The 244,881-nt window shown below is 39.7% G+C and overlaps 3 protein-coding genes and 1 long non-coding RNA gene across 11 annotated transcripts in view; 1 reads left to right on the top strand and 3 right to left on the bottom strand.

The window, feature by feature from the left end:
• Positions 1–34,646: 34,646 nt before the first annotated feature.
• LOC107213392 lies at positions 34,647–77,166 on the bottom strand. Its single transcript, XR_004497555.1, has 4 exons — positions 75,890–77,166; positions 40,032–40,273; positions 38,391–38,816; positions 34,647–35,330 (listed from the first exon to the last, which is right to left on the bottom strand). It is a non-coding gene; the product is annotated as an uncharacterized LOC107213392 (long non-coding RNA).
• Positions 77,167–78,832: 1,666 nt separating this feature from the next.
• EPSTI1 (epithelial stromal interaction 1) lies at positions 78,833–133,921 on the bottom strand. Of its 2 annotated transcripts, none has more exons than XM_015645931.2 (12): positions 133,633–133,921; positions 123,481–123,539; positions 121,439–121,522; positions 117,507–117,580; positions 116,792–116,875; positions 111,172–111,245; positions 99,996–100,089; positions 96,672–96,755; positions 93,904–93,977; positions 91,862–91,959; positions 86,708–86,740; positions 78,833–79,293 (listed from the first exon to the last, which is right to left on the bottom strand). In XM_015645931.2, the coding sequence occupies exons 1-10, from the start codon at positions 133,827–133,829 to the stop codon at positions 91,872–91,874; spliced, it is 912 nt and encodes a 303-aa protein (XP_015501417.1). In that variant the 5' UTR covers positions 133,830–133,921; the 3' UTR covers positions 78,833–79,293; positions 86,708–86,740; positions 91,862–91,871. The 2 variants fall into 2 exon arrangements, with proteins under 2 accessions (XP_015501417.1, XP_015501409.1); XM_015645923.2 differs by lacking the exon at positions 78,833–79,293 and adding an exon at positions 84,626–85,225.
• Positions 133,922–141,728: 7,807 nt separating this feature from the next.
• Positions 141,729–164,247, top strand: DNAJC15 (DnaJ heat shock protein family (Hsp40) member C15). Of its 3 annotated transcripts, XM_015639911.3 has the most exons (6): positions 141,898–142,005; positions 148,444–148,495; positions 149,876–149,949; positions 156,556–156,632; positions 158,504–158,574; positions 161,655–164,247. In XM_015639911.3, exons 1-6 carry the CDS (start codon positions 141,904–141,906, stop codon positions 161,723–161,725), a joined length of 447 nt encoding a protein of 148 aa, XP_015495397.1. In that variant the 5' UTR covers positions 141,898–141,903; the 3' UTR covers positions 161,726–164,247. The 3 variants fall into 3 exon arrangements, with proteins under 3 accessions (XP_033370484.1, XP_033370487.1, XP_015495397.1); XM_033514593.1 differs by lacking the exon at positions 148,444–148,495 and having other exon boundaries at positions 141,729–142,005; XM_033514596.1 differs by lacking the exons at positions 148,444–148,495; positions 161,655–164,247 and having other exon boundaries at positions 141,729–142,005; positions 158,482–158,564.
• A 31,184-nt stretch (positions 164,248–195,431) lies between these two features.
• Positions 195,432–244,881, bottom strand: part of ENOX1 (ecto-NOX disulfide-thiol exchanger 1) — a 350,391-nt gene continuing 300,941 nt past the window's right edge. For all 5 annotated transcript variants that reach the window (XM_019007902.2, XM_019007903.2, XM_015637165.3 and 2 more), the window contains 6 exons: positions 237,672–237,856; positions 222,530–222,637; positions 217,975–218,031; positions 202,496–202,598; positions 199,420–199,505; positions 195,432–196,386 (listed from right to left, as the gene is read on the bottom strand). In XM_019007902.2, coding sequence (XP_018863447.1) covers positions 196,255–196,386; positions 199,420–199,505; positions 202,496–202,598; positions 217,975–218,031; positions 222,530–222,637; positions 237,672–237,856 — 671 coding nt within the window. In that variant the 3' untranslated portion in view covers positions 195,432–196,254. The remainder of the gene's footprint in view (positions 196,387–199,419; positions 199,506–202,495; positions 202,599–217,974; positions 218,032–222,529; positions 222,638–237,671; positions 237,857–244,881) is intronic.

The following is a 244,881-nucleotide window of genomic DNA, read 5'->3' on the forward strand; positions in this document are numbered from 1 at the left end:
TATAATATAATATAATATAATATAATATAATATAATATAATATAATATAATATATTGTTATGTTATATTATAACATTAATTAACCTGATTTTCTGTTTCATTAAGCTGATGGACTGTTTGATACACAATTAAACTATAAAATCCCTACTTGCCATCAGCACAAGTTGCACTCCTGATTTTGTGCATTCTTTCATTTAGCTGGTCTAAAACATTTACCTCCTAGTGTTAAATTTTAATTGGAGGTTTAGTTCAGTATGAAACTGCACAAACCAATGCTATGTTGTTTTTGTTGACCAAACATGTATTTTAAGGTTTCTTACACAAAATTTTGGAATACTTTAATAAGGGAGATAGCTTTTCCCACTTTCAGCTATGGGAATATGGGAATATAGCAAAGTTAGCAAAATCAGACCTGTGAAAAGTGCAATGTAAGTTTCTGTGGCTTGGCCTCAAGCTTTTGAGAGTCTGAACTGCAAGCCTGACCTCTGAAAAAGCTCTCACAATAAGCTCTCTTTCCTAGTTCAGAAACTTACAATCAGTCTCCAAATGTATGGGGACAGAAATAAAATTAATAAATTCGAGTTGGAATTTTTCTTCATTTTCTGAATGACAGAGCTATAAGACCCTGGAATGAATTTCAAGAAGAAATAGTGAAGAGAAAAAAGCTTGTTTTCTTAAAAATAGAAACCAATGAGTTTCAGCTTAGGATATTTAGTTCAATTGTCCACAAAATCAAAATATCAGTTTAACATATCTCACCTGGTTCTGTGTTCTCTGTTTTGAATTCAGAAAAATCCCTATGGTTCAGTTCTGTACAAGTCAGGCTCACACACTGTGGTCCCTCTGGACTAAGAGGTTATGAATTGTGCTAAATAGCAACATCTATCACTGTCATGTTACTTCTAAACTACTTTGCTTTGCTTTCTAGTATGGACAGATGTCTGTGAAGTCAGTCCTTTACAAGCAGTGGAAAAATCCACAGTAAAAAAGAGTAATTGCACCAGGTGATCTAACAAACTTTACCTTGACATTATTCAAGCAAGCCAATGAAATGAGACAAGTTTTTATTAGATTGTGTAAGAGACTAAAGATGTCAATTCTACCTAGGCTGAACGCTAACTCTTGTGGCATCCCACTAATCACCTCCCCACAATTTGATGAATGTCTGGTTATCATTACCATTTGTTTATAGACCTCCACACAAAGGAGGATGTTTCGAGAGAATAAATGCTTTATTCCATTCCCAGCCCTAAGAGAAACTATCCCAGTGACAGCTACTCTCAAAGAAGGAAATTGTTTGTGCCAGTTATAGCCAGTCAGGAAGGAAGCCAGCTAAAACCTCTTGTAAACACCAATGAGACTAAGTATAACTGGTTTATTCTGCTTACTATAGCGAGGTCAGCTTTTCCTGTCCCATTTTTGAAGAACTTCATGTCTAACAGGCAGAATGGTAAGATTTCACCTGGCTGTACTGCAAAATACTGTCTGAGAATTTAACATATATTAATAGTCTTCATCTGCTGTAATTTTTCTTCTAGTCAGTGAAAGAAATTGACTCTATAAAAGCTTCAAAACGATTAGCAAACACTTAAAATCCTCCGTTGTTCTCTTGTTGAGCACCCACGTGGTTCCTACTTCAAATAGTTTTCCATCAGCATTTTCATTTCCATCAGTGTTTTTCATTTGAGTCTTTATCGTGCAAAGGAAAGCTGCTTATTTATAAATAGCAAACCATCTAAATAGATGTGTAGGATGGTGGGGAAAAGTCTATATTCCATACAAAGAAGTCTGCCTACATTCCATAATTCCCAGTGCAGACTCCTCTTCTACAGGGGTGGCACTGTGCACCATCTCCACTACAGGATGGAGGTTTGATTCAGTATGAATAAAGTCTGGGGGAACAACTTTGTTTCAGAACTCAAATAAGGGAGGTAACAGATTTATATAACACTGAAAACAAAATGTTCAGGTTTTTTTCATTAAACAGAAAAGCAAACAAAAGCAAAAAAATAAATAAATAAAAAAATGAAAGGGAAAAAGAAAGTTTGGTTTGGTACAGAAGAAATGGATGAATTTAGTTTTTAATAAAGGCAATCCAATTCAAAGGCTCATCTACAAAAGCACCGCCCTCCTTGGTCAATGGTGTGGACACTCAATAAGGATGCAGGATGCCTAATAGAAATACTTTTGCTGCTTGATAGGTTTAAATCTGAGCATCCCATGCCTAAGAACAATGCCTATGTTATATGATGAACACACTGGGGGAAAACTACTTGAATAAACATGAATGCTTGCTTGGAAATTGGGTTTGAAACCCAATATATTTCTTTGGCACTTTGTATAGCAGGTTCTAAGTTCATTCATGCACACAAAATGTATCTTTTTCTTTTTCTTTTCCCTACAACCTGGTGAACAAAATACTTGAGACAAGATTCAGAAGTTTTCACAGGAGAAAGTAGGAAACAGCTCAACCTGGAGTACAGAAGAGCAGGGCTGTCACTTAGGAAGATCCAAGGCCCTTTTGGGAAAAGGTGCAATCCAAATCCAGTTTCACATTCTAAATGAATTCTTTAACTCTAGAGTGAATGGGAGAGGAAAAGGTTTAAGTCCCAATGGACAGAAATGCTCTACTTATCCACAGTTTTCATAAATCCCAAACTTACACATAACTTTTCATGTTTTATACATTTTTGTATTTGTGTTCCTAATAATGCTCGATACTTACTTATGGGGCCTGGCAAAGTTGTCGGTTTTTTCTTGTAAAGGTACTTTCATTAATTCGTTTGCTCATTGATCTGCATAATTCTGTTCCTGCATTTACTTTTACAACTGCTTTTCTCCATTGTAAATACAGAAAGAAGACACAGATGCGGTTTTACAATCAAAGGCCCAGAACATTACAATATAATATGATCAACAGCATCAAACACAAGGTAGTTATCTAGAAGGTGAAACACAGGGAGTGTTGTCCTGAATAGTGGCAGCTGATATGAGGTAATAGATGTGTCCTGGGGACTATGAGATTCAGAGAAAGACAATTAAGCCTTGGTAAGAGTGAGTATGAGGCATTTGTTTCATTAATGAATTTACGATAATATAGCAAGATTTGGCTGCGTCTTTCTTCCTAAAGATGCTGATCTCTTCTTCTTACTTTAGGTTTTGGACCACAGCCCAAAACCTTTCTTCTCTAGAAAGCAATTTCCACCCACTTTTAATGCAGAATGTTTAAGGAGCCAACTATTTCCTTGAATTAGAGCGCTCACTCCCTTTCCCAGCAGGGTCATGGCTCCTTGGGTCAGAAAACGATTTTGCTCTGTTATTTTTACCAGTATCTTGCACCATCAGGCTCTCAGCTTTGCTTTGTGTCTTTGTATGTTACTGTGATAAAAAGCATTGTATATAGCATATAATTTGCAGAAGTCACCTGTGAAATTTCTTGCAGGGGAAATGCTTGTAAGCATCTCAAGGGTAGTTCATTATATTCCTTCTCTTTCCTCTCTCTGTCACTCTACACTGAGATTTCCTTCACCTTTCAGAGGAAGGTTGGTACAGGAAAAGATTTAGATCCTTGGAAGGGACTGAGATAAGAGAGAAAAACTAAGAACTATAAAAGAAACATTCAGAAAGCAAAATCTTCCAAGTTAAAAAACTGTGGTGAAGTAGGAAACTATTTTTGAAAATACTTTAAACAATACAGAAACCCAGATTGCAAATATTTAGCAATTTTTCTATAAATATTTGGGTTTTTTATATCCAAATCCTCCTAGATAAACCACTGGGTGTATTATTCCACTCTTAATTTTCATCCAAATTTGACCAAGGTACAGAGAGGTTAGAGTAAAAACTATGAAGTTATTTGCTGAATCGTGGCAGAGAGGGAAACAGTAAAATTCCCTACTCCAGTGTTTTAAGTTATTGTTCTCTTTATGTTGTTGTGTTGTTTGATGGGAGGGGGAGGTTGTTTGTGTGTCTTTTAAAAGATGCCAGAAGCTCACCACCACATGGTGCATTTATCAGAAGAACTGTGATCACAATGGGCATAAAGGTGCTTCATTCTATTCAAATGCTCTCCTGAGAGTCAAAAGGGTAATGCACAAAGCTGAGGCAGACAGAATGAGCAAAGTTTAGAAACACCAGACTATCAGTGAATGGAGTATTTGCATGCATTGCAAGTACCCAGGAGTGGAGAACTCAAACCCTGCTTCATCCAGGGAATCCACCTCAAACAACTAAAGCTTGCAGGGTTGTTGCATTCCCTTTCCACCCTCCCTAGACAAAATACACCCTTTTTCTTTACTGCCTATCTATCTACAAAACAATGTGAAACACAAAACACACATAGCCCTACTGGGGGCTTAGTGCTCAGCATGCTGAAATCAATGAACCTCTTTTGTGAGTAAGTACAGCTCTTCTTTGGCCAGGCAGAAAGGAAACTCTTAGGAAAATATAAGAAAATGAAAGCTGAGATGCTACACTACTGAATTATAAAACTTCCTTTCATTTTATAATCCCCTAGATGTAGACTGATTTTAGAAACAGCTGGTTTCATCAGCTCCTTCATTCTGTTGCAGAGAGCTGACCAAAGTTAATCACAGGTATATACGAAGAGAACTGTAGTGTGAAATAAGTTTTTTGCTAGCCAAATGTAGGTGTTTCAGGTGCTGTAGGGAGTCTGGAATAACACTGGGCTTCTGAATTTAAACAGCTGAAGCCATCTCCATGACAAGCTGTTCTTTTAAAGATTTGCACTTTTAAATTTTTATTTAATCAGATGCACTTTTACTGATTCAGAAAAAAAATGTGCACTTATTATATGGAGGGTGAAACACCATCCCCCCCACCAGTCGTACTGAGCTGTTCAAATTTTGTCAAGAAAAAGTGCAAGTAACTTCCAGTGATTGGTTGCTGTTATTTTTGCTCACAGGCTAGAGAAGCCAGATTTCACCTATGACAGAGCCCAGTAGTCTTCTCATTGTTTGAATGAACAAGAGACTGTCATCTCCTGAAGAAGCTTGCACTCAAAAGACAAAAGTCTTCTTGGTTTCAGCTCAAAGTTCAAGTGAAATTTGGTTCTCAGGAAGGGAGCTGCCTGAGAAGCTGTGGAATTGCTGGTTCATCACTGTCATGGTGAAACAGTACAAGGTAAGGGCAGGTTCAGTGTCTCAATGACTTGAGAAATGTCCTGTTAGGGAGGGTAACTGACCCGTATTTTTTTTATTCCCAGCAGTCTTTGCTGTAGTGTGCTGAAATTCATATGGGAAAAGCTCTTGGCAAATTCTCTTCTCTTTCTCACTTTTTTTTTTTTTTTGGTCAGAAACAAGAGCTCTGTAGAACTGCCCACTGCATTCTGGATGTCTCTGCATTCAAACACCCTTTATCCTATTTTCCTCTAATTGCCAAATGAAGATTCAATTGCAGTTAGAAATGGCTTTTTTTTTTTTTTTACTCCCATGTGCACAACTATTATCCAGTCAGGGAATGATCTTGCATTTGTGTCAAAATTAATTTTTTAAGCTACTTTAAATTGTCCTCTCTTGTTGCAATTACAACATTACATAATGAACCCTTCATATTTCGATATCCAGAGGAAGATTGTTCCATAAATATTTTTAATTGCCCATTTTGTGTTTCACAGAGGTGAGATTCCCAGTACGAAAAATGTCCAGAATGTCTTATTATACTCAGTTCTTTCTCTCATATTAATTTTTACAGTAGCGCCCCTGATGGGACATTACCATTCCCCAGGTGCACACACATCTTCTGTATATGCAGCCAATATCTGAATCACCACACAAGGATTTCAGGGACAGGCACTAGGACTTATTATTTGATGCCAGTAAAACATCAAGGCATTTTTGGCTATAATATACTCTGACTCAGTAGCATTCTGTTTGTCTGCTTCAAGAGGCCACTTGGTAAATGTCTTATACTTTTAGAAGCATGAGCTGTTTTCATTTACAATTATAATTTTCAATTGCTTGCTTTTGACAAAATTTCTTTATCTTTTGACAGGTTGAGTCAGAGTCACAAAGTGAGATTTTCTTGCTACTACACATTAATAATTTACTGTGTACAAAACTGATTGGGAGCTTTCACATGGTTTACATTTAGAGGAAGGAACAACCACATAAGCTTCACAAGTTGAATTTCCAATGCATCTAGATCCCAAGGATCTTCCTTCTTCCTTCTTTTCCCTATGTTTGTAACTTTTAATAAGGTCGTTCTCAGTCAGTTAAAAATTTCACCTGATTCCTTCTTTTTATCCAGTGTTTTGTTAATTAGACATGGTTATATGTCTTCCTTTCCCCTTTAGGTTTTCAGGCTTTTTTTCCTTCCTTAGTGGTTTGTAATAGATACATTAACAACAGCTCTTGTCATTTCCCTTTCCATGTGTTTTAAAGAAAAAACAGCTAATTCATAGGTTGAAATTAAAATCTCACATTTGAGGGTTAGTAAGCTAGGAAATTAACAGTATACTAACAGAAATTATCTTGACTGACTAAGAAATTAAAATAAAACAATGGAGAAAAACAGAGCAACAGACATTCATGGGGACTGAAAGATCAAGTATGTCAGTCTCTTTCCCTAACATACCATTTTTCCCCATCCAAACTTTAATCTGTGTATTGTGAAAGAAGCTATGTTGTGACCCCTTGCATACTGGAAGACCAGAACTGAAGGATGATGCCATAGGTCTTGGGGCTGAAGATGCTCAGAGAACACCCTCATCAGAGCCAACAAAGATCAAAGGCCACCCAAGGGATGTGCTTGGAGGAGGTCAGCAAGATAGTTCCCGCTCATATAGAATTGAGGGGATTTTTTCTGTTGAGGATAGAGGGAGCAGAAGCAGGTCAAAAGTCAACCAAGATGCACTTTGTGAAAGAGCCCCAGCAGCTATCTGCTGTTTGTACAAGAGTACACTCAAAGGGAAGGACCATGTGTGTAGGGAGGGGTGGGACACTGCCCCAAAGAAGTGACAGCTCTCAGAAATCTGTCATCAGAGTGGAAATGTCAAACTACATAATCATCTAAATCTCAAGCACATAAGATAGGAGAGATTGATGGCAAAAAATTGAATTGCCTTCATCTACCAAATGCTTTGTTTTTGCACTTCTGCAGAGTTCTGTTCTGGGTAATTTATACTGCTTTTTCTGGATATCTAAATGTTATGACTTCAGGAGCAGTTGTTTTCCTGGAGAAAGGGCAGAAGGGACAAGCTGTTTAATGCTGAAATCATCTGCATGGATTTATTTCTTGTTCTGTTTATAATCTGTTTCTTGCTTACTGGTTGTATTATTGTAAGAAAAAACAACAACAACATTGGATTGACATTGTTGACAGGATGAGGAAATGGCCTAAACACCAGGAGATCTCCAGACCCAACATCAGGAAGAATTTCTTCACTGAAAGGAGAGTCAGACAATGGAAAGGACTGTCCAGGGAGTTGGTGGAATTACCATCCCTGAAACTGTTCAAGAAACAACTAGACACAATAGTTAGTGCTATGGTTTAATTGATGTTATGTTGTTTGGTCAAAGGTTGGACTCAATTATCTTGGATGTCTTTTGACACCTTAATGATTCTATGATTTTATTACATTGTCTCCAGCATTTATGTTTCTTCCATTTAAAAATAGCACTTGAAGTTTTAATGCTTCTTTGTCATTCATAAATTGTATGGGTGTGTGTACCTTCTATACTTTTATCAAACTATTGTTCTTAAGCAAAGGGAAAATCAGTTACTATATAGTTCCAAAGCATAAATTCTAAAAGATCCAATACATTGAATAAATTTTTTCATGTTACAATAAAGAGCTTCATAAAAAAAGTTGTGATGAGAAATCTGCCTGCCTGTCATGCAGAGAGCTTTTTCTGAGTATGTTGATCCAGGTCCCTGCTGTGTAGGATGGCATTCCTCTACCCAAAGAGAGGAATGAATCCATTCCATCCTTAGGGCTGATATAGAGAAACACAAATACAAAGATAGACTTGTCAACTGCTTCTCACTCTGCTCCGAATGGAGTCAGAGATGGGCCTCTGCTGCATTTCATGACACATGAAAGAGTTTTCTTCTCCTGCTGTTCCTCAGCTAGTCATGCATTCAGGATAGTGATGGGACATGTAAAGGTAATATGAAATTATCTTTATGTAAAAAAGCATAAGGCAACAGATTTGAGAAAAATAAGGCTGGCAGACAGCAACTTGACTTCTGGATCAATAGCACAATGAGGGAGCAGAGAGTGGCAAGATAGTCAGTCCCAGCTTGGGACCATCTGGCCAGAATATCAACCCATAAGCTAGAGAGCGGGGGGAAAAAATAATTAATTCAGCCAAACAGCTGGAAAGTCTGCAAGCCAGCCAACAAGCAACAGAATAAAACTTGGCTAAAAGCCTGAAAAACTGCAGATGGTTTTTTAGCGACCTTCACCCCTTGTTTGGGGTTGTCTCCCACCAAATCCAGTGAGAGCTCTAGTGGAGAGGAAGAATGAAGAGAACACTTGTGCCCACACTTGTCAAGCACCCATGGGGAAGACCTCATTTTCACCAGAAAGGAAGCAGGAGACATTTCTTAACTTGGTCACTGATTCAGACCTAACATTCAGTTATGTAAAAGTCCACTCTGGAAGTGCAAATGAGGGATCAAGGTTAACACTCTATATGTCCCTAGACCTAGCATTTACCAGCTAATGACCATGATGAAACTGCAGAGAGGTTCTGTTAGATTTATGGATAAGTGCATAGAAGAGTTTGAATGAGAAGGATTTTTATTTCTTTCCCTGTACCTTTCCTCCCTTTTTCCTTTTCCCTCACACTCTCTCTGCTCATCATAATGGCTTTTTTTAGAGACACAGGTCCACAAAGGTGGCTAGGATCTTCAGTGGTCCTCTCATCCTTACTTTTCTCTGTGTTCCATTATCTCACCTGCACCAATTCCAAGGTTTGAACATCCAAGTGAAAAAGGATTCAAAAGGATAACATATTAACAAGGATATCTCATCTCAAAGGAAAGATACTCATAGGGTGAGAAAGTCCTAAAGAAACTGATGAAGTTCTTTTTCCTTGTAATTATTCCTGGGAACAGGAACTGACATTGGATGCCTGTGCTAGAGTGAGGAGTGAGACAGTCAGTGAAGACAGCGTTGGGCAGTGGGCTGAGGCTGGCCTGTATCTCTGTGTGCACGTGCAGTACGCGTTCAGTGCACAGCAGCAACCTGACTGAGCCTCACCAAAGGGGCAACATCACATGGCTCCTAACAGGAGCTTCTTAAACTAAAAGAGGTCGATTTGGATCGCAGTGAGGGTGGTGAGGCACCAGTAGATGTTGTCCAGAGAGGTGGTAGATGCCCCAAACCCAGAGACACTCAAGATTGGATGGGGCTCTGATCAATCTGATATAGTGGAAGGTATCCCTGATTGTTGCAGGGTAGGTGGACTAAGAGGTCTTGGAAGGGTCCGTTCCAACCCAAAGGAGTCTATGGTACTATGATTCTGTGACTAGATGGAGAGCTTTGGATATACTCTATGTACATACATCCCTATGCAGAGGTTCAGACTTCAAGACTGGAAGGTAGCTCTACTATCCTTATGTCTGAGCTCCAGCAAAAAAAAGGCAGAAAATTTTACTTAAAGTCTTCCACATTTAGGTCATCATTCCTCACTGTGCCAAAACATAGCTTCTCAGAAAAGAGACATCCTTTATTTAAAGACTTCATACAAGAATCTACTGTTTCTGTACTGAAGGTGTTCAAATGGCTGTTCGAAATACGCACTTAAAATTTCTCATCTGGTTCTTGTCTGCGTGGAATTCCAGCCATCACCTGCATAATATTCCTTAGCTTTTTTACAAGTTTTTTTTACAAATATTACATCTATAGTTTATAAATGAGCTTCTATCAGCATTTTTTCATTTCTGACCCATATTACCTTGTGCTGGTATGTGTAGGAGTTCTTTGGCATTAGTGGAGAAGCTAAGTGTTCTGTATGAGTTTCAACACTCTGAATTTTTAAATTGCATTTTTGTTCTAAAAACACTAATTCCTCACTTATCACAGTTTAGAAGGAGGGGAAAAGGCTTTGCTAAAAACTTCTGCCATTAATTTAACAGGTTCCAGTGAGAGTTCAGTACTGTCTGGTTTAATTTAAGCAGGGTTACCTTGAAATGCAGCGTTCATGACTGCTAATTTCTACTTCAAAAAGAGCTGAAATTCAGTCATTGAATTATTCCATCAAAGTTAAAGCAATGTTAATAACTCTCTTTCTGTCTTGTTCCTTGCAGTTCTGTGAATTATTTGCATTAGGAAGCTGGACCCATAGAGTTGTGTCACCTCACCAAGCCTTTTCAGAGCTTTCACTAGAGGCAGAGAAATATGCGTGATACAGCACAGGAGGCTTCTTACAACAAAACAGCTTTCTTTCTGTGTTTGTTCTAAGTTCAGTCCCATTGCAAATAAGATCAGATAGAAAAATCCTCTGCAGAGCAGAGGGAAAAGGGCACCCTGGATGTCCAGGCCTGCCTCAGTCAGGCATATCCCAGCCAAGCAGGGACTGGGACATGTTTGCCCCAAGCACATGGTGTCACAGACCTTGTCACAACTGCCCCACCATCTCTTGCTGCGAGGTCATCTCTTGATCTATGCCCTCCCTATCCAAGTCCTCCCCAAGTCACAGGATGTCATCATTTGGGTCTTCTTCTGGCCTGCATTAAGCTGTTTGTCTGTGGTGACAGCAAAACCAAATTTCCTAGTGAGGATATAACTGGACTAGCTTCCTTCCGTTGTCCATTTGCTTATCCAGGTGGAGCAGTCAGAAGCTGGTCACCAACCCTTCCTCTGTGCAGAATGGATGTTGTCAGAAATGCTCTGCTGGGTGGCTTGCTCCTATTACCTTCCCATTCATGTCTGAGACCTCAACCCTCACACCCCTTCCTCTCTTTGCTCTTCATCATTATTTCTCCTCACATCTCTTCTTTCCTTTCCTTCCTCTTTTTCTGAACCCTCTGCCCTTACATCAAAAGACAAAATGACAGGAAGTCTGCCTGTGATTCCCATTAGAAAAACAGTGTTTTGGCTGGCTGTGCCCCAGGAATGTGCCACCAGCTTGTGCCCAACTCCTGCACTCTGAGGCTGCCTCAAGCCCCATGGACATGAACTGGACTCAGTGCTCTGCACTTCATGGGGTTAAGCCTGCTGGAGTTTTCTGGACTGTTGAGAAGGATAAAGGATATTGTGTTGAGGAGCTCCATTTGTAGGAAAAATATTTTCAGAGTTGTTTTGGTGCCATCAATGTTGAGATGATACCTTCCTCTTTCAAAGAGAAATATATTGTTTTCACTGATAGACACACAATATAATGGGACAGGGTTACACGAAGTGTGACTCATGTTCCAAGAAATGCCATCCAGTTGGGAGGAAAGCAGGAGCTGGTGGGGAGCTCAGCAGCACCCAGTGCAGGAACGTGCTGGCTGTGAGAGGCAATTGCAGCCATAGCTCAATGAGAGCTAGATCCACCCCTTGTTGCTCAAAAGAATGAAAATGGGGAGGTTACAGGAAGGCAGGAAAGAGAAAAATCTGGAGAAGAAGGCAGGTTTTGCCGACTTCTTTCTGTAAGAGGTGTTTTTATGTCCTTAATTTTGCTCCAACCAAAAAGAACCTCAACAATGAAGCATTTGCTTTTGTTCAGTCACTGCTCAAACTCATAAAGGAAAGTTAGACAGGAACTTGATTTTTCTAAAGTCTGCATTTTCATAAATATTCCCCTTTAGGAGTTTGTGAAATTGAATTTTGGTTGATAACCTTGCTTTGTTCACCTAGCCTTATATCCTCAAGAGAACAGTGAGAAAAATGAAAAGACTAACGAAAAGTAATCATGGCAATTCAGTACAATGACAGGGAGACAAAGATAAGATGAGAAATAAGGTACTGTTCTCTCTGCTTTCCTTGTTTCCTCATTTAAGTGATAATTTTCATACCTTACCTTTGAAAGATATAATTACAGTAATTGGAATCTGACTATTCTTGAGACCTCTGCTGTGCAGTATTTTTTTCCTCTTGATATTTGTGTCCTTTTAACTAATATAAGATCTTTAATCTACTAAATAAATATGTAGGCTCTTATTCTCTGCTATGTCCATGTGCTTTGTACTTCTCAGGCAAGCACAACTTGCTTTAATGCCAGCATAAGAAATCATGTGAGCCCATGCTCTGGAAAAAAGAAGGGTGCTTCAAAACTATTTCAGAATTTCTGGGACCACAATGTGATACAAGCACTGTTTTGGGGTATTTCTTACTTGTCTCTCACCACGTAAACATGAGTCTGGTCAGCTGCTCCTAAGAACAGAATGGGAGAAGAAGGTGAGTCCAGAGGGACAGGTGTTCAAGGAGAGGGGAAAAGAGTTTTGCAGAGTTTTCTTGCAGATTGGGGAAGAGGTAAAGGCAAAATGAGAATGTTGGACAGTGAGTCTGTCCAATAAGACAGTGAGTCTGCTCGAGATGCTGTGCATGGCTCCTCCTCAGCATGGCTCTGTGAGGGTGGACTGCTCCCAGAGACTCTCCTGGAAGGGTGGGAGACTGCTGCCCTCCAAGTCTTCCAGTTTCTGCAAAGGTTGAGAGTTAGTCACCTAAACCTGCCCATCTAGTTCTGCTTTAGATGTTTTGTTAGTGTCAGGAGAGACGTTAGTTGCTTCCCCAAGTTTGTGTATGGCCAGGAATTTTCTCCTGCTTTGTCTCTAAGCTGAGGTAAATGGAAGTATAAATACTCTGGGGACCAGACCACTGCCAAACCAGCCCTACAATTTGGGAAGGGCAAAAGTCCAGGTTATGTTCCTCATTGTGCTCAGCTGCCTCTTGACCACTTCTCAGAGCATAACCAGTGTACCCACTGTCTTCCACCAACACCATCCTGGGCAACAGCCAGGTTACATGACTCGTGGGCAGTACAAAGAGCCAGTGCTGTCAGCACCAATGAGCTATAAATAGCCCCCTTTAGAGTAACACACTTGCCACCAAAACCTTTAAATATTAAATTCAACATCTTCAGGCATGAGTATGAAGGCAGGGAGTTTTTGAGCAGCCGCAGGAAGTTTTTTGGGCATTTGGGCATATTTTAAAATTTTCCACCCAGGAGTAAGGTTTCTCAAGCTTTGTTAGTTGATACCATCAAAAACAGCAGCAGCAGCAGCTACATCAGTCAATACTGCTGCTGCTGAGGAGAGGTCAGAACCCACATCAGCCCCTGTACCTGAAGGTCCCTTCCCGTTGCAATCTTCCTATGACTGCAACCTTTGTTGACTGTGGCTGGGCCACTGGTCACAGCAGGGCTGAAGGATTGTTGAGAAAGGGGAGCTAATAGGGAGCTACTGGGGTGGCTGGGAACTGAGGCATGCTGTGTGCAAGGAGAGCTGAGGGAGTTTGGCATGTGCAGCCTGAGAAGAGATGGTTTTGCAGGGACCTCACACCAGCCCAGTAGGGACTGTAAAACCAGGAAATGCTGGACCCTTTTCAGAGACACACAGAGAGAAGGAAAGTGCAGCAGACATCAGTTGCAGAAAGGAAAGTTCCAGCTCAGCATAAGGGAGAAAGGAGTTTGCAAGATTTTTTAAGACGTGGAAAAGATTGTCCAGAGAAGTTGTGCAATTTGCATTCTTGGAGATACTCAAAACTCATATGGAAGGGCTGAACTTTAGTGCTAATCCTGCTTTCTTCAGGAAATGGAATGATCAGGGATAATACTAGATTATATCCAGAGGTCCTTATTCACTTGAATCAGGGTTATTTTGGGTATTTCCACATTCATCAGCTGAACTCTTGAACTCTACTTATACATAGGATATGTTGCCTGTGACACAACACTGTGTCCAGCTACCATGAGTAGTTTTGGTGGTGCATGTGGTCTACTGCATTTTGCCAACTTTCATCCTTATAGAAATAAATTAGAATTTACTACTCTTCTTTTCCCTGAATAATCTTTCTTGTTGATAACCATACAGTACAATTATATCTATTGATTAGGGCTAAAACCAGTTTTCTCAAGATCAAGATTTTGTTTTAATAAGCTAAAGAGTATTTTGTTCAGCACTGCCTCGAGTCAAAGTTCCTTGTGGGCCAAGGAAAAAGGAGTGGGCATGGGTCTGTGTCTGTTCACATTTTTTGGCAACTGTCATACTGGGCAGATTTGGCACCTTGGCATGATCAGGTGCCTTTGTTTGTGGTACCTGTCTGGGTCAGAAAGGTTATGCTAGAGCAGATATCCATAGTTTGGCTGTTTCTTAGCTCACTAAAAGTGTGGTTTGTGTCTGAGCTCCTCCTAAACTAAAGCCAGTGCAAAAGGTCATGGCATTGTTAGACTGGATTTAATTTTCTGTTATAGATAGGTTTTGTGTCTGCCCCAGTCTCTGTTCTTTATCTGGGGATGGAGTAAAGGCTTTGGGGGAATACTGCTGGGATTGGAGGAAGAGAATGGGCTTGACACTTTAATGTGCTTTTTGCTCATGCCATTATGGTGTGCGAATAATGTCACTTTACTGAACTTTTTTCACATAAGTTTTACTGAGGTCTTTTTAATGCTTGCCAAATTACTATACATCTCTCACTACTGAAAGTAATATAAGTGCATGATAAGATAATTCAGCTTCACTTGTTTTCCATCCAGTTGCGAGAAAGGAAAGAAAGGCATACCTTGATATCTCCTTCCATTTTAATAAGTACATTTCAGTAGTTTCTCATTCTGGTTTATTTGGTTTCATCCCTTTGAAAGTAATGATGAGGTAGAAAATAATCCTGTAAAAATGAGTAACAATAAAATGATAGCGATTCCAGATGTCTTTTTGGAACATGACATCTACACTTGTAGGTTAGTTTTGATTCCACTGAGAGTTTCTGTTGGCATTTTCTTGTTTCCTTTAGTGTTTCCCTTTACAGTGTCATGACCCTGAGCTATCTTGGGTGATTATCTGTTTGGGAAGGTGTTTCATATGCCAAGAAAGCTTCCAGAGACATCACATGTATGGTTATTCAACAAATGGATTAGTCAGAGTGGGTTTTTTTAAGCGATTCCTACTTTTTAAAGCTGTTTTGGACTAGTGTGACTGAAGCACAAGAAAGTGGAGTGACCTCCTTAAAATCACCCTCTGAGTCAGTGGCTCAGTACTCCAGGTTTCCCATATTTATATTCCAACCATTGAGAAGACCACATGGCTTCCTCTTGGCATGCTTTGAGGCTTCACAGCTGAGAGGTGCGTGCTGTAAAGGTTTTTGCTGCTAACATGTGAGCAGCTGATTTTAGATCTGAAGTTCTTTACATAAGAAGACAGGATCCATCCAGTAGCAATCAGTTGGCTTCTTGTCCATACAATCCACCTCCTGTCTGTGGAGCTCCACTCAGACATTTTCCTACAGCACTATCACTCACCACATAGTCTCTGCTTACCATGGGAGACAAGAAAATCACTGTGGTTTCTGTTCCCAGGGCTCAATGTCAACCTTCTCTAGCCTTGGCTTGTGAGGTTCGTAGACTCTAACTTTTCTCATCACTTCAACTTTTGAATGAAACTTCCTCCCTCTTTTCTCTCATCCACACCAAAACCCAAAGCAAAAAAATCAGCTGAAATGGCCAATTTTTGCTGTCTTTTAGACAGTAACCATGCAAAACCACAGAGTTTGGCCTGGTGTCTGCCAGAAATTATAAATAGGGCTGTTCAACTGAAACTCATCCCCGTTTTACTCAAGCCACAACCCAAAGTTGTGAGACAGTCTCTGAACCCGGGGGATGTTTTGGAGTGTGTTGACCAAGTATGGTGGCTATAAGAAATTCAAAATTCTGCTGAGTTACCTGCTTGGTTTGGGGTTTCATTGCTGAAGTTCTGTATTTACGATCTGTATTATGATTTTACAAGCTCCCAAGCTTATTTCTAGGTGCCTCCTGGCCCTTCTTCAGTCTAGGTAGAGAGCTCTGGAATATTGACTACTGCTTCTCAGCATTGATGATTCTCAGGCTGCTCAGTGAAGGGGTTCCAATTTTTCCTCAATTTTCCAAGATGCTTTGAAATCAAAGGGTGAATTTGTATTTGCGCATTTTTACTCCAAGCAAAACATGGTTTATTCAAATCCCAGTAATCTGAGGACATAATCCAATAATCTCAGCATGGTAGAGGGGCTATTGAAGGAAAACATGTTCTTTCTTTCTGTTTAAAACAATGCAAAACGCCAAAACAAAAGTAAGTATTCAGAGTCTAATACTGAACACCTATAGTCTAGTGACACAAAAGGTGTCTCAGGGAATCACACAGAGAAATTAGTGTTTTGCCTAGCCCCACTCTCAGAAATTGGTGATATTTTTTCAAATAAATAGTGTATGTGTATCTATCTATAGATACATAAAACAAACAAAAAGTCTTGGCCTTAAGCAGACACATAGAAAGGGAAATTTCAGTTTAAATGAAAAAACTGGCAAAGGGCAACTAAATCCTGTGTCTGGTTGGGCTGGACTGTACTTTTTTATTCAGTGCTTCTGTTTTTATTCAATTTAACTGTCTAGACTAGCCTTTACTTCTGTACTAAATAACTCTCTTTAAAGGAATACTGAAGTCTTCTGAACGTGTAGTACAAAACCGGAACATTAAAGAAAAGGGCATTTTAAGGTGACTCTTCAAACAAGGTGTCTCTCTGGATTGTCCTGTTACCTCTATTGCAACTACATCTTTTCTCTGTTTGCTCCCTATGAAATAGATTAAAAGGATGCTGATGGGTCACATGATCCCAGCCCAATCAATTAGCAGCTTTTAAAGATGACTCATTATTTTGTCTGTAACATAAAACAAAATTACACAGTGAAAAGCCTAACACAGCCTTTTAGAAAAACTCCAGAGATCCATTTTTCCATTTGAGGTTTCACTTTTTTTATCTTTCCCCAAAGTCCAAAGCACAGACCTTGATGAACTGATGCAGTATGTGCAAGCTGCAGGTTTTTCATCACATTTCTCCTCACCTCATCTGCAAGCACGATTCTAGGCATCAGATTCCCACTCCATGTCCTGAAACAGCTGGGCTGACCAACAGACCTCAGCTTTTAAACATACAGTGAAAACAAATCTATGTCAGTGAGAGGACTTTTGTAAGCACCAATCATCCTTTGCATGAATCTGCAGAATCCCAAAAGTTCGTTTTCATTATGTATTTTTTGGATATATTAATTCATGTCAAATCTGTATCTGACTTACGCTTTCAGATGCAAAGAATCTGCAGAAAAGCTGCACTGAAATAAGCTCTTTCCATGTCATGTTATGTTGATAACATCCCATTTTAATTCAGAGGACTTGAAAACAGACTTTCTTGATTGTCACTTTGCATTAGTTTAACTTCAAGCCCTGTAACCTAACTTACATGATATTGTCATCTCTGGAACCATGCTACAGAGTAATGTGAAAAAAACTCCTCCAAGATTCCCCCAAACAAAGCTAAGAAACACAAACAAAAATCTCCTCTCTCAATAAACCAAAAAATGGACTGGAATAAAAAAGAACAAGTTGTCTCTTGCTAGTGGGACCAGCTGCCTTCTAGATAACTAAACACAGGAAAAAGTATGCCTTTCTCACACCTCCCAGACTTCTATAATTCTTACTCACTAGTTTCCCTTTTTTTTTTGCAGACACACATCAATCCATTGACTACAATGGGTGGAATAGCTAAAGCTTTGTAAGTAGTTGTAAGCATCAGATATGTTTTCCCATGTGAAGAAGGGAAAAAGTAGCCTTTGAGAGCAGAAGAGTTCATAGAGCTTACTTTGTACAGAGTAAGGGAGGCCTGCATGCAGAGCACTCTACTTGCTGAAAGTGTCTGGTGGGAAATCCACACAGAATCATAGAATTATAGAATGGCCTGGGTTAGACAAGACCATAAAGATCATCTCATTTCAACCCTGCTGCCATGGATAGGGAACATCTCCCACTAGACAGATTGCTCAGAGTTCTGTACAACCTGGCCTTGAACCTTGCCAGGGATGTGGCAACCACAGCTTCTCTGGGCAACATGAGTGAAGAAAAATACTGCCTGAGCCTTCCTTCATCTTTTCTCCCCATACTTTTTCTGGAGACCTCAATGTGTTGCTCTGCCTGAGTGGCCCCTCCTACATGCTTTGAGTGTCTGCTTCAATCTAATGAAGAAAGTTTCTCACTGAGGTGCACCATCAATCACCTCCTCCTGGAAATTATACATACATTATATTCTGAATGAATTAATAATACTTTTGTTTGTTTATTAAAATATTTATTCTCACTTTCTACCATCTCTTTTTACTTATATATAGCAGTGAGTGATGAAAACATCTGTCCTGCACTGAGGACTTTTGCAAATAATACAGAAGTCTACATTATAATAAAATATTGTTTCCTGTGGTGAAGGCTCCTGAAACCCAAAGCAGCACACACCTTTTCATCTGCCATTAGTGTGCATACAGAACTGACTGATTATACACTAACAAGAATATTTTGCCTGAATCTAAAAGCACACAGTCTGAACCTGGGTGTTTCTGCTATCAGTCTTGGTGCTGCTTTCCCTCATCTGGAGTGTGAGCTGCTGATTACGGGAACATAGGTCTAAAATAATGAGAACATCTTTTCACTCAAAGGCTGATCTCGGTGATCACCTTCCTTTGCTCCATAGATGAACAAAGTTTTCTATCCAATAGAGGGACACTTTACACAGGGGAAACAAAATTACTGTGTTCTCAAGGTGATATGTATTACTTGCTAAATATGCAATTTATGAGCTTGGAGGAAAATTGGTATCTAAGAAAACAGGTAGTGATTCAGGCTGAGGTGGGGGTGTTGGATGACAGGCATTGTCTCTGCTGTTTGGAATGAAAATGCAAAACATTTTGTCCCTGCAAAAACCTCAGGCTCATTAAGCTGCTCAGGAGAGATCAAAGCACCTCATTTGCTCACAGCAAGGGCTTTGGGGCTTTACAAAAGGGGTCAGTTAGGTTTCTTCCAAAGCACGGATTTGTAAGGACAAAGTATTTGACTCCTGCCTCATGTCAAAAGCTTGTGCCTTGCTGGTGATGCTCAGGGCTCAGCTGTTCTCATGACCTCTTCAAAGTCTATCCACCAGGCTGAAAAGCACTTTTCCCAGCACTTCAGTGTCTCACCTAGAGCAGGATGACTAACTAATCTCCACAATGCTCTTCCTGTTGGTCTGAGCAGTGGATTTTCATATTATCCAATCACTTAAGGAGGTGAGAGAGGCTGTCTTTTTCTTCAGGGTCTGATTTTGTTTCTTTACCTGGCTCTTTAGCCTTAGCTCAGTAGGATTACTTGATAATGTTTGATTGAATGGACACTTTAAACAGGAATCCTTGGAAAATACCTTGTGGGCAATATTTGTGCCAGGAAATTCTTTCCCTTTCGAACATAAGCTCTTAAGAACAGAGATGATGATGTTATTTTCCTACATACAGGTATCTGTTGATATCTAAGCTGTCTGCCCTCTTCGCTCTTCATAGCCTTTGCAACAAAATGGGAATTTCTGGGTATGATTCACTTTACCCTAGCATAGCTGTCTGTGGTTAGAGAAATTGCTCCCTAAACATGCCAATTGTTTTCCACAGTTTAAGGAAGGAGAGTAGGATGAGTCTCCCTAGATGACTACACAGGCAGATATCTAGGGTTAAGTGAAACCCACACAGGCTCTCCTTTTATTTGTACTGAATTTGGCACATCAGAACTGTGTTTTGCCAGCTGAACTCCAAGACACTGCCATCCTGGAGCTCATCAAGTCTGACAAGGATGCTGGGAGAAGCAGGCATGGGGAAAAGGAGCTCTTCTACAACTCTGAGTTTGTGAGAAATGCTTTTGACTGAGTGATCAATCTCTCAATTGTAAAAATTCTAAGTGTTGCCAGCATTGTGGATACTATTAAATCTGGCTCAGCTACCCAGGTGCTGAGGAAATGAAGCTCTTATGCCTAATGCTGTCAGTGACCTGCATGGACTGGCACTCATATGCACCCATAGATGGTCCTTTAATAGCAGGTGAAGATGGCTTGATCTCAGAACACTAAGGCTCCCAGCATGGTTAGTAAAGCTGATTAGTATCAAAGGCTTAGCAAGAGTGGGAGATGCTTCTGTGATGATTTAGTGTAACAATGGCCTAGAGAGGCGGCTCAAAAGAGACCCATCCTTCTCACCCTTTCACACTAGGGCTGCTCAGCTGCTTCCTCGCAGTAAAAGAAAAAAGATGTGAGGTCCTGATGGTTTAGTTCCAAGGTACATGAGGTCAGGCCTCTCTTGTGTGCTGCTACCAGTGGTTATTGTTTCTCCTTTCACTGTCTGCTTTTCCACTGGGCCATGTTTGAGGAGATATTTCTCTGTGATAACACAGGCCCTATCCAGAGAAAAAGAGCACCATCTTTCAGTAAGTATTTTATTTCTGGGGTTTTAATCACCTATTGAAATTGTCTAATGGTGTTTCCTTCTAGTTTTTTTTTAATATTTTTAATAAGGTGTCCCTTCATAACCAGAACATAGCATTTCAGAAAGAGAAAGGCTGTTCCCCAGGAAGAGCTGCCGGCAGGGCTTTCAACACCTTCGAGAAATAATGAACTCAATCCAATATGTGTTCATGGCACAGGGTGTTTTATTACCCCTTTGTGTATTTGGAGCCTGTGTATTAATCATCACTTAGAAGCAAGAAGAAAATTGTTAGAGTCTCTTGAGGTGAAGGCTGTGTGTAAAGTAGTTGAGGGCTTTGTGGTATATTGTAGTGGTTTGAAAGCTGAATTAACCTGCATTCTTTTATTTATTTTTTTTTTTTTCCCTCCAGCACAACCAGCCCTGGCTACAGAAATGGATTTCTTGCTGTAGAAAAAGAATTTATATATTTCCTACCAGATCAAAGTGAAGAGAGCTGTAATTTTTCATCCTTTTGGCATGGTGATACAGGATTAAGTGTATTTCCTCTGTGTAGTTTGTGGATTCTGGTGGGCTTTTTATTCAAATTCTAAGGCATTTATCGTAACACTGATATGCACTTTTAATAGTTAAGGGCACAGTTCTGACCTGGCAAAATTTTACTGTTTTTTCTTTGGTCCAAGGATGATCTTTAATCTCATTCATGTACCTGCAAAAAGCCTTCTAGCCTGCATGTGAGGCAGTGTGGAAATTCTGGCAGCTACATACTCACATGAAGAGCTATGCTCTTGCCTCCTGGGTTGTCAATGGGAGAAGATGAAATGCAAAAAAAAAAAAAAAAAAAAAAAAAAAAACCTGCAAAAGAAAAAAAGCCAAATCTACTTGGTATGTTATTTCAGACCATGAAATGTAATACAAAAATGGCAGGTCAAATAAAATGTTCTTCTAGCCCTGCATACTGGTTCCAAAGCTGATTAGAACTGGAGATTTAGAGAGGACTGTTAGAAAAGAAGAGCAATAATAGTATTTTCCTCTAATACTTTCTCATTTCTGAAGTTTTCTGGGCCGGACCAAGGTTTATTAGCCTTCTGTGGATTTCTCCAATCTCTTTAGTCTTCCTTGGAAATTTCTCTGTCTACAACACCCTTTGCAAAGGAATTCTGCTTGTGAAGAATTACTTTCTTTTTTGTTTATTTTGAATTGCCTTCCTGTGATTTGATGCCTCCTGGTCCTACTATTAAATCTTGGCATTAGTGTGAAGTTACAGGCCCAGCATGGTTAGTTTTGTCTGACAGGATGATTCAGAACGCCAGTCCAGAGGCATTTTCACCAATCAAATTCCAGAAGAACTTGCAATTTTCTTGTATTTCTAAAATATGTTTTGGTGTGCCGTTCTGGCCCGTTCCATCAGAGGGCAAACCCAAGGCCTAATTACTTGCATTTACCCCTTCTGCTTGCATGTTGTGGTAGCCGCTTACACAAATCAGGCCTAAACTCTTGTTTGCTTAGCTCAGAAAGCCGTGTTAACATGACATCAATCTAATGTCATTGACTGCCTGAGGGAAAAGAACCCACAAGTTAAGCCAAACATGCTGGTTGATTGACTGATGGCAATAAAACCCTCGCATGGGGCTACCACAAAGTTCAGATGGTTTGGCGAGGCCCTCCCAGCTGTATTGTCTCACATTTCTCTCCAGCTGTCTGAGAGCAAACAATTTAATGAACACCCAGTCAGATTTGCCTTCTGCAGAGAGTGGCACCCTCCCCATGCTTCCATGTTGGGTTTTGCCACACGAGAACAGCCCAGACATTTCCTAACAGGGTGATCATTGTGGCAAAAGAGCATGGGAAACCAGAACAGTAAATTACATCACAGCTTCTTAAGAACCTTTCTCTTTCATCAGCTCTAATGCTCTTTTTCATAATGTAAGTTATAAAACTGGAAGAGGAAGAAAACTTGTCCTCTTGGCAGCCTGGATAGTACCTAGGATAATGAAGCCTCTTTCCTTCTTATGGCCTATAGACATCACCATAATTTAAATTATTGGTAAAATTATTCTAGCTCATGGTCACAGCATGATTCATTCATGCAAATTGGAAATGCAGAAATTAGCTTTTTTAAAGGAGTTAGTAATCAATATTCCTAAATATGTAAAGTTCAGGAAGGATATTTGATTTATTTTCTGAAAATGGAAGGCCTTTGGTCATGAAAGGATATGAGAAAGTCGTCAAATCGAGTCTTCTCAGCTGCCTTTGGGTCACATTTCCAAAAGCATTTTGATGGCTAAAGGTCCTGGCAAGAAAAGTTCCACCTCAAGGTTTTTTCTTTGTCTTTTGACACTGAAGGAGGTACTGTACAATTGGTGCTGTCATGCTCTGGAAGGAGACAGCCTTACCAAAAGGCTGCAGGGCTGGAAGCTGACCTGTGGTTTCTCTTTCCAGCCACTGATACTGTCCTGCAGTGTTAAAATAAGCTGTAAACTAATCACACCCCCTCCTGCACCTCATTGCTGCCCATTTGTAAACAAGGTGCAGTTTTGTGCACTTGCAGAAAGGCCTTAGGATCAGCGAATGATAAAAAGTGACTATTTTCATTCTGGGGCAAGACTCAGGTTCATTGCCCAAGTCTTGCTGTTTCTGCTGACCTTGCCCAAGATATGCTAAATTGTAAGTTACTGCTAACTGTGATAAGGCTTCTCTGGTGTGAACAAATATTCATTAGGAGCTTAACTGAAGCAATTGCTTCAGTTTAAATAGCTTAACAGAGATCCACTGAATGCAGATTAGGCTACAGATCCTGTAGTGTGGTTCATATTGATACTGAAGATATGCAATTATGAACCCCCCAATCTGTTAATTCTTCTCCCCTAGCTGTGGAAAGTCTTTTTATTTTGAAAAACAACAATTATAGCACCTGGGTTTTCTTATCCGGTGTGCATTCCTGGGGAAAAGTTAGGGGTTCTTGCAAAGAAATTCCTTCTGTTGCAGAAAACTTGTGCTGCAGGTATGCCAACTGAATGTGCATATAAGGTGTGGTAATTAGGGGCTGCCATCGTGGAGATGTTTAGATGGCTGGCAGATCAGGGAAGTTTTAAACTTTTACCTTTATTAAGTCCATTTCTTAAGGATAGCCTTTGTGCTCCACAGCTGGCACTGACAACTGTGGTCTTCCGTGGCCCCTATTTGCCAAGGCTTGATGATCAAGCTTGAAAGCTCATTTATGAGAGAAGCCAGGCTTGTCATCTTCCTTTTCTCTGTTTATTTTTTATTTGCTTATGCCTGATGGCTTAATGTTGTTTCCTGCCTTCAGTAAGGAAGAACTGACCTCCTCCCAGTATCGCTTGCGGTACTTTTTGCTTTGCCAGTCATCCTTCCCATGTAGTATGCAGGTTGTCCTGATTATTTGCAGTCCCATGCTTTATCTCAGTCTCTGTCTGGCAGTTTCTGTTAGCTCAGTGTCACCTACTTGCAACTTCATCCATCTTTGGAAGTCATGTTACTCACATACTTATGCAAAATGCTTATAGATGGCATCTTGCTGGGCCTTGAGTGTTGCAAAATATTTTTATTCTGTTGTTAGTTACACCATCCTTGTACATATTTAAAATGAAAACAGGTTTATTAATTACATTTTGACTAATACAACTATAATTTCTAGGTGTTGCAGACCTCTGTTTTGCTTCACTTGCATATTTGCAATGTCATCCACCCTTCCGACCTGTCATTCTGTGGCACACCTTGGTTGTAGCCTTTACTCTCTTACTGTAGGAAGCTGGTAGCCACACGGTGTTGTGAATTTGTGAGCAGATAGATATTTTGTTGGCCACTCCTTGTCTATTTCTGCAGATATTGAATCTTCAATACCCTGCTGGGGAAAAAGAAATTATATTCAATTACTAATAAGGTTCTTCATAACTCACCTTAAGGATACAGAATACTTTTTGGCTTCTGAGAAAGCAATTCTGCCGAAAATAAGGTCAAGGAGTGTGTCTCATCTCTGTCAGTATGATATAGTATTATTTGTAGAAATAATGCTTGGATTAACTGGTAAATTTGCTGCTTTGCCTTTGAACTTATCCTGTCTCTTTGATTTGGGAAGCTGCATTCCTTGGTGGATAGAAAGAATGAGAATGAAATTTTCCTCAGCTTTGTCCCCAACTGTGCCACCATCTTCCCTAGTGACCCTGAAGAAACCCTTTGGACATTATTGCAATGTTGGAGTAACAACCAGAAAGGAAAAAAAAAAAATGCTTTGTAGAAAACATAATTTTATCTTGTTATGATTAGTGTTCCTTGAGATAATTACAGGGAAACTCATTGATCCTGAATGAACATAGTTATCCCAGTGCTCAGGACAATGAGTCTCTGGAGTGGCCTTTTGCTCCTTGGCAGGTCTCCTGGGCAGGACCACACCCCAGGGGACCTCGGGATGTGGAAAGGTGTGCTGCCCACACTCGGTGTTTGTTCCCTAACAGCAGGTGAACCTGATCCTCATGCAGCCCTTGAACCATTCTTACTCCTGGCTTGCTCACACCCTCATGAGCAAGGAGAGGCTTACCCATGAAAGGGGAAACATGACATCTGCCTCACAGAAAATGCTAAGGTAAAAAAGGCAGCTGCTCTTTCCATTGGTGTAATCATTCCCTGAGGTCATGCTGGATGATGGGATGGCTGAAATGCTAACTAACTTGTTGCTAGTGTCGTTGTCCCTTCTACTGATGAGGTGTTTTGTCATCATCTGGAAGAATCAAGCAAGCATTCCTCACCCAAGATTTTCCATTTATCTTCTTTGACAGCCAGGGAAAATACCTTGCAATGGTATTTGGTATGGTATTAATGGTAGAGCAGGTAACTGATGGAGTCAAAAGCGCTAGGGATACTTTGACCTGAGGAAAGCAAGGTGAAAATATTACCTCATGGATCATATGGAGAATGTAGTTAGCAAGGGTATTTTTTCAATTTAACAGTGTCATCCTATGCATTTCACCAAGTGGGTCACCTCCTGCTGAGCCCATGAAACATTCATGAGCTCTCCGTGTGATTTGAGCCTCATCTTATGACTCTACTGCAGTTTAGTGAACTAGCCATTAAACTACATAAATATTAAAAAGATTCAATTAACTTTGCTTGGATTTGTCTGGCACTAAGAAAGGAAAAATTCTGGGGTTTGAAATATATGACTTGGCATGATTATATGGTGAAATGAATAATGTTTTAATGAGTGATTTGTAATTATTTAATAATTAAAGAGCTCTTATGAATATTCTTGAACACCCTGTGGAAAAACTAAATTGTATGCTGATTTCATCAAGCATTCAAATCTAATCAGAATATATTTTTATAGCATCATTTTAAACATAGTCTACAAGAACATTGCCACAATAATGCAGACAGAACAGAAAAGTGTCACACTGTAACAGCTCTGCTTTTTTTAGTATAAGTTCCTGATTCCTCCATGCAAAGAATTTTTCTGCACTAATGAATTGCAGCTGGACTCTATTCCAAGACCTGCAGCAGCCAGTCAGGTTTCATCAGTGGTTCAGTGACAGGTTGAGAGTGCATCAGTTTTGGTTTGTAAACACAGATGAATGGTAGCCATTTGCTGCAGGGGAGATTGGTCCTATTCAACCCTGCCTGGCAACAAAGACAAGGAGAGACCAAAAAGAAAAACAAGAAGGTGCAAAAAGGGAACTCTTTCACACCTGACATGAAATCATTCAGCCTTAGCTTAGTCTCCAGAAATCCAATTTCCTTTAATTTCTCTTCCTATGGTATGTATATTGCAGCTTTGGGCGACATTTTAAAAGGATGATGTTTTCTCTGTCTCATCCTAGAAATACCTTTCCCACAAGTATAGCAGAGGTTCAAGAGCAAGGTAAATTATGTGAACCACAAATCATCTCAGATTTTTCTTAACTCGAATATTAAGGGTCAGGCAAATTTTTATGCAAAACAGTTTTATGTTAACAAGTCCTCCAACAGATCTGAAAAGGAATAACAGAGGCCTCTGGATGAAGATTGTCAGAGATTCATCAATCTGTTTTTTAAAAAATGACCCCTACAGGCCAAGAAATGAATCCATAACCTTACACAGAAAGAACAATTTGCTATTAATTCCTGAAAGCATTTTGGTACGCTTATATTTGATGGGATGGAAGAAGGACCAGATGGGGGCCCTCTTCCACATGCATGTCAATACAGTTATTACTTGTGAAGATATAATTGTCCTGTAGCATTGCATGAATAATTCATTTTTAATTCTGTATTAGATTAATTTCATCTCATCCTCTCTTTGTGAATTGTCCTCCAGTAAGTTGTAATTTTCTTGAATATATTTATTATTCAGAATAGACTATAGGACTCATGAGTCATTCTTTTCAGGTAGGTGACATTCAGAATTTGAGACTTTCAGGATGGACATACAGGTCATTTTTGTGCCCTGTTACACAGGTAAAATATACAGAACCAAGTTTCTACTTCCAACATGTATTTACAAATCTGGAATTCACTTGTTTTTACTATTCTGCAATCCTAATTCTAAATTCACCATCTCATCAATATCTCAGCAGTCTCATTGGCTGAAATATTTGAAAGTAAGAAGAAGTGCTGAAAAAATTCATTAAAAGAATCTTGAAAAAAATATTCATACAGCTTTTTATAACACTAAGACTGACATTCTGCCAGAGATGAAATAGAGAACTTATTACCCACCATTCAACCTTTCCTTTGATTTTTTTCCTTAACTTTCATTCCTTATATAAATCAAATGTTGCTGATCAAAGTTTACCACTTCAACCTTTTTTCCCCTAAAACACCTATCTTCCTCCATTTTCAACTCACAAAACCACAGAACGATTAAAACCCACAATTTTTGATAACTCCTTAATTTTGCTGAGACTGAAAAGGATTTTCATGTTTACAAAGGGAAACTATTCAGTTGAAAACAAAAGCATTTCTTACACTAGATTTTTTTTTTGTCGGTTGAATTATAGAGTTCTTTCAGCTGATGTTTGTATTCTAGTCATGAAACTCTTGCCTTTTGAAAAGTTTCCTCCATCCAGAACTGGGTTTCCTTCTGTTGCTCAAAAAAAAAAGGAGCAAAATCCTTTTTTGTGGGATCCTTGCAGGTACTCTGGGATTGTAAATTGAGCCTGTAGTAATTACATGGGCTTTCTAAACAGCCAGTAGAGAATGGGAGGTATATCCAGAGTGTCATATACCCAGTGTAATAAAGGCATTGAGAGAACATAAGAAGAAGTTGCTATCATTTGAGGGCCCTACTCAACACCACAGCCTAGATCTGATCACCTTGTTGTCAGGTGAATTGGGGGGAAATGAAGATTACAGTGAAAAGAAATATATGACAGGTGAGTAGAAATGGAGAGACAGAAGAACTTATCTGGAAAGGATATACTTCCAGTGCTTCTTCCTTATGTTCCCATGTAGCTTGGGAATGGAATAGAGAGGGACAGGTCTCCCCTCTGACTCCAAACAAACTGAATCATCAGGAGTCTGTTTTTGCATTTAGTAGGGAAGGATACACTTTCATCCATGCCTTGAAGCAAGAACATGCATCATATTGATGCTTAAGCTCAGAAGAGAACTCTTCACCATCCTGTGGGATTTAAATGTCATACTTTATTGTAGACATGGCTCAAGACAGCTATGGCAACCCAGGGCAAACATTTATGGGAGCATTTGTGTTTGGCTTCTGAAAGATAGAGGAAGATGTTTTGGTACAGGGTTTCAGGTTACAGAGCTCATCTGATATAATCTGAGCAGAGAGCAAGGTGAAGTCAGAATGTCTTCAGCATTCTTTAGCTCTGTGAGGATGAAAAAGGGGTCACTGTTCACAAGGGGATTGATAAATCACAGAGAAAGGCTGTAGGTAGGTAGCTGGTAAGCATCATGCTGTGTGTCATGTGGGAAGCAAAGGGAGAAACCCCTCAAGTATAATCCATTGTTTTCATGTCCTGTTACAGTAAAGGGTCCCCGGGGATCTCCTTGACTTCCCTTCACTGATGCATTATATGTGCCCTATATTGCTGCATAAGGAAGCCAGACCCCATGCTCAAAACCCTTGACATAATGAGGTTGACAGGATGATATGAGAAAGGAATGGAAGTTCCAGAAGTCTGAAGTTCCAGACAGGAGTTGGTTCATTAGTACCTGAGTGTGTCCTGTAGCTGCGCAGAGCGCAACTAACCTCACCAGCAGCACTGAGCTTAATATCAGATTTCTTTGGTCAACACTGATGCACAAAAAGAGAAGCAGAAAAGAAGGAAAAAAAGAGACAGGTGCAAATAAAACAACTGTGTGAAGTAGAGAATAAATGATGAAAAATTTATTTTGAAATTTTGAAGAAGCCTGTGCTTCAGCCTGTGTTCTTGTTCTTCTCCTTTGAGTAAACAACAGTGACCTTTGTCAACTAATCCAGCCTTTCTCATACATATTTGGTCATTCTGTTTTGTGGAAGAATCCTGAGTTGGGTAGAAATTACACCATGTGCAGAATTAAGTCTGCCAAAGATTAAGAACCAAGCATCGCAATTTTTGACTGTAGAGTTCTCAAAACCAGAAAAAAACCAGAAGAATAGACACAAAAGCAAAGTCTCACTCCTCTTACCAGAAAACAGAGTATTGTCTCCTTATTATCTCTTATGATTAAAGCAAGTTCAGCATCTCACAGGGATATACAGTAAAGTAAAAAATGAAAGGCAAATGCTAGTAGACATTCAGGATCTTACTTTTTCCCTGTCTTATGGAAAAAAGTTAAATTGTGCAAAGCATCAGCATATGAAGAGCACTCATTTAAGAGTCAGATGCCATTTAGGTTATAAGCAGAATTAGTTTGCTGCTGTCATTACAGGGTCCAGTGGGTGCAGTTTTGCTTCAGCAATCCATCTCAATGTGTGGTGCAATGCATCACAATTGGTGGATTCTGCTTTGGGTCTGCCTTCTGGAGAGACACTGGCAGTTTTGGCAGGCCAGCCCTGAAAGGTGTGCAGACCTTTGTGCCTTCCCAAGACTCGGTGTCAAGTGGTTTGTCAGGCCTGGAGTGCAGTGCATTAGTCTGTCTCTGCTGTGAGAGGCTTGTCTCTGACACAGTATTGGGGATTTCGGGCTGGTGCACACTGTTGCTTTAGGGAAGGAGAACAAAGCGGTTCTGTCAGACCTGAATTAAGATGGATTTTTGTTGAAAGTTCTTGGAATTGATTTCTTTCCAGTTTCCTTATTGGTAAGAGACATCACAGTTGGGTTCAACTTACAAAATATCATTGATTTCTCTCCCCAAACCACAGATGATTCAGCTTGTAATTTCCTCTACAATTATAGAACAGGTCTCCTTAGAAACTGCTTGTATCCATTCAAAGTTTCATCTTTTGGAAACCACATTTCCCCACTCTTTGGCCAGATGTGCTTGACACAAGACCAGAAAAAAAAGTGGAGGAAAGCACAATAAACATTTTCCTGTTCTCATTCCCTCTTTTCTGCTTCCTAAAAGGAGATTCACAACATTGCAACTTCATTTGTCTCTGAGTGCCCTGGGATCTCGGGCCATCTCAAGTGGTGGGGGTGGCTATGTGTGGGCCTGCTCGTGGCTCTGCCCGTCTGTTGCATAGCCTTTCTTCTCTAGGAGAGTCCAGGGTGCAACACAGAGGTCATGGTTTCTCCCCCCTGACACAGCATTATGCCACCAAAGGCGAGTCAAAGCAAGCTGATTTCACAATTGGCTCTGCCTTGGTTGGCTGTCCTGTGTTTCTCCTCGTGCACAACTTCAACAGCGCACAGAAGTCTCCACCTTCTCTTTGCATCCCCCGTGACCCTCAAGGGAATGCATGTTCATGCAGGGAGTCCCTGCCATGGAAATTACTTGGCTTCTGGGTTTGAGAGGGAGTTTCAACCACAGGATCTCTTTTAGACAGAAAAATCATAGGACCTGATGACAGTTTGAAGAGTTTTGCAAGAGGGAATCTTGTGCTGGGACAAGGTCACACACAGAGGATCTTTAAAGTCAGCTCTACCCTCAGTGCTTTTTGGAAAAGGTCAAGATAACATTAAATGTCTTTTACATTTTGAAAAATCTCCTCAGGTCTTCTGCCTTAGTAACTGAAAAATAGGTTTGTGCTGGCAATGAAGACAAAAACAGACTCAGATTCCCCATATCTGTTCCTCACTGTGCCATACAGTTTCACTGTGTGAAACCCACAGACTGATCTGAATTCAATCATTATGGTGGCTGTAGATTGACATCTCAGTAAAAGATGTTGCAATCACATCTGTTATGTGGAAAACTTCAATCCATACCAGTAAAGAGATAGAGAAGCCGTAAGGAAGAGACACAATTAAAAATAGTGCTCCTATAAGACAAAAAAGTTGCAGCAATGTATGCATGTGTGCTTACATATACATTGATGGATGTGTATGTATACATGCATGCACTCACATGTATGGATAACAGCTATGTGGAGGTATTAAAAATATGCAAAGAATATTAAAACCTACCATCTTAATAAACTGAGAGGGATCTAAGAAAGAATATGGTAAAAAGGAGATAGATGCCAGTTTTGTGGATGTGTGTTCTTCCCTTTCATTCCTTCATCTTGTGTAAGGAGAAAAATCTTGGTCCTTGAGGTGTTTATATTATTCTAGCTTTTACCAGCATGGTTCTTTTTCCTTGAAAATAAACTCACTTCCAATATTATACATGAAATCTGTTGTTGTACAAATATTTTTCCTCAAACATGTGGGATCTGGTCTTCCCAATACCTTTCTTTACATTTCTTCAAGTGTCTTTGTGTATCAGGCCCTTAAGCGGAACAATTCATTGTAAAATTATGGGGGTCTGGAGGCCAAGTGCCTGTCTCAGAATGGACAGCAGAGTGGGACACAGCCCAGTATTTCAGTCAGCACTGTACAGCCTTTTAGTGCAGTGAGGCAGATGTGCACATCGGGATTTAATTTCTGTAATTCAGTGTGTGTACTGTGGTGTGGAGAGGTTCCTGCTTATCACTGTGTCAGCTGGAGGGCAACACCTAACAAAGATTTTGCATAAACTGTCCCTTTGAGAGAGGATTTTCACATAATGCCAATATTGAGGTCTGCTGGTAAAACAATGTTGTGGGATAGAGCTGAAAAGCTTTTCAAGCTCTATTAAATTTACATAGGCTCTACCCATTTTTAATCCTGTTCAAACATCCTTGTGTACAGCAAATAACTTCCATGATCCCTTAAAAAATGTACTCGTGTGCAGTGCACATTTGCACTGATGTACTTATTTAAAATCCAAATATTTAGTAAAGGGGCTGAAATTGCCTCCATCTTTCCTCTGTACAAATACAGACTACAAATACACCACTAGGCCCAGAGAAATCTTTTCCTTAAAATTACTCTTGTCTCCTAATTGTAGATGGGATATGTTTTGGTGATGGCATGCTTTTTACAGACACCACAGACAGGAATCCAGATCTTCCCTAAGTACAGTGTGGATTTTCAAGAGCTTGCTCAGCAATCATCAAGATCTAAATGTCCAGCTGTTTTGGGGACAGTCCATTCTGGGGCATGTCCACAAGCATGGTAGATGCCTCTTACAGAGAGCACAGGAGATGAGATCTAAAATCACACCAGTAAACTCCTAGATAAGCTCCCTGATTTACTGTGTGCAAAACTACACTTGGCTTCAAAAAGCTGCTTTGTTTTCCAAGTAATACAGCGCAAGATGTGTTCTGTCTTTTGTGATGAACATCAGTGGGTGAGGATTATTGTGCTAATTCTGGAGAACGAGAGAAAATAAATGACCAGTGTTTTCTACCCACTCTTCAGTCTCACCACAAAATTTTTGTACAAGACGTCATTTCTGCGCGCTATCCATTTGCTAAACAGCAACCTCCCCATTGCAGCTACAGTGCTGACACATTTCATTACCTCTTTTTTTTATTCGTTGGTTTGTTTTTTTCCTAGAATAATTATGAATTAAGCATGATCATCCCAAATGCATCCAATACTTTGTGCTATTCACTGGACACTTCTGACAAATAATCTTTGGCTTGTGGGCTCCTTGTGAACATCCATATTCCAAATATTCATGGAGGTGTATAAGCCATGCTACATGTGTCTTTCTCCTGACCCAGTGTAATTAATTTTCAGCAATAGAGCTTCAGCTTGTGAATTAAAATTTGGGTTCAATTATTATCTTATGGTACTTACTGGAAATTTACAGTTTCACTAACTTGGTATTATGTTTGTGCTAAAGTGGTACAGAAAGTTACAGGGGTCCAGAGATCCCATTGAAAAATAGGATTTTTAGATTTTCAAGATTTTCAACAGACTTCAAGACCCACAACCCCCTGATGAAAGTCAGTGGGACACTGTAATTCCGTTTCATTAGGACTTAAATTAAATGTTCCGCCTCTGCCTTATTAGCACAGTTGAAACTGGCTTGTTTGAATCACAAAACAATTTCAGAGGATTTTCCTGGATCTGTTATTTCTGCCTACATGAAGATAACTGTTTTCTGTCTGGTTAGCATAGCATGGACATGTTCTCTGTCTGATGTTAGGATGCATGATGCTAGTCATGTGCACCCCAGCTCTCAGCATCCCAATGCATCCATGCAGAGACAGACTTTGAAGGCTGGACAGGGGTCTCATAGGGAGAATCAGAGCAGGCAGATGCATTGCAAAACAGCAAAGATGCAATCACCTGAAAGAAACAGCAGTGCCATGGCTGAGACTGTGCAAAACACTTAGATCAGTTTCCAAAGCTCTCTGTCACACTTTCTATCTCCTTTTCCTCTAGCCTCATGTTGTTGAGATATTTGTCAACAGAATGGAAATGATACTGTTCCCAAGGAGAGATTGAATTTAATATTAATGTTATCTCCTGTGGAAAAGCGAGAGTGAGTCAGAGCTGAGTAGAGTTTGTTTTATATATGAAGTCTTTCATTCTGGGGAGTAACTGAGAGCACAGAGCTGTGAATTTAATGTTACCAGCTTGGGAAGCTGGTAGGCAAACACAGCAGGTTTTGTGCATTAAGCAGCAACGTGCATTGCTGTAGTCATTAGAAACAGTTTCACTAACAAAGAAATAGGGATAAAATGCTCATCAAAGTCTTTCTCAGTGGGCAGTATTTGATAAGTTCCACAGAAGCTTTGAATACACACTGGGCTAAAAATGTTTAGTGTCACCTTGCTTTAAATGGACTCTGCTTTATCTCTGTCTAGCCTTCTTTATATTTTATATTCTATTTATCTTCCTCCTCAAAATGAAACTTTCAGGAGCTGTGACTCCTATGTTCATGCTGCCCTTATTTCCAAACAAAGTAATATAGCACCATTTAAAATACAAAGATTCAGTAATAAAAAGCTCAGAAAAAGCATCTTTGTTGTTTTTAAAGTCAACTCCACCTTTCCTTTGAGTGCCTTTTCCGTTATGTCTCATTGGATGTGTCCTATGTCCTGTCATGTCCTGATAACATGCCTTAGCAGATGCTGTTATAAGTAGCTGGTGCTTCCCTGTGCTTTAATTTCCCGTGGGAAAGGAGATTAGCTGCTGAAGGAACCCTGCACAGCTCTGACACTGCTGTATGGATGTCCTGGCAAATGGAAGGCCGTGGTTGCTTCTGTTCTGTTCCGAGAGGCTGCATTCCATGTCTGTGGCCAGGCATAGAAGGCATAAGAGGAAGGAGGAGAGAAAGGATAGCAGAGCTGGAGAAAAATATGGTGTTTTGTTGATGCTTGCAGGATCCAAGGCAGATGGTCAGTCACAGATGGATGCCTTGGGCTGGCAGGTCAGCCACAACAGCTATCGCTCTGGTTGCTGGCTCCCTTCCCCAGTCAACTGTGTGGCCTGGTCAGTTCTCCCTCTCTCTCTCTCTCTCAATCCTTTTTACAGATTTTTCCCAGACTGGACAGCTGGCTGTGCATGGCTCCTGATATCTCAGCCTTTTGGCTGCAGCACAGTCAGTCTCAAGATGGCTGAAAAGCTGAGTGCAAGATGGAGAGGAAAGGGAGATGATGAAAGAGGAGCTTTGAGGGGAGGGGACACAAAAGGATTACATGTTTCTGGGTCCTTGCCCGTGCAATGGATGTGACTGGGGAGGGTGCCAGTGGGTATCTCATGGAGTCATTGTGATTCCTCATGTCCAATGAGGCTGTGTTACTGCAGTAGTAGATGCAGGTTGGCCTGCGCCCTTTTTCCTTTTCTCTAAGTCCTTCTTCCCTCCCTCCCTCCCTCATCAACTTGTCTTCTTTTTTGGTTTTGTTTTTTGTTGGATTTTTTTAAGGAGGCAAAAATGGACACAGCCTCATCCTTTCATTATCTTATCTCAATTACTCATCTTTTTATAAATTAATTTCTGATTCCAAGAAATCTTTACACATTCTTTGGGCTTTTCCAGCTGGAGGATTTTATTGGTGTAGCTCAGTATCCTTCTCTTCCTTTTTGCATCTTTGCCATCTATGCTCAGAGTCGAAGACTAACAGAATATTTATAAATCTGGTGTGCAAGATTCTTCCCAAGCTTCTATTCCCGAATAGCGTAAGGCAGCAAAGGCTCAGTCATTACTGTTCTTGCCCGTGGGGACTCAACAACTGAATTTAGGGAATCCTCAGCTTTACTGACACTAATAAAAATTGGTAAAAATATTTTACTGCTTCCTTTCTTTCCCATCTTTGGACTCTAAGTCCCCAGGAAGTGAAGAGCAGCACTGGCATGTCACGACGCGTTGAGTCTTTGAGCTGCTGTTTTTCAGGCTGTTGCCATCTGCCATTCAAAAGCACCAACACTTTCGGAGGTAACAAAGGGGGTCTCTAACAAGTGTTGCATCATGAAAGCAGGCTCTTAGTGGTCTTAAATGGTTAAAATGTTCCCATGCATCTCTCAGTCTATAGTTTTCTTCCTTACTTTTATTCCATGCTTCATTTGATAATATCCCCTGCAAGAGAACAGAGGAAGAAAGATAAAAAAAAAAAAAAGAACAAACCTTTTCAAAGCCATGTGAAATTACTTCTGAATCAGATGTAAATTGAGTCGTATTTTTCACGAATTGCTATGTGCAGCCTTTCTGTGATAGGTCCTAAGGCAAGGGCAGAAGGGCTATCTCTACAGCACCATGAAGCTTTATGACAGCAAACCTGTGAGGGAAGCACTGTGCCACTGATCCAAGCTCAGCTTCCAGTGGCAGAGCTTACTGGGGAAGTGCCTGATGGCAGCAACATGAGAGCCAGTAACCTGGAGGAATCGGAGCCTGGAGGATAAAGCTGGGGTTGGAGCGGGATGCTCACGGGCAGTCACCACACATACACAGACCCAGGGGCCATGAGGACCTCTGGGAGCTTATGAATATGAGCCCTCTGTGCCCTTCTCAGTAGAGTTAATGCCGACACCAAGAGGGACAGGTAATGCTTCCTGGGCATAGGGGAATGCTGCTGCTTTCACTGATTTCAAGAGTAGGGCCACAGCACCAGGACTCTGCCAACAACAGAAAGCTCAGCAGCTCCAGCTTTTAACTGTGAACGGGACCTTCATATTCCATCATTCACTCTTGGCAAAGGCCAGACAAATTTACTACCTTCTGCTGCTTTAAGCAGAGCTGCTGTGTCTGAGGTTGAGCCAGCTTTCATGTACTGCTGGATATTTCTCCTGAACAAGCTCTTCAGCACTTTTAGGCCTTGTGACAGGGGACCACATGTGTCTTCATCTCACAGCAGAATTGTTTTCATCTCCACCACCTGTCATCCAGGTCACATTACCCAAGAATAAGTCACTTTTTTATTTCTCTTTTCTGGACCATGCCTATGAGAGATCCCCTGGGACAGTCTCAGCTAGAAAGACTATCTCAGTGCAAGGAGTTCAGCTGGGTATGAATCAAATGGATTGTACAGACATAGAGATCCCAAGAAAAGAGAAGTGCTAGCTCCTCTCTGGCCATCACTTTCAGCTGTAGTCTCTGTTTCTGGTGGATATAAAATTAAAGTGATATAAACTTGTATAATTTCCTTTTGTCCTATCAACATCCAGGAATTAATGTATATTAAGTCCTTCCAGGTGCACATGGTATTCTCCATGTTAATCACTAAAAATGTGTTCTTTCTTAAAAAACACCACCAACAAAAATTATCCAGTTTGCTGTTTTGATCTGTGTGTTGATAAAAGTGATAGAAGACAGATTTGTGATAGGAACAGTTCAGAAATGGCCTGTTACAAAAGACAGCATAAAACTGTTCCCATCTGTCCATGGCAATGACTTAGACTGTGATTTTTAAAGACACACGTGATGTAGTGAGGTGTCTGAAGCCAGAATGTTTTGTCAGGTTCCCAGACTTTAATGTGGGATGAGAAGCATCACTGCATAGCCCACATCTGAAATATTTAACTCTGCTAGCTTTCTGGGTTTTTTTTGACCAGCTTTATTTATTCTTGAAGGAAAATGACTTGAATAAGACCCGTGTTTTTACTTTCTCTCTGCTCTCCCCATCAGCTACATGTGTAGAAGTGTATTCAGTATATTCACTCTCATTTCAGAGTCTTTTGTGTGAGTCATTATGTCTACTTAAGCCTGGCAGATACATAGATGAGGTAACAGGCTATTCTGCTCCTCCCTTCTCTGGAGAACTTTCATCTCATTAACAAGTTAAAAACCAGATTCCTACCTGAAACAAGCAGGGAACAAGTGAGACTCTTCATTCAACTTCTCCAGCCTTAGACAAAACATCAGCGATCTTACTCTGTGTTTGGACTTCTTGAAAAACACATCAGCCTAACTAATGCTCTTGCAAAAAGAAAGAACTCTTTGGATAGGTTTCAAACCTTCTTTCAGGTTTAGGATGTGCCCTCAATGGACTGTTTCCCAGAGAAAGAGATAAAGCAGAGGATGTGGTACAGATGTTCCTGCCAGAAGTGCAGCACCTAAGCAAAACAAAACCAGCACTGCTGATGCCTTTCCTTGCTTCTGTTGAACTATGAAAGAAACATATATAAGGGTTGCCCTAGATGGTAGTTTTTCTGCAAAATGTACTTGCCTAACTATAATTAATCATAAAGGTTCCATCTATACTGTTTTCCAGAGGAAAACTGAGTTTCCTGAGGGAACCCTTTGATTTGGAAAGTGTAATCTTTGTTTTGAAGGCAAAATAGGGTATGACATCCTATTATTCCACTATCCCCCCAACCCCCCTGCCCTATTTCTCTCAAAGAATACTTGAGTCAAAGAAGAAAACCATCTGTTTTAAATTGAATAACAAATATTTTCCAAAAGGAATAAAGAAATTCTTACAAGTTTAATTAATTTCAAATTTGCTAGACCCACCCCCTTGCCCCAAACTAAGACAGCTATAAACTCGTGCAGGAGTCCGTTCATGCAATGTATTAACAACCTAATAAAAATATTTACTTGCATTGGCTTTGATTCAATTAGAGATTTATTCTAATTATCCAGCAGAAATTAACTAGCTTGCCTTATTAGACACTAAACACAACAAATTCAATCATTCATTCAATCAACTTGAATAACTCACAGGGGGAAATTGTGTGAAGAACCAAATACCCTATTTGGCCTGGTAAGGGGTGCAGTCTGCTCAGAGCCTTGCAGGATGAAGCCTTCTGCGTGCTCCTGTTCCTGTGGGTTTGCTCTGTAGCTCCCAGCCCTTGCAGGGATCAAGGAGACATGAAGGGATAATGAAGTCTCTGTCTATACAATTATAAAGGATTGCTAAAAGTATTAGAGTTGCTGTAAATAAATCATTATATCTGGCTCATTTAGCCCAATTCCTACTCTCAGATGGCTTGTAATTGAGTCCTGTCTCTGAAAGTCAGCCATTCCTTTGCAATTAAATTTATCACTAATCAAAAATGGAAGCTATTCTTCCAGCTTTCAATTGCACTTGGAAATACCGTGTTAGGCTCAAGCCTCAAAGCTGAATTTATTCATTTGTTCAGATTTTAAAACCACCCATCTGCAAATATTTAAATGTCCAAACTATAAATTAAAACTTACAATGACCATCCGGTGAGGTACAGCATCCACATCAATGCAGACATGACAGCACTAGAAGAGCGCCTTTCACCTCCCGTCTCCTGGCAACACCCCTTCCAGCTTCCTCAAAAACTCAATTCAGTAAGGAGTTTACAGAAATTGCATCTCTGCAAGATGCAGTTGTCCCTTCTCACAGAGTTTGATGGGATGAGCAGTCTTGCAGGAGCTGTGCAGACAGATTTGCGCAAACTGTTCCTGGGGCAAAGCTCCCTTCTGACAGGACTTTGCTCTCCAGGCCACAGGGTACTTGCTCCTGGCCCAAGACTCTCTTAAAAGGTACCTCGCTTTCAGCCCCACACTGTCAGGTTGCACCTGATGTCTGGCTCCCTACTGAGCAGTGCTTGTCGTTGACCTGCTGGGTTCTGTCTCCTTTGGGTCTCAAATCACCTGCATAGACAAAGAAAGGGGAATTTTATATCCTGGAAGGTCTCAGGCCACTTCAAATTCAGGACCAAATGCTTATGCAGAGGTGAGTACAATCTCTATCCCCGACTGCCAAACACACCCACAAAATCCCAGCTTAGTAAATTCATCTTCTGCCAATGTGTACTTGGCCAGGACACCAAACAACATGCTGCGTGGGTGGATGTAAATAAAATCCCTTTATCATTGCAATCTAGCCATCTCTTGGCAGCCATGGCAACTGAATAACAGTACTCAAATTTTGTCATCAGTGATACAGCATGAAAGTTTATATAACACAGGATGTGTTTACACCAAGTTCCACACAAGAAAGACAAAAGGTAATATTGTATTTTCCTAGAGCTACAGTAGAACCAGGTATGCGAGAGAAAAATATCTGGGTATGACCAGATTATATTTGGTAGTTTAATACCTTTCTTATCTTTTAAATAGGTGTCAAAATACTATTTGAAATTGCTCCTCAGTGAAATTAATTTCAATGATCAGCTTTCTGTTGGTCTGTATACAATGACCAGCATTCCGTGGCTCTGTACACACAGTCTCCAAAGCTGCTTTGAAAATACTGAAGCGTGTTTCCACCACCATTCCACCCCATGAAATACTGATGTTGGATATACTTCAAATGTAAGTCTTGGTCCCTCAGGGAATGACTACTGAGAGGAAGAAACATTTGCCTAGGGACAAGGAATTTATGCCAGTAAGAAGTGTTATGTGAAGCAAAAGTCCACTCTGTACAAGGCAGCAACCCAACCCAAATTTCCACCCAAATATCTTCAGAGGTCTGCTCTTCAGGAGAGTACAGTCTTAGCTATCAGCTAGGCACTGGTAAGGGGATAATATTTTAAAAAATCTTTGTCTTTTTTTTCTGTTGCCCAAAATATAATGCATTGCACAGAAAGGAATAACTTAAACATTCCCTCTTTCTGACTATAATAGGCATATATAAAAGTGAATATAAACTAGAAATATTACTGTAATCTCAAGCTGAAATTTTGTCAAGCATAGCATAATGGTTTTGCAATTTAATTTGGCCACTTCATTGCAACATGTTGCTTGGTAGAGTCCAGTTAGTCATAGCTATAACTATTCAGTATATGGAACTAATTGATGTAGCAATTAAGTGGCATCATGCTATAGATTTCAGTAAAATGTTCACAGTATGCTAATGTTTATATTTACCTGTAGCAGTGTGGACCAAGAAAACTTCTCTGAGACAAAGCATCTTGGACCTGGTGCTGCAGGGTGGGAACATGGCTCTGTCCCTTCTGATGATATATCAACCACAGACTAGGAAATATCTTGCCTCCAGTGAGAGAAGGTCTTCCCAGCAGAGTAAAACAGGAGTTCCCAAGGTGCTCAGCAACATCCTTTTAATTCTTTCCCCAATCTCTTGGTCTCAAGTGTAAAGTCTCAGTGTAGCTCTGGAATGATGAGGATGAGGCAAAAACTGATCATGAGGGAAGGTGCTGCTACGTGAAGAAACTAAAAAACAGCACCTGAGACAGAGTACAAAAGTGAAGGAAACTCTCAACTCTCCATAGCATGGCTAGGACCTCACACAAATCCATGCTGCTAATTTCCAGGATAATTCAGTGAATATCTCATGGTTAAAATCTTCCCTAAAACCTGATGGCAAATGCAAATCTATCGGATCCACAAGACCTTACTCCCTGCTGTGTCATAGTCATTTAAACCTCCCTGACATCACTATTACAGCAATAAACCAAATCCATCATATTTGTATGAAAACCAATAATATACATTGGAACTAAGGAATTTAGCAGAACAATATGTTTCAACAAAACAACAGTTTCAATTGAGCAGAAGCTGCAGGAAATAATTTAGTTTTATTTTAGAAAACTCTTTTTTGCTATTAAAAACATTTTAAAAACTCATAACCATTTGAGTAAATGTGAAGGGAACCCTTTAGTCAGAACTCAGAAAATGAGAAAAGGGAAGATTTAAGTTACAGAACCTATAAACTTGGTCTCCTTGAAGTTACCAAAGCTAGCAGAGAGTCTGATGATAAAAGAGATAATTTAGAAGACTAAGAAAATATGGTGGAACAAAAGGTACATTAAAGCAGTTATCACTCAACTTGCTGCTGTGCAACACATTAATATATCACAAACTTTACCTGCAGTTTTGTGAATTTAGCAAAAACAAGATGCGGTAATTCTGAAATATTCAGATCAAGTTGAAACATCAGAGACTTGGATATTTGATCTCGGCATCAAGTTCTTAATGCTGGTTGCAAAGGGTCTGTCAGCCTTGTCTGTGACCCCTCTAAACCATTCACTGTTCTCCTGACAATGAGGGATGTCTCACCAGCCAACACCTCAGTCTGGCTTTGGTACAAAGGCAAGTGGTCTGAACATGGTCCATATCTATGGTGCTAAAACAGAAAAGGTTCAGGTGCCCAGCTGCTGTGCCTCAAGCCAAATAGGGTGGACAATGTCCACAGTGCCTTGCACAGGACCCTACAGAGCAGCCTTGTTTGGGAGAGAGCTGGCTGAGACAAATCATCAGATGAGCCATTTGGATGATCAAAGATGTGATGTTTGACTTTGTTCCCTGATAACACAGACCCATAAAATCTAATCAGCTATGCAACACAGCCCACAGACTGATGTAATAGGAAAAAGAGGAGAAAACGTCAGATCTACCTGAGAAGGTCAAAGTCTGCATTCTAAACATTAACTTATGCTACAGCTTACAGTATTTATTAACACTTCTATAAATATTGAGAGATTCTCACACAATCAAGATAGTTTCTGTAGCACTTATATTACGAAAGATATCTTTCAAGCTTTACAGAAAACCATGACCTTGCCTTGCAAACTTCTACTTTTTTGTGCTAATAGACAGATACTTTCTCTAATTCCACCTGCTTCCTTTTACAGGAGGCTGTGTTTGCTATACTGCAAAAGAGCTAATGAAGGCATTCTTCTTACTAATTCTGAGCTAAAGGGATGAACCAGATGACTCAGAGGCTTTGGTTGCTGCAATTTTGTTAAGCTCATCAATGGCAACATCTGTTTCTTGAGTGTGTGAAGCAGGAAATATTTTCTTTCCTTTTTTAGTTATCAGAATTATTTAAAAGAGGAAGGGTGAAATAGAGAGTTGCCTCCAGGGTGTCACAGCCACAATATTACTGGCACTTCAATCATTTCATCTGAAAATTGTTCATATCTTTGTGCTGGACGCCAGTGAAGGTCAGGCCACTGTGGGTATATCTGGAGGGAAACAGTGGCAGCTCCACCAACACTTTCCATTTGATGAATCTTCATCCAACATGGAAGCAGTTTATCTCCTAGTTTGAAGAACAGGAAAATTCACCTGTAGTTTTAACTGTGAATTGACACAGAAGTCACATCCCTTTCTCAAACCATATCATCCACTTCTACCTGCTTCAGAGGAGACAGTACAAGACAGTGAGAATGCAGAGGCTGATGACATTAGACTTGAAAGCAGCATTGCACAGGCTATCCTTCAGCAGCAGCCATGTATATCTAGTCCCAGTCTTGCCCTGTATATCTGATACAGGCAGGTCCACCAGCCCTCAAGTAAGAGGCAGACAGAGAACTTCTTTCTTATAAAGAAATGAAAATGTTGATGCAAACAGTTCCAGTGTGACTACTCAAGGAATAGCTCACCTGTGTGAGAAGGAAATCCCTAATTCAGCCACCAACTGAAAACAAGCAGGTAAATAGGAGTGCTTCCCAGAAGTATTCTTACCACTCTGCCCATGAGCACTTGGACTCTTCCAGGTCTCCTCACTGTAGGGATAGCAGTGGTACATCAAGCACCAAAGAAAGGTCCCTTGTCTGCTCTTGCCTGTTTACACTGAGTGCAGGAACCACACTGAAAGAAAGGAGTGCTAGAAAGTGGTTGAGAGGTAGAAGGGCTTGTCTGGGAGAGCTGAGGAAGGAGAGAGACACACATAAATCAAAAATAATCATCCACTTTACTAAAATACAATCACAGAGCTTCCTGTGTCAAGGGGAAGAATAGATAAGCTGGTGTTGGAGGCACAACCAAGAGATTCAGAGCTCTAGCAGATATGCAAAATAATTTTGTTCCTAGTTAGGCAGTCCCAGGGTGTCTTTTGTCACACATACATGGGTCAACCCCCAAATTGTGAGGCATGATTTCTATTCTTTGCTCCTTTGAAATTCATCCAGAATCCACACTCTCACCCCAGTGCCACAAAAATGTCAGAATCTGTTCTAGGTAGGAGATATTAAGAGTAGAGCTGACAGAATGAGCTCTAAACATTATTTACCCTTCTCTCACCCATGCCAAAGCAGCGCCACACAGTAAGATTAGACACATTCCTCCTGATACTGGCTGTAATGAGAAACAAGAAGTAATGAGGTGATTTATTATCCCCTGTCTCTCCCAAAGACCTCAAGCTGTTGGCTCTGTCCTGTACTCTTCTGCAGCTGATTTCAGAGGGACAGAACTCTACTCACTCTTTCACTGCAGCAAAATATCCTGCCTGATTCCCAACACAAAGCAGTGAGGAGGCGAGGCAAGTCGCCAGGTTCTCAGAACTTTCCCTCATAAAGGCAATATATGTGCTTACTGTTCTTCTAGATTACAAAAATTGGAAAGGAGAAGAGAGAACAGTAAATTGAACACTGCATTTTATGGAATGGAAAACACAGCACGACTGCTGCAGAGAAGTTCGTTTAGCCCATAAACATGTCATGGCTTGATGGAGAACACCATAGTCACTCAAATGAGTCAGGATTCCCCAAGAGGACTTTCCACCAAGTTCAGCATGATTTACCAGATTTGATGGAGAATGAAGAACTGTGGATTGGCTTCACACGCTTAAATGCCATCAGTCTTCTGCATTCTCAGGTGCCCCAATGTCTTGGACTAAGAGTTCTGTTGTGCCAAATATTGTCCAGATAGAAATGAACAAACAGACCTTGTCCTGAAGATATCATGAAGCTATCTTCAGATTTTTTCTATTTTAAATAATGTGCCTGAGCAGAATCTAAGGGAGGGATGAGATACTTAGAATTAAGAACTTGTGCATGACAGATTAGATTCTTAGGTTATCATGCTAGAATGCTTTCTTCACCCTTGATCCTCTTGATTTCTTTGAGGCTCCTGCTGAAATAAAGGTGTAATAGATCCAAACCATGCTGCTGAAAGGCAGTCACCAGTGTCCTTGGTGATACTGCTGGTACTGCTGAGCATACAAGCAGCAGCAGGATATCCAGGCTGGTCTCACTGGGTAGGCAGCTCTCCAAAAGAGTGTTATTGGTACAACCTTGGTATAGTGCAAAGTTTAATTAGTGTTTATTCTGCCTCACACTGTGTGGGACAACAAAAGTAGGGTGAGCAACCTCACCTGCCTCCAGCCCACAGATGCCAGGGTCCACCTTCTTATTTCACTGATGGGAAAAAAGTCACAATAACTCAGGCTACTGTGTGTCATTTACCAGCCTGGCTCAGTGGCTGCTTGAAGTCATGAAAAACATCTACTGTGTTCATTGGGTTAGCCTTTGTAAACCCTGCAGGGTCTGATGGTACTGAAAGTGGCCCACAGCACCTTGTTTAAATGAGGCAGCACTAGTGTCACACCAGCTTGTAACCACAAAGTGTGCTGATAGACCTAGTAGTGTTCTTCATTAGAAATAAAAGTTCCATAAAGTGAATCTGGGAATCCCAACAGTTTTTCATGTACTGATTAAGTTACAATGAAAAGAAGCAGAGGTAACAAGCTTAAATTTCAAAATAACTCACAGAAAAAAAACAAGCAACCAACCCAACAGTCCTTCTCTCAATACAGAAGACTATTTGGGAGGCATCCTAAAAATGAAGCTGACATTCTGTTTGCCTCATCTACAGTGTTTATCTCATGCTGGTTTGCAACAAGAGAAATCAATATTTAAGTAAGTATTAAGTAAAATATTAAGTAAAACCTAGCTTAGGACACTTCCATTAACACAGTATGAAATTAATTTTTAGTCTCTTAGGGCTGCTTTCTTTCCTCTGAAACTGTCTCAGGCTCATATTGGATGAGGGTCTGAGCAACCTGGTCTAGTTGAGGATGTCCCTGCTCATTGCTGAGCAGGTCCCTTCCAACCCTCACAATTCTATGTCTCTATGGCTGTAGGAGGCCAACAAGTTTAGTCTGACACCTGATGCTGTTTCTTGCTGTGCAGCAAGGGTATGAAGGAGAAACCACACATTCTCTGGTTATGGCTTCCTTAACCCAGCCATACAGTTAGTTCATCTCTGTTTGGGGTCTATTTTGACAGACTGGCTATAAGACACACCTGAAATGTGCCACAAGGGCTTGGGAGGACAATTCTGAGCCACCACTGAGCAGGCTTGGTCAGAGTGACCAGCATCGGCACACGTCCTGGCTCAGGCCCAGCAGAGCTGTGGCTGCATTAGGCTGGTGCTGTGCCCAGAGTAATTAGATCTGCCTCTGAAGAAGAATAAGGAGCTTGGGCTGACTGACAGGGCAATGTAATTATACCTCTTCTAGAGCTAATTCAGGGACCACAGCATTAGGCTGAATTGTGTAGCCTAGATATTTCAGAAATTACTAATTTTGAATTATCTTTAATAAGAATTCAGAAGGGAGAGATTTAGTGCTGCAGTTGTAGGTTCCATCCATCTTTCCATTCTGCTTCTGTAAGCAATTCTTCCTGTGATGTTTTCCCTTCCAGTCCCAAAACCTATGTTATGTGCAGCCACATGAGCCTTACAACCCCTCCAAGCTCCAATCTCCATCAGGAGGCATGACTCTTTCAGAGGGCATCTGACATATCTTCCCATTCAACCTTGGAAAAGATTTTACTCTTTTTCAGGATTGCAGAATGGGGTGGTATACCATTAAAGAAATGAAAATAAATGGTGTCAAGCACAATGGAATCAGGTTAGGTTAATGATATTGGAAGGTCATTATTAATTTTTGCTGCCTTTTCAGAGTATATTTTTTTCAAAGCAGCTAAGAGACGTTACTGTGATAAGCACAGCACAAATGTTCAGTCAGTCAGACACTGTACCTTCACCTTATTACATGTGACTGAGACTGCAAACAGCTCAGATCAATCTCAGAGATATTAAATTAGAGCTGAATCTCACTCCATCTCCCATACAGAATGAGCTGAGCTAAATCTGAGATAATGCCCATATCAAGAGACATTACAAACCATATTCTATTGCATGAAGATTTATTTTTAGTTTTTCTACAAAATATTTCTGGTTATATGAACAATGGGAAAGAAGAGAAATTCTCAGCATTAGAAATGCATTGAATCTGTACATGCATTATGTAGCAGCTAGGGGTTCTGTCTTTAAGACAGGACCAAATAATGATTCTTGCATAATGTAATTATATGACAACTAAAAAGAAGCCCCAGGTTGAAATGGGAAGCAGAGAATATTACAGAATCACAATAACAAGGTCATTTGAAAATGAGGGCAAGTAAGTAAGCAACTAAAGGAAAGAAAATTTGATATAATGAAAAGAAAGGAAACATTCATTATATAGGGTGGGTGCAGAGCAAGGAATAAGTTAGATTTCTAAACTAAATTGGCACATACAGGCAATTTTCTCTCTCTGCAGGTTTGAAAAGACTTCTCCCATTTCCCATACTGTTACTGTACTTCTTAGGGGCACAAAAGGACCTTGCATCATAAGCACTGAGCTGAGCATCATTGTCATCATCATGACAATGAAACTGATTTAGGCCATCTCAAATGGTTAAATGATCATGTTCTGGCTACCCCTGTAATGACAAATAGAGCAGAGATAGGTTATAGGCTAACATGCTGTCCTAGGACCACCCAAACTGTGTATTGCTAAAATCTCTGGCATATTTTTGTCTTTTTGTTCAATTATTTTCCCAGACTTTTACTGGACACAGATGGGGTGAGGGACATATTGAACGTGTGCATGCCTTCCTGACGAGCAAGGGGAAAGGTTTTTTATGTGGGGATGAATTGTGCCGTGCCACCAGGCCTCAGGACGAGAGTGTGTTCCTCAGACTGTTCTACTTGATAGTGCAAAATGAAGCCTTTGAGAATCATAAAGATAAATAAGGTACAGAAGACAGGAAAAAAAGAAAATCGTAGTTATTCTTCTTAAACAGGGAAAAGATCAGTCAACATCAGTTTCTGGAAAAAAATTCAGAACAAATAAACGTATTATGTACAAGGACATGAAGGGTTACCTGAAGGGTAACAAGAAGATAAATAATAGTCCACTGGGATTCATCAAAACTGGATTGCATTATACCAATTTAGCTTCTGTCTATACCAAGATCTTATAATTAGAGTTGAAGCAGTTGATTTGCATTTTTTTTATCTGAACACTGTCTCATACAACTTTGTCTTTAAAAAATCTACATGACTATCCATCTTACACTTGACTGTCCATTAGCAGAAAATGCTCAGCAACTGCATTCTTGAGGAGCATCTTCTGGTTTGGTTTCATCCCAGAGGAAAGTGGGTCATGCACCTCAAGACTGCTCTGTAATGCAAAATAACCATGTTATGTGGGGATAAAGTCAAGCACTTCAAAATATCCTTATAACTGAAATACACACATGCACATGAAATACACGCACATGTATACTGCTGGGCATCATAAACTGAAACATAGTTTCCATTAAAAAATGTGAGCCATCAGATCAGATTTTACGTGTGGAGGAACAGCTTCCAAGGCATACTGTTTTGTTCCACTTTTTGTAAGAACTCAGCTGAAGCTGAACTCAGCTGAAGCTGTCTATTTTATTCTGGGTATTAGAAAGAGAAACAAGAGAAAATCTAGGAGAAAGTGATGTTGAAAATATGACCTCTTGGGAAAGATTAGAGGACTTGAGATTGTTTAACTTAAAAACTGACTGGGGACATGACAGCAGACCACAAACATTTTTAGAGAGAAGAGAATAATCTGTTCCTTCTTCCCATAATGGATAGCACAACCAAGAACAACAGGAAAGTCTCCTAAATCTATGCATGGGGAAGCACTTGCACAGATTGCCTATGGAGAAATGGCAGTGTCTATCAAGGAGGATCAGTAGCAATTACACAAGCAGGAGGTACAAATGACCCTTCCTCAGGCTATGTGGACAGACTAAGGTAGCTTCTGAATGTCCTTCCAATCCAGATTTCTATGACTGTGCTCACTCCTCCTGACTTAGTGGAATGTTATTTTTCTCAAATGTCCTACTGGAGAGTAGAATGTTTTTTGTCACAGAACAGTTTAGGATGTTTTCCCTATTACAGTCTGAAGTTGTTAAGGTAAAATCATCCCTAGGAATCCATTTTGCACATCTAACTTCTGTGGAGGTCCCACTCTTGCCTCTGCTGTGGGATGGAAGAGTTGTTTTCCTTTTCTTCAGATCATGATTTTAAATAAACGTGGTTACTCTCAGCTAGGAGAGATCATAGAAGTGCAGATCACATGCAAAAACTGAATTTTAGGTGCCTTGGAAAATGTGTTGCATGTTTATTTGGGCCTTTTGAGGAAGTGTTGAGAAGATTGTGGTGAAGACTGGAACCTGCATGTGCTGTCCTCAAGCTGCTGTGTTTCTGTCAAGTGTCTTCAGTGGAGGAACATAAGGGCAGGAGAGAGTAAAAAAAGCAGAGGTAACTGTAATCACCAGTTACAGTGGTGTATCCTCAGGGCAAATAAAACAAGCACCTGACCCCTGACTGCAGTCCTTATAGAACAGGATACTGTCTGGATTAATCTGGTACTAAACAACTGTTAAATGCATAATCTTGATGTACAAACATAGTGTATATGCAAACTCCAAGAGGGAAATGTGGGTTACTATGGATTTCTGTGGTTCCAGCTCCCTCTCTAATATTGTACAAGTGGCAGCAAAAGGATGCCTTTCCTGAAGCCTGCTGCAGCAGGATGTAGGCTTGAGCAGATGATTAGAAGCTCAGAGCACTTTGCCCCTTGCAGAATGAATGCCAGACTTCTCACACATCAGAGGGCAGTTGCTCTTCAGGAAAAACGTGACATTTAGCACTAAGTCAAGAGAAATACAATGGCCTAAGCACTGCTGTATTACTGTGTTGATGACTAGATGTGCAGTGACATTTAAAAAATAAGCACTGGCTTTTTAGTGCTCTACAAACTCCTGATTCTTTAAATCCTCCATGCACGGAATTCACATTGACTTGTGTATATGGAGGACTAGACAGGTCAAACCCTGAATATTAAATAATCACTTGTCATTCCTGATGCTGTTGCTGAGAGCTGGCATCATATTGTTTTGTTTAGGCAGAAATCATTCAAAACTTTTTCATACTCTGGGTTTTACTGAACTGAGAAGACTAATATTTATAAAGTAATTCTTCCAGAAGGGAAACCTGGAGTCTTTTTCACCCCTCAAGAAACTCCCCAAATCTGAAACAAGTATAACACTGGCAAAATCTACCAACAAAGTCACCACTGAAACAAATAGTCAATGTTAAAAAGAATACGAGGCCATTCCAAAATGATTTCTTTTTAGGCAGTCTAGACAGTGTGGCGGCAATAACATGGAGAATTTAGCTTTCCCAAGCTACAACATTTATTTGTTTTTTAGCAGCCAAAAAGCTCTATAGGCAAGGAGAACATACAGCCAAGTTTTATTTTGTCAGTGCTGTTAATTTTTTATACACAGTGAAATAAATTGTGAAGCTGTAGGTGTTAGTGGAGCCTGAATACAATAACTGGAGAGGTGGGGAAACTGTCTTCTGGCCTCCAGGACTCTGCAGTTTAACTCTGTGATCCATACATTGAAGCCTGACTGACATCAGCTTCAGCTGAAGGCAAGATTTGGCTTGTCCCTAGAGGAGAAACTCCTGGAACTTTACTGGTCTGAATAGTTTATTTGTCCACCAGGGAAAATATACTGAGAACCTGTAGCTGTGGCATGACTCATCTACTCACAATGTATGAGGGGCTGGAAATTCCTCCCTTCCATGAAAATAGGGCATGTCCCCTAAGTATCTGGAAAACAGACACTGTGGTTTTCCACCAGGCAAAGTTTTGCTTCTGTAAACCAGAATGAATAAAAATGGAAATGCAGGGATAAGAATGAATGCTGATTTCTAGAAAACTGGGGGACTGCAAATATAATTGACTGAAAGACAACACACAGAAGCAATGCATCTTTAAGTAGTGGTTGATATACCTATTCAATTGAATTAATTTATTTTTTTTAACTAGATCTTAACACATGTAAACAGTCCATAGGGTAAATTCTTATTAGCTGGAAATTTGATCACTAAAAGGTGAATAGTCAATCAGTAGAAACACTACAGGACCAGACATCATTACATGAATGGCAGATGGCCTGAGCAGCCTTGCAAACTTTATGAAAGTTGTTTTCCATCTGAATGAAAATGAAGTGCAAATGTAATGAAAATAGGTTGTTCTTTCACAATCTATGGGTTGTATCCAGTCCTTGCTGTAGTTGATCATGGTTTTGTTCCATGTATAGTGGCCACCTGCTGTAAATGGCTAGTTGAATTTCAATTTTAGCTATATGTTAGGGTAGAATCTGTGAAGAATGTGGCTCAAGGCTTTCTTTAGAGCAAGGCATTCAGTCTAACTTCCCAGCTCTACAAAAAAGACAGCTAATTCATATTTCTAGAATTTTATTTCCTTCGGGATGATAATACATTTGCTACTATGTGCTTGTTCAGCACACTGTTACCCTGGCTTGGCTGGTGTCCCTGGGCAGTGCCCTCTGACAGATGGCATTAGTAATATTAATGATGAGAAAGAAAGATCACTAGTGACACTATCTTCCTGTTCTGTGGAGAGCCTGAAGGTGTGCAAAGGGCTGGAAGGGGACAGAGGGTGCTGGTACTCTCTTTCCTCTGGGTCAGGCCTGAGGAGCTGAAAAGGCTGCTGAGGAGCATAAAACCTGCCATGTGCTGTGCATGAAGAATAAATCCTGAGAGATTTAGGTCGTGTCCATTGCGAGCATCACATTTATTTGTGGTGTAGCAACAGTAGTATTTGCAATAGAAGCAGCCATAGCCGTAGTAGTAGTTATAATAACAACTTGTGGAACAAATTAACTGACTGCCCTTTTTCAAGGGAGTTGTTATCACTTGGGCATAGGAAAAGGAGGTCTGTGGGGAATATGGGGTCTTTTAGCTCCACCACACTAATTGCCCCTATTACTGTTTTTATTAATCTGTTTGGTTATTTCATTAATCTGTTTGGCTACAGCTAGAATTAAAGTTTAAGGCAATTTTTCTGTTGTGTAGTTCCCTTGGCTGGTACTCCTCCAATTTCTGGAGCATTTCAAAGTAGCTTTTGTAGCAGCTTTGAGAATACCTCCACTGAGATATGCATAATATGTTATTTACTGAGAAATTCCTAAAGAAAAACCTGCCCTTTAAAATAAACTTTACTAGACCTAGGCAAATAGATTTAGAAACATTAGAGCCAGAGCATTTTTATCTACATGAAAAGATTTTTTTTTAACAACCAACAGCTGTGCTTCATGGATAAGCCCCAGCAGAAGATAACATATCCATAGCTGTTACAGCTACTTTAAAAGGCTATTGCCAATCCTTAGTTTTGCCACTTTCTTCTCAGTGTTTTGGAACGTCAAAATAAAATTATTTCTTTTCTAAATATCCTCTGAACTGAAAAAACATACCCTTCAGGACTTCCTCTCTTATTTTCTGTATAGAGGTAAGGTGAGTAAACATGAGGCTACTCTAAACCAGAGTATACGAATTTTTCATTTGTAGGAATGTGGAGAGTCCTCTTGTTCAAAACTCAAAGACTTTGCTGAGTTCCTTTGCTAAACACACTTGCTTTCCTGGAAGGCAGTATGGAATTTCATGCAGGTTTTGCTGAGGAAGAAGAATGATTTCACTGTAGTGATTTAAGCTTTCTACATACTTTGGAAGATGATAGCTATCACATTTGAACATTAATTTTCATTTAATTCCCTGATATCAGTTCTCAAGAAGATCCTGACAAGGAGGCCAACAAGAGCAAGCCATAATTTCATTTTCAGGAAAGCTGAACACATTACAAATACTGGCACTATCATCAGCATTGATTGCACTGACTGGTAGCACTGGGGTGAGACAAATCCATACCACAGCTGACCAGGGACACCATTCACCTTGGGAAAAGCCATTTTAAGTCCTCTTCTGCAGGGCTGTTTGCAGTTTTGTCACCTTGCAGTTGCATACCATGCCATGGGAATGGTACATGGTTCAGTGGAGCTTTTGTGGTCCACACACCCCCACTTTGCTCCAAACCCTGTTGTCTCCCATTCAAGAGTGCTGCCACTCAGGCCCTGCCTTTGCTCCTCAGAAAAGAGGAGCTTTACCCATCCTGTTTCACTGTGACATCTGCACAGCTGAGTCTTTGATCAAACTTCATGTTAAAACAAAAACCCTCTGTGAGTATAACAGAAGTTATATAGAAGTATATAGAAGTATGGTAGATGCAGGGAATGTCCAAGGGACATGGACCCATAAAAGCTGGTTGAGCATTAGCAACACACTATGCTGGAAATGGCATTGACTGAACTATTGGTGGTATATTGTGCCTATTTGTGGTTGACTGCCTCATCAATTTTCATTTGGGAACTGAAATGGAATTTGGGGTGGATATGACATTAATTAAGAAGGAAACTGGCTGCAATATGCTTGGAGATAGAAAATCTTTTCTGGTGGGAATCTGGTTTTGCATCCCGTCCAAGTTGTTAAAGATGCATTTTACTGCAAAAGATATTTTTATGCAGTGCTGTTAGCTCTCACTGGAGAACAAGTGAATTAAACATGAAGATGATTGGATTAATGGGAAAAAAAGTTGAAAAAAGACTTTCTGGCTACAATAGATTCTTAAGAATAAAGCTTTCATTGGTAATGTCTTCTAACTACCCCATGGATAGCTCCCACATCTATGTAGGTAGTTAGGCAGTTTGCATCATCATGGTGCTTTACATTATTCATTTGGCCACTCTGAAAAAAAGCCTGAGATCATTACAAAACATTCAAAAAGCCACAGATATCTGCAACATCTGTTCTATAACTCATAAGTGCCATTGAAGCACATCTTACACACCAGCATATATAATGGTGTGCAGTTTTTAAAAGTTAAGGGTCCGATGGTAAATTCTCATTAAGACTTTGTGGCATTGATCAACCTCAGACATAGAAATGGAGCTTCTTCAATCTTTTCAGGTGATTATTTTCCTTCCCAATTGCAGAGCACCTCTTCCTGCAGTTGAACTGGCCCTGCATGGGGTTTCTTGCTCTACTGGGCTCTAAGTGTAAATCAAGGCAACACAACTATAGCAACCAGGCCAGAAAAGAGAAGTTACAATTTTGAAGGATGCCTGCTGATTACAGTCAGACGTAAATCAATGAAAAACATCACGGGAAAGGAATTAGGGGAAGTGGGATGGAATGCTGTTTGGGAGAGGAAAAGACAGGTTAAAGGATGTGCTAGGAGACTGAAATTTATCAGAGGGTTTGTAAAACACAGGAAAGACTAGATCATAGGGAAGAAAAGCAGGAAGTGACTGAAGGGTGTGAAAAGGCTGAGTAGAAATTGTAGAGAGGAACTCTAGTAATCAACAGGAATGTTGAAAGCTGCCAGCAATCCAGGAATTTTAATTCAAGGAGTGAAAGACTAGAGTTAGGCTGACTGTCAACATTAAAACTGAAGTCTGGTCTCCCAAGGAAGGAAAATGAAAGAGGGGATGGGAATTCATGAAAAAAGAAGTCAAACTCCTCAGAAGATAGAAAAGGGACAAGTAATTGGATTTCCAAACACAAGGAAGATAAAAAAGGGAATAGAGATGGACTTGAGAGAAGAAGGCAGTAAGGGTGGGAGTCTGGCATCTCTGCAGCAACTTTAGGAATCAGAAAACGGGTTCCAGGGCTCAGCAAGACCCAGAAACACACGAGGCAAGGAAGGAGAGGTCAAAAAGGCCCTTTAGGAAAGCTGACAAAAATCAGGGAGATGGATTAGTGGTGGTCCTAACATCTGCGTGGTACCAGACAACTGTGAGAAAGAGACTGCAGCCCAGCAGAGGAGATAATTTGGGACACCATGATGTGAATCCTGTCACTTTGTGAGGAGTTTTGTGGAAAGAACGGTTTTATATTTCCTTGACCAAACTGTATGTTCTCAAGACCATCCAGGGCCTGAAAAACTGTGAGTGTGACTTGTGCCTGCTGATTTGAGAAAGAGGTTTTCTTAAGTAAGAGTTTTTACCTTTTATATTAAAACTGTATTTTTTGCATGACAAAAAAAATTTGAGAGGGAGAGAGCAAGTGATCAAAAAGTACAACAATTTCCTTGTACTGGTGGAAGATATCAGGCTTTTCTGGAAGATTAGAATCACAACTCTCCCTAAAGAGCCTCACAAAGAGGAGCTATCTCTTACTCTGATGTACTCAGCTGGAGAGCTTGCTTTTAGCCACAGCTTTAAAATTAGATGTCAGAAAACTCAAGGTCAAGCTTTTGGTTTTATCAAAGCTTTAAATTATTAAAAACTTTAAGGACACACTTTAGGAAGCACCCATGGTTGGAAAGCTAGTGGAAAATATTTAGCACATCTACAAAGCAGCTCTACTTATTTATACGGAAGACCTCTTCTGCACCAGAGCAATTTTAATCCAAAAAATGCTCAAAGATGCAGTGCCACCTTTTGGACAAACTGGTGTCATGTTAGGTCAGGCATGGAGTTGAAAGAAGGAGAGAAAAATAGCAGGTGTCATTCAGACCCTGGCCAGAATTGGCTCTCCAAGAAATGATCAGTAGCAAATGGAGAAGATAATTGGAAGCAGTACTCAGAAAAGGCTGTCTGCTTTTTCTTTAAGAAATGCATGTGTTTATTTCCCAATTTATTTAAAAAGGATTTTAAGGTCAATGAAGTCCATAGCTGTTAAAAAAGAAGGAAAATAAAAGCAAAGAAAAAGAGAAAAAAAAGAAGGAAAAAAGTGTACTGTGGTCATACAGAACTGGAGTATGGGTGTTAACTCTGGGCCTCACCAGTTGTAATGTCTGAGAAACAGTACCAAACTCTCCAGGGACTGCAAATCTACAATGCATGATCTTCACAATTTACAGAAGCACATTCAAACAAATATGTGTGCTATCACCTAGATCCAAGGGGACTGCTGTCGTGGTCTTGGAGATTTAAGGCTGACAACACAGAATCTGTATGTAGTTCTTGTCTTGCAAAGGAATACTTTAAATGATATATCACTCATCTTCAGTGAACTGTAAAGTCTATGTATTACCTGCACTGGCCAGAGCATCAGCAAATAAGAAGGAAGTTAACCATACAGAAAGGTGAACTGATTAGTCTGGAAATCACATATCCCCCCCAGTGGTACTGTCCTGCTGTGCTGAACATCCTTCAGGTAATCTCTGTAGGTTAACTATTTCCTCAAAAACACTAAAAGGATATTGTGCAAATAAAGAGGAAAAAAACTTCAAACACTAGTCTTTGCATCTTTCTGCAGTGTAAATCTTTTGGATCCTTGTACCCAGGCCAAATCTGACAATGAGGTCTCAAAAAATTTCCTTAATTTCTTCTCCCTTTACCATAACACCAGCAGTGGACATTGCAGCCCTTCCTTGGTAGCCTGTCAGAAGATGATATCCATGTGAAGAACAGTCATTAGGGTATCCTAGTATTTTCCTGGAAATGCTGTAATAAAGGCTTGCAGTCTGAAGCAGGACAATATTCGCCTACAGACTTCTGCTACTGTCATGTCTAATACCTACCAAGGGGATGGCAGGCTAAAATTACCACAGCATCTTTAAGATGTATCTGTTTTGTCACTGCTACGAAATTTCTTCAGCCCCCTCCTTTTCTCCTAGGGATCAGACACAGAGTTCAGGAATCTGGGGACCCTTGTCATTTTGTGTGAAATTACTGGCAGGTATCTTGGTGATCCCAGGACCTATCACGTATTTAATCTGACTCTCTCCTTTGTGCCAACTCAGGGATTGTTGCTGGACTCCTCTGTCTCCCTCCTTTCCCTCTCACCAACTTGGTTGATTGCAGTGGCAGATAGTTTTCTCCAGAAAGGTGACTTACAGAGTGTGTATGCATTGCTTTCTAGTAGGTAAGAGGTGCTTTCAAGAGTGACACAAAGTCCTTCTTCCCAGTGGCATATCTGTGCTAAGGCAGCCTTCCTCTCTCCAGTGTTTCACCTGTCTTTGACAATACATATTACAAAGCATCCTGTCTCTATGTGCCATCCTATTCCAGAAATGCTGGAGTATGATTCAGTCTGCAAATAAACAAAAAATATAATGAAGAAAACGCATTTCAACTGACATTCTTTTAGTTCAATCCCAAATGAGATATTTAGGTTTAGTTTTGTGCATTTCCCTCATGCTTAAAAAAACTAAAATGTAGCTAAAGTTAATCTTGAAATACAGTTAGAAGAATACTACTTATATATAGCATACTACATGCTTCCAAATTCTGAAACATTTTGGTAGTTCCAGTATTAAAAAATAATATATTAGAATTTCATAACACACACACACAGACACACACACAAAACCTATTTGTTTCCATCTGTAAATATTTGTGCATTTTGCAAAAAAAAAAAATCAAGTGTTGTCAATGCAAATCATCGTTTTCCTTAGTGAATAAATGATGCAAATGACAAAATACGTCTCATTCTAATCACATCTTCTATTTCAGGTATGCATTATAAATAAAATTGTGTTTGCTTTCAATTTACAATGGATCTAATGCATAAAAGGAAACATGAAAGAAATAAGTGCATACGTCTCATGGAAAATTATACTAGAAGTTTATAATATACTCAAATTTAGTTCAAATGCTTCTACTTCACCTTTTGTGTGGTGGGGGCATGGTACCAGCAAATGGCAAATGGTTGTTTATGCTTTTTTGTGTTCTGTACTGACCTATTCTTGTGCCATGACTGTACTGTGCTGTTTTTCACTTCTGTTGGCTTTGAAAATCTGTCTTGTGTCGAGTGTCTGACAATATGACAAGACAGTTAAACCAAAAGAAAAGTGATAGTGTGTAATTCTGCACACACTCAGGAGCTGCTGTGTCTATGATTCTGCAAGCTGGAAAGAGGTGACTGGGGAATGCTAAGCTAAGGGCCTGACTTCAACTCTTCTCTTACACCAGCAGGCACCATAAAATTCACATGCAGTAGAATGGAATGTCAAGTCATTGTCTGTCTTCTCACAGGAAACTTAAACCTGTTAAAGCAAAGCTTCCTTAATAGTTTCCCCAGATAATCAAGCTTGGTAAAATCTAAAATGCTTTAAAAGCAAGACAGGAGATTTTAAAGAGGTGGACGAGCAATCCACTCAGCTTTGGGGAAAAAATGCCCAAATCTCATTCATAAAGCAGTCTCCAATAAATGCAATGCAGGAAATTAGGAGTTATCCCTATTAAAAATACAGAGTAAAGTAGCTGCTGTGCATAAGAATAAGGTGATGGGTTAAACCTGAGGTCATGCTGCAATTATTTTTCCTGAGGTACTAAGCATCTCCAAATCATCATCCAATATTCATGCCAATATGCTGCAATTAGAGACATGACTAAGTAGCAATACACAGACAGTATTGAGGGAGGAAAAGCTGCAGACACTTCTGCAGAAAACTTCACAAGTGCAACAAGAAGGTCTTCTCGTGAGTGCATCAATTTCAATTAGGATAGGAAGTTAAATTTTCAAGTACACAGGCAGATGTTGTTTTCTCTTGAGAGGACTGATAATGCTAAAGCAGAACAAATCTTCTCCAGCATGAACATAGCTGAAATGGGCAGCTTTTGAGGTAATAGATTGTCCTGCATATTAGAAGCTGAGCCACTGTAATTGCTTTTAAAATATCACTCTGTAGTTACTCTATTACCTACGTTCTCTATAGCTACACATGGAAATAGGTTTGTGTCTCTCTCTGATGATTGAAATACTGTGCTTTTCATGGTTATTTGTGAGCCACAAATCAATAAAAAAATTATGAGTCTATTATCTCACACGATTGCCATTAGAAATCAAATGATGGACCCACAGCTGGTGTGACATGAAGTGACAGTGCATGCTAAGTCTGTAGCGTGTACGTGGCCCACCTCCACTTCCCATGGAGATTTTCAGTATTTCAGTGTGAGTGGCCTTGCAGAAAAGAGCTGGTTGTTCTAAGATGCACTTAATTTTGGTGTAAAAGGGTGAAATTTCACACACTTTGAGGGATTTGCACCCAATAATATTAAAGCTGAACCAAAGATATTTTCTGAATTCAAGTCTGGTAGATCAATTTCTTAGTTTTCTGGTCTGGTTTTGGGGAACAGAAAGTTTACTGATTCAGCAACACAACAGATTTTGCAGATTCTGCCTGCTGCATCCTGAAGATAATAACACTCTGAAACATTACTGGAAAGTTGTGGTAAAACTCTTGGGACCAAACTCCTCAAATCTTGCCCATAGCAGTTTATTTTGTTGTTTGGATGTGCAAGGATACATCATTTGAGAAGAAACCACAGGTCAGTGGACAGCAGGAAGTGGTACCTAGGAACAGAGTGGTCCTACTTTTATTTGCCCAGTTCCTGCAATATTGTTGTGCCTGTGGAAATACTCTGCAAGGTTTAGGGCTTGTTTACAGGAGGAACAGTCAGCAGAGAGCAACTGGTGCAGCTGGGCCAGTTATAGCTGGCTTTGGAGAGAGGCAAAAGCAGATGTTCTGCTGATGGGGTGCTCAGTGCAACCAGAGTGTGTCCTTCCCTATTCCTAATTGTCAGCACTGGAGCATCCATATTAATAGCCTGCTGCCAACTGTTCCTAAGAAAATCCATGGGAGTTGCCTTACATATTCATACCTGCTCTGTATGTGCAACTGTGGCACTCTAGTAGCAAAAGAGAGTGAACAAAATGTATGTGGGCCTGCTATGCAAATGTGCTTTCTGGAAGTACAGATTAGCTTATATCTTATTCATCAGCAGGATGTTAAACACAAGATGGAGGAAGGATCTCCTCAATCTCCTCTGTCTGATATTGCAGTCTTTATAAAGATTTTTCAGGTGAACAGATGCTCAAATATAAGCATTCATGTGGCATCAGGCAGCATTTATGATGCAAGAGACTGTATTTTGACAATACCAATATTTCCCATAATTGGTAAGACCGCAAAAGTACGTACTTGACTGAACTCTTGAGTGGCAAGTATTTTACTTGTAGTAAACAAGATCATCAGAGAGGCATTCACAGGATGAGACCAAATCAGTGAGTGAGCAGCAGATGGGGCTTGAGATTCAAAAATGAAGAGCATGGGCGACTTCATCTCCTAAATCTATTATTGATTAAACCATGAACAGTCAAGACTCTCATTTCACTCACGTTTAGCGCAGCAGCTCTTGGCTGCCAAGCTTAGGGAGCAAGCAACCTAGCAGGAATTAGAAAAGAGTTGGATAACAGAGTATATGCAGGAAAAGTCCAACCATACCATTGTTATTAACATTAACTCGTGCACTGCTGAGGCCATTTGCACTGATACTAAAATCAGAGAATAAAAAAAATGTATGGCAGCACTGGTGGCAGCACATGTACATGAGTGCCACAAAATCTTTGTGAGTAACTAATCTGAGTACTGCTGTCTGCAACATCTCCTGCTATCTGCAACATCTCCTTTTACTCCTTCCTACTGCAACTCTTTCTCATCCCTGTGGTGGCTGATGCACATCTACAGAGGTACAGGCAGCTCTGCCTCATCAGAAAGTGATTTTGTTCTTTGATCTTGGTTTTCTCCCTCACCACCTAGTCCAAAGTAACAGACTGTCCTTCCTATCATGTTGGCTTCTATAATTTTATTTTTTTTTGACACAGTTGTTTTTTTGGGGGACTTTAAGTTTTGTCTCTCAATCTTTCCTACTTCCTTTTCTACCATGTGAACAGGAAAATTTGACCCAACAAAGCCAATGAATATCCAAAGACAGTACATAGGATTGAATTCTTATTGTTCTGTGTTCCTTCTTCCTGAATGACAAGGCTCCTGCTGACTTTGACAGATTTCCCTAAGGGCAGTCAGTAGCATCAGTAGGCTTTTGAATTGCAAAATGCTACATCACGCTCATCCTGAAAATTTGCTGTCCTCTTACTTGCAAACTGTTGACTGAATCTGAGCTCTTCAGGGACAGTAATTCTGCTCTGCTCCTTGACCTAATAGTGAATGTAGAGCAGGTCTTGGGAACAGTGTTGCACTGTAAAGCCTCTGTCCCATTGCCCAAAACTCCTCCCCCTCAAAAGCCTGGCTCCATCTTCTTTATTCTTCCCATCAAGCATTTTATCCACTTGGATAAGATTCTCCTCACCTTCTCTTCTCCAGAGGATTAACAGGCTTTCTCAGATTCTCCTTGTCCCAAAATGCCCCAGCTGCTTAACCATCTTCATAGCCTCTATGGAAGGAGTCTCTCCAGCACGTCTGTGTCTCTCTCCTGCTGAGGAGCCCAGCCCTGGACAGAGTACTCCTGATACAGCCTCATCAGGGCTGTGCAGTGGGGCAGAGGTCACCTCCCTTGGCCTTCTGGCAACGCTTTTGCTCACGCAAAGAGGTTGTTGGCTTTCTTTGCCATGAGGTAACATTGCAGCTCATGCTTGTCTTACCATCCACTGAGACCCCAAAGTCCTTCTCAGCAGAGCTGCTTTTCAGTCAGCTGTGTACCGGTGCCTGGCATTATTTCTTATTGCTCAATTGCCTTGATATTTTCCCTTGTTGAACTCCATCAGGTTCCTGTCAGCCCATTTCTCCAGTCTGTCAAGGTCAATCTGGACAGAAGCATGAACCTCTGGTGTATCAGCCACTTCTCCCAGTTTTGTAGCATCTGTGAACTTGCTGAGGGTGCACTCTCTCCCATCATCTGGTCCTTAATGAAGATGTTGAGTGGCACTTGGCTCTGTATCAATCCCTTGGACACACTGCTAGTGTCTGGGCTCCAGCAGGACTGCATGCTCCTGGTCTGGTCACAGGGCTCTGGGTCTGTCCACACTATCCATTTGTCCACATATACTTTGTCAGCTATGTCTATTTTAAGTTCAAGTGGTAAATACTGCAGTTTCCAGATGGAAGGTCCTATCTGGAGCTGGAGAGCCACTGGCTGTGCTTATTGCATGGGGGAGTTGATGCAATCAACCACAGGAGTGCTTTTGATTCTGTGATAAATAAGACAGTGAAGGCCCTTTCCAGCTTCCAACAGCACTTAATCCAAACAGAGCATGACCTCATCTACCTGCAAACCGCTGTCGTCACATTCTGCACTCTGCGTTTCCTCGAGGGATGGTTACATCTAGCTCCCTGCTAGACACACTTGGCCATGTTGCTTCTGCTCCACTTCTTAAGAGGTCAGGTCTTTAGGCAAGCATTAATAATTGCCAGTGGTGTCCAGAGATTTATAGGTTCGTTCTATATCCTGTAGGCTTCAATCCTTTGCACTTGTTCAGAAACCCCTGGGATGGTTAGATGAGCTGGTTTGTTTTTTGCATTGGGCTCTTTTTTCTCTCCCATCTAAATTTATTAACATGATTTTCAATTACTTTTAGAACCCTGATAGTAATTTATTTTTAATTATCTACACTGTGTAGCTGTAACTTGCTAAATAATCAGGTCAGTTTAAGGTCTCTCTCTGAAAACGAGTATTACAGTCTTGGAAAGGCTCTCAATCTAGTTCTATTATTGCTATTAATTCTAATTAAAATAATTCTTAGTACTTATCTAGCAGTTTTATGTCTGGAGTATTTTGTAAACATTTACTGATTCATTTTCATATAATTATTTCAAGATAGGCAGGAAATAACAGTAAAAAATCTGTAGCACAGAGCAAAAAGAAGAAAATCACTTATCTACAATAAAGGGAGTTCAGGAGTGTGTATTACCCATAGACTCATTTTCCTGGAAGTCTGCATAATTCCCTGCACATGCATGAGGACCCACTGTACAGCAACAGAAACCACGCATCCTTGGCAGCACATAAGCAAATGCACACCCTGTCTTCTCTCAGCAGGGAATAGAGAGCAGAGAAGTTCACATCATCAGGTTCAGTTTGAAAGGAGGAAATTTAACCAACCTCGCATCAGGATTTAGAGAGACAATAGGTCTCCCCATCTTGCTTCAGAGCGGTAAAAAGAATTGGATTCCTCAGCATATGGTTAAACACCAAGGGAAAAGGACTAAACAGACAAGATTGGATTGAAAGGAGGAGAATAGATCTGAAATTCAAATTAGGGAAGCAATGCTAAGTCCTTGGCCCTGTTACCAGATTTGACATTGACAGAGATTAGTCTTGGCACCATCAGTAATGAGAGTTGGGGTGCTTTTTAAGCTAAATTTGCTGCCAATATCTAAAAGATTTGCCATCCATGGATGAGCACATTGTGTTAGACGGCCAAGAGCTATTAATATAGTCACCACATAATGAGTGGGGAAAACCAAAGGAGCAGCTTGTGTAAGATTAAAGGCAGTTCCAAGTCAACACCATTTCTGCAGTGTTACAGTTCTGTGGATGAGCTACAGCTGAAGTCTGGAACTCCACTGCAAAACATCAGCGATGCAAAACCACTGATCAGCACATTTGCCAAAAGACACCCAGGAGGCACATGCAAATTATTGCCTCGGGAAAAAAAATAAAAAAAAGATTGATGACTTTGCTCCTCCTTGGGAAAGAATTATACCAGTATGGCAGTTACAGGCATGAGATGGATACACAGTCTGATCGCCAGCCAGCAGAAAAGATGACGAAGAAGCCATCGCCAAGTGCTTCTAAGAGCTGTGTCATTAGTGGGCCATGGGCTGAAAGCCTCCCAGGACTTTTGCTGCAAGTGGGAAAAGGTACCTTAAAGTGAATGTTGATGAAATGACTTCAAAGGGCCCAAACAGTCAAAGGAAGCACGAAGGAGCATGAAGGCAGAGAAACCATTCTTGTCTAGGACTGGCCAGTTTTCAAAGGTGTAATGACAGGAGACATTGCCATGTAAAGGATGGGCTGGGTATGTTCAAGAAAGGATGTTGTTTAGCGCAGTTTTTCCTGCTGTCATGAGACAGACGAGTACCGAAACAAGACAGAAGTATATGGCATGAATTACTGGTTGTGAGTGGGCAGAAAATACTGAAAAGGAGATACAGAAAACAGAAAGGAATGTTGGAAGCACAGTGCAGTCTCAACATATTGTCTCCACTCACACACCAAATAAGAAAGCCTTGTTTACTTTTACAGACTATTGGGACTATATTTAGACCTATAAATGAAAAGGAGCATTTTCAATTGGAAAACTTTAAAAACAACCTGATAGCTAAAGCCCTGAAGAGTCCAGTTCATTGCCTTCTACTCTGGTGGGCACTTGCAGTGAGACCCTGGCTTGAACATGGCGTAGGTTCCTACCCTGAGTCTTCAGAAAACCTAGAAATCTCATAAAATACCAGCTCAGTGCATTATTTTTCTGTTTTCCTTTCATGAGGAGCTGTGCATAGTAGTGAATTTCCTATCCCTAGCTGTGGATGCCCCAACACACTCAGTGCTAAAGGCCAGGTTGGATGGGGCATTGAGCAGCCTGGTCTATTGAAAGATGTCCCTGCACATGGCAGGGGTTTGGATCTAGATGGCCTTGAAGGTCTCTTCCAGCCTGAACCATTCTACCATTCTATGATATCTGCTTCACCCTGAATGAGTAGTTCAGGAGTCTGGCACTTGCAGGAAAGAAACTTAATTCATTTCTCGAGCAGAGCGTTATTATGGCAGAGGAGCAAAGTCACTGCAACCTTTAATAAGAATCTGTGGCAGTCAAAGCAAGGTAAACAATATAAGAGCTTAGCCTACATGAACTTCTGGGTTAGTGCCCATGGAAACAAAACTCTGCTGGAGCACAATGTATACTATTCAAAGCACTGAGTCATCTTTCACTCAAAATATCTCCATGTGGTGTGCAGTGTGGATGAAAACATCTCCATCCTTTCCCCAGTGCTCTGCTCTGTCTGATTTCCTTCAGTTTTGTAGTTAGGTCAGGAGCTGCACTGGCTTGCAATAGGCCCTGCTAAGGTCTTCTGTCCTAAGTCTTCATGGCTAGTAGTACACCATGACCCCAGGACAACATTGCCAACATTTCTTCTACATGGACGTAGCCAACACCCTTTCCACTTTTCATGTGTACTGGGCCAGCACTGGTTACCCAGACTCCTGCTCTCCTTCCAATTCAGTAGGTTCACTGACAGCCTCATAAAGGACATTGTTCGACAGTTTACAGAATGATTGAAAATTTAAGGTTAATACTTTGATCCCATAGGAAAACTTCAGCTTCACGTGCTTCACACAAACCAGTCTGTGCACAGGTGTCTTCAAAGCAAAGTACAGGTCGTGGTTCCTCAGCCTCCATGTGTGGCACACAGCCTGGGCTGGGGGCACTGGAGCAATGATTGTTCCATTTGATTGCTCAGGTTAACTTGTAACACTCAGAAAATGATCTTCAAATATCTGTTTTTAAGGGGTGATGGGTTTCAGGGTCATACCTTACAGACTGGGGCACATGCTGCAGGCTCTCCTATCAGGGGGACTGCTCTGGAGTGGGTCACAGGCCACTGTGTGTCTGCCGAAATCAGCTGCCCGTAGGACACGCGAAAACAATGATGGAGAAACTACAGCGTGACAAATCTCCACCATTATCCAATCAGTGAAAAACACAGTGCCCTTGCTCAGAAAAATTTAAGAAAGAAACTGTCAGTGGCCACCTTTTGGGGTTAAGGATCAGACTTGATGATCATGGAGGTAATTTCCAACCTTAATGATCTGTGAGAAGACAATTGATGCCACAAAGGGTGGTGACATCCATGAGGAATGTGGCTGTGGATGGTCAGTGCTGAGGCAGGGATACCCCAGAAGGACTGTGGTTGTGAGCAACCCATGCCATGCTGGGACAAGAACATCTAGAGGGACTGCAGACATAGGTGACAATGTGGTGGGGAAGAGGGGAAAGAGATGTTTCTGTATGGTTTAAAAATCTAGTATTTATCTTCTTTTCATTAATAACCAGAGAAGTTAGTGGATTTTTTTTGTTGATTGGCAAGAAATTACCTAAAGTATGATTCCCCAAAATAAGACTTTTCTGCCCATGGTAAATGCCCTTACTGCACCTCACTGCAGGGTTGTCATTGGTACCCAAAGTAAACAGAGATGATAATAGTAAGGATAATGGCAATACTAAAACAGATTCTGGATTCAGAATAATCAAGACAGAGTAAAGGACACACAGTAAGATAAACCCTATCTACTTTCCTTAAATTTCAATAAGCATTATATATATAAATATTTATCTCATACCATTTCAGATATATATATAGATACATTTTTACATTTATGTATGTATACCTGAACATGTGGGTGTCTTTGAAAATATTTATATATATATATAATAGTTTCTATTATAAGTTAGCATAGTTCATTATATATTAGCATTTGTATACATAAATTTTATATACAAATTTAAAACAGTGCACATAAAAATAATGTAATCCATATGTACTATGCATATATACCAGATACAATATAACATATCATAAAAAATCTAAAGATTAAGCCATAGACTTTATGGGTTAATATACTGCTGCTCAGCCATCCAGTCTGTATCTCTGACAGACAATAACTTTCTACATTAAAATTCAGATTATTTTGAACTTTAAGTCTGTATTAACAAAAATTAAGAAACTGCTGAAATTTGATGGAGGATTATTGTTTGTTTCTTTTTTAAAAAAAACAAGTTTTTTATTATATGTGTTTTTCAATATAAATACATGTGTCCTCCTGGGAGAAAAAAAAAATAGGTGCTTTAAAATTGTTTTTATGAACTTCAAGTTGAAAAAAAGTCTTTGCCTGTTTCCATCAGCAGGTTTTGCTCTTTGGCAGCCACCATTTCTGCTGATTTCTTGGCTTGGAAACCATGGGAGAGCTCATGGCCAGTCCTGTTCAGAACCTGTTGATGGTGCCTGCAGGTTCCTGGGGACTACAGGAGCCTTTGGGCAGGCCCCACACAGGAGACCAGCAATGGACCAGCAGTACAACGAACCCGTTGTGAGAGAAACATTTATACTTAAGAAAAACTGATGGAAGTGTCTGCTTGCAATACATATGAGGACATTTTGCTTTGCTCTGTAGCGCGGTGACATTTTTTTAATAATATTTCTGTTCCCTTTTCACGACCTAACGTAACATAATTCCTTAATCATGACAGTTTGACACCATATCCAAATTTATGGCTAAGTGTACCTTTCATTGAAGTCAACCCCCCCGCTGGCATGCCAGTGGCCATGAAAAGAAAATGTTCTCTTTCACTGCAGAAAAAATCAAAGGTGTCTGCAAAAGAATAAATTATCTACTTATCAAACTGCATTTTAAATCTGTGCTTTTAATGTGATGGGGTACTTTAAGTGATTTATTTTCCTTTTACTCTCTGTTGCTAATTGGTTGTTCAGGTACCAAAAAGAAAGAAAGGAAAATTAAGTAAAAGAAAGGAGAAGTGCTGATTGGAGAATAGATTTGATTTCTCCCAGCACGGTCATCTGTGGTTAGTTATCCACCTGCCCAAAGGCATGCAAAGACTATTCAAATACACATTGGCTGAGGGGAACCTTTCAGACCTGTTTATAAGCAATATGAGTACATCCACACTGCTGCCCATTTGGTGCTGGCTGAAATGTTATGACAGTCAGATAGACTTAAAAGGAATGGCTGGAGATAAAGCAGAGAGCTGTCATGTGTGTAGTAAAAACAGAGTCACATTCAAGCTATTACAGCAACATTGGTTGAGGGTTTGGTTTTCCTTTTAATGCTCATTTTTACTGAAATGTTACAGAGAAAAAAGCTGTGAAGAGATAGGGCAGCTCGATGTGACATCTCATTTTACTTCTGGATACCAAGAGAGATGAATGTATGTGGGCCCCCAGCATTCTCATTTCTATTGCCATTCCTCCAAAATTGAAATATCATGTACAACAACTTATTCTTTATGGCTTAATTTCCTTCTGCCCAAGCAGCCAATCAGAAACATAAATGGACAAAACCAGTTCCACAATAAAACTGTATGTGTATTATATCAGAGCCATATTATTCTGAATTTTTACTGGTTTTGCCCAAGGATCAATGGATAACTGAAGCACAACAGGAAATATTTTGTTTGCTTCTTAAGTAAAAACAGAACCACCCAACTGATAATAAAAATCAGTATGTGCTGTTCTGTGAATGCATTCTAGCATGGCAATTAAGTATTGAGTAAATAATAAACAACTCAAAGCAAACCTTTTACAGCCCAAATAACAGAATGAGTTACAAAATGGTCTTTTATAATAGGAAAAAGAGCTCCGTTATCACTGGAAGCAACATGAAATAACCAATGTTACAATTCAATTACTGATGCTTTCTCAGCAGTCCAGTGGAATATTGGGTATTGTTTGGAAGGAAGGAATTCCTTCATTTGAGAGTGTGGAAAGCAGCATTTTCAACACTCCTCAAATTCTGATACTGTACGAACCCAGGAAAACAGAAAATATTCTCTGCATCCATCAAAGGTGGTGGTGTTCGTCCTCTTTTTAATCAAAGGGCCTTGAGAGTGATTTCATTTCATAAAGGTATCCAGCAAATGAGTACTTTCCGTAATTAGAGTACAAAAGGCATTGATTGTCCAGCTGGCAGAGTAGCTGTCCTTTAATTAGTCCAACCTGCAAGGTGGATGGTGCTCAGTGACTCTGTTTGCTGCTGTGGGAAACATTGCTCGTGCTGAAGTCAAAGCTATTAATGACATCTGCTGAGCCAGGTTTCATCTCTCAAGGACAGGATACTATTTTCCAAAAATCCACCAACCTTTCAGGCTGCCTTGGGACCAGATCTCACTTTCAGTGAACCCTCAGCCTCACAAGCCAGAGATCCCAGCTCATGTGGACATAACCCTTTGGGTTTCCAGAGCTTGTACCTCCCTATGAAGCCTTTCCTTGGGAAGATGCCTGCAGCATCTTAGGTTTGCAGTTTGGCTATAGCATATTAGGAGCAGACAGGGTCACACGGCACAGGTTGTCTCTTAGGCACTTTGTTTTCTGTTCTTATTGAGTACTTTGCTTGGGTAGCCAATTTTTCATGGCATATTTTCCAGAATGTTAGTAGAGTTTTGTTTGACGAGGAATGGCTTCCCTGGGTTGTGCTGTGTATCACTAATCAATAAGACAGACACAGAGACATAATGTGGAAATGAATTGATGCCTGTGAGGAGAGAAGAATGTGCCTAATTATTGCTAGACCACCTGCCACCACAGCCGGATTTGAACATCCCCACTGTTTGCTGCTAAGTTTAGCAGCTGATTGCTAGGTGAGAAGGCTTTCTGCCAGCAATGCAAATGCCCAGCACAAAAGGGTGCCTTCTCCATGGCATATCACATGCCTTGAGCTTTTGTAGATAAAATGGCCTCAAACTATCAGCCCAGGTTCTGCTGGCAGGATAGGAGGTGTACAGCTCACCCCATTTGACTGGCTTTTGGGAAGGAGTTTTGAAGGCAGTTTGAGACTGAGCTGGAGACATGACTGTGACCTGCAGTGCCAGCACTGACATTGTTACACAGACATACCCACAGTTCACTCTGTCACAGGAAACTGTTTTTGAATGTGTTTACCTCTATAGGTTGTGAGATGCTTGACAAAGACTGCCACAATTATCACCTTTTCCAGACAGGAAGACTGAGGCAGGGGCATAGTAGCAGCTATTTTTTTTCATCAGTGGTAGAGGGTGAAAGGGGACCCAGGTCATTTGCAAAATCCCTCCTCCACGCACTTTTCTCTAGTATCTGTGCATGGTCTCTTCTTCAATTGTTCTGGGAAGTCATCTGGTCTAAGAGAAAAGAAATGACAGATCTCACCTGAATAATTTTCAAAGCTAGTTACATTGTTTACACCGTCTCTAGAGCTACGAGGCTCAGTGATCATTGTGGTTACCCCAGCTATATTGCACTTCAGCTTTTGGCTGGTTTGTCCTAGGATGTAAGTGGTTCTCTTGCCTGTAGCAACTGTATTTGTAATGCTTTGATATATTGCATTTTCTAGGGTCCTCGTGGTCTTTGGAAAAATTGCCCATTCCTTCTCTGCTCGCTGAAAAATGAGGCTTTTAGTTCTTCTCCCAGGATCAACATGTGTCTGGGATTCCCTGAACACATTGAATAAATCACACTGATTTCTCTAGTGTTTTTGAGCACCTGTCTTTCTAATATGATTGCTATTCTGATGCATGGGAAAATCTGCCAGCTCAACATTAGTCTCACGGTTGTTGTTTGTTTTTTTCCTTTTAAATCAGACTGGCTACATGTCAATCTGGAGAGTACGCTGTTTGCCTGCCACTGTGAAATATTTCATTTGCTATCCTCATCTGCTTCTCCTCCTTCCTCCATTACCAAATGGGCACACAGAGAAATAGGCAAGAAGACCTTCACCTTACTAAAGTGGAAATACGTAGGACTGTATGGGAAAAGAGCATAATATTTCATGTTTTGAATACCTTATATTTTGGATTTCCTACTTAAAACCCTTTGAAGTTCATTTTAATTGGATTAGACGTGGATATTAATTATCAGCAGTTAGAGACAGCTTTACCTCCTCCGAGCCTTGCTCAGATGTTAATGAATTAGGGACAGTTTGTATCTAATTTGGATTAGGTGACTAAACAACTCGAGAAAAGGCATTTCTATATATAGTGTCTCATTTTGTCACTGCTGGGGGAAGCACCTGCTGGGGGATGGCTGAGGTTTAAGGATTTTTGTGCAGTGAGGATGCTCACTTTTGCAGCATGGAGTCATTAGGGTTTGATCCGAGTGGGTTTTCTTGCCACGGTGCTGGAAACAGTTGTTCTCTGTCTCTCTCCCTTAACACACAGGCAGCTGCACCAAGTCACACAGAGAAACAGCCAAAGAGCACAGACAGCATGTACCAGGGTAGATGGGCACATTAAAGTGGTAAATACATTCAGCCATAATCAATGGTTCACTGCTGGTGGGTTAAACAACCCACCCCTTGCTGAAGGATTTTATTTGACAGCAAGGTTATAGTGAAACACAGAAATCCAATATCCCTTCTATAAAATACAGATGGAGAAAAAAAATTATGTGGACTAAAATTATGACTTCATATCACATTTAGTCTGTCCTTTGCTCGGATTGGTAGGCTGTGTTTCAAAGCTTTATAATTGATATTGCTCATAACACTAGGGGAAAAGAGAAGGAGGGTAGGCTATAAACTAAGAGATGGGAGCTGTAAGACAAGCATATTGTAAAGCAACAATAGGGAACAAGAAGGTTCAGGGATCACTAGATGGCAGTCCGCTCTCCAGCAAGGATAATCGAGAAAGGGAGACATGAGCTTGTGGGGACACAAAAGCAGCACGGAGGAAAGCAGCTGTAATGCCATGAAATTCTAGAAACTGTGTCAAATTTGCTTCTGTGCACCAGGAATTGCAGGGCAGGCAATGCCCACTCTCAAAAGTGATCTCATTGTGTGGATAGATTTACTGACATGGGGAGAGCAGGTGGGATTGATCTGCGCTCACCCAAAGCAAGGAAGAGAAATGAATTCAATTTAAAAGAAAAAAAGCTTAGAAAGAAAATTACGTTTCCAAGTCTTTCAGTCTTGTATTGGGATGTTAAAATGTTGGAGTTCAAACCGGACACCTAATTAATTTTTAGATACAGATTGCACACATTAATGTTACTTAGTTGCACAGTACCAGCGCAGGAATGCCATATCTTTTAACAAGACTGAAAACAGTGGAATATCTGACAGTCTTCAGAGCTTATTAATGTTGTTTATCATTCCTATTGTACTGTTCGTGGTGAATATGTCAGTGCTAACTTCAGCAGAAAAGGAGAGGTATCCCCAGTCCTTAAGCCAATAGTCAGGAATGCGTTAAAATAACCTGAATTTGGGATCACTTCAGCATCTCCATTCCATGGTTGTGTTACAGAAAGGTGGGGATTTGGAAGCTAAGCATCATATATCAAACAATAGCTATGGTTTAATTCACTTGCCCTTTTCCAATTCATATGAGACTTTTCCACATTAGCACTCATTCAGAAACATGGCAAAAAAGGCTCAAATCTCTGTACAGGTTACTGGGAAAATTACTGATTTTAAGGATTGATTATGTGAGTTCCTATATATCAACAAAGACCACAGAATTACATCGAATAACATGCTCTCACATCAGTATTGCACATTTTTTGTTGAACTAGGGGCTACAATTTTTAACCTGTGGTGTCATAATTTCAGGCAGATCGTCACAATAAGAACAGGAAATAGTCAATATTACACCTGTAATTTTATTTTTTTTTTTTAACTGTTAACTCAAACTTGTCTTCCTCATGGGAAAAGAAATGCATATTTTTAGAAAGTCATCTTGATTTGCTTAATGATTTGGAATGATGGAGAAGAAACTGATTTGTCTGTTCATTTGCTTCTTCAGGATTACTCCAATAGGCATCACTCTGAGACAGTGATTTAGAGGCACACCGGCTAAAATCTTGGAGGAAGAGTACACAGAGAAACCACTTCCCTGAGAACATGTGTCCCCTTGGAGGTCTTATCTTGGAAATAGGGTAAAATGTCTTGACTTGCAAAATTTGGCACCTTTGTCATTTTTCCAGATGGATATCCCTTTCCTGGCCCTGAAGTTAGCCTCCAGTGTGCTTTTATGCCATACACTTAACATTCAGTCCTTGGTTCCTTTCTACTCTTAACTGGATGTCTCTTCTGTACTTTCTCCTTGCAATACAGCTCATTGAGCTAATCTGAGGAAGTCTCCAAGCTTCTCAACAAACACCAAAGATGGCACACCTTCAGTCTGTCATGCTGAAATGAATTTTCCAGGTTTCATATCAATTGTGTTTTTCCTCTGAACCCTTTTTTTTACATCACTTTTTTCAAAAACAGTGACAACGAGATTAGACCACAGAGCCACAACATTTTTTCCCAGTGCTAGAGAAAAGGGAAGCTTCCTACACCTATATGTAAGAAATATATCAGTGTCCCCACAAACAAACAAGTCCACAGGAGCTAGGAGCAACTGCTAAGAGATAAAGATTAGTTGTTTATCTAGTCCATTTGGTCCATGTTCTTTATTCCTAGAGGGATGACTTTACATTTGGCCTCAATAAACAATCTGAGAACTTTCAGCACACACACAAAAAACGCTGATTCAATAAACTCAGAGGGACATGTTGTGGACACACATATTGCACACGATGAAACTTACACCTGAGACTTGTCTGACATCTTGACTGTGTTCCCAGGCATTCTGCCTTAAGAGTTCTCATACTCTCATAAGGAGTCTTCTGTGTATTGTAGGTAGACAAACCTTTTATAGTCTCCTAGATACAGGAAACCCATACATCATTATAAGAAGAAAAAAATAGTTCCCAATGTTTCTGAAATAAAATACTTTAAAAAGGGGAAAAGGAAGGAAATGCTTTGGCTCATTTGGACTCTGCATGAATGCTTCCTTCAAAGTCTTGAGATTTTCAATGGAATTGAAATTTTCTGTGGATCTACATCAGTATTTGAATTCAGATCAACAGCATACATTTGAAGCAAATTTTATTGATGTGCCAATCACCCCACTTGGGCTCTTATTTCAGAATAGTCTTGGATCATGTTCTTTATCCACAAAGCTAAAGCACTGGAAGGACTCCTGTGGTGCTCCAGTCACTAATGGGCCTTAAATCTGCATAGTCAAACCACTGAAAATAAGGATAGTATGGGTCTGGGTTCATCAGCAACAACAGTTTTGCTCTACAAATCTAATCCTGTTGAACAAACCGCTTTAGAAAATGACATAGCTGGTGTACTCCAGCCAACCTAACAAAAGCACATGTTGAAATGTACACAATTTCTCAAGCAATGTCCTTGCTAGCCTTCATTATAATTATTTACTATATAAACTTTTTTCCATCAATTCTGTTACCAGCCCCAGGCAGGATTTTTAGTTTTCACAAAGGCAAGTTCCCTGCAGTTTGCTCTGACCTTTACAGATATCAATTTAGAGTCATCAGCTTGGGCTCTCTAAGAACAAAGCAGAGGACCTGACAGAACTTGAAGAATGACTCCTTGATGTTGCTCACTGATTTCCAACACAGTTTCATCATACTCCATTGACCCACAACCCACAGAGGAATATGAAGATAAAATCATTTGCAAGGGATCCAAATCAACCTGCTTTCATTAACTAGCAGTGGGTGTCTAATGCTGAGCTATTCCCAGGAGGCTCCTTCTGTAGCCAATGAAGAGAGATGGGCCTCCAAAAATCATTTTAAATGACATACATTAAAAACTTGTCTTAGGATAGGATTTGTCCCCCAGCAGAGATACCTTTTTTACTACACAAAAAAGATTCAAAGCTAACAACATTGGATTTATGTATTTTGGTTTTAGATGCAGATGAATCCTATCTGTGAACTGCTTAGAAAGAGATGGAAAGTGAAGATTTTTAAGAAGTAAAAAAAATTGGAATTTACATTTTGCACTGAAGCCATTATAGTCTCAGTATAACAAAATAAAAATGCCCACAATTACGGAAATTTCCTCAAGGGACAGGACAGAGACAGAGTTTGCTGTTACATGGAAGAATTTAACTGAGATAAAAGTATTGTCTAAAGTCAGAATAATATAAATACAATAAGCAATTATCAGTTAAGAGCTCCACTCTCCAGGCTTTTTGTAGAAAAAATGTATCTAGCTCTGATGCTCAGCATCATTGTCATAAGCTAAGTTTCACCTTGCCGGAGTCATGCAATATCAGTGAATTCTTTTACCTTTTTCCCTTTCATGGTGAGGACAAGGCATTTGTCATTAGTTTTCATGGTGGTATATCATCTGTTTCACACCTTACAGTTCTTACTTTTGCCTGCACTGCTGCCTTACTTTGCAATAGTAAAGTACCTCTACCCCCTTCCTTTTATTCATTTATTTCCATTATGGAGTAAAGAAACGAGGATAATTCATGTCAGCAGACTAGGATTTGTGGATGTCAGCACAAATCATTAGAATTTGTGATGCTTGCTCCCTATTATTCTGCAATACAGTTGGTGTATGAATTGACACACGGCTGAAATTAGATGAGAACATTTAAGTTTTCTCCACAGAGAAACATCCCTCTGCTTTATCGTCCCAGCTGAGTGAAATGCTTTCCATACTGTACCGAGGTATCAGTCCTTTACAACCAATATAGATTCTAGGTCTCTCTCTTCCACCTATTTCCTTCTTCCTTGATTTTTTTTACTTTTGTCCTCCTGTAAGTCATACAGAAATCAGTAGAGTCTTTAAAGCTGCCTATAGCATTTTAAAACCCTATCATTTCACTTGGCAAACAACTGTGGTTTTGCTGGTTGGTGCTATGGATCACTACAACAAGATGGTAAAAGGTCTTGTGAAAGAAAGTATATAGGCTTTTTGACCAACTTCTTTTCAGTGCAATTGTTTTTACAAGACTTCTTCCAAACATGGGCCTCAGAAAGAAGTTTTATCTCCCAGACATATGGAAGAAAGGCTTGTAATAGCTCTGAGCTGTGCATCACACCTAAATCCTGCTCATACATCTTGCTATTAAAGGCTTGACTGGCACTTAATTTCCATCTCTATCTAGCTGTTCCCCTTGGCTCTTTTCTCTTTCCTTTATTTCTTATGACTTTCAGTCTTTTGTTTCCTTTCAGAACTTCCTTCCTAAATTCAATATATTTCTTCCTGATCTACTTCTCATGATATTATCAGGTTAGAAGTGCATTTCTTTCTTATAAGCATTTTATTTAGACCATAGAATATAAAAATCTTATTTCATTATTTCAGGTGTTTTTACATTCTGATTACTGTAATTGAGCAAATGAGTTTTTATGTATGGTTAAGAGTTTTTAAAAATTATTTTTCATACCACATCTGGTATTGTTCCAAGCTGGCATTTTACTTCAAGAAAACTATGGTTTTGAGACAGGTTTCTTTGGCCATGCATCCAGTGACTCCCCTCCACAGTTTTATGACAGAATTGCTCCTTGGGCCAGCTTAGGTGAAGCATTCTGTATTCTGCTGCATTCTGCATTTTTTGCGTAGCCCTACAATAAAGAAAACTCACCCCTTTTATTTTGCTGATGATCAAGCTAGGAATGAATACTAATGGATAATCCATGCCCAAAGAGTGAGTCAACATTTTTTTTTTTGTTGTAGAGGTTGATTGATTTTGGTTGGGTTTTTTTTTTAAAGAGCAGGGAGGAACATATGGTGCTCCCTGACTCTCTCGGTTCCCAGACACATGGATGCCTTCCAGCCACCCCAGTGGCAAAGTGGGTTGGGAACAGACTTAGTGCCAATGCCATGGGCACCCTTGAATGCACAGGCTCCCCTCTGCTATGGGGAGAGCCCTGTGGGGTACCCAGGTCAGCCCTTCCAACAAAAAGCTGTCTTGAGATGCCCCCCAGAAGATTGCAGAGCAGTGTCCAAAAGATTAGATGTGTGGCATATTTGTCTCTGTCATCTTTTGTAGATTTTTGTCCCTAAGCTGAAAGGTTTTGGCAAGCTATGTGCTCAGTGTTAAATTCTGAGTAACCAATAATGAACTATTTGCTGTCAGCAAAGATTAATTTATAAGTGTAATAATAGTTATATGCTTACTATTAAATATTTCTAAATGGAACGTGCACATATGGAACAAAGTCAGTTTTATGACATCTCTTAACTCTGGTCCAGTTTCATTAACTTTTATTTTCGTCACCTGTTTCCACTGTTATTACTGTCAGCCTCGGGGCAGGCATTTTTGAGACATTCATTTTAATTACAGCACAACAAGAATGAAGCCCCCTGTGATACTTATCAGCAGAATTCTCAAGAAATTTTTAATATATTGAAAATAAATCGTGTTTATAGCACAATGCTTTCCCAGCTGTAGAAGACTTTAACTGTTAATATATCATGCATTTACCACCTTTTTAACATTTAGACAGAGGCTGGAATTTATACCCTTTGATGACTCACCAGTCCCCACTGCTCAGATGTAATCCTCATTCAATAAGGAGTGGAAGTCCTGAGTGAACACAACTTATGCTGCAGTGCTGACTGGGGTGGCAGAGCTCAGCAAAGCAGGTTAATAAATTCCAGCATGATCTATTCCTAGCAACAGACATGGTCACTCCAGAACCAGCTGTATCTGATCAATACATACACAAGGCCAGATAATAGAGAAAGTGACACCACTGGGCGCCCAGTGCAGATGCTCATTGCAAAAGTTTATGGTAGGAGAAATGCAGCCTTTGTTGAATGAATGATTAACCATTTACTAGGAGCTTGGGGAAATGGAACAAATTATTTGTAGAACCTGCATGAGTAGGCTTTGGCACAGAGGGCCACCTCTGACTGTACTTTATTAAAGTAAGAAAACACTTCATAGATCCATTAGCAAGGAAGTGTTCACAGAATGGACTAACTCCTCACTGCTGGGAGCTATTAGCACACAATACTACTGGCCTTTTCCTCTGACATGTGGAAGGGTTGAACATAATAGCCAAATCCTTGGCCTCTCAGCTCTGTGGTAGACATCTTTTTGCAATTAAACACAGGGGCTGATTCTGCCACTGTCTGTGGGCTTTGCCTGTAACTGAGATCAGGCTGTGGCTTGGCATATCACTGACACTCGTGGGCATCACCTGTATCTCCTTTACTGTTTTGCATGATCCCACTGCTTTGGCAGCCACAGTGTGTGCACAGCTGATGTCTCTAGGAGGTGAGGGCAGGTGTGGTAGCAATAGGTTTTAACTTGCTGAAAGGATTCCCAGGATTAAGTCTGTTGCCAATCTGGCATAGGGGGTGTCTGAAAATCCCCCTAACGTGCCTGGAGGCAGCTGTGTGACTCCCTGCATGCATTAAACTCAGCTGATCAGAGTTACTTGCACTGAGATATGTAACTGGTGCAGCTTAAAGGACCAAATTTCAGCAAGGTTATACCAATTTATCCCTCTTTATGATCTGACCATACATATTTATTTAAAATGCTGTCAGATTCAAGGTATCTTATATGCCTGTGTTGCTTAAATTGCCTTTAGGATGAAATAGTGTATCAAGTGATCGAAACTTCAGTTCTGGTATTTACATGAGGGGTTGTCCCCTTCAAATGGATGCCTGGCAAACAGCAGCTGAGTGAAGTAAGGTGGCTCAGGGATGAAAAAGATTTTTAGCAACCATAAAATCGTGACACATCAACACATTGTCTTCTCAAGGCCTGACCCTGCCTAAGTGTCTTCAGGTTGGGATGTGAATGAAAGGCTATCAATGGCAGAGCTGTAGAAAGAGAAGAAAGGGGAAGATGCCAGTTAGCCATAGTCAGAACTTCCTCCTCTCAACCCCAGTCCAGGGCTGCTCAGTGGTGCCAACTCAAGTACAAACGTAGGATCACAGAATTCATTTAATGCATATACATATATATATATATACATGAGCAGGTGTCACTGCTCATACACTGTATTCCATTTTCCATTCCCCTGCCCACAGCCTTGTCTGTTTAAATGCAGCCTTGTTGAGTCCAGGGCTCTCAGCAAACAGCCATGCACTGTACTGTGTGCTCACACAATAGATTTTGAATCTCAGATGGCCCTTAAGCTTAAACTGCCACAAATATCAACATAAAACTTCAGCTAATATATATCAATTAGTGCCAAGGCCTCAGTTTTTAACTCTGAATCCTTTACTTGCCTGAAAGTCCAATTTGTGATAAGAGACAGATTGAAGTGTGGAGTGCTGTAACTGCCTGGAAAACCCTTGTGTTTATTTGTGAAAGCAATTTTTTTAGAAAGGCTCCAGGACTACACACATAGTTGCAACTATGGGAATATGCTGCAAGTAACTTAGCTGTTCTAGTTGGGATTCACATAATCCAAAAAAATAGGAACATATTCTGTGGTGATAATTTGTATTCTCTCCATAGAAAGCAAAGACAGACAGACATTCTCAGAGGCTGATTCATCTTAAGTGTTAAAGATCCCCTAACAGATGGCTCCACAGATCTGCTCTCCAGACAGTTCAGAAAACTGAATCTTCCCCTCAGTAAAAACACTCCTTGGAAAAGAAAATAAACTTCTCTTTCAGGAACAATTTGTGTTCACTTCTCCTCTCCACATGCAAGCTACAAACACAAATGAGGTCTACCTGTATCCCCTCCATATCTGTATTCCATAATCCTCTGCACTTTATTCTGTCTCACACCATTAAAAGACTGCTGTAAAGATTATTGCTACCTGTGTTAGAATTGAAATAAAACCAGTAAGAGAGACATCCTCTGTGAATCATAGATTTTGAAAAATGTTAACACAGTAGCATTTGTTGGCAACACTTGTTCATTAGCCCACAGATCCACTCTCAAGTCTTAAAAGTTGTCCTTCCTGAAGGTCCATTTTGTGATAACCTGCAGGAGACTCAAGTGCTGGCCATCCTACTTGAAGTCAAAAGGAGCTGAAATTTGTGAGAGAGTAGTCACATTGAATCGGTATATTAAATTATTTTACCTTTATGACTGTGTTTTTTTATCAGTTTAACCTGTTTTGGTTAAAATATTTTCTATTGCCTTCTGCTGGAGACAATTATCAGTTTGCAAAGAGCAAGCAATGCATTTTCCCAGATTAAAGATAGCAAGTAGAACGAATCACTGCTTCAAACAGTGTTTTGTTTGTTTTTCTCTAAGGAGAACCAAGAGAGACATTGATTTGAAGAGTTAAGTAATTGGCACTTTGAGTTTTGATCTCCCATATAGGAAAGAAAGGTTCAAGAGAACAGAAAATTCAGCAGAATTGATCCAGAGTGAAAAGGTACAGCAGAATTTTTGAAAAGCCATGTTAAATAAAGGATAATCCAAAAAAACTCGAGCCTGTCAAACTAAACCATTTCTTGCCTCTGGAATAATTGAAAAAAAAAAACCAACAACAACAACAAAAAAAGTTTGGTTGGGGGTTTCTTTTATTGATTTGTAGTCTGGGGATTTTGTTTTGGTTTTTTCTGTTTTTTTTTTTTTTTCCTGTTTATTTGTTCTCCATTTTATTCAGGTTAAAAAGAACTTGGACATACTGGATGAAATTTACCTGAGAAACTTCCTTGTGTACTACAGGTTTTGCCTTTGCAAAGTTTGCACTTACATTAACCTCCAGTTAGTTCAGATTAGTTCATTGTAACAAGTGTCTTTGTTTTATTTAAATGTGGCTGGATCAGGTATGTGAATAATGACAAGCAGGCCAATTTCTAGGATTGAAGGCTCTGGTCTCTGCTGTGCTAGCGATTGCTGACCTTCAAGATGTGCTAGAACAGCACAACATCTGTTTACCAGGCTCTCCATGAAGATGGGGGAAGCATTTCAGTCATGCAGATCAAAATCAAGCATGCCAACAAGTTTTCTGCACCTGAAAAAAAGAAAAAAAAAAAAAAGAAATGGGAAGACAGAGAGTGTCAATAGCAGTGGAGTCTCTCCACAAAAGCAGAGCAAGAAATAGTATAGGATAGTTTACATTAAGGAGGAAATTGTAGATTCTTAATCTGAGAAATGCTTTTTTTCCCTAGGTTTTTATTGATCAACCAGCTAAGAAATTGATTGTAAAGGTTCAACGTGGCTGTTCTGCTCTTGGCTGCTGAGCCATGGTATTACTCACACCTTTGAAGTTAGTTGGATAAGACCTTTGTCATCAGAACTATGCCAAGACTGCATTTGTTCCTTTCTTTTTTTCATAACTTTATTTTTGGCCTTTGTCATCTAAGACTTAACTTTTTCCTTGGGGGAGTAAATATGGAAGGTGGCTACTAAAGGCTTATATTCTGTGAGGATGAAATTTTACAATAATGAAATACCCTGCTCCTCCAGTGGCCACCTGTCATGTACCAAGGCTTGTGAAAACACTCCACTCCAGGCAGAGATCAAAGGAACACCAGCACAAAAACTCTTCCACCCCCACAGATTAGCTCCATAGCCATCACTGTGCTAGGGAAGAAGCACAAATGCAAAATCCTCACTTCTGATAGTAATATACATACATATTTATTTCTGGGAAACAGACAGATGACTATTTCAGATGGGAATAGGGAAATATATATTTTTTATTCCTTTAGTAAAGCAGTGAGTTACTAAATATCAACAAAGCAGAAAACTTGGACCACTTCTATAGATGTATCAACTGATGAGCTTGTAAAAATGCTGTTTTCAAAGCAGGATACTGGGTAAATCCTCTGAGATATGGTGACTGTCCAAAAGATTGAACAGAGATGACAGGGAATAAATTTTTCAATGTTTCCAAAGGATAATGTGCTGAAAAACTAACTTTAGGTCTGTCAATTTAATGCTTACCCAGGGCAAAATCTTAGGAAAGCAAAAGAGGATGTGCTCAATAAAGAATTAAGAGTGAACAGCAAAATTAATACCAGAAAACATAGCTTAATGAAAGATGAAAGTTTAAATACGTAGGAGTTGCTTTTATGGTGGGATTTCTAGTCTGACAAAATTTGTTCATTTGTGCATTTGTTGAAAGAGCAGAGTTATACAAGGTCATACGGCTTTCTCATATAAAAATAAAGAACTTCTCAAACTTCAAAGTCTAGATAAGAAAATCAAGAATTTGCTAGAGAGACTTTAAAAGAAAATACTAAATGGGAATCATCTTTCAAAAATAACATTTCTGTTAGGGTTTTCTTACCCAAATGTAGTTCAAGGGAGTTCATGGATTGGGAGGGAAGGCAAGAGAAATTGGTGGTAAAAAATATGGTTGGCACTAACTGAATGAGAGATAAAGATAGCTCCTAGAGAGAGGTCCAGGCAGCAGGAAAAGCTTGCTTGCCTTCTTTTAATTAAAGAGCTAAGTGCAAAGATCAAACAGCTAGGAACAGGGAATGGGGGCTCAAAGTGAAATAAAAAATATGAATTAATGTTGGCAAGAAATAAACCCACTCTTTTTAATGAGAGCAGATCAGAGAGTGAGTTCAGATGAAATCCCTAGAATGGTTTGAAATTTGGAAAGTCTTTAATGAGAGACTGAGGAAGCTCAGGTGAATTCTCTCATTTCAAGCTTCCATTTCTACCCAGTGACAGTCACAGTGAAATCTCCCACCTCTCCTAACATTGCCAGCATCTGCTGAGTGCCTGCTCATGGCTGCTACAGCATCCTGTCCTGCTCAGAGCAGGGTCACTCACAGCAGGTTGCTCAGAACAGTCCAGGGTTGTGAACCCAAGAGCCTCTCTAGGCAACCTGTGACACTGCCTGGTAAGCTATTTAAAAAAAAAAAAAAAAAGCTTGTGTGTTTAAATAGAATTTTCTGTATTTTAACTTGTGCCCACTGTCCTGTTGAATTAATGTACTTCACTCCCCCCCATTCCCAATATTTACTCACAAGTATGAGATCCCTCTGAGCTTTATATTCTGCAGGCTGAACAGTCACAGTTTTGGTCAGTTCTCATATCAAAGATGCTCCTGTCCCTTCACCAGCTTCATGGCCCTTTGCTGGACTCACTCCAGTATGTCCATGTCTTTCTGCTACTGGGGAGCCAAGGACTGGACCCAGCACTCCTGATGTGTCTCACTGTGCTGACTAGAAGGGAACTATCACATCCCTTGGCCCACTAGCAATGCTGTTCCTAACACAGCCCCATGCCAAGATGGAGAAGGATAAATAGGGGACATAGAGAGGAGTCCAGAAAACATATTGGTCCATCAGAAGGAAAAGAGAAATTATTGCAAAGGAATAAATGTTACATTGAAGCAGCAAATAGCAATAGTATTGTTTCCATTTTTAATTCCAGAGGATATAGCGGGAAAAGAGTCTGTTGAACTAGCCAAGAGTATTAAGGAAGAACCCATTGATTACAAGAAAAGGGTAATGACTGAAGCCAGTGAGGAGGAATACTTACAGAGGGAGTGGAATGGATTTCTGCCAGACAGTTTGTACTGCAGGAGCAAAAAAAAATATCTGGCAGTGTGAAGGAGTCAATGTGAGCAAACCATCATAATCATAGAATCATAGAATGGTTTGGGTTGGAAGGGACCCTAAAGATCATCAGTTGTATACCTCCTAGCATGGGCAGGGACACCCTCCATTGGACCAGGCTGCTCAGAGCTCCAAAGACTATGACAGGGAGCAGAGTCATGGCATGGGCCACAGCAGAAACCTCCAGCTCATGGAATAAATAAAGCCATGTTGCCTTCTCATTTCACACAAATTTCTATTCTTTTGCATAAAGAACAGTCACCACAGCCTGAGTGCTGAGAACTACTCTAAAGAGCCCAGTGGTTAAAATATTCTCCAAGACAGGAGACAAGGATTTGGATTTCTTCATGCAGAGGCGTGAACTGAACACGGATGAGTACCATAGAATGTAAACTATGGATTAACTCCCTTTCTAGTAGCTAATAATATTCTGCCTTAGTGTCTGAGTAGTGGGGCACATACCAAAAAGAAGATACAGTTACTCCAAATCCAATTGCATCAAAGGCTTTCTGTAAATCTGGGATATTTTTTAAAATAAAAGGTGAACAAAGCCTGTAGATTGAATGAAGCAGTCCAAATTATGCGCATTAAGAAAAAAGAAGAGTCTCAGGAGCAGAAAACTCTGTAATTTACTAAGTAAAGCCTTAAAAAAATTCATTAACAGTTTTATGAAACTTGGTAAGTTTGTACTAGGAGTCAGGAAGATATTTTTAAAAATAGGGATAGATAAACCATTGGAACAACTTTTGGGTACATAACAGAGAATCAGTCCTGTAAGTCCTTAAGTGAATACTACATTTCTTCCTAGGAAGGTAGTTTCTGAATTAGGCAGACCTTAAATCTAAACATAGGACTCTTGCTGTTAAGTTATACTGGAGTTCAGAATAGCTGATTATAATGGTTCAGTCAGTTTGTTAAAATTAATTTGACTCAATGAAAAAGCAAGGGGATTTCCTCTTGAAATTTCCAGACCCATACAACTCCCTGCTGCAAGATTTTTCTGACATTAAAAGGAGATCATCAGCACAAATTATATCATGACAACAATTTAAAAACAAAAAGCAAAAAACCCAAACCCTCCATTTACTGTTATGCAGTAATAAAATCTGGTTTTATGCCACAGCACAAAGATAATTAGTTTGGTTGGTGTAACTAGAGGAACTATTTGAGTTTGATAAAACTTCATCAAAAGTTTGCATCTAATAGATGCCAAACTGTCAGTTCCTAACTCTCAACCAACCTGAAGATGTTTTCCCAGTCTACCACCAGTTTATCTCATTATAATGCCTTTAAAGAGATGTTGTAACAGTCCTTTGGTCTCAAGCTCACAGTTTGGGGAGGGTATGTGTGTATGGAGACCATGTAATTCTGAGATAACTGGAAGCTTTCCAACTGCATTTTCCAGACATCCTGCTAACATCAATTTGTGAATGGATGTAACTTCTTATCATCTCCATTGCAGGGCATGGCTGTCAAAGACACTTCCTGGGCCACTGTTCATATAGATCTGTTTGTTCTGTTCAGAAAGATAGGGGAGGGAAAATTCAGATATTCCTCCATTAAAAGGGCCTAAAATAGTTTGTAGACGGCATTTCAAATAAGAGATTGAAATGCTGGATAAGAGGAAGCACTTTGAAGACTGTGATCAAGTTTCATCTTTGAAGACAGCCAAAAGAAAGCAGAAAAGCTTAATGGATGAGGTTACTCAAGGTGACCTGACATCACTGTTCCTGAAAGGGAAAGTAGCAGGTTAATAAAAAGGTTTTTTCTTTGGATACAGAAACATAGCAACACAGACTGAATTTCAGCTTTTTGAGGACAATAGTGACTTCCCCTCCCACTCAGCCTTTGGATTCACAGCTTCTAAAAGACCTCCTACAAGTGTGAGTCCCATTAGAGTACAATACCAGGGGGCTGACTACAGCAAAGACATTTCCTTTTATAAATATATATATATATTTATATATGTATATATGCATGTATACATTGACCACTATGCAGACATCAAACATTTAGCCCCAGCCCTATCATCTACCACAGGAGGCTGGGTGAGGGATTTCTTGGAAGGAGAGGTAAATTTAATTTTCAAAGAAGTCCAATGGAAAAGCCAAATTCCACTTGCAGTACAGTACCACTGTGTAGCTATGGAAAACCGTTCCCAAGGAATTTTCCCAGGAATTATTACCTAAAAAAAGGCTAAACTAGAAAATATTGCCAAGATCTCCAGAATTTCCTATGAACATCAGCTAGCTAGCAGTACGAGAGATTTGAGCAATCCTTTGAGCCAAAGAAAACTACAGTGTCTCCCACAAGGGAAAGCAAACATTGCAACATCCATGGTTCAAAAGAAACCTTCAGGTGACTCATTATGAAGTTCCCATATTGCAAGGGCTATATCATGGTATGCCTGCATGCTGAACAAAATTGCTCAGGAGACCTTTAACTTGGCCTAAGACACACTTAAAAATGCCACAGATACTTTTTCTTCTCTGTGTGGTTTATGTAACATGTACAGTGAACCCTTCTTTTACATTAGAAGTATCTTGGTCATGCAGGTGACTTCTACAAAACATTAAAATGTTGTCATCTGTCTCAGGGACAGGGAGACACAAATTAAATTCCACTGGGCCAGAGGGACAAAGAAAAGCAGGAAACTAAAGCTAATGTTGGAGTACTGTTCCCCACTCCTGTAACAGAAGTTACCATGGTAAAACAGGCAAAGAGAAAAGATCATATCACAAAACATGTGGAGAGATCAAATACATCTCAGTGTTATTTCAAATTGTATTTATTTCTTTCATGTGTTGTATTTTTCTAAGAACTTATTTAAAAGATACTGTCTACAATGCATATTTTATTTCTTGAGTGTCTGCTGTTGAGTACAACAGTAAAATAATTTCACAAAACTTCCACAAAAACAAACAAAACTCCAGCAACATTTCTCCTTCCCTTCCCAAAAGAAAACTCTCTACCTGCTTTTTTAGATTGTCTCTGAAATGCTTTTTTCTGCATATAGAGTAGCAAGTAAACACATATATTACTACAGTTTCTGCAGTCACTTATGTCTTCTTTTCTAGAGATCAGGAAGACCAGGATAATTACATTTTCCAAGAGGCAAAACAATTTATGAAAAAAAAAAAAAATACACATATTCTTATAAAAAATTAAAAAGCACTTTCATAATCAGCTGTTTCAAATATGTATGCATGAATGATGACATCTGAAAACCAGTCTCTGCAGATTGCTCATGAAGAGTGTGCAGCTGAAGTCAGAGTAAGAAAAGAAATGCAATAAAGAGCAGTTTTTTGGAGCTTTTATGAGGTCATTTGGCCTAGGCCAGATAAAAGTGAATATTTCTGCAATACCCTGTAACAAGAGGGAAAAAACAGAATTAAAGTTTATCTTTTACAGCAAAAACAAAATTCAAAGTCAGCTTCTCAGGGATTAAGTCCACTGGAAAATAAAGTCTTCCTTTTCTTCCAACAGGTTTTAGCTTTTAATTATGTAAAGCCTTCATGAAGGGATTTCTATCTTTTTGTAAATTTAATTCACAAAATGTCCTAATTATCTGCAGACGTATTAATAACTCTTTGAACAATATATTAACATAGCAGGCTGAAATGTGTTTTCAGAACAACAGTTATGCAAGGCTTAAAAATACACCCATCCATATTTTGTGAACACTTCATAAGTAAATACATTATTGGTATTGCAAATATGGTGAAAAACAACAAAGGATCCGATGTGTTGAACTCCTTCAGCTGTCCACAGGTTATAAAACCTAGTAGAACTGTGGACTGCAAAAAATAGCCATTTCTGCCCCTCCAGGGAATTGCCTTTATCTAGACATTGTCCTTTCCTTAGTGAATTTGAGGAAATTTTTTAGTAATAATTTTACTTCTCATAAAACTGAACAGACAACTCATGGGGAGTCAACAATATTATTTAGATACCATCTTCAGAAAAAAGCCCTGCTGTAAAAATATTAACATAACTGTTGGAGTAGCAACTGATGAAGAAAGTCACATAGAATATCTAGATTTATGGGAGAAGTGTTGGAAGCAAGAGGCTTTTAAAAACTTGATTATTTTAAATTCATTTTAATAAAATGCCAGCTCTCAAAAAAAAAAAAAAAAATAGTTATGTGAAGCCATCTCCTAAGGAACAAATAATCTTTGTCAGTACCTAAACTTGCTTCAAAAGTCTCCAGGCCTAGAAGCAAAGGCTCTGCAGACATACTTGTATCAGAATTGGGAATCAGAGTAGGGGATCCCTTTCAGAAAGGAACACAGCTGCAGTGGGCCTTAAGAAAAGCACATTTTAAAACAGAGGGCCTGATTTCTCTGATTCAATAGTCGTGTTTTCCTGATAGCCTCCACAGATATGACCACTCTCCCTTTCTGTTCATGAGAAATAGTTGGAAGAACACAGCCCACGGCAGTATCCCCTTTCACTTAAGAACACCAAAAGTTTACGGGTCACCTCCTGCACTTCCAGCCACACTCCTCAGCTGCTCAGGTTTGTCCAGGCACAGTCTATACTGCAGAGAACATGGCTGCAGTGAAGTTGTAGCCTAAATATCAAGGCACTCCCAGAAGATGCCTTCAATGCCATCATCTATTCTTCTTACCTGCAATACATGTTCTGTGATTCTTTACAAAAATCATGTTTCAGATTAGGTATGTACCATTCCATGGCCCCCAAACACAGAGCTGGAATGCATATATTCTAAGATCCCTTTTCATATTGTTTCAAAATTAAACTATGTAAGTTATCATAATGAAATGTCAAATTCAAAGCTAAATTAATACTGGTCCTAAAAAGAACAAACAAATTTATTATTCTTACCTTGCTCCTCTTTTATTCCAAGTAGTTTGACTCCTGGATAAAAGAAAAAAAGAAAGCATTATTACAATATAATGTGCAATACAATCACATATTTATGCAGGAAATTATGGTTTTCTAGTTGTGTGGAGCTTTCTTAATTATTTGAAGCCCTTTTGAAACTCCACTTAAAATAACAAGCAAGCCCTTCTGCAAGATTTCAGTCCTAGGAAGAAACATATTTGATTGTAACTCTAAATAAATAGCAGGATGTATTGACTTAAGAGATAAACATATCTTGCTTCTTCTAGGGGAAAAAAAAAATCTAAAAGTATTTCAAATATCTTCAGATACTTCAATCCTTAACCTCACACAATTTGAAAGAGTGAGAAGTTTCTTCTGTTCCTGCCCAGATTGCCACTATTCTTATTTAGGATGAGACTCTCAGAGCAAAGAATGATTGAGCTCAGGATCAAGGCAGGTGGAACACATCTGCATATGATGTTTGACAGCCTTGCCAGAGGCTGTAAATTGCTAAACTGAGCTATAGCCTGCCTGGACATACTCATGTGAAGTCCCTTTATTGATGCTGATACTTCTGCTAAGTAGTTTCTATATTTTCTGCCAGGAAGGATAAGCATGTTGTTCTCAGTAAAAAGAAAATCCCAGCAAATAAGAAAACAACCAGTTTTAGGAAACAAATTAATAATCTTTTCAACTCAGATTGTACACAGACTAACCAAGTTAAAGCTAAGTTAGCAAATCACATTATTCATTTAAACAAATGTAACCACTGTGGATTGCATTCTAGAACCTTCTTACACAAATATTGTTTTCTCAATATTCCTATGTTAAGCAAAAGCTTTTTCTTTGTTTTGAGAAACTAGCATTTTTATGCAACTTGATCCTTCTGGAAGTATATTAAAGATGGATTGTTTACAGAAACCTGTGGCATGCATGCTGGCCTTGTGACTTCAGAGGCCTTTGAGCTGTGGTTCTTTTTGCTGTGCAACAGTAAACTTCATGACTTGTTCCCCCTTCAACTGGTCACAAACAGCATAAATCAAGTGCTGGTTGAGACTCCAAAGAAACTTTCCCATGGGTCATTCTGAAAGAACTAAACAAAGTGCAAACCCACAAATCATGTTTATTTAAAACAGTTTTATCCGTAAATCATATTTCCTCAAAAGAAATTTATCCAGAATCTTACTGAGTTCCTGTTCTGCACATGGGAAAGGAAGAGAATGGTGTTTCCTGTCCCACTACACCTGTGTATTCAGGGTGTAGCTGCTTTCTACAGCAAATATCTAAAATTATGCATCCACTCAAAGAGCAGAGTCAGCATTCAAGGGAGCATTTCTCACTCTTATGCATCACACTGGATATAATGGACACATAAGAAAGGAAGATGTAATATGTTACCTTGCCTTCTAGATCCTGGGTTTGCTATGGCTCAGCAAGACAACTTGTATTTCATTAAAGAAGAACAGACTTATAAATTTCATATGTTTATGATGTGACCTCTCCCTGTTTACAGAATAAACAAAAGGGTACTTGACAGTGCCCTGTTTTCATGCAAAAAATTAACAAGGTCTCTGTTACAGGCTTGCCATGCATTGCTTATGGTCTCTGCAAATCCCTACATCCCTGGATATGGGCAAATCTCACAAGGCAGTGAAAAACAAAAGGTGCAGCTGTTTTAAAGTCATTCTTTTGTAACAACAAAAGTGTTTTACTGATCATTTGTGTCATAACAGTGAACAAATACTGTCTCAGTTCTAAGTCCTGGCTGAGTAATGAGTAAATTAAGAAGAAATTCTTTACAGTGAGGGTGGTGAAGCACTGGAGCAGGTTCTCCAGAGAAGCTGTGGATGCCCCATCCCTGGAAGTGCTCAAGGCCAAGCTGGCTGGAGCTTTGAGCAACCTGGTCTAATGGAAGGTGTCCCTGGGCCTGTGGCAGGTGGGTTGGAACCAGATGATCTTGAAGGCCCCTTCCAACCTAAACCATTTTGTGATCCCAAGACATGATCTGATTTATTAAACTTTGATATTGAAGGGACAATGGTTATCCTCCTATCCTAAAAGGTTTATCCTTATGCCGAAGGCAGTGCAAAGGGCATTAAAACTTTTTTGATAGCATACAGCAAGACTCGGAGCTTTCTCAAGGGTGCAGTAGCTCACAGACAGAAGTGGAACATCTTTATGTTGTTTACCCATCAAAAAAGGAAACTACATAGCCACCCAGAGAGTGCCCCGACATTTATAATCAAAATGGTAGAAAAAATTACATTCATGAAGATCCTTCTTGATATAACAGCTTATAAATATTCCTAATAAAACACAAAATGTCTGGAGGGCATTTGAATTAATGAAAACTCATTTCCTATTGCTTAGGGGACAATTGGACAATGGAACTGCTCTCCTGCCCTCTGCCCAGACATACGCAGTATATTCACCCTCCTCCCCTTTTCTCCATGCCTTCTGTGATACCCATGTCCCTTCCTGCATCCCCTAGCCCCCAGGAAATCAGGGCAGAGCTGCAGCTGCTCTGGAGCTCTGCCCACGCTGATCTGCCAGAGGGCTGCAGTCAAATAATACAGAGAATGCACCACCCCTCAGAGCAGGCACTGTTTTAGGCTGTCTCCTATGCTAGTCACTGCTTTTCACAAAACACACAGAAATTTAATTATCTCTGAGACTTATAATCCCTTTTAAATTTGGCTAAGATTGGCCAGCAGCTGGAAAACCTTATTACATGCAGACAGACAGCGTGATTGTACAAACTTCATTTCTTCAGGAAACCAGGCTAATAGAACTAACAGTGAAAAATAGAGTAGGTACCTCGACAATAGAGCACAACATTCAGTTTCTGTTAAGTGTGAAGCTGTTGAGACTGTAAAGGGTTCAAACAGGAAAAAAAAAACAAGTGTGAAAGAAAACAAATATTTCCTCTTTGGTGCCACTGCACAGATGGAATAGGCTCAAAAATTACCTTCAGGTCTTTACTTTGGGAACCTTTTTAACTTCTTTTAATCTTAGTATATAGTCTGACCTGTTTCAGTTAGCTCCCTTGTAGTGTAAAATGCCAGGCTGCAGACTACATGACTTGTAAGCCCTGCCTTGAGTTCAGTCCTTTTTGTTTAAAATCCCAAAGGAAAGGAGAAGAATTTTGGTATAATCAAAGGCACTAAGATTGCTGCCTCCAGCCTATCTTTTAAGAGATTATTTTTCTTTCTTGTACTTGTTACCAATACTCATTTTTAAATTCCTATCCATTATGACATATTCTTTCATAATTTAATCTTTTCCTGCTCTGTTTAGTTTTCAAATCTCACGTTATAACATAAAGGCAAAATAGATCTAGCATTACCCAACAGAAGGCAGGCTCCTTGGGAGTCATTAAGTAAATAACAGAACAGTAGATTTATCACTTCTATACATGGGGTTTTATTGCATTTGTGTTGATGCATTCTTTGAATATATATGTAAAACTTCCCCCTCACATGGGTTGGCTGCACACACCACTGAGTCATCTGTTGTTAAAACTGTGCCTGGGCTGAGCACACTCGTTTCCTGGAACCAACACCCACGCTGTGAAAGAGGGCATGTGCATCTGGCTAAAGGCAAACCCCTGCCCCCTCTGCAGACAATGGCAAGGTTTCCAGGGGTGCTCTGATGGAGATGCTCGAGTAAGATATTCGGGATCTGGGCTGTGCTATGCATTTCCTTTGGAGGTTATGAGGAAACAGTATACAAATGGGGATAAAAGACACAAAGTGCCCTTGGTGCCTTTGTTAACCAGGCACCATGCAGCAGGCTTTACCTTTTGCACTTTCACTGTGTATCAGGTGGCTGTGTCCTGCCTGCAGCTTCTAATTCTGCTATCTGCAGACATGCTGTCCTTCAGGAGGTGGCTCAGGCCTGCCATACACTCTGCTCTCTCACTGACACTCTGTAGCTAGCCTGGACATCTGCAACTTGGCTTCCATCAGTTTCTGGGCTGCCTGACATGTTTCAGATGAGTAAAGTTGCTAATGCCTGCTCACAGATCTTATGGGAGGTTGAGCTGGCCTGTTCTGTCTCCTCCCACCAAGACCAAGAACTAGGACAAGGTTCTTGAGCCCAGGGCTTGCCCAAAGCTTTAGTAATGAAGAGCCAAAGCTCTAGTAATGAAGACATCCTTTTCCCACTTCCAGTATATGGAAAATTCCAGTATCAAGAATATCTGCTTTTTAACCATGCCTTGACTTTGGAAATGCTTGAACTGAACTCTTTCTGGTATTCACTGGCCAACATACACACCTTCCCCAACTAATCCAATTCAAGCTTTTACATTTTATCAGCTAAACACCTTTATCTATATTGTAACACACATTAAATTCTCCTAGACTCTCATCATTTTGCTTCTTAGTCTTCCTAACTCTTCCATTTCTATACTAGGGTCCTTCCATCAATAGAATTTCAACCTAAGGGAAAATTCATGATGGGGAACCCATATAATTTAGGGGTTTTTTTACATTGAAAAGTGCAATTGTAAACAACAGTCACATTAATATCTCATTATGATAGTTGAAAAAATGAATGGATGTTTAATAAATTATGGTCAAGATATCTTTTCTTCAAAGAATCCTTACAAATACTGATTTTAAATCAAATGCAGTTGAGTCTTCTTTGTCATAATTTTATATAGGTAAAAAATGAACAGCTATACATGGAAAGATATAGATAGATAGATAGATAGATAGATAGATAGATAGATAGATAGATAGATAGATAGATATAGAAATTTGGGATTTTTTCCTCCCAACTTCAATATCATATTAAAATATTTACAGCATATCCAAGCATCTTTCATTTAAAGATTTTAAAAAAATCCCAAATGATTTCACTATCCCAGTTCTGAATTTAAGGGAGTGCCTTGGATGTGGCCCCTTGCAGTGAGTACCTCACACACAAGGCCACTGGGTTCTGCTGGAGGAGCAGCTGTTCCTTTCTCCTCCCATTTGAACAACTTATATTTTAGACAGAATTTCTTCTTGAAAGGTACTGAGGACATCCAGCCAGGGCTGTAAGTTCTGTCAGGCAGGCTAAACACACACAGACACACAATAGTGTCTGGAGAAAAATTCAACATTTAAACAATCTCATTGCTTCTACATTCTGTACCAAATAACTTACCAAGATGCCATTATTGAGGTAGTCCAGTATTTCCAGTGTGGTAGATATTATTAGACTGTGTTTTGTTTTGGAGTCGGTCCAGGAAAGCATTATTTACCCTTAAAGAACAATAAAACATGAATAATGACTGAAGACACCTGAGAAGTTCACAAACTATTGAAATTTAACATTCTGTGAGTGGCTTTCCCTTCCCATCTGTTCAATGCCCTATATCTTCTATATTTTTCAAGCCTGTGCTGAATAACCATGGACAGGCATGAGATCAGGTGGATTTAATTTTCAATTCACCAGATGCATCCTTATCCTGGGATCAGCCTATTGGGATTAAAAGGCACACCTCTGTGCGCTGTCTAAGGCACACAGCTGTCTACACTGCTGTGCATAATACACCATAATTCTCCATAGAAAGATGACCTGTGTGCCACCACCCACCTTTTTAGGGAGGTTACATATCTTGACAATTCACCTTAGGTGATCTTTCAGCCTTCAGTGCACAAGAAAGTTTCTAGAAGTACTGATTTCCTAATAAAAAATGTAATAACCCACTTAAGCTTGTTACTAATAGAGACAATTTATGCAGCTGACAACTTTTTCTACCATCTAGCTCTGAAATTCTAGCATTTCTTGCCCTGCTCTATCAATCTGGAAAACATGGACAAATACAGATAGAATTTTCTTCAATTTGTTTTAAATATTTTCACAGTGGGATGGTTCAGCATGGAGAAGAGGAGCCTGCAGTGTGACCCCACAGCAGCCTTTCAGTATCTAAAGTGGGCTACAAGAGAGATAGGGAGGGACTTTTTATAAGAGCATGTGGTAAGGGGCAAGGGAGAATGACTTTAGTCTGAAAAGGGGTAGATTTAGATTGGATATTAGGAAATATGAGGGTGCTGAGGCACTGGCACAAGTTGCCCAGAGAAGCTGTGGATGCCCCATCCCTGACAGTGTTCCAGGCCAGGTTGGATGGGGCTTTGAGCAACCTGGTCTAGTGGAAGTCCCTACACGTGGCAGGGATGTTGGAACTAGATGACCTTTAAGGTCCCTTCCAACCCAAACCATTCTATGATTCTTTGGAAAACTCTTTTCCCTTGATTACTGCTTAGGACTGACACACATGCTTAGACATGACTGTTGTTTTACAAGGATGTTGGTAAGAATGAGATAAGAAGCAAAATACTGGGTTATTTCTATCTAGGGATATGAGATGGATTGAATCAAAAATCCTTCATTAACTTCTATGGGTAATTATTTCAATGTCTTTGCTGGAGAGAAAAAAAAAGAAATTAAAGCAGTCTGAAGAGTGGTTGCCTACAGAAGTATTTTTTTTTATATTTACATAATGATTAAAAAAAAAAAAGAAACAAATGGTGGTTTTACATTTGAGCCTGAGCATTGTTTCTTTTTACCAGCAGAAAACAAAGCTGAGAATAAAGCTGTGCTTCAGGGTAATGAAAAGTCGGTTAAGTAACAGAAGTGGAAGATGAGAACTGTTGAGCACAGAGAGGTCACAGCAGTGAGGAACAGCCTGGGGTGCAAAGAAATGCAGCTGCAGAAGGCCTTGCTGCACTGCAGGTTCCATCTGAATTGATATCAAATCCCACATTTAGCTGTCTGCTAACCTCAGAGACAGTCAACCACAAGATGAAGCATGGACAAAGTAGACCATTCTAAAATAAAAAAAAAGATACGGATATAAAAATATATAGATACCTAGGTTCATACACAGGTAAAGTGTGTCCCAGCTGAAGCTAGTGTACTAGTAGTCATCCATGAAACTACTAATAATTTCTACCCTATGCTGTATCCTATGCTGATAGGATAAATAAAGTGAGAAAGGCACTCTGGGTCATACTGCATGCAGTGAGCAGTTGTAATGATGGACATTAGTGGTTCATTTGAAAGGAAAGCTAAACCAGAGATACCAGAGATGAGGTCAGGGATCCTCACTGCAATAGCCCTCTAAAGCATGAGTGCCTACAATTTTGAAACCCTTTCCAGGTGGAAATTCAATTTGACTGCATTCTGCATTTTTTGCATCGTACCTCCTCTGTTCCTTTTTAAGTGCTCTTGTCCTTGTTTCATCTTCCTGCTCTTGTTTAAATTCCATTAATTCAGCCTGGTGAAGATAAAAGTGAAAAATGAACAAATAAACAAACAAACAAACTTACTTTTAATTAACATTCTTATGCTGCAAACCCTATCAATTCCACATGATGTTAACCTCAGTTAGAACCAGAACTTCTCTCAGCAGCATTTTACTTATGTGGCAGCATTATGTTAAAAACTGAACTGGTTTTTCTGTTCAGCACATGGATGATTTTTGTTTGTGACTTAAGAAGTGGGAAGTTATAGGATTCAGACATTTACAGTCTTACATTTAAGGGGGTGTGCCAGACACCGGTTGGCTTCCCCTTGTCCCAAAACACAGATTTGAATTTCCCGATGTGTCAGAGGGGGACAACAGGAGCAGACACAGCCGTCATGCTCACAGGGTAGGAAGGAGACCTGTCCCTGGCCTCCTGCCTCTGCAGAGTGCAAGCAGAAATGAGATCTGGGGTATGTGATGTGGTGTGTCACCCCCAGCTTCCTGGGGCTCCCCAGGGTGAGGAGGGAAAATGGCACTTGTTGAAAATGGTGTGGTGGAAACAATATACAAGCTCCCAGCACTACAGCAGACTACCAGCCTTATGTAGCATTAAGGTATATAAACAGCGTCAAAGGGAATTATTTTCAGAGGAGAGTCTGCTCATGCAATTTCAGCCAGAACTGTGAGGAAAACACAGTTGGTGTAACTCTGCTCTGTATGTGTGCTTGTTTGTCCAGCTCCTTCTGCCTGCAATGCACCCAAGAAGTCACAGATCTTTCTGCAAAGTAGATTTGGCTTGCAGGGCAAGGGAAAGGCATAGGAACAGACACATTTTTCATACTTTCCATAGCAACTGCACAGCAGTAGGAATAGAAACTAAAATAAAATGATGTGGTTAGATAAAAGTTTCAATAACTGAATGGAAATACAAGATTTTTTTTTTTTAAATCAATTTAAGTGGAACATTAAGTAAAAACTATGCAATAAATGTATGGAGAAAATCAATAACTGAGAATGTGTTGTGTATCAATATTTGTCTAGCCCTAAAAGAAGAAACAGGATTAAGAAATAAAAGAGCCAACCTCAATTTTCACTATTTTAAATAACTATTCAACCTGAAAATTAAAAGTCAGTATCTGACTTTCCAATATGCCGACTCCTCTCTTGGAGTAATGTTCTGAAATATATTGTGTGTATATGATGCGGTGTTCAAAGTGTACTGAAAATTTCTAAATCAAGCAATACATACTAAAACCTGTTCTGAAGAAGAAAAAAGGGAACTGACAATACCTACACATTTTATAGCTACACTGTGCTAGGAGGTACACACAAGACAGAATTCACAATTACTTTAATAAATATTAGTTTGAAGTAGAAACGAGCCAACATATATCTGAGGGACAATTATTGGAGCCCTTAAAATACATATTATTTACAGTAGGTTTGTAAGTAGTGCATTACTCTGCACAATAGGTAGCAGCAACTGTGAAGGCAAGGAGACCTTGGAACCACACAGCAAACAAGAGCAGCCTTAGAAGCAGCCAACACCTCCTTAGCAACCCATGGAAATCACTAAAGAGTCTACAGCTCTTCTCAAGTCCCTTAAATAAGTCTTCTCAAGTCCCTTAAACCAAACCCATTAAATTAGCATGCCCCTAATTTACATCTGTAATGATTTTCTCTTTGGAAGAATCCATGTAGAATCCATGTTTTCCTCTCTATAGGCTCTGGGAATAAGCATATACCTGGTGGGATAGCAATTACGAGGCTCCATTTTGCCCCACCTTTTTTTCCAGTATCATAGCTGTTAGAATACTATGAAATGAGGACACAACCCCAACATGCAAAGAAAGATATCCATGAGAGGGGATGAGTAACTTCTCCAGCCCTAGAAGACACTCAGTGCATGGAAATTATTTTGCTAAAATTCTCCGACTGAGGAAGTATCTTAACATTAATTTGGATGTTAGTAACAGCAGAGGCACAGCAAGTGGCTCAGCACATGCTCACATGTTTTCAAATGATTTGCTAGATTTTCAAGTGCTGTTCTCCCTGTACTTTCACAGTCAGACCTGGAGCCAAGACCAGTAACTTTGCACAGTGCCATCATCCTTGGTAGAGTAACTTTATGTGGGTATGGTACCCAAATCTCTACCAGAGGGACTACACATTTCAGGCAATGCATGATGCATGGGCAGAATACAGAGTCCAAAGTTGCAGTTATGACATGCCTGCCTTTTAGACAATTCAAAACTCTTTCGCTAGGTAGTCAGCAAGGGCACAGAGAAGCATACTACTGAGCATTTCCACATCCCCTTTTGAAAAAGCAGGGCCCATGGCTCTCAGTTCTCTAGAAACAGACAATTCAGAGAGATCACCCTTAATTTCTCAGTCAGATGACTTTTGCCTGCAAGAGTAAACTGGTTTCCTTAGCCTATGAAGTTGGTTGAAGTTGAATTGTGCCCTCTGCACAATTATTCAAGTGGAGAGGTGAAAAGGAGCTCATTTTCCAGAAGCAAACAGCCTTGAACTCAGAAGATAATTGTCCTGTCCCTGTTCAAATTTTACAGCTTGACTCATCTCTCTCACAATATTTGAAAACAGTGACTGAATCACTTTTGCTAAAGAGAAGCTCTGTGCATAGGCTACAAGTAATCAATGTATTTAATTGGTTTCACAGCATGCAAAAATGATACAATATGCAAACTGTTAATGTATAATTACCTTCCTCCGTTGTTCTTGCTTCATTTCCTCTAATCTTCTGTTTTCTTCCTCTCCAAGAGCTTGCTTGTAAGCATGGCTTCTTTTCTATTGTTCAGCAGAAAATAAAAATATATTGGTGTGGTGAGAGAGGGGCCAAACTCCCAAACCTTATTCTCAAATTGTTATATGGGTAACTAACAAACACAAATGGTCAAATTATTCCAGTTACTTAAGAAACAGATTAGTCTCAAGACTAGAATTTAAGCAAGAAGTGGCCTAAAGCCTCTCAGTCACTCTGTTTGTTTGAATATCCACCTGTGCACCACACCCAGGTAGTCATGGCAAGTGCTATTCTGTGTCCCAGTGACAACCATAAAGATACTCTGAGCAGAAAACACACAAAACACAGAAAACACAGTTAGGATATATGATAGTGAGATGGGGTATTCTGGGAAGAAAGAAAAGAAAATATTACCAAGATAAAAAAGCAGAATGGAGGCCTTGTAACAGAGGGGAAGACAGGATTTTTTTGTGGAGGTAGGGCAACAGGAGAGATAAAACCTGCCATTATTTGTGAGGCATCAAGAAAGTTAAAAATGTGAACTACACATCATGAATAATGTACTAACTGTGCAATAGGTTTTAAATACACTAACTACCCCTTAAAATAACTTTACAATACACTACAATGCTACTATAACTAGCCCTGGTCTTTCACAAGTTGCAATTGTTTGCAAAAAATCAATCTACAATTTTGAGGATTCTTAGGATATTATACACTGGAACTTCTACTGTAAGGTCTTTGAGCAGGGACATAGTGTAGCACACTAAAAAATGAGCCAGAATAATTTAATACAAGAATTGTGCAGGTTTGACTTTAGTGAGGAATTTGTTACAGGTCTACAAAACATTCCCGAAACTTGATATATGTGTGCAGAATGACACCATTAGAACAACAGGCACATAATTTGCTAAAAAGACTGAATAGAGAAAGCAATTATTAATAGCTCAATTTTGAGCTAGGAGAAGTTGCTACACGTGTCCAGGGAGACTCATTCTGGTTCTGATATTATTCATTACTCTCCTTAATGGCTTTGAGAATTGTGTGGAGAGTATGTTAATCAAGTTGGAAGACAATAAAAATCTACACAGGATTGGTCACACTTTGAAAGACAGGATTAAATTTAATTATGAGCTTGATTAAATAAGCAGGGCCAAAAAGTCATCAATGACAGAGTCAATCAAAATAAGTCAAATTTGTTCATGGAGGTGAAGTAACATTTGGCAAGGATAGTTGAGCTAGATGTGCTAAATTAATATCACTATCCAAGAAATTATGTGAGGGGAAAAAACTTTGATCTGCATCACATTGTCTCAGATAATTTTCAGAATAAGATTTTCAAATTTTAAAAAATCACATACATGTATGTATATTCCCCCTTTTAGCATGCATGTTAGGCACATCCTAAGCTTAACTCTTCACTACTTCGAATACATTGTTCCTGAATCTTTTAATTACTCCGGGCAAAGGACACATTCAAGGTAACATCCAAATTAGAGTCCTAGTTTTCCTACTGGTTTTGCATTTTGGTGCTATGCCAAGTTTATTTAGATAAGAACTCACTGGTTATGTGCTTTGGATTCCTGGCTCAGAGGATGTGTCTATGCCTATAGACAGGACCTTATCCAGGCTGGGAAGACTTTGCTAACTTCATTGTGCATTACAAACAAGTGATTATTTGATTCACAAAGCTACAGAAATGCAGCCACACAAAGGACAAGTATAATGTCAGCTGGTACTAAAGAGCAATACAGATAAATGATGTATTTTATCATCTTGGACACTAGTGGAGTGAAAGACGAACTGTGGGATGTAATTTGGCACAAGGTTTTGAGAGACCTGTCAAAACATGGAATGAGAAACCCACACACAGGGAGGTGAAGCAGAAGGCCAAGGCTAAAAGTAAGACCTGTAAAACTGAAAGAGATCAGTGTTCCTTCAGCCATCCACCCACTTCTGTATGGATATGAAGACAGCATACCAAAATACTGAAATCCAAGTCAGTTGTGGGGACATGAGCTCACTTGTCTTCACAGTTCAATGCTCACACCATACAAAGGCTGCAGGGCTAGGCCTTCCCTACCAAAGAGCAAACTCCTCACTGTTTGGAGTGCTGGATGCTTCAAGAGGGAGGTAGAAGTGGCTTCAAGACATCTTTTCTCCCTTTTCATATCCCTTCATCTTGGTTGTTTATCCACAAAATACAGTCTGAAAGCCACTCCCCTGCAACTGACCTTCTGTCCAGCAGTGCTGGGCAGAAATCGGCACTTTCTAGCTATAAATCTGCCCACATTTGCTAAAATGTCTTTCAGATTTTCAGAGATACAAAATATCCTGAAGAATTAAAGGAGAATGGAACTTATTTTCAATATCACCTGCCCTTTTCATGCAATGAAAACCAGAAAGAGATACACTAGAGGCAAGACAGACGTGTCATATACCCTGTTGGCAGCAAATTTCTATAAAGGGAGGATTTTTTTCCCATTTATAAGGCATCTGAGGAAATGAGGAGGCAAATCTTCTCTTCCTGTTACCCAGCAGCTGGTGCTCAAGGCTGTATACAACAGAGGGCTGCCCAGACCAGATAGTTCCAAACTTCTGCTGAGTTGTTCCCAATGTAAATTTCTGTCCACCTAGCTCCCTGTTCTCTGTCCTTCCCCAATTACAAACCTCTCTACAGGAGAAATACTTCTCTCTCAGGGTTAATACTCCTCACTGAAACTTTTTACATTAGTAGGAAAGCTTGGTTTAGACATGAAGAGACTAATTGTATGTGAAAAAGCCTCTTAGAGTCAATTAGAAAACTGAAATTGAAGCAATACTTTATCTATTTCCTAATTACACTGATACTTACCAGACTAGTTCAAACTGGGACAAAGACCCCAAGCAGTGTATGGAATCACTTTTAGGATGCAATGAGAAACTAGCTTCTCTTTTGACTAGATTTTTAATGCAGTAAAGCATCTGCTCACATGAACTGAGATTTCATAAAAGCTTACCACCAGTGGATGGGTACAAGGCATACTTAAGATTCTCACCTAACCAGAATATAAATCTGGTTCTCATTTATCAGAAAGAGATCCGTGAGCAGTCCTCTACTATGTATAATACCCTGCCAGTCTGGAAGAGACAAGGTATGCAGTCTCATTCACCCAGAAAGGCTCCTTGGTACTCACTGAGTTACGTCTTGGCAATTAAGCTCAATTAGCATATTCCAACATTACACTATTGACAGCACCTGGAAAGTTGATAGAAAATACAGCACACGCTATGGTTTTGCTTACCCATGCTGTAGATTCTGGGCCAGGATTAGCAATCTGACAGGAATCACTCTTTGGCACACCCATGTCCAATCTGTTCAGTAATTCATTGGTTTTGCTGTGAAGAAATTCAATCCAAATAGAATTGTTAGTGCTTCCATAAAGATAAACACAGCTTTTTATTCCACCCTTGGAATTGAGCCTAGACATTTTATCATGTGTCTGCTGAAAAACATCACAGGTAGAAAAAAAAAAGGTTATGGAAACAGACAAATGGGTCAGAGGATACAGAACCCATACAGTGCATAAGACATTTGCTGGGATGATTTTTTAAGCAAACAGTTATGGTCATTTGCATACTTGGGGTGTACAGTGGCTATGCTTTCCTCATTGTAAAGCTCCTATAAGACAGACTCACATACCACTGGACTTCATGAGGATGCAACTCAGCTTCACTGAATTGTTGCAAATCCTTCTACAAGATCTATAAATCTCAGATAAGTACTTTAAAAGATTATTTTCGGGAATTTTCCTTCACAGTTAATGCAATGCAGCCTTACAACAGATTACTTTATCAAGCAGAAAGGCTTTCAAGCATTTTGTACAATTGAAAAAAAAATGATTGTCTTTAGTTAATGCACAACATTTTCACTTCTTATTCTGGCAAGGACAATTTTCTTTTTCCAGCTGCATGCCTAACAAACCCAGAATTTCAAAGTAGCATCAATTTGCTCACAGTTTTGACCAAGTACAACTAAATTAGGTCACAAACAAAAACAAAGAATGGGAGTTTGTGTGCTGTGGTGAGGAATCCGTTTCCTAACCTGCACTCCCAGGCACGTATATTGAAGTCTTTTCTCACTCAAAGGAACAGAGTTAGAGGAAAGAGGCAATTTTATTTCTGTGTACAGCTTTGGAAAACATGAAAGCATTGAAGTGAGAGCAGAAAGAGTGTTTCAAGAGATATTGAATGCAAAGATTTACTCTTCTCACAGGGCAACCAGGTAGCTCTGTGTGGGAGACGATGCCACTGCCAAACTTAAACTTAGAAAAAAAAGCTTTGGCTGCTGAAGAGTGATTCTGATTAGCAGCTGAAACAGACTACCAAGTGTGTTTTTATATTTCACTCCATGATCTAAAACTGTGAGTAAATACTTTATCGGTAAAATATCCTGCTGGTCAGTGAGCAGTGATATATTGAGAAGCTGGGAAAAAGAGCAAGAAGCCACAAGTTCTTCTCTGCTACTCTATGCAATACAAAACCATGTTACCACTTCAGGTATGAAGTACTTGCTCAAGTTCTAGCAAGTCAAGCTTTTAGAGTTTCACCATTTCCAGTTCACTCCCTTTCCTCCATCACCTAGGTAGTTAACAGACCTCAGACAATGCACAATAAAGAAAGAACCAGATGAAATACTGATTTCCTTGATCTACAAAGTACCTGTATATAAAGGTTGAACAAATTAATAGTCCTCTTATACAAGTGTTAAGCACTCAAATTTTTTTCCACAAAAGATGAGTTATTAAGTGGTAAGATTACACGGAATAATTTTGGGAATGTGAAGATTTAAATTGAAGACTTTGTGTTTCCTTACCTAAGCTAAAACTGAACAAATAATAAATTTTCTACACCAGGAAGACTAAGAACTCCTACAGAAAATCTGGAGTATATTTGAGAGGGTTGAAGGTCTGTAAAAAAAACATGTGGCAACTTGGTACTATACCTAGATGCTCTAATTCCTTATTGACAGTAAGACAATGGCATGGAGTATGTGGAATTTCTCATTATTTGCATGAAAATGTGGTAGAGACCATTGAATTTCCCAGGTCAGCACACTGCTAGGTGAAAAGCTTACTCAGTTTTAGTATCAGAACTAAGATGAAAAGAGTGGAAGCAAATAAAGCTACTCAGCACGACTGTGCACTGCCTTTGAATAGAGAAATACCTGACTTCACCAAATTAAGTAATACATTAATGAAGTGTTCCTGTTACAAGAAAGGGACTCAGATTTCTGAGTTTTCTGATGAAAGACAAGTCAGGTCTTATATATATTAATCTGTTATGTGCCATTTCTATGGAAACCCAGCAATGTACTCAGGGCTGCCAGACAATGTTTGAATGGTATTTTTCATAATACTAAACCTGCAGTTATAACAATGCAGAGCATAGCTTAAACCAGGCACAGAAAGAGAATTCAGGGAGATTACTGTTCAATTAATGTTCTGGAAAGGAAAGTAGTATCTCCAGAAGGAAATCAGCATATCAATACACAGTCAGACAGTTGGAACAATATCTCATTCACTTGCTAAAACTTCAAGGGCTAATCAAAAATGCTAAAATGTGCTCCTCTAAACTTGGTAACATTAAGGAGAGCATGAGATTAAGAAATTGATTTGAATACAGCAGAATCCTGATACCCTTCAAACAAAGCTAGGCAAAAGGAGATGACAAGATTTAGACCAACCAGGAAGGCACCCTACTAGTAGGCTGCTAGCCTGAGCTCTGACTACCCCTAAGCATCAGTCTGAAGAGAACCACTGATACTCCAGTTAATCTGGAGTGATCTTACGAGGGTATTTTGTCTTGGTAGCCCTGTCTCCCATTACACCATTGGGAAAAAACCTTTTTCTCTGCTAATTAAAACAGCTTCCTCTTATACCGTGCTCAATAGCACCAAGCACTACTCTTAGCATGGGAACTCAGCAATCTATAGTGCGGCAGCTATTCTGGAATAGTTTAGACCTGTCCCAAACAGCACTTTCACAAATAACTCCTGGCTTCTATCCAGGAATGAATATGAACCACAGCTCCCAACAGGCATTTTAGATGCTGCCATACCATTTTGGGAGATAAAAAAGTTTTCTAGCAATGGAAGCCGGTACATCCAGGCCTCAGAAGTGACAGTGTTTGACAGTGTTTAATTTATCAATACAGATGCAGAAGTGGGGGAATGAAGCACAATACTGGATTTGGGGTCTGAATAACTATTAACAGCTGTCATGGGAAAATACTAACTGCTACCAGGATCATCAAGTTATGTACTAGAAGGGGTTGGTGCATGACAGTGGAAATCAGTCCATGTTGCAGATGCTGTCTGCATCCTCAGATCTATGGCTTTACATTCTACAGCTACTCTTCAGAGCAGAGTCCTTTTTTAAAAGCTGCTATGCATAACCATTTATTTGAAGCTCAACAAGTATGTGTAAAGTGCAGAACCACAAATTTGCTAGGTGTTCCACTGTGAATGGTGTAATTCAGGCAGCCTGCACTCACAAGCTGCTTGTGAGCCCACATGCATTTCTTATTCTTTGGGACTAAATGCTGTCCACGTTCCCTCTAGGGTGAGATGAGGGGATGGTTATAAAAGCCAGAGTGAGCTAAGGTTCCTCTGGCCTGTGGAGTTCACGTGCTCCAACAAGTTCACCAGTCCTGACAGCTGAGAAGCAGGCAGCTCCACAGCTGACTCCAGAATGCAACTGCAAAAGATCTGAAGACCCACTCTCATTGCAAGATCCAAGGTCTGAAATCCTCTGCAGAATAAGGTCTTCAATTTTGTGTGTCATCTGCTTTTAAGTACTGTCACATCTACAAGGAAACAAAAGTCTTGAAAGGGATTCATCCTTAGGGGCATGAATGAGGATATGGAATCAGGACCCTACATTTTCCTGCGTCCAGGAGTTGCACAGCAGCACTTGCTAAGCCATTCATTTGAGACTGTATTCCTCTCAGAACAAAGACAGAAAGAAAATAATTTTTCTGCCTACACATGAAGCTCTCAGCTTTAGGTCTTCTTTAAAGACCAACATTAAAAATGCATTAATTAAAAAGACTTCTTGTAATCTTCATTAGTTCTTCCCAATGGAACCAGTGGCAATTAATTCTTTTGCTTTAATTGATGGATATTGAAATACCCGTATATCAAAAAATACACTGGCTTTTATGCCAGTACATTTGGGGAAAAAAAAAAAAAAGCAGCAAGATACTTTTGCATATATCATAAATCTATTTATTTCTCTTGACAATTTGTAAAATATAATGGCCAATTCTGAGTACTTTTGAAAACAAGATAGCTCATGAACTTCTTGCTTTCTCAAGCTGCAGGATCTCCACCAGTACAATTCTGCTCTAATGAACAAGCACAAATATGCTAAGAGTCATTCAAAATTCGTAATAAAAAAATCAAAATAAAGAACCCCAAAGCAGGTAAATCATCATAGTCATTGCAAAGGGGAGACAACTTGAGTAGTCACTAAGATTAGAGAACAAGCATTTAGTGCTCACGAACTCATGAGCTTCCAAATTAATTGCCTGTAAGCAAGGCTAAAGTGACATTTCACCATTTTCTTCAAATTCTGCTGGAAAACTAAGACCCATGTATGATGCATATATAATCTTAGTTTCACAGATCTACCCAGAAGTTTCATGACAATTTTTAAAAATAGCAGTACTCTCCCTCTCAGAAAAGAAAAACAATCAAACAACAAAGAACTCAACCCCAAATTTCATTCAAGACATTTTTTGCAGCACCAGCAACTTCTTCCCACTCCAGCATACTAAATTGGCTAAGCATAACAACTATTCCTCAACTATTGCAGAAATTAAGATCAGTTGCATAACCCCACAAATGCCTACCCAGAAAAAAAGCTTCTTTTCATTTCAGTAAGGTCCATGGTGGGTGTGTTTTCACTGATGCCCTTGTTCCTTCCTCAGTGAGAGCTCTGCCCTGTGCATTGCCACGTGTATCTTGGTCAGGCATTTACTGTGACCCACAATGTAGGCTGGCTGGTACTGGGGGCACTGGCATAACAAAACCAGATGTTAAAATAGAAGAAGCTCTCCAACACATTCTTGGTTGGAAGATGGAGAGATAGACTCCAAGGAGAGGTGTAGGTGGGAATTTCACTACTGAAAATAATTTGGCAAAGTGGGAATGAAGCTGGGGGGCCAATAATACCATTAGTGAAAATAATCCCACCAAAGATACGTGGCTTTTGCTAGTGCACAATTACACATGCTTCCTCTCACATCCCTTCCTCTTTGCAGAGATGTGCCACAGCCAGATTACTCTGTTTAAATAAATTCAGAAGGTTAAATGCAACTGCCCTGTTTCCCACAGCTGGACCATGGTGAGGGGCAAGGTAGTAAAAACATCTTAGTCTGTCAGCAACAAGCATGCCTTCAGCTCCACAGGGATCATGGTTCTCTTGTACCTCAATTCTTACCCTGAGCTGCAGGACAGAGTCCACTTTTTGGGTAAGAATAATAAAGAAATATCAGCCATGTGCAAAATTGCCAGCATGAACTAATGCTCATTTCTGGAGTGTGTCTAGGTTGGGGACCCATCTTTTGTTGGAAGCTATATGGTAAAAAATTACATTAAATTATTAACACATCAAATTCATGTATGATGTTGATGGCTCTTTTGCAATGCCCTTTATGATGAAGAAATGCCATTCTCTGGATATTTAGTCCACCTGCTTTCCTCACAGAAATCCTCCCAGTAGTCACATATCAAGCTTAATACAGTATTCACAGATTTCACTGGCAGGAATGCAAGATCATAGTACAGATGACTTGGACAAACCTAATGATAGTTTTCAAATACTGCTATCTTTGGCTAGGAGGATTTCTTGTCTGCAAGTCCTTGAGCATCTGTTCCTGAGTTTGAGGATAAGAACCAAAAAAGTGGCACTAGTTCATTTGAGGTATATGGCTTCAATAAAGTATAAAGATAGGTTGTTTAAAGAAAAATAAAAAGCAACTTTCTCAGCAGAATTATTTTCATCACTTCCTACCCACACTCAAAACTAATCTATCCTCTCAACCCACCTGCTTTTTTTTGTTTCCCTGACTGGATGAAATAACACAGCTCGTCTATTCATTCCTCCCACCAACGCATCCAGTATTCCTGGATGTTATTTTAGGTGTGAGCTTCATTTATTATCTGAAGTAATAAGCATAAATCCAGTTTTAAGGAAAATACAGTTTTGTATAAGTCTATTGCATTCCATTCTGTGTGCTCCATCTGCATGTGCAATCTGCTTCTATATTTTCAGCCAGCTTGCATGGGCAGATTAATGCGCACAATTAGAAAGCAACCTCACAGGCGTTCAATAAACTCCTTTCATTATTACACTCAAGAGAGTCCCTTTGGATGTCTATAAAAGCCTAGTTTTCTGCCTGTTAGCTAAATAATTGACAACGCTTAAAATAATCAGGAGCAAATGAACAAAACTAAGACAATTGTGGTGAAAAGAAGCAAACAAAGGATTCTCAAGGCTGCAAATGCTTTTTGTGCAAGCCTTCTTTCATTCTCTTTAGCAACCTGTATTAAAAGTCTGGTCAGGTTTACACTTGCACTTCTGTGGGGAAAATTTGTTGCCAGCCTGCTGTTTGAACCACACATCATAGGGGACTGAAAACTGGCAAGGACACTAGCATTTATCCTGTAAAAATTGATAAATAAATAAAAATTCTGTTTTGATTCAGGTTTTATTCTCCTGCATTTTATGACTTTTGAGAAAACTGCTTTGGCAGGCAAGTGTATATCAGCTTGGTTTGGTGAACCTCCTGCATTGTGTTTGGAATATGCTCTCAGAGACACTCTGGCAAATTCTGTTTCCAGCTCCAAATTCTGAGCAGAATATATTGAGTGTGCACATGTACCCTAGTGCAGTAGTGCCAGGAAATTTTACAGGAATACAACCTTCATAAAATAAAGAGGCATGAATATGTAGCAAAGGGAAAGATGAAGTGACTCAACACTCATCACATACTATTAGAAAGTAACCCTATTTTTTAGACTGCTTTTTCCAATACATAAATAGGTAGGTGGCTATTACAAAAACAGTGTAGATGGGTATTAGAAAAACAGCGGACTCCATCCAACACCACAATTTCTGGAAAGTTGAACACAAATATAATAAAAGCATCTAACTAGAGACCTGAGCTAAAACCGCCTGGTAAGGCACCCTACAGTTCAGACACAGACTCACACAGCCTGCACAGCAAGCCTCTGTAAACACACAGTCATGACATATCCATCCTCGTTACTGTTTAAATGACAACTGTGGTGTGCTAACTAAAGAGGGATGTCCTGAAAAGTCCTGTTCCTTGTTTCCTTTTGGAAAGATGGGCACTCAGTTCTTCCCTCACATGGATTAGCAATTGCAAAGTACAGACTACACGAGTCTCCGTTACCTTCTAATGCTCTCTGACAGAAACACAATCAGGCTTATAATGCAAAATGCATCCAGGGTACCATGACTTAGAAGGAAGGACTTCATTTCATGTGTAAGCAGTTTCTGGTAAAAAGTCAACACATACTTCCCATTTTCTAAATCTGGCATCTGCAGGGGCAGAACCACAGCAAAGCAGTCACCAACAAATCCCTCATGTGCTTCTCCTCTGTTAGCATAAACTACAGTCATCCTGCTATGCAGCAACTTCTCCACCCCAAAGTCTGCTCCTGTGTGCCCTTAAGGCTTTTAATACACAGCAACTTCAGGAGACACCTTGTGAGTTTTTTCTGTTTTAGTCACTGAACAAAGCCTGAGTCCACTAGGGTCAGAGGAGGAGGTGATCCCAAAATTGTGAGGCTTGCAGACTTCTTCATGCCTGTCTAGACTTCATTCTCACAAGGCACAAACACATATTCAAGCAGCTGTGGTAACAGATACAGCTAACTTTCAAGGACCTGTTGTACACAAAGATAACAAAGCTTTCAAGAGATAGGAAAAAACTATTTTCTGTAGACAGCACACAAGGTTACAGACAATCTTTCTTTTTAGCACTCACTTCATGTTAGACCCTTTGAAAAGGGATTTCAGTGAGAAGTTCTTGTTTTTAATAGTGAAAGGAATTTAATCAGAAAAACTAAATTCTGGGCAGCATCATACTTTATTGTCAGAGTGTGTTAATGACATGAGAATCTTAAGTGCCTTTCCTTATCAAATAAAAGGGACACTTCATGCAGGAGAGGTACTGATTGGGCTGTACCCCTTGGAGGCTGATACAGCTGGAGGTGGTGATCAATTTTAAGGTTTCCCAGTTAATGAGACTGCTGGTAGGCATTGATCTCCTCAGGAAAATTGTGATGTTGCAGCTACAGATCTTACAGAGGACAGACTAACAAGGGAGCTTATCTTTTGAAATGGCTCTATAGGCCATGACTTTGCAGAGGTCACTGCTTTATATGCAGCACATGACCTTCCTTCTCCCATTCCCAGCAGGCAGTGGAGATCAAAATACTCCAGCAGAGACAGTGAGGAAAGGGGCACAACCTCATATTTGTTCTCTTCGCCTCTAGACGAAGGGTCTTAGAGGAAGGAAGTAATGAGTCACTCATTTTCGCATGGTAGGCAAAAGCAGATCTCTAAATACCAAGCACTTCTATGTGAACGTGTCACTAATAACCAGCAGTACTTCAATGGAGGAACTTCACAAAATCTGAAATCTCACACAGACACTTTTCATTACTCTTGGGTGCTGCGCTCCTTAAAGCCAACGTCTCTTAGCAATGCATCCTCAACAACCTCCAGTGGTACACCATCCTCTTCCTGTGCTCACCAGAGAATTCCTTCAGACCAAGAAAGGCACTAGTGTCACTGTGTCTGCTGAGAAATATATTCTATGAAGGTAGCTCACTGTCCAGCTGCAGGTTGAGCTCTGAGGGGCTGGAACCTGAGCCCAAGGCAAAAGGCCATGAATTGCCAACCTTTTGCATAACCAAGGGCCTGAGGACCTGTCACATAGCCAGGAGAATGGATACTGGGAGAAACAACAGGAGCTGACAACCCCCAGACTTCCCTGTGCTTAGACTGGTGAGGCGATAAAAGCCCATGGGTTCCTTTGTTCAGAGTTCCTACTTGGATGCACAAGCTCAAGCTGCTATTTTATTATTTAGTTATTGCACCATGATTAAATTATTTTAAGTATCTGGACATCTGAGACAATGCAACAGGAAACCTGGCTTGAACCTGGTGTGAATGTGGGGGTGTGGCTGCAAAGGGGCCTCAGTCCCAGCTCAGGTGGTGCGAGGGTGACTGACAGAGTGGGTCCTGGATGGCCAGACAGGAAAGTTTCCTGAGCATTGAAGCATGGGAGGGCTTTGCTTAACCAAAATTGCATTCACTGGAGGTAGGTTTTCAGCTTGCTTCCTCCAGGGGAAGCATTTACAGTGCCCTCCTGGTGTATGTTCAATACATAGCACATACAAATAAAGTTCTGATAGTTGAACTCAAGCAATGGAGTTTGAGACACTCTAGTGATGAGTCCATCTTCACTTTCAGTTGCATCAGAGATGACAGAATGGCACCAGGTGCCCAGGCAGCCAGAGCTCCTGCACCACCTGGGGACTACCTGACTGCCCACATAGAATCATTTGTGCTCTACAATCATCAGGTCCAACCATTAATGCAGCACTACCAAGTCCAGCACACAACCATTTCCCTAAGCATCACATGTACAGGTTTTCAAATAACACCAGGGATGGTGACTCAGCCACTTCCCTGGGCTGCCTGTTCCGATGCTTGGCCACTCTTTGGGTGAAGGAATTTTTCATATGTGGCCATTTCCTGTTTTCCTGTCTTTCAGAGGCTTTGGACCTGGTTTTGCAAAACCAAATTTAGTTTTAATGGAAAAGAACACTCAACAGCAGAATTCATTTCACCCTAAGCAAAAAAAAATAAAGACAGAGAGGATGAAGAAAGGGAGGAGGTATGTGTCATTCATAACTGAATATGCTTTAAGATAAGAAATCAGATTAAATGGGACGCCAAGAACCCTGACAACCCCCTGAGGAAAAGCAAGGCCCATAACTGAGGACCTGGCACAGCAAAGATCTGATGTGTATGTCATTGATTTAGGCTCAAAGAGAATCAAAATGTCTAGTCTGTCAGAAACAAGTAGAGATCTAAAGTTGTGAGGTCTTCAGAATTCCTGAGGAATCAAGGTGTGTGTGGGTGTGTGTAGGCGTGTGTGTAGGCATCCACACCAGGATAAACAGCAAGCCAAACACCAATATCTAGAGACAAATACTGGCAACATGTTAAGGGAAAGAGCTATGCCTAAAGCCAAATGGGAAGAAACAAAAGGAAAAATACAAGAAAAGCTGGAATCAGCGACAAAGCACTAAAATGTCTGTAGCTCAGAGAACATAGTCTGGGCAAATGATGAAGGAACTGGAACTAGCATGGGACAGAAAGGATTTCTTTAAAGGTCACATAGGAGGAAAAAGCAATCAATCAGGCTACTAATACTGGTGAGTAATTTCAGAAGCCAAAGATAAAAAAGGTAAAGGTAACTAAACAACATAGTGTGTTAATTATGTGATAGAATCAGTTTAGATCAGTTAAAAACAAATAAATGGGGGTAGAGTGAATGGGCAAGGCAGGAACTTCACTGCCAATGGAATTAATTATAGCAGGACTTAGGCCGTAGCTAAAACTAACATTAAGGAGGGATTCTTGGGAAATAAGTCTTTACAACAGATCTCCATATTTAAGTAGGACTATGCTAAACTAAATAGAGGAAGTCCTCATTATTTACATGTGGGTTAGACATCTTTATTAATCAACAAAATAAATGGGTGGAGATGTAATTTAGATTCTGTTTTGATAATTAATCTTGGATTGAATGGTTATGTATCGATTCTGTTAGAAAACGAAAGCACAAGGTAATTTTATAATTCACAACTTTCATTTCAAAGTGTATGTTTTAGAAAGCTAAGAGAGGTCTACAGGACAAAATTTCTCACAGAAAGGTGTGGAGGAGGTTTGAATATTTCACAGAATCATAAAATCATTGAGTTTGGAAGGGATCTCTGGGTGTCATCTTGTCCTACCCTCTACTCAAGCGGAGCCACCTTGAGACAGCTGCCCAAAACTTTTGTATATGTCCAAGGATGGAGAATCCACAACCTGCCTGGGTAACCTGTTCTCATGTCCAGCCACTCTCAGGATAAAAAAATGTTCAGTTGGAACCTCTTGTGGTTCAATTTTTGCCCATTGTCTTGAAGTCAATCAAGTCAAAAACTGAAAAAAATAGCAACAGAAACCAAATCTTTTCTGAGCCCCAAACCAGGAAAAAAAAAATCAAACAAATAAGATAATATTAAATAATAATTAAAAACCCAAACAAACAAAACAGAAGGACAAGTAGATAAGGAATTTTAGGTAATAGGTTTCAGATTTTACTTACTACTTTTGATCTTCAAGAAGCATCTCTCTTCTTTGCATTTCTTCTTGTCTTTTTTTAACTTCAAGTCTTTCTGCCTAGAGCATTAAAACCAGGAAAAAATACTTGAGGTTTACAAAAAGCCAAAACCAAACATCATTTATTTCAATTCCAATATTTCAGTATTCTGGTTTTTAAAAGATATATAGCAGATACGTACAGAAGTGACACAATCTCAAATTTAAAAGTATTCACTCATGAACAAACATCTCCTAGACAAGAGACCTGTTTAAATTAGAAAATGACCTGGTGCTCCTAGTACCCATGTATCCAAAAGGCCTAGTGAGCCTTCACTGCTGTCATGTCACAGCCCTGCTGAGGGACATCTCGGGGAGCATCTGATGCAGCCTTGGTCCTTGCAAGAAGGTAGAAGGCCTAAACCACTGCACCAAAGCAGATGATAGTCCTGTGGCACTGACAGTGCAGTGATGTGAGTACATGTAGCCCACAGACCTGACCTGCAGGAGCATTAGGTACTGGATAGTTGAATACATGCTAAGGCGGATGAAAGTGGAAGACATTTGTACTTTACCAACATTCTTCTGCCTCAGATACCATATCTGGTGCAAGAGCCAACCAAATCCTTGACACATAAAACTCTTCTGTAAATCTGGATACCACACAAATGATTAAGTCTTTTAATACAAAATTGCGCATAATTTCCAACATGCAGTTCAAGCTAAATTCCCATGAAAAGAAGGCCAGCCAAATTTTTGTTTTGGCCATAGGATGCAGTTAGGTCCAGAGGGAAGAGCAGTTAAAAGGCAGTTCAGTGTATGAAAAGCAGAAATTAGAAGCGGCAACCCGAGATTTCAGCCTGCTATATTTCAACTCCCACACTGCAGTTGGTGGGGGGATGCTCCAGTAAGAGCTCCCAGGAAATGATCACAACAATTCGCATGTGGAGCAAAATACAGCCTCGGATTGTCACTCTGCTTGTTGCCCACCTTCAAAATGAAAAAAGGCAATTGCTTGGTAACCCAGCAACCAGACATTGCTCTGAACAAAGTTCCCTGGAAATTTCAGACAATACCTTGCAGACATGAGGAGGGAAATGTAGGTGAAAATGGCCCCTGTGGCTAGAGCCCCAAATCAGGGAGAGAACACTGCCTGACCAGAGGTACTTTGCAAGGAGAGGGAGAGCAGGGAGGGAGAAACTTGTAAGGGGGTAAGGGGTGTTAAGAATAGAGCTGAAACTCCCATTTCCATAATCTTCTTCCTGTCCTGCAATGAAAAACCTTCCAGAAAAATTACAATTCTACTGGCAATTACTCAATTTCTTTGCCTTTAGCAATTTCAGGATGCGTATTTTTTAATTGGATAAAGAATGACTGTCTGAAAGAGATTTGCAAAACAAGTGCAAATTCCTCCTTTGCATGCATTGGATTAAGAAAAAAAAATCCTTTCAGATGTCTGCAGATAGGAAAAGAGCCACTATGTTGTGTGATGATATAAACTGCTGGAAGGCGAAAGACTTTGATGCTGTTATTTGGAAAAAGGCAGTGAGAAATAAACAAAGGAGGAAGGCGAATCTCTGAAAAAGATCTCCTGTTGTTCACTCATTTGACAGGCAGAGACAGTGACAGAATGTATCACATACTGACGCAATTCAAAAATTTAACCAAACTGTAGTAAGGAGCATCACTACACAGTATGGGTGATTTTAGTGTTCAGGGGATACATTGTTTGCTCTTAACCTAGACACAGTTAATGTTTTAGGCAAAAAAACTCCCACTCATTTATGCAGTTTCACAGCTTAAAGGAAAAGAAAGGAAAGTGGCAGAAAAGAAATCTTATGACTTGTGTTATTGGCAAAGGTGATGCTGGTACACTCGAGGTACCAGCCATAGCTCCCAGGATTTTCCCCAATACTGCCAAATACTGCAAGCTAATGCCTTCACCTCTGAAAAAGTATTGGATGTGGGATCCACCATCATCTTGCAAGGCTCATGAAAGTTTAAAAAAAGAAATTCAAAAAGTTCCAAAAAAGTCTAAAGCTCGTGGGGCTTGTTGTGGTCTAGCTCCTAGCTAGTGATATCTAGAGAATGGTGATATTAACTTTGATAAATACAAACCTTCAGTAGCAACCCTGTCTCCCACTAGATGAAAAAATAAAGGAATATCCTGCAGCTGCTCTACCACCAAAATGGTACCTGAAGAAAACTCCAGCATATTAAAATTACTCACTTGTGGCTGGCATGGCTATTTTTCACTCTGGAAGTTTACTCTAGGACACCTGCTTAAGGATGCACACAAGTGACAGGCAACAGGACGGGGGCATTCTCTAATGACAATGTATCAATAGACATTGCCAAAGCACTCCACATTTGGCACCATGTTCAAAAAGCCAAGTGTGGAACAGCTGTGATATTGAAGGTAAACATGTTGAAAAATGTTAGCAGAAGGTCTGAAAAGTGCTTGGTTTTAACAAATTCCTGAAAAAAGGCCGCTCATGCTGATTAACACAGTCAAATTAAAGAGCACATAATTTGATAAAAATAAAACTAAATTACAGCTTATCCTAAATAAGACAGTTTCTGAAGATGGCAGGATACTGTTTACTACATAATGTAAGAGAAAAAAAACATTGCATGCAGTGGAATTGCTCTGAGCTTTTTCACTTCATATTGTTTGAATCTCCTAATACTTAGTCAAGACTTAAACTATACAAGGGAAGACTAAAGGCAGGGTAACAGCAATAGAAATTCAGTGACAGGAAACAGAAATATCTGTTGCACTGGAGTCATCCAATTTTACATACAACACAAGTGATAAAAGTTTAAGAAATAAGAAGGCCAGTATAAGCTGCTTGCTTATTTTTTGGGGAACTTTGACAGTCCTTTCACCCAATAGACACAAAGGAAATTATGATCCAATCTGGTCAAACACTGTGATGTGAAGGGCTGCACAAAAGATACCAACTCCAGATATCTACTACTAATGAGCAAATAATAAAAAAAACCTACCTCTCATGTACTCCAACACTTTCTGTGGATTAGACACGCATCTCAGAATCAGGGAAAAATACAGAAAAAGGGAATTCCCTGCTCATGTTACAAAGCCTTTTCCAAATTATTTCACTCAGCACTCCGATCATTAGCTTTGAATACCCAACCTCAGGCAGCCCACGCTTACCCCATGAACAAACCCCAACAATCCAGGACAAACTGCCTGTCAGGAAGTGCGCGGGAGACCTGAGTATTTGTTTGCACAAGGTGGCCCTGTGGAGCATAGAATGAAGAATCTTTCCTCTCTCTGGAAGCTGGAGAGAGACAAGGTAGAGGCCAAGCTGGTCTTCCAGCAGCTAATAACCCTATGGTTAACTAAGACAGGCAGGTGGACTCGTAAAGATAGTAAAGCAGACCTTCTGTATTTGGGTAATGCTTTGGCAGACACAGTTTTCACTTGTTCACAAAGATAATGGGAAAGGGGATGCTGCTTTTCTCTGCAAAACCAGCATTAAAACAGTAACATCGACAGATCCTAAGTTCACAAGCAGCACTGGCTTACAGTACATTATCCTTACAATCAAGGAAGAACTGAGCTGAGTGTCAGCACCCGTTCTAGTCATCACACATTAGTCTGTAGGGCTTCACCATTCAGTCTATTGGCAAAGAAGCCTTCCAGCTGTGAAAGTTCCAGGGCTCCTGCTGATAAAGCTGGCTAGCTATTATCTCCTCTCAGACTGTCACACAATTTGGTTTTTATTGAATGAATAATAACCTTAAGCAAAAGAAGGGCTGGCCAGCAAGGAAAGACGGCCTGTGAACTTGCAGAAAGACATGCTCTCAGCCAATGCCCTACAGGTGCAGTTGAATACAAATCTATCACTTCAAATAAAAAGCTCCTTTCCTTTGGTAAACAGAGCCCAGCGCTGGTTGTACAGCACCAATAGGATCAGTGTCATTCTCAGGTCTTAGGAGCCTTTCATCTGTAGACAGGGTGAGATAGCCAAATTGACACCTTCTGGTGGCTTCTTAGCATGCTCTTCTTAAACACAAGGTTGAATTTTTAATACCTAATCATCTTCCACGAAGAAATTTCTATCAGCTCTATCATTATTGTGGAAGACAATCTGAATAAACAAATTCAAACTAAGAGTTCCCTTTCACGCACCTCTGTTTTGTTCAATTGTTTTGTGGGTATATGTTTATTTAGTCAAATTAGACAGTCTGTTTGGCAAAGATGCTTGCTGTGATGTTGCATCCTCCTTCAGAAAATAATGGATACTTACAGTTTTACTATCTACAACATCTATAAAGATTTTATAATCTGTGGGAGTGAAGGTAAGGAAATTAAAGAGCATGAAAACAAACCTGATACATCAATATATTTTCCAGGTATAACTAGAAATTATAGCAGTCTTGTAACATTTTTCTTGTCCAATGGCCATGGGCAAACAACATATATTAAATAATTAATGTGCTCTCTTCCACTGCTAACCATCACTGCATCTTGAGCTATACATGAGATGGTAACGTTAAGCTAATGACATTTTCAGGTAATAATATTTATTGCCCCTGTGAGGTGTTGTGTATGGGCTCATGCCCGAGGTATAATACTAACTACTGAGAGACCAGGAACGGACTAACCCTTACCTAGAGGCAATTACAGTTGTTTTTGCTTATGCATGCCTTTGTATGCCAATCAGTATCGATGACTTTTTAATTAACTCTCAACATTCAGCCTCTGCACAGAAAGTAATTTTTACTGTTGCGGAGACAAAATTTGCAAACCTGAAATCTCCTTTTCTCTCCTTGTTAATGAGCACATCAGTATTACGCTCCCTCCCCTTTAATTTTTCATTTAAATTCCACACTGCATTCTCAAGCAAGTATTACTTGGTTGCCACCAAGGAGACACAAATGAACTTTTACAAAGGCTGTGCAGCACAAAGGACAAGAAGATGCTTTGTGAGAATAACTAGGGAAAGCAAACAAATTCAAAATAAAAAAATAAATTTTGAAACTGAGCTATCATTAGTGTCAATCATATGGAGAATATTAGAAGGAAGAGTGATCTGACCTATTAGCAAGACACTTGTGTTCGCAGGCTGTAGAAGGGCTGGAGGGGCAGTTGAATTTCAGGGTGCTCTTAGTACAAAGCAGGTAGACTACACTGACCTTTCCATGATCTGGATATCTTTTCCAACCTGACAGGCTAGATTTTCTAGTATTCCCATGTGCACAGGCAGTTATGGATTTCTGTAAGGTCTTTGTGCCAACTGCTACAATCCAATCTTAGAGAGGGAGCTCATGCCAAAGTGAACCATATAACCTGCACACAATGTCACTCCTGACCTTTGTGTTCTCCCCTTCTGCTAACTCTGCCAGATAGATACAACTGAAAGTCTGGAGTTTCTGATGAGCCAAAGGAACACTCAAGCCCCCGAAAACTCCAGGCAGGCATTCTTCAGTCAGCTACAAAGAGGAGGAGGAGGAAGAGGAGGACTACTTTTCCTAATTCCTCAATACCACCCAGGGCTACTGTTTAATTTATTTAGCCAGCTCCATATAGTTCCGCAAAATCAGTCATCAAGACGTGAACTGTTATATGTCTTCAAATCTGCAGTAACCAGATTTACCTTTTCTCTCTGAATTGCTTTCTTTTTCAAGATTTCAGCTTCTTCAGCTGCCTTCTTTGCTTTTATATACTCTTCTCTCTTGTGCTGTGTGACATAAACATGGGAAGTTATTTTACATATTTATATATACCAGGAACATATAAGGGAACTTGATTGCTATAATGTACGTCTTTCAAATCTAAAGTGTGTTAGCGGAAAGTTTCTGGATGTTTTTCCCCTAGAATAAGAAACTGAATAATGCAGGCTGCACAACAGCTACTCCAATATTGGCTTTAAGAAGGCTGAGAAATCTAGGACTGATAAATGGGCATCCATGCAAGGACTCACACAGCTGATTGATAACTTACAAGCATTTATACCTCTTGTAGCAAGAACAACATTTCCACATAAGCACGGGACAGGGTGGTACATTGATCAATTAGTCCAAGCGTAAGCAGCATGCCGGAAGATACAGCACAGCATTTAAGTCGCTTTACAACTGTTCTGGTTGTTATTTGAGATATCATCTGTGATACAGATTGCTACATATTTATGGAAAGATTTCTCATTTTCTTTGGTGCAGAACATTAGGTGCTGATTTTCTGCTGCTTCTTTCAAGTTTTGTGACTTTCTCCTGTCAAGCAGCTGTGAGTTCATTTTTTAGTCATACAAAACACTATAGGAAAAATTTTCTTTTGAGTTCTAAAAATAAACAAACACATTTATTCTTACTGACCTTTTTCTGGTATTTAGATTGCATGAGAATCATTTGCTGGTTTTGTCTTACTTGAGTCTCTGATTCGTTTCCACCTTAAAAAAAGCAAAAAAATATAAATGACACTTTGTATGCACATTTTAAGTACAAATGCCGGTCATTTCAGAATACAGCAATATAACGGATTGGATGTATGCATATACAGGAAATTTTTCATAATTACAGTAGCTGCCTGACATTAAAGAGAACAGATAGGAGACCTTTTTGATAATTTTTTTCATCCATCAAAAGCACTTGCCTCTTATTTACAGAGCACCCATTGTATCATCCACTCTACCAACAAATATGTTCCTACAATATATGATTGGTTTACTGAGGAACTATTCAATTTTCAGAAAATCAGTCATGCTTTGCAGGTAAGTTTTCATTTTCGCATCCAGCTATCCCACCTTTGCTCAGTTTGTCACACACATACAGTCAGATAGTCTATTGCTCAAAAGTTTCTCTTTTTTCAAACTTAGGATTTGAGACTCTGCCAGCTCTAATGGGATGCTATCATTTTAATATTTTCTAAGTAATGTCTTGGGGCTGAAGGAAGAATCCCCTTTCTGAAATGGAAGTAAAAGCCTTTTTCCACAGACCTCACATTCATATCCAGGTGGTAGAAGGTGTCCTTTTCCAAAGCCATGGATTCTCTTTTGTGAATATCTAAAGCTCTAGCCATAATGTTCAGCCTTCAATAAAAAGAAACAAAACCCCCAGAAACAAAAAAAACCACCAAAAACAAAGAAAATGATACTAGGTCTTAAGGGATGGAGGGAGTGACTTCGATTCTATTATTCTGCTCTATTTTCCGAAGTATTTTATTGCCATAGAAAAGGAAATAACTTATTCCCTTCTGTTGTTGCAAAAAATAACAGCAGCCTTCACTCCATTCTGAGGATGGGGGCTCTATTTTCCCAGTTTATTGTTCTCATGAGAAATTCCCCTCTATGTGACTCCTAATTCTATAGAAGCAGCTGGACCAATCTGTGCTACCTTAGGTATCCTGATATCCTGGGCTGTACCAAAAGCAGCGTGGGCAGCCAGTCAAGGGAGTGTCTTCTGCCCTATTGTTCTGCTCTGGTGAGACCCCACCTGCAGTGCTGCATCCAGCTCTGGAGTCCTCAATCTAAGAAGGACGTGGACCTGCTGGATTGAGTCCATAGGAGGGCCCCAAAGATGATCACAGGGCTGGAACACCTCTCCTGTGAAGACAGGCTGAGAGAGCCAGGATTGTTCCCACAGGAGAGGAGAAGGCTTCAGGGGAGACCTCCTGGCAGCCTTTCAGTACCTGAAGGGGCCTACAAGAGAGCTGGAGAGAAAATTTATGCAAGAGCACACAGTAGTAAGACAAGGAGGAATGGCTTTAAACTGAAAGAGGAGACATTTAGATTGAATATAATAAAGAAATGTTTCACTACGAGGTGCTGAGATACTGGCACAGATTGCCCAGAGAAGCTGTGGATGTCCCATCTCTGGAAATGCTCAAGGCCAGGTTTGATTACGTTTTGAGCAACCTGGTCTAGTGGAAGGTGTCCCTACCCCTGGCAGGGAGGTTAAAATTAAATTATATTAAGGTTTCCTTCAGACCCAAACCATTCTATGAAATGTAAGACAACTATACTAGGCTTTTCAGGAGGGATGACTCTGTCCAAAAGTAGCTCTCTCCTTTTACTAATGGAAGGTAACTAATCTTTAGGAGCTTTTGTGACATTCAGTGAATGGGAGATCAATTCCCTAAGTGTGGCAACATTTCTATGGACACAAATAAATCCCTAAGGTAAGTTCTCAAGAGAGGGTGGCCATGCAGTATACAAGCAATAAGCTTAGAGCAGTAATAAGCACACAGCTGGCATTGTAGAGCGTCTCTTCCCCAGGTCCATAAAATAAAACTACTGCTAAACAGGTTTTGAAACCTCTTGGATGTCTAATCTTTCTCTACTTTTAGCCTCTTATTGACAACATTTCTTTTATGCATTGTAGTGTTTTTGCTGGTACTGGTGGACATTGTCTTGGAACAAATATTTTTCCAATCATTATTAGGAATTGTCTATAGCCTTTCAGCCAGGTTTAATTCATTCAAGTTGGCTTGGCTATAACACGTCAAACACTTCACTGAAGCCAAAGGGTGTTGTGATCATATAAATATTGCCAGAAAAGAGACTGTTGCATTTATCAGGCATGATTTGTTGCTCCACTTGTCCTCTCCACAGAGGAGAGCAGAACTTACATCCTTCATTGCTCTCACCTCTCCATGATGCCTGAAAGTTTATTACAGAGTTGAAACCCAGAATACTTATTTCCCTATGGAAAGCACAAGTGTTAAAAAACTTCAACTTTAAAAAACTTCAACTTTAAGGAACTTCAACTTTAAGGAACTTCAACTTTATTTAGAGATTTGAATTAGATGTGTAATCCCTTAAAATGACTCTGAGAAAATAACACGATACTTTTTTCCTTTAATGAGTACCTACAGCAGTGAAATTAGAGATGCCGTTTTAGCTCCAAATTTGTCCCTGTGTGAATGATATGTTCTAATAATCTTTGCACCTCAGTTCTTTTCAGAGGCACGGAACACAGGTGCCTGTGTCTCAGTCTCAGGAGTCTAAGTGGCAGCTAGAGAGTGACTAATGACATCATATTTTCTTACTTTTTTTTTTTTCCCTCTTAAGTTGCTTCTTTGTCAAGATGGATGTGGGGCGAGAAGTTCAGACTCCCATCACTCAGTCACTGAAGCTTTAAGGGACACCCTCAGTCATGCAGCCAGCACACACAAACCACTCTTTTTTTTTTTTCAGATGTCACTTTCTTCAGCAAAAAAGCTCTGTGGTCTTCTTGTGACAGAAGTATGTCTTCCAGGAGCTACTCACAAGCAAGAGGCCGATGTTCCACCTGAACTCACAAAGACTGTGGCCATACAACTGCACGTGATGGCAGGAATACAGGGCATTGCCACCACTGCAAAGAACTGTGACTCAGCTGCAGAGCAGAACAGGTGGGACCAGCATCACCTTGAGCCAAAAATCACCTCTGGGTTGGAGTCAGTTCAAATTCCACCGCTGTCTATTTTTATGCACTGTACACCACCACAAACTTGTGTAGCCTGGCAGAGAAAGAACTTAATTTGCAGGTCAAAGCAGAACACATCCTGCCCTGTGTACCCCAAATTCTCCTACAACAGCCACAGTAAGGAAGGGCAGCTCTTCTTCTCTAAAACTTTTTTAAACTAAGTCTGAAATGTCACTAAATTCAATACTTTAGTGTGGTTGCAATTCAAGATATCTTCTACACTTTCCCTCACCCATCTAGAAAACCTCTTGGTTATCTTGGCAAACACATCAGTTATGTTCAGGGTGTCTTAAATTCTTGCAGCTTTTTACCCTGTTTTTCATTTACTTGTCTGTTTTTATCTTTATAAAATTGGTCATACAGGGCTTCATGCACATTTAGCCTGCAAATGCTGAAGCTGCAGGGATCACTTTTGCCTCTTCAAGAGCCAGCAGCCAGAGAAACACACATAGTAAAACAGAGGAGTTTTTTTATGGGTAACTGGAGGTTCTCCAACATGCTGTCCATCTGCACACTAATGACAAGTGTGTGCCCCCCTCCGAGACATCAACCACAGACAGTGTAAACAGCAGGAGGGTTAATCCACCTGTTTTCCCCAAATGTTAGTGCAGATTTTCTACTCTGATCTTGACAGATTTCGTGAGTGACAATCTGTGCTGTTTTGTTCAGAAACATCTTCCTTGCCATGATCATCAAGAAGTACAGAGCACATACAATGGGCTCATGTCAGCTTTTATTGACACCGAATCTCTCCATAATAAGAAGCAAGAAAAAGTGAAAAATGTCTCATGTCTTGGAAAATTAAATTCTGCATTTCTCAATTGCTGATTTACATGTCTTACCCAGTCTCTGTGGCACCAACATAATTGGCCCTGGCCTGTGTTCTTTCTTCCATTGCTCCAGGTCATCAAGCTCTTTCTTAGCAACTGGGCAGGTATAAAAAGAAATAAATATACAGAAGTTAGAGGAATACTAAAAAGCAGCCATTACTACTAATTGCATGTAATCCTGAAGACCATCCAGGAACTTGATCTCAAGGGATGCAGACACCCCCACAAGAGGTTACACAGTCACTGCAATGATCAGCTAATAAGGCAAACATTTTCCCTAACTTGAGACTGTAATGGTGAGCAACCCCAGGACTCAATCCCAAAAATAAAGCTGAAACAAGCTAGGAGAGTGATAACAGACTGCTTTTTAACCTCTGGGAACCTACAGGTAAGTGCCACAGTATTTACTCCTGCAGGTAATGCAGAAGATGTTACGATGAAGATGTTATTGCTGCATAGAGGGAAATCCTTGTGGTGTAATGCTCCCCAGCAGGGAAATGAAAAGTAATTTTCCCTCCCAACCACATGCTCCCTAAATAAAAACAGGCAGAATGCATGAATCAGCTTCAAATTGAGACACTTCAACATAGGCACCCACATGTGAGATGGGCAGCAAGCTCCCAGGGTAGTCAGTGGAAGTCAATAGAGCTGGGGTGCAGCCATATGCTCTAGGATGGCTGATTTCACTTCTCTATTTGCTGACTGGCAGAGGAAAAAAAACCAATTACTTTCAATAGCAAGGCAAATGAAGCCTATGGAAAGAGGTGCTGTGTTTTACACTAGCACTTGAGTTGCTCTAGGGAGCTGATTTCAGTCTTACTAACTGTATATCCTAATGGCTGGCTATGGCTATCAGAGGCTAACACCAGCCCTCCTCTAAGAGGATAAAGCCAGTATTTGGGTAAGCTTCTAAAGAGACCCAAAAGACAGAGAACAGCTTTTTATTTCACCTTTAAAACAAGCATTTAAGTAGAGACTGCATTCAGTGAGGTCCTGTTTCCACCAGTGTCTGAGACAGAAATGCTTGACATACTTCAGACCTTTCACACTGGTGCCACAAAGTGAAAACAGATCTTTATCACAGCAGCAGCACCTTTGCTGTTAACATTACAGTCAGGTCTAAGATGAACTGCTGCTGTTCTTCCTTCAAAAAGATTTTAAGTCCATTTTCTTTCTTGCAACCAAAGGGAAACCTGACCCATACCAGCCTGCTGGTAAAGCATTTCAGGCAAACTCACAATGTTTGAGAAGAAAGGATTTAATTGCACTGTTTCCTTGAGGACTCAACACATGAGAAATGTTGATTCACATTCCTTCAGCTTTCATGTCTTGCATAAATCAATGCACAGGTGTGTAGGACTGCTCTGTTCAGTCAGTCACCTCTGAATATAGAATTTATTTCACAACTGACCCTTGCTGCAACTTTGCCAATAAAAGATTTCAACATATGCCTGATCTTTCTGGTAGAGGCTTAGTGTGTTCGTTCCTGCTTAGCTACTTTCACCAGCAAGACTCAAAGCCAAGCAAAGTGAACATATATCCACAAATACTTTCCATCTACAATGACTTTTACCAGATTCTGTAAAAGACTCACCTGCAATCCTTAAATGCATGTTCAAGGACCAACAGCGTCTGCAGTTGTTTTTGCTTCCACATGGGAGTATCTTAAATATTTATTTATATTTTTGTTCTTCCTCCTCCTAACCCTGAGACTGTTCAAAGTTACCCAATATTAATTCTACCCTGTAAAAGTTGGATAGAGCTAATTCCAGCAAAATCTTGTAGAAGCCATCGTGAACAGCTCTTGCACTGAAATTACCAAAACACTTCCAAACAAGATTTATTCTCCATGAAGTGAAGCCAGGTGATGAGTCAATATTAAGAAAAGCTACGTGATCATGGAAAATGCTCAGAGCACTGGCATTACTGTCATAGCTGTACATATAAAACCGTTGTAAAAATGAGGATAAAAATCACAAGAGCAATAAAATGCTAAAGCCCTGAAGTTATTCAAGTAGAAATAATGTATTACAAGATTACACAACTGAACTTACTTTGTTGCAACTGTTTTCTTCTCGTTTCATTTGGAGTTACCAAGACATATGGGCCAACACTAAAATGAAAGAATACATTCTTATTTTTCCTGTTTACATAAAATCAGGACTAGAAAGAGTTCCTTCATCAGCAGAGTCAGTTTTCTCCTCTTGTAGCGAACAACTTCATATGAAAACTAGTATTTATTCTGATTCAGCCCTTTAGGAATTTTTGGTAAGTACTCTAGAAATACTTGTTATATTTAGAATTGGCAGCAGATACCAAAGATAATATTTTCAGGAACTTATAACATAGCCTTTGCTGTTCTTATTCAAGACTTACTCTAGACTGCTGACCTCAGATCTCATGCATTTCAAATCAAATCTCTTCCTTGAATCAAAATGTTCCATGTGGAAGACCACTGACTACTGGGAAGAGCACTGGTGCTGGCAGGCCCACCCCTTACCTTGTGGGCACCAAGCACCTTGTGGGCTTAAGCAGTCTGCCCAGAAGCTGCCCAAGGAGTGTGCAAAGTCACACTGTTTGTGATGGACCCAGAGGACTTACTCTCAGCCTGAGCTTCAGTTTCCTTGTCAGTGTTTCATTTTCAGGCACCGGGAATTCCTTGGGCATATTCATCTTTCTGTGTGACTCACTGAATCAGGACAAGGGCCTGTTTTGCCAGAGTTAATTCAAAATGCAGTTGCTGTCTCAAGGAGCTATCGATCTAATGTGACAGCAAAGAGGCAAGACAGGGTTCACAGTGTATTAAGAGACTCGAGGTGATCAAAAGAGTGATGAAAAGATGTCAGTTCCACTTGGAGAAGACAAAGGGTTTTATCTCCATGGTGTATTGTGTGAGTAGGAGTTTACATGGCTCCCACTCAGCAGAAGCTGTGCCATGGGGGTGCAGGTTTACCAGAAATGCACTAAGTAGCAGTTGGCCCCACACATCAGAGTCTTGGCTGGGCTTTATACACACATGTGGACACAAATATTTCATCTGGCTGCATTGCAGGGAAAGCACAGGGAGAACAGCTAGCAAAGAATAATTAGGGGTGAAGGCTGAACCTCTTCAGGAAGGGCCATAGGGAGTGGCTAGAGGACAAACTAGTTAGCAGAGATTGAAGTTGGCAGTGGAAAAGTAATGGAACAATAAGGCCCAAGACTAAGGCTTAAAAGGGGAATGAAAATCATGCAAAAAGATCAAAGCGCCCAAAGCTGCCTGCTGCCATATCAGTGTAATTCAGCATTTGGTAAGAGAGTATTTATATCCAATTACCTCTTTCTCTTTGAAGACTTATTCTAGGAGGATGTGGATTAATTTATGAGATTAAACTAGTAAAGATAGAGCCGTGAGCTTTAATGGTGCCATTTAATATGATCTTTTCCCTTTCTGCCAGCATACTCTGGTGCCCCCGAGATGGTGAGACTGTTCTGCATGTCTCCACTGAATCCCAGACCCTCAAAGGCAGGAGTGAAGAGAGCAGCAATGCCCCGCTGGCATTCACCACACAACTGCAAACATTACTTAAAAGGAGCTTTGACAACACATCTCACTTATGGCATAACATTCCCTATCAGAGATGTTGTTTCAGATTTTTCTCTGTTTGATTGAGTAGTAGCATTTCCAATTTATCCCAAAGTGCCCTTAACAAGCTGCTGCACAATTTATCTGTTTCAAGACTTTTTTAGTAGCTTTTGTTTTTGCTTCAGATATTAAGATCATATTTCTCTCAAGTTCATACACAAAAATTATTAAGTACCTTTTAAACTCCCCTCCCTTCCCTTTGGCAGTGATAAAAGTGGATGAAATTGTGGGTTGCAATGCTACATATCTTCCCCTCCCAAAAATCGATCAGTATAGCTAAGATATCACACTGCTTCACAGCACTAGAGGGCAGAAGAGTTTTTATACCATGTACTTTGATAATTTCAAACAGCATTTGCAGGTTGATTTAAGTTATAATCAATTTTTTTAAAAAAAAAGACCTCAGCTTGTCTGAATGTGTATGAGAAATCATGGTATCAAATCTGGCCCTTTGGGCATTAATCATTTCCTTTATCTGCTTCTGCTTTTTGGCTGGAAGGCTCAGACCCCAGAAGGCCAGGTGGGGCCCATTCTTGTGGTACCTGACAGTGGCCTCATCATCAGCACCTCAGAAGGACTGTGCATGAAATACAGCAAAGATCAATCAGTTTACAAAAGAGGTAGAGGTGACAGTACATTTACCATCTGTTATCCAGAGAGCAGATTAAGAGTCAGTGTGTTTAAAACAGTGCTTATCTAAAAGCCAGACTGGTTTCCATTTTACTGAAAAAAAGGCAAATAAAGTGAGGATGTCAAGTCTCCAGTGGTGGAGGGAAGGGGAGAACAGAACACCAGGTTTTCCTTGCCTTTTATCTAATGCTTTTAGTTATTAGAAATTATAAGAAAAAAAAAAAAAAAAAGGTGGTGGGGAAGCATTATTGAGTTTACCTAACTTTATGGCATTCACCTTGGTCTCTGGAAAGATATGTCAGAGTGTGGATTTGGGTACTGGTATCAGAAATGGCCCTATGCTAAAGGAGGGCAGATTTAGGTAAGATAGTAGGAAGATATTCCTTCGTGTGAGGCTGGTGAAGCACTGGCTTAAGTAAGTAAATGGAGCATGTACATGGTAAGCTTCCTGTGGGAGGGGTGAAAGTCAGGGTACAAACTGGCTTCTTGCCTTTTAACCCTACAGGAGAAGAGCCAGATGAGCTGTTGCCTGAGGAACTCTGCCCTACCAGTTCTAAAACCCACACCTAATATCCCTTATTTTCTTGAGATTCTGTTTTTGAAGGGAGAAAAGATAATACAAAAACCCACCACCAGCTTTCACCTTGTGTTTTTATCGAGTTTGCAGGATATTGTACGTCATTTCTTTGTTCAGGAAAAACCTCTGATCCAGTTAAGCCTATAAAACCCACTACAGCCTGTCAATTTAATATTCCAGTCAGTTTCTAAGTTGCCACAGTAGCCATAAGTCTGGAGCAAATTATCCTACTTACCTGAGGAGCAATTAAGGAAATGTGAAGATTTTAAGCTATCAGCGGTGTGCAGAATTTTGTGCTTTATACCAATATATGAAGTGCTTCAAAATCCACAGACAGAAAAGATTATGAAGAATTTAACTTTACAGTTTCCCTAATAATGATTCTAATTGTTACAAGACTTAAGTGTATCTTTGAGGTAGGGTTGTTTTATAAATACAAATGCAGAAGTCACTGTAAAGGGGAGAAAGAACATCTTACCACAGTTATAGCTCTTCAAAAAAGAAAAATCATCTTCTGCCTTTATGGATCATATTAATCTTGATGAGTGTTTTTTGTTTTATTTTCTCTGCAGAAAATGGGAATGTATTGACTCATTACACAGACTGAACAGATATTAATGAGAGTAAGAAAGTTATAACCCAATAAGACAATGTATCTATATTGAAATTTTTTTAAAAAAGCAACCTCCTATGATTTTTCCAACCTCCTATGATTTTTCAAGCAGATACACATAATATATACCCTTGTATGTAAATACCTAGGTAACAATCTATCATTGTGGTTTAACCCCAGTCAGTAACTAGGCACCACACGGCTGCTCACTCACTCCTCCCCTCATGGGATGGGAGGGAGAGTTAGAAGGTTTAAAGTGAGAAAACTCATGGGTTGAGATAAATACGGGTAAAGCAAAAGCTGCACACAAAAACAAAGCAGGGCCCAGAATAGATTCACCACTTCCCATGGGCAGGCAGGTGTTCCACCATCCTCAGGAAAGCTCCATCACATGTAGTGGTGACTTGGGAAGACAAACACCATCACTTTGTGCATTTCACCCTTCCTCTTCCCCCAGCTGTGTATGCTGAGCATGATGCCATATGTTGTGGGGTACACCTCTGCCAGTTGGGGGTCAGCTGTCCCACAACTCTCACAATTTACTGTGCACCCCCAGCCCTCTCTGGTGGGGTGAGAGGCAGAAAAGGTCCTGGCTCAATGTTAGCCCTGCTCAGCTGTAACAAAAACATCTCTGTGTTATCAACACTTTTGGTCTCAAATCCAAACCGTAACCCCCAGAGTGACTACTAGGAAGAAAATAAGCTCTACTCCAGTCAAAACCAGCACATACAGAGAGAGATATATAACATTTCAGTCAGGAGAAACATGCAATTCAGTCATAGATAATCTGTAATGATTGTTTATACTTTGCCTGATCAGTAACATTAGGAATACCACATCTGAACACTTAAATTCTGATTTGTATGTGTAAGTCTAGTCTGCTAACTAGCTCAAGGACACCTTTTCAGTGCTTACAAGGCATTGACCATAGCAACTTCTGTCCTACGTTCTTTCAGGTTTGTATAAAATGGTTTATTTCTAAAACTGAAAAAACATCTGAGGACTCCTCTTCACTGGTAATAGTTTTTGCAGAGCTGTGCTCTTCAGTTTTCCCTCAAGTCCACTCTAGCCATCTGCCACAGGAGAGATTTTCAAATGAAGTGTGAAATAGTTTAAAGAGTTACAAAAGGAATGGGTGTTACAAACTATTTCCAGTTCCACTGCGTTTTATACCGTGGGTGCATTGGCACATGAATATCACGGAGCTGAAAGCCAAATATCTTGCTCTGCTGGGCAGAGTGCTCTGCATAACAGACAGAAACTAAGTAGAATGAAGTTGGAGAGCAACACAAATGACTAAAGCTTGGGAGGGAGACATGGGTAGATTCAGTCTGAGGAGGGACCTAGGGAAAGATACGAGTGAGATATTGCATTAGATAGTATGTTAAGACTGAATTTAAAAGATAAAAGAGACCAAACTGCCAAAGTCAACTCTTGAATTTCCTTTGAAGATGTAATAACCTGAACTTTGTGTTCCTTTATCAGGAATTGCTTTAAGAGCGGTCAAATCCAGACCACCACAAAGTATTGTTTTCACCAAGGCTCCTGTGCCTGATGAAGCAGCCATATGCTGCTGAGCAGTGCAGAAGCTGCCAAATTAAAGGGCTACAAGATGCCAAAATCCAGCAAGCAGACAACTGTCCTGTAGGTATCCCTATTTTGCAATGCACACACAGCCAGATGCTAATGATAATTGACAGCTACAGTTCTAGACCCCAGCTGAGCAATATGCTCTGTGTCCCAGCAGTGCCATAAGCAGAGCTTGAGGAGAGTGTGCAAACCTTGCATGCAGGCTTGGAGCTCTGGCTTTCCATCTTTATCAGTGGCAGCATCTTACCAGTTTGCAGCTCAGAGGCAAAAGTGATTTACTGGGGCATAGCATTACACACTGTCTTATTCATCCTCACTGTGTGTGTGCAGAAAATGAACTACATTAGCAGAAAATGTTTATCACCAAAAACCTACCTCCATGGATTTTATCCTGTGTTTTCCACGGGCCAGGAATGAACTTAATTACCACAGTTCAAATTATCCCTGGAAGATTATTAAACCAGGATAACTCACTTCTGTGTCTGGTGCCTTTCATTAAGAATAGACAATATTCTTGGCCTTGTGAGGCTTTTGGTTAAAGAAAATACTTAAATCCTGAAGAAGTGAATTTGCAAGGGGGAAGAGTGAGAAGGGAAAGAGCAGCAGAGAGCAGCCCAGGAGAAAGCAAGAGTCAGAAATCTGCAGGAAAGAAACAGACCTGAGGTTGTGCTGTTACCCACACTCTTGTAGAGAAATTCTTGAAGTTAAAATTTGGTCCAAAGACTAAAACTTAAACTTGGAACTGAATTTCTAACAGTTTAGATGAGGCTCAGACTCAGCAGCTTGTTGTGGTCTTGGCACATCAGAAAGAAGGGCAGGTGCTTCAGCCAGTACTCTGTTTTGGACAATCTCAACCAGCTTCTAATGATCCAAGGAAATTGCCACCCTGAGGGATCAAATGCTGTCAGCCCACACTTGGCCCACAGCACAGCTTTCCCTCCTCTGAAAACAGTAATGTGCTATTAGTCAGCCTGTGCTTGTGGTCAGATTACACCAAAGGGGCAGATTTCACTGTGGCAGTGTTGTAGATCAGCATCAGACCCAGCAAAGTCTAGAAAAGCCAGACATGGCCAGGCTCATGCTGTCCTAGGGCAGCTCAGTTCCCTCAGTGCAGCACCGTGTCAGGGATGTAGGGAGCATGCCAGAGCCAGCAGGAGCCCCGGGTAATCCCTAGCTGTGAGAATCATGGCACATCGTAAGTGGGCAGGCCAGGCGCTGGGCTTGGCAACACCAAGGGCTGAGCTGAGCTATCCCCTGCAGAGGTGTGCAAGTATTGCATGTCAGGCTTGCCAGCATGCCGGGAGAGCTCCACAGGTCAGATGCCATGTCACATGAACACTGAGATTTGAAGCTAGTGGCATGTTCATCTCTGCTTCCTCCCTTTTCTTTTCAACAATATATTTCCTCCTCTGCTGTCTCAGCATCAGAGAATTTGTCCTTACATCGCCCCTGCCCAAACGCAGCATCCTCCAATACATTCCTTATTCATCATCTCACCACTACTCCTCATCAAGCTATGCATCAAGAGAACATATCAGGGCTTGTGCAAAACAATCTCTTCCAAAAAAATCTTCTAATACAGAATTTGGAAGGACTTCCTTCCCTCCCCCAGGCACTATACAGAACAGCAACCCCCACAGTCCAGACTAACAGCAGAGTTATTGTCTTACATAGACCCTGCCACCAATCCTGTGCCTGGAGAAAGGCTGGCTACTGACCACAGGAAAGGCAGGCATCTCTGAATTGCTCCACTGGGTTGTAAACATTAGTACATCAGCCTGAAAGACAGAGCTGGGAGATTTCTCCTGTGCAGCAAGTGGAAAGCTAAACTCTGAACAGATTTTCTATAATTCAAATTACCTGTCTTGCACTCCCACCAGTGCCTGGGCAGTGGGCAAAACAATCATTTTGCTAAAAATGTACCTACAGTGCTGTAGACTTTTTTTTTTTTTATTTTAAAGAAACTTCATTAAAGAAAAAAGAAAATCAGAACTGCTAAGTATAGTCTGTCAGCAAAAGGATGAGGGGTCTTATAACAACATAGATATTTTGGTTTTTTTGGTTTTTTGTTTTGTTTTAAATTCAGGATTAAGATTGGAAAAGGAAGGAAAGAAAGCACTGATAGATTTGGCTCCAGCAATCAAAGAATACAATTTCTCGAGTCAAGCACTCTACCAAGTTCACTCTCCTTTCAAACAAAATGATGAGGGACTGTTACCAGCTGTGCAGCAATATATCTTCAGGCTTTATTATTTTGAATTTCAGTTTTTAATGGATTTTACCAGAACCAGTATTATTCCTGGCAGCTTTAAAGGCGCTAAAGGCAGACTGCTGAATGGGGGCAGCAGTTTCTTTTTCAGTCACTAGCTATAGTTCACTCTCTAATTTCCCCACTTTCCTCCACCTTTCTTCTGTACAGACTTTTGTTTCTGAATAGGTATGAACGGGGGCAATTTGGGAATTTGCTTTCCTCAAGTTAATTTCATGGCACTTAGCAGACAAAGTGAAGCCACTTAAATGCAAGCTTATTATATGCAGTTTCAAGTTCTTGTCATCCTGGTGACTTTTTTGTCCATGCATGGCCTGAAACCACATTCTATGTATAACTGGATGGCGATCTGCAAAATGTGACTTCAATTTTGCATTTGAACAAGCATTTTTCTTGATAAAGACCATTTTATTGTCACTTCTCGTCCTTGATATATCATAGAAGGGTTTTTCCAAATCAAAACTACCCTGTAATATCACCTTTCCACCTTGCATTTTTAATAGTCCAGTTTGAATATTGAGCACTGAACAGGACTGCAACATGCTGCATCCCACACATATTTCTTGTATCCAATCTAAACAAAAGGTCCCCTGATCCAACCCTAAGATGCTCCTGAGATGTTTTCCCACTGCCAATTTCTCTCACAGCCTGAGACAGAGAGTTTGCATGGAAACAATTTACACAGAGCCTTTAAAAGAGACTCCAACTCCTGCTTTGCTGGCAGCAAAACCATATGCCTGTCTGTTTCCAAAAAATAGCAAGCAGAAGCTGGAATAGAGACACTACTTGGCACAGAGGCATCCTATTTGGGCCCCTCATGTTCCCTCTGCTATGCATATTCCAGAAATCCTTTAGTAATGCTAGTCTGAGCTTTTTTTTTCTCCTACTGTCACCCCATGACTTCAGCTCTCCAACTGCTCTTGTTATCCCAGAGCCTGAAAACATGGACCACTCTGAAGGTGTCCCAGTATTTTAGTTTTAAAGGTCATATTAAAATGGGTTGGTGGCTAAAAAGGTGAGTCAGCTTTATCACTGCCAAAATGATATTTTAATCTGAAATCTTTCTTGAAATGTAACTTGAGCAAATAAACAAAGTAAAAATGAATGAAACAATTTTTTTTTTCCTTAAGAATAAAGATCTCCGCTCTTCTGTTTCAGTATTTCAGATGCTGTCTTCTCCTTTGATCTGTGTTAGTTAAGGAAATTGCAGTTTAAGTGGCTTCATCCCATTCAAATGCCTGGTAGCATCCCCCTTCTCAAGGGACAGATGCAAACCCCACTCTCTTTCACTACATTTTTTGAGTACATACTACATGGTTTCTGTTTCAACCTGCCTTTCCCCTATCCCTCTTCTCATTAACTGAATACTAATGCAGATTTTAATTTGTACATCTAAGATTTAGGAACTAATTCTTTGTTAGAACTTTATGAACTCACAGAGAGAATCTTTTCACATGCAAAAAATACTACTTAGCCTTTGCAGTGGATGCACACCAGCTTTATGTCTGCAAGAAATCGTGCAAGATGAAAGAGGGAACAGTAATTATACGTGCCCTGGCCTTAAATTCTGCAGGGAGCTCTGGCAAACCAATTGATTAATTATTCACCTAACCCATACCAGGAGGTTTGTATGCCAGACAAAAACTGGGTAAAGGCAGTCATGCCAATTGAAAAACTCCCACTAGCCCTGCTGCCCCCTCCTCCCCACAAAGAAAATCTAAACAGCAACAAAATGCATACATCACAACTACATAAACAAACTGGGGCTGTCCTTGCTCTACTGTGGATACCTGGCACTGTGAGAGCAGGCAAGACAGAGCATTTTTCACATTTAGAAGTGGCAGAAAACAAACAGACTCTAACTAAGGAATTGCTGTTTGCTCTCCTGAAAGTCAGACATTAAAGCACTGATGGATTTTAAAGGGGCTCAGCTCTTAATAGTCCCTGTGTCATTACTACCTAACAGGCAAGCATTCATGGGTTTCAATGGAAAGCTGCTGATCTCTGCTCACCATAAGCTGCCTGCCACCTCCTTCACAGGTGGCTCCACCTTCTTCACCCAGAAAGAAGGGAAAGGAAACTGAAACAGTTTGCAGTTTTGCCAGCTGCACTTTGAAAACCGGAAAAAAAATAAGCAAGCTAAGCAAAGTCAGCACATAACAATAATGACAATCTTAGCATTATATGCACTGTTACTGAGAACTCAGAAAAAGCACATTTGGGGAAAAAGACTAAACACTTAGCTATGGTCATCTACACATATTTAGATTAAACACATATGCATAAAATACACACACACACAGAGCTTTCAGTTTCTAATCTGTATTATATCTGCAAGACACAGTTCATGCAAGCTATCGCAGGATTGCCACTGGAAATCCAGAGATGGACTAAGCATAGATTCCAATAAAGCATAAAATAAAATCAAGAGTTGAGTCTTTGGTTTTAGTTTTGTCAGCATGAAGTTTCTGGAAGCTGTTCTGTGTCCTTGACTGCATTCTGAGCAGTGCTGGAATGCAGCCTGTATTCATCTCTTAAGCTAAAGTAAGTATTTTTAGACTTTCCAAGATGAAATATTAGGAGAAACAGAAAGCAAGGAGGTAGAACCAGATTTGAAATTTCACTTTGAAAAAAGATGCCAAGAAACAGACACCACATATTCCAGTATCCAAGGTACAGAGCTGGCCACACAGCACAGGGTGTAAGCCATGCCACCAAGAAGCCTGCCAGAACAATTCAGGTCTCATGTAGGAAGCTTCAAGAAGATGACGACATGCTGCTTGCGTGCTCAGCCACATTTATGTTCTCTATAAAGTATTTACACTCTTAAAGGTGTACACTTCGAGTAAGCTGGAGAGCTGACACCCAGTACAGGTGAACCATCTTAGTCCTTGTTACTTACTGCCGATGTTGCTGCTGTGGGTGGGCTGATGCTTGGCCTCTTTGTTTCTCTTCAGATGCTGTCAGCTTCTGGGCATTTTCACCTTTCTCCATTTCACTGTTGCCGTGCCAGGGGTTACTCTTAGAGGAAGATGGAGTATAGGTGGCAGTAGCTGTCCTGTACCTGCTGCCTTCCTTCCATTCCCCAACCCCAGACATGGCTTTACAAGTACCTTCCCTTGATAGAAACCGTATAGCTGCTACAGCTAGGGAGACATTCAAAACTTTAGAGTTACCACAAATCAGTTTCAATTCCTGGTAAGCACCTCCCCTTCCTGAACTTTTGACTGGCAGGCATGCCAATACATGTACTGCTTTCTGAGGATCCTCCAGCTGAAACTGAAGTTTCATCATCTCAATCACAGCACCCAGGCAGAAAGGGAGTCAGAAGGTGACAGCAAAGCTGATCTGTGCTAATAAACCAGGTGACAACAGAAGCAAGGGGAGATCTGACATTTTTCTGATATATTTCTGACATATATTTCTGACATATTTCTGACATACATTTCTGATATATTTCTGACTTTTTTTTTTAACCCAGCCCTTCCCTGTGACAGAGTGAATAACTCCTTGGGGTGTTATGACCCACCCCTGAAGGTGAAGGTAACCCAGGTTGTAGAAGCAGGGCCTGGCGGCTCTGAAGATATCAGAATGTAAAGGAAAGATAGTAACCCCCCCTCCTCTTTAGTATGGTAATGACCCTTGCAATTAGCCAATAGCACCTAGCTGTGATGAAAGCTGATGGGAGTAACACAGTGGACCTAGGTTATAAAATGTCAAATTCTCTATCAATAAACACCATTTTGCCATCCATCACATTGATGCCTTGTGTGCAAAAGGACTGAGTGGCCTGGGTGTGGCTACCGTGCTGCTCTTGAACCAGGGTGTCTGCCTTGCTTAGAAGACAACACCAGGTTTTTAATAGATCTCTTGGGGCAGGTTTGAGTAAAAAAACACTGAATGATCAGTGTTTGCAAATATATATATATATATATATATATATATACACATATGTATGTATATATGTATATATGTATGAACAATTTGGTTGCAATGGAAAGCAGCTATATAGCCATTTTTGGTTACTATTATCTACAGTAATATGAAAATATGAAAGCATAAAGATATAAATTAAAATGTGCAAGAGTTAAAAAAGGAAGAAAGAGAAAGGAAGCCTAAGAGTAGGAAGATACATAACAACCACCCCTGGATTTACAATGAGACTTGAGTGTTGCTGTTGGTCGAAGTGATGATTGAAGGTCTTGATCCATTGATGGGGGATGTGTGTAAGAGTGGGCAATTTGGCGTGGTGAAAAGCACCATCCTGTCTCCACAAGATCTGTTTCCCATTGGCCTCAAAGCCCAGCTTGCAGACTCTGACAGTTATATGTTCACCCCCTCTGTCTTATGCAGACCAGAGGTTTGCCACTACACACCCAAAAACTCGTCTCTTTCTTGGGGGATTACAAATGTGGCCTCAGCAAAGCACCCTGGTGCCTTCATAAATGGATGTTTTTTTTGAAGCATAGTCCAGTCTCTCACAAGGGATTTTTCTGGATTCTATTTTGCATGAGTGTATAAAGAAAGATGTAAAATAAACTAAAAACTAACCTTCAGATAAATCTCAATGCAGTGGTCTGAAAAATTCTAATTCAGCCTTTCAATTCTGCTCAATCAGAAAACTTCTTTACTTTGACTTTCCTAATTCTACCTGAATAGAGGAAAAATACATGATCCACTTATTAAAAATAGAGATCCTCTGAGTGATGACATCTAACCAGTGGTAGTGTGTCCATGGGATCTGCAGGGCTGGGGATAACCAGCAACCTTCTTAATATCATAAGTAAATAAAAGATGTTTGGCAACTTCTAAGGCAAATGAAAAAGAGCTAGCAGTGCTACTCGAGGTAAACTCAGCAGAGCTAAGGAGATCCAGCTCTGCACATGTAGATCTCATCCCTCTTTGTCCTCAGCTGATCAAGCTGCACTAAAAACACACCACTGGCCAGGTGTCCTGACTTCCCAGACCACCTAGGTCTTAACAGCACTCTCCACACATGCAGGGGAAGGAGTAAAGTAAAATGCCATATGGAAAGCCACAGGCTGCCTGATGGTTATAATGCTTCTTGGGACCCTGACACCGCAGCTCACCTCCCAGAGCTTCCATATCCACAAGGTTGCATCTCCTAGGGCTGCCCCAAGAAGGCAGCACCAATAGTCTCTCCCTCCCCCTGTCCCTCCTAACATGCTCTGCAGAAGAGACGATCTTCATTTGTACACAAATCATTCTTCAGACTTTGGAGACTGCAAGGGCAGTGTGCTGTAAAGGGATGGACTGGTGCACAGTCCCTTGCATCACTTCCCTTCACAAATATATATATATATATATATATTTAATGTACCAGGTGCTAGCAAATGAAAGCAAGCATGAAGCTTATTTCCTTCTGTAGAACTGCAGGGTCAATACAGGAGATGCAGAAGCACTAGAAGTAGCACAGAAATTATAGCAAAGTCATGTCTGATGACTGCAAAGATTTGTGGGATAACAGCTGTGCCTACAGACACCCTATCTGGTAAAAATCCAGCTTTGACATCTGGAGTGTTCTTATCCACGCAGATTGATGTCTTAATAACCCATATTTAATTACAAAAATTGATTATAATTAATGTGGACACTGCTGCTGTGTCTTCAATCCTATAACCCTATATTGTTATATAAAATTCAGATCTAGTGTCATTTTCCTGTTGAAATTTAGAAACTTTTGGGCTGAAAACAGTAACTGTAGAATCTAAATATTTATAACTAAATTGCTCAAAAAAATGGGATGTGATATGAACCCAAGCACTAGAAGCTTGATCACTTCTGTTTTTTCAATCCCCATTTATTTCATAGCTCTGTTGTGAACAATCCAAACTAACTCTGTCCAGGACAGCATCCAGGTTTGGCTCTAAGGATGGTTCATGCAAGACATGACTCTCAGACAGTCAGTATTAACAAGTGTACCAGATTTACTTTATCCACCCTAAACATCTCTTCTTCACTATCCCAGCAATCTTAAACTCAACCCACAGCCTTTGTGTAATACTCCAGTGTATCATTCATCAGCCCTTCAGTTTCGTGCTACTCAACCACAACATCTCACAGGCTGCAACCCAGCTCTTACCTTGCTTAAGATGCATTGAGCTGAAATATCCCCAAAATAATAATCAAGCTCTAGCATCATGGCAATACCACCTAAGGCTGTCAGGACACTTGCAGTTTGGTAAGGACGTGCATATTGCCTTCACTAGGATCAACCCAGCCACTTAGCTACTTCTAGCCTAGTGGAGGCTAGTCTTGGGCAGCATATATATGAGACTGTACTAGATGTATTTAGGAAAAAGGATCAGTCTCCAGCCCTGTTTTATTTAGTGTCATAGATGTTAAATAAACACTAAAACGTCAGACCAATGTATTCAGTCTCCTGAAACGTGCAAACACCACCAAATTTCAGCCCTTCCCAAATCTTCCATAAGGATTTTAATTCGGTACTTTTATTTTTCTAGACCCACAAAATACTGGCTGCCAATTCTACCTGAGGGGCTGTATTTATATTTTGTTGTTTCAGATCCCTAACTGGATCTGAGGCTGTGATGCACTGGCCCTTGCTATCAAGTGAGCACTCACACAGCTAGTGTGAGGACTCCTCCCTCCCCACCAGTAGGAGAGGGGAGAAAACAGGAAAAGGAGAAAGAAAATTAATTTGTTGAAATAAAGCCTTTTTGTCTGTAAAGCTCTATTGCCTTCAGCTATTAACAACTATTTTTTTCTTTTATTTTGTGGGAGAAAGACAGAAAATGATCTTTCTTTAGCTCTGAGAAAATTCCTCAGTGGACATGTGAAATATTAAGAATTGTCATATTCCCTCCCTCACCTGTGTTTCTCATGAAGTTGCAATAATAAACCAAAATAACTTCTGTGGAGGAACATTTTGTATTAAACCTTTATTTCCAACTTTGCAGCACAATGAACTATACCAAAAATGAGAGGTATCAGAGACATTTTCTCACTATAAAGGATCTGGGTCAGCCATGTCATCATTTGTTTGGGAATTGTTAGATAGGATAAAACTCTCTTCAATGAAAGAAATAGTAAGTATTAAACCCCCCATGAAATTAAACCACTGTAATGTTCCCTATCTTTTTTTCCTTGAAGACAACTGTTCATTCTTCATTATTTCACTGGTTGGTTTATGGCATTTTAAGGTTTTGTATTTTAAGGGTTATTTTTTTTCCACAACTACTGACACGTTTCATTAAAAGCTAAGATTTTTATTTAACCCAAAGATATTAGAAGCCTAAAGCCTGAAGAAAAACATCAAACTGAAGGAGACCTTTGAAAGGACAGCCAGGACAGGCAAGCTTTTTTACAGCCCACTCTCTATTTTTCTCAGAAGCCAGGAAATGGTATCATTTCATATCAGAAGGCCTTGGTTACTGGAGAAATGCTTTTTTCCTTTGTCATCAGCACTAAAACACTTAGTCCAACAGCTGGATTTAATGCTCAAGGGTTCACATACAAAGCTTTTTCCCCTGGATATTTTGTCTAAGTAGGTAAGACACATAGCTGAATGTACTACAGAGCATATTCAGTAATTGATGATTGGGAACATATCCCTATATTTTAGAGCAATGGCAAATGATGGCAAATATCCCTAGAGGAGTATCTATAATTAGAAATGCTTATAGAGTTGTTATACTGTGGTGGCAAAATAAGAATTGAATTTTTAGAGGTGCATTTTACCCATGTTTTCCTGACTGAGTACTTTACCTTGCTGTACAATTAGTCTGATTGCTTTCTGCAGGGTTGATAGCACTAATTGTTACAGCTGTGGGTGCTGGAGAAGAGAAATTTCTCTGCTCCCTGGAGAGGAGCCCCAGGAGGAGGGTAAAATGTCAACATTTGGTTTAGATTTATTCTTGTTTAGATTGAGGACTGGAATTTGTCAGGTTCAGCAGAAAGAATGCCATTAGCTTTGACAAGTGCGTGTGTGTGGATTTGTTGGGTAATCTATTTAGGAGATGTAAAATGCTGCACACACTTCCCATTTTATTGCGAAAAGCTGAAATTGACGGTACCTGTCAAAAGCTATCATCTTCCATTCTCTAAAAGAAAATTGACCCTTGCTTTCTCTACAGTATCCTTCAGCATTACAGCAGGTCCACCTCTCCTTTAGCTAATACTGCTTCAGCAAACAGAAGTGGGGATTGAAAATATAATTAACTGAAGTCCAGAATTTGCTGTATTGATGCCCAGTGGCTGAAGATTATTGCCACATTTTAGGAGCAACTTTTTATCCAGAAGAGCACTATACATATCTATATTTCTACATAAATAATAAAGTAGGGTTGTTTAAAAGGTCTGATGTTACAAAAACAATCAGGACTACAAATAAATGTTTTATACCATTAAAAATGCCTGCAAAAATCTATTGGATAAGGCAAAATTAACTGGTAAACTGCACAAACGGTATCAGAAACAAAAACCTCTAAGAGTTATTGTTCCCGCTGTGTGTCTAGAAGGAAAATCCTTGAGAAGACTGGCAATATTAAAATAGTATTTGCAATATTCCTGAATAGATCTTTTTCTTAACAGCTCTTAAAGCATAGATTTACTTATTCACAAAAGCTATGTAAGCTTTTTGGCATATCTACCATCTTCTTCAAGGAATAATTATACTCTTTAAATTCCTAAAGCCCGTGATTAGTTCCAGCTTAGGATTTTATATAATATACTACTTTGTGGTACCTAGTCAACCAAAGGTGTCATACAGACAATTATAGTGTCTAGAAAGAACATTACATTCTTTATTGTGTTGTTTCCAAATACGTTACCTAAAAAAATCAGTAGAAGTCCACAGCTCATGCCTCTTTTTACTTTTATAGTATATTGTGGTAATTAAATACTCAAATGCTTGCAGGAGAATTAACTCTTCCAACTTCTAATACTGGCTGGGAAGATTTATTCTTCATTCATTTGTATGCACATGACAATTCAGCAAGGCTCAAGTACTGACTTTTCCAGTTTTATATGATATGCCTCATGATTTCCTTGATAACTTTCAATTATACTCTCTTCTCTGCCTGACCTCAGAAACTTTTAATCTTTAGGATGAAACTTTGGTGCCTGCCATTCTAATTTCACTGATCGGGTGAAATGTTCTTTCCTAGGAACATTTACAGGTTCTTAGGAAATTCTCAGTGCTAAAAATCCCAAACACACACATGCTCCTTGTTATCAATTTCACAAGATTTAACCTGATATCCATTTCTAGATTCTCCTTCATTCCTGACAGAGACTCTTGCCAGCGTGGATCCTGACTGCAACATGGAATACTGTAGCACAGACTGTTTAGGAAAATAATTTATAGGAAAAGTATGCAGACAATTAACTTCAATGGCATAAATCTGGACAACATTGCTACACATTAATAGTGACAATATGCTGGAACATACCAGTGTTTAGGATTGAATTAAATAGTAATGGACAGATTGTCTCTACCAGCACCATCCTGTGCATAACGTAGCACACAGCTGTGCCACGCTGAGAGGAGCTTCGGGAGAGAACCATAACCAAAGACCCAGCTGCTTTCATTCCTCCCCTCCTTGCTTCCAAGGAAAACAAACTACACTGTTTCACTCCTGGCAGGAGATACATTTTCCTCCTGTTGATTATCTGGTTTTCTCTGAGTAATCAATACGCTTCCTGTGGCTCTCTGTCCGGAAAGCAGCAGCAGTAGTGTGCCTGGTGATATGAAAAAGATGTTTTGAGCACTGTTCTCCATCTAACAGCATGCCTGGATGTATTTGTATGGACCATATTATGACCCAGTATCTTTAAGAGTCCAATTTTGCTGCTCTTACAATGACATAAAATATTTCCTGAATTCATAGATTATAATTTCTTTCCAAAGGTGATCAAGCACCTGTCAAGGGCAGATGCTTTTCTGGATTTGATGCCAAAAAAGGAGGAAGAACTTGGCTGCTCTGACCAAGAGACAGTAGTATTTGGGCAAAATAGCAGAATTACAGCATTGGATTAATGAGAAGCGAATCTGACCTGTTCAGGAGTCTCAGAGATCCTAAAGGATAAGGAAGAGACCCTAAATTCCAAAACTTTCAATTTATTGTTTTTTAAGCTGTGTTTGTTCATCAAGAAAGTAGCAAGTGACATACTATTCTGCATCAGTTCTATGCAAATAAATTAATAAAAAAAAAATTAGTTGGGGACATTTTTATTGATTCTAAGATAAGTTTTAAGTTTCTGACAAATCCAATTCCACTGAAGGTTTAAAAGAATTAATCACACATGATTGTATGCTATATGTCCACTGAAGAAGTGAAAATGAATGCATTTCTTCACAAATGGATCATCATGCAACTTACTGTGACTTCTGTTCAGTAGAAAGTTACATTTATACGTCTTTCTAAGGTTAATGAAATGCTGAATGTAGTCAGCTCGCCTCTATGGTACTTAAAAAAGATACTTAGGAGATGCTCAGAAGAGCAATCGTCTTTTGAAATAGGAGGTAAGAAGAGTAACTCTTTTTGTCCAGTCACACCGCTTAGCAGCCCGCAGATAATCCAATTCCATCGCCAGCGCTACCAGGCAGGAGGGAAGGAAAAGCAGCGCAATGGAAGAGCCTTCACTGCTGTACGGACACGGGGCTGAGCATTTTACTGATTGTGGTCCAGGACGAAAGGCGATGGACAACTTCTGCACAGGGAGGCGCCGGACGAGGAGAACTTCCAGAAGGGTGAACTACGATTCAAAGTGGCAGCATTTGCTGGGAGTGAAAGTACAAACACAATGAAACATTTACAGACATCAGCTGAGGTGCAAGCATGTGAATTTTAAAATGCATTTTTAGAAGTTTATTTTTTCTTCCCTCAGATTAATTACGCGTTATCCTTTCCTTTACGTATCACCCCCCACCTCCTTTCTAAAATCCTGTCTCCTGAAGATGGGCACGAATAATTTCCGTGTGGCCTGAATGTTTTCTTGATCTGTTTGTTAATGCATTAATTATCCCTAATGTCTACATTTGATTATCCCTTATCGCTCCGTTTCCCACTTATCCCGGCTCGCGGCGCGCCTGCCTTAGCCACAAGGGATGAGGCGCTTCGCGCTCCGTCCTGCCGCGCTTGTTTGTCCCTCCGGCCGACCCGTAGTGTTCGCTCCTCTTCTCGCCATTATGGAGGGCGCTGCGGCCTCCGCCGAGAGCCTGCGCTACGCCGAGTACGCCCGGGCCCCTACGGGCGCCGGCAAGGGCCAAGCCGAGCTGGACCGGGGGCTGGTGAGCGCATGGCGGGACCCCCACCCCCGGGGCCGTGGGGCCGCTGTGCCCCGTTCTCACCCGTTCTGCGCTGCCCTGCAGGCCGGGCAGGGAGCTTGGGGGACAGAGGGGGCTTGGCTCGGTGCCGCGCGTGCAGCAGGCGTGGCGTGCCAGCCGTGAGGGGAAGGGGGCACACGAGGTTCGTAAATGCTCGTGGTCCCAGGATCGACTTAAGGCAGGGGGTCCACAATCAGAAAGTTGTGTCACAGTTGTATCGATGCGTAACACGGCGTGGAAATGTTCGCTCTGACCTACTGCGTAAGGACACGGCAGCGAGTTATGGATAAAGGGGTAGGGTGAAAGGGAAGAGAGAAAAGAAGATGTGAATTAAAGAAGAATAGAAAGACAAAAAGAAAGAGAGGAAAAGTGAGAGAAAAAAAGAGAGTAATCGAGATCACCCAGTCCTGGTTCCAGCCTCAGTTCAGCTGATGAAATGTCTTGGGGGTGCCTGGGGTTACATTTATGGATATGTTTTCTCTGCCAAGAGGACAGATTTCTTGCTTTCTTCCCAGTTCTGGAAGCAGGCTGGAGAGCTTGGGAGGTCTTTGGTGGTCTTGATCCCCCAATGCAGTCTGTGCCCACTTGGCCTCATCCTTGCACTGTACTGTACTGTGCTGTGTTTTATCTCCAGGAACTAGAACAAGGAAAAGCACTGCCCTACCTCTGCATGCCCCGCTTCTCCAGACACATCTTGTTCTTTCCCAGGGCATGTTAATACCAGCAACCCTTGGTGATTACCAGCAGTTCTTGTCTGTCACTACCAAGAGTCCTTGGTTGGCTCCACAGCCAATGGATGTTTGGAACATGCACATTAGCTCCTTATATTCTGGGCTTCCACAGCAAATCATGGGAGCACTTCAGCCTGAGCATATGCAAACAAGGCTGAAAATTTGTTCCCTGCCATGAAAATGTGATCCCTGACGTGTTTTCACCCACTGTGAAAATGTTACTACACTGGCAGGTTTGAGTCTTGAAGGTTTTGTAGAGCTCTGTTTCAGAAAAGTAATTCTCACGTGGGAAAGGCTGGGTGGAGGCAGAGTGTCTCCAAAGTTTCCTATGCTGCATCGTGCTCTCGAGGAAAGGATGCTGGGACTTTCTCCCACTTTTTCATTCCTGCCACTTCAGCTAGTTCAGAGAACTGTGAGTTCCCATTGAAAAAGATGATTGGGAAAAACACACGGCTTAAAGGCCCAGATGGTGAAATTTTCACATTTTTTAAATGGCTTAAAAGTCTTACTTGCCTAACCTAATTGTGTATGTGGAGTTGACTCTACAATATTTCTACTTTTTTAAAACACAGTTTTAAAAATCACAGTTCTCTAAGTTATTTATTCATTGTTACTACAGTCTAGGACTTTTTTTTTTTTTTTTTTTCCATAGAAGAGTCTTCTTATGTATTTAACAGCAAGTAAGTAATCTTAAGAAGCTGTCTCTGAAACTCCTTATTGTTATGGCTGTTCTCCCTGTGGAATGCTAGCAGGGAACTCCTAGAATTTTGTCTAGTGTTTGGGCCTTCTTACCTGTCTGGGATAAAAGTTGCATTTGGAGTTAGCGTGGCTTGCTTTGTTGTGAGTATTGTCATGTTCTTACTGAGGTCTGAAGACTGAGGTGGGTCTTTAGAGGACTAAATCTGGACATCTACAGTTTTCTATAGAAATTTATTCTTTAGTCCAGGTTATTAGCTGAAAGTCACTTGATCAGGGTCACATTTATTCTTGTGGTTGTATTACAAAAGAATTTGGAGCAATGGAAGAGCAGCAGCATCCTCAAAGATCATCCATAGGAGCCTTTGTTAATTAATACATACTGAAGAAGATTGATTTGAATACCTTATTGTAATTTTTCTATTAGTGAATCTTGCTCTGATTCAATTTCATTTGAAAAAAACACCTGGAACTGTAGCGGTAGCTTTTATGTACAAACCAAAAAGGTTGCTGTAAATTAAAGGACACAAAATGACGTGAGAATTGTGTCAGTATGGAAAACAGCATCTAGCTGAAATTACTTTTAATTCACAATTGGAAAACAAATTAAATTTCATAGGAAGGACAAGACTAGGGGGAAAATACTAGATTATGAAATCAAATCAGTTGCACAGATTTTATAATATAATCCCACTTCAAAATGCCTCCATATAGTGTTAGTAAGGTGGTTTGCTCTAGAGCGGTATTCCAATAAACTGTAGCAACTCTTCTGAGGAATTGAAGCATTATTCTATCTTCCATACCAAACAATCATTTAGATTTCAAGTCAATAATTTTTATTTAGGGGAATATCTATTTGCAGAAATATTTTTGTACACTTTGCTAATATACTTGTGTCTCCTACTTCTTGGCAGTGTACAGAACTAAAAAAAAAACCCACAACAAACAAACCAACCAAACAGTGAAAAATTTTAGTTAAGCAATATGTACTTGTGTATTTATGTGAATATAGCTACATACTTCCTATTTTGCTGGTCCATGATTAACCGTGGATTAATTGCAAAATGTCGTTCAACCCGTGAAAACAAATTATTATTTTCTCTCTACTTTTTATTCTGTTCTGCTCACTGTAGGTTTCTGAGGCAAATGACTGTAGGGCTCCTGCTGTGTATGTGAAACTTAGTGGTGAGGAGAGCAAAATATTTTTAATTTGACTGAGAAGGGTGTTCCACAGGCTGTGGTAGAAGAACCAGTATAAAATCTAAATCCCATGCAGGCAGATAGGTTTTAACATTTGGAAAGCATTAGCATTTGCAGCCCATTGTCAGATGTAAGAGTGTTGTGCTGAAGTTTTAAAATGATGCATTTGAAATTCTCTTTTTGTTTTTATATTTAACTTTTTTTACTTCATAGATGCTCTAATGCTAAGAATTACATATGTAATTTTTTTTTTGGGTATTTTTAAGTTACAAGGGCACCTTGCATTGAGGATTTGCAAAAATAATATCTCATCCTCACCTGTTTCTTCTGCTAAAAAGTTAAGGCTATTGGAGAATTAAAGGAATAGGCAGAAAAGCTCTGTTCTCCAACATACTGTGTGTTAATATGCTTTATCTCTTTTGTTTGCCAAATGCTTAGGTAAATCAGGTCTTGTAGTTGTGTTTCTAATGCTTGTGTTTTCTTATAATCATATCTGAAAAGGATTAAGAAAATTCAGGTTTTACGGATTTAGCATAACTTTTTCATTAGTTTCCTTTAACAGGGTTTGTTGCTGAAGACAGAATTACATAGTAAAATTAAAATACTGAGATCAGCAGAATAGCGTGGAGTTGATGACTAACCTTTGGGAGCTGATTCATTGAATAAAGAAAGGGACAGATGTTAGTTTTTAATATTCTATTTCTTTATATTTCCCTCTTGGATCTTAACATAATGATTTCATTTAAAATCCACATCTTAGAGCTTTCTTAACAGCATTTTTGGAGGGGGAGGAAGGTCAATTCTGTCATAATTGAAAGTCAGTGTGTATGTAGTTATTTATTTATCCCTTATGAAGTGCAGTTTCAAGCAATAGGAGACAAAAATGATCATGGTGGTATTTGTATTAGCATGCTGTAAATGAACTGCTGCCTTCCACAGAGAGAGTGAGTTGCTTTCATTTAATATTGACGTGAAAGGAGTTCATTTAATTAAAGCTTTGGACTTTACATTTCAAAGCACCAGGCTAACCTTGACGGATTCTTTTAAATATTCAACTGAGTTGAGTGAGCATGGAAAAGGAAACTGAGTCAAGTTGGACTTAAAGAATTTACTGGTTAGTACTTGAAGTTGCCACTGTTTTTATGAGAGTCTGTGTAAAGAAAAAGCCAAACCTGCAATCTCACACTGATCCAAATTCCATTTTTATCACACATATATGGTTAGAATGCATGTATATAACAAACATTCAAGATGCTTTGATGTGTCAAGTTAGCACTTATGTGCTAATATGTGGCAAGAGACTCTTCTCTAAAATGCTTATAATGCAAATACATTGAGTTACCATAAACCAGTATTTCTCAAGATTTTTTGTTGCCTGTACCTTACTTAAATGTGTGGACAGCCTTTCATTCCTCTCTGGCTTGAGGTTTGTACTGCTTCTATGAAGTTTTCTGTCTTGTTTTCATTTTCCCCTTGATCCTGCATCCAGCTTCTATTCAGGGGCTGCTGCCATGATTTGTTTTTACCTGCTGTATTCCTGGCAACAGTAGCTTTCCAGCAGCTGTTGGTGCTTTCCACTGAGATTGGACTGTAGCATTCCAGCAGACATGGCCGACTCTGTCAAAGGCCCTCAGGGGTCTCTACATTGTGCTCCCTTGTGCAAAAACACTTTAGCTACTTCTACACTGAGCTGATAGAATTTTGCTATTATTTATTTGTCTCTGCTTGGTCTTGCCTGTCATGAGCATGAGATGTCTGCTGCTAATGCCTTGTTGGAGCCTGCGTGTCTTGTAAACTGCTGACTTAAACCACAACCACCTTTCTGGTGGCAAAGGAAGTATAACTTAATTTGGACAATCACAGGCTAATCTTTTTTTTTTTTTTTTTTTTTTTTTTTTTTTTTTTTTCCAGCATCATCTATTTCACACATTGTTGAGCTCTTAATTGACTGTAACCACTTAGTAAAAGATTCTTGCTGTCAGTATAAATAAGTCGGGGAAACTCTTGAATATTAATCCACGGCCACAAACCACAGGACAGAATAATATGGAATTCCTATAGGGTTGTGCTGTTTCCAGAAAGGTCGCTGTCTGTGGTTCGTGTCCAAGTGAAGGAATTTTTTTTGAATGTTTGAATATTGAGAGCCTGGGAAATCTGATTTGTGAGAAGAAATGAAAAGAGTTTTAGTTTAGTGAGGAGATGAACTGTATGCTTCACAATTCTACATCATCTAACATTTACGATAACATGCTTAAACTTTTTCCTGGGGAAAAGATGAGAGGAAATTTTGTGGAACTGAAAGGAACAACAGACATAAAGCTACTACATTATTTTTACATTCAGAAATGAATGCTAATATTGAGACTGAAGACTACACTGAAATGGAAGAGCTAGATTACTAATATGTAATATTAGTATATGTAATATTACATATACTAATTACATATACTAATATATTACTATATGTAATATATATGCCTAAATGTAATATTTGCCTAAATGTATAGGCAAATTTCTAAGGCAAGAATTCCCCCTCAGGTAGGTGGGATGTAGGTACTTAGTTAAAATCTGCAGCAAACAGATGCTAGATCCAGAGGAGTACAGCTGCTTCTTGGAGACCTCAGAGGAGGCTGTGACTTCTGTCCTGAGTTCGCAGCCAAAGCTGTAGGAGCCACTGAGCATTAGGGCAGTGCCTGCATTTTGCACAGCTGCCTGTTTGCTGGGCAAGTTGCCAACCCATGATCTAGGCCCTACTAAGCCACCTCTAGGAAGGCTTTGAAAACAGTAGTTCTGAACTCTTCCCCTGGTCCCACAGTCTAGAAATGAGGTAGGGTACAATCAAAACCAGAGTATTTTAGCCCCAGAAACCTTAGTGGCAAAGGCATTTTGGCTCCAGATGCTGTTATTAGGGCATTCATATTGAAGTTGGAGCTTTAAAATCCTTCTGTCAGAATTGCTTGTATAAAACGTATAAACCAGTTATGGGATAATTGTGGAAGTAAGTCATATATAGAAGAGATAGTCTCATGATAAAAGCATTTTTACTGCCATTATGTTTTGAATTCAAGATAAACCTAATCTGATTTCTCAGGTTTCCCAGGGGAAAATTCAAGGCATTATTGAACTGTCATATGATAAGACAGGTAATGCCTCAGATGTTTATTTCCTTTGTTTCAAAGATTACATGGAGGCTTTTCAGAAGTGGAGAGCTTGTTACCTTTCCTGAATTCTGCAAACATGTGAGAAATCAGGCCTTTCTTCAAGGTGTACTTCATGCCTTTCATCAGCTTCTTCATCAACACAGGGATACTTCTTACCCTTCTTGAAAAAGTCTTGCCCGACTTTTTCAAGCACTGCGTAGGAAAATACATACACCTGATGTGGGAGTTTTGAGTTAGTTCTTCATGTTTTTGTAATAAACTGATATTTTGTTATGTACTGTATTGAACTAGTCTGCAAAAGTAATTTTGAGTAATCCTGTATGGTTGTGTGCCTTGTGTTTTTATCAGTGCATACTATTAGATGCTTTTAATGTAATTTCACTGATTTGCTAGTGGGTACTTCAAGTTAAACCTGATGTATTGGTGTGGGTTAATATAATGAACTATAAAATCTAATGTAGCCTGTGGAATACAGAACTTACTTTGATCCCTTCCATAAGTTATAAATGAAATGTCCACATCAGACATCAGAAATACTCATTGTTACAGTAAAGGGTATGTATATACCAAATTAGGAGTTGCTTGTTATTCTGATTCCTGTTTCTCTGCTTTAGGCCAGGACTATGATAGCACTTGGGCTTGGTGTTGCAACTTTTGCATTTGCAGGTAAGGTAAATTACCAGTGGAACTCTCACTTGTGATGCAGTTTCTGAAAGGGTTAAGGAAGTTTTTATGAATATAAATAGTGGAAAGTGGAAAGGTTACTTGAGAGTACTATGGAAAATTATGTCCACCTACAGTTCCTGTCCCTTCAAAGTCATAAATTCCGAAATTATTTTTGAAGAAGGTGAAGAAAGCTCTAAAGAAGGTAATTTTTTTGACAGCAGCTAAAATGCTCCATCTGCTTTTTGTCTGCAAAATAAAAGGCAAAAAGTTTATTTACTTAATAACATACTGCAATGTGGAGGCCCTTTAGTACGGAAGAGTACAACAAGATGCTGTGATGTGAAGGTGATGCTCTACAAATTGAAATAGAAGAAAATAAAAGGTTTTAGTGACTATAGTGATTTATCATACTAACTGTTTCCATACTACATTGTTTATTACTCTGAAAAATAGGTTCTAGTTTGAACACAGGGCATGAGTTTAACACAAAATAATGGTTAACAGAAAGCACTAAGAAGAGAGTGAAGTAATGGTACATCACAACATTTCAACAGAGATACTCTAATGTGGTTTTAAATTCTGTGTTAACATAGGCACATGCTTAGATCGCTAAAACTTACAAACACAATATGTGTTTTAAGAATGAGTGTGAGATGCTATTTGAATGAAGCAGAGCCACATTTTATAAATAGTTTTTCTACTGTGTATAATAGTAAGTTACATTGCTAAAGAATAGTTAATAAGAAGAGAGGATTTGCATGGAAAATCCTCCAATAACATGGCATAAGTCTTGATTCTGGTATTGATAGACCTGCTTTGTACTTCTGGGAACACAGCCTTACAGGAATCCCTCCAGTCTTTCCTAGCTATAGGCATTCATTGCTAGTGGGGAGTTGAATGGTTCTGAATCCCAAAAGATCATCTTTTTGCAACAAAATTAAAAATGCAGCATGTACAAGGTGTGTAATTAAGCATACAGCATCACAGCAAGAAATGTGTAGTACATGGATTTCTTTTTTTGAAGACATAACCTTTGAACAGTATTTAATAAATAATGTATTCCAAAAGCTAATGTTTCAAGCCACTGTTTTTCTTAAAGTTCACAAGGAGATATCTTCATTTACCATATTGAAATGTATTTAAAACTATTTATTAGTGAGTTAAATAGTGAGTAAACACAATGGATCTTCGCAGTCCAGGACTAGGTTTTTAGATGCAGTAAACTAAAAATTCTCCCTCTCCCAATAGTCAGGGTTTTTTTTAAACCAAAATTCTTTCTGCTGTAAGCTGATGGACATAAGTTGGAGCTTGTTTGTGGGTTGATTTTTTTTTTATTTTTGCATTTCAGTGAATATTTTATTTAACCTCCATCTTTTTCAGGTCGTTATGCTTTCCGTGTTTGGAAACCATTGGAGCAGACAATTACAGAAGCAGCAAAGAGGATTTCAACTTCTGTAAGTTTAGATACTACTTCATGCTAAATTTATGATTTTGTATTTCAAGTATTCAGAAAGGAGACGTTTTATGTTAAATAAAGTTAAGTGCCAGGTAGATAATTTTTTTCCTAGGATAGGGCTGCACCCTACTGTGTCAGTTCTGGCATGCTGTCTGCTATATTTTAAATCCCTGTGGATGAAGCTGTATCAAACGATGTTTATGAGTGTGATAAACAGTTGTAGTTTTTTCTGCTGATATTCCTTGTTTTAGAACCCTTTACTAGTAAGTATAAAGATAAATTGTTCAAGTACGCTGTGAGAAAGTCACTAATTCCTAAATACTGCAAAGTGATGACATGCAGTTTCATTTCCAGCAGCTAAAAGTGAAAGAATTTAGTATTTTAGATACAGTGTTAAAAATCAAGAAGACAAATTGATTAACTTCTAGGATGGGTTGCCATGGAGATGGGAGCGCTTATGTGCTGGTTAACATATGAGTTGTCTTTTTCTTGTTCCCCAGCTAATTTGAACTTTCAACCAGGTTTTTGTTCTTTGGTTTTGCCCTGTTTGTTAAAAAATACAATAATGAGGTGAAAAATCAGGAAGTAGAGTGTTGTGGGGGATGCATATACAGGGAATATTTCAGAGTGTCTGCTTACTGCTTCAGTGGCTATGTTTTCCTCTGGTAAATAAATGCATGTGTTCCATTGCTGCTTGATTGAAGTAATTCCCAATGAGATAGATGTCTGCTTGTAGCAGTGTGATCCTTCAGAGTTCATAGTCTGTGTACACTTAACCACTGCAAAAGAATGCTATTCCCTTCAGGATGCTGATGGGTGAGCACGTTCAGGGAGTAGTTGTTGCAGATTATTATTTCCTGAAAAATATACTAAAGGTAGTTTTTTTTAAACTATGATTTTAGCATTATACCTACTAATGTTAGGCCAGTTGCAGCACAGAGCCTGTCTAGACAGACACTGTGGTCCAAATTTATTTGCCATCTGTGATTGGTGTTCCTGTGCTAAAGGTACAAGCTTGATCAAGGCAAGCTTCCTGGGGAGGAGATTCAGTTGTCCTTTTGGGGCTGGTCCACATTTGCTTTTGCTTGCCAGAAACGGTGCTCCTGGAAAATTCTTTTTGCTCTCTGTCCCTCTTGTTGCATTGCTGTTGTGAGACCAATGCCAGATTTTTTTTTCCTATTAAAAAAAATATAATTTTGAGATATTCCCAAGTTGCCTGCCAAAACAACAGAGGGGACTTGAGGTACTGTGAATTAAATTGCTTTCAGATGATACAGATGCAGGCTGACTTGCAGGGCTGCTATATGTAGCTAGCAGTACATGTGGCTTCAGAGTATGGAGTGCTTCAGTCTTCACCCTCCCTCCCTAGCAGTTTTACTCTAGCAATTCTTTTTCTATCCATTTGTAGATATAGGCTAGAGAATCTAAATTCAGACACATTCACATAAGAAAGCAGGCAGTGACTCTTTTTAACACATTGAAATGTGACATGCTACTGCACGGAGAGGTGTCTGTTCCTAGGAAACTGCACCCCTCAATACTGACTGAGCCAAGCTCATTACAGACCTATCTCATTTTTACCACAATGACTTTGACTCCTGCAGAATTCATGAACAACCATAAAGAGCAAACCAGGAGCTTCTGCATTCTAAGTGTTCTTAGTCCCTGGAGCAGTATCCTCTGTCTGCCTTCACATCCTGCCTTTCTGCCCGGAATTGTGTGTTGTTTTCCAGTAGGATATCTCTTCTGCTATTTTATTTCTGAACTTGAAAATGCAAGTTTTCAGTGTAAGATGAGCTCTACTGGAGACAGTAAAAACTCTCTTCCTGTTTGCCATTTATTTTGTAGGTTTGCTGGCTCTATATTTGTGAGAGGATAGTGATAATTTTCTTCTACAGCCATGGTCCAAATTGAAAATACTTCTAAAATTCTTAGCCAAATTTATTTGATTTTTACTACTGTAAAGTTACTGCTGTCTTGGTTTGTATTTTTTAATACTTTTTTCTTCTCCCCTTAACAATGAATTTTTTTCTTTGAAACAATAGAGAAAAGATTTAATGCAAAGGTCCTATGTAAGTGCTTGTTCTTCAAACTGCTTCTAGGAGTTTTACATTACTTTGTGGAATTTGAAGCTGCTGGGTATAATTTGTGAATTAGCACTTTTGTCATGTTTCTTGACAGCTTATTGCCCTTTACACTGTACTGACAAAGGTTATCAAGCAGTTGGTACTTCTTCCTGTGCTTTCTGGAAAAAGTATCTCATGACCCTTAGTGTCTGGGCTCAGTGTTACTTTGCTGGCTTTCTATGCTATTTGAAGGGACCTAACTTGGTCACTGTAATTTTCAGTGCTTATTCTAGCTTTCTAGAATGAAACCTTGTCCCTCATGGCCTCCTTTTTCTTGAGAATCTGTGAAAGCTGCCTATTTAAAATGTAGCTGCCTCTCTCTGTATGCCCTCACTCTTCCTTCTTTTACAATGCATCCCCTGCTCTGTTTGCAGTAGAAATCAGAGCTGATGTTGGTCCCTCCCAATCAGACAAGGTAATACAGATGCTGTTTATTCTTTCTGTCTGCTCACTAATAAATGACTTGGGAAAGGTCAAGCCGAGCAATTATGAAGTGATCATTTAAAATGCTGCTTGCTGTATCTTGAGGATTTTACATTTCCTATTTACTTATATAAATAAGTAACGTGTTCAGTCAACAACTGCACTTAATCTCTTAGTCAGAAATAATAAGCAGAGACAAGTAACAGCTTTATTCTTATTCTTAATTTTTACCTCTCATTTAAGATAGTTACTTCATATTTAAGAATATATATTTGTAAATGTTTCTGTAATTTAGTCTTGAAGTTTTCTACCATCTTTCTTTTAGTGGAGAGGGACACCAGAGGAAACGAGTCATAATGCCTGCTCCCACAGAAATGATTTTTTAGTTTGAGCATAGTTTTGCCACTGGTGTCACAAATGGCAGGGACACGGTTTTGTTTCTGTGTGTAGTGAGAAGAGTCTGTTGCTGCTAGAAGGTGCATAGCCCTAAATAGTTATTTGGCTTGTCTTCCTCAGAATTAATGCCATTAATTATACTATTAATATTTCCTTAAAGTGTGAAATAAAGAAGCAGGTATTTTAGTAGCTTTCATTACCTTTCTTTGTGGAATCAATGATATTGAGGATTGAAAGACAGACAGACAAATAGGTAGAAGATATTGAAGACAGAAACAGCAATTCTAGGCCAGATGAACTGTCAAAATACTCAAATCCCACAGCCATGAAACTCTGTGTTCCATAAGAAAATGACATCTTCTGTAGCATGTCTTTACGTTTTCTCACTGCACCTCCCTTATTGGATCTGATTCTGCTCAGACTCAGAGAGTTCTTGATTCAGAGGTGAGGGTAGCTGCCATCTCTCTTGTCCTTAATTGAAAATAAAGTTTCCAGAGAACAATGCAGTCCATTTTATAAGATTTCTTTTCTAACTAAAGTTAAGGAAATTAGAGTTGATATTAGCAAAATTGTATATCACAGCATCTAAATAGTTTGTGGTTGTAGTTTTTTTCTTGTGTTTGTTTTTTTTTTTTTTTCCTCTGGTGTTTGTTACCTTTTTGGTGGAGGACTGTATTGGTCCTGGAGCAGCAACATATAGTTTCCAGAAATATTCACTTGTCCATATAATGTAATGTATGGTCTCAGTTTTGGTGTTTTCAGTCTCTTAACTGGCATGGAAACAGTTATTTTGCTTTCCTTGTGGTATGAAAGAAAAAGTATCTTGGAGATGTCATGGTCCCTATGCATTGGATTTTCATATCTGGTTGCTTTTGTGAAGATTTGCAAGACTGAATAGATGTTTGCAAAGCAAGTGCAGCCATTTTCTGGCCCTCCCTATGCCCCAAACCTATTCATAGCATTTGTTCAAAAAGGAGGACTCACATAAATTCTTAAACAGTATAATAATGTGCAAGGAAATTAAGTAAATTAAATGATAACTCCTCCCCTTCCCTCAAATAATATAAAAGAATGAAGAGCTCATTTCAGTGATTTTTCCAGTACAGAATTTTCTTTGCAATTGCTGGAGCTAATAAATAATCAGGTGTCTAGAACTGTCTGTTCATCAAGTTCTCGTAACAGAAAAATATCTTTCCAGCCATTAGAATTTGCAACTAGGAAAAAAAAGTTTCAGTGTGAATAGCATGCAAAAGTGGTTTCATTAGGGAGCTAGAAATTTGCCAAGGTATTGCCTAAAATGAAGTCTCAGTGATTCTTCCTCTTTTTTCTAACCAACAGGAAAAAGTTGATTAGAAACTTATGGAAAATTTCCTTTTGCTTTAAATTCTGCTTAGGGTGGAGATCTTAATTTAAGAATTGATTATTGTTTCTACATCCTTCACTTGTGAGAAGAAAATATTTTTTCTTGGAGACCAATTCAACAAACTGGGGTTTTTTGTGTGTGAAAAGACAGAGGTAACAGAATTTCTTTTTACATTCCTCTTGGAGGTGAACCGAGGCTTCCTAAGGTTAGAACAGTGTCAAAGAAGTAGGCTTTAAAAACATGAAAAAATATTTCTGAATGTAAGCCTGCAGCCATCCCTCCCTAGTCTCTCATTTTAAATAGTGTTTTAGATAAAATCTACCAAGAACAGAGATAAGCTATGTTAAAGAAAATTCAAATGTTGTTCTTCTGTACATTAATAGCAAACTAGTGTTCTCCTGCATTAGAGCTGTATGTCAGAGTTGAAGGGCAGAGAAGAATTAAGGAAGCCATATGCACCTAGACTGTTTTGGGAACATTTGTTTCTGGAAAAACTTCAGAGAACGTTAGAGTACACTTTTCTCTATTGCTTGTAGTAATTGTTGAGCATTGTTGCAAATTTCTGTGCAGTTCTGCTCTTCAAGGGTGTTAGCTGTTGGCCATTAAATTATTGACATCATTTCCCTTCTGAGAACCAGAGAAGTGCTGTGTGTTCCCTTAGTGTTGTACCCTCTAACCTGTCATGTCCATGTGCACTATTACAGACCTGGCTTCTGGTACCCTGTCGTTACAGAAACGGCTGCTCCACAGATTCTCATTGTTGGCATGGCACATCCACTATCCTTTCAATAGTGTTACCATAGTGGTTACTTTATTCATGGTTTGGGCTGGGAAGAAGGAAGACAAAATTAGTTTTGGATCATAACAGCACACTAAAAAAATCTCTCCTGTGGTTGCATGTGAGTTTATGGTAGCAATTGGTGAAGTATTTCTGAACAATGCTTTTGGGTGAATATCTCTCCTAAGCTTAAAGGCTTTGCTTAGATATCACAGACAGAGCCCTTTAAATGCTATATAATGGTTTTGAAATTGTATAAGAGAGCCTGTGTAGACATAAGGCAAAATTCTCACTGAATATGAATGGCTGTATTTAGTGAGAAGAGTGTTTTTTCAAGGGCCAGGCATATTTTACTTGGGGGTAAAGGGAATACTTAAAAATAGTCTCAGCTCTTGGGCCAGACTTCCCTTTGATAGCAACAAAAGAAACTTATTTTCCCCCGGTTGATAGGTTTAGCATTGAGGAAAAAACTTCAGTCTTGTTGAGCAGTTTCTGTGTGCCAGTTCCCCAAGGCTTGGAGATACATCTGGTACCTCTGGGACTTACAGAAACATTCACATTGTGATCACTGCAAACCATCAGTGGTGGTTCCGTAGTTTGTTGGGGTTTTTTTCATAATTTAAAATAGAGTTATGGTTGACAAATACACTTTCAACCCATTCTCAATGACAACTGCTGTAATGATTTTCTCTCATCTCCATCTCCTTTTTAATGTTCTTTTCCCACTGTTTTTTCTTTCCCTCCTAAAACAGTGGATAGAGTTTCATACAACAGTGAGTTTAAAAAAATTAACCCCAGATCCTGTATCTAATAGTTGTCAGTCATTTTTTCTGAAGGAAGGATGTAAAGGCTTAGGATTTCCCAATATACTTCACTGTTTTCCAGTGTTCTCCAGCTCAGTGGTTTCCTGAAATGAGGTTGTGGCTTTATGCTAAGCCTTCTTTTTTTTCTTTTTGTTTATTTTCAGAGTTCCTTCAAAGAACTCATGATACACTTTTTTGAAGTAATATTCCTTCATGTGGAAATCTGTTCTTGTCTCTGTTGGGGTTTTTTACCTGCTTTCTTTGTAGAAATATCTGGAGTAATTGTCCATAACATCCATAGATGCCAAAGTATTGTCACTTTTGTCATTTTCCTTTGTGATGGTACCAGTGCTGTTCTCAAGAATTATCCTACTTTCCCTCCCAACACATGCACTGTACCTACCATCCCATGCTAGTATGTACTTTGATTCCAGGCTTTTTTGCCTGGAGGCAGGATTTTAATGGTTGTAGCTATTAATATCCCTTATTACCAATAGAAAATTGTGAAGACACAGGTATTTATTTTTAAGTTGTTTTTCATATGTGTTATCACTTAGGAGAAGTCCTTTCATATTATCTGATTTCCAGTCATTCCATGCCTTCAAAATAAATTATAGATGAATTTAATGCTCTAAATGAGGTCATATAACTACAGTTTAGTCCCTGGCACCTTGAACATGAACTTAATTATTGCTTTTTTTCCCTTTCTTCTTAGAGTTTTTCGTCATACTATAAAGGAGGATTTGAACAGAAAATGAGTAGGCGAGAAGCAAGTCTTATTTTAGGTGTAAGGTAAGTGTGTTGTATCAATATGTTTTTACTTTAGCAAGCATTGAATGAAGTAGATGCATGTTGCAAGAATGTGGAATACTCTTGCCGAAACAATTTTTTTAAAACCAAAACTTTTTTTGTAAAATACTTAAATGCTTAGAAATTATTCTAATACTCTGCTTAAACTAAAAAGCAAACAATAAAATGATCATAAAACATGTGACTTTTGTTTGGATTGAAGGCATGGTAACATACTGCAGTGGAGAATTGTTCTTGCTGTACCCTGGGTCCCTTTCAGTTGAGCTACTCCCCAGCCAGGCATTTCCCAGCCTCTAGTGTTGCAAGGGAGACTTCATCCCAAGTACCAGGCTCTGCACCTGTCCTTGTGGAATTTTGTGAAGGGTTCTGTTCCTGCAGCCTCTTGAGGTGCCTCTGAATATCAGCCCTGCTCTCCAGCATATCAGCTGTTCCCACCACAGTGATAGACTTCTCGGCCAGTTGGTGATGTTAGAAGGCTGCATGACGTTGGTGTGACTCAGATTGTGAGTCAAGGAAAATGTGATTTTGATATTACTTTTTTTTTTTCCTAGTGATAAAGAATCTTTAGAGCTCATTGTGGGATAAGCAATAGCTCATAAACCAAGTAAATTTGAAGTAAACCCCTCTTTTCACAGTTGCTTCTTTGAGCAGACCTTCATGATTGTCTGTAATATACAATTGCCACTTTTCCCCAGCTATGGTCTGGCCATCTGAGGTTCTAAATGTGGTATAACAGCTTTCCTTTTTAGTGTTAAAAACAGCTTTACAAATCAAAATATAGATGATTGTTATTTATAGTTGTGTGATAAATCATTTTGGTTTTGTGTTTATATAATCCAAGACCTTTCACCTTCTGTTTGTTTCTTACTTTCTAGGTTACTTTCTGTTCAATTGAAGTATTCTTTTCTTATGCAGTTCTGTGAACTATTTTTGCAACATACCCTAATTTCACTGTGACAGAATAATAATTAGAAAGGTTGTTTACCTCAGGAATTTAGTTGGGCTGACACCTTGCATTCAAGCTGTATCTACAGAAAGATTAATTAATTGAATCATCACTGATTAAGAAGTCACCTGAAGTGGAAAACACTTATTCATTTCTGCATACTAACAAATTATAAAAAACTGAACCATTCAAACTGTCCTTTTGCATACAAGAGCCTTACAGTGTTGGCATAGTGCATCCATAAGTGGTTGTTTGTCTGGTAAGGTACCTATTCTGTATTTAATTTAGGCCAAATACATATTTTATGTATGTCATTGAAGTAAACAACATTAGGTAGGTAGCACCTGTAAATCAATGTGTCCCTGAATGTAACACGTTGAACAGATTTGCAAAAATAACACATACAGTCATTTTTTTTTCAGACCCCAGCAGAAAGAAAAAAATATTTATAGCTGCTATAAAAATATTTACAGTAGAACAAAATGTGATAATATTAAATATTTGTTGTTTTGTCACTGGTCATAAAGATATTTATTTTCTTGGAGGAAAAATTGTGTTTTCTGCATTTAATGCTAGAATAACCAACCACATATACTCTAGAACTGCTGGGGCTATCCTATTTTTTCCCCCCCTCATATTATTTTATTTTAAATGAGTAGATGTACTGCATTTTCCAAAAACCTGAAATCTACTTGTATGTGTCAAATACACAGGCTTTTGAAAAATGTCATTCTCTTTGCCTTACATGCCTTTGTTGTTGTTGCTTCCTCGGAGATGCAGTTTTATGTTTTGTCCACAAGATGGTGAAAATCTCAAGTTCTAATTATTTTTGAAGCCAGTATAAACTGTTAATTTTTAGCATGAGTGCTCTGGCATTTCTTGTAAGCACTTCAATTTGTTTTTGCAGTCCATCTGCTGGCAAGGACAAAATCAGAACTGCGCATAGGAAAATCATGATTTTGAATCATCCTGATAAAGGTAAATAATTTTTACTTTTCTTAAGTAGGACTGGAACGGAAGAAGCTTAAATGAGATCCTTTAAATTTTCTAGCTGTGTAAATAACCACATCAAGTTCAAACATTTGTTTTTTATTTATTGACTTGAGCTTCTGTGTGTCTTCTCTCAGATAAACTGAGCTTTATGAACCAGTTTTACTCATTTTTCTTTAAAGTTGTTTTCTGTGCTTGTGCTGCTTCAGTTAAAACTGTGAGCTCGGGGACCAGTTTTCCACACTTGGCAAAAACTTCTTTCAAAATAAGGAAAAATATGCTATAAAAATTTACATTAAACTAAAATTCCTGTTTTGAACTGTTACGGGCCAGTTGTATGCATGAAGGAACTTTCTGTGGGGAAATGTTTTGCAGTTACTAAGTACATCATTGATGAATTTCAGACTTTATGGAATTCACTTGGAAAGAATGTAAAGCTGGGCACTGTTGCTTTACTGGCCGGATTTTAATGTAAATTTATCTTAGAGAAAGGCTATTATTATAACTTTAACTACACTACAGCTGGTTGAGAAAGAAAGCCCATATGTTCATTGCTGTTTCTACTTTAAAATAACAGATGGTGAAGAGTTGCACTGTATTTCAAAAGTCAAAAGGGGAAATCAGAGGGTTTTTATATCTTTTTGACAGAATTACAGGCTCCCTACCAGCACCCCATTTTAAGAAAATGAAAAAGTAAGTGTGACCACTGGCCATGGGAAGTGCTGAGTTCATGCTTTTCTCTCTTCACCCCTCAGTTTAGTTTTAAAGCTGTCCCGCTTGTTTGATTTAAAACTTTCATTTTTACTCTTTTTATAATGTATAAGCTTCTCAGACCTAGAAAGGAAATTCTCTTCTTCATTTCTAATATATTTCAGTGGTCAAAAGTCTCTTAACCACCAGAGTCCCTATTAGGTCAAGTTTTATTAATAATGAACTTCTAAGTTTGTTGCAGCAGTATGTGGACATGTGAGCCAGAGAGAATTGTGAATCTCCATGTGGATATTGAGTAGATCTAAAGAGATGGTTCCTGTTTGAAAGATCCTAACGACCCTAACAAAGATTTTAATGCTGTGCTCTTAGAGTTTTCATACTCCTGCAGCTAGCTGTAGGTTTGGATGGATATAGTGAGCCCTCCTGCATGAAGGTGAGACAGAGCATTTTCTCAGTGGGAGCACCAGTTAAAGGGATTTGTGCCTCTTGATGCCCCTGAAGCTCTTCTGTCATGGCTGTAGAAAAAACCTTGTGTAATATCTTCAGCTGCAGAGTGAGGGCCTGGAGTAATCTTGAACATGTGGCATCACAGAGAGGCTTGTTCGCTTGTGTATAGATCACTTCTGGCTGTGGGTAGAACAGATGTTCATTTAAAAATAATATTCAATGGTACAATGTAATTTTAAAATAATATTTTGCCACCTGGAGTTGATAGAAGAAAGAGCAATAATTGCAGATTTTACATTGTGTATGTTCTGAGAGCCAAACGGTTGGAAAGAGAAATATTAGAAATAAATAAGAAATATATAGAAATCTGCATAATAGCAAGACCAGAGAGTACTATTGAAATGTTTGCTTATTAATCTTTACAGTTCAGTTTTAACATGTTTTTATATTGATACATTGTATACTATCAGTTATAAATTTTATGAAAGAATATTTCCTCACAGAAAAAAAAAAAAAAGAAAAACCTTTTGGACTTGCCTTAATTATAAACAAACACTTAGGCAATCATGAGATTGAATTTCCTCTCATTGGAGGGCTACAAAATTAATATGGCACTTAAGGATGTAAATGCAGTGAAAACACTTCCAACAGATTTGAATTTACTTTAAGATCCTGTATTCTAGACACGTACAAATCAATGCATGTTTAAAAATTGTTTGGAATGCATTGTTTATTGCAGGTTTTAGTCTTTACTGTTTGTTTGATCCTCTTATCTACTCTGTGAAGGAAGCAGTAGTCAATATAGTAATCCAATTCCTTGTTACAAAGCTACTTGATTTTAAAAAAGGAAAAAAATAACTTAATTTTTCAATGGCCAATTCATTATGCATTCCTTGCCCTGCCTCACTTTCTTCCAGTGTGGCTTATCTATTAGAACTAGAACACTCAAACAAGACCAAACCATGGAATTTATTTTTTTTTTCTGGTAGTTTTACTACACTATGAAATGGCTTTGTACTGATTTGGATTCCTCAAGCAATGTCCTAAAAATGTCTTTAAGCAAGCCTCACGTTTTTATTTGTATGTGTCTACAACTAGCTCTGCATGTTTCTTCTATCATTGTCTTTCCTGATTAATAGAATGAATGAGATGGTGAATGAAAAAAAAAAAAATTAACAAATGCCTTGGAAAATGCTAATGCAGTGCACAGTACTGCTGGAATCACATTTTCACATAAAAATATAGGTGTATTATAGTAAGTGGTAAGAGACTGATACAGACCTTGCAGTGTTGTTTTTGGTGAGTGTGGGCAGATGGTTGGCGCTCAAGGGGAGAGTGAAAAAAACCCAAACACAAAAAGACTGCTGAACTGTAATCAGGTTGTTAGATGGAGCGTGGAGCAATGACAGTGTTCAGCACTAGGAGTTAGAAGGCATACCATGTTTAAATAGCTTTAATGTGATGGTTTCTGGCTGGTAACTCTGGGCATATCACACAGGAGATGTTCACACAATAATTATTTGTCAAAGTTATTTTAAAATTTTACCTTTCCGTTTTTAGGATGAGTAGAATTAATAGCTGCTAGGTTTGAGTGAATGTTCAGGACAGGTGACCTTGTATACATTTGCAGTAGCATCCCACTGCAGATCTAAATCACAGGCTGTAGTGATTTCAGATTCCAGTCTTCTCACTGAGACAAGGTGTTCTGTGTTATTCACAGTGATTTCAGTTTTGATTACGTTTCTTATGTTTCCTTATCAATTAGTTTACTTCTTGTCAATGTCATTTGTATCAAAAGGATTTGTGTAGGAAAAGGTAATAAAAGTGAGTAATAGAGATGCTGCAAGTGAGGTAGTTTGGTACTTAATACTAATATGTAAAGAGTATTCCTTTCCCCTTTCTCTTCTCAGGTGGATCACCTTACTTAGCAACAAAAATAAATGAAGCAAAAGACTTGCTGGAATCCAGTGCCAAAAACTGAAACCTGAAGCCTTGGGTCATAGGAGATTCAGCTGATCCATTGTGCAATAACTCTCATGTCTGCTTACTCTGCACAGTTTCTTAACATTGATTGTTCATATTTATTGTAATAATTAAAAGTTACAATTATTGAAAAGCAAACTGAAATCTTTTACAGCTATGTAAAGTTATGTACAGTTATGTCCCTGCAAGGAGCAAGGAATTGGAATGATGATTCTTATGGGTTCCTTCCAACTCAAGATGTTCTATGATTCTGTCCCAGTTTGAGTGTATTGTTACTGAATTATAATCCCTTACAAGCTTTGAAAAAGTTATTTTAACTGTGTTTTTTCAATATTTTTTCTTTCGTTGAACTTAGGATCATTTAAAATAAAAATTTTAAAACAGTCTTTATTATAGGGTTATTTCTTCATTAGTAAATAAAAAACCCTATATTTAGGGTCACCATAAAATCTGTGACAGTGGATTGAGTCACAGGAAATATGACCAACCTGGTTTGGCAAGTTTCAGCACCACCTTACACTTGAATCTGTTCATTTGGGAAGTAGTAGGGCTTGTTGTGTGAGCTTAAGTTCAAGAGCTGCAACTCAGGACAAAATGACTGATAGGACTACAGAGTGCAGCTTCTACTAGGTATGCTAATGGGGCTTGGTGCTATGAAGGAGGATTCTTGGGTATGGTTACTTCTTTTACATATTAAAGGATCTCTGAAATTGTCAAGTAATTATTAAGACATGCTTTTACATCAAGTCACAGAATATGTTCAATTTCTAGCAGTTGGGGTAAACATGAGGTTTTCTGCAAGGGTTTTCATGGGATTGAAGTGGGATTGAAGGAGGTAGGTCCATGTGGCATGGTTTAGATGGATTTTCCAGGCTGCAGCTTGCCTAGGTTAGCCCAGTTGTGTGAGCCTGCTGTAGGAGTGATAGAGCAAGGAACAAACAGGAGGGTACCTGCTTTGCATATGGCTCCAGGAGCACTTCTTGGGTTAGTTCTTCAGTAACGCCCACATTACTGCATTATGCTTCATATCCCAGAGCATACGTACCTCCCTCCTTCTATAGCATCCTAGCAATCTAGTGCTGTCTTTGGGGAATCCTGAAGTCATGGATCTCAGACTTCAGAGAGAACAAGTTGTAATTGACAGCTCAGGGTAAGTGCTATCTGGGGCGCTTGGCTGCTGCAGGTTACTACCAGTAAGTTGTCTGCAGTTGTATTACATCTTCTGAGCATAGACAGTCTAGTGCATTCAGTATAAGACTGAAAAAATTCTAGTGTCCATTCAAACTCAAATCATTAGAGGTACAACAAACAGCTTACTGATGTGATACAGATACAAAATTTACATATTCCATTTTCTAGGTTATTTACCCAGAGGTAAGTGGCTAAGAGCAGTTAATATGAGGTTGGATGCTTTAATTATTTATTCACCACAACATGCATTTGTAGTTCATCCAGCAGTGAATGTTCAGATTATGTGGATTTTTCCTTGAAAGGAATCAAAAAGAGGTATTATTTTTTATCAGGTTCCTCACACTTTGTCACAATTCCCTTACTTTCATTAAAGGGAGATGAAAAATTCCAAACTGACCTTAAAAGAAAATACTAATTCTAAGTACTTTAGAGACTTTGTTGCAATTAGAGTGGCAAGACATATGACACAATTTTACTGGATAAATAAAAAAGACTGCCAGGAGAAGCCTGCCTAGGAATAGCATATGCTGTACAGGTACTACAATTGCATCATAGTGATCTAACACAAGAAACTTGAATGAAAATGATTGATTCCTATGCAGTAGCTTTAATTGGATCTTGTTAAAGGAGTAGCCATCAGTTAATGCACATTTAGGGTTAAATAATTATTTTCACTGATACAACAGTCCGTATTGGCAAAAAATAGAAAAAATCATGACAGTTTTCATTTTGGGAGGAGACAATTGAAATGGTGTTGTTCCTAATTTTCTCAAGTGGAGTCTGTGATATGAATCATTGTGAAAAATCAAAATTTATGTGAATGGTAGGTGGTAAAAACATTCTGCTTAATGTTTTTGAGCTGACTAGCTATGGTTTTCATATAGCCACCTTATTTTTCCTGAGTAAAATGTGTTGCAGAGAGCTGTTCTAAAGTATCAGTTAAAACAAAGGCATTAAAGATGGCTTCTTGCTCTGTTCTTAGAAATGGACTTCGTATGTCTTTGTAATAAGTAGAGGGTTTGTTTTTTCTGTGAGATCCTATTGTCAGTCATTTCCTTACTGATACAATTATTCGTATCTAATTATTTTGGATGAAACACTTATTTCTGCCTTTCAGTTATGAGATTGTCCTTAACAAAAATAAACAAAATTGAGTTCTAGTTCTGCTTTCTCCATTTTTTTTTTTCAGAGCAGACTATTGACTAGTTAACAAATTTGATGAATTAACAAAAAATCAGCAGTTTAACTGGCTCATCCTATCTCTGGAAAATGCTGTAAAATGTATGAAGCTAATAAAGAGCAGTTGTGAAAATATCACATATACAATAACATTTTTTTTCTTGTCTGTTTACTTGCACATCTTGCTTTACCTACTAAGTAATGCTTAGAAGGATGAATATAGGACAGGGAAAGGCAAATCATGGAAGTGCCGCTCAATTTGTTGTTGCTGATAGTGAGCATGGCAGGCTGAGGAATGTCTGTGGAGACTGCCTTGCAAAATAGCACCTGGATTGATGCTCAACTGGGCTAGGAAGAACAGGATGCTACTATTTTTAAAAACATAGCCTGGTAATTTAACCTTAAAAATATTCAGCCTCTTGAGACTATTTTCTTTACTTGTCAGATGGGTAAATGTTTTTTGTGTAAGAAAAGTACATAGAGGTTGATTTATTCTGGTGCAATTTCTGTCCATCTGTAGTACAAACAGACTCATTTTTCTTGTGTTGCTTTAATGTTCAGAAAATGTTCATCTGTAACTTCTTAGCTTGGGAATTCCCAGGTGTTTTTCTACTTGGATGATAACCAGACCCAGATATCCTCTACAGCTTCAAAAATCAGGCAGGACTGAATGCATTTATATGGCATTGCTGTGGGTGATTCCCAGTTTATTTAATGAAGCAAGGCTTGCTCATCTTGCCTGGTTTTTGCTCTTAGTCCATGGGTGCTTTACCTAGTATTTAATTCTTTACCCTTCATACAGCAGAGTTAGGGTTAGGTCTACAGAAACACCCAGTGGAATCTGGTTATCTGCCTGTGCATGAGTGCAATTTACAAAACCTTTCCTGGCTTAGGATGGGACTGCAATAAAATTTAGACACAGTTCACAACCTTTGCCTGATCTTAGGTAGTTTTACAGGTAAAAATTTACTGTCCTGTGTGCTTGGATTTTTGCTTCTGCATAGGTGTAAAATTACTTTCTTGCAAGAACTTTGCTCAGTTCAACACTTTTCTCATGCTTAAACCAACAGATCGGGTGTCTGGTGTCTTCAGTTCCCTACAGAGCCTGATTTGTTATCTCTGGTTGTAGGTTGCCTCATCAGCCTGGGTGTGAAAATCAAAATATCTGACCTGCTGCTTAGGTGAGACTAGTGATGAAGCTGGGCTGAGGAGGTGATAGCACTTGCTCTGCTTCCTGCTGCAGCTGTGCCTTGCTGCAAAATGTAAGGCTCATAAAGCCTGCAAGATTCCTGAGTACTGAGCTCAGGTCAGCTTCAAACTCCGAAACTATGTCTAAACAACTTAAGGAAGTTCACCAGCTTGACTTCTTAGGAGACTCACTTCCCACAGGTTGGTCTTTAGGATTTTTCCTTTCATTCAGACTCTTCTGAGCTTCTGTATGCTAGTCTGACTTTGGCAAGCAGCATGATAGGCTGGCACTAAATGGCCAGCTAAACTTCCCAGAATTTTTAGTTAAATTATGACAAAATGATTGTTTTCCTTGGGTCATAATCAGCATGTTTTTGTGTGTAGATTGCAAAGACATATTAATGAATTTGCATCATCACCAGCACAATCTTGGGACTTCGGAATTTTGCCATTTCAGCAATTGCTCTCAAGGAGCAGGTTGTATGTACATCTATGTATAAGCACACACGTGTATACACACACACAGAACTTTTCTGGATCCTCTTTGGAACTTTGCATCTGTACTGGGGCACACCTTTAAAAAAGAATACTTCTCGGGTTTTTTTTTGTTGTTGTTTACTAAATTTTCCAAATCATATCAAGACAGCAAAAATAATGCCAAAGTAAATTAGAGGTCTTAATTTAATTATGTGTATAAATAGGAAGCCAAATTAAAAAAAAAAAAAATATCAATGCACACCACCCAAATGTCTCCAGTTTCTGTGTTTTATTGAGTTTATTCTCAGTGTTGCTCTGGTATGGATACATACTGTGTAGTTACAAGTCTTTTAAAGAAACAGTGTTCTTATGTCGTCATACTATATTTGCGCAAGATCCTTGTACCCAACTTTTTTTAAATGAGGCAAAAAATAAGAAATGTCAGCTTTTTGGGATGTTGCCCAAAAATTTTTTTCTATTTGCAAATTATTACAATTTAAGCTACATTTAAAATATGCTTTTGTATTTTACTCTGGGGCATTGAGTAGGAGGGAGGGAATTCTAAATTGTCATTTGATGTCTTACTCATTGTTAGTGGTCAATGAACCATGGATACTCATGAATACTTGAATTGTCAGCCTAGTTAGCACTACACCAACTTCCTTTATTATTAGGAAATGACAAAACTATACTTACAGTGAGAAATATCATTTTGACAATGGTAACATCATCAGATTAATATTCTTGAGATTTTACAAGAGTTATGGAACACAGTGACATTGAAACACCTCTGCTTCATGTGACATTGAAACACCTCTGCTGTTGCAATTTCCTTATTTATATACTAGCTTATACAAGAAGAGGTTAATTAGCTGGATTTTTTTAATAAAGCAAATATTGCATCTAATAAACTCTAGTTTTAAATAGTGGCAAAGTTCTCCAAAATTACTGTATGATGTAAATACTACATAAAGCATGGTTCTGAATACAGTGATTTCTCCTGACTGTTGGATTTGTTCTTGGTGTGTGAACTTGGGTGTTCCTTACATCTGACAGGTGAGTGAGCAGTTTATGCTGCAAGGAATTCTAAGAAATCCCAGAGGTCCTGAACATTCCAGTGAATATAATTTGACTAATACAATGTTAGGAATAAATTCTTCACTATAAGGGTAGCGAGGTACAAGTTTCACAGAGAAGTTGTGGATGCCCCATCCCTGGAAGTGTTCAACACTGCGCTGGGTTGGGGGCTGAGCAGCCTGGTCTAGTTTAAGGTGTCCCTGCCTATGGCAGAGGGGTTGGACTAGATCTTTAATGTCCATTTCAACCCAAACCATTCTGTGATTCTGTAATATAATGAAAGAAACATAAACAGAATTCTAGTGACCTCAGGAAGTTGTTGGCATGACTGGGACCAGATACAAGTGGTTAAGGGGCTTACTCTCTAGAAAAGCTGTTTTGTCCTGGGTCTTTTCCTGTTCAACAAACCTTTCAGTGACCTGGAGAAGGAGGCTGAGCTCTCTCATCAAGTTTACCAATGATGGCAAACAATGTGAACCACTTTTTACAGTGGAGGGAAGAGCTGACATTCCGGGGAACCTGGAGAGGCTGCAGGAGCAGGGTGGCAGGAACCCTTAATGAAATTACACGAGGATGGGTGCAGAACCAGGTGCCTGGGAAGAAAGTGCCCCTCGAAATTCTAGAGACTGGGGAATGCCAGGCTAGGGAGCGATTCTGCTGAAAGGGGCCTGGGGCACAGCAAGAACAAGAGCTGGTGGCGTGCCCTGGCAGCTGAGAGGGACAGCAGCCTGCCAGCTCTGTGAAGGAGAGCTTGGTCACCAGATCAGCAGAAACAGCTCTTCTCAGCCAACCATTCCGTGCTGTGGCATGCAGTCTGGAGACCTCTGAGCAGGATAGACATTGGCCAACCACAGCAGGTCCAGCAAAGGCCACCCCAGTGTTTGGGGGCTGGAGCACTTCCCTGTGAGGAGGGGCTAAGGGATTAGGCCTTGTTCACCTTGAGGAAAGTGGGGGGACCTGCTGGGGGACCTCAGAGAGCCCTTCAGCATCATAAGGTCACATAAAGAACATGGTTCCAGACTCTCCAGAGTCCTGTGTGGTGGGAGGTTGAGACAAAAGGGGCACAAATTGAAAGGGAGGTAGTGGTTGGACATAAATAATACTCTTTCACCCCACAATCCCGCGATGCCACAGGTTGCCCAGAGAGGTTGTGCATTCTCCTTCCTTGGGACTTCTTCAAGATTCTCTGTTCTGACCCTGCATGTGGCCTTGCTTGGAGCAGCAGGTAAGACCAAGAACCTCCTGAAGTGCCTTCTAACCTGAATTGTCCAATGCAATGAGATCCAGTGGGGAGGATAGATGGCAGAGCTATAATAACAAAGGAGTCGCATTCAGGGAAGTATCCTGCAGTAGTTCTATGCATGGCTTTTGTTTGCTTGCCTTTTATAAAGTCTGAAGTACAGATGAACTTAGAATCATATTTAAAGTAGTATTGAGAGCTGCACAATACAAAATAAAAGTATTTTAATACCACTCTCTCTCCTGGAGCCAACGCATACGGGGACTCTGGGTCCAGTCTTGGTGCTGCTGGTCCAGTCACTCCTTTGTTCTTAATACTGGGTGATGGGAAGCTGCCTAGTCTGCACTGGGCCGAGAACAAAGATGTTCTGCCTTGTACAACTGACAGTGGTGCAAACAGAGAGAAATACCTCCTGAAATCAGCACCTAGCTCCCGTGTTGGACAGTGGGCCAGCCCATAATTGTTGAGTGCTTCCCGCTCTGGAGTCAGTGAGAGTTTCTGTGGAAGGAACTGCTGCAGGGGACAAATTGATCACCTAAGAGAGGCTTAAAGATCTGAGTGCTGAGTTACTGACAGCAGGTCACGTTTCTTGAATGAAGTAGAGGACTGCCAGATTCCCAGTTAGGTTTGTTTTACTCGCAGCTGGGGAAGAAGCAGTGTGAATCCCATTTGAGATAAAAAAAGTTCTTTGCAAGCTCAGATTTGTTGTGTTTCTTCGGATCCTGATGTATTATTTAACTACCAGTCCACATCATTCTCAACAGCACACCATTTCAGCAGGGGCCTTAAATACCTGGCAAAGCAAGCTGGGATCCAGGACCTGTGCCACAAAGCAACATCTTCAGCTTCCTTATGTGGTCAGTTGTCATCTCCATATGTTGCTATTACACAATTAAATATTTCAGTGTTTGTCGAGTTAGCTTCAGTCTATTCCACCATTAAGATACAATCCTGTAGGTATTTTCAGGGCTCCTGCCTTCCCTTCAAGCCATCTTCTCAATAACTCTGAAAGTGCCCTCACTACCTGTCTTTTTCTTCATGCAACCACTCTAGCTCCATTCTTCAATAATTCATGATCTTGCAGGAGGTGCACCAAAATGATTTTAGCTACCTCCAACTTTTTTGGACAGAAAGATAATAAAAATGATTTCACAGTAACTAAAGCAAGTCAGTTCATTGGTGCAAGCACTTAAATATAACTTATTAGCTATTCAGGAGGAAGGTTTTACTAAAGGTACAATGCATTTATGTTTTGAAGTGCAGCTCAGCTCCTGAAAAATGACTACATAAATAAGCACTTGTCACATCTTATTTTTGTTGGTTTTTTTCCTTCTCCTTCTAAGTTTGTGTTTTGCTGTTGACCCTATTGCTGCCATGATTTTAACTGTGAAGCTGCTAGATCTTACTCCTAGTGGAGTTAATTGTCAGCGAGTTTCACTTGTGTGTTGCCACTGATGAGCTGCTGTTACAGGCATTCTAACAAGACAGAAGGCACAAGTCAGTGTGATTCATGGCATAATACAACACAGAAGCTTTTGGAATATGGTGATTGAGATAAAAAGATCAGATTGTGGTCCAGTTTTCTAAGTCTGGGGTAAAAAGAAATATAACTGAAAATACTGAGGTAAATCCATAAAGTATTTTAAACTCTTAATTTCCACTGGACCTGACAATGTGCCAGTGTGTCCAGTGGGGGATCAAGAATCACTTTGGCTCCAACACCATCCATGGCTAATCTAACTTCCTAGTTTCTTGATGTCTGGGCATAGGGGCTATTAGCACTAATAGACTTAATTCTAGTGCTGGGCAGTGCTAGAAGCATGGTATAGTCCTGAGGAACCAGAGGTGAAATCAAGAAAAAAATACAGCTGCAGTACTTCCCAAATCTGAGGTGAAGGAACAGCTGGGAAGGTGTTTCTAGAGTACAAGTCTGACTGCAGACATCATAATTCAAGTTACTCAAATATTTGGCTCCCTTTATCTGTTTTGGATCTTGCTGTTAGCACTTTGGTACTTGTATACAAAGAATACTTGATAGCACAATCACAAAAGCAATAAAGAGCCTTACAAAGACATAGATCTAAGGTGACTCCTTCTAGTGGAATCTTACTTTAAGCACAATTTCAATGTCACGTATCATAATTGCATCTAATATTAGAGACTGACTTAATGCAACACAATGTCAATGACAATATAAAGGCAATCATGAACAGAGCAGATAACTGAAAACTGTTTGGGGGGATGGAAGGAAGGATTACACTGCAGTGAAGACTTCTCTAGACATTACAAACCTTTTTCAGTGACACGCAGAGGAATTTTTTTTCTCTCCTAAACTGCTGGAAACTTTTTTCTTGTTTCCATTTTGATCCTGAAATCTGTCCAGAATCTCTAAATGTGATTTAGGGTTGGGTTTTTTTTCCCCTTTCTCAAACTTGTGAGTCTATCTTCGGCTGAGCACTGAAGTTACATGTGTAAAGTTGGTTAGCAAGCTGAGTATTATTCTATATGATATAATATATTATTATAAATTATATATTATTATAAAGTACCATCAGCTGCTGAATACTAAATACATACATACAAAAGTTTTCTTCTTCCCCTCAGCAGCACATATCCTCCCATCCCCCAAAGGAATATGGTTTAAAAGGTGTGAAGGTAGGCTATTTTGGCTCTATCAAAGTCTGAAGACAGAATGAAAATGCTGCACATCTTCCTAAATGACTGACTGAGAGTCTCTCAGATTTTTTGTGGGTGTAGGTACCAGCAGAGTGACCTGCTTTTACCAGCTAAAAAGTGTGTTACCATGGAAGGCCCCTGTGGCTTGCACATGATTCCTTCTTGCAGCAGTGCTTGTGATGGGGCTTTAATTTCAATGAATTGAAATGACATCAGCTGTCCTGCACACTCTCTGTCTTGCCCTGATGTGAGTGCAGAGGTGCACACAGAGGTGCTGTAGCTGCGCTGCCTTTGGCAGTGGCACTTTTAGACCTGCTTATGGCAGGCACACACAAGCATCCTCCGTGTGCTTCAGGTTTGTCTTGCCTACGGAATTACAGAAGGGAGCCACAGACTATCCTGAGTTAGAGGGGACCCACAGGGGTCAGTGAGTCCAAATCTTCTCCTCTTGTGTCCTCTCCTCATCAGAGGAACGGATTTACTTATGCTGAAATTTATACTTACTGAAATTCTGTGACCAAACTAGAGATAGCACCTTACAGAATACGTATAACCAATGCAAATGAAAAACCTTTGCAGATGTTAACACAGCAGCAGGTGAGGGCTTAGGTTTTGAAACACAGAAGCTTGCCTGGGCCTTTTCTACTCATTTAAACAGCTTCCCCCTCCTCCCCCTCCTTCCTCCCACACCCCAAAACACCCAAATAACCCAAAACAAATGCAAAAAGCCACCAACCCAGAGGTTCAGAGGGAATCAGTTGTACTCCAGTCTCACTGGTTTGCTATTAAAACCAGATTGCTGGACCTGAAGCTAAGAAAAGCTTTAAAAGTGACCCCATTGGAGTCTAACAACACCTGAATTATCAGCATCTCCTACAATAGAATGAATTTTCTTTTTTTTTTTTTTTTTTAGTGGGCTGCTATTCTAATAATGCTTTGAATGTCAGCAGTGATAACTATTTCTAATTAGTCCTTCCAATTCTGTGAGGAAGGAAGAAATCCATAATACAACACTAATTCTAGTGAGGGATGGAACTTTCCTCCTAAGAAACAGTACTCCAGGGCTGCTTCTGTCTCCAAGAGCTGCAGAGATTTGCCCCATGGGGACCTGCCTGATGCTTTAGCTTAACACTTGAGGGTTTAAGTGACCCTACAGAATATAAATCAGCTTGTGCTGCTTCAGCATTAGCTGCTGAACAGCCAGTGCATGGGAAAGTTGACCTCTTTACTCAGGTTAGCTTGAAGCTTAGTTGAAAAAACACCCATGTTTTGTTGGATTGAGAGTGCAGGTGGGAAGCACTCTTAAGTTCATTCTATATTGTGAAAAGTCCTCTTTTAAAGGCCTGTCCATGACAAGAAAAAGCAGAGTGCTGAGATGTCCTTGGTGCCTGGTGAGCTCCTTTGGTTTGGGATGTCCCTGGGTAAGGATGCTGAACTCTTAGGCAAATGACATTACAGCCCTGAAAGTGAGTCTACTCCTACAAGCTTGTCACCAATAGCCTTTAATAAATATGCAAGCCTAGTCTTTTACAGCACAATCTGAAAAACTGAAAATATGATAACTCTAAAGCTATTAATGATACCAATGTCTATGCTGTGTGATTCCAGACCAAAGAAGAAAAGCCGCAGTAAGTGATGGCTTACACCTTACAAAAGGGCTGGAGTTGAGAGCTTGGGGGAGACAATACTATTTCCCAAAATGCAGCAGAAAGAATGAACATAAATGCTTTAAAATTTTTGAATTACTCAGTGTTTCATAAAAATGTGTAGGGGAAAATGATTTCATAAAAGACAAAGGCACTGTTTCAATTAAATAACTCATCCGTGCCTGGAAAAGCCACCCTCTGATTCACATTTTCTTCTGCTGTGTCCATCCAGCAGAGGTTGCTAATGATTCTGATAGCAAGTTATTACAGTCAATAAAGGTAAACTGAAGAATACAGGGGTTTTTTTCCACTGACCTTTCTGCCTGCTTTTGTATCCCTGCTTGCACTTGAGGAAAAGCACTGAACAGGTATAAATGCCCTTCATATCTGATGCCTGGTAGCCCATAGCTATACCAAGGCAGCCTGGTAGAAATGAGGCTGCCTTGCTTTTGTTGCTTTATGAAATACTCCTTTTATTTTTAGTTTTTCTGCAACCAGCAAATTGCTAATGCCTCTGACTGGCAGGCAAGATTGCCTGATCTTCATTGCTGCAGTTTTTCTACTAATGCCTAGGGCTGAAGAGAATTTTTAACAGCATGAAAGACAGGCTGTATATGATGAGGCAGTGGATATGAGTTTGTGGACTTTTTTCCTGAGGACTTTGTTTCAGTTTCCTTCATGTCATGTATTATTTCTAGGCTTGTGAATGAGTGAAAAAAAGAAGTGTATGTTTTTATTTTTATTTTTATTTTTAAAAGAAATTATCTTCTTTCTTCTAAGGTGATTGACATGGTGGTCTGTGCTTCCAAGGAGAATATCTCTTCAGTTTTCTTTTCTTTAGTAGCCTGCTGGACACCTTTGTGGAGGTTCAGAACACTTCTATTTCCAGCAAAGTGGAGTAGCAACAGCTGTATTCTTCTGGCAATCCTAATAACCTGCTCCAAGTTGCAGGAGGTGGAACCCAAAAAGTTATCGGAGAATGGAAGCCATGGCATTTCCTATATTTCACATCATTTGAATATGAATAATGAAATTCAGCAGTCATCACTCTTTATGTTTAAAAAGTGTATGTGAGCAGGTAAGCACTTTAAACAAGAAATGCAGTGCCAAAGTAATCTCTGCCATAATATCCTCAAATTCCCTGGAGTTATATCAGGGATTAACTTGCTTCATGATGTGAAAATTGGAGGAAAGAATGAATTAAAGCTTTCTACCAGAAATTCCAATCAACATTAAGAGTTGAATAATACTACTAAACATAAATCTAAAGAAAAAAAAACAACCCAAACCTGCTCTTACCTGCTCAAAGGTTTAAATGGATGATTTTCATCTCTGTGAGTGGCTTTCCTTAGTGAAACTTTTAGTAGCACAAATAGATTAGAAGAATGAACTTTTGGGCTAGGCACAAGTGTTAAGAGGAAAGAATTGGTTTTATTCCCACATGAACATTTGCATGAACTGTGCAAATGTGCTTAACCACTGACACAGTGGAAGTGTCAGCACAGGTCTTGTGCTTAAACTCAGCTCAAGTATTCTGCAGTAACTGGTACTTCAGCTACAGAGTAAAAAATGATATCAGCAAAATAAGTAGGAAAAAAGGAAATTGAAGATTGTTTGTAAATGTATTTTTGAGACCACTAATAGAAAGTAATTTGTAGACTTGAATTATTCACTGTTAACTACTCACTGAGATTTAGCTCAGTATAATGGTTTAAGATGAAGATACGCTGTTGTAAAACTTATGATCTCATTTGTAACTTCATCCATTCAAAATGGAAATATTTTCAATCTTTCTAAACATGTCAGTTATGAAATCTGTGTCCAGTTGCCAGACACTAAGAGATCAATGGGAAGCCTTGATGATTAAGCCATTTGAAGAGTTCAGTACAATTCAGCAAAACAGTTGCAACGTCTATAAAGACAACAAGATTTAGTTTCTGGCCTGATGCTGTGATAAAGAAAGTGAAACTTCTGTATTGTCCATCTCCTACAGATTCCTTTCTTATATTCATAATTGAAAAAATTACTGGGAATAACTTCAGTGTTGTCCTTCTGGGATTGGTTTTACCAGTCTGCTGAAAATGCCCACTGAAGGAAGTGGTTTCTCTAAAGACATTTGACCTTTAAGGAGAAATAACCCCATACATAATCTTCAGTGCAAATTTTTATAGCTGCTAAGCAACTTTCCAATGCAGATGGCCATTTTTATATCTTGAAAAACTGGTAATGATACAAACAGTTGATTATGGTTTACAATGGCAATAAACCTCTCAGTATTGGTTGTTACCAAAATAAATTGCCATTCTGTTAAATGTTAAATAACAAGTCATAAACTGCTGAAAACAACCAATTTCTTGTGGATTATTGCCTGAATAAATTTTAGTAGGAAGTGCAGATCATGAAGTTGTGATCAGCAGATCAGGCCTAATGAAATTTTATATATTTTAAAAAGCTGAAGGATCCTCAGAATATGATGCAAACTGTAATGCCAAATAAACAACAGAAAATAATTAAGTCTCCTGTTAGTTTTGGGATTTTTATGTGAGACTATTTTTATCATCTGACACCAGCTCTTACTGTTTTCCATTGTTTCTTCAGGTGTTCAAAAAACCCAAGCAATGCCAGCACACTGAGCCCACCGAGAGGGCAGACAAGATCCTGTTCAAATACAAAGCACCTACATGAGAAGTCTGCTCAGAATCAGAAGGGTTAGAATCTGCTTTGGAGTAATTACTATTGCTCATCTCAAAAGCAAAAATGCCATCAGACATTCATGGCTCAGGTACCATCTTCCCAAGAGTGAGTGACAGAACTTCACCATAGCAACGAGTGTTATCTCCCAAGAATAACATTAACCTCCCTTGTTACTAGTTTTAAGTCCTTGGGTATAAACAGCAGTTGTGTGCCTTTATTGTGCTTTTTCATTACTTAATATGTACTGGGTGTGCATTAACTGCTGTAAGACTGAAAAGGACATCACCAGAAGAGAAAGTAATTAAAAGGATGGAAATACAGCCATTAATAATCCAGTCCTGTAAACATGATCAGGGAGAGGTCTCCTGTTCATGCTCATGAAAATCAGACCTCTCCACAGAGAAGCCTGGCAGAGAGCACTCTTCAGCAGCAGCATCCTCCCCCTAGCTCCGCAGGTTGATTTCGAATCAGTCAGGGAGAGGTGGGAGAAGAGAGCAAAAGGAGAAAGGGAGAGAGGGTTATTTCTATTTCTCTCCCTTTTCTTCTGCACCTCCCTTCCTGCATACTTTTTTTCTTAGGCAGGGTTGAAATCCAGGAAACTTGAACCAAATATTTTAGCTATTTTAAATTGCTGAATTATGCATTTTTTTCCGGAATGTCACCAAAGCTTTTTCAAGTAAAGGAGATGAAATTCCCCTCATAATAGCCTTGTAGGATACTGTGATATCCTGGGAGTGCCATAAAAATGCCATTAAGAGACATTTCATTCTGGCTTCTGGGGGCTCTACACTTATCTATTTTGACTTAAACTCTTTCTTCCATCTCTGCAAGAGAGGAACATGACACAGGAGTTGCACAAAATGAGCTCAGATCAGGGAAGACAGATTGTAAATCGAGACTTGCTAGAGCTAAATCATGTTCTCTCTCTTGATCTCTTATCTGATAACTTTTATCCAAAAGGTATTGAGGAAGTTAATTGCAACTGCTAAGATGAATCTTTAGGAAATATCATTCTCCAAAGCCTTCTTTTCCCTGCTCTCCAGACCCCATGTTGCATTTTTTTCAAGGCCTCAGATATGAAATGGTTATCTTGTGAATTTTAACATCCTTATCCTTTCCTACAGAACTGTTCAGATGAAGAAGAAAACTGTAGCTTTTTATTTGCAAGGTTTAGGACTCCAGAGAAGTAGTGCATGAGGGGGAAAGGCAGCAGCTTTCTGAATTCAAATGCTTGCTCTACTTGACAAGCTAAAGACAAAGGAAAAAAATTATGTTTTCTTTTTAGAGACTGAAGTACTATAGACAGTATTGGATTAGAAACAGGGTGAAATTCCCATTGTAAACTTCTAATTACCTTGTGTGGCATGACTTCTAGATACACTGTCTTGCAAAGGTAGTGAAGTTGTGAGCACACGTTAAAACAGCTTTGTGCATACAGTGAGCAGGTGCTGGTAAAGGTTGTGGGAGATCTAGTTACTTGCTGGAAATGGGTATCATAAAACTCTTGGTGGAAAAATATTGCAACTTTCCCATTGCCAATAAGTATTTAAATATTCTCAGATCACCAAATTAACAACAGAGACAGTAGTTAGTTAATTGACAGAACACAGGTACCAGCAGACATGTGAACATTTGAAGGAAGATAAAAACATAATCAATGGCTGTTGGGAAAGGTCAGGTTATATCACACTCAAAAGGAGAGCTCTTCCCTCACAGGTGGATAGGAAGCACATTATAATCCATGCAATACATTGGGGTTTATGCAATGAGGTGGGCTAAATAAAATTCATAGGAAGAAGGAGGTTCCATCTGCTTTGACAGGAATGCAAGCACAAACAGCTTTTAACATTTTGCACACTCAAAATCAAGTAAATTACCATCTTCCTGACAGCTTCAGCAGTGGCATGAAAGCTGATTGGATACAGCATCAGATTTTGTGTGTAATCTGTTTCAAGATCCAAGTGGTTTTATATTTTAATGTATTAAATAAATGGATAAAAGTCTGGATACTATGTCAGAGGGTGCATAAAGATCTTGAATGCTGAAGAACACCTTACATTTGTGGACATATGGGGATGGCAAACCACTCCTAAAACATTTCTGCTATGTGGCACAGACAGAGGGACAGATGACATATTCAAATTAGCACTGGATTCAGTGATCTAGATTTTCCTCCCTCATCTTGACAACGTGCAATTTGTATATTCACCTCCAGTATCCTAGTATCATATGTAATTTTTGAACTCCAGTTGTATCTGGCATGGGTACTGGTAAGGCATTAAACAGATAAAGGTTTCACAGCACTGCTGCATCTACAGTGCTTTTGGACCAGAGCCTGTTGTTTTTCATCAGCCAAGGAAGATGGTGAGTCCACAAACCTAGACATGAGTAGGGAGGATGCATTGGAAGCAAGGGCAGTGTCTGTGGGTCTGTGTGTTAAAAGTAAGTAGGTTGAAGCTAGAGAGGACACTTTTCCTAAAGGAGGAAGAAGATTATCTATCCTTTATTACAGAGTTTTCCTTCTGGTGTTTTTCTGTTTGCTGAGCATGGCAGAGCAGAGATTTGTTGTGAAATCTAGCAAAAGAAGTGAGCTTTAATTTTGTTTGCTCAGTTTCTCAAGAGCTGTTCTAAGACAAAGGTTAAAGGCCACTGAACAAATGCAGGCTCCATTTGTTTGGAAATGACTTAATGGCAAATATATTTCTATTATCCAGTGACTAGTTTTTTTTATATTTTGGCTGATACTTTCATCACTCAAAGCAATCACCACTTGGGTTGTTTCTTTATATGCAAGTGCAATCAATGCAAAAACCCAAAATCACAAAAAGCGGTTTTTACACAGTTATATTGAGCTGCATTTCAGGCAGTAGGAAGCGGGGGCTCTCCAGGAGGAAAACCCCCAACAGATGTTAGTAGAATACCATTTTTCTGACCCCTGTTTCTCAATACACTTTGAAGGAGGTAGATGTTAAAAGGTGGAGCTGCTGAGCCAAGTGTCTTTTCCTCTATATTTGCAGCTAGACAATGAGAGAGTGTGACTGTGACACACAGGACAAGAACTGAAATGTATACTCAGGACCATTCCCCAATTTTGTGAAGCCAACAGAAACCTCAGTAATGGCCTTGATGTGAAAGGGAGTTTTGAATGGCAGTTTGTTTTTTGACTCTTAATTTATTTCTCCTTCGGTTGTTGGTCTCATGACTGACTCCTCCTTCCCTCTCCCACTCACACTGTGGCGTCATTCTGCAACAACTTTCCTTGCATTTCACTGTATGCAGCCTCATAAATCTTACTGTGAAATGCTTTGGCACATAGGCAGTGGGAAAAAATCTGTGTAACAAGCCTGATGCGCTAGAAATATTTTGTATGTTCCTCTACAGAGGATAGAAAGTGTAAAAACACAGGGGAAGGTATTCTGCTGAAAAAAATTATTACTGTATGCTAAATGAATGGTGTTTGAGAGCTACAAATTCCTGCACATAAAATAATAAAATGTAATGAACACCTCTCCTGCTGGAATCCTACATAAGACATAGCTCAGCTTCCACTTGGGTTGAGGCTTGGTGGGAGAAATTCAGGAGGGGAGAAAGAGAGGAGCCCTCAGACCCTTGCAAGCAGGTGGCACCCTGCCTTTCTCTTTTGCATGTTTGGACAGTGTGTGACACAGGGGTCCCACAGGTATCTCTGCAAACCCTGAGCCCACACTTGAATGACACACCAAGTGGTGATGGACGTGCACCTGCCTGTCCCTTTCCCAAGCTTTGCTCAGAAAAAGGAGATGCAGCTGAGGCTGAATGAGGTGGGACGATAGGAAAGAAGATGTGGTGTGGCCAAGGGAAGTAGACCTGGGCTGCCTCTGAAGTGCCCTGAATATCTCAGCTGGTGTGCACACATCTCTCTCTCCCATCTAATGATGGGAGGGAGGTCAAAAGAGCTCAGTTGGAAACAACTGCCAAGGATAGCAGTCTTCCAAATTAGTGTGCCTTTTGGGAAGGAGCAAGGCAGAGCAATTTTGATGAGAAAGGCTGCTTTTGGTTTGGGCTTAATCATGCAAGGTGCTGAGTGCCTTCAGTCCTCATTCACATTGATAGGAACTGACTGTCCTCATGCTACCTGGCAGGCATGGCTGCTAGGTCAGCTCTCATTCCCCTCTCCCCTGCAGCCTGTCACTTCACTTCCTAAAGAATGTCTTATTTGATGTCATCTGCAGCACAGGGAATTAATGAGGTTTCTTTCAGAGGCTTCTTATTTATCCCCAGAAAATCAAAGGGACAGATGTTTTTCTCTGCTAGAAAGTAAACCTCTAAGAAGATAACAGAAAAGAGCTGGTTGGATGCTTGTAACATCCCTGTCCCAGAGATGCAGAGGGGATTTGGACCTTGGACTTTGGGTCTGTGAAAAAAAGGAGCAGCTGTTTGGTGTTTGTACTCATGAGCTGTGGTTCTCCTTTTTTTGTTTCATTGGATTTCTAACCCTCAGGGACCACCACTGACCACATCATTCCTTGAGAAGTGGATGCAAGGCACGCTTAATGTCAATGACAACTTAATCATCTGGTCTTTGAAAAGTGAAAAGGCCAAGACAAATACTTCTGTTACCAGGAGAATCATAGTATTTAATAAACATGGACAGCATGCATCTATGCTGAACTGTGCAATTCACAAAATGTAAATGGGGTACTTATCAGATGGATTATTTTCTGGAAGCACAGGCAAAATTACAGTAATTACTTTTCCTCCTGCTACATTATCTGTATTCCCAAGAAACTTTATAACTTTATGCAGAAATAAATAAATATTTACTTAAAAGATCAGAATAGCTGAGTAAAGTTCCCTTCACTTCCCACAAAACCAGCATTTCTCTTGAACAAAAAGCTGTTCTTGGCAGCATGAGATTTTTTACTGTCAGTGAAAACTTCTTCCAAGTAGATCACTAGATATTAATCTAGATTTTCAAGAAGCTACAATTTCCTTAAATTTCTACCTCTTTGACATGCCTTTGGGTGAGAAATGAGTTCCTACTATTCTTCCTTCAGCAACTGAGTGATTCAGCCCAGCTTTTTAGATATAACCACCAAGATTATCACCTTAGAATAATCAATATTAAGGACCCATATTTCTAATGTGAGATAAAGATTAATGTACTTTGTCACTCCACTTAGACTCCCTTAAGCCCGCTCATATACATGCATTTCATTATATTTTGTGATTTGCAAAGAATAAATCTAAAGAACTAGTTAAAAAAAAAATCATGCATCATGGCTTGTTCAGTTTATCAAAATGTGTAGATTATGGTATAATTCTAACAACAAATGGTTCTACAGCATCATAGGGCTCTGTAGACAAATAATAAACAAGATTTTTAACACTCCCCCATCCATCCCAAGTGTAAACATTTTAACCTAGTTTATTTGTTTTTTTTATTCTCACATGTGAGAAGCAAACATTTTCTTGGGCACTTGTATCCTTTGTTACTCTAGAGTGATAGTGTCCACAGTCTTTTATGGTTTTGTCATCAAAATTTCCCCACAAGGTAGAAAGTGCTGTTTTGTTATAACTGAGAAAGCGAAGTGCAGAAAAGTTAGAAGACTTTTCTCATGGCCACCTGGGAAAGTCAAAAGGGGTCAAGGGCTCAAGCTATGAATTCAGCTGGGACCTTCTCACTCCCTTTCAAGTAAGAAAAATGGTTCACAGCCGCTCTCACATCTCTGACCTGGGAATAATGCAGTGTCCTCATGGGGTACATCTGGATCTAAGACAACCTGTCTGACTGTACACTGAAACAGCCTCAGAATGTTCAGCCTGTTCATCACAGTCTTCTCCATGAGCTGTGAGAGTGGGAGCAAGCAGCTGGGTGGTGCTACACACTTGAGCAAGAAGACCATCAATCCCCTTAGTGATAGCACCAGGGCCTGAGAGCTAACTCCAATTCCTAGGACACTGCTTCAGCCTCTGAACTAACCTTCTTCCCTATAAAATACAGTTAATATGCAGGTGCTGTGTGGCTGGGCAGAGACCTTGTAACATGAGCAACATCATGCCAAAAACACCCATTTGATTCTGATTAAGAAATCAACACAAAGATTCAACCTCATCCAGCTCAGCCCATGCCCTAAGCGCACAGAGATGATATGAGAGACATTGCTGTTCTGTAGCACATGCGTGCAAATAGTTGGGAAATAGCTCAAAAGATATCAAGTAACTAATTGAGCATCATGACTGCATCACTGCATAAACTCCTTGAAAGAGCAGCAAAGGGTGAAAATTGCTGATGGCAATTTCCACAGTAGAGTAATTTAGCTCAGAGGCAAAGAGAGTGGTGAAGGAGAGAGAGAATATATATGTCAGCGTGGGAGAGGGTGGATTGGTACAAGAAGGAGTGCATTAGAGTATGTGTGAGTGTGGAGGAGTAAGTTTCTCAGAATTAGGGCAATTTCTGCATTCATAGTAGACCTTGCAGAGAAGCTGCATGTGTGCATGTGCATACATATATACAGTTTTGAGCTTGGCCATCTCATGGTCATTAGAGTTTTTAAAGACATTTTTTTAGAATATATTTCCAGTACTTGCAAATATAGGGAAAAAAACAAAACCCAAAACCTTGAGGGTGGGATTGAAAGTCAGCTGAAAATGCAAAACTTAGAAGATGTACCAGTGATTTGGAAAATATATAAAAGCAGCAGGACTCTCTTTTTTCAGAAAGTGGAAAGCTGGAGATGGGGAGATGGGGAGACTGTTGTTATAACTGCCTCCTGGAAAGATGCTGGCAGTGTTTATCAAAAGAGGAAATGTATGGTGGGTGGGCATTCCACCTCCATCTCTTGGCAAAGGAGAACATGTAGAGAGTCCTGAGCCACTGACAATAAGGAATAGGAGTTTAATTGCGCAGATCCATCCTTCCTCTTTCACCATACCGGTGCCTTCATGTAGGCAAGAAGATTCTCTTTGCTGTAACCCAGGGTCTTTGGATGTAGAGAGGAGAACACTTAGAAATCAAAGGTTAAACAAGTGAGAAATTCTTTTCAAAAGCAACTTGGTAAAAAATGTCTCTTTATTGAGATGTGCAGTGAAGTATATCCAAGTTCTTTACGCACACTGCATCTCTCCAAAATGTATGCCAGGAAAACAGAGTCAGATGTTTAGGCTCTGGTTCCTACTCATTGCTGGTTTCCCTGGTAATCCACTCTAGCAGTATTCCAGCTTTGAGACTCCTAAGCACAAATTTTTGGGCTCATTTCCAGTCACTTATCTTTCCAGTGGGAACAGTCTATTTCTTACTTCACCCACTTAGGCACAGCAATTTATACTTCTGATTCATGCTGTGGTGACTGAGGGGAAGATTTTATAGTGGTAATACCAATTGTCCCCTATCCCACAGTAACTTTAAAGTACTTAGCAAAACCTCAGGAGGTGTGGAAATGCATGACAGGAAAATAAAGTGTTCATGTAAGTAACAGAATCGTCCCTTACATGTCCCTTAACCCCCAAAAGTCATGTTCGCACAGCCAAAGTTTCTTCTAATTAAGAAAACCCCTCACAAGGCAAGATTTCACCTGGAAAAAATATTTCAAATATATTCTCATTGGTCATTGATCATACTAAGTAATTGATCTCTTGGTCAGTAGCTAAAAGATTTTGCTCTGACCATATTAAGCTAAGGAAGAATCTAAGTGTACATTCATCTGTCTGTATTTCCTCTTCCCTTTCAGTGATTCAGTGCAGCGTTGGCTAAGCATAAACAACATTTGCTAAAATAGTAGAATAGCTACATTTCTCACACTTTCCACACTTAAAAACTCTCAGCACCAGTAGTTCCTATGGCCAGTCCTAGGATCACATAAAGGATTAAGCCCATTATTCCTTGATTTTGTCCTTTAGTATTACATCTATAAGGGAAATGGATTAAAGTCCTGAGATCTGGGCTGTCTGCATGCTGACCTTACAGGGCACCACCAAATTATTGGAGATGAATGTTTCTCTCAAGATGCTGTTTTCCATTATGTTCTTTAAGAGTGAAAACCACCTGGGATTGACTGTTCAAATGGAACTTGATTTCTATACGTTTTCAGCTTTATTGCATGCATGTGGCAATAATTACTGGCAAAAAAAGGGCTGTGTGGATTGTGTTTTACCAAATGATTTAGGTATTTGTGATGGATGTCCACTTGTTTAAGTTTTGATTGCAAAATCACTCTATGGAGAAAAAATATAGGTAAGTGTCAATATTGCATAACTGAGGTAAACATCTCTTGGTCTCCCAAAAGCTGCTTAACTGGTTTCCACTGTTTAAATGTACTCTTGACTGTGGACTATTTAAAACTCTCCATATGAATTTTTAAGTTGGTTCAAAGCATTAGGCCACAATCTCTTTGGAGTAATTTAAGGCATAATTTAATGGTAATGAAGTTAAAGATAGCACTCAAAATAACCCCTTTAAGATGCCAAATCATTAATATACACTTGCATAAATTCCATTTCCAAATGAAACCTTTTAAGGGATTCTGAAATGTTTTGCATGCTAGAATCCAATCCAAATACATTCATGCACACCTCACAGTGAGACTATATAAAATAAAATAGAGAGGGAAAAGTCAGCAAGACCCATAGGCCAAACGCTACAGGTTCCTCAAAGCAAGTTTTTAACTATGGATGGAATTAGGTATTTTAAAGTAGACTAGAAAATTAAGTAGGAATTGTAGGTCTCAGTGTTCACCTTGGCTCTGGCAGGCAGATATGGTCTGTGTTAGCCTAAGCTGTATCCCACACAGATGAACTTGTAGGTGTCTGTGTGTCTGCTATCATACATGCAGTCAGTGGAGTTTGGGGAGCCACCCAGCTGGCTGGGTATAAAAGTACCTCTCTCTGAAACAGGCACCTACATATGGGGAGTTGAATAGCAGTGCAAACTCTCTCAGCCTTAGGGGCTTGCTTTTCCACTGCCTGTAAAGGGAACATAAGCACTCTGCTCACACACCAACTTTTGGGAGTGTAAATTAGGGCTTCATCCATTCCAAAACCTACATGTCTCTGAGCTAGGTAGGCAAAGGCTTCTGTTGTGTCTGTATGACTCCCTCCTTGTAGGCATGGGTGTGTTTAGACATCACATGAAGGACATTGCAGTGTGAGAAAAACTGGATGCTGTGCCATGCTGTTCCTGTGACCTGGCTGCTTCTGCACTAGGGAGCACTGGACACTGAGGTTCATGTTCCCAGATTCCAGGAGGAAGGACCCTGCAGACCTACGAGCCTCCAGCCTTTGTCTCCAGGCTCTCTGTGTTTCTGTTGCAGTTTGGTTTAGGCAGGAGAAGCTGCTCATTGCACATTGCTGAGCTGGCCCAAAGGACATTCCATGGAGCAGCTCCAACTCAGTCCTTCAGGAGAGAGCTGAGGACTTTGGAAAGCACCGTGTCATGAACACAGTTCTGAGCTTCTCTGTGGCCCTGGGAAGGGCTTCATTAATTTCTTCCATAAGTGTCTCAGCCCACTCCTTCAATTCCCATTGCTTAAAGGAGAAACTGGCTTCTCTGTTGATAGCAGTGAAGAACACCAGCTTCTCTGGAGTCTAGGGTCTGACCCTCATATGTGGATGTACTGAATCCTTACAGAACTGTTTGTTTTACAATTGGCTGTATATTGGTACTTTTTAAAAGGAAATATTCCAAAACATCTTGTACAGGATCATAAAACACCTATTATATAAATTATTTTAAGATGCATTTGCGATGTGGATAGATAGATAGATAGATAGATAGATAGATAGATAGATAGATAGATAGATAGATAGATGGATAGATACTTTTTTCCTCCTAAATGTCTGGGATTAGAAGCAGTATGAAAAATTATGTAATGTTTAAAACACCATCACATTCTCCTAGCTGGTGATAAATATGGATTTTGATGTTAGGAATATGCTCCTCTATTAATCAGATCAACTGTTTGTTTTTTTTTTAAAGTTTGTCCCTTTAAAAATGTACTTGGAACCCTTTGGACATAATGTTTTTGCTTTCCTCAGAGATCCTGAGATGATATTGAGTTACTAGGGAAATTAGATTTGTCAGTTTTACTTCTGGTTGCTGTCTACATTAATTTTATAATTAAAACCCAAAGATGTGTGTCTAATATGTACGAATCTACAAAAAGCAGAAAGAGGAAGAAGTGTGCTTAAGCCCATACAAAAGAAGTAGTTTGACACATGTCAGCGCTATGTTTCAGTGCAAGAAAGGAAATATTTTTTGGCAGAGAGCTCAGAGAACATGTAGGCAACCCAAGCAAAAACTCGTGAATCTGAAAATTAGTCTGTGAAGTGTTTGTAGTCATAGTCATTTTTTGCTAAAACATTCAAATACAAATTGTTGGATTGCAGATTTTGTATGCACTACGAGTTTTGCTCATTTATACGCAGATCATATATGTTGCATTTTGTATATAAGGCTGGGATATGGAAGGAGAAAAAGTTGATTCAGGGAGCTCCTCTCCTACCACATATCCCCTCAACTTCATTTTCCCCTTATTCTGATCTTCAAGAAATCTTAACCAAGGGGAAACACGCATTATTATCCACCACATACATTATAGAAAACTATTTACTTTGTCTGCAGCACCACGACCTTTGTGTGACTTGTCTCCTTTGTAGATGCTGTGAATAAGTCACTGCCTGTGTGTGTCAGCAGTGGCAGTGTTCTCTGCGGACTGATACCTTCAAGAAGCCACATTGCTTTTGAGGGTAGCAACACCAAGGAGGTGCTGTATTTTTTTATTTAGGGGCACCCCAGGAAAAAGCAATCACAGTCCCTGCTACTGAAACCACTCTGTAAGTGGCAATATTTGCCAGCTGTTTCCTTGTTGCACAAAATCAGAAGGCTGTGGTCTAGCATTTCTAGTGAGCCAAAGCTGAAGATGGGTTCATAAACTCAGCACCACTTTAATGTGGAGGCAGTGCAGGATTATGGATGGATGTGACTGAGCACTAGATCTATCTGCTTGGAAGCTAAACTGGGATGAGATAAAGTCACTGCCAACCAAGATTCTCCATCTCTTTGTACTTTGAGTAAAGTCATCACTGGCTGGATGTTGTAGCCCTTGGTTTTCCAGCAGCTACCTGCAGTGAGGACCAAGCACATTTTCCCCACCCTTCTTCCTCCTCAGCTGACTTCAGTCTCACATCTCTTGTCATGATGCCTGAAAAATAGTGTCCCTAGTGATGGGTGGAAGCTGGGTCTTGTTTCCCAGCATAACTGGGCTGAGAAAGCGAAGTCCAATCTGTTTACATGAGACCTGCTGTCTGAAGGCTGGGTTCTGCCCCTGCCTGCCAGATGTTGGACAGAGGCTTTGTAGCTGCTTTTCCAGTCATATGGCACAAGCCTTGAGTCACAGTTGCTCTCCTGAATTTAGATACTGTAAGGAGTAGTGTCAGTCCCTGAGGCTAGGTACTGCTAATCTGTGGTCTCAATTAGACACTGCAGTTTGGACTTCTTGTTTCTCCTGTTCAAATGAAAATTTAAGTATGTGGTAGCTTTTGGTCTATCAGGATAAAATTACTCTGAGTAGGCAGCCTTTCATCTTTCAAGGCTAATTAATATTATCCATTTATATAAATCTTTATGGGTTCTCAGTTGCACTTTCTTATTCCTTTATTCTTTGTAAACTGGACAGATTGCCATTTACATGTAGATTTTCCCCTACATATAAGATTATTGTTAGATGTATTTAATTATGTGGCTTGGTAGATATTTTTCCTTTGTAATTCACCCCTTCCTGTATGACTTGTACTAAAATTAACAGAAATCACATAATGAACAAACTAAAAGACCTGATGCGCTGAGGAAACAAAAAGCCATCATCCACTCGAATGGTCTGGAGACTTCACACACACGTACACAAACCCATATCAATCTGCAGACAGAAAGAGAAAGGATAAAGGCTGGATTAAGAAGACCTTAAAAAAGGTCTCCTTAGAATCCCAAGAAGAATTTGCTATACTTCAAGGTCTGTGTTTCTTCTGCTTCCTTATGTTACTCAGAGTGTGAGTGGCTCTCAGACTTTGAATTCAGAGGACCATGGCTCTTAATCATTTCCACACAAAGGTCTGAGGACTGTCTGAAACGCCAGAGTTTAGAGTGCTGAGAAGCCAGGTGTGCACTTACAGCTGCAGGAAGGGGATCAGTCTGGTAGGTGCCCTCAGAACATGTCAGGTGGATACAACCTTGCATGAAGTGATGGCACCTGGGACAGTGGGACATTTTGCCTATCCAATAGTTCAGCAGATCAAGTGCTCAGCTGAAGGCAACCAAAAATTAGGCTCTGCACCCTGGAGTTAGTTGTGTGGCTGATATCCCTCACACCTTTGTCTCTATGTCCACATGACAGTGAAAGTCCTGGTATGGATGACTTTTAAAAGCAAATTCTTGGTAGAAAATATTCATTGTGTGGCTGGGTTTTGGAGTGTTGCTGATTAGCTTTAGTGTTGGGTTTGGTCACAGACTCTCTCTGTTTGCTTGGTGACATCTCTCAGGCACCCAGTAGTTCAAAAAATGAAAGTCTCAGCCTAAGTCAGTATGTTGCCATATAATATAACTGTGACCTGAGAGAACTTTTTAGCAATGTTTTATGCTCTATGCCGTGGCACAAAGTGGTGATTTCTCAACATCTCTGCTGGGAGAAGAACCTTGGTACTCATGCATAGCTTTAAACTTGTGCACCTCTTGCCTAGCTGCAAAACTGAGACTTTGTGTATCCAGAGCTATTTTCTTTGTTACTTAGTTCTTGATGTATGCTGTTACACCGGGTTCTTGTGGGATTTTGTGTTGCTTTTTTTGCCAGCCTAAACATTCTCTTTCGGTTTGTTTCACAATGCATCAAATAAAGAGAGTTAATGAAAACCTTACTTTAGATTAGTTACACAGAAGAACAGTAGCATTGATTGTGGGCTTGCCCACAAGGGAACTTTTTATAACTTGTCCAAAGCCTTGAATTTCTCACACGACCTAATCTCTGGAACACCTTTTGCTTTCTCCTGAATATGTTTGCACGTGTGGATTGGGGAACATGAAGCAGGTGTGGGCCAAATGGGTCTGGGAGATGAAACCTTATTCTGGTTATTTCTGGAAACGTTTTTGCTGCTCCTTTTCCTTTGGAAATTGTAGATAAAGTAATTTCAAGGCTTGTAGCAAATTTAGGAAGAAGTTGTCCAGGTTCTTTCTCTGTTTGAGATCCACCCACTATTGCTGCAGATCACCCATAGTTTTCTGTTGACGGTACAGCTGCCTGTAAAAAGGCTTGAAATACCTCTAAATTAATCTTCCAGAAGAAACCCTATAGGAAGATGTTCAGAAGAAGACAGCCCATATTGCTTAAGCTGGAAGCAGTAAGCAGAGTGGATTGAACCGGGCAGAGGCTGTACAGAGTCACAGCTGCGATGTCTTCTGCAGCCAAATTAGCCTGTTCACTGCTTGTGGAGATATGTACTGTGTTACAGCTGGCCATTGATTAGGCCTCTTTCCCCAGATCCATCCAGATTTCCCTCTGATGTCTTTCTCAATGCTGCATGTCACAGAAGTATCAGCATTCTTGAGAGACGAAAATTTAAGTTCTCAATCCTGAACATATACAGATTTCCTGACTGTGTAATGTACGCCATTGAACTTCTGACCATCTGCCCAGGATTTATTCCTGTAAATAAAAAGCTCTGCACTGCAGAAAAGCAACAGTTCTGTGTGACTGCCCAGTTCCATTTCACCTGGGCACACACTTTCATACTTTTCTTTGTACATTTGAACAGCACAGACCACAAAAATCAAACAAAGGCTGCAAATCCTGCATTGTTCCTGCTCTTAACTGTAAATGTTTGAAACAGTAGGGATTTCAGCCTTCACACTGAAATCTCTTCAAAGGGGAAGACTAATAAAGTACTCATAAAAGATAATACTTTTTTTTCATTGCTTCTCCATTTCCCTGTGCTTACCTTTGTTTTAAGAGCATCTCATGTCTATAAACTGCAAAGGGTTTTCTTTAGACTTAAAAAACCCATCTCAAAACATTCTGTGTAAATATAAAATTAGCTCTTCTCTGTCTGTTCTAATAAGATGAACCTCTTTGCCAGCTATGTACTTCCAAATCTTCTTGCTCACTGTGAAGATTGAGGGAGAAGAATGGGGTAACCATGATATATTTGTGCTTCAAGAAAGCCTGCCTTCCTCTCCTCTGTCGTTGGATCATTTCCTTAAAACAGTAGTTTATCCATTTTACAGATCAGAGATTCAAATCCAGCTCTGAAACTAAAGTTTTAACTAGCAGAAGTTCTGTGGACTCAGATCAGGGTCAAATGTGCACTCTGCAGATATCCCCTTCCTCTGCAGTTTGGACAGATGAGGCAAGGACTTCATAGGGTTGGAAATGAAAGGGCAGGTGATTTCTGTAGACCTCTGGTGGGACAATATTAGATACCTTCACTGTGCTGCCCTGTGGACAAATAAAACACCTGTTCCCAGAACTGTCAGTCAAGAACTTCTCAGGGTAGGAGATGCATTTTTGAAAACTTGGGCTGTTGAGACACCATATGGCTTCTTTCTCTGTCAGTATGTTTTATTGCACAAAACTGGCTTCTAGTATCACCCTGCAAAGCAGCTCCTGCCTTGCAATTCTTTATTAGACAAATCAGCCTTGAACAGGTGGCACGATGTTTATCCATGGCTGTTCTTCTTCTCAAGACAAAAGTGTGTTTTCCACCCTGAGAGACTTTAGCTTTTTTTTGTCTCCATCTAACCAAAGTGACAAGTTCAAGCAAGGTGACAGCCAGTCAGAATGGAGGGGTGGAAATGACACCCTGAAATGAGTCCTGATTACCTGGAAAATATTTGCTTTCCATGAGTAAAGTATATTCTCATTAACCTTGAAGAATAAGAAAAATGTTCTTGCTAACATCACCATCAACCAGTGAACTGGTAGAGCTAGAGATACAGATTTTTCTTGCAGCGAGGGGCTCCTCTGCAATTGGAAATTAGTATTATCTGAGCTTATTATTGGGATAAAGCCAACTGCAGAGTAATTTTGGACAGTTCCTCTGTAAAGAGTCTCAGTTACAACATCTGAGACAGCTGACTCCATGGGCAGAACCAGCTGAGGAAATGCACAAACTCTCATAAATTCAATACCTCCATAATTTACAATGATTTTTACTATGAATTTTTATCTCTTCTTTTTCCTTGTTCCCCCTCTTAGTTTATAACAGGCTTCTGGGATGTCCTGGGATTTGCGTGGGTTTTTTTGATGGAACGCCAGGTTCTAACAAAATCCCTCCAGTCTCTATTTTTAATCCTATTTTATGGTCTTCTGTTGCTTCGCTCACATTTCCTCTCAAAAGCGCACCATGTCTCCCCCCTGTGAAATGCAAGTCAGCTTTTAACGTCAGCAATCAGATCTGCAGAGTGTACAAGTTTTCCAGCCTCCTCCCCAGACACAACCAGGCTAATCAGCTATATTCAGTAAGGAGCAGTGATAAAAACAGAATTGCACCAGAGGGTTAATTTTTAAATACAACAACTCTAACATGGGAAACTTTTTTTTTTTTTTTTTCTGAGGAAAGTTAAATGAAAAAAAAAAAAAAAGTGAGGGAAAACTTACCTAGTTAAGTATATATTACTACTATATTGAGCTATTTCAGAGCAACTACTTGAGAATTAATCTTTTTCTGGCCTGAAGTCCTGGAGCAGCCCTTTAGATTCATAGCCTATCTTCTTCCAAATTAACTGGTCTTTGCAGACAAGCCCTCAGCTAACTTATTCCAAAATTCTAAAATAGACAAACCAGAGTCAACGCCAATGCCCAAGGGCCTAACTCAGCCAGCTTTTCACATTAAAGGCATTATGCCTCGTCTGCATCAGACTTTTAAAATGTATCAGCTAATATGTGCTAATGACACACATTTAAACCCTAGTCTAGACAAAGCCTGTGCGATTGCCCTCTGAATGCTTGATGCGATCCCAACACCCTGACAGCAAATCTGATTACTCCATTTTAATAATGAAAGGCTATAAACATCTGAGAGTCATCCAAACCTGCCCCATAGCGAAGAACGGGGATCTAAGCCTCAAATTATCCTCATGGGGTGAGACCTTTGGCCTTGCACAAGAAAGCTTGCCAGTGGGGATAAAAAAGCCAGGCTTTAGCAGACAGAAATGTATTTTTGCAGAGGAATCTGTTACACCAGGATGAAGAAAACAACACAACAGCAATTCACGTGTGTTACTGCTTTGATATTGGTGATCCTCTCAGAGTCTGACAGGAATAGGAGGCAAAGAGCTGAACTGGAGCAGAGATGTGTCTGCATGTCTGTATGCTGTAAACTGATCAGTTTAATTCAAGTAACAGTCTTTTCCCCACACATTTTAAAGAAAATTTTGAAAAATTGGAAAGGATATTAAAAAAAAGGATGCAATGATTCGAGGAAGAGAAGATAAACGCTTTATAGCAAAACACTTAAAAACTCAATCTGTTTAGCTTATGAGAAAGAATACTGAGAAGTAAATAGACTACAATATATAAATTTCTTCACAGGGAGAAAATACGCAGTACTAAAGGATTATTTAATCTTGCAGAGAAAAGCAAAACTGGCTAGAAGTCAGAAAAAAATGAAGTTAGGAAGTTAGGACCCAATTATGACAACACTAATCTCTTCTAAGAAACTATCAAGCAAAAAGTATCTTTTTCATCAGTTGGTAACCTTGATTATGGCTGGGTTCTATTATGGAAAGTGTATTTTAATCCACCATATACTATTGGGATCACTACACAATTAATAGTGACATGGCTAAGATACGAACAGTCTAAGTCAATGAGGTTTTTCTAGGCTTCAATGTTATGTGTATAAGAGTACATAAATTGGCAAGAAGTACTTACCAGCCAGCAGTCTGAGCAAATGGTTGTAATATGTCTGTGGTATGACTGCAGGAATGCTGTCTGCTAGCTTTAAAGGAATATATACTTTTTTTCCTCTTGCTGCCCCACAAATATCTCTGTTGAAAGGGCATCTGACATTGGAGTCAGCCTATTAAATCTGAACAGGCACAGTCTTACCCAGTGTGAGACAAAACACTTAATCGAAGGTACTCCTGAGTGAATCTATTTGATTTTGCTTACAAATTCAATGTAATGGGTTTATGTAGTCAGAGTATCTGTACCTTGTAAGCATAATTTCCTGAGCTGGCTGCTTTTTCAGTTGATTTACTTGTTCTTGAAACATTCAGTTTTAAGTCAGTAAATCCGTGGTCAGTTTTTGCTGTCCAAGCAGTCCCACACAGAACCAGAAAGAATTTGATGCTGTTTCTACTTTCTTTTTGAGGGAAAGGTTAGGGCAAAGAGCTGAAAAATTTAGCAGGTTAACCAGTGTGACAATTCAAGGAGCAGCTTGTACTCTGTTTAAAAAATAAATAAATAAATAAATAAATAAAGATATTATAAAAGCCTCACAATTTTAATGCTGAAAACTGACATGCAGTTGTTAAGTGGAAAAAATGGACATCAGTTCTACATCACACCTGGCTAATTATTCGTGCCAGAGGCACCAACAGAATATCCAAAGCCAACCCTCTCCTTTCCCTCCTTCTCTTTCCAAACCTCCTTCCCCAAATCAACTCATACCATCATCATAGGACATTTTTGTCATACTAACACTGACTGTCAAAGCCATTCTGATTTTAAATAAAACAATGCTTGCAAGACCAGAATCTTTATGTAAACAAACCACCCATAATGCTCTTACAACCAATTTTCTAGCTTTAGATTCCGTAGCATTTGCTGCACATCATGTGTAGCTAAATGTAGCATAGCTTGATACAGGATTTTCTCTAAATCTCAGTATATCTGTTCCTTAAGTGAATGTGATGCTCTGGCAGTCCTAAACATGCAAGTTTTGCCCTACACACACACACTTCAATAAACAATTGACTCTGCTGTGTACGAGGAGATATTAAGAATTTCCTTTTCAGTGATGGGGATAATGCAGAGTTCATCAAACATGATCAAACATAAAACATCTCTTGTGGACGTAAAATGCAGTTTGACAGAGAGGTTACACTTATCTCCCTTGAATGTGCAGGGTTAAATCCACATTTGTCCAAGAGGTTTTGCTCAGTGTATCTCTTAATCCTTCTAGAGGGAATCAGATACAGTGCAGCAAGAGGCTGGCCCCTCTAAGCTGATGAAAGTCACCCCTGCCATCCGTCCAAAACAGTTCAAGCTGAGGATGGTCTGAAAATCTTTCCTGGGAGAACAGGAGTTCAGGCCAACCTAACTTAAAACTCTGTACAAAATGCCCTCAGCATGTTTGGGCAGTTAGAAACCAAATCCTCCTGCTCCACTAGTCCCTATTTGAGAGGAGGGGATGCTGCTATAACTTTCTTCCATAACTTGCAGCTGTATGCCAGACTGTTGCTCAGTCTCATCTCTTGAGCTCATGGTTAGCATGATGTGATACCTCTTTGGCCCTTTTTTTTTTTCCTCCCCACTACTGCTGTGAAGATCCTTTTAAGTGCAGCTGGCTTTGAGTTTTTGCCTAATGTGCATCTTCCTTCAACTCAACTCAGCTGCAGAAACTTTCTCTAGGTCTTGTGGTGACCTATAAGGATCATCTAATTCAATTGTCTGACCACATCAGGGCTGACAAAAAGTTAAATCATGCCGTTAAAGGCATTGTGCAAGTGTCCTTAAACACCGACACCCTTGGGGCATTGATCACCTCTCTGGAAGCCCATTCCAGTGTTTGGCCAACATCTCAGTAAAGAAATGCTCCCTAATGTCAAGTCTAGGTGGCTTTCCTGTATCAAAAAATCCTGTACTGAAAGCAGCTTTCTTGTTATTAATCTCATTGTATTTACTGCAGAACTCCCAGCTGGGCACCCTAAGAGTCATCCTAGGGACATTTCAGCCCCTAAATGATGGAGCTCAACATTTTAAGCCAGTTTGCCCTAAAGCACACAAAGTGAAAGCTAGTCCTTGGGGCCGACCTGACACTCATTGAGAATGGTTTTCAAGTTCTCAGCTGGTATGTTCCAATATTTCAGGATGCCTATATGCTATTCATACTCAAAGTTTAGATCTTGTTTGGCAGTATATAAAAGCCAATGAAAGAGGTTCACTTTTAACTGGTACAAGGACTAAAAAGGCACCCTTCTAAAGCTCTGATGGTCCAGACAGACATGAAAAACTCATGAAGAAAAAAAATAAGAAAAAACAGGAAAAACAAATATAGTGATTAAGTTACAAGGTTCTGTCAAAAAAAAAAAAGTTTTCTGACTGTATTTGAAGTTGTTTTGTGAGAGAGACAACGATCTAAAGGGAAAAAAAGGAAGACACAAGGAAAGGAAGGACAGAACATAATGAATAAGTATGGCATGGAGTACGCTGAGGTGGAAGATTTCTCACATCTCTTCTCCCCAGCCTTAGTGGCATCCATACACATTTACGTTTCAGTACCTAAATACGAGCTGCCAGACCTAACACATTTTTGCCAGAATTATTCATGAAACTGTATGATCTCAAGAGAGGACAGAGTTGTTACTTGGATTAAACTAGTTGATTTTCATTAACATAACTGGCATATAATTACTAGTTTCACCTGAGTAACTTATCACAGGCTCTATAGCAACCATAATTGAGACGTACTTGATTTTTTAAATTTTGTGTGTACTGCCTGAAAACATAATTTTTTCCCCATAATAGGCCTGCTAAGCCTGTTTCTTTTCCCCTTTTGTATGCAATTAGCATTTCATTTAATATTTCTATATTCCAGGTAGATGCCAGAAGAGAAATATGTCCTAAAATACCAATCACTGAAAGCCATGTTGGAGAGTTCCTTCACTACTAAATGCATTTGACACTAATTGCTGTTTATTGAAGGACCTGAGTGAAACATCACAGACATATATCTGGATACTCCCTGCAGCTGTTGCAGTTTTTTGTATTTCCCACTGTTGGTGCCCCACTTCCTAGGACCAGGTCTCTTGTGGCTGGCTCCTCTGCCTGCACAGGGGTGTGGCAAAGAGGGGGCTGCTGTTTCTTACCCAACACAACAATGAAAACAGGACGCTTGAATGTGTTTGTTTTTCACCTCTCTGCTTGTTGAAAAAAAAATAATCAAAGGTCCATACTGGTTCTTCCTCTACTGATATTTTAAATTATTTTAATCTTAGCTAATATTGCAAGCTCTTTTTTTAAAAATTATATTTCATTTAACCGAGTTATCTGCAATTAATAGTTCAGGTAGGGGAAAGATAAGTTCCAGGAGACTCTTGCTGGATCGATTAAAATTCAATATCGTCAGAAAAGATACTTATACAAACAATATGGTAGAAGTCATATTTATTGATAAAAATTAATATATCTGCTATAAAATTTGTAACAGTAATGCAACTGAATATTTATTTTGATGCATAAACCTGAATGTTACATACCAAATACAATACAGTAACACTGGTTTCCTCCTTATTTACACGTTTATGAAAATTGATATGCAATCCATGTTAAAAGAACTTGTAATGGAGAATAGTTACATTAGAAAAATAATATTCTTGATAAAGCATTCTTGAGGACTCCAATCACATTTTCAGGCCTCTTTCAATAAGGCAAAAAATCCCTGGTACAGCATATAACTTAATTTACAAAATACAATAACTTCAGACACATCTTCAAGTTTTCTTTTGGTATGCTTTTCCTCACTGCAAAATTACTCAATTCTCTTACTAAACAGAAAGAACTTTCTATAACAAAACTTAATGAGTTCTACTACATATTACATATAAATCGCTGTAGCTTAGCGACCATAACTGGGTAATCTTTCTCCTTAGCTGTTTGCTCAATGAGCTTTTCTTAGATGTAGGACATGTAGTATTTTGAAATCATTATGACTGTGGTATCTTTCTTCAGTTTTCATAGGAAACAATCTGTCACATTTTGAAACTTTTTTTTTTAATTTTATTTTATTTTAGGAACTGGTGCACAACTACATTTCCACTCACAAGAGAACGTCACAAATGTAACTAAAATTAGGCTTGGATAACTTTGAAAACATACTACTATGTGCCCAAACCCAAATTTCTTACTTTAATACTTTATAACCCTGCCATGCTCTAGGAATTCTTCTTCTGCATAGCTTCATTACTAGTCACAGTCAGACAGTTTTAATTCCTTCAAAGGCACAAAACTTCCACCTCTTTTCCAGTGTTGCTCCTACACCAGTGAATTCTTGTTTAAACATGCGTGGCAGTCTCATCAAAAGCATTTCTATCTCATTTGCAGAGATCTGAGAAGGAAACAAAGGTAAAATTAAAGTGAGAAAGCTGCTCTGTAGCTTATAAAAAAGAAACCTTAAGAACAGATATAATAGGGGTGCAGGGGAGAGGAATCCAGGGCATATGAAAACAGCCAACCATTATTATTTTTTTTTTAACCTGACATGAATTTCCTGACTCCAAAGCAAGTGCAGATTCCTCACAGGAATAATTTTGCTCATGTAGGTGGCATCCCACTATAAAGCAATAACAACTGCTATGTCAGGGTTGTGGCCACAGTGTGGTATGAAGTCCATCTAAAAATTACAGTCATGGGTGTTCTTGTGAGGAGGAGGAAGCAGATGGGACCTTATTCTTCTTCTCATCCAACGCTTTTGAATTCTTCTCCCAGGTCTATCAGTTCTTCTCCTTCAAAAAGACTTTATTCAGCTATCTGCTGTTACTGAAGGCTGACTATCCATGGAGCCATCTTCCCTTGGTCTCACCCAATTCTGCAGTCCCAGGTAATTAAGAGTAAAGCTCCCAGTTTTGCACAGGTCAGGATGTTTTTATCTTTCCAAAACCTTAATGACTTCTCACCTTCCTAATAGGCAAGATGCTCTCATTACAGAAAAACTTTCACAAAAGCAACCTTCCTGGTATAATCAGTAGGGAAGACAAGAAACGAACTGTCATGGAATATGAGCCGTTTTATCCTACTGCATCTAAAGTGGTGGTCATGAAAGGAACAGCAAAGAGATCTATGGGTGCTGCCTGTTATCCACAGGCATCTCCACAGTTTGAAAGGCTTCTCTGGAAATAATGATACTTCTGCTTATTAATACTAGTAGAAACCTTCCATGATGAAACCCTTCCTTTTTAAAACAGTCTATAAACATAAAATGTGCTAATTATACCTCACTACACCCAAGGGGGTTGAAAAAATATCTATTGCTTCTTATTTTTCTGTAGGGGTTAGTGCAGCAGAAAGATTAAATGATTTGTTAAAAGTGGCACCAAAACTCAGTGTTGGAGGCAGTCTAAAGCCTCAGCATGATCCAATCCATCTTTTAAGTACTCACGTGGCAGCTGTGGGTGTCTGGTTACTTTTGTGCAATGTATCTGAGCCCTCAGCCCACACGGGTATGCTGACCTTATCATTCCTGTTCAGGCGAGGAATGACAGGCTAACCATGGAAAGTAATTGAAATTCATCTCTGAAATTGCATCTCTGGATCGTGCTATTAAAAAGTAATTTGTTTCTACAAGCAGCTGCTTCCAAAATAAACCAACGAGGTCAAATTTTGCAGCTTGTGTTTATTATGCAGTAGGTAGGTCCAGCGGTCGCTGCAGAGATGGAGACAATGCTCCTTCCTTGAGGGCTCTGTTTGCAAGTCAAGAGCTGCCCTGACAGCCTCACAGAAGGCCTCAGGTTCCTCATGTGAGCAAAAACTCAAGGACGGAGCCCACAGTCATGTGCAAGAAGGGACCACAGCACTGCAGGGTGAGAATGTTGAAGAGCTCACTGGGAAGAAGCAATGAGCAGCAGGGCTGGAGCCTATAGAGTCCTTATTTTGGAAGGTTCCTGTTATCACTCAAGAGATGCAGAGCTGGAGATGTCATCCAGGGGAAAAAGCAGTTGAAACTTGGCCAAATGCTGTGTTAAGGGAGGGCTTGAAAGAAAACTGAGGAGATTGGACAGACTGGGTGATTCAGGACAAGACGAACCAAAATACACCTTTGGTGGGGCACAGAGAAGCAGAAGAATGGCTGGTGTGAAGCTCTGGATTCATCTTGATAATGAGATGGTCTTGATAAAATCAGACATTTAAAAAAAGAATTCAAATTCACCAGTTTCTCCCCTCTTTCTCCCATCCCCATCCCCATCCCTTTTCATTGTGTGTGGCTGTAAAGCGCTAGCAAACCCAAGCTGCCGTGGCCCGAAGGCAGTGCCTAACAAATCCATCATCCCTCCTCACTCATCAATGCAGCCTGTTGTAGTTCCAGTGAGCTTCTAGTTCAGGATCCCCTCTGCTTTTAGCTCTAGACTTTTTTATAGAAACAGAGGAAAGATCCAGGATCATCCAGAAGCATGAAGCAGCCCATCAAAGCAGTGGGAAGCTGATCTTATCTGAGGGCTGAGGGTACTGTTCAGGAGCAAAACATTATCAGGACCAAAGGAGTTGTGTTACAAGAAGATCTGGGAAAGCACCATCATCCAAGCATTGGCAGATGTGGGACAGAGCTGTGGCTGGCTGCAGGGTGACCCCTGCACCTGAGTGTCCCTTGCAGCCTGGCATCCTGCAGAGCTGCTGATTAGCACCTGGAGTACCATTCACCTGATCATTTCACACTTGAGCTTCTCACCCATGACTTGCTTAATATTCAGTGCAGAGGAATAGGACCTTTTGGGGGCTTGATTTAATTTCATTCTACAGCAGAAATTAAAGAGTAGATCAAAGAATCTTATCTTACAGGTATGTATCAACTGTAAGTCTACTGTATGATCTGATGCATTAAACACTTTGCACACTGTTTTGTGTTGGCCTCACTTTTGTCTTTGCCACAGCTTCACTGCAATTGGTAAGGTCACCCAGTTCCTTTATGTGGCCATCTCTGCTCCCACATGGAGACAAAAGACATGCAACATGGTCTGTTCCTGTGTTCATGAAGGTTCAGTTCAGTATGACACATGACTAACAACTCAAAGAATAAAGGGCCATCTCCAAAAACTGCACAGTTTGATGGCCATGGCCACACCTGCCTCCTGTTCTGCTTTTTTTCTCTGCAGCTATATTTCAGCATCATATGTGTCATAAAATCAGCCGCTAGTCTTTGCCATTTAGAGCTCTGCTCTTCTGTGCCACAAAGGATAGCTAAGCAGTGCGAGGCAAAGACCTCAACACAAGCACGTGCGCTGTAATTTGCAAATGAATAAAGACTGCAAACCCCCAAGCCCCATATCCCATTATCTTTCTAATGGAAATGCATGAAGAGTTTAACCTGCAGTAAAGAATAATACAATATTTCTAAAGAGAAAACAGATTTTGATTAAATTTTTTTTACCCTAGAGTCCAACTGCTGCATATAAGACCAAAGATACTCTATATTGGCTCCAAAAGGGTGGACATGAAGAAATGTGGATATGATACCTGTAATAAAAACAGACACAAAATATTAAAATTACCTCAGACACTGTATCATTAAAATAGGCAAAATAATTCTGAAGAGTCTGTTCTTGAAGGTTTTTCAATATGAATTATGATTCTTATTTTCCTTATGGAACCCAATAAACATAACAAAACAGCACATTTTTAATACAGTCTTAGTAACATCCTAAATACAATAGCTCATCTTCAGGAAATGACAGCAGTTAGCAAGTAAGTGACCAAGATAATATACTGATGAATAAAGGAATTTCTAAACAAAGCCTTGCTGGGAGCATTTCAACTACTAATTTTATGCTTGATTTACCAATATAAAATTGTGGATATTGTAATGGTAAAATTATTGTTTTTTTCCCCTTCACTGGATTCTGTGTTGTGAAAACGTATCATACAATTGTGTCAGAACCCTCACTCCCTCAAATTTTTCTAGTAATTATGCAGATGCTGGTTATGAAAAGTGTTTAATCCGTATTACCCCTAACTGCTGCTGAAGAAAACACAAATGCTTTATGACATATTTGCTTATTTACTTTTTCTTAAGAGAGAACACTTTCTGTCTATCTTCATTGTTGTTCTCAGGATGATTATGAGAGGTATGGAAATTAAAAGTGGCTTAGAAGGAGTCAGGATCTAAATCTAGAGATTTTTTTTCTGCAGTAAAAATCAAGTGCCAGCATTAAGAATGATGACCAGAGAAAACAAGATTTGGGGCAGCAGTACTGCTATTAAAAGCATTATCCAATTTCTCCTCTTCTAAGCACACAGTGAAAATACAAAATGGCATGTGTGATACTTGCTGTTTGGGGAGAGCTGAACTGTAAGAATCAGAACAAATATTTTCAACTCTCTTTGGATGGGCTTCTTAGTTGAACCACCCTAAGGGAAGTTTCTTATACTTAAATCATAAACACCAGGATTAAAAATGCTTACAAATGACAAAAATGGGTCACTGTATCTTGTGTACTGCAGGCCAAACTGCTTTCTTGATGCTGAATGAATTAGGATAATCTTGGATTTCATTTTTCCCCAAGTACTGGCCATGGTTGAAACTGATAAGCAATATTTAACGCATTTTAGACTGGGTCTGCAAAGAACACCTTTTTTCTCCTCCACTTTTCAAACAGCATTTACAAACTTCTGATGCTGCATAAGGAGTGGCATGTAAAACATATTTTGCTATGGCAAATCCTAGCAGCAGTAACCTTCCTTGTGCTGTGGGTGACTACAGGTAACCACACAAGAGCTCTAGAAGCAAAAGCCAAGACCATCACACTTGGATGAGATGACTGGAAATCCAATTTGTACTCAAATCACATTTTATCAGTGTCATTGCATCTGTTATGTGATTCCCATGGCTTTTTAATTCAGGGCATTCAAAGCCAGCTCTTTCATATAATGTAAATAATAAGTAATTTGTCAATATTTTGTAGTTATCGACTGGAGTTCCATTATAATTGTTTATATTTTTTTTTCTTTTATGCTCTTTTCCTCTAAGACAACATTGTTATTTTTTGAAATACAGAGAAACTTAGTGAATGGATGGAGGCAAGGCCCATTTTTCCCTTGCCACACCTAATCATGCCTCAGAGGAAGAGATAACATGAAGTCCATCTTGAGGAATCTTTAATCTTTGAACTGTGAGTCAGTTGTGGGGGGGTATTATGAGCAGCAGTATCTGAACTGAGGTTATTCTGTTTATCTGAGTGCACCACTGAACAGCAGATGTATGGGACCCACTTTGGGACACTGCCACTGTTTGTCACAGTCAAATAGTGAGTGACCTAGGAAAAAAGTTTGTTATTCTGTTCTTAAAATCCCATGCTTGCTCTCTTTCTCACAGAATGAACTTTGAAAAGATCAAATACTGTCCCCTGCAATTAAAAGTTTCAGATTTAATTATAACGAGCAGAATTCAATCAAGGCATACATTTCTGTGCATTCCATTTTTGCATCTCACTAGTCACAGGGAGTTTGTGTAGTAAGCACTTTAAACATTTAAATACATTCTTCACCTTCAAATGACCTCTTTGGTCTGAACTGAACTTGTGAATTGCTGAATCTGTGCCTCAGCAATAAACCAGCAATCTTCCTGGTGCCTAGGTGATGAAAATGAGCTGCATTTAAACAAACTAATGTAGTTTTGGAGCCATCATTTATCAGGGTACCACTGATATGTGAAAAGACCAAACCAAAGAAATTAAGCCCGTTCTTTCAGATCAACATTTCTGTTGCCATGCCAGAGGGTACACTTTGGAACTGTGGGCTTTGTGCTCCCTGAAAACCTACCCCACTGAAACCAATTGCAAAATATGCACAAGTCTAAATGGGGCATGTTCCTCCAAGGGTAGCATGGGTACAGCCAGTTCTGTGTGGCTGAATGCCTGATACCAGTTAGCTGGCCCACTGCCTATAAGCTTTAGCTTTAGGCACTATTTAAGAGTTTATTTTAAAAATTTTATTCTAGGTAAAGGGTATGACAGTCCTTGTGGTATTCTTTATAAATATTCATATTGCTAATTCCCTCACCTAATGTCAAAGGCATAAATCTGGCTTGCTTAATACATGCAGTATATGTATTTTTTTTTGCTTGGTAGTTTACTAATATTATTTCCACCCCCTTTTCCTTCACCACTTTGTCTAATAATCATGGAACAAGCTATACAACTCTGGCCTGCTAAATCTTGATGCAAATAAAGTCATCACACATTCATGCTGCAAGTCTAAATGCAGATCCTGCAGTTTTGTCATACCTGAAATCCTTTCATTAAACTGCAGAATTTTTCAGAAAGGCAAAGTTCACTTGTATTTTAGGATTTTTCTTACTAAAAGCCATTCTGAACACAGATAAAAAACCAAAAAGTCTATTTTTTCTTTTTTACTGGTATTAGGACAAAGATGTGTGTAAATATATATGTAAAACAGAAACCTGTTAGAAAGTGTTTTGTTCTCAAAAATCTTCTTTAGGGTTATCTTACCTATTAATAGTGCCTCTTTCTCTGATTTTAGACCTGGGCTTCGTTTCTCTGAGTTTTTTTCTCTGTCCTGGTTGACCAATGCTACTGTCAATACATTGATTTCCTATAAAGTTTAAAGAAAACAAACAGGTGGTCATGTAGATTTCATTTACCTCGATTAAACTTGTCTGCTTCCTTTCAACTCTATAAAAAAAAAATAATTACTTTAATTCACATTTAAAGACAAGACAATTATAAATAATTGATTTGTTTACAGAATATTAAGACATATTTTGAACTACCTTTTTGCCAAGTGCTGCCAAGAAGAGAAATTTTGCTTGCAGAGTAAGTAATAACTTTGTTGCTAGTGCTTCTTCATTATAACAGCTGGAGAGATTGTGCCATAAAGTGTGGGGATGGTCAGAAAACTCACATTTTCTAGCTATTAAAGCTGTAAACCAAGACCGCCTCCAGGGAGCATGGATGGAGACATTCAGCTACAACCATAAGAGTAAATTCAGCAGTCACTAACAACATTTCTAGCTACTAGAGCACAACCCTCTGCCCTGTTACACTCTTCAACCAGGGCCTGGCATTGGCCCATCCCAAGCAATTTTCAGGTATTCTCAGGTTTGGGGGGTCAGCACATTTCAGGAAGACCATTCCTAACAGGTGGTTTGCATAACACTATCTTGTTTCAAGGACTGAAAGAGCACCAACCTGAAGGGCAAAAAAATCAAGGCTCCTACCTGGAGCTCTTTTCTTCTGGAATCAGGTGGCCTAAATTTCATCTGAGAGATGCTCCATCAGAAGTACCCAGGCAGTTGTGTGGCTGGGTATATGTGAATAAATTATTTCCAAGGCATGCAAGTGGCCTCAGAATGTATTGCACAATATTCAAGCATGTCCATGGGCTGTTTCCATGGAGTAGCCAATGTGCAGTAACTCGTCCCTCGGTGAGGCGGTGACTCACGCTGCTGCATCTGCTCTGCGAAATGCTCAGCAGTTCCATGCAAAACCCCGGAGGCAGAGAGCATGGCGCTGGAGACACGGTGGTGTGAGGTGGGACTGTGAAGGAATGGTGCTCTTGTTCTGTTTGAGGGAGTCAAGGTAAGCTGCTGGAGGTTGTGTGGGACTGGGCAGCCCTAAATGCAAGCAAATAAATACTATTTGGTGTAACGCTGTGGCTCATTTTGGACATACCCATGGTGTGGTGCCTTGCTCCAAAATTTTTGGCAAGTATTTTTGGCAATAAAAGGGGATACTGGGCTTGAGTTGCTCTGAGGCATTTCTGAAGGTGTGAATCATCCGTGCTATAAAAAGGCATAAACTCCAAAATTTGTCAAATGTGCTTCTTTATGGATGACTAAAGGCTTCACAGTCTGAGGGGCTGGTAAAAAGAGTCACATGCTTCCTCATTTTTAATTGAAAAAGAAACAGCAATCAACATAACCCAAAAACCCCCAGTGACGTAGTCTGTGCTCTTCATAGGTCTGCTCCAAGGGGCAGCTGCCAGACAGGCAGTGCCTGACGGCTCAGATGCATTCAGATGGATTCAGGTGTTTCTTCATGTCACAAAGAAGTGAAGCTGCTGAGTGTCAGCTAAGGAACTCTATGTACACGTAAGTGACATACACACACATGTGCATCCTCAGTCCCCAGCAACACGGGGCTCTGACAGGCCCTGGACCACACCAAACGAGGCATGAGGTCCACTGGGTCATGCGGGGTTTGTTGCAGCTGTAATGGCCAGCTGAGGCATTTCTGCTGGCTACAGATCCATGTGTAGCTGTGCATGTGTCAGCCTTTGCTGGCTTTTGCGTTAGTAGAGACCAAATAACATTTTAGTTGTATATTTTAGCTTAGGGAGTCTGAGGTTCAGGTGTTGGCAGTGATCCTCCCCTAAAATAATGGTGTTCCTGGGTGCTCTAGCAGCTACATCACCTTGCCACTAGCACTCCTGTAGTGTTGTAATACACAAGGCACATTATAGCTTTTAGAGCAGCAGCATGCTCTAAATTGTCCAGCACTGTTGATTCTCCTCCTGACAGAGCCAAAGGCTAATGCAAATTCTGATCTACTGCTGCCCATGACATCCAAAAGCAGTGAAAGGAAATCCAAGCAAGAAACTGAAATAAAAGGTGTTTACCTGACTTTCTCCAAGAAGGCAGTAATGACAAGGGGGTTACAGATCAGAACAGAGCTGTATGACAGATTTTGTGATACTGCAGCAGAAAAGCAGAGCAGCATATGCCACCAAAGCTTGTATAGGTTAAGATGTAACTTTGACTTCATCAGAGATAGAAAAGTAGTCTAAAAACAGCAGCTCCTGAGAGAGGAAGGTGGGAACAGAGAGATGTGTATTTGATATAACAGGCACCAAACACAGCACACTGGCAGTTTCAGGTGGGATTAGAAGTTTTGTCAAGCAGTGATGCAGAGAAAAAAACTATAATCCCATTGGGAGCAATGAACAGATGGATTCTCATTTAATGCCTAGATTTGAGCCTCTGCAGAACATTTCATATGATTTATAGGACAGTGTAAATGGATGCTAAAGGAAGTCACATCAAGTCTTCCTTAGCTGCATGTTGGAACAGAGGATAAAAGAGTAAAAGTTTTTTTATGGGGAAGCCCGAGGAAATGAGTGGCAAAGATAGATACTCAGAAAACCAGAGGCTTTAGAAGAAAGTTGCAGGGTCTTGGAGCCTTTAAAAGGAGAGGTTTCTGCCATCCAATGCTACCTGCCTCACAGAAGATAATAAATTAGATCACCCTGATGTATTCAGCTGCCAAAAGAAGTTTGTGCAGGCCATGAGATACAGGGTGTCCATAGTCACATAAAGTAAATCAGAATTCAGTAGCAATGCTGCTAGGAATTAATAGTGGTTTAAGAGAAATGGCATAATTGGGTCTAAAAAATGGGTGTGAAATTCACCCAGAAACTGGGCTAATTATAGCGTAAGTGAAAACCTTAAGAATCTGACAGCATACTGCAGATATAAATCTGGTACCTATGAAGCCTTTACAACAAATCCTCATGCAGTTAATTTACACTTTTTTAGAGGCACTACTTATGTCAACCCACAGAAACAAGACTTTTGAGAGTACAAAGGTGAATGAGGCAATAAATAATTGGAAAAAACCAGTTAGGTCACCTCTCTGACACGAGAAAAAGCTACTGATCACCAGATGCCTGAGGAAAATTATTTAATATATACTGCATTACAGTATTTCCTTTCTTTCCTGGAGACCATTCTTTATTTGGCAAATTATATTTTCTGAGGCCCTAAGCAGTCTCCTTCAGCAGGTTTCATTATAAAAGGAATATTTTGCTACCATCTGTCAGTTACTGCATTAAAGGACAAGAACAGAGCTGAGCATGTGCAGACTGGTACTTATTAGAAATGAAATGACCTTGCAAGAACTAAACATAGTGTGTGAAAGGCTTAATCCAGGTTAAATCACACCTGGAGATCATTAGGGACCTGGTCCTATTTATTATTCACAAATTATGTCAGGTACTGGAAACCGAGGAGGACCAATTTGATGACGACAGCTGCAGAGCTGCTCAGTATGAATGCAACCATTCTGTGTGATGCTCTCACCATTGCCAGCTTAGAGTTTTTTCTCACAAATGACACTTTAATCCATCAGCAGATGATGAAAAGCCATGAGTTTGCCTCATGGGATTGAAATCCCCATGGCTCTGCAGATATCCCTTGGGACCAGCATTTTGATTCACAGCTCCCTGAACCAGGGAGGGAGAAACAGGCAGAGTCTTTCTGGAAAACTTTCAAGAGAACTTGCTGGATGAAACAGGATAGCAAATAACAATTTTATCCCATGGACTATTAATTTCCACAAGCAGATCTCTGACACCAACATTGACACAGAGCTGATAGGTGTGGTGAGTCATACATGGCAGTTTTGAACATGGATGTATAAAGGCTGCAAGGTGGGAGAGAAGTTTGGTTTTCATCATTCACTCAGGTATCTTGGCTTCTTTTGGAAGAGGCATGGGCAAATATATTGCACCAAAAGTTGCCTGGTCTCACTGTCCAGAGAGCAGGTGGGTCTAACACTGGAGACACAGCAAATCACAGAGTGACTCCTGAGAGAAATGTGCTTGCTAGAGGAAGACACAGAGCTCCTGAAGAGTAGAAGAGATGTGCTGATATTCTACAGAAGATAGTCATGGATCCTCTAAGAACAAAAGGCTAGCTCTGCACTCCGGGGCTCTAGCAGATCAGAAAGCTCCAGATATTTAGGCTGGATAACTTGGGTGTTTCTCTCCCTTCTTGGTTTATTTTTTCCCCTATGCGAAAATAAGATATTAAATAAAACTTTCTCAATCTAGATAGCATTAATCCTCTTCAAGTCAGTCTTGAACTAGTGCAAAGAAAGCAGACAACATAAAACATTTGTTCTTTCCTGAAAATATACACTAGCCAGCATCCCTAAAAATGGGGGGAGTGAGGACATGATATTGTTCATAAACACTGAGCAAAAGTTGAACAGGGGCTGTACACAGTAGCTGCCCTACCTGGAAACTCCCCTGGCCAGAGTGCAGTTCTATACCATCTGTTGTTCTTTGAAAGGCAGAATATAGGATTTAATGACTGTGACATTGAAGATACCTGACACATGCCCAGGATGCAATGACATTCAAAGAGATGAAATAGGGGGAACAATGACTGCTTGTGTACTGTCTTCAAAGACCTCATTTTCTTTGTTGTAGTTTATGGAATTCTGAAGAATTGTGTGGTGAGGGGGTAAAAATAATATTGAGTCTTCTGACAGGCTCAGTAAAAATCCCATAAACCTACCAGCCTCTGGAAAAGTTTGCATTTTTACTATATGTACAAAGCCAATTGTCTGAGGCATTAAAACAGTGTTAGAAAAAGGAAAGACTTGATGTTTGTCACAGCAGGCAAAACAGAGCAACTGCTGAACGTTGTTAGATGTAAGGGATACACCACACTTTCTCATCAGCCAGGGGATTTATGAGAGAAAATGAGTAGGAGGAGAAAAAACTATATCTGAAACATAAGCAAAAATCTTTCAGGCTATTAACAGCAGGCCAGAGAGATGCTATAAGCTTGGAAATAAAAGGTAATTTTAAAAATCTGGTAGAAGAAAGAGCCATGCACACGATACCAAATCCAGCCTATAAGGTATTGAAAGGAATGCATGTACCTGCTCTGAGCAAACAGAACTGGGTTTGGAATTCAGGTGAGTTTGCCCAAATTGCTTATTGAGGACCAGGCAGGTTTGATTGCAAACTTGGGTCAAAACTGGTCTGCAGCATGAAGAAACGCATGTATTTAATTCATTTGCATTTATCTGTGAACCTCCTATAGTTTGGTATATAGATGGGTTCGCCTTGCTAGTTGTTCTTTAAATGTACTTCAGAACTACATCTGAAAATTTAATCTTCCAGTTTTAACCTGAGTGGAGCATAATTCAATAACCAATCAAGTGAATGGAAGTCTTGCAATACTTTCAATGCACTTCAAGTCAGGCATCTTAAATTTATGGGGACATGCAAGGTTGAGGTACAGGACAACTGTACAGCTTAGCATGGTTGTCAGCTGAGAATGAGCTACTGTCCTTGTCTATGTCTTTATCCACAGTGAATTCAAAATTATTCAATCCAAGTTAAACTATTCTACAGTGAAAGAGCTTATTTAAATTTAACTTAAATCAAATTTCCTTGCAAATGTGGTAACGTATGAGTACACTCACAGGCAGTGATTGTGACTCAGATGATCAGGGCATCACAAAATCAGGCAGATGACCTTGGGAGATCTCTAGTCCAACCTTCTGCTCAGAGCAGGATCAGCTGCAATGGCAGAGCGTGTGGATGTGCAACATAAAGGCAGCAATCCCATGGCTCAAGAGTTTCTCAGCAACATCCCAGTGCTGCACCCTTATCAAGAGCGGGGTGCCTCTGTCCCTGGCAGGAAGGATTTTCCAACTACCGTCACTTGCTCCATCCTTGTGATACTTGCGATTCAAGTTTTATTTCCACAAGCACTAAGGAGTACACAGGCACCATTACAGACTGGGAAAATATGATAACCTAATCAGAGAAAAGAGAGTCCCCTGACCCAGGTCCTCCCAGGGTTGTCACAGGAAAGTATCAGCCCCAGGGGCCGAACATGACACAGTGAACATCAGTCCACCTTTCTGAAACAGAGGATGTCAGGCTGCCAGGATTCAGCAGGATTCAGCATCTCCCAAAACCAGTAATAGTTGGTTTGGGCCAAAGGTCTCTTTCTCTTTCTTTAATGGAACTTTCTCCCCTTCATTGGCTACACACTGTGTTGCGATGTGATGTGTGAAAATTTGGTTGAGTGGCTGAACTCTGAAAGTACCTTGTCCTAACTTAAATAAACATCATGTGTGTTACATAGCTCTTCTCTCAGTCTGTTATCTTCAGTGACTGTTTCTGACTCTCTGCTGACTACTCCTCTAAAAATACTCTGACTAGAAAATTGCTCATAATTTTGATTAATAACATTCTTTTGTTGCTTCAAGTGAATTATCTCGTGTCGGTGTATTAACTACTTCCTTCCTAGAAAGCTTATCTTTTACATGGTCCTGACTCCTTACAGCCTAAGAACTGATTTTAGAAAAGTGGCTAGCACTAAGTTAAATGGCCTTGTGACACACTGTCTATATGCAGAGAGGTTTCTTGGCTTTTCTATTTGTATTGGGATAACTCAGTTTACAGTAAAAATTTGCAGTGGTGCATCACATATGAAAAAAATAAGGCAAGGAATGAGGCATCCAACCATATGCCCAAACCCAGAGCTCTCACAAGTAGCTAGTGCCACTGTTAGAGTTAGCAGCAGGTCAGAAATACCTTTTAAAAAAACCTTTGCTTTTCAGTGTTTTGTTTGTTTTTTTTTACTAGGGTCTTATTCTTCTCCTTCTACTACCTACCTACTGATGCAGAAGGACATATTTGCCATTCACTGCTGGTGAATATGACTGATCTATCATTAGAAATTATAGACACCAGGTTTCATTTTTTCATTCAAATCAAGCCTAAATTTGGTAACTTATTTTTTTCTATGCAAGAAGCCAATGTTGGTTTTGTCAGAAACAGCACATTGCAATTACTTTTAAAGGACACTCATATAGAAATTTACTTTAAAATTCACTAATATAGTATTTACTGTTATTGTAAATTTAAGAGTGCACTGGTTTTAACAAATAAACTGTTGAAAACTTGAAAAATTATCTGGCATTAAAATTATGCTAACAGCAATGTAGACAAATTAGAACTGTGAATATAAGACCTTGTGAATGAAAAACTTCAAATGGAAGGATCTAAGGTTTGTTTATCTGATTTATACTACATAATAGAAGCATTTTCAGGAGTGAAGATTAATTGTATTATGGCTCTCTTGACATTCTATTTTTCTGATCCATTTGCCAGAGAGATGCTTTCAACTTTTTCATTATAAAGCTTTTACTATTGTAACTTTCACCTGCTGAGTTTTAGGCAAGTAGCAATAATCTGAAAATGCTTTTCTCATTGAAACTATCTCTTCATATTTTTTCATTGTATTCAAGCACATTTATTTTATGGGAATGTACATACGCAGAATATGGAAGACTAATAGGAAAGTTACTTCATGCTCATTTTCAAAAGTATGATCAGGTTGCTTCATTTTCTAAACCTGGATTTATGTGTAGGTTCCTGATGACTTAACACAGATGTTTTATGTGATGTGAAGGTGGTTGCTTTGCAAGATAAAAGGTAATTGTCATTTTGCACATTTTGTTTTAGGGAATTGCAGCAAACCAATGTCTGGCTGAATGAAAGCATCACTTGCCCACCAGCTCTGCTGAAGTCATTGTAGGAGGAGGTACTTTATGTTTACTTGAGATTGAGAATTTGTGAAAACCCTTTGAAATGATCTTTAGCACAAATATTGCACTTGCAATCTCTCCTAGAATGATGCACTTCCAAAAGAAAAGTTAAGAGAGGAAAAACAAATGCTGTTTGTTTCCCTTCTGAGACTTGTAGAAGTTTTTAAAATGACTTGGTTGAAATAAAAAGAAGTAACAGGCAGGGAAAACTAACCTTAAATGTCTTATGACAGTGAATGGCTTTCTTCATGGTTTTGTATTTGAAAGATATTAACTTTAGGAATCTCCACATCTGAATATGCCAAAAAGTACTTAAACACTTTGGAATTTTTATTTCTTTGGAGTGGGTCTTGATCAGGATGACAAACTCTTTCTGATGTTTCTTAGAGCGACTTGGGAATATTGTTTGAGGAAAAGCTCAACATGACCCAGCAAGGTGAGCTTGCAGCCCAGTAAGCCAATTGAATCCTGGGCTGCATCAAAAGAAGATTATCCAGCAGGGTGAGGGAGGGGATTCTGCCCCTCTGCTCGGCTCTCCTCTGCTCTGCTCTGCAGTGAGACCCCACCTGTGGTGCTGGGTCCAGCTCTGGGGCTCCCCACATAGGAAGGTCATGAACCTGTTGGAGCAATGCCAGAGAAGGGTCATGAAGATGATAAGAGGGCTGGAGCAACTCTCCTGTGAAGACAGGACAGCTGTGGTTGTTCAGCCTGGAGAAGAGAAGGTTCTAAGGAGAGACCTTGGAGTATCTTGACGTACCTAAAGGGGGCTGCAAGAGAGGTAGAGAGGGACATTTTACAAGGCCATGTTGGAACAGGACAAGTAGAAATGGCTTTATACTGACAGAGCAGGTTTAGATCAGATTCAAGGAAGAAATTCTTTACTGTGAGGGTGGTGAGACACTGGCACAGTTTGCCCAAAGAAGTTGTAGATGTCTCATCCTTGGAAGTGTTCCAGGCCAGAATGGATGGGACTTTGATCAATCTAGCCAAGTGAAAGCTGTCTCTGCCTGTGGCAGGGGATTGCACTAGATGATCTTTAAAGCCCTTTAAAATGAAAGCCATTCTATGAAGAGTGGCTCTTCAGAATACTGAAGTCCCTTTCTCACTTCTGTCACTTTTTTCTGTTCTGTGAAAGCCAGTTGGAAGGCACGTGAGCGTGGTGTACAACCCCCAGGAGTGCAGTAGAAGGCTTGTGGCTGAAGCAGAGGTGGCCCATCATCCTTCAGGTGGTTGCGGGGGAGCCTGAGTGCTCTGACAAGCCAATCTGCCTTGCACACTGTGTGGGTTAAGCACACAGCTGCATATGTATAAGGCTGAAAGTTATTCCTCACTAGAAATGACAGGATGACTCCTGTATACGTGTGCAGTATAAATACTCGGGGAAAATGCTTTGGGATGAAAGGCTCCACATAATGATCAGATATTATTAAAATGTCAGGTAGCTCTGAGCATTGAAGATCTGTCTCCCTGTGGAGCTCATATGAAATTTAAAGTAAAAAAAAAACTTTTGTGATTTGCTGAGTGGGTGGTGAATGGGTTTTATCATTGTGTCTCAGAGTTCTCTTTCTCCTCCCTCGGATGATCAGAATTCACTGCAATCAAAAGCCAAGTCACTCTGACACTCTTAATTAGGGACAAGGGAAGTGGTGTGATTTCTTGCTGCACATTAAAAAAAGGGGTTATTTCTACAGCCAAGATCCACTTCAGGCAGCACATTCTGTGTCAGAATATACCTTGGTCTGCTCCCTGTTTGCTCCCTGTAGGGTTCAATCATGGCTGGAATCTCATAGAGACTCTGATTTAGCCAGCAGAGACCATGCTAATGAAACTCTTGCTGTCTTCTGTAAAGGCAAACCAGGGCTGGGGTGGCAAAGGGGAGAACTTGGGGAGATTTAATCTACCGGTGTAAAAGAACTTCTAGAGGCTGAGTGGGCTCTTTGATAATATCATAAACAGCCTGTTAAACTTCTGCTACTTTTCAGGCCTCATGGTATTGAATTCAGGAGGTGGTCATTCCTCATGCCTGTCACAGGAAGTAGGAAAGCTGCTGATCTGTGAACAGTCAGAGCTGCTTGAATCTATCATGCTCCACGTGCCTTAAAATGAGGAAATGAGAAGAAATTAGTGATGGAAGGGCTACAAATAAATGTCTGGAATGGGAAAGGTAGGGAGTAGAAAAGAGGCACAGCCACTCCTCACCCCCTGGCACTGGCCCCACCAGGACAGAAGAACCTGAATACAGACAGTGAATGTGTCTCTCCAAAGCCCCTGTGACTGCTCCAATCCAATCAGGGTAAGGGTCCTTGCACCTTCTCCTAATGACACACCCATGATGAGAAACCAAACCCCACTTCAATCTTCTTAAGGACCTGTTCTCACCCCTGCACTCTCCATTATTCCTGCCTGCTCTCTTTATACACCTGCAGAAAGGAGCAGTTACAACAAAAGGGGCTGGAGTGTGACCATGCTCCATGCTCTTTCCTTCTCAGGCATGGCAGAGAGACAAACCCCAGCTGCTGGCAAGGGCTGCCAGGACCTTTTCCTTATCCTCTAAAGCACCTAGGTGTCATGGCCTCAGTTTCTGCAGTGCACAATCACACCCATGTCCTCCAGAAATGCCTGCTGCAAGGCCAGAGGACCTCATTGAGGGGGAGCCCAAGGAAGGTACTCAGTGACTAACATCAGTTTGCTGAGGCAGAGGTTCACAGTTTACAAACCTGGGAGGCTCAGACAGGAGAGAAACACACAATTCCTGACATGTGCAAGGCCTGCACTGGGGTTTTCTGGCCTGTAATTTTAGTCTCAAATTGCTCTTATATAAGCCATATTGAACATTTTTTATTGCAAGCCTGTGCTGTTCTGGAAAGAGCAAGCCTTTTGAAGAGTGGGATTACCAGGAAATGACTCTTGCAAGGAAGTGAAGCAGAAGAATCAGCAATCACTTGGGATCTTCATCACCAAAGATGATCAACTTCTGTCCCACACTCCCAAACTACTGGGATGATTTTGCACTCTTCTAGCTCCTACTCCTCTCCCTGTGTTCAGGACCCTTTCCGTCTCACCCGGCTCAATGTGATGCTGCCACATCAAATGCCATGTGTGTACTAACACACACACTGAAACATTCACAGCAGGCACCTTTGGATGCCTAAATTAAAGCTTTATATAGTGAAGTACAAAGAGTGAACTCTGATGAGTTTGATTTTTTAAATCTTTGGCTGACTTGCTGCAAAAGTAAGCCTTACTTAACCATTTTTTCTTTGATGAAGATCATCAGTGATTAACCTACTCTATGGAAAGAGAAATCTAGGGTGTAGTTAGGAATAACATCACTTTCAGTGTAATATAAAGTGATATATCCCCCCTCCTCATCTGGAAACTGCTTCAAAATCAAATACAAAAGACAAAAATTAAAGGAAGAATCAACATTAAATGTAAGATGCTTAAGCTGAACTCAAGAAATGCTCTGACAACGGCTTCAAGCATTCAAATGGAAAAATGCATCCCTGCTTAATATTATTGATTTTGTGTCTGGAGAAAAAGCCGGGAACATTGTGTCCAATCCGCGGGAGATGCTAACTGAAGGCAGACAGACAAATGCGGTCAAAGTCAGTACTTTGTTCAAACAACAAAACTCAAACAGAACAAAAAGCTGGTCAAAAAAAACCCCTTGTGGGGGTTTCACTCTCTGAAATATATTCACTTCATTTTATTATGTTTTATTATTATTTTATGTTTATTATGTTTTGGTGATAATGAGGTAACTCTAGAAGTCTTTTGGCAAAATTCTGACTTTTTAACCTGATGGGAATTTATTTAGTGACTTCAACAATGTCAGGACTTTGCCATGAAATTGCAATCAGCATTCAAAATGCTTCCGTGGCCATTATTCATGTCTTGCTTTGGTCTGAATGTGGCAAACTGATACTCTTGATTAGAATTTTACAGCACTTTTATAAAGGGTAGGAGTTAATCACAGCAGCCATCTAAGGAAGGCAGATAGCTGACAAGGGAGAACAACAAACTCCTGGAAGATCACCGAGTAATTCTAAAATTAGACTTGTATAAAAAAAACCAACAAAAGCTTCCTTTCTCCATTTACAGTAGAGGGATACCATGGATGTTAACTTTCTGACTCCAAACCAGGCCACATATTCACTGTATTTGCAAGCAGTGCCATATCTATACTGAATTCAGCAATGAGCAAAAGGAGATCTTTGATCAAAACACAGAATTAATTTATATACCAGGGGCTTCACAGAAAGCCACTGAAATTATAGAAAGAGTAGAAGAATAAATTGTCTTTGTAGAGGTAGCCACAAAATATGTGATTAGCATTTTCCATTTGCAAAGTGGTCTCTACTCAAGCACAGCTCCCAAGCATGATTATTTTTTTTATGTTGGGAGTACTCAGGTCCCAGGAGTCTGTGAACATCCTTGAAGAGGATTATATATCAAATTATGCAATCATAATTGTCCAGTGGTCATTATTTTCACTTCAGTTAAGACAGAGAAGTGAATGAAATACCATTTTATGCAGCAATGAAGAGGAAATGAAAAGAGGGTCAGATTAGAAACAGGGACTGATCTCTTCCAAAGCACAGGACTGATGGAAATAAGCACTCAGTGACAGCACCTCTGGCAGTGCTGGCTGTTGAAGTCTCTGTTAACACCAAGCCAGAATCTCAGGCTTTGTGTACTGCCTGAGCCCGACATTTGGCCTTTCCTGACACAGAGTATAGCTGGGAAATGTCAACAGCCATAACAAATATTACTGCATGTACCTAGCAAATCACTCATGAAACACCCTTATGACTCTGTAAAGAACCTTGTAAGATGGTTTTGCTTTCTGGAAATAACAGATGTACTGGCAGTGCACTAAAATTTTGGTCTACCCCACCCCAGCAGATTTGTGCATGAACTGACATGCAGGGAATGTGACATTGCAATTTCTGCAGCCTGTTAGTCAATTTAATTAATTTTCCTGCATAAACAAGACAAAAAAATGAATGTCAATTTGTAGGTTGGGCATCTATAAATTAATTCAGGAGGGAAGTTTTTCTTTTTCCAAAGGTGTCGAGATCCTTGTCTCCCTTTCAGGATGGTCAGGATGATGGTCTCACATAATGAGCATGTAGAAGACCAGGATTGATCTAAGTATACATTTTCATCTGTATCTGCTTTTGCTGAGAAAAATATTTCCACATTTTATTTTAATTAACACCATTTTCTAATGTAAAAGATGATGCAGACAAGTGCCATTGGGAGAAATCCTGAGTGAAGAAGGTGATCTTTAAGGTTACAGTATGGGCTTTCTTGATGTGTATGGACTGTGCCTAAAGTTTCCTCTGTCCTTTCTAGGAGCCTCATTTTCTGCAGAGTAAGTAATCTAAATATGCCACAGAGTGAAGATAAGACTGTGTGTTCAGTGTACAGGCATACGTTGCCATTTTTCCTTACCAACACCTCCCACTATTGCTCGGCATGTAGAGGTATTTCATTTGCTGAATTCAACCTGTCATCTGTAACAAATATGTCCTAATCCAATTATATGCATCACAGTTCACTAAGAACCACGCAGGAGCCACCAAGCCTTCTTCTCTTTGATCATCCCTGATTTGCAGTGGCCAGGGGCAAAACCCATCGAGTCTGCTGAGAATATATGTGGAGACAACCTGCAAGGCACAACACCTGAGTGCTACATATTTGATATAAATGACAATTGTTTAAAAGGCACTTCAGCTTTCATTTTACAAAGTTCATTATCGTAGCAAATGTTTTAACATCAGTTCTTTCCCTCTATTTCTCTATTTCCATTTGTACTGCTGTGCTTTCTCTGATTTCATGGTGGTATTATTGTTGAATACATGGCTGTGACTGTGACTCAATAATTGTAACTATCTGGTTTCCTTCTTTGCCATTAATCTAGGTATCGACTTCTTTTCTTAAAAGTCATATATTGCTGTGAGACCAGCTAGGGAAGAGCTCATTGAAAAGAGGGGCAGAAAACAGAGTTTCTATCCTATGGAAAATTCAGGCATTTGAGGAACTTGTACAATTACAAACTGGATCAAAATATTATGTTTTGAAAAATTTACTATTAACCAAAGATTCTGAAATATTTTGTTTTAGATATCTGGGAATGATGTACTGAAACAGCCTCTTTACAAAATTGAAATGTTTAATGCTTTTAATGCTATTTCAACCTTTATATTATATAAATATAAAACTTTCGAGCACTTCTGTTTATCCAGTTACATATAAGCTGAAATGGTACAACTTGAAGCTTTCATGTAATTTCCCTTTAAAACATTTCAGTACTGCAAAATGTTATTTCATCTATATTTTTGGTGAGGAAGCAAGTTCTTTTAGAGAGTTTCTAAGACTTACATGTAGATATTCCTCTAGGATTTCCTTTGGGGAACCTGCAACCAGCTGTTGGACAACGAACAGTTCTTAGCTAGTATATGTGAATATTTCAAGATCATCGTTGGATTAATGTATTTTTGGTTTGCAAACAGAATCTTTCAAAGGGACAATGGGATGCTGTGCAGACAGACTGCAGCTGCAGATTTGTTGGAGCTATCAGACAATATTGAATGTCTCCTGTCCAAATGCTGAGAGCTACGAGGCTCTATCGACTTCACTGCGGAAACGAATCACAATGAATGAGATTTAGGAAAGGATTAGAAAAAAACAAGGACAACATTTCCTTATCAAAAAAGCAGTTCACAAAATTTGAGCCTTCCATTCAGGTTTGAAATAAAACTGCTTTCCTGACTGAGCCATTAGACAACACATGGACTAAAATAGGTGATAAAATATACTAGTTATATAAAATTTAAGTATAGTAAAATATACTATACTTAAACTGTTGCTAGTTCACTTGGCCAGCAGGAAGATATCACATATAATCGATTTTAATATTCATATGTTTTTGACAAAGCACAAGACTGCACGGTTCAGATGACAAACATAGCAGGAAACTTTACTTTTTTTTTTTTCTCTTCCTCCCTTATGGAAATTGCTGTTTTGATGGCAATCATTAAGGGAATAACAGAAGCAATTTTTTTATTTATTTTTTTTTTTTTGGCAGCAGGCTTTAAAAAACACAACCTTAAGAGTCCTTTAATGTTTTTGGACAAAATAATGATTCAATGAATTAATTTAGTCCTCTTGTGAAAATTAACTTTCAAAATTTTACACATATACTTCACTCAGAACTGAAATATGGCCCAGCTGCAAGGTGGCAGCCACAGAGACAAATGACATAACTTTGTAGCTTGAATAATCCTGGACAGGACACTAAGGAAAAGCATTTCTTTTGCAGTCGTTTCCATGGTATCTTTAACACCCACATAGAGCAAGTAGGACACTGGTTGTTAAAGTCTCATCCAAATAAATCCTACAAAGTAAATTGCACGGAACCCAATTTATCTACCTCGAATGGAGTTCGCTGGGATTTGAACCTGTGGCTTCAAGAAAAAAAACCCAGACACTTCAAACCTGATGTGCAAATCATTCAGCCATTCCATCAGCTTTAAGACATACATAGTAAATTTGAAACCATACACATACATGTACTAAATCTATACATAGACAAATGTACCTACATTTGCTTGAGATTCATCATGCCCATTGATTTCTGCTAATTCCTTGGCACTTTTTAACTGCAAAGAGTAAAAAGAAAAAAACAAAACAGAACAAAACAAGTACATTACTTCAGTATTTCACACAGTTATCTTTGATTTATTTGAAGGAGGATTTTATAAAGCTTCCAATGAGAAAAACAGATGGAGCATATAATTCTAATGAGTTTTTGCTCAAACCATTTTGAAACCAACATACTTAAGGCTTGATAGGTTGGCAAAAAAAAAAAAAAAAAGATAAATAACAGGACTGAGTCATTATTTTTTAAATAATAAGATTAGAAAGTAGTTTCAAGGCATAAAAGGTGCATAGATTTCTCCCTCAAGAATAATAAACAATTTAATTTCCCATTGTTGTTGCTATTAATTTAAACCTTACAATATATGCAAGTCGCCACTAGCTAAATAGTGTTTTGCCAGTGATTACTTTTGAATGATATATTTTGAGGTAAGATGCCGAAGTGCTACTATACATTGTCTTCCTGACATCGTACCTGACATGGCTCCTGGGGATGATGGAAAGGCAGGGGAAATGAAGAACAGCCCCTTATTTTAACCAGTGGCAGGAAGAACTGAGCAGACATTGCAAATATATGACCTGAACAAAAACTCTTTTTTCCCTCCTGAATTAGCTTTTAGGGAAAAATCCAGGATTACACTGGGAATTGTAAAGATCACTCTCAGGAGATTTAAGAGAAGTCCTAGCTCACATCTTGAACCACAGTGAAATATGGTGCCATTCATCCTGTGATTGAGCAAACAGAGAAAAGAGGAGACACCGCAGCTGTCCTGAGACTATAAGCCATGGAGGTTTTTACACTTAAATGAAACTTACAGAATCATTTGCTCTTTAGGTTAAGCTCTGAAGAGTCATACTTTTACTGTAATTTAATTCACAATAGATATCATGTGGAGGAGGGGGATGGAGGGAGAGGGGAGGGATGGGGAACAATAAACACAACTTTCCTCTGAATTCCTTTTTTGCCAAAGAAGCTGAGTTTGATGTAACTGTTGATTCTACAGCTGTGGCTGTGCAACAGTCCTAAAATCCTGATGAAATGGAACACTAATATGTATTGATCAGTATCTGACTCAGAAGTGTTGGTGGACTACCCATCCTAGGCAGGGTTGGTTACCTTCATCATATTTTTGCTAGGTGGCAACAACAGCTGAACTGAGTGTGATTCAGCTCCCAGCTGTTCAGTTTCCAATCTGACGATTAAGGTAAGCAGGCCATGGTCTGTTTGTACCTTATCATGCAGGGCTGTGAACTGCACCAATTCAGGAACTGCTGCTCAAGCCACTAAGCCAGTCCTGATGGAGAGGGAAGAGGGCAACACTTCCTGATAAAGTAGTACAAACGATATCTGGGGACTGCAAAATCATCAGTTCTCCAGGTCCAATTCACTGAAGCTCATCTTTCAAAAGCCTCAAGAAGACTGCAATTTATACTGACAGCAGGGTGGTGCATTTCCAATGAATGCTACATGTTTTCCCTACTCTGAAAAAATAACCATCCTGTGAAACTACCTCACGGTGAGGATAGCTGGTAGGAATGAGCTGTGATGGCTACTTCCAGCCAAGCACCAGAATGAGGTATTTATGCATCGCAGTGTGACCAAAAGAGCTGTTTCCTGATTCTGCCAATTCTTTGTTGTAGAAATTCATCCAGCATGAGCAGTTCTATTAGGTTCAGCTGAGTTTCTCCTCTGAATATGAGGTTGGGGAAGCATGCTCAGTTTTGTAAAACTGCTCTCCATGCTGATGAAAGTGTCCTGAGTGCTCAAGAAATGCTGTTAATTGCTTACGCTTTGCCTTTCCCAGAAGAGAGGACGCTTGAACCTCTCCATCTCTTTTATTACACACTGTGGTCTGAAAAGGATGCTAGGGCTCAGGCAAGAAGGTGCCTGCATCCATGCCAAGCTCTGCAGGAGGAGGTGAAGGTGAACCAGTGGAGGTAATGGTGGAAAACTTAAGGGTAGAAAGTGCACAGCTGTATTCCCACAGGTAAAAGGACTGAAGTTTAAAGGCCTTTTTTTCCCATTTTTTTTTTCTAAATTATTATTTAAATTATATTTTTCTCTCATATGTTAAATGGGGAAATGTTGGAATAGGAAGCTCAGAAAAACATACAATATTGGAAAAACAGGATTTTCCTCGGCCCCTAGTCTGACTGCAGGGCAAGTCAGGGGCGAGTGTGATGTTAGCAGTGGAGAGTGTGCTGAGGCAACACACAGACCTAGTGCCAGCAATAACCAGGAGCCTGCCTGGAAGGAGAAGGGGTGAGGAATCAGAAGTATCTGATAAATCAAATGCTGTTGTGGGGTAGACCTGACTCAAATCAGAGGGCGTGAATCCCACAGACAGCCAGAGCTGATGGCCACGTGCTGGCTGTCATTCAGAAGCTTTTTGGCTACAGCAATGCAATATGATAGTTCACCAGCAAGCAGGCTTCTCCCAGCAGGACATCCCAGCCTGGATGTGGCCAGGTGGGTGCATGGAGCAGCCATGCTCAGATAGAGCTGCCCCTCCCCGTGCAAACACGCCCTGAGTGAGGCAGGACAGGATCCCTTTGCCAGCTTGGGATGAAAAGGCAGTTTTCAGCAAGCCTATCACAAAACTAAGCCATAAAGTCAAGGCAGGAGTTCTGTGCTATTTATTTTTGAAAGAAATGCTCTATTTACTTGGCTCGGCTGGATGATTTTCAATACCCATTGTGAATAAAACATACAGATAAGCTGTGGTGCTTGTAAAGGAAAGCTGTGAGTCTTGGCAAGTGGGGGTCATTATTGCTAGGGCTTCTGCTGTTCTGGAAACTTTTGGAACTCATTCAGGGTTCTTGGAGGAGCACAATGGCTGCCTAGCACTCTTCAGGAATTCTGGCTACTTACAGTCTTGGCCTTAGGCGTGTTTCAGAGCTAATTCTCAAGAGAAATGCAGATCCATCCTGCCTTTCTTCCAGCTACTGTTTTGCCTGTCTGCCTAGCATGAGTGCACATTTGATTCGCAATTACAAAGAGTCTGCAGAGATTCAGAGGTCTGCCCTGGTGGTCCCTACTGAGCCTCACACTGCAAGATCTTCCTATATGTTTTTGCAGCATATAATTGCTACAAAGATATAAAATAACTTCATGCAATTTCCATTTTTATTTTTTATTTTTTTTTTAATAGCACTTTATAATGCTATACCTTCAAAGCCATGTGAAAATGGAAATGAGATGCAATTAACTCAAGAGACCTGGTAGAATCTGTGTTTATAAAGATTCTGTCATTACCAAATCCACTCTTCCTCATGGCATTTTCTGTATTACAGTCTTGCCTCAGCTTTCATTTAGGTTATCTCTGTGACCATAAGTCCTAAGAACATGTATCTGAACAAGAAAGCTTCCAGAATCTAAATTACTAGTTTGTAGAATATATTTGTCATCAGATATGTTCAAAGATAAATGTTAAATGTGGATCAATGTCCCAGCTTTCATAATGAACATTAAAAAAATCTGAAATAAACATAACTTACTTTTCCAAATGTGTGCATTAAATGTATACATCTGTGTGCAGATGTATTCAGACACACATGATGAAAAACCTTGAACATGAGTCATCAGCATTTTAAATTTCTGTCACTTGAGCAATTCAGATCCCAATGACCTTAAATTGTAAATACTTAACCAAGCCATTAAACATATTAGCTGAAAGTTTATATAGAAAGGGTTAAAAGAAGGTCTCAAAGCAGACACTGTGCCTGTGCAGCACAGGCGGGGATTTTCAATTTCAGTGTGTCCAAGCCAGACAGTCTACACATAAAACACATGCTTTTGCACGCTGTACTTGCACACAATGCACTCTTTCTTCTCTAAATTTACAGATTTAGGGCCAGACTTGCTTTTTGCTGTGTAGCTATCCATCTTACCATCCCTATAAAACAATACTATCAAATATATTTCTCTATGTTATAGTACACCTTAGTATCAAAGAAAGTAGGATAATAAGATTTACAGAGATTTGATTTTCACTGCCTAAATAAGTGCATTGATAACTACTTTTTTAATGCCATTATGATAATGCCACTCTAAGTTTTTTTTTATATATTAATACTTGTGTGAATTACACAGGAGATGCCAAAATGTTTTGTTTTTTTTGAATACTAATCTTAAAAGGAAGAGCTGTTTTGGCTTAGTTATATTTAACTCCCCCAACATTTTTTTTTTAATTCAGAGCAGGAACACTTAGCACTGATATCCATGTAGAATATATGAGGAAACACTACTCAAGACATGAAATCCAGTATTGGATAGTATAAAGTAAGGATCCCTTTTCACTCTGCTCTCTCAAACTCTGTTAGGCTAATCAGAGCAGGCAGACAGGCCACATAAGGTTAGGTCTTGCTCACAGCATATCCTGTGGTCAGACTCCTATGGATTTTGGAGGTGAAGCCATGAGACTTTCAGAGCTAATGGTTTTGCCTTCCTTCCCCTTAGCATGCTTAAGCCAGCATTTTTCTCCTGCCAAAATCACTCACCTGTTCCTGAAGGACTTTAAGCATCGCTTGTGTGTGTGTTTGCTCCTCCTTTGCTTGCTCCAGTTCGGATTTTTTATTATTTAATTCTTCTTGTATGCTCAGCAATTGCTACACAAACAAAAGAAGTTTCTGGTTAGACTCCAAAGCAGTTTAAAACCCCCAGTTTGACAAATACTCATTTCAAACAATATTTTGCAGTCTGCTCCTCCATTTAGATTGTTGCATAATCTGCTGTGTCTAAATGGACCAGAGTTAAATTATTTTCATCTGCATCTCCGTCTGCGGCAGTGCACCACAAGTAATGCATCTGCTAATGTGCATTAAGCTATTTGTTACATTAAAGCAGAAAATCCTGGTATAATATGTCACCCACAGAGTGACTGTCACATCCATCTGAACCAAAATCTTATTTGTAGAAGTATATGTGGTGGTTTTAATAATACTGGGGTAAACACTATGGTACATAAATAATTTAAAAGCACAGTCCTTTAATATAATTAGTCATTGGCCCACAGCCATTTTCATTCTATGCAAAGCAATATTCTGGAAAGCTTTCAGACTGACTTGCCAAGAAGACAAAAGCCTTCCTTTTTTTTTTTTTTTTTGTCTTATGCGGCGATATTTCATTAGATCAGGAAGACTGATGCCCTACAATCAATATATCAGCCAGGAAGACTGCTGATCTACTGTCAAAACAAAAAGCTATGACCAAAATCTATTTTTATGAAGAGAATTCTAGGATGAAGAAGCCTATTTGAAAGCCCAAGTCCCCTGGTCTTGGCTAGCTTTAGATTCTGCATAGATTTATTGTGACTGCCAAGAGAAGGTCAGTAGATTTAATTAATTCTGAAATAGTTATATGCTTTTGTATTGATGTGAAGAATGTTAGACACTGATGAAGAGCATGAGCAGACAAACAGGTTAAGAAAAGAGTTAATGTGCTTTCTCTTAGTGAATAAGAAAGGAAACCATGATTTTCTGGGGCAACATATTGCTTGTAAGCACACTCCATTTAAAGGACTAATTGAACTACTAATTGCTTTACTAACATGCATTACTGATTTAGCCATGTACCTACATCTAAAGCTTAGTTTATGGTTGTGCTTAGGGCTGGTGGCTGACTCAAACTGATGTTGCAGGTGTTCAGCCTCTTGGTAAGTTACAGACAGCAGACTTAGAAAAAGTCTTAGCCTTGTTCCACTGCACTGGAAGTCCCAGGAATCAAAGGACATGGTGTCAGCATTGTTTTCAGAGTGACTTGGAAACAGATGACATTTCAGAGACTGGTGGAGTTATTGGTAGTGTATTTCTGTTGTAAGTGAACATCAGTATGATGGATTAATTCAGCCACTGAAGTAAAAATACACGTGGGTATATGTCTGATTATATCTCACACACTCTACAGTCCAGCTGAGTTGGTTAGCTTTTTGATGGATCATGCCGCCTGGACTGTTCCCTGGGAGCCTTCAAGAGACATTCTGATATGTGTTTTCACTCTAGCACAGCACAAGATCATTTTGAATCTCAAGATTTTTCCATGAAATAAATAGGTCTCTTCCACTGAGGCTCACACCCAACCAACTTTTTTGTGGGAAACTCTGCTTCGCCATTTCTCAGACAGGGACATGTTAACCTTGCCTGTTGGGTACTGCTTCCCACATTTTTAGAAGATACACTGGATTTATGTACACTGCCATAGGTTACATGCTGACACCTATGCAGCAGGTTCAGGGTACATGCAGAAGGGACCATCCAGTCACCCCATGTAAACTCATGTTATAAAATACCTTTAAGGTTCACCTAAAATAGTTCTAGCTGATGTCTGCAATTTAGAAAGGATGGACCCCAGTCCTCAGAGGAGAAGCAGAGAGTACAAGACACCAGAAAGATGCCATAAGCCCTCTCAATGGTCACTAGCTGGAACACCTGAGGTGTGATAAGGAGACACCTAATAGCAGCTGGTTAGATGTCCTCTCCTTCGCAGCTACAACCTGTGGCTTCACACACCTGAACATATCGTGAGAGAGGAGTCTTGGGCCCCATTTCAGAGTCTGCTCTGAGCATTTATGTCTCCATATGGCACCAGTATGACCAGACTCCACCTTGATCCTGGTTGAGAGAATTTTACTCTAGCTTCTGGGAGAAACCCTACAGGTCATCCTTTTGAACAACATAAATTCACATCTGGGAGATCCCAAGTGAGTTTTCAGTTCATCTTGCCCCTGAATAACCTTTTACTATTGAATGACTGTTACAAAGAGGAAACCAAGATTGACTCTTGGGGTGAACTTGTTTACACAACTGAACTTAAACCTCCTTCTCTATCCCACCCACCCCTTATCCATGGTTCTTCCATGGCCATATTTTACTTATTGCAGATCAGCTCATAAACTTCCACTGTTTTATTTTCACATCTCCCACTGTGATTTCCCACTGTGATTTAGCCTAATTATATATCTCTTCTTTTGACCCTGACTTTTCCTGTTTGGCGTTTAAGGCAATTTTCCCAAAACTGTGTGAGCATGGGAGGAATTGGTGTGGAAGACACTGAAAGCATGAGAGAGAGAGGGAGATGTGATGCTTTGCATCTTTGTACTTGGCTCTGGACCAGCAAGGAACAGGAATCCCAGGAAAATATCCAACATTCTCAGTTTCCCTGGGGTAAAAGAATGTGCATTCTTATTGGAGTATGAACTACAAAGCGCTTGATATGAGATAAAACCTTCGAGCAGTCTTAGTGGTTAAACTGTCAACTATTGAAGGTTTACTGTGTGTGCATAGGCTTCAAAGACAGTAAATGTGTCCTATTTTCACAGGGGTGGAAAGCAGAGTAACTGTAACTAAGATATCCTATTCCCAGTCATACATAAGGTTTTTCATTCACAGGACTGGGACCTTCCCATTCAACCTCCAGAGATGTCAAAATTTATTAAAATTTGGAGCCATCCCTTGGGGGTTTAACTTTCTTTTTCTCTCCCTCATATTTATCTCTAAAAGCTGCAGAACCTGCTAATTTTTCATGGGTTGGGTTTGGATAATTCTTTTTCCTGAGTGGTTGATGCTGCCACCAAGAAGTTGTAACACAGAGTTGTACCTGCCAAACAGCATATTTTTTCTCTTTTAGTCTCATTTTGGAAAATGAAGAAATAATAAATGTGACTGAAAGAAAATATCAGCCTAAGACAGATGAACAGCCTGAAAAATTTCAGCACAAACACGTGATGTTTGGCAAAGTTAGAAGCAAATGGGAAAAGGATCTTACACTGGCAGAAATGAGACAAGTTTCATAAAAAGGACTGCTGTCATGCCTGCTTATAAGTAGACAGGCTTTCCATAAAGATTATAATGAATGATGCCAAGATGCAGGTATTAATTATTCAAAATTACTTTGTTTTTCATACATATATCTGCTTATTAAAAATTGATCCTATAGATATTTCTTCTGCCCTTGAAATTTCTTGCAACTATATACCACAATCAATCAAAATAAAAACTTATTCTTGCTTCCAGTGATTATGCTGTCTGATACTGTTCCACCTACTTTGCCATCTCACACAGCCTTTCTGCCAGTTTCCCTGTGTAGGAAGCTGATCTACTACACCAGTGCTCACCACAGCTACACAAGTGTTTGTTCTTTCCTTTTGTCTCACATCTCTGGCCATTCCATTTAAGCCCTGATGTTCCCAGCTTTGTGACACAGCATTCAGACAGAAGTTCCCTGGTTTTATCAGGCAAAGAACTAATTTCATGGATTTACAGCCAGAAAATATCTGACTCATATTTCTGTTTTATTCCATGTCCCCTGTGTGCAATACTTTGGGTCTGCAAGGGTGCCCTGCATGTTATGCAAGTGTCTTCTCCCTGAACCAAAATGCAAGTGTCGGGAAGCGGAAAAGCGTATCACAGAGCTCATCGTAGCTCTGATGATCCTGAAGAGAGACACCTGCAGAGCTCCACCAGTAACAGCCTGGAAGCTCAGCTGGTCTATGTGCAACCAAAAGTGTTTGTCACCATGACTGCCAGCTTGACCCTAGGAGAAGGAGCTGTGTAGCAGCTCAGATCAGACAAGATCAGACTGGCAGACATCACTAATATCCTCTTACTGGTATTTCCAAAGAGGAGATAGGAAAGCCAGAAAGAATTAACCTCCTGGTTGCCTGTCCAGAGATCGATCAATGCATTTCAGACCCCCCAAACAATGGAAGACATTGCTTCCAATGGCTACTCTGGAACTGGTCTGTGTAGAAATGGTAGATATCACTATTGTGTGTTAATCTTCCTTCATTCACGAGGACCAAATCCTCCCTGTACATAATAAGCCTGTAGCTAATTCCATTATGTAGGGCAAAAGAGGGTGTGTGTTTTATTTTGATTTTTTTTTTTCACACGTTCCCACTCCAGTGCTGAATCCCTGCCAGAGACAGTTCAGTACCACCCATATTGCATAGATCTCAAAAGCATAGACAGAAAATTACCATCTTAAACCAATCTTCGCAGCTTCTGAAACATTAAATATAGATGGCATTATTGAAGCCAGCTGAATTACTCAGGCTGTGTACAATGCAGTACCAGTGTGGCCGAGAATGCTAACAACTGAGCAGTACACACTGCCTTGGAATATATGAGAAGTCCTAAAGGGAAAGTAATGGCTTGCAGTTGTGTAGCATTGTGCAGCCATGAAACACTCCTTCTATTTCCTCTCCTCCTCCCTGCCCACAGCTCTTCATTGCTCCCCAAAAAGGCAGCGTGGATTTGAATATAAAATATGGACATATCTAGAGGGGTGGTCGCATCCGAAGCCTAGTTGGACAGACAAGGATCCCATAAGGAAAGCATGATTTCCAGCATGAAACCAACAACTTTGCACGCAAAGAAAAGGGAGGCAGATCAGAAGTGACTGCAGGCCCTGGGGCTGTACTTAGGATGCTCTAAGGCTAACAGAATAATGAAAAAGGAAAAGCAGCATTTTCCACAAGTTTAGCAGTTATACTGCTGAATGGTCCTGCCCCTGCTATTTTGTTCATGATTTTCTCTACAGCTGCTTGAAATGAAGTATGTAAAGGTTACAAAGATCTTAAAGAAAGGGCAGTGAGGAGGAGCAGACGAAAGTATACCTCGGGTGGCAGTGCTGACGTCAAGCACAGGTTGTGCAGGCAGTTTCAGCAAACTCAGCCTGTTCAGCCACAGGAAGGAGGCACAGACTCTCCCATTTATGGAGTAGCTGCAGAATGTCCAGAAATGCTATCCATTAAAGGTCTCTGAAATTAGTGTATCAGTCAAACAGGGATGCTCTTACACAGCTTAACTGAGCCAACTCACTTGAATGGTCATCTTCAACACTCAGTGAACTCGGGCAAACTGGATTCTCCTGCCCATATAATGTGTAGGAGAAACATACTCATATTACTCTCCACTTGCTACCTATAGGAGATATATCCCTATACAGGAAAAATGGATTCATTAGGTGACTAAAAAGAAGGTGGAAGTCGTGTGTCTCAAATTGGCAGGCTGTATCCCAACCAATGCTACCAAATCCCAACCAATGCTACTTTTTTCAGTCTAAAAGAAACCAAGGCATGCATGTAAAACAGTAGCCTTGGGAAGCAGAACTCACTTGTGAAAAAGTGGAGTCCTTTCCCTGAAACTACACAAAAATCAGAGAGCTGAGAAGTATGAAACCACAGGCATTCAAATGCCTGCAGAGTTCACCTAAAAATTAAAGCACTCATGACAGCAATTTCTTACGTTTTATTATTTTTTTTTTCTTTTTCCCCAAGTAAAACCTTGTTCCATCTTTTCTAACTTTATTTTATATAAAGAAAAATAAGTTCAGAGTTTGCCAAATGGAAAATGACAAAAATCGCAAGGAAATGAGCATTTTGAAATTCTTAGAAGCTGTTCACAAATACAGAGGGGAAGGATGGCAAATGTTTCCTTTCAGAATCTTCCTTAGGTAGAGGAAAAGAAAAAACTAATTAAAATGAAATCAACTATTTGCAAAATAGAAATAAAAATCCCTCTCCCAGTACTCCCATGGACTGTCTGGAAGAGTGTCTTTCTGCAAGACAGACAAGATTTCATATCACAAATGGCCAGCACATGGCAGGCTTGAATAATGAGAAAGTGACTTCCCAGCTGAGCAAATATGCATTAGTAACAAGACGCTGATGAGGCCTGACAAATCACCAAGGAAACAGGAGAATGTGAAAGACAAGTCAAAGAAGCTTTAGAAATGAGCCCTCAAGGAAGTTAGCCATGTTGCAGCAAGGCGTTATTAAAACAAAGAGTATGGCGGCGGGTTTGGGTTTTTTAAGGGATTTAAAAGAAACACAGTGTAATAGTGCAGTTTCTCACCCCTGCCAGCTCTCAGAGACTGGCTGTATCCCTGGCTGCATGGATGGCAGTGTTTGGATGGATTGTGGGGTTTGCAATGACAAAAGAGAGCTGCTGAACAGCTGCACGTGGATGAACAGCCCAGCTCCTGCTTGACAGGCATTCACCTGCAAAGTGAGTTTTCCTGGCTCTCTGGCCAGAGGCAAAGACCACGCTGAACATATTTGCTCTGCAGGTTACCCACCTCAGAGGGGGCTGGGGACCTGGACACACACCTGATGGAGGAATGCATATGGTGCCACTAAAGAACAAACTTGTCCAGCTGCTTCCTTAGGGAATATTTGCCATGCTTCCCTTCCTCTGCTATTAGACAGACTCCAGAGGTCCTACAGCTCTACAGTGCTCAGAGTAGTTGCAGGCAGGCCTGTATCCCAAGAAATAAACCAAAAGAGAAAACAGACAGAAGGACACAGACACTCTGAAACTACCTAGAGGGACATTACAGAGGAGGTGGTGTCAGGCTTTTCTTGAGTAAGGTTTGAGGACAAAAAGACAGCAAGAAACATTTTTATTACACAGGAGGAAAATATTCCACAGTGAGGGTGGCCAGCCTCTTGAGCAAGGGCGCAGAGAAGCTGTGGACTCTCCATCCTTGGGAGTACCAAGACCATAGCTGGACAAGGTCCTGAACAAAACTGAGATGACTACAGAGATGCCCCCGTTTTGAGCAGAAGTGTACATGACCTTCAGATGTGCCTTCTGACTTCAGTTTTTCTAGGATTCTAAAGAAAAGTTGATAGATATCAGAGAATTAGCTCTCAATTTCTTTTGGTTTTTTGAGGCTTAGCAATTCAGCCACACCAGCTACAAGAGGCAGTGTTAAGGGCTGGGTAGCAGGGGAAAGAACATGGGTGGTGCAATGAACGGTTTAAGGGACAGCCTACAGCTTTCCTCTGCCATGTAATTTTCAATATAACTCTTACTCATCAAGAAAGACAAGTTGTCTTCAGTCATCTATGGACTTTTGCAGTAAATGAAGAAAAGACCAAGTCCTTAGGAGCCTTACAGAACCAATCCTTCATCTCAGAATTTAAATTTTCTAATAAGACATTTAGCTCAATAGCATCAGAGATCTCTCTCTGGGATCTGGGTTTCACAGCAAGTTATGCAAGGTCCCTTATTTTGGTGGTAGCATGTGAAGGGGAGAAACCTGACAAAAGCCCATTGCACCTCAATAAAGCTCCCTTATTTCTTTGCTAAATGAGGTGATTGGAATATCACATAGCCCTTGACTTTACTGACAGCAGGTGAGAAGATCCTGATCCTGATCAGAGAAAGCAGGCTGATCCCAAATGAGCATCATGTTCCCTCTGCCCTCATATCTGTCCTCCAAGGCAACAAGGTGGCACCTTGCATGATGCACAGTCAAAGGAAGACATGATTATCTAGTCATAACAACATCTTCAGCCTTTCACCTGTACTGTCCATTGTGGATAACTCTTCACCAGTTAATGGCATTTTTGCAGTGTGATCCCAGTTCTTCCTTCATGAGACTGAAAATGAGCATGGTACAGCATGCCTTTTCTCAACAAACCAGCACAGATCTTTTAAATTTTGATTTCCTATTCAACAAAAAATATTTTATTTATTTTGATGGGGAATAAAAATTTGATTAGAAGAGCAATATTATGGAAGAGAATCAATTTACCCAGTGTAATTTCCACTGAAACACAATTCCTAGTAATGGCAACAGGGTTCTTAGCACTGATAGCATCAAACACATCTGGAAATTCTAATCAGCAAGCCAATACTAGTATTTAGGATCTTTTAAAAAATTCATGTAAGATCACTGGACTGTAAAACTTGTAAGATTTGTCCTTTACCACCACTAGACTACACGAGCATGTTAATGAAGATATTAGTTGATTTATTTCATATTACAAATAAAATGTGTGCACCCAATTATTTCTCAGTGAAGGGTTTTTTCTTGCTGCCAGTCTCAGTCTAGCTTTATCAGCACTAGCAGGAAAAAAGATGCTACTTTCCTCCACCTTACCCCTAGAACAGCTGTTGGGAATATGGTGCTTAAAGTATCTGTGGGCCCTTATTTACACTCCCCTAATATTACTGAAGTGGTGGTTGCAGAAGTGGGAAATCAAACACTACTTTCAATAAAGAAAGGTTGTTAAACAGAGAAGAGAACCCATTTGGCTTGTCTGAGATCTGGTAAATAAATAGCACTTAATTGCCAGCTGCTCCTTTTTTTTTTTTTTTTAATATAATCAAAGGAGTAAGTGTTTTCTGGAAGTTTAAACATGGATTGGACTGTACAGAGCCCCGAAAAGCACCAGAGAATTAAGACAACACTTATGGGAACATTTCTCTATGTCCTGGGAGATCACATATTTCTTAACCAGTTTTCAAAATATCAGCCACTGGGTGAGAGAAGGAACAGGCATGGAAGAGAACATCTGGATGTTGAATCCAGTCCCTCACATTTAATTTGTAACCATTCCCTATAAGGTTATCAGTACTGGAATAAGGTTATTCCCTATAAGGTTATGGAGTATTACTACTCCGGTGCCACTTTTACAGAAAAAAAAAAAAAAATCTAAGTGAAATTCATACTGCAAGAGGCAATTGAAAACATTTCCACAGTAATTACTCCACTCTGTTTATTTACCAGGTAAAATGCAAATAAAAGGGATATTTATTTTTTATGTCTTATATTTATTCTTCTTTAATGCTGCTTTGGAGAAGAATCAGTTTATAGTTGTGCATAAGTATGCACTGGTTGGGTTGTATGCTGAATAGGTGTTTGGTGAGCAAGAGGTGGATGGAATAAAAAAAGGCCACAAATCTCCTCTGCACTTAGGCTATATTAATAAATACAGCTATAACATGCTCCATCTATTCAACAATGATCTTAATTTCAGCACTAAACTCCTACTAGAAACTGTATATTTAAAGGTATATCATTGTTATAATGGCTATGGCACTTCCAAATCACCAGATTCAGCAATTTTCAGCCACCAGCATTTGTGTCTGTGGCTTCTGACATTTCAGAATGTTTGTATGTGACAAAAAGGAATGGCTGTGACAGTTAACAACATGTGTGAAGGATCTGAGACCTGCAGACCTCAATGCCAGCTGAGGCTTACTGGAACTTAATAGGTGGTAGATTGGTTAAAAAGACTGATGAGGAAAAAAAAACCTCACAATACCCTCCCCTACTGTCTGTTGCAACCTCCTGAACAGAAATGTTCTTTTTGTCCCTGCTCCCACTGAAAGAGTGTGGACCATGGGAATATTCAATTCTATTACTTGTATAAGAAAAAAGCTAGGAAAAAAGGGAAGGAAAGACCTCAGCAGTGCCATCTTTGCTTGTAGAAAAAAATTCTGCTAGCTCCAACTGAAAATGGATTGGCTCTGCTCTAAATGCTGGGAATGGTAGAAATTCAATTAATTTCAAAGGCAGCATAGTGAAGCTAGCACTAGTTACCTTTGGATTTTCTACTCAGAAGAGTTACTGTATTTTAGAGGTACATGGTCTTGCTGAAAAAGCTGATGGAGGCCCCTTGTGACACCTCAATTAGACAAAAGGGTTGTAACCTGTCTCCCCGTGATGGAACTGTGGAAAATGTGTGCTCCCCACAGTCCACATCACCAAATATGTACCCTGACCACTCTCCTTTGAGGGAGCAATGAGTGTAAAGAGGGAGCTGCAGTGCACTCCAGCAGCAATTCCTACCCTCCCAACCTCACAAGTGAGGCATATCACAGACAAAACAGTCCTACCCTGCATGAACACTCAAAGCCTGAAATGAGGTTTAGGGCTGGATATTAGGAAAAATTTCTCCACTGAAAGGGTTGTCAAGCTTTTGCCCAGGGAAGTGGTGGAGTCACCATCCCTGGAGGTATTTAAAAGATGTGTAGATGCTGTGCTTAGGAACATGACTTAGTGGTGGACTGGGCAATACTGGCTTAATTGTTGGATTTGATGATCTTAAAGATTCTTTACAACCTAAATGATTTTGTGATTTTATGATTTCTGGTCATCTGGCATTTATCAGAGCTCTTTAAAAAAGGTGTATCAGTCTCAGATGCACGTGCTATTTATTTTACATGTTAAATGATTAGTAAACTGCAAAAGTAAGTCCTCAGTAGGTAGGAAGTGCCAGGAGCAATGTGGCCTTTGCAGAAAGACCTTGAGTTGCATATTGAACAGCAAGGACAGGAAGGTATTGAACAGGTGATGATTAACTGTGTACTCTCTGCCTGAGGCACCAAATGGGGAAGGGTCTCTGAGGTATACAAAGAAAAATGCCCAGGCAGTGGTTCTGGCAGCTCCTGGCTTCTGAGTGTTCAGGTTCACAATCTGCATTGCAATGCACAATAAATTGGCGTTGTCTGGGGATAAAAAGAAGACAAAAGTGGACTTTTATCACACTGCATCAGAGTGACACCCATGTGGGTCATCAGCAGGGCCAGAATATGTTCAGTCTCATGCTGACACATGCTGAGCTGAGTTGGTGGCACTCCTAGCAGTGTGTCAGCCTTTATGTCAGCCCTACACCTGCCACACATGACTGTCACCTTTCTTCAGGCTCTCCAGCTTGAGCACTAATTTTAAGAGAGGCACTGCAGCACATCCCCTGCTCCTGCAATAACCCCGTGCGTTAATGCACCCCTACCAGTGCAGGGGAGCCTGTGCTGTCACTGTTTGGAGTATGATCCCAAGCCCAGCCAGTGAATCAGGCCCCTTGGGGGCAATGAGGTGCCTCTTATATGTCTCAGACACAGCCCAGCATCTGCAATAGCAGAACTGTAGGCATTTGTGTACCTTTCCTGGACATAACACAGATGGAAGCATGATTTAAACCGGCATTTGTGGATGACACCCTTGCCTGCAGGAGCTAAATTCAGCCCATCATGCTCAGGGAGTTATGAGAGGAAAGAACATTATCCTACATTTACATGATGCAATGAAGCACCATGCAAAATTACCAGCCTATTGGCAAATGTATCTGTTCAGGAATCAGCACGGCTACACAAGCATGGCCCCATGCCTTGGCCAGTTAAGTCTGACAAAAAAGGCGGAGCTAACTTGTTAAATTAGAGCCATGCTAAAGGAGGTGTGCTCTGTAGACTCAGGACTAACTTAAGGCTTAAAACATTGCACTGATGGCTGTGCTGTAGAAATGGTTCATGAACAATCCTGGATGCCCAGTAAAAATCCAAACTTTACTCAAACACATGCTAATGAGTGTCATCTCCTATGTGGCAAACTGACATTTTTTCAAAGGCTTGCTAACACTATGAGTTTCAGACATATTGTATAAAGGATCTGGAATACATCATTAATTCAATAGAGACTCACTGTCAGATCCTGAGCCTTTGTTTCAAAGCATAAAGGTGGCAAGCACATTTCTTCAAGAATTATATTTGATGGACAATATACAATAAAAGTATATTTTCCATGCTTTGTTCTTGGAATAGCTGAAAGATTCTGCTGAGAACTTTTTCCAAAAGAATTCTGCTTGCTATTCCAAATGGAATACACTAAACCAAATGGTTAAAATTTGGAGAAATTACATAGCCACCGAAAATTGAGCCTTATAATTTCAAGCATTAAGCAACACTACTAGGTGATATTTTCTGCATTACCTTCAGTCATGTATCTGGTGAAACATTTTAGATAGAGAGGCAAGATTAAAAAAATTCCTACAGCTGTGCTGTGAAGTGTTGCAAAAATAGTTACAACTAAAACATCCTTTCTTGTGATCACAGACTTTTTTAGAGCATACCAAACACTGCTGGAAAAAGAGCCATTCAAAAAGTGGTATGTGTGTTCTCATACAGAAATAAATTGAAGGCAATACCACCTATGCAGCAGTGACAAGTTAATTCAATTTCCATCTCAAAATCAGGTAAAGTGTATCTCATTTGTTACCATGGATACAAGACATTATTTCCATTTGTTTGAGATCTCACAGTGGGTATGAAATTAAACTGTGACACAGTTTTATGGAGGAAGTTGACTAAAACCCCCATAAGTTCAATGTCATTAGTCCAGAGGATTTTCTTTTTTTAGACACAGCAAATAAGGAGGTTGCTACTACTGTCCATAAGGTACACTTCATAAGTAAACATCTGTGTGATTTTCCTGATGCTTCTTTGGATCAGTGGGAGTGATAGAAGAGGAAATAAGCATCCATTTCATCAGTCCTGCAAATACAGGGAAGAACCCTGAAAAACATCCAGATGGTAGAAGTACATTAAAAATACATTGGTGTTGTGTTATTTGCTATTGTTTGGCACCAAATACGTTTACAAAAAATGTCTTGATTCTGAAAATGCATGCAATTTTTCTCAGATAAATCTGCTTTTCAGGCTGAAGCTCAAATCACTTGTTCTCTCGCTTTCAGAGTTAGAATAAGAAGTGTATGAAAAAGTGGGGGAGAATGAAGAGAAAATAAGATGGAGAAACGTGATTTTTAATGCTGACATATATGAAGGATTCAGGAATTCAGTGGCATTCAGTTTACCTTGTCTGAAATTAATTTTAATATATACAAAAGGATAAAAGGGAATACAGGTCTTCTTGTTAAATTATTTATACTCAAGTCTTGGATATATATTTAATATTTCATAGTGAGACTTATTTCCATAGATGCTGAGCACCTGCTACACTGACAGATTTCAGCTAAGGTTGTCGTCTCTCAACATTTACAAAACCAAGCTGAGATAAAACTGAGTCTACCTAAATCAAAGGTTTATTTCTACATATTCATGCATTAACTGCATGAAAATCACAAAGGTTATGGGATGTCATGACTATGGCTAATTACTGAAATCCAAAACCATCATCCATCTGCTTAACTGACTGATAATTTCCCACCAAATATTCTGAACTTCACCTCCTGTGCTTTCTGTGTTGCTGCTCTCCTCAGCATATTGTCAGACTGGATTATCTGCAGTGTCTTCTTCAGCTCCTTGGGCCATCTCTAATTATATCCCACTGGGAGCAAGTGGGTCTGACCCTGAGATGGCAAACTAGAAAAATTGAGAACCTCACAGTAAAACTGTCACGAACACAGAAACTCTCAGAGGAATAGGGACTACAGTGTCCACGGCCAGCTGAACAGAGAGATAAGTCAGCCACTTTGTGTTATTGATTTGCATTATTAACATTTGCTTGAAGTTCAATAAAAATCTATTTATATTCTACAGACTTGATTATACTTTATCCAGACACCAGACAGAAAATTATAACACCAAATGGGTGTTAGGGCTTTAGAATTTTTTTAGTAGTATTTTATGCCTATTTTTTACTAATTTTTATGGAGAATTAGCACCAGGATGAAATATAGCACAATCTTTGCATATGGTGTTAAATTTATTAAAACCATGATATTTAAGTATCCATTTATATAAGGATAAGATCATGAACAGACCTAAAGCTTATCTAAAGTATACAGAAACCTCAAGTATTTCTAAGTAATGACTTAATTCTAAAGTCTGGGAAAGATTTTATTCCTGAATTATCAATTACTTATTTTCAATTTTTAAAGCATTTTGGTCAGAATTATTCCACCACCCAAAAAATCACCCTGATTTTGTAAAACTTTGCAGGCTTAAAGTGGCTTGTGTTGATATCAATATGTGTGTAGGGTTGCCTTGTGCTTTGTCATTGGGTGTGAGTTGGGATTTGCGGATTTGCTGGATTTGATGGGTAGGTACCAGGACAGCCATGCAATTTCTAACCCAACAAGGCAGCTCATATGTAAATGAGTATCTCCTGGGTTTTGCCATACAAAAGCAGCTTAGCACAGTCTGGAAGTGGGTACAACTTGTCCCCTTGTGGAATCTAATAACAGGGCGTGACAGAGGAGTGTGTGCAATGCTACAGGTGAAGGAAGCAAAACTAACCTCTGCATGCCAGGCTGTGGGGCTCCACTCCAGCTGGGAGCACAACCCAGTGCTGTGGAGAGCCACTGCCCTTGTGCTCTGTCATGTACCAGCTGAACACAAGTGCCTGGGCAGGGAAGATGCTGCACACACATGCACACTGGATGAGGGCTCCCATGTGTCAGTGGACATGTCAGACAACACAGTGGGAGCAGTCTGGATGTGCTTGCCAAGACTCACCCAGCACAGTGTCAGGAGCACACTAACAAATAAAGGATAATAATTATGATAAACTGACACCCCTTGCTCCTGCAGAGACACAGTGCAGTTTCTTGTTCACTGGTGTCAGAGAAAAAGCTTTTTTGCTGCACTAAACCACTTAAAAACTGTCTGAATGGAAAGGTTACATCCGTGGGTCAGCATAAATGATAATAGCTCAGGAAACAGCACTGATGTTGCTAATGATTTGCAAGTTAAGGAGGGTAGTCTGGACATGCTGATATCTCAGTCATTCTCAAACAATAGCAGAAAAAAAGATGCAGATGAATGCAAATGAAGACACCACAGAACATTGACTATGATACATTAGACAATTTTTTTTTTTAAATTTCTGTGCAATACCAGGGCCAGTTGGATTGTGAGAAGAGGAACAGAGCAATTTGCTCATAACTAGCAAATGCATAAGGAGTTTTCTTGAATGATCAATGGGTTTGCAGTTTATGAATTCCTAAAATGACTATGCCCAAATATATCCCCAAATTCTCCTCCCTTTTCCCCCATCTAAAGTCCCCATGATTTTCTGAAAAGAAATCAGGACCTTAATGTACAGTCTTGAGTACACCCCATTGGTACCACTTTCCTAAAACAGAAGATCTGTTCTTTTCCTCCTTAGCAATACCTGCTGCATGCCTTGCATTGTCTGCTGTAGGAACTGCAGCTGCTGGTCCTTTGTAAGGCTTTCTTCTGTTCGGAAGAGCTGTCCTTTCTCCTGCTTCAGGAGCTCCACTTCATTCCTATAAGCATCCAGCTGCCATCGAAGACTGTCGTTCTCTTCCTTTAGCGCATATGCTTGGGCGGCTAGAGCTAAGAGAAAATGAAAATGTGAAAAAATCAGTCAAATGGATTGTTTCTTTTCAAATAATACAGAGGACATTGTCTGGAGAGATGACAATACAGCTGGATGCCAGTGAGACATTTCGGAGCTGAGACAAGACCCAGCAGAGCTGAAAATGATTAGGTTCTGGCATGGATTGTTGCTGGGAGGTTATTTCCTGGGATGGAAGAAGCCATAAAGTGACCCTGGATAATTCAAATGTTACTTGCAATCTGGCTGCTAAATTTAGGCTTATATTTTAGGAAGAAACTGGCATGCAATCCAAGGGCAAGGCACTCACCAACTTTACAACCTTTTCCCAGTGATGTTATAGGAATTGATACAGCCATTTAGTATTTATACTTGCACAGTGGCCAGATGTTCCAGTCAGGTCTGTGCTAAGGAATTTTCCCAATGTAAAGTTGCTGGATTTAGTCCCGTGAGAGAGGAAACACAGAAATTTCTCTCCAGCCTTGCTATGAACTACTTCACAGCAACAGTTACGAGGAACCATTTAGACAGAAAAATGATGTAATAGAAAAAAATTATATAAAATGCAAATGCTGAAAAAAAGTGTTGGCACTACAAGAACATTACTACATTAAAGGCATTGAAAGACACTTAAGTCATTTCCTTAGGAAGCTCCATTTGGCCCCTTTTCAATTTAGAATGGCATTTTTATTATCATAACTGATAGCAGGTGTTTGTGAAGAAATCGATTAGTATGCAGGGATGGAAATTACATTTGCCAAATGACTTGCACAGTCTGCAATATAACCTAAAATTTGTGTAGCAAAAGGCAGAAGGCTATAAAGCATGTAGTAGGAACATTATTTAAATAAATTATACGAACATAAATACATATAGGGAAAGGTGGCATTCATTAATTAGGGATGTGGCTATCATCCTATAGAAGAACCCACTCCTGGTAATATTTATACTTGGCAGGAGCAGCGGTCATTTGGCATAGCAAACTGCTATACCATGCTATTTTCCTTCTTGGAACCTGGTAACACAACAGAGTAGCTGTAATTAAAAAAACAACAATCTACTATAGCCAGTTCTATCAACATTTGGTAACTGAACCACATAACTGATTTGCATTCCTGATTAAATGATTTCAGGCTTGGTATCACAGAATTCTTTTTTGCCCACCTACCACAGAAGTATGGTTAAACTCCAAATTATATGAAATTGCATATTAACTCCATTTAATACTAGGCACCTCTAGACTAGACCTTCTGCAGATAAAGAGTCCCCAGTTCCCCATGATAACATGATTCAGCACATTTGTGAAATTATACCAGCAATTAGGTAGAATGTCACAATATTTTATTAGCAATAAAAATGTTTTATCTTTGGTAGGACAAATCTACCTTCATCTCAGATAATTTTTACTAATTTTAAAGTAGTACAAATGCATTATTCAAAATAATGTACAGTCAGCCACTATTCAAATACAGACATGGATTGGCTACCGTGCTTAATTTGGGTACTTCACAGAATCTCTCTGCAAGATTTAGCAATAGTTACAGTATTGTTACATCAAATTAAGTTGTTCTGAAAAGCATGTAATCATCCTTCCATGAGAAAATTTACCATCAAGAAATTGCACTGATGAGTCCAAGGGGAAAATAAGATGATGAAGTATTTTTTAGTTTTTATTTTTGTAGGAGTCAACAAGCTACAATAAAATAAAGGATTAAAAAAAAAAAAAAAAAGAGGAAAAATTCAAGTCAAAATTAAATAGTTTGTATTGGAAAATGGACCTCTAAAGATTATTTAGTACAGCTTGTGCAATTGTCTCACCACCTTTACCCTAAACTATTTCTTCCTTATGTCCAATGTAAACCTACCCTCTTTCAGTTTATAAACTGTTTCCCCTTGCCTTGTCTTGTCGCTACAGCCCCTGGTGAAAAGTCTCTCTGTCATTTGCACTCTCTAATTTCTACCAATTAGACTCTCACAAAATTTATATATATATTTTTTTATTTTTTATTATTTTTTTATTTTTTTTTAATGTAACACTAACTTCTAGCCAGAAGCTGCCTACCCTTCAGCTTCCTGAGAACAGGAATAAAGACCATCAGGGATGGACTCAAGTTTCTACAGTGGCTTGGGAGCAGTAGCTCACCTTCTGCTCACCATTTATTCCAGCTCTCAAAAAACTTCCGAGAGCTGCTGCACAAGTGGGGGCGTGAGGCCAGTGTATTTCCCCACTTAAATGTGGGTTCTGACCCAGAGCGAGCTGAGGTTCAGACTGCCTTATCTGGAAAGGCTGCTTGACTGTTTTCTGTGCCTCACTACAGCCTAATTGGAGAACTTCTTCTCCTTTTTGTACTCCTAGGTGAGTTCAGGCTGTTAAGTGGGGTTACAGACAGCAAGGGATGTCTGCTACGGGGTCAGCAAAATAGGAGAAATGAGAAGGGCCACAACATCTCACAAAAGCTAGTAACCTGCATGTGACGAAGCTATTAGAGTTCAAAAAATAACTAATCCAAATGGAAACAAGTCACAATACATAGAAGCAATGAAGGTAACTGTCCATTTACCCTGTAGGAATGCAATGCAGGTTTTTACTGTTCAAAAACAGAGATGCACCTCTGAATGCTCTTATGTCATTACTTAAAAAAATAAATGTAATACATAATATTAAAACCTGCATAACGATAATTACACTGCAGTGCTACCAAGAAGTTCCATCCGAGGCTGGTGCCCTGTTCTTTTCTACACACCAGAAGACAAAGGCTGTGTCTGGAAGATGTTACAATCTATTTTAAGACAAAATGAAAACATCCAAACTACCTAAAGTGAGAGAATAAGAATACAGGAGAGATATAGTTCTGATAGGCAGGACTCCCTCAGGTGTACAGTGCCTTATCAACATTATTATACACTTGGGTGATCATCTGAATCACTCATACACAGCAAATAACAACAGGGTCCAAGGTAGAAATATGTTCTTAAATAAGGAAGATACAACACATAGAGTAACAGTGTAACAGAGTTTTAAATGGCCACAAGCTTTTAAATTAATTCATTTTACATAAGTCCATAAATGATACAACATTATTTTTCTATTTAATTTAAAGCTACAAAGAGTTAGTTCCTAACATGTATGGACAGAAAGGTTAACAGAAAATGAGAGTAAAACAAAAGGAAGACATCTGACAGACCTCAGGGTGTTCAGCTCATTCAACATTGGGTAACTGTTTTAAACAACATCAGACACATTCCTTGTGTTGACCTAACATAACTATAATTTTGAGATATTCATGTTTTAGTGTACCAAGATTAAAATAACCCTGAATTCATATCAATGGCTTTTTTGATTCCAAGCAAAATATCTATTCTATATAAACATCCTATAATTTATTTTAAATTTTATTTCAATTACAGCAATTATATATAATGATAATGTGATTTATTATATAGGATATAGAGAAAGGCACTTAATTGAATATTAAATTAAAAATAGAGAAGAATTTTAGGGGAAAGAGAATCTGCATTTTAAAAAGGTTTTTTTTTCAAATTTTGCATAAATTTTTGTCAGGAGTTCATTGACAAAGCTGGTAAGCGCAGTTTAAGTTGAAAAAAAAATTGTTCATCTAATCTCAAGAAATTTTACATTTGGTAGTTCAGATACTCATCTTCAAAATCCCTCTCTGAGGCACACTAAAAAACATCTTTGGATAAGAAGACAATGAATGCTGAAAGCATTTACAGAAGAACTATATACAAGGAATCTATATCAAAAGAAAACTGACAACAATCCCAAATAGCTGCCTGTGCCACAAGCAGAAGAAAACATTCCTACCTAAACAAACACAGCTGGAAAACAGCTCAATATTCTCTTTACAGCATTTTCACTGAGGGATGCAAAATGATACCTGCCAGCCTCAGAGAAGCAGCTGAAGGAAGATTAGACATATATATGTGGGGGAAACCTTTGCACTCATATTTCAAAGACTTCCAAGAGGTTACTGTGATTTCTTTGTGCTGAGGCAGAAGTGCTATATTCAATTTAGCAACAGCCTCAGTGGCAAGATAGACTCCATTAGTGGATCCAAACTAGGTCCAAATCAAAAAGACACCCTATTTAATACAAGAAATGACTGGCTGATTAGAAATCTAAGGACATATTCATTGATGGATGTCTCAGAAGAAACAAGCAATTAACTTTCTTTTTCTATGGCATCTACCTTGGATAGCTAGGAGAGTGTGTACTTTCTGACCAGCACTGATCTGTACTTTTCACTTTCAGCTGGTACTCAGTGACTGCATTTGACCTAATACATATCAGGGCCCACAGGAGCCAAAGCAGAATAAGTCTTCACAGGTGATATGGGGTAATTGTAGACTTTTATGACTCACATCATGTCATGGTGGCCAGGAAATAAAGCTAACACCCCACATCTCTGAATGCATTTATTTATTGAGGACATTAGTGAGAATTCAAAATTTTCTACCATTTCTACCAATGCACACCCACACTGTGGATTACTCATTCGATGATGCCCTAATAACATTACAGCTGATGTTAATGACAGTCTGCTAATTTGCATACTGAGGACACACTGGGTTGAAAAGCATAAGCAGTAAGTTATCTCAAGAGCCTGAAAATATCTGAAAGTAGTATCTGAAAAACAAACGAGAAACACTAAAAACAATAACAGAAAACTTGCCTGCAAATTCAGAGTAAAGGTTTTCCATATGTCCTCCTAGCAGAATTTCTTCTACAGTTTATATTTCCTAGAGATTCTTCTATATTTTACAGAAATTAATCATAAATCTGAAAACTTCTGTGATGTTTGTCCAGACTTTTGGTCTAACCAGCAGAATTTTTCAGGGTTTTTGAACTGTAGCTGATTTATTGATATAGTGAGACAGATGCCTACCCCCAAACCTTCCTGCTGTTTGAGTCCTACTAATGCCATTATCCAGATTTCCTGACTTGAAAATGAGGGTTTAAATGATATAAAGTTCCTTTTGAAAACAGCAAAAAGAGAAGCATCAAAACATGTCAAAATAATGGATATTGAGGTAATTTATTTCATCACTCCCATTGCTGAGCATTTCCAATGTCAAAAAAACATCTTGCAAGACACAGCTACTTCTTCAAAGATTTTTCAGCTTGAGGGACTGAACAAATGTGAATGGAGAAAAATAAGGACACAAAGTTCACAACTATAAATACAAACAATAAAAGTTATCCCTGGCCTCTAGCTAGCCTGCTTGTTTTTCAAATAGGTGAACTGTGAAGTAGTACAAGCATGTGAAAATCGTCAAGGAAAAATGTTTCTGGAGGATCTGGAAGGACATGAACTGTGTTTTGATGCTGTAGAAAACAGGGTAAGTTATAGAATAATGGCATTTGTCATTAGGAAGATAGTCTTTGCAGAAGTACAGTTTGGATTGTCTTAGGAGATACAGTGGGTAGCATCCTTGCTCATGGCAGGGACATTGTAACTAGAGGATCATTAAGGTCCTTTCCAGTCTAAACCATTCTGTATTTCTATGATTATAACTATATAGGACCACTGTTCCCTTATTCACTTTCATCCTCTAAGACTGTGCTTAGTGCTCCAGCCCACTGAAAATTTTAATTTTGTGCTAGAGTCTGGGAGTCCCATTATGATCACTCAATGGCAGGGTGTGTGTGTGTGTCAGTCAGCAGCCCCACACTTCGGGATGTGTGAGAAGGTCATGTTTGGAGGAGTTGTGCAAGGTGGTGGGAAGGAAGGCACAGCCCTCATTGCAGATGGCAAGCTGTATGGCCTCTGAGGTGAAGAGAGACACCGATCAACTGGACAGGTGATAACCAACATCTCCAGCACAAAGTGTCACAGCTCACCCTTCTCTCTGCGCTCTCCTAGAAACTTTCTGATAGAGGAAGACTTGGCAAGTACACCTTGGTCGCTTTGAGGCATCTTCTTGAGTCCACAATATCAGGATCCCGAGTCATCCAATATCTAAAGCAGTTTATCATCATTTACCAATGATCCATTTACCAGTGATCCATTGTCTTGAGTTCCCAGAGAACACTTGCTTCTCTTCATGGACACACACCAAATACCTGATAACTAGCATAGAGCTCAGATGTCAATGACAAGTGCATAAAAATACATCTGATATTAGCAATTGAAAGCAACCTTCTTCCTATAATGCATTCTTTAACAAATACTTGTCCCATAGTTGCCCTCATTCCTGCAAAAATAAACTATGTCACTTGAGTTTTTTTAAAAAAACACAATTTGCTTACAGCTTGGAAATAGTTAGCTAAGTACCGTGAATAAACTCTAGAAACAGAATTTGCATGGTGCAAAGATAAATAATTGGGAGCAATTACAAGCTAACCTAGCTACAAACAGTTTTTTTCTTTCCCCCTTCAGACATAATGCAACCAAACAATGAAGAGATTTCCACATTATTTTCAACTGCTAAGCACACTTCATTTGAATGTCTTGGTATTTGCAAATTTAAACTCTGAGGGTACTAATTATCCTATATGAGACAGGTTTATTGTCATTAATGTTAGTGGGGTTTAGACCCTGCACACTGGGAGGGAGATTTACTCTTTTGCAAAACCTGTTTAATTCAGGTGCAGTTGCTTCAAAGTCCTTTCCTTACCATGCAGCCTATATTCAATGCAGAGAAGCTCTTTATACCAGTTACATTCATGATGATACCAGATGTTCAAACTGAATAATCATGAGAATTATTTTCAGGTTTCCTATTCACACAAAACTTGGTGGTGAACAATTAGGAAATGGAAGGATAGGAAGGATAGGAAGCAAGGAAGGATAGGAAAGGAAGGAAAAGAGGGAAGGTGCGGGAAGGTGCGGGAAGGTGCGGGAAGGTGCGGGAAGTTGCGGGAAGGTGCGGGAAGGGAAGGTGCGGGAAGGGAAGGCGCGGGAAGGTGCGGGAAGGTGCGGGAAGGGAAGGTGCGGGAAGGTGCGGGAAGGGAATGGAAGGAGAGGGAAGGGAAGGGAAGGTGCGGGAAGGGGCGGGAAGG

Source organism: Parus major, chromosome 1, assembly GCF_001522545.3.
Source record: "Parus major isolate Abel chromosome 1, Parus_major1.1, whole genome shotgun sequence".
Taxonomy (NCBI): Eukaryota; Metazoa; Chordata; class Aves; order Passeriformes; family Paridae; genus Parus; species Parus major.

Excerpts from the sequence above, each read along its gene's own strand:
- EPSTI1 (XM_015645931.2), bottom strand. The coding sequence starts at position 133,829 with ATGTCTGGGGTTGGGGAATGGAAGGAAGGCAGCAGGTACAGGACAGCT. Across the intron at positions 111,246-116,791 it reads AAGCAATTCAGAGAGAAAAG|GCAGAAAGACTTGAAGTTAA; the intron begins GTAAATCTGGTT and ends TTAATGCTCTAG. Across the intron at positions 93,978-96,671 it reads AGCAAGAACAACGGAGGAAG|GCTGAATTAATGGAATTTAA; the intron begins GTAATTATACAT and ends TATCTTCACCAG.
- DNAJC15 (XM_033514593.1), top strand. The coding sequence starts at position 141,744 with ATGTCTACATTTGATTATCCCTTATCGCTCCGTTTCCCACTTATCCCG. Across the intron at positions 142,006-149,875 it reads CCGAGCTGGACCGGGGGCTG|GTCGTTATGCTTTCCGTGTT; the intron begins GTGAGCGCATGG and ends CATCTTTTTCAG. Across the intron at positions 149,950-156,555 it reads CAAAGAGGATTTCAACTTCT|AGTTTTTCGTCATACTATAA; the intron begins GTAAGTTTAGAT and ends CTTTCTTCTTAG.